Raw genomic sequence first — 234,475 nt, forward strand, 5'->3', positions numbered from 1 at the left:
ATTACAAATATTTTCTCCTTCTGGAAGGCCCTCCTACACTGTCTTGCTTCTGTGGTCATAATTTTAACTGTGAAAGATACTGTTAAATTTCATTTTTACATCCAGCACTGACATTGCTTTACAGGAACCAGTCTAATTCATATGAGGGCTCTTGCTTCTTTGCTTGCAGGCATAAAAATCCTTATAGATAGGACAACTCCAAACTGCTTTGAAAATCCTCTTTGTGCAAAACAGGTACAGTCTGTGCTGATCAAATATCAGACACCATTTAAAGCATCATTCAGATGTTTACTAACTCCTCAAACTCTTTATAAAACATTACTAAATAACATACCAACTTTTGTGTTTCCCTCAGAATCAATTTCCTTTTATTCAGCTCCCTCATTAGAGTCAGCAACAAACAAATAGGCATAGCAATAACGACGCTAAGCTTATCTCACTTCCCCCACAACCTTTTCTCACTTTTCTTACTAAGATTTGGAACAATAACAGGATGCCGGAATGCAGGATGGGAAAAGGCAGACTCCCAGCTGGAAAACCTTGGAGACTGGAGAGCTGAACACTCCCAGTATTGCTTAATGAAAAGAGAAGTGAATTTTTCTATTTCATCCTGATTTTCTGTGTGCTGCTTAACATTTTGGGATACTGTTGATTTTAGTTTGCTTGATTTGGGAACAAACCGAAGCTCTACTAACTCTGACTCAGGTAAGGGATAAAACAGTATTTGCTGTCCTTCAGCTATGAAGTTCTTGTCAAAGGTTTTTTGCCTCCACCAAAAAACTAAAGTCTTAATTATTTAAGAAATACCAGCAGACAGGCTGTGAACTTTATACGTATCCACAGAATCCTTTGGGCCTAATGCTGACAGCACTTAAACCAAATTAAGTGCAGACAACAGCAGAGCTGTTTACAATTGACACCGAAAGAGGAAAATCTCTGACTTTCTTGGGCTATACCACAATATTCCCAGACTGTTTAAAAGAAGGAACATTTTGTGCTTTTTTGTAGTTCTGTTCTGTAATATTTAGATTATGTTGCAGATGCTCATTCATAATGGAAAAGGGACAGAAATCATACTGCAAATTGCACCTGTAAACCGTTTAGGAAAGGATTTCACTTGCAATGTGGGCAGTTACAGGCTTAGTACTGTTTTGAGAAGCAGGTGTATGCTCTGCTGCTATGATTTGATGGAATATGTTTTATCGAAGAGGGAGCTGACTTGTTATCTGTCTTTAAGGTGCTATGGCTTTATTGTGACCAATGGCAAGAGGAGGTGAAAGCCAGCATGTATGCTAGCCAGCTTTGGCATAACTCTCCTGCTAAGAGATTTGTTTAAGGCTTAGAGGGAAGTTTACGTAAAAATGTCAGTGATTTTGTCTCCTAAATCTCAAGTTTAAAGTGGCCCAGGTACTTTAGCACCTTAGCCCTGGACTACCAGGTTTTACAGCCCCTGTTCTAAAAGGCCAGCAATTCTTCTTTTAGAAGTTTCTTGATCTCAGTGGTCCAAAAGGAACAATTTTTTCTGACGAGGTATTTAATGAGCAGTGGCTTGATATAAAAAGTTCGTTGAAAAGGCTTTTATCTTATCCTGAAGATAGTGTAGCAAGTCCCTGAGCTAACAAGTTTGCTGTACAGCTTGCAGAGACAAAGCATTTATGCATAAGAGATGAACTGATACTGCTTTTTCTGTAAGAACTCTATTCTGCAATAGTGGGACTGTCACTGTGCACAGTACCTTACTGTGCTGGTTGTCAAGCTGTAATAAAGATAAAGGAAGGAAAGAAATGCATGGGAAAAAGATAGGGAAGAAGATGAATTTCTCTGAGAAAATCTGTTCCATCCTTAGCTACCAAAAACATTAGAAGTTGGTTGCTGCTGCAGTTAACAAAGGTATAGTTAATCAATGTGTCGCTACCTCCACAGCTTATAAATCATTATATCAACATTTGTAAAAGCATACAGTATTACAGATGTTCATGTAGGGAAAAATATTAGACAAAAGCAAGGATACTCCAATGATTTACAAAAGCTTCTCATCTTAGGTTAATTTGTGCCTTGTAACAACAACCAATATACCAGAAACAAATCACAGAAATGCTGACTTGCAATTTATCTGCACTATCTCCAGGAGTTACTTTTTATCCTTAAATAAAGGGTGACCAACAGGATAAAAGGACACAGAATTAATCTAGCATATGAAAGCCTTAGAATAATGCAGTGTACTATAAAGAAGAGTGTGAAGCTAAAAACTATAAAACAAATTAATTTGAAAGCAAAATATAAACTCAATTAACAAATCATCCCTGCTTTGTCCACAAACTTGGGCTTTATTTTTTGGAGTGCTAGAGCTGCACTGCATTGCAACAAGAAGTATTTCCCAAAGCTTTGCTCTTTAACAGAAGATCGTAAAACTGTTTCTTAAACATTTTAAAATAAATGCTAACACTGAAACTATGCTATGAAATAGCTACATGTCATTCAGCAATCTGCAGCTTGCAAAGCGCTAGATGCAGGACTCAGTGCTAAAGAGGCAGCCTAGGCAGAGAAAGTTCCACCCAAACAGTTAACAGGTTTGTTGCCAGATTTGCTTCACGTCCTGCCTCTGTTGAGTGAAGCAGAACTGAAAACAGGATATGGGTAAAAATCACTGGGGATGGTTTAGAATCTCCTCTGACTTATAGCACTTATGGAATAAAGGACTTCACTGTGCATCCATAAATCAATTACTTCAATTAATATTTCAAACAAAAAATAGAAAAACTTCTTTAAAATTCTTTTTTTCTTGTCAGAGTACATATCTACAGAACTACAGGCTTAAATCAGGCCAGCTAATAGTTTGTGTTTTCTAAGAAAGCAGAGGTTCACAGAATAGAGGCAACTAATTATTTCTGGCAGCTGAGCTTTCGTAACGTATCTTCATGGTTATTTTTGTCACGCATTCATAATTCCGGTTTTTGCTCAGGTTCTAGAAGTTTAATTCAGACGTTCAAATGTTAGTGCCAAGAAGAAAATAAGAGGTTCTCTGTCTTTGTGAGAAATTTATTGGCCATGAAAATATTTTGATGCATTTTTTTTAGATGTCTTCCCCTGTATTATCCTTGTTGGTTTACAAATCAAAAATCCCTCAGAGTTTAGCCCTGACACGACTGGCTTCCCCTCTGCCCTAGAACATAGCAGACAGTGATTATTTATGTAGACTGGAGATATGGTAGGACAGAGAGATGCTCAGCTCACCATCACTAAGGTAAAACAATTCCCCTCATATACCTTTCAAGAGCTTATCAGAATTTGAACTAGGAGAATAGATCTTAGCAAAACTAGAGCTGGATACTAGTTTGATCCATGATGAGAGTTTGCTTGATCCATCTGTGGACTTCAGTTCAGCACCCTACTCCATTCAAAGGGCCTATGCAGGTACATTTCCACTGAAAACACAGAAAGCAGACAACACTCTGGTGCCACAGTCATGATCAGGAGCCACCAATTTTGCTGCCAAGAAACCTGCAGGCATCCTGCTCTAGAGCCTGTCCTCAGCCCAAGTACACAGCCCACTGCAAACCCAGGAATCCCACCAGCAGGACTAATGCTGGGAATAACGATGTGCAAAACGAATGCACATCACTCACCAATGCATGTGCCATCTACCTCCTCAATTCTGTAATACATCTGATCTTGAAATATTAAAAAATTAATAAAAACTTGTGAATAACCTGTTTACAGTTCTCCAGTGCAAGAATACAAATTAGCCCTTTCATTCAATGACAACCTGAGCTTCAGTCATCTTGATCTGAATTTCAAATCTCTCAATAAGCATGGAACTAGCTATATTTTGAACGTAAGATTGTGTTGAATTGAAGAGTAAGTTCTCTCTGTAACATACTTCTGAAATGGATGTTATTTGTGCCATGAGTCTATTTTGTACGTATGCTGCTATACACATCTGTTGGGCAGGCAGTGGGAAGATCTGGGGCCCAGCCCTCCTAGGTGCGAGTTAAAGCCAATGGACGTTCACAGGAACTGGAACAGTTCAAGAGCTGTGTTTTCCAGGGCTGGGCAAAGACGGGGGAGGGCAGAGGGAAAATTTACTCATCCATTGCAGGTGTTCAGACTGCCTACACTTCAGTTTTGGTACTTCGAGTATATCCCTGGAGGTATTTAAAAGACATGTAGTCGTGGTGCTCAGGGATGTGGTTTAGTGGTGGACTTGGCAGGGCCAAGTTAACAGTTGGACCTGATGATCTTAAGGGTCTTTGCCAACCTAAATAATTCTATGATTTACAGTCAATCAACCAGAAAGAGTCAAGCACATGGATGGACACTCTGGCAGACTTTTCTCCAGACAAGTATTTTTCTGTGAGACAGACAGCAAAAATGTCTTACAAAAGATTAGGAGCTGGATGTGAAAGTGTTATCAACTATCATCCACAAAAGGGTCCAGAATGTATAGTGAAAAATTACTGGTATTTTAGAGAAAAGGCAAGCACAGTTACCTGGGACACTCTGCAGAAATTTTATGGGGACCTTTCCAAAAGACCTGTGGAAAGAAAAGAATATTCTTCTGCCCTAACACTGCTATCAGAAATGCAAGTAGTTACAGAGCACCCACAGTTAGGGGTGGACTAATGTTTTTAAATGGCAGAAGTGTTTTAAATTCTTTATTTTTCAGTATCCAGAGAGGTCAGTTTTATTGTCCCAGTCTAGTTGTCACCAAAATCCTCCTGTTCCTGTGGAATGTCACCGCCATCCTCTGCCAAAACTTTAGGAGAAAGAGACCCATGTTTCTATTACATATTCTTTTAAAAAGCCTATCAGTCTCCACAAATTAGCAGTAGCCCATCTGGCTTTGCCCTCACTGAAGTAATCCATTTTTCTGCATCCTCCCCTCTCCCCAAGCCCACCAGCAACATCTGGAATGGCCCTCCTGACACCTGGCAAAGTTCACAGGGCACAAGGTGGGTTATCTGCAGCACACACAGGCCCTTGCCTTATTGTGTATGACACTGCAAAGGGAAATTCCACTTCCACAGTATGTCTGGAGGATACAGTTGAATTCCTTCTCCTGCCTTTGTCCACATTTCTAAGCAATGCTTTGGTAGGATCAGTCTTCCTTTTCCCTTTCCTTTTATGACGCTATCTGCTATGAATTTGTGCTCTGGAAATCCTCTAGGAGTGCAAAGTCTACCTTACAACGTACCGCTTGAGGAGACTAAGGGCCTAATGCTGCTCTCACGCAAATGATAGGAAATCCTGCCATTGATGGGAACTGTTCCTGTGATAGGTTCAGCTTCATCGGCAGAATCTCCACTGGCACAGAGTTTTCAGTTAGCTTCCCCATTCTTTTCGTGGGATACTCCCTACGCCCAATCCCAGACCCCATTTCAGAGGAGATCTGCATTATCTTCCTGGCTTTTATTGTCATTAACTTCCAGATGTATACGATCTGTCTGCAAGAGAACCAGTTTACTCATGTTAGGGTTAGGCCAACCAATCAATACTACCAATAGGTATAAAATGTTTCACCACCAAATCTATCAATCCAAACCTACAATGAAATAGTATATACTGTCTGTTTGCTCAGTATGCTAATTTAGGGTTTTAGGCTGTCACTAAAATATAAACAAATATTGCTACACTACGCAAATTTTAGTATCATCCAGATCACCAATGCACTCCACCTGAAACACGTATCCAGCACAGAAATTAAGAAGCAAGGGCAGAAAGCAGAGAGCACAAAAAGCAGGGATGCTTTTTGTAATGGGTTCATTTTACAAAGACAATAATGTGAACTTGACAGTGACAAAGCTATTGCAGAGCTCTATCATCTGCAGCACCATTTAACAAACACATTTGCTTTGCACACTAGATTTGCCAGCAGCAGCCTTGGTAAAAGTTTAGGATTAGAATAGATACTGAATCCTCCAGTAATTGCACTTGGAGATTACTTAAGTTTCAAACAGGGAGAAAGGGGCACATTTCTCTTCAGAATATATTGCATCATTTTCTGGCCGTGAAGTGGTGAGCTGTGTTACCTGCCTTATATGGATTAAACTTCAGCTTTTTTAAATTAAGAGAAAGGCTTCATTCGCAAAAGAAAGGGGTCTTCAGTGGCGGTGACTAAAAGATGAACTATGACAGAAATAAACATTCCATTTAGTCACTAACTGAGGAGGGAAAAATTTCCCACCTCTTCTTAAGAAATATCTCTGTGTTCTGGATTCAGGCAGCAAGCCCTCAAGTGCAGCACTGCTGTGAATAAGAACTTCCCAAACAGTCAGGTTACTGTAGAGCTGTCAGCTGCCAGGGGGGTGCAGGCTGCTCCCCGGTGCTCACCGCACTGAGGCCAGCAGGGCAGCAGCAGCAGCCACCAGCCTAGATCCTGGGCGCCGGCTTGAGAAGACCTGTGAGCAGAAATGTCCCTGGGTCAGCCAGCTGAAAGCCCCAACTTCTCACTTTTATCAATTTCACAAAAACTGCTTACCACATGTAAACAAAAGCATGGCCTGCCTTGAAACAGGGTCACTCCTACAGTCACAGCTGACATGTTGAACTATCAACTACCATGGTTGCAATCTGTTTCACAGAACAACCTCTCCTTGGGTGCGGGTTCCCTCATTGCTTCTGGACTGGGGTTGTAAAATTCATCTGACTAATGACCCGCTTAAGCCAGTGTATAAATAATGGAGCAATACATAACACAACACTGTGTTAAATCACAATCACTCCCACATGAAGACGAATCCATATAGAAAAAAAGTCTAGCTCTAAAAAATAAGTCACAAAACTTACAACAGCTTTCCTCATCTTTTTAAGCTTCCCTGTGTCTGAAGCCTGAATATTCAGGCCCTTCAGCTTCCCTTTATCAGCACTGTAAGCTGGAAATTTGCTTCCCTAGTTTTATTTTGATTTGAAGACGAGATTTCCCTGACAAGAGCTAAGCTGTAAGTAAAAATATTGAAAGGCTCATTGTAAATTCGTAAGAGCAGAAATAATATCATTTGTATCATTTCACAACACATGGAGATTAAAACAATGGGAATGTTCCAGGAAAAGACTGTAACTATAGGGGTGGGCAGAAAAGGTCTTAAAGTTTAATTAAGCCTGGTCTGGAAGTTAGTTGAATAAGGGCAGGAAATAGAGAAGAATGAACTGACATTTGAATGAGACATTTTAAAAAGGGATAAAAATACTGAATACTAATTACCAAACAAAATATATCCAGACACACCCTGTTTTTTTAGCCTGTTGCCCAGCCACAAAACCAGAGATTTATGTATATATACATGCTTTCTTTATCTGCCACAAAATTCATTTTCAGAGGAAATACTAATGCATTCAGTTACCCAGTAGAATACCCTGGACAAAGGAAACAGAACACACAGCCAGCCAAACATGGCTTCTCTGCTTCAGATTACTGTTAGCGCAATAAATACAAATTACTGTGATCTGTGCATGACGCTTGTGTTCAAGACAGATACTTTTGCTCTTGAGCTTTTGTTGAAGGAAAATGTCAAAAAAATCTTATCTGCTGTAAACACAGCTACATTGTACTTCAAAAAATAAAGTCATATTTATTGTATACAGTTCCTTAAAGGATGGGGACTTTTCCTTAATCAAAGCTACTCAGTTGGAGCTCTGTGCTAGGAAGCCTCTCTGATATTAAGGCTTTATCTGGAAACAAAGAGGAAGGGGAAAAAGCTCTATAATACATTATTCTCATAGTGTACCTTGTTTTGTCTCAGCTTGGCCAAACTCTTAAGCATTCAGTGACAGCTTTGGCTAATCTCTGTGTACAGCAGAGCTAACCAGGGGGCAGCATCAAAACAGATCAATTCTGAAATGTGCACTTAATTTATTGTAGAAAACAAAGCTTCTGGTTAGAGATGCTTGAGAAATCTTTTTGTCATCACAGACACCTCCAATATACCTGAACTGTTCCACTTCTGTGCTGGCATGAGCCAATAATTTTTGGAGGATTCCCTTGTCCCCTTCTCAACCAAACCCCTGCTCCCCAAATCAAACTACATCATCTGAGCGTGGGAGGTGCTGGGGATGAGGGAGGTTCACTGCTGAGACACCTGCACCTCTGTCTCTCCTACCACAGCCACCACAGTTTGGGCTAAGCAGAAGGAAATTGGCCCAAAGCAACCGAGAAAGAAGCTGGATCTACAGGCATGTAAATATGCCACTGGGACTGACAGAGCCTCAATCATTCTTCAAAGTCAGTGAGACCCTTTGCAGGAATGAGCACATCTGACTGCAAGATTATCCCTGAAACTACTTTTTGGATACAAGGAAGAGAACAAGTTCTTTGCCTGTCTGTAACACTGGCACTTCATCACTATTTTCAGCATCCGTCCTTATCAATAATTAATCTGAATGGGAGATGTTTTTCTCTTAGCTTTATATTTTGGACAAAGAATTCATAGGGGAAAATGTTTGCAGCTCCAAACTATGCATCCAGGGCTTATCCCATGCATCTTATTAGCTGACTTCAGAACAGAAGGGCTGTATTTATTGCAAAATTAACCCCTCAAAATAGCTCATATTTCAACAGCATTTGGCAACTGTCATCAGAAGATGTGTGGCCAAGAACAAATTTTCTGTCATTTAATTGGTAGTTTCACCCCTGCAACATCTGCAAAGCAAATAAATCATACTAGTCATAGGTACTATGAGCTTCCTGATTTGAAAAAAATTGAATGGTCTAAATCAACAGAGCACAGAATCTATATGACGCAGTGATGATGAGGTGATAATATTCTGTACCAACACCCAAACTCTGCTTGTGGGTTTCAGCATACTCACTGAACAACAGAATACTCCTGCTCCTTAAGAGTCATTCAGCCCTTATACACATGCTCCCAAAGCTCAGAAGCTGTAAAGAGCTATAGAAGAGTAGCTTATGTCCTTAAACTCAATGCTGTCCGTGCTGTCAACAACTAAGAGAAAGCCAAAATCTTCTGTTTATGATAATATATTTATTTGTTATGAAACAGTGTCACAAATTGGCTTAATGATTTAATCACAAATAAGCTTCAAAATATTTTAGTGGCTGGGTTTTACTGGGCACTGTGCTTAAGCAAATTTTGTCTCGTTATATTTTGTACTAACATTTGTATATAAAGTAAAAGGCTTTATGCATAGAAAGACTGGACAATACCACTTGCTGCTTCTTTAAAGCAGTCTAATCTATTTTGGGGTCACTTCAGAGAAAGTTTCTGTAGTAAAGCACTATGTGACTATAGTAGCATGGCCAGAGTAAGAACTCTTAAGCAGCACCAGAACACATATATTTCAGTGCTTTGTGTACTGTATTTGTTCAGTTTCAAATTGATTATAAACAGCTCTCGAGTGTCTCTACAGCCTTTGTGATGTCAAATAACATTATCACAAAAAATTAGTAAAGACATTGATTCTGCACCTGCCATAATACATGATCTGCATGCTGAGAGTGCGGAATGAGGAGGATTCTTAAAATTCACCTAATGATTCAGTGTGGCTCTGATAGACCTTCATACATATTTCTCTCCTGGGCGAGGTAGAAGGCCAGCAGTTTTACTAAGGCTGGTGGATTACTTGCTAGACATACCAGGATGCTCATGTGAAAGGAAAACAGTCATCCATTAAAATAACAATTAGACTGCATAACTGATCTGATGAGGAGAAAATCAGTGTTCTCACTGCTCAGTTTAATGATTTCAAAATACTGTTTTACCCTCATCACATATGACACCCTTACCACAGCAAACAATCCTCACTTAACAGTGCACTGTCATTTCAACCACAGAAGTGATTCAAGAATTATTAATTTCTCTATTCCAAAAATTATGCTTCCTTAAAGTCCATAAATAGACCAGCCCAGTGTCTAAAACATGTATTTAATTTGCTTCTCAGTTATCAGATTTGCAAGTAAGAAACTCAGATAAAAAACAGGTTACTGATCTGATGGACAGAAAAATTACTTAAGATTAGAATAGGAATCATAGCTTGTGCACATGAAACAGCAGTCCCTCCTGATTGGATAACTTCACTATAAGCTTTTTGACGTGACATACAAAAAAAAAACCCTAGCTTGTCTCTGACCTATGTGGAAGTTGCATACTTTTGCATATGCTATACAGGTACATAGAAATACAGTCACATTTTATTAGATCATATATTGGATTCATTTCCACAAACAGAAATGTTTCAGAACCCCAGATGTAACTAAACTAACACTATCCACAAAAGGCTACCAGCCCCTAGGGAACACAGAACAACTAGGCACAATCTATCAGCCCATCTCTTCCAAATTTCCCCAGAAAAAGATACGGTATGAGGTTTTCTTGAATTCTAACAGAAGCCAATTTCAGAGCTGATTCCGAGCTGTACAGGTAAATCAAGATCTAAGCCAAATAAATGTGCATTTGTGAACAGGAAATTGAATCTGATCCTACACCAGCAACACACATTCAACAGTCTTATAACTAACCCATTCTTTATCAGATAGGAGTCATGTAGGAATGTAGACAGGCCTCTCCAAACTGCAAACATGTGTTTGTAAATTTTTGGAAAATACATATTAAGATGAGGTTAACTAGAAACCGTGAGAAATCAACAGAAGTTAAATGCCCTCCTACCTTTGAGATTTTGGGCCCTGGTGCTTGACTGCCCAACAAACCTTGCCTCTGAATTCTCTCAACTAAATCAGCATTTATCAGCAAAGGACTTTTGTGAGCCAAAGCGAGATCATGATTATGTCTTGCACACCCAGCTAACGGGCAGTAAATGTTGAGTCTAGTGATACAGTTGTCAGGACACCTTTGAACGTTAGTGCTGTAAAAACAGTGTTTGAGCTGAAGTAGCACCACCAACAAAATTACTTCCCTTTTTGTCCCAGAGGTCATGCCTGTATCTAATGGGTCAGATTCAGAGCAATTCAGAGCCAAGATGGACAAGAGCACGAAGCACAATATTGCTGGCCTACTGCGATGGCTGACTGCATCTGTAGCACTGCACTGGTCACAGATTAAAAGAAGCAAAGCCTACTATATGCTAGTCTTTCCCCACTCACACCAACATTTTTATTTTTGTTAATCTACCCAGCTAAAACATTATCAGGCACATCACTGATGTAAAAGAAACTACAGTAAACTCAGGAGAATTTACTGATACAAGATCAGATCCTGCACCTGACTCATCCTGCTTCTCTCTCAGATATGAGGTGACTTCCAGGAAACAAACTGCACATTGATACATCCCTTTCCCATAAAAGCTTCTTGGCAAGGAACAAAGGAGGTCTTCGTTACCTCTTACAACTTTCTTCCTCACTCATTTCTCTAAAATCATTCTGTTTACAGCAAATGTCTTCTTAGACCATGCATTTCTTATTTTCAGTTCACACTCAGCCTTTTCATATGCCCTTCTCTCAGTATTTACTGCAGCACTTTAATCCTGGAGTCAGCAAGTCACTTGCTAAAACGCAAGCAGGGGTGTCAGGAAGCTCCAGGAGGACATTCAGGTAGATTTCATTATTGCTGCTCACCCAACTTCAGTGCACAAGCTCTTATGCACTAGCTTGGAGGGTGGCTTTGTTTCTTTAAAAATACATAAATAAAAATGAAGAACAACAACTAGAAAAAACAGTGCTTGCCTCACCCATTTTTAGCCAGTTCTGTATCCCAGATAACAGAAAGACTGGGAGGCCAATTTGGCTGCCTGCTTTCCACCAGGCAACGAATCTTTAACATATACATAGTAATTATTTATAGATCTTTTATAACCAGATGTCTTAATTTCTGAAAAAGGCATCCGTCCTGGCTGAGGACTCCATCCACCCATGAGAGGAAGTTTTATTTTATATCATCCTGGAGAGAATTTTTTGGTGAGTTGAACAGACGGGAAAAAATCATTAATATATTTTCTCCAGGTCTACCAGAAACTTGCAGCTAAAATCACAGAGAACTTTCAGATTAGAATTATTCTCTTTTTCCCTGGAAAAAATATGAGCAGCCAAAACCAGTCAAAATCAGAAGTGCTGAACTATCTCCTCAGCTGTATGGATATACAGTGCTGCAGCATCAACACCAAACCCCAAATGCACGCAAGGGTGCTCTCACAATACCGAGTGACGTGTGGGGGTTTTTTAAAGTAGCGAGTTTAGTTAAGATATTGCTGAAGTGGCTATTCATTCAAAGGTACTATCACAAGTATAAAATGTCATTTTAAAGTCAGTTTTCAGGCAGGCATTTGCACTCCAGATTGTTTAGTCATCGAAGTGGCTATTTACTCAAAGGTACTATCATGCATATGAAAAGTCATTTTATAATCAGTTTTCAGGTAGGCATTTGCACTCCAGACTGTTTAGTCATCAGTGGAAACCACTTCTCAGATGCATAAAATCGACATAAGGACAATCAAAAATATAATACCAGGCAGCCAGGCACTAGGCCCATTTAAATCAGCTCAATAATCTGGAAACAAAATAGCAGCACAGTGTTCTCAGGAAAGGCCTATTTTAAAATGAATCATTTTACACTGCTGAGGACATGTGACAAGACAGCTTTAATAAGAAATAAGAGAAACACTGAGTAACCACCCGAAACAAATTATATCTGAAAATGCAACAAAAAATGATTGCTCCAAGTCAAATGTTGCACAATTTACTTGGACAGTTTTTTTAAGTGATGCTACTAAAGTTTGAAGACCTACCCTAGTTCCTGTTCTCACTGTACTCACTGTGTGCCCCCAACTCTTCTCACATCGCAAGCTCAAGGGAGCGAATGAGGATCACAGTTTTGCAACTTAGATGGCAAGCAGACACTGGAGTGAAGGTAACGATTATACCTATGTGATTACTTTGCCGCCGTGTTTCTCTGGGTTTGTCAGAAGCTGGCTAGAGCACTGTTGTCTAATTAGGAGATTAAGAAACTGGGAGATCAAAATCTGAGACTGTTGTCACTCCTGACCCTGGTCCACTGTCGCGAGATGGCAAACATATTTAACTCCTCTGTGCTTCAGATATACCATTTTAAAGGGATATTGCTTTTTACCTAGCTGCAGTACGTTTCACAGAGAAAAGAGGAGGCATTATCAATTCATGGTTGCACAGCCATTTAAGGTCCCTGAATGGCAGCGTTAAGTATTGCTAGGACTATTTTCTTTTAATAATGCTTTGCCTGCTTACCAGAACTTCAAGCATTGCAAAGAAAAAGATAATTTATCCCCCTCCTGTGTTTGGTTCTTACCTTTCTATTTCTTAATACTCACTGCATTCACACATTTACCTTTGGTCCTAAACATTATGTAGATCAGATACTAATATAAGAAGTTGATTCTGTATGGCAGGGATGTCCAGGGTCATTTTGTTACTTGACACTCAGTCAGATTCTGCTCTCTTTATATCCATCATGGCTTCATTGAACATAGTCATTTTGAAGGTCTTTAGATGTTATATCAAAGCAAATTTCTGCATCTGAAAAAAAATTTTGAAGTGATGTCTGCTCTGTATGTAGGGTTTAATCCACTGCAAATTCCAGAGAACTTTTTGCACAGAGCTACTTAGGAATACTGGGGAGGGTGCAGCAGACAGCAGAGGGAAAGATAGTCAGAAAATACTTATTAAACAAAACTAAAGTTACCCAACATCAACTTTTCTAAAAAAAACTTTTGTGAAGAATGTTTTCTCAGCTTTCTTTCTCTTTTAGCCCAGCCAGCGCCTCCTAGTGGGTACACACCCATCGGCACCCCGCTCCCCAGGACACCGCAGGGCCACAGCAAGGCCAGGTTAAGCTGAGCAAACACCCTTCTTCAAGCTCCACAGGTCTCCCAGTTGACTGAATATAGTATTTCAGATATTTAGTATTCCCTACATTTACATGGCTGCAGGCATGACAGCTGAGGTTTGGTTAACAACCAGAAACAGCAAAATTTCCAGTACTGTGGATGGAATAGATTCTATCCGATAGTACTGGTTTATTAGTGATTTTGTTAATATTTTCTGCTTTGATGAAATTTTCTTTTTCACTGGGATTTTTCATTTTCATTTACATTGTTCAGATTCCAACCAAGATACTGTAGGCAAAAATAATTATTGAGTTTCCAGCTCAATCATCAATAATAATTTTGTTTCCAGCTTTTCTGACAATCAGATATGCAAATTATCTGAACAATACGGACACAAACCTTTCAAAGTGTATTTCTTTTCTGGTCTATGATAGCCAATTTAAGCAAATTTCTCTCTTAGGACATTCCTTATCACTATTTTAGCACTATGTCTGTCTGTTTTTTAGATGCTGAAAACCAAAACTTCTCAAAAATTAGCATAAGATTTCATTCCAATCAACCAGAAAAATACATCACTTCAGCAACAGCTGTCTCCTCATTTACTAAAGTCTCCACACAGAATCTTGGTTTCATTTCTATTTAACACACAAGCGTAGAACAAATTTCTTCTCTAACTAAACTAGCCTCACATAAGAGGCAAACACCAGAAAAAAAAACCCCAGAAATTTTTATAAGAATATTTCATCAAGTGTGTTTTCATTACATGGAGACCTTATTTATATTAGCTGCTCATCAAACTTACAGTTCATTACTTATCAAAACAACTTGTAAAATGCAAACTTTTAATTAGTACAGTATTGTCTGTATCTCCACCTGACTTTTTTTAATAATTACTCCCATCGGTGAGAAGAAACTACACTGTATGAGTCATGTGTCCCATAAATCAGTTTGAATAGCAGAATTTCTCAGTTAACTGTCTATAGTACCCTGCAGACCAAGAGTTATTTGCTAAAATAATTCAACACATAAAATGAATAATGGTAGTGGAAAAAACCATAATTTGCTGAAAGAAAATTTAAGAGCAAAGCAAGAAACTTAGCTATTTGAATAAACCATTCCCCTGCTAACTTCAAGGAACATTTATGGTCCCTGCTTAAATTGAAAAAAGTTTGAATTATTGGTCTAATCAGTTAGAGACAGAGGGGGTAGCTGGCGACTGCACTTTAAGGTAGACCAGCGATGAGATCCCATGGCAGCACGCCAGGGAGAGCCACGCATGGGACAGATCAGTCACAGCACACACTGTGCTGTCCCCTTCTCTGGAATCATGTGGTCACAGAGGTTTTTACTTGAAAGGGTGCATCTTATTTCCTCTTCTCAGTCCTGGCTGCCATAGCAGGCATGAGAAGAAATGAAAAGCCAATCCCTGCACGTCATCCACCTGTCATCCCCCAGAAACTTTCTTGCTTCTGACTCCATGGGAATGCATTCCCCTGCTCAGGCATGGGAATATCTCTCTTCTGCTACTACCTCTGGCATTTCTAATGAGATCTGCTGGAAAGCAAAACTATCATGGCCAGAAAAAGAGAGACCATTTAGTACAGCTTGTCAACAGCTAACATCCATGGAACGTGGCCTTCACACCAGGACAGTGCCCTTATCCAGTTACTGCTCGGCAGGGTCCTGCTTCTGAAGTGTTTGCATGTACTGCCAAAGAAGGGTATTCTTAAACATTGTGATGAATTTGGCTACAGATTCAACAGCAATGAATTTCCAGCTGCTGAATGGAAAACTTGCATGGTATCATAGTGGGAGTCTTCTCAGAGTCAGACTGTCCTATGAGCAATGCACGTCAAATGTCCCTAGAAAAGACAGCATGCAAAGTACTCAAGTGTGCAGTGTTACTTCCACCAAAATGAGGAATTTTGAAAGATGCCAAAGACAAAGCAGAAGTCAGTTTTTGCAGTAGGCTTTTCTATCTCAGTCTGTGTTTGACCTACAGTGCATACCAGAGAGCAGACCAAACTCCACCAAATTGACACAGAGGAACTGTTAACTTACCAAGGATCCTGGACAAGTATTAACAAGGAATCCATTAATGAGGAGTTAAAGGAAGTGAAGCCACCTTAAAATCTAAGAACACAGAGGTGGATCTGCTGAGTAGAAGGGGCAGCTCAAGTTTCAGCTGAAATGTGCATATATTTTAAAAGATTCAGTCTAGCACCTTCTGTATTATTGACCAAGCCTTCAAACAAGGCCTGAACTGTGAAACACATACAGACCACCTACTTCAGGGGAGAGTTTGCATTTGGTGAATGGATCCTCAGGAATAATCAGGATATTACAGCAGTTCCAGAGCTCCTATACAGATAACCATACACTTGTTATGAATTTGAGCCTTCAATTTCCGATAAGCACTGCCCCTGTATGATACCAAAGGTCCCAGAGTTGCTGTTACTAGTTATCACTCTCAGGAACAGTGAGAGAAGTACCCTGAGGAGTTTGACAGAGGGCATGGCAGGCTCTGATTTGAGCATTAATAAACAGAGAGGCAAATACTAGGAAAATATTACTGGGGAGACAGAAGATTTCTCTTTACAAAGTAGATTTATACTGAGACCAGTATGCTTGAGTGGAGATTTGACTATTCAAGTTAAAAATGCTTTCTGCAAGGCTATTTTTAAATGTTTCACTTCCAGTGAAACAAATAGCAACTGAAGCGGGCAGTATTGTCCTCAGTTTTCCCAACTAATCTCTTCAGTACAGCAGTACAGGAGATTTCCACTGTACCAGAGCAGCAAGAGAAAATTACTTTTTAAACACTTCCAAAACTACAGCCTGTCACTAGTTGACACTAAACAACTGGTTTCCTTTGCTTACCATGTTTTGTAATTTGATTAATAAAAGACAGACTTGTGCGACCACAACAGAATCATATCAATGCCTTCCAGTTTCCAGTGGTAGAATGCTTGTGTACACAGATAAAACAAAGCAAACCAACTAAATCTTACTCATTTTTTCTAAAAATATTCAGAGCCAAAGTAAGTGCCTTGAATACAAAAAAATAGCTAAATCAAAAAGTTTTATACGAATCCATAAAACGGCGTAAAACATAGCTTAGCTATTAAAAAGCAACGTCAAAGCCACTTTAGCTGGTCATTTCCTACACAATCACACATATGGAATGTTCCTCAGCTTATGTACAACGATGTAGAAGAGAGAAACGTACAGGAAAGCAAAATTTCATGGTAAATAAAATCTTTTTACTGACAATGATGCTGCACCATGGGATAACATTGATTGCCTAGTTACCAAAGAGCAATTTTGGAAACATCTCAGCACCTTCCTGCTGAAAATATTAATTTAATCTCGCATCTAACAACTTGTGTGATGTCAGCTTCTCCATCACAATTAACGGCTTTATTTTTGATGTGCATGCTGACAGCTCCTAAAAGCTAATGGAAAGTAATTTATGTGTAATTTAAAGTCTGATTATTTGAGTGTAAAAGTTCCCTGGCAGTCCTTCATATTGGGAAGGGGAAATTTAGTGAGAAAATTAATCAGCTTTGCTCCATTAAAATAACTTCTCAATCTGACATGAAAGTCAGGCCTAAAGTTTGCTACTTTTAATCTATGGTGCAAAAATATAGTTTCACCTGAGAATAACTGCACAAATTATCATTTTGTAGATGGCAAAACCTGAGAATAGGCGATAAAGGAACTTTATATGTGTTTTCAAACATTTTAAAAGACAAGGAATTGAATCAATACATGAGCTCTCTGAGCAAGATAATTTGCTACGTTATATTTGGAATTGACTGAAAATTTCACATGAATCATTCTTCCCACAGAAAAAAAACAGATTTTATTCTAAATCAATATTTTCCATATGAAGATATTGACTGCAGCATATTTTGTGTCAGGGCAAGTCAAAACATTGCATTTGGGTTTGTCAAGCTGGAACATTTCATTTCAAGTTAACACAAACGTTGATCTGGCTCAGCCCCTTGGTGTTGCTTCCCATGGCTCATCTCCCCATGAGCCGTGCTCTGCAGCCAGACTACGTTTTCCGTCATGCACAATGGGCGATCTTCGCTACTGAATCATCTCTTCAGATTAACTATAGCAGCTCAAGTGGATGCTGGCTTTTATGCTATCTTTCAAAACTTGAATATCTTTAATTTCATTAAAATATTTCTGCTGGTTTTTACAGTTGTCATCTAGTTAAAACTGTTTCATGGAAGGAAGAAGCCAGGAATTTTAAATTTTGATGCTAAGGCTGATGAAAAGAAATACAGAAATTAATCAAACTTTCCTATAGAAGGAAAGCCCATTTGCACTTCTACGTGTGCTCTCTCTGATTAATCTGATTCTGTTGTTATTTATATAGTTTTCATATTTTATATTACCTTCTAGGCTACAGAAGATGAACCACCTCATTCTACTTTTCTCGTTGTCCTTGGCTCTTGCATTTGCTGACAAAGAAAGTCAGAAAACAAACCAAAACTTTTCTTCAAACAATGCCAGTCATAAACGACTGAAGAGAGACTGGATATGGAACCAAATGCACATCAAAGAAGAGATTGATACTCCATTACCACACCATGTTGGCAAGGTAAATAGCAGTCTGTTAGCAATGAATAATTAGAAATGTAGACAGCAAATGAGTATCTCAAAAAATATTACTTGTTTGTGGTCTAGGCAGAATAGAAGAGAAAAAAAGAAAATAGAAATGGGTCTTAATACCAATATATTAACGTGCTAAAATCTTAAGAATGTGTAAATCAGAGTAAATCAAGAATAATGTCAAAGGGATTATAATTCTTCTGAAGAATACAAATAAATTTTAGAGAATGGCAAGTATAGAGCATACGCAGTGCAGGAACAATTCCATTGCATGCAGGTGCACAGTTAGGAAGGAAGTCTGGCAGCTGATGTATGTCGATATTTTTCTGGCAGATCAAGATTCTTTCAAAAACTTAGGAGATCAGCTAATAAAAACATATGCATTAAAAAAACATACAGTTTACATCTCAGCTTGGATACATAAGTGCTATGTTTAGGAATACTGTTAGACAATCAAAAAATTTGTTTCACAGAGTGAAAGAAAATAGTTTTTAAAAAGAATAATGAGCGCTGACCTGCTTGCAAACTCATTTTCTTCAGGGCAGCACTCATAAAATCCTATGATTAACTGCATATCACCCAGACAAAGTTCCTCCAATCTAGTCTTTCAAATTGAACTACTTTGACACTTTTCAGATAAATGCAGTTGTACATTTTCCTCCCATGTACAACAATCAGCACCTGTCAAGGCTGTCTCGGCAAAGTGAAACAGACCTTCCTGGATCAGTGCTGCTCACTGGCAGAAAGCATGAGAGAAAGAGAGAAAAGAGGCCATAGGGTACTCTCAGCTAACACAGGGTAACTCTGTTTCATTTCAGACCAATTCAGTAGCAGATTGAGGAGAACGCTTCTATTCCTGGAGCTGTCCTAAATAAGAGTAATTCACTTTACACTGCGCTCGGTGGTCTTTCAACAGTGGAATGCTTCTGATTACTTTTGCAGTGGCTGTGTTCAGTGCATTGCTCTCGTAGGATTGAACACTTGATAAACCCTTTAAAAAGGCCACAGCGGCAGCATGGCAGAACTGAGTGACAGCCGCAGGAATATGCTGATACGTTTTGATTTTATCTTTCATGACCTTGGATGCTTTTCTTTGCATGTTCATCCTCAGTTTTAGAAAAGACAATCTTGGAAGTCTATACCTTTTACACTGAATAAGTAAATGAAAATTGAGGAAGAAGGCACAGACTACACTATCTTTGAGACAAGGATGAGGTTACTTCTCACGTCACATCTCCAGCACTGTAAACTGTTCTTCAGCAGCCCCAGCAGCCAGAAGCATGATTAAGTATGCAGAATGAGGGAAGAAAATTTTAATGACATATTTCAAAATACAAAACAGAAATGAAAAAATGTTTAACAGTAAATGACCACTACAGTATAAATCAAATCCTGAATACCAAATGGCTGCAATTTATGAAAACATCAATAATAAAAGGCTAGAAATTCTTGGTCAAACCCAGCAATTATTGATAAATAGCATGCTGAAATAAGAATGCTGATATAGCGCATGGAAAGCTGTGGTCTAAACAACTTTTCGGTGCCACAGTATATTAAGGATACAAAGCCCCTAGAGAGTGTGAGAGGAGGGCCACAAAGATGGAGAAGGGTTTAGAGGAATCACTAAAGTTTGTTCAGTGTGGAGGAGACTGAGGGCTGACCTCATCGTGGTCTACAGCTTCCTCACAGGGGGAGGAGGAGGGGCAGGTGCGGATCTCTTCTCTCTGGCAACCAATGATAGGACCCAAGGGAATGGCAGGAAGACGTGCCAGGGGAGGTTTAGGTTGGATATTAGGAAAAGGTCCTTCCCCCAGAGGGTGGTGGAGCCCTGGAACAGGCTCCCCAGGGAGGCAGTCACTCACGGCACCAGCCTGGCAACATTCAAGAAGTACTTGGCCAACACCCTCAGAGACATGGTGTGAATTTGGGGCTGTCCTGTGCAGGGGCAGGAGTTGGACTTGATGATCCTGTGGGTCCCTTCCAACTTGGGACATTCATGATTCCATGATTCTATGAAACCTTCTATCAGTGTCCTTAGATGTGTGAAGGTATAGAAAAGGAAGAACCATCATATTATCTGCAGATTAAATAATGTGCAAAACCATTTGGGATTGGATTAAATTACATTTTACCCCATCCCTTTTTCATTGCATATAATATTAAATTTTAAAATCTATGGAGCGGAAATGTAATCCTACTGTCATAGCATGAGCCTAAAGACTGACTACAAAAAAACCTGCATGTGACTAAACACAGCTATGGCAGGAATTCTGTTAAATGTTAAGCAATAGAGACTAATGTTGAACAATATCAGTAGCTGTGAATATAGATTTGGTTCTGTAATTCTGTGAAATCTAAGTAAAATCTCTGCTAAGTTCAGAAGGTTACTTGCAAACAAGAGCAGCTCAAACTGAATGCGGTGGCATGTGTTATTTCAGACCTAATGAGGTTAATGATCTCTATGTGTTAACTGCATGAACGATTTATATCTTTAGGAAATATGAGATATGATCAAAAAAAAAACAACAACCACTTCTTAATATAAAAGCAAGCAAGTTTCAGTCTGGATGCAAGTTTCACCCTATAACCCTGCACGACCGTAGCTGCTGTGGTGCTGTTTGTTGAGTAATACTCCAGCTGACATCAAAGGTCTTGATGGTTATTCTGGTTTCAAACCAAGTCTGAAGTAGTCCTGATTGCGTTTATCTTCTGGTAGAAACTGTGCTGCATCCAGATGCCAAAACCCACTTTTACCTCTTTGAATTGTACTTTCCTTCTAGATCACATCAAGTGTAAGGAACGAAAACGCTAAGTATATTATTGAGGGTGAATATGCCAACACCATTTTTAAAGTGGAAGAAACCAGTGGTGATGTGTATGCATTCGAGCGGCTAGACAGAGAAAAGAAAGCAGAGTATGAGCTGACAGCTCTCATTATTGACAGAAGAAACAACCAGTCACTGGAACCCCCATCTAAATTCATTATCAAGGTCTATGATATTAATGACAATGTCCCTGTGTTTGTACAAAAAGTATTCAATGGATCTGTCCCAGAAATGTCACCAGTAGGTATGTTCTTCCATCACTTATTTCCCTTCATGTCTCTGGTTAAAAAGCAGAATTTATACTAAATATGCTGTTTGAAAATCCTTTTCTAGGAACCTCGGTCACCAAAGTGACAGCTGTAGATGCTGATGACCCAACAGTTACAGGTCATGCCACAGTTACCTACCAAGTCATTAAAGGAGATGAATACTTCACAGTTGATGACACTGGTAGGTCTGATATGCAAATTTCCTTACACTTTGTCCTTACATTGCACTTTGAAGAAAACGCAGTTTTAAGCCTTTTTCATTCTGGACAAGGGGGGATAATAATTCAAAAATATAATTTGAACTATAATTTTAAAAGATTTTTCATTCACACTCACACAATGCCACTGCCTGCATCTGGAAATGAACTAACAAAGTCGGGATATCAGGTGCCGTGAACTAAATGAGAACTAAATGGGGTCTTTTTCTTCCTAATATAATTTCATGTTTCCAGTTTAGCATAGGTACCATTCCATTGACTAAACAGGAATAGGGAATACATAAATTCTGAAGCAACATTCAATAATCAATAACTTAACCCATTGCTTTCTTAAACTTTCTTGTTTAAATTTCGCCCAATTCTAAAAATAATGTCAGTATCTCTTGTAACCATGCTAGTTCTCTGGAGCAAATAGCTCAGATAAAGAAGTGATCAGACAAACTCTCTACCTGCTGTAGTGACCAAGTTTAGACATCGTTGGGCTGCGTCTAAGCAGCAAAGACCACTTTAAAGGAATGTATTGTAAAAAACCTCCCAAATATTCCCTTGTGTAGAAAGATTTCTAACATTTCTAGCCTTAGAAACATACCACTGTAAATATGCTATTCAAAGCTGAATGTGTGGCATAAGACAAAAATTTGCTGTCAAAATTAAGAGATGTTGGACATGCTGCAAAATCTAATCATATTCAATGTTATATTTTCAAAGGTGTGATTTCTACAACAAGAGCTGATTTAGACAGAGAGAATCAATCAACATATGAAATAATTGTTAAAGCAAAAGATGCTCCAGGGTCTTCTGGGGATTCAAGCACAGCTACAGTCATTATCACTTTAAGCGACATCAATGACAACTTCCCCGTATTCAAACACCGTAAGTATAATGCAAGCACTGTGTCATTTGGAAACCAAGGGTTGACACAACTATAATGAATTTATGTCAGAGTTCATCACAATTCAACTTTTCTTAAAAGTGGACAAGAGTCTTACATATTCAGAAGGTCTTCTGTATTTCAGCCCTGGCTACAGTTCCTGAGAGACGCACACACGGAGGAGGAAATAAAAATCAGTATTAATTCCACCACTTTGTAAAGTATCTTGACAATTTTGAGAAATAATTATACTTATATAAAAAATAAAAGTGCTGTCTGTAGAGATGTATAATGCTAAATTCTCAACGAAATATTTTTCTGTACGTCTGTAAACTAAGAACAATTTTTAACTAAGTTCTAACTTCCATGTACACAACCTTTATGTCTTTTTTGTTGGCTTTTTTTTTTTTTTAACAGCTTCATTTCACTTTAAAGTTCCTGAAAACATTTCAGTAGGAGGAGAAGTTGGCAGAGTCAAAGTAGAAGATGTCGATGAACCACAACATAGAAATACGAAATACAGTTTTGTCAGAGGAGATTACAGGGACACCTTTGAAATCATAGCAAATCCATTCACAAATGAAGGAATCATTAGGCCAAAGAAGGTACTTTTCCCAATTACAAAGATGATTATTTTGTTTTTCCATGTGTAACAAGAGCATTTGATTCAGTTTGGGACTAGCAGCAGGAAAAAAATGGAAATGCATGGAAGTCAGCATGAAATACGTTCATCCTGAAAACCCTGGTCTGTAAGCTTTGTGAGAAGCAGCACTGGTGATTTACTAGTCCATTCCTACTGCCAGTCCCAGGAAAATCTAGAATTACTGCAGAGCGCAAGGGACTATGTCAGATATTCAGGTTACATGCTTCAGGCTCTCTCAAACTTCAGATACTTGGATGCTTCAGAGAGTCAGTGATTTTAAGAGTTGAAGCAGCTGACCAAGTCAAAGAATCTTTCCCTTCTGCAGCCCAAGTGAAACTGAAGTAGAAAATACGAACAAGTCCACCTGACTACTCTTCTAAAAGTGTTCTTTACAGTTCGGCACTTACTCCAATCTGAGCCACGGCTCCCTTACTTTCCTCAGGGTGTTTTCAGAGCTTTCTCACTAATTCCTTATAACTCTTTAAGAGGGTCCAGACTCTCCAAAGACTTTATTAAGGTTTGCTCTTTTTTTTTTTTAATTCTCAGACCTACTTGATTTGTACCAAGGGACATTCCTGCGTTATGCAGACCACTGCCAAGCCAAGAGTTCATTGATTTCATTGACTTACAGTAATAAAAAAAAAAAGAGAAGGGAGGACTATAAATCACCTCCTGTAATCCTCAGATTGACAGAAGTGTGTTTTTTTCACTTCCAAATGTCTCTCTGTAACTGTTAAGACTAGAAATGTCATTAAGAAGAAGAGAAAACTTTATGGGAAAAAAGTACCAAGTATTCCAAGTCCAAGCAGTGAAGTCTTCAGCTGTGGTCACACTAGGTGTAAGCAGCTTTCCTTCACCAAATCCCAGCCTTCCCCTGGTCTTTCCAAGACCTGAGGAATGCATTACATACAACTTCTGCCCAGAGAAGGAGCAATAAGAGACGCCACACGTACACACACTGGGTGATTTGGAATCAGCTCATCTTTTAACACACAGTGGGCAAAGTTCACCCACCCCACTATTTTGTAACATGCTTTTGGCCATGCACCTGTCGTACTTTTAAGTATGCAGCTACGTGAGATAAAATTTCAACTGCTAGATAAGCATTATCACTTCCATTTGCAATGCCTACTTAAAGAGAAAAACAAGAGTCACCACAATGAACTACTAACTACTGTGTATTTCACAGTGCTTTTATAATCGCAGGTGAGAGTGCAAAGGGACCCAAACTTTGAAATGAGTGATAGCCTGGGCATTTCTTACTGGCCTAGCTCCTGGTCTTCCTTCCATTGTGTGATTCCTTTTATAAACTCAGTCAATGGGAAAAAGGAAGTGGATGTCGTTTATCACTAAATGCCCCAGCTATCAGCCAGTGCAGCTATGAAGTCTGCCTTGAATCACTTCAGAACAAAAAGCCTAGCCAAGAAGAGGAGAATCTGGTCCTTAAACCTTTGACAAAAAGGAGCTAAGCAAGTTTTGGTAGCTATAGAATTATAAAAAGAAAATTATTTAAACCAATAAATATTTGCTGAACTTTTAGAATACTGGATGAATCTGTTCAAAACCAGAACTTGCTCAAGCCACTCCATGAAACAGAAGTTCAGTTTGGAAATGCTCTCCCAAGAGTCTAGCTAAGATGCAATCTGGTAATATTTCCAAACATGAATTAGAGCACAGAGCTTAAACTTGCATAGATGGTTACGGCAAAGTTTATTTAGACATCTGCAAAGGAAAAATATCTGTGTTTGTCTTTTTTCTAGCCCCTGGACTTCGAAAAAGTAGCGGAATACAGGTTTGACATTGAAGCAACAGATCCCACAGTTGATCTTCGCTATTTTAAATCCGGTGGCTCTAGGAGCATTTCAACAGTCACCATTGAAGTCACTGATGTTGATGAGCCTCCTGTCTTCACTAAACTACCATATGAATTTAAAGTAAGGGAAAATGATCCAGAAATAAAAACACTTGGTTCAGTTTGGGCACACGACCCTGATGCAGCTAAACGGAAAATCAGGTAACACGACACCAGCCTTAATAATTCTATTTTAAAGTGGAGAATACGTTAATGATTCCAAGAATTTGACAAAGAACTGAGAATTTGGCCCTATTTTTCAGAATCTGCATGCCAAAAAAAAAAATCAAATTTGATTTTTCTGGCACTGCAGCCATGGATATATATGGTAACCAACAAATACAAACATAAATTACATTTACCCATGCAGTTACCACATAAACTTACTGATAAAACATTTCCACATTTATGGGAAAATGCATAATCCTGGATATCTTTACATGGTTATAATTTATTGTTCCATTTTTTTAATTGTAATAACTCTCTCAAGCATGTGTTTTGAAAAGAAAATAGACTTCTGAAACAGCAAATGACAATAATCTGGAAACTTTTCTGATAGATATATTTCACTCTCACAGTTTGCATAATTTTAGGGAAATATTCTGAGACCACCTGGTCAAGATATTAATGTAATTTGTCACACAGGAACTCTCTGACCTTCCACTATGAAGAACTGAAGTCAAACACAGTATTATCACCCTTGCATTGACGTATCTCTTTTTAAACAAAAACCAGATTTATTCGACGAAGAGCCAGTCCTAATGGAGACTATATTAGGGTATCCGATACTGGAATTATTCAACTTCCCAAGCCCCTGGACAGAGAATTCAGTTCCTCATACAACATCACTGTAGCAGCTCAGGAAATCCTTGAAGATGGTAAGTGCTATCCACCTCCCTATTTGAAAGAAATCAGTGTACAGCTTTACAGAAGGACTGTAGCTTATCAAAAAGGAAAGCTGCCACCTGCCAACCTGTTTCCACTAAGCTATGAATGACCAGGATGCTTGCAGGGATTGCACAATTAACTTCCAAATGAAATGAGTACCTACAAATAGGTCAAATACAGTTTTAAGATTTGGCCCCTAGCTATTATGAAAATGCATTCAGTTTGTTACAAGGAATAGAAAGGGCATGAGGAGACGAAGCAGCCTGGGAAATGGATAAACCTGCGGTTAGAGCAGAAACATCCCAGCCAGCTTCACCCACTTACACAGAGTTACAAAACCTCCCTCCCACGCTGCGGCCCAGGCAGCATTGCTGCACAGGCATCTCCGCAGAGCTTCACTCGTGTTCAGGAAGCAGGGCAGGCCCGGGGCCCAGTCCCAAGTCAGTTTGGGGGAGGCCGGCCTTTTCTGGAGGGTGAAAGATATTTAATAATATAGACATGGCCTGGTCTGTGCCTCTGGCCTTAGTGCCAGAGAGCGATGCTGGATCCCATAGCCACACAGTGTGAAGAATCAAGAAGCCATAAGCAATTGTCATTTTCTTCCTCATAGATCCTTGATGATTTAGCCCAATAGTTTTTAGGAAAATATCTGAATCTGTCAAAGGAAAAGCTTAAATTAACAATGGAGCTAGAAACTCTCCATATTCGTCATGCAGGAGGCACAGAGGTGGATACAAACAGTCGAAAGGGAGAACTAGACAGCACCGAGATTCCAGGCATCTCAGAGACCTGTACTGTTGTTGTCATTTCAGGCCATCTTTCTGACAGAGAATCACATGCCCACGTTCACGTAATAGTTACTGATGTAAATGATAATGCTCCAGAACTTGTTTATCCTGAGGATCCCAGAGTGTGTGAAAATGCTGCACCAGGAAAGGTGAGACAGTCGGGAGAGTTTTTCCCTCAAACCTGAATTATCTACTTGCAGGCTCAAGTGAAAGATGTCTTTTAATAAAAGTTAGTCTCAGTTTTCGTACCCAAGCACCTGATTTCCAAAATGTCGGTGGTCTTCAGGACTTTACAGTCTTGAAATACTGACCTTCATCTGGTTACGCACATGGGTTGCACAGCTCCTCTCCCTCCAGGCTTTTAAGTATGTATGTGCATTAGCAATTGAACCATGAAGTACAGTCACACCTTGCAGAGCAAAAATGAGCAATTCAGTTTTATCACACATATGCTCATACATGATACTGAGAATGAAACCATTTCAAAATACTAACAGAAGCATTGCTGCATATAACGTTATTGCAAGTATTCATCAGAGTGCAAATATCTGCATGCACAAATAGTGTTAGTATTTGTGGGTTTAGATGTTTGGCCTCAGACACAAGTATTTAGCCCATACATGTAATATTTTTTTAAATAGGAGACATCACAGACTGGACTCTCTGATGGAACCTGTTAGAACACACAAGGTGTTATTTCACCTTTAATTTAATCTGTAAAATACCTTTGGGACATAATCATACACATTTTTTATATTTTATACACCTGATCTACCCCAGGTTGAGGTTTTCAAAAACAAACATGTTGTTCAAGAGTGGCACTCTCAACGACATTCAATGAATGAGAGTCATACTTCTAAGTTGAACACTTGAAAAGACAGCCATCTTAGGTATTTAAATGAGCCATATGTATTTGAGCATAAGACTTTTTTATGCTTTAATTACACAAGATATCCTCTTTTGTTTCCCACGTGTGAATGAAGGGGCGAGACTGCTCTTTTTGAAGACCTACAAGCAAATTACTTGCCTTGAAAGAACTTGAAGAGGAGTATCACAAGATATCTTTTTTCCTGCCCTTTAGTGAAGGGTTATTTAGGATACACAGCCCAACTCTAACTTAAATATAGTTAATAAGCAGTTTTATCACTGGAGGCAATGTATCCTGAAAATAATGACCTCTTCCATCTTTGTAGGTAATCATCAGGATTTCAGCTACTGACAAGGATGAAGTATCACCTAGAGGTTTCTTCAAATACTCCCTGGCCACAGAAGATAGCAACTTCTCCTTGATTGAGAACTACGGTAGCGTATCGCTGCAATGCATTTTCTCAGCTAGCCAAAGTGTGACACTAGGACACTGTAGCAATGATCTATGACTGGTCTAGCTAAGCTAAGTAACTATTTTTAAAGGCTTAACTTACTGAAAAAAAGTTTTTTGTTGCCACCCAAGTTTCACTGGGTTCTCTAAAGGCTGGCTCTGTCTAAGGGGAAGATGTACCAACTGACTGATAATCTATAAGGAAAATCTGGTAGAGATTATCACTTAATTAGATGTCATTACCTCTTCCAGATAACACAGCTAATATCACTGTCAAATATGGACAGTTTAATCGTGAACTTGCCAAAATCCACTACCTGCCTGTCATCATCTCAGACAACGGTGATCCTGAGCTCAGCAGTACAAATACACTTGTCATCAGTGTCTGCAAGTGTAATGAAAAAGGCAACTTCACTTTTTGTGAGGAAAGAGCTAAACAAGTTGGAGTTAGCATACAAGCACTGGTGGCAATTTTTATCTGTATCTTCACAATCCTTGGTAAGTATTTGACTTTTGTAATGTTCTCTGCCTTAAAACGTGGGGATTGTTTTGGTTTTTTTTTTCTTAACTGAGATCTACAAAAGCTTTGTGGCTATAAAATGGTCACAAAGGCAGAAATACTGTAACTATTTGATTCATCTCACTTGCTCTTTCTATTTAGCATAGTTTCAGCTACAAAGCTGTTCATTCTATTGGAAAGGCTGAGTCACTGAAAAGGTTATTGCACGTATGCGTAATATACTTGATTTACTGTTACTAGGCTCACATGCAGCTATAAAACAGGAAATTTGTGCTGGGGCAATAACAATAGGATTCCTGTTTCCAAAGGCTGAACTAGTCTGGAAACCCTTTAAACAGTACAGTGAACATACATACATACATACATAAATCTGTAAAAAATCATCAGACCAGTACCTACTTCCTGTATTTGTACTCTATCAGAGATGGGGCAACATTTTTTCTTGCTTGAGAAGAGGCCTCCTTTGCAATTACCATGTAAGTAGCACTCGATGCCTGGCATTACAAGATTTACCCATTCAAGGCAGTAGTTGACTCAATGAACTTGTGACACCATGCATTTGTACTCAAGATTCCTCAACCAGCTCAAGAGTCAGTTGTACAATTCCTGTACAGACTGAAATTCTTTGAAAACATATAAATCCTACAGTTAAACAGTACTTTAAACTACTTTTTTAATAAACACGTTTTAAAAAATTCACTGCAGGGAAAAAAAACCACTTCAGACCGTGTTACATATCTTAAATGCAATTTGGTTTACTTCCATACTTCTCTGTTATATGTGCTCACCTAAGTTTTCTTTGCAGTTATCACATTGCTCATTCTTCTAAGAAAGAGACACAAGAAGGATTTGAGCGGTCTTGGGAGGAATGTGGCAGAGATTCATGAGCAGCTTGTCACTTACGATGAAGAAGGTGGTGGTGAAATGGATACCACCAGCTATGATGTATCTGTACTCAACTCTGTCCGCAAGAATGGTATAAAGCCAGAAGCAGTTCCCTCTCCATATGCACAAGTCCAAAAGCCTCCTGGAAATATAACTTCTGGTGCTGGAGAAATGGAAATTATGATTGAGGTTAAGAAGGATGAAGCTGACAACGACAGGGATTTGCTGCCATATGACACACTTCACATTTATGGCTACGAAGGTGCTGAGTCCATTGCAGAATCTCTCAGTTCTTTGGAATCAGGGTCCTCAGACTCAGATATTGACTATGACTTTCTAAATGACTGGGGACCCAGATTTAAAATGTTAGCTGAGCTGTATGGATCAGAACCAAATGAAGATTTTGTGTATTAAGTTCAAACTAGCCATGAAATTTCTCCTTCTCACTACAGATAGACATCAAAAGCCTGCCAATGGCCAAAGAAGAACTCACAGCTCTTCACCCAAATTGTACTAGGATTTCAAACAGACATGAAAAAAAAACCTGACAGCAGTAGAGTTAAAAAGAAACACACAGATCACATATATTGACTTCCCCCAGCACTGCTATCCTCGCTAACATTCGGCTCTTTCCCCTAAATTGCTGCTTGAGGACCTGCTCCAGTCTTTGACGACACAACTCCTCTCCCTATGCAGACAGACACTTCTCCTTAAAAAACAGTTTTGTCCCCAGTTTCTCCTTCATTCCTCTCCTCCTGTACTGTTTTCATCAACATGAATTCAATGTCACCATCTGCTGGAACAGAGAGGTTCAGTGGCATTGGGAAGAAAAGTTTTGAATAACCTCCTGTATCTCCAGTCGGCTGGTTTGCCTGGCCCTCTTGTAACATCTTTATTGATATTCCACACTTATGCTTACCCAGCAGAGGAGAGGAGGAAGATATGGTCTACCACTTAATATTAGAAATTGTTTCATCACGTTCAAAAAAAGGCATGATTTTTCCTTCTTTCCAATTTATTAATTATTCTTGCTTTATGGTCTTCTACTACATATATGAGTTACTACAGATAAAATTAGACAGGATTTTTACATGCACAATCTGGTTTCATCTGTCATTTTTAACAGCCTGATGATGATTTCAAGCACCTTTCTGGTGTGTTAGAATTTGCTCTAGCTTGCAGCAAACTTGTTTTTGCTTTCTGTAAATAGGATATCAGTGTTACTCAATGGAACATATCCTGCAGGGCAGGAAATGTGTAGATCAGGGGAATGTTAAGACTCCAATACTGTAAATCTCTCTAGATGGCAACATAGGTCTCTCTAGATTTCTAAAGAGATTGAATAGGTTTTTTATTCAACATTATTAAAGCAATTGTATTTTTTCAGGGACAAACAAATGAAGGGCCTCATTACTGTGAAACTGTTTTGATTTTTGCTAAGCAGGTACTGTAAAACGGGTATTTTCCACCTAGGAAAATATTGTAGACTTCCAAACCAGAATGCTACACACCCACACATTTGTCTGCATAAAAGAACCGCAAATGTAAGTAAGGTTCTGGAGCTGCAACTACTATGTCCCTGGTAAGCGTGTGTTTAGTTTCTCACCTGATGAAGAGCCACAGAATGAACAGAATCAAACTTCCCATGCAGGAAGTTACCCAGCCAAATACATTTTTCAAAAAGTGGGTCTCTTAGGACAAAGGCCTGTCTCTGGCTTCTGGCAATGCAGATTCCCGTGGCCTTGAACAGGAACAGAGCCCTACCACACAGATACTCAATTTTGCAGAATCTGTGCTGGAGCTGTATGTATTAGTTTAGTTGATTTGATTATTTAAAATTGGTAGCTAACCAAATAACAATAAATCTTTTCTCTTTTCCTAAACCAGTATAGTGGAACCTCACAAATTTGCTTTTCACATATTCATGTCATCTCTAATTCCCACTCCTTTCTTCCAAAACGCTTTCTTGGCAGGAAACAGCAATGCGCTATACTATGATCTCACATTAGTCCTCACGACTGTAAAAAGTTGTCCAATACAATACTTAGCTGGACACTAATGCCTACTACCATCAATAACACAATCACTCAAATTTTCAAATATGAGCTAAAGGAAAACTAAGTAGAATTCTGCCCACCAGTCTAATCAGCTTTGGATCACATCCTTTATAAAAGAAGTATATTTGGGATGACAGCCTTGGGTTTATTTTAAATATTTTCATTCTTTTCTGTTTTGTTTAATCCACTCAACAGCGCATGCTATTGAGGTTCCACATGTTAGTATATTATAAAGAATGCTAACTAATACTACTTACAGTTTAAGGTTTTCATCAATAACTAAAGTATTGGCTATCAACAGGTAAAGTTAGTTATGAAATATTTAGTGCAGTAAGTAACATACTTTGGTAAGCATCATCCAGATAGTATTACCTGTAATCGCTATTTTTAAGCCTGTTTTATAAAGCTATTTTAAGGAACACTGTATCCATTTCCACTGTATAAAGATGTTTGCACTGGATAGTTTCTTTTTATATTCCTGTACTGTATTTTTTTTACTACATAAAAGCCAATCTCAAGTTTGGATTTTCTGTGCATTAATGAGTTTCACATAGAAGACAATACCAGGCTTTGTACCACAGTGAACTCAACCATAAAAACGCTGGTATCTATGCTCTAAGCGAACTCAAACTAGACACAAATTCACCAAAGGACTTCCTGTAACAGAAGTTTTCTCCCCCTCTTTGGAAAGCTGTCAGTAAAGCTCCTGGGGGAAGGAAGAGAAAAGCCTCAACAGTGCAGTCTGGTTTCAGCAGCTGGTGAGCGTGAACCCCCTGACTTTGGAGGACTTGTGTCTGCCAGTGCTACAGGATGCATTCAATTTCCAAGTATATGTTTGGTATGTTAGCAGTGAGGCATCAGGGTGATTTTGAACCACCACATTTACTGAGATCCTGCCCTTTTTTTTCTACTGGAAAAGTACTCCTTTCAAATGGTAAAGGACACGCTGCAGAACAGAAAGTACTAACGCCCTGCGTCAGCACATACCACCCACCGGCAGGGAACAACACATGTGCCCACTAACTTTGTGGTCTATCAGTGTTACCTCAATGGGGAAAAAGGATGGCACCCCCAGCAGCCCCTGCCCGGCCCTTGGCCTGCTATCATCTTCTTCTCTGATCTGCTCCTACAGACGTAGCCAAGCAGGATTACTCTGTAGTACACAAAAAGCTCCAGCTTTCTCACAGTCCAGGATTTAGATAGGACATGACAGAACAGTACACACCTGTCACAGAAAAACAAAATGACCCCTAAATTTGCAGCTTTAGATAGCAGAGATCCTTACCATTTCTTTTCATTGCTAATAATGACTACCCCAATATATTCCCAAGATTATTCTAGTGCTTTAAAAAAAATCACATCAATATTCCCCCGATATGGCACTTATAATTTACAAAGCCTGCAATAAAGCAGAAAAGTTCAATTCCTTCACTGCTAATTGCCATGAGCAAACTCCAGATCAAACACACTTTTAGCACAAGTTGTATTAAAAACACAATAGATGTGCTAATTATGTTATAATGAAATGCATTTTTCCATAGAAAGAATTTGATTAAACAGCTACTTGCAACTCCTAGCAGAGATTCTCATAAAGGTTTTCATTATTCTTTTAATTAATATGCATTTTAATCTCTTGTCCCTAAAAATATATCATAAATTATTATTTTATTACATTCAGATGCAGAAGTTCATGCCATTTAATAAGGGTTTTTTACTCCCACCCCATTAGAAATTTTTATGAAATAATGACTTGTGATCAGAATCCTTGATACGTATCAAAGCAGCAATGAAAAGCTGTTTGAATATTAACAGCTGGCACACTGCCGCACTTCCCAGATAGGTCAGGTGAGCTGAGGTCCTGTTATCAAAATAAATTTCCACAGTTCAGAGGAAGAAAGAACAATTGTATCAGGTATTATCCGATTACAGTCCAGTACTACAGTCCAGTCAGGAAGAATATAGCAGCAAATCCACTGAAAACAGAAGGATTATTTATAAAAGGGGAAAAAAATAATCTTTTGCGAGTTCTTGTTCTTCAATTGGTGGGTTCTTCCCTTTTCTCCTTTCAGCAACAAGGGCTTAGAATAGCACCAGAAGGGACAAGCCAACCTGGCAATCAGAACTGCTCAAGCACAGCTATTGTCATCCAACCAGGACTAACTGTAGTGAGCAAGTCACGTAAAGACACACTGGTTTTTTGGAGCTTGGAGTTCAGAGTACGGATTCACCTATATACATTTATCTTAAATGTTTTCACTCCTATGCATATGTCACATGCAGGAGAAAATCTCATAGTGGTAGTAAACATGCGGATACACTACCTTATTTGGCTAGAAATAATAGTTATACTTATCTCCATTATATCTCAGGTAGGGCTAGGACAGAGAAAAAGAATAATCACCATCTTTCCTATGACCTATTCTCCCTTCCTCCTTTTTTTATTTTTTTTAATAAATGTTTCAAGTTTGAGGGAGTAAGAAATAAAACTCTTGTGGTTTTACCTTCACATGCTTCCTGGAATGAAAGAAATCACCAAGGTGATATCTTTCCCGTTTAAGAAGCTATCACAATTTTACTGTAGCACAAGTCATCAAGTCTTATCAGGAACTGAATAAGAGTTTGATCAGATCAAAGTGGATGATTTAGCCTAAATCTAGTCCATAGAAAAAGCATGACAGAAAACAAAACAGCAAAGACACCCTTTTAGTCGGCATCAGAAAACAGAAAAGAAAACAAAACCAGCAAAACTCTTTTATGAGCAACAAAAACCCATGGATCTGTGCTGACCTCTCTGAGCTTCCTGACTTTGTTCCTGCCTGACCTGAAAGAAAAGGAAAAAACAGCGTTTCCTTCCACTTATCCCCAGCGAGGGGGTGTCCCACCTGCTTTCCCACAATATTCTCTTAATTCATTCTAGTTAACCCCTTCATCAATGACACAATCATAAATCTCCAATTCTTTCATTGCTCATTAAAAAGGAACCTTTACTTGAAACACAGTGCTCTGAATGGAGTTAACAAAACAAACAGAACAAAGCAAAGCAGAGTTCACCAGGCAAACACATCTAAAATATGAGCCAAATAAGGTTTTTCAGAAAGTTGGCAACAGCTGGACTGCAAATGGTCCACAGAGCTCTTCTGGCAGCCTCACTAGAGCTCAAGGCCTGCCCTGCAATACCCTCTACAGACCAGTACATTCTCAAATAAAAAGGTTCAGAAGGAGGCATCATGTAGCCATCTGCTGCTCTGACCCGCAGAAAACCTCCTACATTGCAGATATTTCTTGGGACAATGTCTAGCCACTACAAACGACTTTTATGCAACTGAGGCAGTGCAGAGAAAACAGACTGAAACGCGAGTCCAAATTCCAGCATTTTAAAACGCCTTTTCTCAACAACTGCCCATGCTTTCCTCTCGCCATTTAAAGAGCACACCTGAAGAGCCTAAATATGCCAAAAACCTGAAAGGAACCTGAAGCGCCAGATTTTACTGCTGCACTTACTGCACACAGTATGTCCCACGCCACAGATGTATAAAATGCACGCTCGTCCAATACCAGAAAATCACGAGTGAATTTAGCATGAGTTCACGCTGTCGGTACTGTGTCATTTTTTAAACTGATCCACGGAAAAGTCAAGCCTCCCGCCGCAGGGACCTCTGGCTGCCATGGCCACAAGCGAACGCCTGGTGGCACCCCATCCCAGCTCTCCGGCAAGGACCGCGCCTTCCGCGCCTCGGGCTGCAGCTCACACATCTGGTTTTCCTATCGACTTCCCACTGTTCGCTGCTGTACCAGCTCACACGAGTATCTTATTCATGTTCAGTAAAATTAATAACTCCAGAAAACTAATTCAATCCGTTTCATGCTCTAACACTGACTTCACAAAAATACTCAGACCTTTCCAGAAGACAGAAAGGCTACAAAGCCCGAATTTATAAAGGAAAAAGTAGCGATTCTGTTCAGGCAGGAGTTTTGAAGGGCAGAAAGAGCAGAAAAATAGCTTTGGGGAAAGGATGCAAGCTCCAGATGTCCCTTTTACTCAAACGTCAGTCCAGATTGCCCTACATGGGGTGTGTTTGCCTGTTTGCCAGAAGGAGTCAAACACGAAGTCCTGCTAGTTTGTCATATGACATTGAAATCTGTTTTTTATTATAAAGATGTTGTCCAACCCTACTTCTTCAGAATATTTTCCTTCCAAACCAAACTGCAACTACTAACCAGGATTTTCTCAAGCAAGAGCAAATAATTTTTATTTTCAGTGACTTGCAAAACACTTGCGTTTTGTCTTGAATAAGTATATTTGTGTATGAACACATGCATTAGCCACTAGTCATTATTTGTTCATTATTTTTATATTATAACCATGCAGCAAAACTTTCCCAAGTAGCCAGATAAACAAACCAGTAAAAAGTGTACCAGGAACCTTTCAGTGACCACGTACAAGTTGAAAGTATTCAAGAAATCACTTGTTGCACAATTACAGATTAATGGTTTAATGAAAATCTAAGACTCTTTGCAAGTGGATTTAATTTAGTATTTGTAATCAGTAATTTAATCAGCCTTCATCCTCTCTTCTACTACTACTCCTCTAGACAGATTACTGTAACTCTGCTGATCCATCAGCTCTGCAAATCTCAGTGTGCAGTGTGCAGTGTGGTAGGAGAGACAGGCTCTGCTTTTGGGTCCCAAAACAATGCTGTCTGCAGATCTTCAGGATGAACTCAAGCTGGACAGTCACAAAGACCAGGAGCAAACACCTATGCCAGTTTAAAAATTGTTTATAATATTTTACTGGGCAAAGGTTATGATAAAGGTTTATGGCTGAGTAAGAATTGTGCACATTGGCATTCTGCTGTGCCTCCCACAGCCATCTTCAGCAGCTCCTTCTCAGCCCACCACCTCTCCTGGCCACTCCTTTCTCCCTCTCACAGCCAGCTCCAGCCTCGCTCTCTGCCTCCCTCCCTGCACAGTGGCAGCTGTGATGCCCCCCTGTTCGGCAGAAAGCCTGGTGCTCCTATTTCATGTCACCCCCAACACCATATAACCACATCAAAGCTGTGCCGGACTACGCTGACACCACGCTGACCGGGAGCCTCGGCAGAGCCAGCCTCCCTTAGGAACAGGCAGAATGGCTCAGCTGAAAGGCACAGACCTCTCTGAGCACCTACATAACTGATACTGGCAGCACCGTGACAAAGGACTTGCCAGCAGCCACCACCTCGCCAGTGCCACCCAGTCACCCCTTAATTCCTTTTTTTCCCGTGCCGCAGACTGAGCTCTCCCATCCATGTCATACTCAGCTCCCAAACACTACGTGCTGCCTGATCCGACGCCACGGCCGGCGGCAACTTGCGATGCGCTCGCCGCAGGAGGGCTGGGAGCCCAGCGCTCCCGCTGCACTCCCTACCCACCACCGCCCCTCCCCTTGAGTGCCTGGGGACTTTGCAAAACTTTGCTAAGAAAATGCCCTAAAACAGCTCCTTAATAGCAAGCAAATCTTGCTAGGATGAGGAGAGAGGAAGAAAGAGAAACACAGCAGCAGGTAAACTTATAGGTCAAAAACAGGAGAAGAAAAAAAAAAAAGTTGTTTCTCCCTCTGATCCAAAAAGCCATGTTATATACAAGTAGCAAACTGTAGCAAATTCTGTGTGAGCAGAGAGTAGCCTGAGGGACAGGGCTTCCTCATCCCTCAGCAGCAGCTGAGCCACCTCAGCCTCCTCAGCTCACACATCTGTTCCCCTGACGCACATGGGTCCCATCCTGCCGCCATCTGCTCCTCTTCCCTCCCACAGATGCCAAGCTCAACACAGCCAGCAACCAGGGCCCTGCAAGAAAACTACACACTGACCGCAGGTCCCACCCCACCAGGCCTCCTTCTCCTTTAAAGAACTAGAGCGCATTTCACCAAGCCGTGCAGCTGCCAATAGCTGAGGATTTCTTCCTAAAACTGCAGTCCTGGCAGATTGCCGAGCAGAAGCGACAACCTGAGGCCTCCACCCAGGTCAGCAGGTCCTGCACTACTTGCAGGCAGCCCTGCTTGCATGGCCTTCAGCTGCTCAGCTGAAGGCAGCAAGGGGAAGTTTTGTGCACCTTCCCAGGCCAGCCAGCATGAATGTCAGTGAAGCTGCTGCTGTGACTTACCACACCTTGGCATACGGGCAGAATAAGCGACTTCCTGGTTGAGGAATTACTGTTTGTACAGGAGGGAGGATGGATAGAGATTGTAGGAGTATGTAACACAGCTGGGGAGACTACTCTCCGCTGTATCACTCAGTTGGGTAAGAGCCATCCACATGGATACTGAAACTTCCCAAATGTCATCACTAACTACTCCAGCTTTGGGTGTCTGATGATTTTCCAAACCCGGAGTATTTTGCCATTGCAAACATGGGGGGCAAGCAGATGCAAGCAGTGCACTGCCTTCCTAACAGTACCATGCTTGAGAATGACATGAGCTCTGCAATTGCAGCAAGGTAAGGATCCAGAGCAGCAAAAACTACAGTGTTTGTGACCAATGCAGCCTGGAGAAGGGTCAGAAATGCATGATGGTCATGCCCAGTTGGTTGTGCTGCCTTCTAGTACTCAACAGCAACCGACAGCAGAAGCAGAAGGCAAGGCTAGCGGGGATCCACCGAGAACGTCGACTGTGCAACAGAGCTGGCATCAAGAAATACACCTAGAAAGCTAGCAGAGGGCTAGATGCAGGGCAGTCAGAAATACCAGGCAGCAGAGCTGTTTCGTGCTGACACAAAATCATTATCTCGTTCTGTTGATTTGGCAGTGACCTCTTGTCACCTGAGTAATCACTTTTTGAACAGACTCAGATCTGTCTCTCAGTACCTGCATGGATCTGGCAAAACTGCTCACCAAGCCAGGCAGAGTGATCACTTTGAGTAAGTGAAAAGCATTATACCCTTACTGAAGAACTGTAAAAAAGTGTTAGAACATAGCCAGCCTCCTCTTCTTCCTTAACTAAAAGAGCTTTGAGTTAGCTAGAATAATGAAGTGATTCTTTTCAACCCTACTAAAGCAATCTCCACAATTAATTCCCTCTGTGCTGGTTTTGGCTGGGATAGAGTTAATTTTCTTCCCAGTAGCTAGTGTGGAGCTGTGTTTTGGGTTTGTGCTGGAAACAGTGTTTATAACACAGGGATGTTTTCCTTATTGCTGAGCAGCACTTGCACAGAGCCAAGACCTTTTCTGCCTCTCACCCCACCCCACGAGCGAGTAGCTGGGGATGCACAAGGGTTTCAGATGGGACATGGCTGGGACAGCTGACCCCAGGGATATTCCATACCGTATGATGTCACGCTCAGAATATAAAGCCGGGAGAAAAAGGAGGAAGGGGGGGACATTCAGAGTGCTGGCATTTGTCTTCCCAAGTCACCATTATGCACGACGGAGCCCTGCTGTCCTGGAGATGGCGGAGCACCTGCCCGCCCATGGGAAGGAGTGAACGGATTCCTTGTTTTGCTTTGCTTCTGTGAGCAGCTTTTGCTTTACCTGTTAAACTGTCTTTATCTCAACCCAGGAGTTTTCTCACATTTACTCTTCCAATTCTCTCCCATCGGGGTGGAGTGAGCAAGTGGCTGTGTGGGGCTTAGTTGCTGGCTGGGGTTACACCACACCACCTTCCTAGAAAGAGATGATTAAGCATCTACCTTAATCAGAACTGAGTTTCTTGGGTTTTGTCACAACATCTGCATTTTTTTGGACATTGATGCAAGTACTTGGTAAGCAGACAAGGCATTCTATTGGCATAGCTGTGTATAATCCATCTGTTGTCACATACATCACTTCTGAGTGAACTGGAAGCACCCCATGGCCTTCCAAGAGAAGGGTATCTGGCTCATATCCTAGCTGTGACACCAGACTTCCCTTTTCTTCTCAGGTACGTCATGTAGGCCCAGATTTTTGCTTTTACACATCAAGTGTTCCAAGTGGGGCTCCCTTCTGAAAGGTTATCTGGCCATTGTCTTCTGCTTCAGGTGCCATAGCAACCATACATACACCCTTCCCCACATCAACACAAGGGTTAGTTAATATGCACAAAAGCATTCTGAATAAGTAACATTCTCTAATGCTTAAGCATTTTAAGGATGAAAGCTTTAGTACTATTCATTATTTTACAGTGCACTTCAAGGCACAAGAGATTTTTGCAAAAGATCTACAAAGGCTTATAATTAAAACACCCTCCCCGCATGTATTTACAGCTCTGCATGATGTATATAGTAATATTCCCATTCCAATTAACAGAGAACCTGTAGCATAAGGCATGAGTAGAACTTGCATCTCATAGGTCGCTGTGAGCAAGATTGGTGGGTAACACAGTTAACATGAGGGAGAGTAGTCACGTAAAAGTTACCATATTAGGCATTTAAAACCCGTGGCATAGCCACAAAGGGTATTTATTGCATGCAGAAAACACTGGTAAGAAATAAAGCACAGATTTTATTTTTATGAGATGCTAAATGTATGACCAACATACCTCATGGGAAGGAAAAAGACTTACATTTAGTCAAGAGACTCAAGTTTCAGTGCCTTTTCATTACTTCAATTCTGTCTCTAAGAAACATGTTTATTTTAGCCATTCATAGTACTTACATCGGACCTTAACTGCAGCTGCCCAAATTATCCCATTTTAGACCACAACAAATAATGAACACTCAACTGTTTTTCCTGCATAGCTCTAAGATTAGCTTTTTAAATTTCTAACTACCTCTGATCTCTGATGGTTTTAGTCACCAGGTTCAGAGGCCCTCTGGTTCATATGCTTTACAGCACAGGAAAGGACTTGTGAACCACACACACCTCTAGGTAGTATTTCCTTTGACCATGGAAAGCTCACCCCAGGACAGTCCTAAAGACCCCAAAGAACAGCTGAAGAGTTGGACAAACTTTCATTTCCCCGACAGCAGAAGTCTGGGCTAACGTCAAGGAATCAGCCTTGGAAGCATTCACATATAGAAGTTAAACTTAAGAGCTGACACACTTCAAATGAGGCTAAACTGGACTCCAGTTAAGTAAAGAACAAAAAAGTAACGCACATAACCAAGGTTCTACACTCTACGTGTTTAAGCACTCCATTGTATTTTGATGCTTCTCAAAGGTGCCTAGAATTGCATCATTATAAACAGGACCTACTTCAATTGTCACTGAAGTAATAGGAGCTGTGGCTGCATAAGCTACTAAAAAGAATCACTATGACGTGCCCCCAGTGCACTGTAACACAGGCACTGTTTACAGGGTACTCATCTCAGAGATTTGCTTACAGCAAGCAGTATTAAAGAGGCAATGCCTTAAAACTTTTCTGCTTTTGCTAGGAAAAGAGAGGCCTTCATACACCAGGATTCATATGAAGCCCAGTAATGAGCAAATTTTAGTCCAGAATTGCTATAGACTTTGGTTAAGCCTCTGGACTTATGGCTACCAAAAACCCTGAATGAACATTATACCTTATTTATTTGTTGTTGGGACTCTGAAATATCTGTATTAATCCCAAAGGAGATGGGAGAGACTGAACTCCGGGGTAGCTAAGCTGATAGCACGAAGCTCCTGAAGGAAAACTGAACTGATATTGATTGATTCTCAGAACCAGCACAAAATGCTAAGCACCTTCAATGGCCAAGGAAACCATCCTTGCATTCACATGCTGGCCTTAAGAATATTGTTAACATGCTGCCTTTAAAAGTGAAAGTCTTCCTGAGGCTTCCTTGCTTTCTGAAAAAAGACAGGACATTCATGAAGAGAATGCCTGCCTGAGTCATTGTCAAGGACCCAGAGTGGGCAGAAATTGAAGTTTGCTGAGTCTCTTTCTTCTCCTCACTGCAATGAACTAGCAATGTTCTCTAGGTCCCTTATCAGCTGAAATATTTTGAGTGCAGATCCAAACTTCTGCCCACCCACACGTGCAAATGCAAGTTCTGTGGCTGTTGGATTCTCTCAACCCTGCGAGACTTTCCAATACTGCATATGGCGAGAAAGAAACTGGCGCCAATTACATTCCTCCTCAAGTAGAGGAGATGAAATAGGAACCAGACTGTGACTGTCAGTCCACTGTAATTTTCCTGCCCTCTTTGGAGCACTGCACAACTACTTAACCATGCAGGGATAAGGCTCTTACTGAACACAACACTGATTTCACTACACCCACATGTTCAGCTGCCCGTTTCCCCACAGGCAGGACAGTCTGCAAAGAGTCAACATTGTCCATAGGACTCAGGAATACATATATTGCTCTAAGTGCCTCTGATCTGAACAAGGCTCCAACACTATGACAGCTCAGTTTCACATTATAATCGTTGGACAAATGTTAAATCACAGCATGGTATATTGCAAGCACCAAATAAAGATCTGAAAGCTGGGTTATAGGACCCTGAAGATATGTTTATCACAGAAACGCTGGTGGAAGCTTAATTACAGTGATAGTACTATATGCTGCTCTGCTAGGCAAGCTATTTAAGTCCTTTCAATAATGTTTTGCTGTAATGGGAACAGTTCAAGCCGCAATAGCAGGTTTGTGACATAGAAACCATTATAGCAGTTGATCTTACTCCTTCCAATGCACTCATTTTAATAGTTTTTTTTTTTCTGTTGCTCCACCTGTCAGTTGCCCTTATCTCTACAGAGCACAATTGCCTTTTTTCTGCCATTTCCAGTCAGTTATGATTTTCAGATTCAGCTTAGAGGAGCTTCACTCAATCTAAAACAAGCATATCTTTTTCACATATCTCATTTATTTGAGGAAACTAAAGGGTTCTTATTGAATGCCAAGCATGTAATTGCACTGCACCCAAGTAACTCTTTTCTCCTAGGTAATAAAGAGCTGCAAGACTTCCCCTACCAAGAGGCCTGAGAAAATGAAATACCCACTAGATATTTCTACAGAAGTAGCCAAAAGAAGGAGTAAGACACTATGAGTGGGGATCATCTAGAGAAACAGTTTTCCCAGCCCCGACATCAGATAGTGGGATGCAAAAAAAAAAAAAAAAAAAGGCATCTGCCCTCTTAGAGCACAGTTTGGACTTGCTCAGCTTTAAGTTTGTTTTCCCTACATCCTACTTTCCCATACTAGGAACTGTTCCTTCCACCTAAGCTCCCACACATATTTCTCCTCCCTTACACCTCCACCTTTTCCAAACAAGATCCCAAACCCATCTTCTTGTCACACCTTTACCCACCCAAACAATTCTCTCACCCACACTTCCCCACATCTGTACAAATAATATCATGAGGTTCCTACCTAAACTCATAAAATCCTGTCTGCCTTGTTTTTCTACAATTCTACTTCATGTCATCTAACTCAAGAAAGAGACACTTTCTACAACTGAAGATAGGGGAATAGAGCCTACAGGGAAATCAAGCCCACTTTGCCTACATAAAATTCACAAATGCCAGAGACAGCAGTACCTACTGTAAAAGAACAAAGCATCATAGCACAAATTTGACCTGCAAAGAGCAGATCTATTCAGCATCAATCAGCTTTAAGGTTCAGATTGACTCATCTTCAATGGTAAGACATGATCTAAGCCAATTGGTATACAAACGTTATTATCAATTGTCTGCCATTTATCCTCAGCCTCTAATACCATGTTTAAATATTAAGACATTTTGCTTAATCCCATCTCTAGCTACAGCTTCCCCAGGATTCTGATTTTTCTTATGAGTAATCCTGTTTTTCATGTAACAGCCTAATGATCTGTCAAATAATGATAGATTATTTGCTCAACTAACTGCTTATTTTTTAATAAAACATTCTAAACCATAGGTAATGATTGTAGGCCTGTATTTCTCTAAGGAATAAATAAGGTTGGATCACTTGAATTATTCTTAACTTAGCATAATACAGTAAAATTTTTTTTCGTATGACAGCTTTATATTGTCTTATGTCTTGTTACATCCTTTTTTTGCACTAGCAGTTAATTCAATTCAACAGCAGGAAGATAATTTTCATAAACTGATCAGTTCTATAAGAATTTCTGAGTGAATTAACCAGGATTTTATTATTTATGTAATAAAACTTGAGATATTAAATGCCAGGTATAAAGGTATACTTTTACTGTACCTCATGTAAGATTCTAAAGTCACGTGCAAGCCCACATAAATAATGGCAGTGACATACCCGGTTTCCCTGGGTTCCCCTGTCTCTCGTGCCCATTTCATCCATGCAGATTACAAGACCTTCTAGGGAAGCACCATGCAGTTCCCAAATCCAAATTCATGTACAGCCTGCCTAAGAGCCACTTCAGGATAGACAGGTTCTGTAAATAAACCTCTTCACAACAACACTAATCCCTTTCCAACAATAAAAGGAACACTCCTCTTTACTCTCCCTCATCTTGGAGCTCCTGCCCCACAGGCTAACATCTGCAGTAATTTAAATGCAGCTGGATATTGGTTTCTAGTAAGTGGAAGATCTACATCAAGCCCTTCACATGGGACAACTAAAAGGAAAAGAAAGAAAGAGCATGTACAAAAAATCCTAAGTGGGTGGGACACATTTTCATTTTGTTGTCAGTTCACATTGTCAGAAACAAAATGATTTTGAAAGTAATAGAAAATCAGTGTAATAACACTGTCCTCAGCACGGCTTTGAAATCCATTTATGGGAGCCCCACCGGTAAAGCACATATATAATTACAACCGAAGCTGTATTTAGCTCCAGACTAAACACCATCATGAGGCAGTCTGTTAAATAATGCATTTCCCTAGTGCTTTTTACAGAATATGTGATCATTTCATATATTAAATTTATTGTTTTGATAATGCATTCTAGTAGCTTCACAGCCAAACTGTGTATACTTTCTGAAGATTTCAGTGAAGCAGGAAGTATCTGCACCCTGAGAAGTGACCGCTGATACATAAAACTTTCACTGTGTTTTAGCTGCACTCTCCCTGCTTCACCTGGAGCTTAAACTATACCCCAAAGAATTAGCAGTATTCAGGGAAACTAGGGTCTCGATGCTCCACCAACACCACAGCCTCACCGACTACAATTCAAGAAGGTTTCCCCGCTGGAGTCTGGGTAACAGCCATGTTGAAGGCCACATGCTTACTTCTCAGGTGGATCCGTGAGAAGAGTGAGCAAGCAACAGCTGTGGTCACTCTGCTATCGTTATCACTGCAAGGAATATTATCTCAACATATATAAAATACAAACAACGGCTTCTTACATTTTTAGCGCATGCACCAACTCTCTTAATACCTTTCTTCTTTCTCAGAGACAGTCTCCGTATATGTTCACAGAGGTTTTTTTCATTTGTCATGAATATCAAGCCCCATCACTGGCTTTTTTTGTCAGAATTTTCCATGCCAGATGCACATGTGTGTCAGCTGGCATTGGCATTCATGTTGCCAAAATAACAGTAAATCAACAAAAGGCAGCAGTTAGAGTGGTCATACCAGCTATTTTCTGAACAGTTACCATGGGAATATCTTTGTCAATTTAATCTGACATTTCAGAGCAGAGTGGAGACATGTTTTTACATTTTAAAGTGTGGTCACTGGAAACTGGCTTGACAAATTGACATTGCACTCTCCGTATTTATTCTTACTCTGTTATTAATGTTTGTTGTATTTACAAGACAAGAAATCCATTTTCCCTGTCAGGACAAAAAAATGCATCTGGAACGTCAAAATCTACACGTTCTCTTTCCTTCTTAAACCTTGGGAGATTATAATCAACCTTCCTGATGGTACAATCTGCTATGATTGCTCCACAGCAATTATCTCAAAAGGTTAGTACAGATCATATAGAATCATTAGTCATTATTTTATGTATATATATGAATAAATAAATCTTTTCAATTGTAAGATTTAATATCTATTAAGTCTTGGTCTTGACTCTTACTTTAGTACTAAAATAAATGAGTTATCTTCAGTTTGGCCGTAGTTATTACTTGGAAGATTGACATGCAATAAATTCATTACACAGAAAATACCAAAGTCTACCATTGCATAAAGAACTAAGAACTTCTGGACAAACCAGGATTTACACTCCCTCGTGCAGCAGCTAAACTCGATCTTTGTTTCGCAGTTGCAGCTAACACACAGCAGATGGCCAAAAACAGTTTGCTATTGACATTACTGCTGTCAATTTCCCCTAAATATTGCCACAATATGTTACAAGCCCAACTTCAACCAGGAGTTGAACCTGGAGTTTTACGTCCCCCATAGTGAGCACAGATACAAAGAAATAACCAACAGAGGATACGTCGATGAACACACTAACTTAACTTTTGAAACCTAATTTGGTGAACTGCAGTAGTTCTCGCTGTGTCACTATAAAAACCCTTAGAGTTACTTGCGTGGTATCAACAATCCAAGTGCCCCAGAACAAGCAAGGCTTGACTTCTTCGTATATTCCGAAGCCTGAATAATTGTGTTGGCTTTCTTAAAAAAGAATAACCTGGCTCTCAGACTCAGAGTGTCTCACACAGTATCTAGAAGCAGAAGGTAGCACAGGTTGAGTCCTTCTCCTCTGTAATGATGGGTTGAGCAAAGGTGACTTACTCTCAGAAATAATAAAATGGGCATGAGTGGTTTTTTGGCAGAGGCAGGGAATACTGTGAAGGAGTTTTAGATCAGCTTGGAAATCACCAGTTCATACTATGATTTTACTTAGTTTTGTTCCCTCTGTATGCTCATATCCTTAAACACAGTGGAAAAGACAACGATGCTGACTGAAGGCATCACTCACAAGCCTGTACTCAGCTGTGCAGCTGCAGCCACCACCAGAACACACAACAGGGACAGCAGCTCTGCCCGCAACCCTCACATCTTTGTTTTTGGACCATTTTATGTTCTACCAAGACAACCATCCTTACGCTCCCAAGACCAAAGGCCTTTTAGATATACAATAGCTCAAGTATTATTAGTGGTAGTGAAAAACCTAAAATGAAGGAGAGAATATAGGATTTGCCCTCATTACTTTTCCTCACAGCCAAGCTTCATCTGTTGGGAAGAGATCGAGGCAAGGGATTGGAATCAAACTCAGGCTACAGAACAGAAATGCATCAGTAAATGCTGTATTACTGGTGCCTTATGCTCCTAGTCCTGTCAACACCGAATCACATCCTTGTTTCTGGTGGTGGATGATAGGAAAGTAAAAATACAGGCATTTGGGACAACAGCTTTTTATTTCCCAGTGCACTTGCTTACATTGTCGTGTAGCAGAGCTGAAAAGCTAACTGCTGGATCATACAGGAAAAAAAAAATGTAGTCAAAAATTCCAGAAATTAAGTAATCTTTTAACAGATCATGACAACAAGGCTCAATTCTGAAGCCTATTACGGTAAACTGAATACTTCACTTACAGTATTTAACAGTTGATCATTTTGCATACTTTGTAGGCCTGTGCTACCTTGGGACCTGTTTTCTTGTTAGACCTCTGAAACAAAGCAGGATTGGAGCTAATTGACACTAAGGTCAGAATCTGCACACTGTGTTCATGTGTATACTTTAATCTTTAATGACAGCTAGTTACTGACAAAATCTTTCAACAATCTGAATAAAAGAGTCCCTAAAATACTAACCCATTACAAGTAATAAAGTACAAAGCATATACCGGAATTAAAAAAAGTCCATTTTCAAGCTAACAATCAAAAAAAGAAAAAAAAAAAGAAAAACAATAAAGCCTAGTTGCCCTTTGCTTTCTTTGGCCTCTGTTTGATAGTCAGTACATTTTCAGTTAAGCTTGGAGCAAATCTGGATTAATAACAAAGCCACGCTCATCTGTCCAGCTTGTAACGTAAAGTAATGAGAGCAAGAGTGACAGAGACACAACTCAGGTGCATGTGTTCGTACTATTTCATTTTTCCTACTGGGCTTTTGATAAAAGTCAATTGTCCTTTATAGTCCTAAGGAACACAAAAGTGTCCTCCGTGATTACAAGTCACTAACTCAAGAGGCCCATGGCTTTCTTCCCCTTCAATTCCTTTCTCTTTCCTCCACCGATACTTAATCATAATTCCCCTCTTCAGACAGAAGCCAGTTGTACTGGCTTTTGCTCACCTATACCCTAGAGTGGTCATTCACAACTGCTCCTTTATAACTTTATCCACAATTTCGAGAATATCTTGTTTTGTCAAAAGGATACACAAAAGCTGAATAGAAATTGATGCAGCTGATCTCTTAAATGGGGTCTCACTCACCAACCTTTCAAATGCTGCAGCAATCCAGTTAATCTGATTTCTTTTTGGTATCTTTTACTAGTTTGTGCCATACTATTGTTTGCTCTTTCCACTACATTAAACACCATGCCCAAGCTGTCAGAGACAACATTTTATCCTAAATCCCAGTACAATCTTTTTGTATTGTAAAACCCTTAGGGTCCATCCCTTTTTCTTTGCTTTGCTCTGCTCCTTTTCTCCCCCAGCCCACCTTACATTGCTCGGCAAATGAATCACATAAGCCACTTTTAACCGTCCTGGTTTCCCATCTCTCCAGATCATTTATCACTGTGCTTCTTCCTAGCAAGTGAAATTCTCTGCTCTTGAAGTTTTAAATTAATTGCCAGTTTGCTTATCCTACTGCACATTTATTTCCACAGGTTAGAACTATTAAACAAAAGAATACGTTACATCCTTACTTGAACCATTAATAGTTTATAAAAAAAAGGTCTTATTTCATAAGCGTTGCCAGTCTCTCAGGATACGGGGAGAAACACAACCTGGAGGTTGCTGATATATTTTTTTAATTTGTTTCATATAAAACTTGACTGCATTTAAATCATCCTCTGTGCAAGTTCTTTTCTGTCACTGGTTTCTGCTTCTCATAGCAATTCCTCTCAAGCAAGAGCCTCACCATTACATAAGACTAAGCATTACTTCCAGGGCCTTTTTTTACCCTCACTTTTGCACACACAGTGCCAGGGAAACCAGGTTCGAGTTGCACAAGGGTTTCATGAGCCTGAGGGTACATCCCCAAGCATTCTGATCTCCAGTCTGCATCTCTTCCTTACTATTATGAAAAACGTTCATGGTTCAATTGAGGAACTTTGCGCCTTTCCATATTTATAAATTTTTTACCATCTTCCAGAGGTCCTACAGATTCACAAACACTGCATAATGGAAGAGTAATAAAATGGAGAGATACTGGTTTGTATATTCATTGATAAAACACGAAAGACAATGAATTACAGGGTTTGTACTTCACCAAGGTATACTAAGTATTGCTTGCCAGTACACAACCGTTTCAGAAAGATAAAATCAATTTTAGGTCACACATATATTTTATTTTGCTGCCATACTGGCTTTCTCTCATTTGTACTTTTGTTAGTAGATTCATATGCTTGCCTGCACTGATAGTACTGTAGGGCATGCCTTTTTTCTGCCCCCAAGAACTCTCTATCGAAAGCCTCTTTAAAAAAGACTGATAGTAAATGACAAGTACTTCACTTCAGTGTCCAACTGTAAAAAATAAGAAATAAATCATAACACTCCTAACCTCTGCAAGGGTTACAGTGACCAACGATCTTTTAAATAGTCAAGAAACTAGTTTTTACTATGAAGCTGTCTTTCATTTCACTGTTCTTTGCTCCTTCCCCGTGACATCTGATGCACACAAGCAGGGCTCTGCACATTAGCCAAGTACTGCTTGTGCAGGACGTGGCCTCCGCATCGAGGAAGAGGCTTTCAAGTGTGGTACAGCCCGAGACCAGAGACACCCCTTGCCTTAGGAACAGGCATCAGTGTTTTATGGGACTACAAGTGGATCTGATCATCCAAATGCAGGATTTTTAGCGCCAAGTGGGACATCTAAGTCAAGGAACTGCAACATATGAAATTTTTTTGTAATATTCTGACATGCAGAATTACTATTATTACTGGTGGTGGTGGTGTTACTTAATTTTAAATGCTGTGTATGACATAATTCAGTATTTCTTTTTATATATTGTGCATATTTATATTTATGTAATACCTGGGACACATACGTTACTATTTGTTAGTTGGTCATCTTTAATTCCAAAAGTACCGTTAGAATTTTTGATAAATTCATACAAGGACTCATGGAAATAAACACTGAGACTCTGCATTCACTGTCAGATGCTTTAAGGTCCTTGAAAGGTCGACACAAATTAAATTGCATAATTAACTATAAATTTAATTAAGGAGTCACAGAATGAGAGGGAAAAGAACACTGAGATCAAATTTTCCATTCTACATCCTTAAACATTAATTCAGTTGGCATCAGGAAGACTGAAGTCACAGGCAGGGGAAATATTATTGGCTTTTCAATAACAACCTTGGACCCAATTATTTCCTAGCACATACACACTCAAAAAAATATATATACACAGAAGGCAACAGCAGCATAGCTCACCATCTTCCTCAAACGTCTGCAAGCAGGTGAATAAATAAGAAACTTAATCTGGCCCCCTTCCAAAGCCTAAGAGCATCTTTTGTTCCATAGAAAAAGACAGTTGGTAGCTTTATAAATCAGAAAAACAGCCTCTGAGAATTTCAGCATGACATAAAATTCCTACAGAATACTTTCTCAACATAGCAACTACAGGAATAGAACGAAGAGCCACTTCCTTCTAGATCTCCTTTCTTTACATGGCCTGTAAAAGAACATGACCTCTGCCTTTGGGCCTTGGTGCTGAAGTAAAATATTTTTTATTTATATGTTTTATCTGTATTAATAATTTAAAATTACTTTTCCTTGACATATTTTATGCCTAAAGAACCAAATGACTTGATTTAAACCCCTAGAAAATATTTTTCAAAATACATTTACCTAAATGCTAGCTGAAAAATGTTATACAGCAACTTTGTATATTTAAAATTCCATCTTTTTCATTAAAAGAGCTTTTAGCACAAAGAAATTTCCTTTTGTTAGTAATTCTACGATATGCCCAAACTCAAAAAAATCTTTAGGATCTTCCTGGGAATTCATTTTCTTTGATCATATTCAAATCTATTGCTTGAAAAGTGCTAACCTGAAAACTATCTTCACACTAACATTTCCTAGAAATGTAGTTGAGTGAATATTAAACAAATAAAACAATTTAAAAATCTAACCACCCATCCTAACCCTTCAGGAATTCCATTCACAACAGCTCTCAAAACCATAACTGATTTCATTGCTTCCCATTACTCCTGCTTGAACGACAGCATAAAAATGAGGGGGGTGTGGTGTGGGCTGTGTTAAAATGAGGGAAGTAAAATCCGGACTGAACAAAGGGAATTATACAGCAGTTGTGCTAAAATCCAAGCTACAATTTGCATGTAATATCTCAGACTCTCCCATTTAAAATAAAGTAAAACAGTTGCCCACGTGAGGCTAATCCTATTTACTCTACTCATGCGAGTAGCTCCATAGGTAGTGAAATGATTTATTGCATAAGGCAAATAGAAGTTGCCTTGAACCTGAAATCAGCCAGAACTGCTCCTTTTCCATTTAAATTCAGCAGCAGGTGGGCTCATCAACCGTAAGAACAGTACTTAGCATCAAACAATATATATTGCCACAACAACATCAAAAAATATATATTGCTCATAGTCATTATACTGAAATTTAAAAAGGTCTTTACTTCTGGAAATGAGTGAAACTAACAGAAAAACCACTTTCCGAAACACTCTTCAGAAGGCGCTCTTGTCATCTAAGCAGGTTCCCATACAAACAGAATGTATCTTTACTGTAGGAATAAGCTGAATCAAAAAAAATGACTTAAGAAAAGTGATATGCAAAAAGTACCTACCTGGATTCCTGCCTGCCTTCTGCTGAAGAGATTATTGCCCTCAATTCAGCACTTGAAAGACTGCATCTGGAGCATTATGGGCATCTTTGGGCTCCCCAACACAAGAAAGACATCAGTACACTGGAGTGAGCCCAGTGGAGGGTAACCAAGATGATTAGGGGACTGGAGTGTGTCTGTGCAAGGAGAGACTGATCATATTGGATTTTTCAACCTGGAGAAGGCTTAGGGGAATCTCATTGCTGCCTTCAGCTGCATATCAGGAGGAAGATGGAGACAGACCCTTTATATATCCATAAGAGGCAATGGATACATGTTACAACACAATGTGGATTAGATATAAGGAAAAAAGTTTCCCCATGAGGATAGGTATCATGGGAATAGGGGCCAGAGAGATTTGAGCCTCCCACCTTGGAGATGTCCATGACTCAGCTGGACAAGGCTGTGGACAACCTCCCCTACCTGGATCTGCTTTTAGTCAGAGGATGAACAGGTGACCTCTAGAAGCCCCTTCCAACATACGCTGTTCCACAGCTCTGTGAGATCAATGGGAAAGGTCTTCAACTGAATGATGGGAGCAAGGACAGCAAAAAATTAGTGCACAGATTTATGCCTACAAATATCAAGTTTGTACCGCTGCTCCATCCTCTAATGGCAAATTATGTTAAAAATATCTGAAAAACACTTTCAACAATTTTAGGGCTTTTTACAAAAATTAGGTTGAAAATAGAAGTTAGGTATTAAGACTCTCCATGCAAAATATGACTGTCTTTTTCGTATCCTAAGTAAATTTTTGAGAAAGCAGAATGAACATCTGGGTTGGTTGTGGGTTTTTTTTTTCCCAAAAGAGAATAATTTGAAAAATTTTCCTTCAAAGGATTCTTTTGATTACATTTCAGAACACAGCAAGCTGTGAAAGCATGAGATGCTTCCTATCAAATTCCAGTCCCCCTTTTCCTGACCTCTTTTGTTTTCAGCAGCGAGCACAGATTTATACAGCCTGGTCTGCCACACGGTGGACACTCCCAGCAAGGTAGTACCCTAGCCCAGGGCCTGGTGCAATCATAAATGACAGAGCACTGGGAATGCCCAGCACTTCTGGCACAGCTGGTCTAGCACAGGTGCAGGGCTGGCTGAGCTGGCGTAAGACCTGGCCAAGTAACGTGAAGGCAAATATATGTGCATACATTTGGTGATGAGACTCCTACAGCAGCTAGCACTGATGAAATATCACTGCTGCTAGATCAGTCATATTACCACCGACAAGGCACAAAATTTTCTACACAGAAAACACTTTCCTGTTCCCGTAAACAACAATTAACCAATTTTGCTCATCCTGAGGCATTTTATCTAAGACTAATTGTATAATCCAACTGACATTTATTTCATTACCACTTTTTCCATTAAAAAAAAATAAAAAATATGATTAAGAGTATCCCCCAAATGTCTTGTTACTAATAAATAAAACTTCTCAGTCAAAAAGATCTCATTAGAGCAGGAAAATTTATTTTGCCTTACAAAAATTGGCTGTCACAAAAGGTCCACGCAGGTAGCACGGCAGCTACTACACTTAAGCAGCACTGAGCTCCAAGAAACCACAGGAGATGGTGAGCTGAGTTGAGGAAGTCTGTCACTTCAGCAGACTGCACTAACTGTACGGGTACAGTTTTATAATGAAGTCCCTAGATTGAAGAAAATGTAAAATCATCCAAGAATAAAATTATCTGTCTTCAGCAGGGGTTTCTCACTGATTTTCCCTTATCAGTAAATTGGGAAACACCCACCGAGGATGGCAACTTTGTATAGCTCCATCCATAAGGAATGCCATTCTGAACCTTATCTCAATGCACTTGAGCTCTTAGTCTGTCATGTTCCCTATTTCAAAAGACTAGGAAAAAACTTTCTTGAGAAAGCGACAGAATTCAGACTGGACACACAGGCCACAAACCACCAGAGACAGATGCTGCTTTGGTCCTACTTGTTTTGTGATGTTTTGAGAAAGACAAGCTAACCCAATGTAAATAGATACAAGCAGCAGCAGTTCTGAATATTTTTTATCTTTGTTCCAGCTCTCCCAAATACAGTCCGTAAGCAAAATGCTATGTAATAAATAATTTATCTGGGGAAAATTTTCTTTAATACAAATCTATTTTACCAAAACAGAAAAGCAGAAGCAACAAAAAGAAACAAATAACCAAGTAAACCACCCATAATATCACCCTGACACAACACATCACTGTTGAGGTACTGCACTATGTGTGCAAATGAGAGTCTGGCCCAAATTCCACAACACACCCAGGTTTTATTCAGATGCACAAGTGAACAAGAAAAACAGGAACCCCTAAAAGCTGAAACACACACAAGATAAAAGGGTAAAAAACTGCCCCATCTCCATATGCATGTGATGCAGATTTGGAAATTAGTGGAGTGAGCAAATTATACAACATTTAGGTAGATTCAAGATGAGCATGCTGAGTACAAACAAATACCAAAAAAGTTATTTTTAACTGTGAGGATGTTTCTGTAGGCTTCACAGAACCACAGGTTGGAAGGGACCTCAGGGATCATCTAGTCCAACCTTTCTGGGAAGAGCACAGTCTAAACAAGACGGCCCAGCTCCCTGTCCAGACGACTCTTGAAGGTGTCCAACGTGGTCAAGTCAACCACTTCCCTGGGGAGATTATTCCAATGGTGACTGTCCTCACTGTGAAAAAATTCCCTCTGGTGTCCAATCGGAATCTCCCCAAGAGGAACTTGTGTCCATTCCCCCTTGTCCTCTCCATGTGACTCCTTGTAAAAAGGGAGTCTCCATCTTCTTTGTAGCTACCCCTTAAGTACTAGTACATGGAGATGAGATCCCCTCTGAGCCTCCTTTTCTCAAGGCTGAACAAACCCAGCTCTCCCAGCCCATCCTATGTTGTACATTGTGTTGTCTGACCCAGAAACAAATGTTCTCTGTCTCAGAAGTAGTTGCAATTCTTACTAGACATAAAGTACAACACTGTCACAGAGTGGGGTCTAAAGCCAGGCTGAGATTGGGGTGGGTGTGGGGATGGGTGTAGGTGTGGGCATGTGTGTTCAGAACTACCAAACACTAAGAAATTCCCCTGCAGTCAAGGTCAGTTACTAAGGCCTCTATATTCTCCACAGTTTGTCAGCTTATATAATAGTCTAAGCGTAGATTTTTCAGTCAAACATAAGTCTGTCAGGACTAAAGTTAATACTGATACTATGGCTAAATCCAGAAAAACAACATGAAGAAAATCAGCTTTTCTGATACATATACAGATTCACACCTTCATGCCATAACTAAACAACATAGAGCCCTAAAACGAAGCAATATGGTTTCCATTTATTGAAACAATAGTGAAGGAGTCTTTCAAGAAGTCAAATATTCTGAGGAGAAGAAATTCATCACAAGATAACTTTTGCAGCAGCATTTTGAGGGATGTTAGGGTAGGGATGTGTACTATAGTTTCGGCAAAAGGCACAGCTATCCCTAAGCCATAATGAAATGTACTTGTAAATGTCCAGTAAACCTTCATTTCAACTGTCTTGGACTCGCTTAATGTTTGCCTGGATTTAAAAAGTATAATAAAGAAAGAAAAGGTGATCAATAACAGCAGGAAACTTTTTACAGAAAGTCTAGAGAGTTCACTTTACATCCACCCCAAACTTGTTCCAAAGAGAAATTAAATGGCATAGATAGTGACAGTAAAGTTGTTCCAGTGTGAGGGAACTTGCTCGCCAGACTACAAAGCCATCCGGGGGCAGGGAAGTACAGAATGCTGCCTACATGCTCGTGGAACATCCATTTCCATTTCTCTCACTCACAAGTGGTACCAGCGGGACCACCCTGCAAGTGCCTGCAGGGCTAATGCATGCACAGGAGAAAGAAACTGCCATTAAAGGCTGGTTCCTAAAAAAGTCCAAACTGCTGACAGGTTGTGCCAAAAAAGGCCTTATTTCTTGCATTCTTTACCTAAGCAGCTAATGATGCACTTTTCTTAGAGGTAAGCAACCAATTATGTAAGCTCGTATGCTTTAGTACCCAATGAACCCTATTTTCTCCGTCTCTAGCACTAGGGTATTTATCATTCACAATGAGAAACGTTTCCAAGATCCCTGGTAACGAGCAGATCTTACTATTGCAAAGTGGGTTTAGCTCCTACTTGGACTACATTCTTCTTCTGGCCCCCATCCAGCCACAGCGAATTATTTCTTCTGCACTGCTCGGCTAATCCCCGTCTATCCCCGCGGGTTTATTCCCAGGCAGTCCCTCCCTTTTAGCCAAAGTGCGGGGCTGCACTCGGCTTTCAAGAGCGGTCATCTGCCTACAGCTCCTTATCCAGGCTGCAAACCCCGCACCGTCCCTGCCGCTTTCCTGCCCTCTCCCCAGGGGCTGCAGGAGGGAGGGGGAGGAGCAGAGCCGGGGTTACCCCAGGCCCCGGGAGCTGAGGAGCCGCCCCCGGCCGGGTCCGGGCCCCTCCGCACCATGTACAGCCCCGAGCACCCCGCGGGGGGCCCGGCCCGCCGTGCGGCCTGCGGCGGCCCCGCCGCCTCCGGGCCCCGCTCCCCGCAGGCCTTGCCGCCCCCCCGCGCCCCGGGGTCCCCGCTGCCCTCGGGCCCGGCCGCCGCCCGCCCCCCGCCGGGCGGCCCCGGCTCCGTCCCTCCCCGCCTCGGCCAGAGGCCGGGCAGGGGAGGGGATGCTCCGGCCGGCCCCCGCGGGGCGGAGGTCACCCGCCTCCCCCCGCCCTCCGCCCGTGGGCGCCGGCTCCCTCCAGCCGCCGCCGCTCCGGCCCCGCACGCAGGAGGAGGCGGCGGGGCGCGTCTCCCGGCGGCGGCTGCGCCCGCCTCGCCGCCCGCCCGCCCGCCGCCGGGGAGCCGCGGCGGAGGCGCATGGAGACAACGGCGGCCGCTGCGGGCTGGGGTAAGGCGGCGGCGGCGGCGCGGGGCGGCGGCGCGGGGCGGCGGCGCGGGGGGCCCGGCGGGGCGCCCGGCGGGGCGGGGGTCGGTCCGCAGCCGGGCAGGACGCGGCCCCGGGGCGGGCGGCGGAGGGCTTCCGCGGAAAGTTTCTGTTGGTCGGGCACCCCCTCCCAAAAAAGAAACACCCCCCGCCCGCCCCGGCTGCGTCCCCTGCGGCGCGGGGCGCGGCTGCGGCGGCGAGCGGCGGGTTCCGAGGGCAGAACCCGCCGAGGAGGACGAGGGGCGAGGGGCAGGAGGCAGGACCGTCCCCGCGGCTCGGGGGACAGCGTGCGGCACCTGGGGGTGCATACAGCCGCGGCAAAGCACGGCACAAAGGCTCTCAACAGCCGAGTGACTGGCAGGGGCTCGTATTTTACAGGCGCGAACAAGCCCAGCTTTTAAGAAATCTAAACATTTTGTGATTTAGGACACGTTCTACTCGTGTGCGTTTTGTTGCCCGCAAGTATAAATCTTTGAAGTGCAAGTTATAAATATTAAAGCTTAAATGATAGGGGGAGTATGTGTATCAAATTTTAGAATAAATTTATTCCAACCCAGTTTGACACACACACGCCTAATGTATTCAAGATGCACTTAAACAAATTAGGAAACAAGTTATTTTGTTTTACAATGGTAGGTGCCCGTTTCAGAGGCTGGTGAATGACTTCACAACAATAATTAGCATATTTATATAACACATTCTTGTTTATACATGGATTTTTGAATCTAAGAGGCATTAAAGTCATCCATAATTTTTCCTGCACTGGAGTGATTCCTGGAAGTATGAAGCAATGACTTGCTTGGGGTTTTTTCACACCCGTTCGAGCTGCATCTGCACGTATATGTAACCCTGCCCCAGAGAAAGCGGGTGTATATTGACAACACGATGTGGCTTCAGCTGACATCTGGGTGCAAAACAAAAATGAACTGTTATTAAGGTCTTTTTTTCCCCATTTTTCCCTCCTTAGTTCTTTTCTTCCATCTTCCTCTCATCTCTGGAAGCTCCATCCGTATTGGAATAGGAAGCAATTATTCCAGTCTCTGTAAGTAGTCTCTTATTGTTTGGGTTTTTTTTTTTTTTAGCTGCATTAATGGCATGCCCTGCAGTCATGTACAGCTGTAGGACTATTATATTTAAAGTTCTCTAGCAGATAAACATCAACCCATTAAAAAGCAAATAGCTTCCTGACTAAGAAAACAACTGAGTTAACCGAAATTGACTTAACCTTGTGATCTTTATACAGACAAAACACACAAATGAGTGAGAGAATTGTCTGAAATAGAGGACCATAAAATTTAGTGTCAGGTACGAGTACTTCAATATTTCCTTTTTTTGGGGAAAAAAAAATCCTCCTTTTCAGCATTTTCTCCCACAACAACAAATTAGCACATTGCTGCTAAAACTGATCTACAAATTGAGCACACTGACATCAGTCAAAATTTATATAATTTTGGCACTCACTAGTGAAACAAATGTGGCTAAAAATTACTTCAAATCATTGAAATAAAACAATTTCTGACATTTGCCTTCCTTCTCTCCTTTTTATGGCTGACTTTTGTCGTTATTACGTGAAAGTTTTTTGAAAAGGAAATGTAACATTACAGGAGCCAATTCTGCCCTTGTCACTGGTCCTATTCTGGCAGAAAACCACATGTATGCAGGGAAGCAGAGCAGCACGTCCAATCTCTAGGATGAAAGAAAGCCTAATGATAAAAATATATGCACAACAATTAAAACAACCAAGATATCTCTCAGAACAAGTGCTGCAGCTCAAGAAAAGCCATGCTGAAATGTAACTATATTATGACTTCAGTAATAACTTTCAAGCTAAGATGCCCATCATGGGTGAAAAATCATATGAGTAAACCTGAAGTTTAAAGAAAGAACAGGCAAAAAGTTCTCTTATTTACTTAGGAACATGCACAAAGGAACAACAAAGTCAGGCAGCTACTATCATTCACAGAGCAGGAATACTATCACACTTAATGTTCACTGCTGCAACCTACCAACGTGGAGAAGTTATTTGTAGTGTCAAGACCAGCTTATGCCAACACTAGGTATTTGTAGGATCTACCTCTAAGATAACTTTGGTAACTAGCAGCAGAGTTTGGTTGCTAAAGCTGAAGATAGTGCAAAACCAAGTAAACGCAAAGTGTTGTCTTTCAGTTTGCCTGGTAATCCCTTAAACTCCTAGAAAAAAACATGTTAAAGTTGGGCTCAAGAGCCAAGTTGAAAATTAGTAGCTGCTGATTACAATTGTTCACCCTCTGGTTACCTAATAGGTGACCAACTGTCATCACCTAAGTCATAGAAAATACATACTAACAATACAAAAATGACAGGAAATTGTAAATACTTACATTAGTTTAGCTACATGTGGCAGTCTACCCATTTATTAGTGAATTGCCCGTAGACTTGGCAAAAAAAAAAACTTCATGTGCTTAGGTTGTTACAGGTTAATATTGCAAAAATACTGTTTAGATTATTTTTGAACAGAACTGTTTTACGTTGTGTATGAAAGGACATTTCATAGCACTTGATTGCATATGTAGCCAGTATATGTTTAGTTTGGGGATTCATATCAGAATAACATAATTTCCTATCCATTCTTCACTTTCGTGTTCCTTGACGCTTAGGCTCAGATTTTTCCTTGCCACTGCCCTTCCCAGAGAGACCGCTTCTTCATGGCAAGACAACTTTCTATTGCATTAATTTTAGATTAATGGAGTTTTGTAATAGAATTGTTGCAGCAAACAGTTCAGAGAAGTCTGAGTGTTGCCTAATTTCCAAATGGGTGCCCACATCTCTTTGAAATTAAGTGTTCTTAAGACAGTATTTTTGTTTTGCTTTGTCCTTAACTGAGTACAGTTCAGCCGAGCCTGACATTCTGGCCTTCTACACAAGGGCTATCGTGTTTAAATACTGTAATGCCTAGACTGTCAGATGTTCTACTGACAGTAACAGATAACAGTAACACAATACCAGGTGGGCAATAACCAAAAAAAAAACCCCAACAAACCAAACTGTGGCTTATATTATGCTTTCATAGTGAGCATGGAAGGAGACTGGTGTTATCCCAGGGTGTTGCAATGTACTACAGGAAGGAGACTACATAGTGGATTCTCCAGCTATACAGAATTCATGTATGCCAGGTGCTAGACCCGTTTCCTCTCCCAACGCTGAATTTCCTAAGCAAGTGCAAAGGCCCAGGAGCAGGACTACAGCTTTTCTCATACAGAGTCAGCTGTGCCTCAGGAATGCTGCATCTTGTACAGGTCAAAGTCACACAAGCCAAGTCCAGGCAAGGTGGTCCATTCTTGGGTATTGAATGGACTTGGTACCGTGTGGTTGAAGTCACAACCATTAAGTGATTATATAGTTATGTATTTAAATATTAGGAGATCTATATGATAACCCTATTGAACTATATGTCTCTGCTGTTACATCTAAGAGCACAAGGAACGTCCAGGGGTATGTAAAACGTTAATTTGGATGCATAAATTGGGAAAAACGAAACTATCAAATATGCAGACAGCATTTTAAAACCCAGCATTGACTCCTGTGTTGTAACCTTTATAGATCTTAGAAACTTCCTCTTGCTAAACAGAATTATCTCACAAAATCAAGAAGGAACAAAAGCATTCAGAGCGTGGCACTCTCCTCTTTCTGCATGAACACCCACCTAAGCCAGGCACAGGGACATACTTCCTACAAAGGAGAAGCGCCAAACATCCTGACCCTGAAACTGGTAGACCCTTGAGTAGACACTTTGGATGCTGTCCCTCAGCATTCACTCACACACTGTAACTGCACAACTGGCCACCAGCTGTGTTGTCATTGACTACAGCACCGCTAGCTGTGCTCTGACACCCAGGACAACGGTGGAAGGTTGAACAAACTGCTGCTCATAAACAAGGAAATCTTTCTGCACACAGCAAGAATAAAATGCTCTCTCCACTGCTACAGACCAGGGAGTCTGTAGCTCTCATTCTTGATGGCAAGTCCTTTATTTTTCCCAGAACAGTCTCCAAACTCAGTCAGTTTAACACAATTATCAGGGGGTCAGTACTCAATGAACATAACTTCTCAGTCATATGCACAGGTGGACCCCAGTGCCTCAGTTCAAACAGGTGACGAATCTGGGTGATTTGGGGTCTGTACAAATACCTGACAGTGGTTCTGTTGGTTGCAGCAGGTTTGAGACTTACAAAGAGACAAGAGATTGTTTCAAGCCTGTGCGTGACAGCTTTGCTGCAAGCTGGTGTCCTGGGGAGAGTACGTTACGCCAGGAAGCGTAAGAGACAGACTGATAGATCTGCACCGAGACTTCTGCACCCCGCAGCAGTATATTGCACTTGTGGGATGCCTTGCAAAGTGTCAGTGATCAAAGCACCAATGTCAAACACCCATTACCGGTCTCCCTCTTCTCTAACAGAGAATGCCAGAAACCATGTATGTCTCTGATGCCAGGCAGTGAGGGAAACACATGCTCTAGTTGCCCCCTCTTCTCTAAGTGCACAGCAAAGTTTAATCCCCAGAATAACCTGCTCTTTAGTTTCCTTAGCTGATTTTTTTTTCTCAAAAGTGTGGATGTTTTCTGAAGGCACCCATCTGTCCCTACAGTCTTCCACGTTGCACTTCAGGCTTTAATAAATCCAGCTGTGCAGAAGGGAAGGATATTCAAATACTTCCAGAACCACACCTCAGAATTCTTTGTTCTTTTCCCCTAATAAGTCATATCCTGCTCAGTATCTTTCTGCCATCAACTTATTTTATGATAGCTTGAAATCATCTCAGTTACATCAAGAATGATTTCTTCACCTTTTCATTTATTAGACTGGAATCCGCACTAGGAACATACCAGTTTCTCTCCAAGCCTGACAATTTCTCATCCTCGTTTACAAGGATGTAGGCTGACAACTCCGAATCACTCATTTCCACTCTAACTACTGACTTAATGCTTTAGTTTCAGCAGCTTCTCCCAACTCCTACCTCCCATTCCTGATATTTTTTTAGTGGAGAGAATAGTAGATTAGAGTTCATTCGTATCCAACTACTATGCAAAAATAGAGAGCGGAGTCCAACCCTGCTCCCTATCAAATAAATAGAAACGATGCTTTAGTTTTTGAAGGGGATCTCATCAAACTGGTACAAGCAGCCATACTGAGAAACCTCTCAGGGAAGAGCAGGGGGGAGATATGTTCTAGAGGTGCTGAGCGCTATTAACTCTTGCAGTCTGACATTTCATTATTATATAATGATTGTGTTTGATCTATATGTTCAAGCACCTAAAAATGCAGTAGATGCCCAGACGCCTTTGTGCAGGAGAGGTGGACAAGTAATTGATAATGAGCTTTTGTGAAATCTACTTAGAGTCTCTATCTTCAGATGCTTTGAAAATTTGGCCTCAAATTCAGAGCTGGCAGAGGCAAGCAATTCAGTTACCTTTGACAGCATTTATGCAAACAGTGATTTTAGCTCCAAGACTTAACACATATCTTGCTAGAACTTCCTGAAATCCCTCAGACTGTTTTTTAACAATAATGACATTATGTGACATTGAGACACCTACAGTCTTCAAGGACCTGTGTGAAGATAATTCACTGGAGGACATTCCAGCCAAAGCCACTCAATCACTGTCTGTTCTTAATGCAAATAGTGCTTCTATGACACTTTGTTTCTTTGTCCTCTTTAATTCTAAGTTTCTTATCTTTTAATTGCTGTTTTTAGTTGCAAGCGTGTTAATCCCTTTACTTTGATCACTAAAATGAGGACTTCCAGCAATTGTTTTCTTTCTTCATTAGAAGCATTATAAAAAGAAACAATGAAACACATACAGTTTTTACTTTTTTTACTTCTGAATCTCTCCTAGTGGCAACTAATCTTTGTTAGTTTCACGGTTTAAGAGAAGCAGCTCTGTAAGCATCTGATCCTTACAGGTTTTCAGCATCCTAGCTTTATTTTGAATTAGCTGCAAAATTGTTACAGGATTACTTCTGCCAGAACCATGGACACTTACTTAAAAGACCCGACTAAGACTGAAGTTTTATTGTGCTAGATCCTGCACAAAGTAACTGGCCTTGTCCTTGCAGATTGCAGGTGTCTAGATAACACAAAAGGCAGGAAGAGAAAAAAAGTTTGGTGGAAAAATTAATTGCTTTAGATTACATAGCAATTTAAGGAGAAAGCAAGGCTCTCCTGGATCCTAGATTACTATCTGTCCATTACTTGGCATTGACTCTTGCTAACAAAATACTGCATTAGCTATTTTCTCTTGTAGCATCTTTTTTTCCATCTTTGTCCAATCCCATATCTGTCTTTGTTCTGGAGGTTGAAGGAAGAGACTTGCTGCAAGACAATTTCCAGAATATTTGTTCTACTTTTACTTTTTCATACAACTATTTTATGTAACAATTAATTGTCCATAGACAACCTGAATATTCTGAAGTTACACTTAACCTCAACTTTCAGTTCCCACTTAACTTAGGACAGGGAAGTAAGTACAGCTGGCCTGTAATGTTTTTCTAGGTACATCACAAATACAGGTAGGTCTCTATTCCACTGGGAAACCCAAGAGATACATAGAAGTGACATATTTTGCACCAGCAAGTTGGAACACCAGTCAGTAGAACAGCTTTGAGTCACTCTAAATCATTTAATAGGCTGCTTCAAATTTTTAAGCATTGAAAACAGGCCCCAACTTAAACAAAAGTGTTCAATCAGGAATTTCTACAGCAAGGACTCAGGATCTTAAGGAGATGAGCTTTACAAAAGAGATCCCAGATCCTCTGGGGAGCAAGTAATATAGTACATGGCAGTGTACCCAGCAGATTGCGAGCTATTTAGTCCCAGACAACCTCATATTGAACTCTGCTTCTAATCCACGCTTAATCATCTCCCCTTATTAGCAGAGGTCAATGTTTTGTGCTAAACGCTCCCCATTTATGATTTTTTACAAGTTAGACTACTGAGGTACACAGTGGCCATTTTCACCTTCCACATGCACACAGTATGCAAGTCATTGCCCAAACAACTGGCAAGAAGTACAACACTGTATTAAAAAAGTAGGTCATAGAAAGCCCAACAGAGAACAGAAGAGACTAGAGTTTTTAGAAATGTGTAAACCATGTTTCCTTGTTGTCATCCTAATGTATTGCCCTGAAACTTGCCTCTAAAGGTGCAGTAATTAAGCAGCTTACTATGTGATCCTCATTCCCCGTTCAACAAACAAATGTAAAAACCCTGCAGTCTTGAACAGACATTAAAAGCTCTGAATGACAAATTAACACTCCTGGTTTATTGCAGGTGCCATGTTGACAAGTAGCCCAACAATATCTAGTCATTTCGTATTGTAATTATAACTCTGCCTCTCAGACATATCGGGAGAGGAACGTGAATCCAAAGCAATTTCTGTTTTGGCCTAGAACTTGCTGCTAGAGAAAGAACACACACACACTGCGAAGAGGAGCAACAGAGAGCTGCTATTTGGGATGACTTTTATGGATCGTTTGAAGAGCATGTTAAATTACGCTAATAAACATGCTCCTCACAATATACACATTTCTGGAATCAGATGTTCTTTTAGAAAGAATATGGGACATTCAATAATAGATTGAAAAAGCAGTTGCAACGTATTGATGCTATTGTGCAGTGGGGTGCATGCTGTGTAGTACATTTCTTGGCATCAGTCCCAATCAGGAACTCCCGCAAAATCAGAATACAGCAACAAAGATGTTGTATATACATGGCCACTTTTACAAAAGACTTTCCTTTTAGAACAGCACAGTCCTAAATGGAAACAAGTGGAAACTGCTTTAGCAACTTGATCCTATTAACCAACCTGAAAGATGTCTAAAAACCTGATAGAAGTCTAAAATAAATAATTAAAAAATAAGCTATGTTCAGAGTCTTAAATAAATAAATAAATAAAAGCTATGTTCAGAGCCACATTTCTGTGCTTCTGATTAAAAAGATGTTTCTACTGAATGAGCCAAGTTGTAAATTGGAAATTTTCCCAAAGTTGGAGACATAAGATCATGCTTCAGGAGTGCTGAAGCGTAGATGCTTTTTCCCAGAACAAGAATTTTTTCCCAGATTGTCAAAGATGTAAAACTATGATTCCCATATATAGCCAAGGACAGCATGGTATAATGCAGGGCTAAAGGTAGTATCAAGATACCTTAACAGTATAGAAATGACATTTTGTGTCTGTCCTCTGATTTAAGGTTATTGTAAATTTCTTTAGTGGCCATCAATGCAAAGATACTGAGGAATTGAGGGGCAGGAGAAGTCACCAGAGAGATAAGAATCTCTCTTCCTTCTATTGTGTTTTGCACAGCTTTCTGTGCTGTGCTTACCTAAATCATGTAAGCACAGCAGAACATTAGGCATCAAACTAACATGTGCCATGTGTTGTTTATTCTCTTATCCTCTTGCCAAAGTCAAGAGTTGTTAAATCATCTCTGTGTCACTGGAGGGTCCTTCACCACGACTGTCTTCCCACAGCTGGTTACGAAGGTTACAAAGCCAGGCTGCAGGCAAGAATGAGGACTATGATTTTTACAAAGTGCAAAGTTACACTGCAGAGAATAGTTCCTGCTGGTTGGTGATCAGGGCATTATCAGACCCAGTGGTTGATGAGAGAAGTGCGTACCCACTTTAACAGATACATAATGCAATGGTCATTTGAATAAAAAGAAAAAATTGTGGTATTACTAACATAGTAAAATACAAACTTTGATAATGCTATAAAGTATTAGGTGTATTTTAATGGTGCAGGTTAACTTGTGGATTACTTTTGTGCATCGCATTTTGCGCCTTAACCTAAATTTGAAACTTTGAAAACCATCAGCACGCCATTGCATGGCATGCTCCAGTTGGGAACAGGTGGGCTTAGAACTGGGAAATGCTTCTCCAAAAGAGACTTGGTCAGCTCCCTCTCATATGTAGTAAAACTGTTTTCAAATCCATTTTACCCCAGGATGAAACATACTTTAAAGACAAAATATTTTGTGCTAGCCTCTACTGAGATAGAAACATCATCTTGGATAGTAATGCGTTTTCTCACAAATGAAACTGTCTCAAAAGAATTTTTATTGCCTAGAACTTAAACGTTGTTATCTGTTCAGTCAGTCCCACACTGAATGTGATGCCCACCTCTGTCCCTGCCTGCTGCATGACTACAGTGGTTTTCAAGTTGGACTTGAACTTTTATTGCCTGTATTTGGAATGTTTTAGATTGCTCACATATAGTAACCTGAATACAGCTCTAGCAGTGTAATGAAATTTAAAGCTGATTTCCAAAGAGTCTTTCTGCACAAAGGTCTTCCTTGTCAAGCTTAAAAACTTTTTATTCTGTCATTAATGAACTATTTTCTGTCTATTTTACTTCTCTTTCTCATTATTGGAAGGCCCTACAAAACTATGCAACTAAATTATGTCAGTGTATCCATTTGTGCACTCAGACGCCCTTGTCAGAAAATAGTTTCCTTTTATCTACCATCAAAACAAGACCACTTTCAATAGCACTACTAGTGAGATGTTGGGGAAAAAAAGTTCTTTGAATAACTTAGGAATGTAGGAGGGTCTTTTCCCCTCTTTTCCTGGATAATTTTCTGACTTCCGGATCTCCATTAATTTGTTCATTCCTTGCAGTATGTTAACAGATTTTTAACCTAAGAAACTGGAATACATTTACATAACAAGTTCTTTTTTCAATTATTTGCTCGGTGTGTTTTAGATGGTCACTGGCATTCCATGGGATATTTTGTAATGTGCAATTAACGTGACAAAAAAAAAAACAACTTACTCTTCTTTGCACAGAGATTCCCCAGCTCCGTTTTAAATTCTGTATCATGCAGCTGCTGTTTGAATGTTTATGGACATAAACAAAACAGTTATTTTGAGTAGCCAGTGAAAGCTGAACACCTTGTTGCTTGCTGGCGTTGCATCTGCATTGACTGCTCTCTCCTCAGGCATACCCTCAGAACTTTTGGACTAGGAAGGGGTGTTCCTGTTCAGATATGACAAATGATGACACTCCCACCAGCACTCGCATTTCTTGTGCAAATGTTTTGCACAGGTGAATATCAGCATGGCCTGAAATTCTGCTTTGCTTAAGTTACAGGGCTTAGGCTGGTATTATCTCTCCTTTGAGAGTGGGAAATTTCTGTTCATGCATGTCTCTATGCATAAAGATAAAAGGAACCATAGTACACTATCAAAGGACAAGATAAAATTACTCTTTTCCCCCCTCTCTAGGCAGAGATGAGTGATTCAGTTTTCTACTCAGCCTGCAAGTATCAACAGTAGTCCTGGGAAGTGGCTTCAATCTTTCAACTGAGGAGCAAGTAAAAGATTTGGCTTCATGCAGAGCTGCAGACCCTACTATATAGGATTTAATGTCTCTGCAAACCAAACCTGAGTTTATGTCTCCATAAATTTACTCAAGGCTTTATTAAGATTATTCAAAAATCCTTCCCCACTCTATCAGACTGAGTTCCTACCCTTAATTTGAAAACTGGAAAGGCATTGTGAGGGAGTTACACTTACAGCTAAGAAGCCCTTAATCCAGTCCTTCAGGTTTATACAAGATAGTATATCTCTTTTTTCCCCCCTCATTTTTCCATTTTGTGTGTTAAGCTGGGGCAAAGACGGATTGTTTTGTTTTGGATGTTAAAGGATGTAAGTCAGTCAGAAGGCTAGGTGCCTCAGAGACATGGTACCCTTGTGATTTCTTTGGTTGGTTCACCTAGACCTCATCTGTCTCAAATACTATTTAAATGATCAGCAACAACAGTACAGGAAATATTTGCCTGAGTCTGAGACCCTTCTCACAACTGACAGAGAGGAGAGAGTTTTTTCATTCACCTGGGGCTTTCAAGAGCACGAAGATTGACTTTCAGTAGACATGTGGCTTTGCTGCTCAGGAAGGAGTTGCTTGTTACACAGTCATTTATTGTTTCTCCTCCTTTCAGATGAACAGAGCATTCTGCCGTGTAGAAAAGAACAACTACAGTGTGGTGACGGACTCTGCCTCTTGAACTGGCTGCGCTGTCACTATAAGAAGGACTGTGGCAGAGACTACATGTCCATCAAGCTAACATGCTCAAGTGAGTTACCCTTCACTTTCCTAAATCACAACACAACGCACTACAAATGTGAGTCCATTTGCTCACCAAATTGGTGTTTGTAGCAATATACTGTTCTAAACATTAGATTTGATCTGCTTTTGCTGTTGGAAGGGTATGGATATTTAGAGGTTTGTTTATTTATTCATATGTATAAATTATTTATACTGCACGATGATTTCAAGTACCATAATAGACAAATACCAGCAGTAGTGGGAATGGAAGATTTGGTAAAGCTCAAAATGCATTAAGCTAATGTGTTGTGAAGGCTGCTGCTCTGAAATGCCAGTTGAGGGGGGAGAAGGAAGGAAAAAAAAAAAGCCTAAAAAAGGCAGTCGCCATTGCCGGAAACAGTTAGACACTGGCAGCTCTGCAGAGCAGTGACTGCTGGCCGGGTGCTCTGCATGTGGAAATGTTAATGTGAATAAACAAACAAACAGCCAGCTGATTAAAATCATATTTGGGCAGGGGAGAGGTAAGAATTAGTGTCAAGTCAGAGATATCGAGTGTATTTAAAGGAGTCATAGGGTAACCTCTGTAAACAGTGCAGATAGTTTTAGCCATTTGTTTTAGAACCAGATTTGTTGCACATAAGTTGGAGGGTGAGTTGGAGGATCTCTGGTGAGCAGAAATGTGTTGTAATCTCAGCAATTGCTGTTTACTAGCAAACTTGGTGATGTAACCATCGCAGATTTTTCTGTTCTTACTTTTTGCTCATCATGTTTTCTTGTTAATTTAAAGCTACAGTTTTAACTCTGAAACCTTCCTTTTAACATACCCATTTCGTAACTAGCAACATCTGAGAGGACAAATTACTTTTCGACCTCTATTCTACATGGTACAAATAGGACAGATCACATACTTCTGTCACTAATTACCTGCCAGAAGTATTTGCAGAATTGGGGTTTTTAGTTAACACAACGTTGCACACAGAAGAACATAGCCGCAATTTTGCAAAAAATACCAGACCTTACAACAGACAGAGCAGGTTGACAGCTACTGGCGATACACTTCAGAAGAAAGTAAACCAAAAAACGAGTTTCTGGAGGGAGCCTAGTACACTCCACCCTCTAATGGGCATTCAGATGCACAACCTGCTACCTGGCTGTAGAGTGGTGTTCAAGCACTCATGCAATGCAAGCACTCTGTAGAACTGTTTGTAGTCCATTAAGTAGAGCAGGACTCAGGTCAGATCCATGGAGCACGAAAGATTATGGGTTTATAACTGAGAATTCAGAAGGACTACAGTTAACATGCATAGGAAGACACACAAGACCTGAGTTTAGGCAAGAGTTCAGGTTCTTATGCTCTTAATTCCTAATCTAATCAGCAGAGAGCTAGATATGTGCTTTGTTTTTTTCTCTGAGAAAACATATTGGGTGTGGTCATGGGGGGTTTAATGGGAACACATCAGTTTTTATGATCTTGCATCTTGCCTAGATAACATGAAAACCTTTCAGGAACTTATATCACGCAGGAGTATGCATTATTTTCTGCCTTTCTATAAAGATCTGCATAAAGTAAGCAGTGAGTGGCAACGAACTCCTTTTAATATATGTAAATATATATAGTTGTTCTAAATGCAAAGCTGTCAATTCAGTGCTAATAAGAAAAAGCTACAACAATGGCAGCTGTGAAAATAGAGTCAAATAGTCACAGGTATGCTCTGAACACATTGCAGTAGTTAAGAGCTTAAAAATACAAAACCAACAGATCATTTGCAATGGTTACAGAAGCGCACACAAATCAGAAATTGCCTAGAGGAAAAATTCATTATTTTTCAATGGAAAGACTGATTTGCTATTCACAGATGAACCTGAGAGCAGAGTGTCATCCAGTGAGGCACTAACATCCGTCACTTCATATATATACTTCACGGACACAGAAATGTTTCAGACAAGTGTCAAAGCACCTCTATCATGTGTTGGTTTTGCTGAATAACAGCAAGACCTGTTAGAAGATCAGCACTAATAGAAAATCTACACAGAACGACTATGCAATTAGATCTGGTGTACCATTTCCTTCAGGCTCATCCTGTCCAGAATCGCATTGCTACCTAGCAATAAAGGACAAGGCAGTGACAGAGCTGGATGGAATTCAAAAGCTGACAGATAGATTTCCGTATGCAGTTAGCATCCACTTCGGGAAGTCATGTCTGAACATGTGGCTACATGAGCACATGAAAAAAGTACTTGTGTGTATCAAAAAAATCCTTTTGTGACTAATCTATAGGTAACATTGTATAGTTTGTATATAATGGGATGTGTATATATATACATATGCTTCATCTTTATTCTTTTCCCTTCTACATATATGCAAGATAGAAACACTCCACTTGAATTATTCATTGTTCTTATTTCTGACTTTCTGCTTTTGTAATATGAACATCTAAACATTTAGCCCACAGGTTAGAAAATGTTTTTGTTCATTCAGCCTATTTCATCCTAATACGTTTTAGAATTTCCTGGCAGGATCCAAGGACCTGTGATGCCCACTGAAGGCAATAGTCATTTAAAGTACTACTCTCCTGAGCCATAAAGTATGAATAAAAGTATCAGGCTTTTACATATTAGTTACCATTATTCTTTCTCATCTTAAATTTGTTACACTTACTTTACAGTTAATGGCATCTCCATGCAGAAATTTAATTTTCTTTTTATTTTGGCTAAGAAAAACTTCTACTTCATATGAAACCCATACATCATTAAGAAAAACAGGTACCAAAAAGGAATTGCAATTCCATTATTGCATGTTTTTCTGTTAAAGCACTAGTAATAGACCTCTTTAAAGCTTGTCTCAATCATATAACCTATCCATCATTTACTTTGTGTGTCCTTGCACAATTTGTCTTGCTGTTTAAGGAAACTAATTAAAAATGCAAGTAGATCTATCACACAAGAATGTTATTTTCTTGTGTTGATGTTTTCAGAGACATGGGGATTGTCACTTTTTTCTTAAATTGAAAAGGCTTTTATATATATATAAGAATAGAAGAAATTGACTTTCATATGATTATTTCAACAACCTAAAAACCTTTCGATAAGTGGCGTTAAGTCATTTAAACTTGTTTAACAACAGACAAGTGTAACACACTCTAGAGCTACAGCTATCAAACTATCACTAGTAAAAAATGTATGGCCATCATCTCCCACATGTGTTTAGAGGCCACATCTGCATTCCCCACACTCACGCACACAAATTCCCAGGGAAAATTTTGACCCTCTGCTAAATTTCTGTTTCTTCAATGACAAAAGCTGATGTAGTATTTTCTGAGTCAAAATGCTGGTAGTCAGCAGTATGATCACTAGTCTGTGTATTTATGAATACACATTACTCCTGTGTAATAGAGCCTATTACTACCTGTAGTTATGATGAATTAACTGGAAAGGAGTAGGAAAAAGACAGCTATTGTCTGGGCATTTTAAAACCGAAACAAAAGCTATAGTCCAAATTTCTGCCATGCAATATGGTACTCCTTGACTAAAAATGCCTCAATAGTTACTAAGAAGATGTTTTGAAATGAGTTGCCATCAGGGTGGAAGTTTATAATTCTCATCATAACCATAATCAGTATATAGACAGGTTAAAATTTCCATTTTTATCATGTTACAAATAAATAATTTCAGCATTAAAAAACAAGAGAATAAAGCCATATTCCGCCTTTTGAGTTGCCTATGAAAACAGTCCTTGTCAAAGTATTCTTAGTTAGGGAAACTGAAAATCATGATATGCTGGAATTTAAATCCCTTTCTATTGCTTAAAGTAAGTTGTTGTTGGAGTAGGGTTTTTATCATCAATGATTTTATGCTTACAGTCTGAAATTACGTAGATGGCAGTGAAAACCTTAAGCAGCACTTAGCATTAAATATTATTAAGATTTGAGAGGAGCATCCATGGTGTACAGTTATTCATCTAGCATTTATATCCTGCAGCTGTACACCAGCTCTTTTCTCCAGATCAAGCTCCATCAATTAAAGATCATGCCATCACAGCTGCTTACCTCCATCCACTAACTAGTAGGAATCATCCTCATAAACCAGTTGGTGGAGTGCTTAAAATGATTACTCCCTAGTCTGTGCTAAAGACACCACCAGCTAGGAAGGATAGCTTTATATTTAAAAAGGGGGGTTGAATCAGCTCCTTGGATTTTTGCCAGCAGTTTATTAGGAAATTTTCTGTAAACCACAAGAATGATGGTGATAGTAACCCCTAGCAAAAGGAGAAAAACTGTCATAGAGAAGATGGTAGTATCTTCACAAGCACCTATTCTGGTTGAAGTGTAGCTTGTTGTGAAAGCTTGACCCTGAGAAAGAAGGCTCAAGACTACTTCCTGAGCCTAAAAATTCCCGAGTACAGGAGGGCGGCATATTGTACTATATAGACAGGGAAGTGCCCATAAATGCTGTTTGGATCACAGTCCCTGCTTCTCATGGAAGGACTGAACATACAAGCATATTGCACAGCACCCAACAGGAGAGCAAATTAACCCTCTGAGTACTACTCACAAGACTGTTTTCCATGTAATTAGCAAAGCACTTGTGATAGGATCAATTAATTACATTGCCAAGCAGCTGGTGATCCTGTCACATAGCGTGCAGAGGTACGTTTCTTAAATTCATTATATGCAGTGTTTATCACAGTCCAAAACATCTTGCAATGCTGATAACATGCTTTACCGCATTATTTTGTTCTGCTCTTTCTATTTTAATTTTGTGCCGCTTCCTTCCCCCACCTCTGGATTTCTAGAAACCCAAGATAGCTTTTAGTAAAGCTGAGAGAGCAGTAATAGTACTGTTTCTATAAGACAACGAGTGGTTACACAGCACATACAACATAAAGAACACACATATCTTCTGGAACCATGTTGAAAAATCTGTACGATAATTTTACTTTCAAACATACTTCAACATGCATCGAACTGAAAAATATGAACCTTTTCAGGTGCTTCTGAAAAGCAGTACAGTTCACTCCCCAGTGAATACTTACAGTCAGGACTTAAAGTACTTAGTTGCTTCTACTGACAGGCAAGCCTGTCATCAGCATTCAAGACCACGGAATTTTTGGTGGACCACAGCTATACAGGGATTCCCAGGGAAGCTGATCACATGGAACTTCACTGGCAAAGCTGGAATAAAACAGCAATTCAGTCTCAGCTACCAACTAATATAATAGAACAGTCACCCAGAAGAACCGGGATAAAATACAACCACCAAAGAAATAGGAAGGGTTGTCTTTCCTATTGCCCCAAGAAAATTATCCCATGAATCTCTAATCTGGTCAATCATTCCTGTCAACACTAGAGTTCTTAAGAACACATCACAGAAGCATGGTGGGTTTTTGCTTTGGGCTTGACTTGATCCTCTCTGATGGTACTTAGGTTTAAACTAGCCACTCTAGTGTGAGTATTAAGGCCTTTAAACAAACACAGAACTTCAGATTATAGAATCCAAAAGCATGGAAGGTTGTGCTTTGTGCAGGTTTAAAAAGAAAAAGCTTTTCCATAGTATACGCACTAGAAGTTTTTGTCCAACAGTTCTCTTTTTTGGTCTGAGAAAGCGTTTTTTCTTTAAACAGAGAAATAAATGGCCAAGTTCCTCAGTCTGTTGTATGTGCTCACTATACATGTACATTCACTCCAGGGGATTTTGGATTTGTCAGTAGCTAAGGGGAATGCATGAGATCTACTTCTTAGAACACTGGCAGTACATCAACCACGGAAGCAGACTAATGATAGAGTGAAAGGGAAATGACTTTCAAATCACCTCCTGCCCACTGTGTCATTAGTGCCTAACCTAATATTCTGGATTCACATACTTAGGCATTGGGAGGGAATAAAATCAGAACCTTTTGTTCTAGCATTTATAAAATCAGATACAATAGTGTCTATAATGGGGGCTTCCTGTACCAGTAACCACTACCATGTGGTCTTGGTACTCATTTAGAATAAGAGATTGCTTTGTATCAGCTCTGCAGGTGAGCAGATCTCAGAAACGTGAAGGGCAAAGGAAAAAGAGATGCTAAGAAAGGAGTTCTGAAATAAATACCTAGGAAAGGGGAAAAACAAAACTGACAGCTCTTTCTCAACCATATTGCACCAGTTTTACTATCCTGTAGCTCACTGAATTCTCTTGTGGCCCACTGCTGTAAGACAAGAATTAGGCCATGGTATTTGGAGGATATCCACCAGTGTTGTGGGAACTCTTGACACTATTACTTTCCAGTTACGAGCAAATGGCAGAGACTTTCGACATTTCCTATTTGAGACAGTGAGAAAGATTCCAGAGGGCTTACACACAGAATGGTGGTTATAAAGGGAAGACAGGCTATAGTATTTTACACATTCTTTCAGACCTAGGCATGTACGGGAAAAACTTTGCAGCTAGCCACGGTAAAGTGAATTTTCAGGGAAAGGAATCAGGAAAATCTTGGGTCCGCAAAATCAACATCCACAGTATCTACTGAGAGTAAGAGCAGACTTTCCAGTGAGGCTATATTCCATCATACATTTAGCATATTGATACAAGATGGAAAATGGCCATGCAATTGCTGCAGACCATAGTCTAGATTTGACAGGGACAGCCCCTCAACAAGTGGTGGATCAAACAAGAAGAATGCAGGGCAAGTTCTTCTGAGAGGAGGGAATCTTTGTTCTTTTTGTAGTACCTCACACATCCAGTTTACTAACCATGGCTTCCAGGCAGTACGCTAGCATAAGTAAAGGATAACAGTACTAGTCGGTGTGTTGAGCCATAGCTCTGATATACCTAAAAGGCTGTTTATGGCATCACAGTAATCAACAACAGCTTGACAAGCTATGTGTGCGCATTCACAGAGACAATTCTTACACAACCAACTTACATGGTTACCAACAGGTGATGTGTGCATACGCATACATAAACACAACTCTGTAAAAGAGGTGCCTTAATGTAGAAAGAAAAAATAAAACAGGAATTAATTTCATATTGCAGGATTATAAATCCCCACAATTCAGTTAATTTTTAGCCTCGATAGTTATCTTGGCTTTCAGAGACAAAATAGCTCCTTCCTTAGCTTACTCTGAGAGCTTAATTTTAGCATTTAAGAAGCCAAACACTGACATAAAAGTATTTCATTTAATGTGCAGCTACCATGAAATTCAGCCTAATGGGAAAGAGCATCAGCTTTTTAAAGTGTATTCCAAGAATTAATATATTTGCCTATTCCTTCCAGTATCAGTCAACCAGAATCACCACATGAAAAAGATGCATTCTTGTATCTTTCTTCCTCTCTCTTTCTTGTGCTTTCTTTTCTTAACTTGACTGATGGTGATTTTTCGCTGTTAAATCCTCTTGAATCAGAAGCAGAAGCACTAAGTCTTAACAAAAGCATTGTACTGCATGTACTCAAGGGAAGCTGCCCTGAGAAGCAATGTATGGATTTGTTCCAGTTGAGAAAACAAGCTAATATTTCCCTTGATGTAAGAGGAAATCACATGTAGAATCTTTGCGCAAGGGTTAACCATACATTTCTCAGAAAATACACTCCGCAAAATACAGTGTTGACCTGTAGCACTTGATGTACTTGCCTTAATCTATGCGTTTTCCAGTCCTCTAGCCAACCGTTTAGCATAGAAGCTTACATGCATACAAAGATGTTATCTATCTTGTATCTCAAACTCCCTATGTGTTTTTTCTTTAAGGCTGTATTATCTATCTACAGACTTCCCTGAAACCATAAGTAGTATTAAAGGCTAAAATTCTGCTTCAGATTTAAACATGTATTTTCATAGGAACCAAAGAATTTGCCCCAGATAGTCATAACCTATGCTCTCACTTCCAAGGGTGACATGAGACTGGAGTCTTTTGTACCAAAGAAATTTAGTGTCTTTCATGTCATTTGATACTTCTCTTTTTATTATTAACGTAATTAAACACTGCACAAAAACTTAAAATAAGGCTGTCATGAAGATTTTACTTAAGGCTCATATTAACAGGAGCCAGGTTTATGTTTGTTCTAAAAGCTACATCTACACAGATAATCCCATAGATTGCCTTTCCATTAAGTACCACAGGCCCTTTAGATTAATAATCTCCATCAGTCTCTAGGCAGCTCTATATAAAGCTACGTAGGTAATCCTGCCTATGGAAAGGTCTCTCTAAATCCTGCTTAGAGTCAACCAGGATGGTTAACATAATATTGTCATAAGACTGTTGAGGGAAGTATGGTTGAATACTATCCAGACTTTGATTTTGGACAGTTCTTGTCAGAAAAGCAGATTCCAAGGGAGGCACAGTACTGTTACTTAAACACTATTACATGAACATAACAGCGCTTGAGATAACCGAGTGGCAACAGTCACTGAAAATATGAAATTTTAACCTAATGAATGCGTTCCTTTGTTTCCATTCATTCCAAGTTAAGCCCATTAGATGTCCTTTTAAAGTTATTCCAACTGACGAAAAGGAATTTGTCATTTCACCATCTCCTTGCAAATTTGTATCCAGGCTTCTCCTAGTCCTTGCAAACACTTTGCGAGAAGTCATAGACCCTCTGAGGTCTAAGGTTTACCTACTCTAGATTGTCAGTGGAGACAGAAAGGTACTCAGGAAGGTGATTTCATAGAGGTTCATCCTGCACTGTAGATGCATCCAATCCTAGAAAGCATTAATTCCTAAAATAAGCTCCAAAATGAAGTTGCAAAAGTGGGTGAATATTTGCTCTTAATCTGTGTGATACTGTAACACACAACTGAAACAGATACGAAAAGCTAGTTTTAGCGATCACTGAAGGAAACAGAAACGGAAGGCAAGTTGGAGGCACTGTCTTAACAGGAAACAACTCCAAATTCAAGAGACCCAGTCTGTCCTGTGTCTGCCAGTTTCCTCCTGAGAAGTCCTTTCATCTTCCTTTAACTTCACTTGTACATAACTATACTTGTCAGCTTTGAAGGTTGCTGTATTATAGGCACTCTAGCACTTTTAGGAAGCAATAGAATGATATTCCTTATATTCAGGAATATGCTTACAATACAAGCTTCTCTATTAGGAAAAAAACTTCAGCACCCCCCAAAAAAAACCTAAAGGGAGGCGGGAAAAGGAAGAAAAACCTGTCTGCATCTAATTTGGGGGCACTTTAGTAAATCAGTTCATAGAATCTTGCTAACTAATTCAGACTTCTTAAGACATCAGATTGTTTTTTTTAATGATAATTTAAACAGTCATTATCATGCAATTAATTTCTGAACTCACTGCTGCTTGTTACTCTTATTTCTTCTTTGCTTGCTTAGTCACAAGATGATGCTTTGGCCTTCAGTTAGATTCCAGTTCTTTAGAGCAGTCATGAAATTTGTTTTATTAGGAGAATGTAGATTCTTGTAGAAATTATTATCTACTCTTTCCTGTTACAACAATATGCAGCCTATTGCATACAGAAATGCTGTTGCTGGGCTTGCTTATAAATTTCATGTACTAAGCCTGGATTATCAAAACTAATGTCAACAATATCCTCTTTTCTTACAACCCTTATTTATCCTTTCTAGGGATTAATGTGAAAGACTGCTTCTTCCAGTGCTGCTATGTTTATTCAGCATATTTTTCTCTTTTATTTGCTGACATTAAGATTTACTTATTGCATATTATACTGCCTACTGAGGGTCAGTATTTGTTAATCTTGCCTGATATAAAAATTCTACTCACATACTACCAACTTTTGTAAGCAGAATGGATATAATTGAAATAGCCCTCAAGTAACTGTTAATTAGAGCAGAACTTTTATCTGTATTGTGCATCTTTAATTTGACAACTTATCTTTTCATAAGGATGAAGCTAAGAAGAATAGAGGGTTTAGAAAATAACAACTAAGCATAGAATTCTAGAATACAGTCAACACAAAAGGCAAGCCTGCATGGCTCTGTCACCCTTTCTCTCCTAGCTAGAGAAATTAGCAATGGTTAATGGAAATCAGTAGCCTTAAGAAAGGAGTATGATCATGTACTATCAAGCAAAGATGCCAGTGCCAGGTCTTCCTGAAATAGGATGGTCATTCTGATGATGACCTCTCTTGCTCCGTGAACTTGGGAAATATAAATGTATATAAATTATTACTAATTCAGTTTCATAGTGAGAAATTATTGGTATTATTGTTATATTTTGAAATATATTAAAATATTTCTTTGTATGATTGCATTTTTTCAGGAAGACAAGCTAAGGTTTAAAAGGGGAGGTTCTGTCAAGGCAGCCTGCCAAAGGCTGCTCCAGAAACCCACAAACACAGACAAGAAACTGATCTAGTTAGAGTTATCTTGATATGCCTTTTCCTTAATCTGTAATACAAAGTCTATGAATTTCAGGAAAAAGCTATTTTAAAACATTTCAGTAATTTTTATTTAACACTTCTATAATACAAACTTTAAAAACAACCACACAAGAAAAAGAGCCCATCAGCTAGGCTAATACTGCTCCCACAATGTAGACAGGTAAAACAATGACAGTTTTTGAACATACATCTCAGTGCTCCCTGAACTGGAAAATTTTGTACGAATAGAATCAAAAGTGCATTTACAGTGCATAAAGTGTGCACGTAACGCTTTCCTGAATTGAGGCCTAACTTCTTTGTCCGCAGCCTCTTTATAAAGAAACAGCAGAATCCAGCTTTCTGGCACATTAGCTTTACAAAAGACAAGTTAGTGGGAAACACTGTATACAGTAGAACTGATGATGAAAAATACAGAGCAAGTAGAAAACAGTCAGGAGGGCCAGGGGGCATAAAGCCTCCTTGAAATCCTAAATTCAAATACGCCTTAAGTCATGACTGAAATAATTTGGTTGGTTTCATCAGAGTGGCTAACAGAAGAGACTTGTTCATATCATTACATTGCAAGAGAAGTGTTTATAGCTGCCAGGCTGTGTTCCAGAGAGAAAAGTGACAAATAAATGCATATTATATATAAATATATAAGCAGAGTAGAAAAAAAATGTAATGGTAGACAAGAAAATATTCTCCTGATCTATCTTACTAAGCATCATTGGAGTCTCTCAAACAACAGTAATTCACAGACCTAGTAAATGATGTTTATAAATGAATGAAACCCTGATGACAGCCTTCCCTGAGAAGTAGAAGTAATCCCCTCAATCCTTCCGCGTGGATGAGCTGGAGAAATGCACAAACCAGTGATATGTGAGAAGACTGAAGAGTTCAGGGTCTAACTTAGATAATGCTTCTGGTCTAAAGCGCTAAGTCCTTCCCCATCTTTATAACACTGCACTTGCCGTAACAGTTACATGGGAAAAAAAGTTTCTTTGCTGGGAATTAAGTATCCTTTTACAACAACCTTCAGTGCAATTACCCGGATAGCCTTTGTCTTCCATGGATTCAGTTGTCTGGCCCCAGGAGTGCTAGGTTAATTTGAAGCTGAATTACATGCCTGTTTGGGAGTTGGATCTGCTTGGTGTTCATAAGCAAGCCCCACTACTGCAGTGTGACTCTCCTAAGTTCTCATAATCACAGAATGGTAGGAGTTGGGAGGGACCGCTGGAGATCATCTCGTCCAACCCCCTTGCCTGAGCAGGGATGCCTAGAGCAGGGGACACAGGAGTGGGTCCAGGCGGGTTTTGAATGTGTTGACATAGTTATTTGTACATCTGCTCTAGAAACAAGGCCTGGGGATCAATCCTGTATCTACTCTAGGAGTAAGGTCAGGGTGCCGATTCTGCTTCCACAATAGAATTGTTATGGCAGAGGTTTTTATTCACACAGCGTGCTTCACAACACAGCTGTAAAAAGTTGTGGTGGCTTAACTCAGGGAATGGTGCTCTACCAGATGAGGGACAGGAATGGTTAAGGCTGGCATTGTTTTCTGTGTGCCTCCACTAGTGAAGCCACAAGTCTGCTACTAAGAACAAAACCAACCATTCTGAGGATTCTCCTAGGAAAGAGAAATGTCAGAACTGACACAATGTTTGCAGTAATAAGCTGTGTTGGCAAAATTCTTGTAGATGTCACCAAAATGTAAATGAACTCCACTGACTCAGGGAAGCAATCTCCAGAAGAAAGAGACACAGAACTTATTTGCATTTAGCAGGGGATTACAAATATCATTGTTCTCTCTCCTCCTCTCAGACTGAAACTGTTGGCTCAGTGTCAGCAGCACAGAGGTGCATTTCTCTTTCTTGAAACTAGTTTAATACCAAGAGAATAAAGTGTGTATCCCTGTGCTTGTCAGCTAGCTGTTTCACACATACTTTGCTGCAGGAATCCTGATTCTCAGTACTAGGAATATAGTATATGATACAGTACAGCAGAAACATGTAGAAGTACATAATTGGTACAGAAACAAAGAGGTCAGTCAATGAAAATACAAGACAGTCATCACTTCAGTAAGATACAGTGAGGTCAGTTCACAAGCTTTTATTGGGCTCCAAACATTTTCTTGCCCCGAGTACTACTCCGGAGATAGTAGTCAGCACAGGCTTTGCAAAGTACTACAGAAACACCATTCTGGAAATACTCTGTGGAACATGAGTTAACACGAAGGAAAGTTTACCTGATGATAAAAATGCATGAACAAGGCAGGTATAATGCAACATCTTAATTTTTGTTGTCTGGAGGGAAGAAACAGCATAAGGACAAAAAAATACACAAAGATAGTACAGGAATGTTACTTACACTTCCCACTTTTTAAGGAATGTAAAGCAAAATATGAAAACTCTAACAGACCTAAGTGCCATACTTTCACTATAAAGAATAAGTAGCACAGTAATCCCCACCACAGAAGAGACAGGGAATCAAGATGGGAGTGGGGGGGAACCAAACCAAAGAAACCCATGTTTCCATAGCAAGTCTCTTTTTTCCTATTTTCCTATTTACATAACCCATGTACTATTCATTAGAAGTAATCGCTCAGCTTAAAGAAAAAGTGTGCTGGTAATTCATGCCTCTTCCACAAGTCATAGAAACTGCAGGAAAAATATGCAGGATTAGAACTGTGACTTAACACAGAGCATAAGACACAGGTCATGTGCCACAGAAAGCATCAGTTGGGTTTCATTTAAATCACAAGTCAGTTCAAGGAAGAGCAGAGTTAAGCTATTGCCCTTTTGGTTCTTGACTTACAGAACACATTCAGTTAAAGCACCACTCTACTCAAATGCATTGCTGTGTCAATTTGCAGCCTCAGTGCAACCATCTGTCCTCATAAGACTGCAAAGCAATTTGAACACTGCCAGCCCTTTCAGAAGGCACTCATAAAACGTTCTTCTGACAAAATTGGATCATACTTGTACTAATAGAGGTCAGCGTGGGACTTCGTGTCTGAACAGGCCTAAAAAAGGGTCACAGTCTTGATGTGCTAAAATTTTGCACATTTAGTTTATTGTTTGGTGCTTGAGAAATTGACTTGTCTCATGAGAGATGTTAGCATCCTAATGATTTGTTGTTGGGTAACACGCTACTTTTCAGTAATAATACCATGCCTTCCCTTTGAAAAGCAAGTAAGCATTTAGACTTTGGATGCCAAGTTTCTGATACATCATCTTTTCTACCAGGACAGAAGAAAAACTACGTTGGATATACAGGCAGTAGATTTCCAGTCATGTAGCTAGCTGTCCATTGCACTGCAAAGTCCAGCAAGCACCACATCCTCCCCACTGTGTAGGACACTATTTTATCCTAACAGGGAGCTAACACATGCTAAATAAGTCTACAGATTTTCCTTCTGCAACCCACCAAAAGCCATGTGGCCTGTTACACAGGGAACCACAATGCCCTGCCACATATTACTTATTAAAATAGGGCACCCGCAGCATCAGAGTTATATGGGGATAGTTAGTCTCTCAGCCCACTCCCTTTAGCAGTTGTTTCATCCAAGTCAGCAGGGAAGAGACGGGTAATAAGCCTGCCTCCTCTGTCTCCTCTGCAGTTACGAAGGCCAGGCAAACTGGCATTCACCAAATGGAAATAAAACATGCCTTAAAGTCAGCATCTCTCCTACCACTTTATGGAAACATGAAAACCTTGCTTCAGACTGCTAAGTTGCAGTGAAAAAAGCCTAATTTTATCAGTAGAAATTGCCAGTGAGAATGAGAAGAGCTCTTTATTAAAGGATGGTAAGATAAAGCTAAGATTAAGGTTGACATTAGGCAAACTGATTTCATATTAATCCTGATTTGGGATCATAGCACAGCAACTATTTCATTATAATATGCATATATACACATTTGTAGGAGGTATACATGGGTTTTATGGGTTTGATGTATTCATATTAAATTATCTTGAGTAAGAATCCAAAGGACAGTGTTTATAGAGCAAATAAGAGTAGTAAAATATTCCATTAATTCAAAGACATCCATCACAAATGTCACCACATCCCTACCATAGAAAGAAGTTCCATACAAATGTTATATACATACCGACAGGGCCTGCAGCTGCAACCCATTCCGCTCTCCCCAGCCTCTGAGCCCCACATTGCACACTGCAGCCAGGACTGCTTTTTGTGGTAAGGCAACTAATCCTTTTAACCCAGTCTTTGACCTAACTGAAGAGGCTAGTGACCGAACTTGCTGCATCTTCTTCCTGTCCACCCTAAACAAGCTGTCCTGTGCAAGGAGCACAGACAAGGTGCCGGAGCAGAAGGAAGAGGTGTTACTGTTTTCTTTGGCTCTTCAGTGTTAACTAGTAGGACAAATAAGTTGAATGTATTTTTATTTGGACAAAGCTTAATGGAACAATGGTACAAATGGTCTTTGAAATGAAAGATCCCACTCTTGCAGATGAGGGTTTCCTTACCATCTCCTCCATGGTTTGCTCCTTCTACTCAGGAAGGTACTGTCACCCTAAAGAAGTCACACCTAAAGAAAAAGTGACAGATCAACTACATGTGATTCCAAGGTTTGAGCACCCTTCTCCTATATTTATTCTTGTAATTCAATGCCAATAATGAAGATTAACTATACTGTCTTTAAAGGAACATATTAATTAGAATTTAAAATTCTTACTTCAAGCAGGGAAAAACCTTGAAATTAATTTTTTCTGCTTAAAATTGCTTTTAGAGTTTACAAAAAAAAAAAAGAAAACCTACCCAAACAAACAAAGAAAAAAACCCCACCAAAGCTATGATCAAAAACAATTTGCCAAAATTCTAGTGGAGAAAAATAAAAACCTCATTAAAAAATACAACCATAACAAAAAAGTATATTTCAAATCTAATTCAATAAGCTTGCAAATAATTATTATAGTTTTGTTCCTAACTAATAGATGCTTGCATGGATGAATAATTACTCTGATCTCATACCATGACCATTACGCATGCACATTAAACCTGCACATATAAAACTGGTATAAATGCAGTTTTGAAAAAGACAGCATTCCCCCAGCACATCCTACTGACATCCTGCTCATTTGGAGTCCTACCTCACTGAAGTGTCTGCTTCTTTGTCATTTCATGTTTGGAAATAATTGAGAGATGAGCAGATAACTGAGCCAGTGCACAGGATAATTTGACTGGACACTGTATTGATTCCTCCTATAACGATTCAGGAACTGGTGGTGATGAAGATGTGTTTGGATAGAGTAGTAGTAGTGCAAAAGAAATTACGGGGTACCTGTGCTTCATCAGTGATATCTACGTCATAGTGAGAGAGTAAAAAAAGAAATCTTGTTCTAAATGAATTAGAGTAAATAGGACCATAATTCATACAGTCAGCAATCATCTTGACAAATATTGTAAATTAATGCATTACACATTGTTCATTATTTTTTATCTCGCAGTAATTTTCTAAGGCTGATATATATATATATGTTTCCCTTTGCAGAGTTTTTTGGGTAATCAAACACTGATAAAGGGCAACATGAGGAATAAACATACGCAGTATTAGACTATCTCAAATCTTTCTTCACAAGCAGTGTTTATCTCCAAGTAACATAGGAGATGAACAGCAGCAGTGACTTTCCTTTCAGAACCAAAAAGCTCACTGAACAGTCTTAGCACTTTCTGAATCAACAAGGTTGCCCACACCTTCATAACCATTCAGTGCTTGCAAGCTCAGGTATATTGTTAGCAATGAGGCCATCTGTTTTTATCATCAACCCTGTCTTCCTTGGTCCAACCCTAAAATCTGGTATTTTAAGAAACCATGCAGCAGCTGCTAGTTAGAAAAATCTGTGATCTCATCCCCACAAGGACTTAACAAGATAGTATTAACAAGTGACACAGTAAATATGAACACATCAATTATTTTAATAATCCAAACAGCATGGTATTTCTTGTATCATATGCTGTCAGCCCAAGGGAGATGAGAGGATCTAAAGTGAAAGTCCCTGCACTATATGATATTCAGTACAGCCGTTAGAACAAATTGTAGTAGGACAACATACACAGGCTGAACATTATAAAGCTGTAGGTGTAGCTCCATAACACATAGTGGTTATCCTTGTTAACATTTCTAGCACATTTCTCCAATAAATACCAGTGCAGAAGCTAGCTAGAAGGTGGCAGGGGTTCAAATGGGATTTTATTTTTGCATAGCATTCATACCTTCCTTGGTAAAGAATTGCAATCTGTCCCTTTATCTCCAGTAGCTAAAAATAACAACAAACCAAACCAACCAAAAAAACCACCCAAACAAACAAAAAAAGCACCCCACAAACCAAAACCACATACACACACAAACAAAAAAACCAACCCACAAACAGAAACCACAACCCACACCTAACTTCAAACGACATTCCCTTACCAATTTACAGTGGAAGGCAGGACCTCTCCCTTCTCCAAGTCATGAACAACATACCACTGTCGTACAGTGTCAAGACAACCCCACCACTCTGATTAAGACCCCTCAAAAGCTACCTTGTGATGCACAAGACAGGGATGAGGAGTTAAAGGAGCTACTTGATACATGCAGAGATTTCAAACCTTTCCCATTTAATGTTATTTGTTAAGCTTCAGGTCAGTGGGTACTTTGGATTAAAAAAAAAAAAAACAAAACAAAAAAAAAAAAAAAGAAAAACCCTACCTACTTTCCATTGCCATTCCAACTGGGCATTTTGCCAGTACAGTTATATTTAGGATATGCTGTGAAGTCCATGCTTTTATAAATTCTGAGAAATAGCTGTTCACCTACTACTACAAGGTAATGTAGTATTTCAAAATTTGAGGCAATAAGGTAATTCTGAGTTTCATCTTGTCTTTACAGCAGATCAAAAACTTACTGTTGGCTTTTTAATAATTAGTATGAGGATCATCTCGGCTTTTTACATATTTCACATTCCAGTTACAATAACCATCAGGAGTTCATGCTTACATTAAAGCACACGAGCTTTAAAGATAATACAACCACCTTTTCTAAGCTTATTTTTGTTCAATTTCAGCAAATTCATCGGTCATTGCATCGTTCTTGCTTTAAGCAATTAAAGTTCAAGGCTTTCATATCAGCGTTCACTTGGTTCACTCATTCAGCTACCGCTCATGCAGACTGGTAGTCTTTCATGGAGGCCTCTGATTTCAGCTGTGGGTCTCGCCAGACTTTGGACAGGTGACCTGGTGGAGAACACTGGGGTAAAATGTGAATTCCAGCCCTGGGTGGTTGTTGTTACTTGGTCCCCTCCACGAGCCAGAGCACCTTTTCACAGGAAAGGACCACGTTTTTACTGCTTTTCAAAGCTCAGTGACTCTACAGCTGTTGGAAGAGATTTTCCCCAAGTCTTTAATTGCAAGGTCATTATGAAAATAGTATCCAGCACAGATGACACACATCTCACTGTATTTTCCTAGGATTTGATATTTCTTTGGTAACCCTGGAGCACTACTTTTCCCCTTTTATTACTTTCAGTACTACAGCACTTTCATGAATAAGCCTTTTTCAGAATAGCATTCACTTTCCTCCTGCTCACACATTGTGTCTACTGTGCCATATTAAAATAGGAGCTATTTTCATGCTGTCAGTTTCTTCACAAAAAAAATTAATTGTCTACTAATGCAAAGAATATAAAATTTCAAGTTGCTTTTAATCTTTGAATGTCTTTTAATCTGATTATTCACACATAAGAAACTGAAGATGTTCATACATTCACACCAGAATTGAAGTAGCAGTGTACCCAGCTATCTCATGCAAACACTAGTCCGCATAAGAGCAGGTGCCTACAATCTACATATCTAAGTTTAGCATTCTCTTTGAGATGGTGATAAATTCCTCTAATGTGAGCTTTTTACGTTGCCCTCATACTGAAGCCCATTCTGAGTTCTCCTGTACTGCAAGACTATGATGTAATATATAACTTTTTGGTAGGGAAGAAGTATGTTTAGTTAATTTGAATAGAGGCACCTTAACTGGCAACACCATGTGAATCCTCATTACGAACCTAACAATGGAACTCTTATCTGCCAGCACCTAATTCAATGAATAATTAAGGCAGATAAGAGGAAAAGGAAGAAGGGGTGCCATTCTTTTGTGTGTGTGATTCTTTTTTAATTTGCTAATCAGCAATTGTAAAAGTACTTGCTGTTAGCAAGTATGTAGGTGAAAATCCCTTTGCAGTCATGTGTGATCAGTATAACCAGGGACAGAAATAACTTCCTTTTCTATTACAAAGTGGTTTATATCTTCTCCATGTATTTGCCCATGCACTTGAAAGGGGATAGAAGAGGATTTTACACCAGCCTAGATACTAGTTTCTCCACCAAGAATCCCATAGCTTTTTTCAAAAATTCGTTTTTTTTTTTCTCTCCAGTGGGTAAATAGGAACAATTTAACAGGCAGATTTCTACTACCAATATTAACAGAAGTAAGGGAGGTAGGATGGTTTGCATACAGGCATGTTAGGAGTTAACAGCAGGGCTCAGGAAACAATCAAGGGTCAATCTGTGCTGCAGTGGTGCGTTAATAGTCAAAGGAAGATCATTCTGCCTCACAAAAATAGCAAATTGTGTCCAGAGGTGAAATCACAGTTCTCTGATAAACTGCAAGAACAACAGATAGTGACCTTTAACATCAGACTAAACATACAAAGCACATCCCTTTGATGTGAACACCACTACTGTGAGAAGGTGGAAGCTGGAAGGTATTTCTCTCTCCCTGTTGTTCCGAGCAGTGTCCATAAAAGAGCTTTTGTTTAGGTAGTCTTATTAGAACCACTCCTGCAGGGCACACTTATTTTCTGGGACTGAACCATTTTCTGGTCCCTTTTATTCAAAAGGCCACAAAAACTAGCTAACCTTAAAAACAGTCAGTATTCCAGGTTAAGATGTTGCCAAGGGTGCTCTGTGGGCACCGCAGAGGTTCTAACCTACATGCAACACCGTTCATTACAAAGGGATTTATAAAATCATTGTAACTCAAAATTTAATCAAATTTCCCATAACATATAATTATTTAAATGTAGTCTAATCTAAGAAACGGTGTGCTCACAGAAAAAGCCAAAGTTCTTGTTCTAGCCTTACTCTGTATCTTGCTATTATTATTCTCACTCAATCTCCTTTGGTAGCAATGCAGAACAGCGCACACTGCAATTTGTTTCCTTTAGAAATACATTCCTTCTTTAAAATCATCTCTGAAGGTAACAAATAGCTTAGTTTTTAGAACAGGGTGGAATACCCACAGCTGAGACTTGTAGTTGCCTGGAGAGAAAATGGTGCAGCATACACAGATGATTCTCAGGGTACCTGTAAATATCAATCCTTAGCATATGTCTTCTGTTTGGTGAACAGCCCAGGACCTCTTCCAACTTCCCAGCAGATAGGAAGGTGTAGCTGCCTCATGTCTAGCAGCTATTAATGCTTACCCTGTGCTGAAACTAGCCTTGAAGGGGAAACTACATTTTATATATAAAGCATACACATATACACACTGAAGTTTATAAAGAAAGTTTATAAAGAAAGGTAAATAAATGTACTTTCCTAAAGGCTACACTTGGTTTTTTGGGGGGGTTGTTTCTTCATTTGTTTTTGAAGTCTCTCCTCTGCCACCTCAAATGGAAGAGCAACCAACATAATATTATTCCTAAGAAGGAACTATGTGGAACCTATAAAATAAGCTATATATGCAAGGCAGCAGAACATAATGCTATTCCAGGAGAAACACCACTGCCTATCAGCTGGGGGGAAGTTACTTTTTCCAGCCCTTCAGTGGTGTCAGTGTCCTCTCCTCTCTAAGCTTGACTCAGCTTTGCCAGCCAGAGATAAATATGGGAGAGGGCAGAATACACGATGTGTACCAAGCAGCCCCTAGACACTGCACAGCATATATATGGAATGGTGTTTGGCTGTATGGCAAGTCCTATACTCCGGTTTACCAGTCCTCTAACCAAATGGGTCTTCTATAGTAAGCAATAGTGATTTTAAAGAAAGGGATTTTTTTCCCCCCAGTTTTTCAAATCTTAATGTTTGAGTGACTTAACTATTATTGATCTTTCAGTGTCCTTGAATTTTGGTGGCTCCTTCGGCAACAAAGAGAACAGGTGATTTAAATCATCCCAAGAATCAATATCTCTTTTGCTATTATTGACATTCCTGCAGCTGTCTAAGCAGAAGTCCTAGTCCTATTCAGACAAAATCTGAGGGAATGAAATAGCTTCTTAATGGTATGAGAAAACTCCTTGGTTCATGCAGGCAGCTACTGCTGTAACTTTTACAGATACAAATAATAATGTAAGTCATACTATAGGCTTTGTATACTCTGTGACATCAACACCATAATTCATAGAAAAGTGCATAACAACACTGCAAAACAATTTTAGTTATTTAAAAAAATTCAGGTCACCTTGAAAGAAAGACCAAGAAATATCACATATGATATCACCTCTTAAAGAAAGATTTGTGGATTCCGGCATTTCTTAACAGGTTTCTGTCTTAGCAACCAGTTCCTTACATAACTAGCTAGATCAGTATTTCACTTGTAATTATTTTCTAAGTAGTGAACGTCAACGTCAATCATTCCTCTACATATATTTTTTTTTAGTAGATTACTACTGTTGAAGACTGGAGATAAGGACGGAAAAAGCGACAGGATTATTTCAATTGGAAAAGTCCTAAATAAGAAGCACCACATAGCCACAAGCACTCTAGAAGGAGTGTTCGAGGTATTTGTAGGGTGGATATGATTCCTGAAGCTCAGTTAGTAGCTCAGTCTCAGAACTTTGTTGCAGATACCCATCTTTGTTAGCTCTTTTCCAGAGTTTCAAATCATGTGAGCAGGTTAATGAACGCTGAAGGATGCTGGTTATTAGAACCAATCAGATAGTTCAATGCAACAAAAGGAAACTACAAAACTTCATAATTTAAAACATCTCATAAATTTGAGCCAAATTAATAATAATCAGAGGTGGATAGCAGATTTACAGATTCATAAATGTATGTAGCGGGTAACAGAACACAACTCAGCTGCTCAACAGTTGTTACTGTTAGAGCTAGCAAGAATTTCATCACTGCCTTCTCATTTTCTCTGTGGAGGTAGAAAGTAAAGTTTGTAAAGAATAGAACTTTTCTGTGGAAAATTTTGGCTTTTAGGGTTTTTTTTTCCACCAATATCTAATCTATATTGATTAGATTTTTCGCCTGGGCTACATCTTGCATGAGCTGTCATCTGCCCTATACCTCTTTAGGTCACATTGGATATAGTTCAGACAGAGGGCAACCTCCTAAAGAGAAGACATGAGACATCTAGATAATAGTTCAAGCAGAAAGACTGCTGAGGTAAAATACAGAATTATTTGCCAATTACAATATTTCAAGCCTTTCCCTCTCAGAATAAAAAGAAAAATTATTATATTGCTACATTTTTTTCCAAATTCTGTATGAGAAGTTTATGTGCCAAAATACCAAAGTTTCTCACAATAAAACAAAATTACTGCTTTTGCACCGGTCAAGTCACTACCAACCTAAGTTGGATCTGAGCTTATGAAAGTAACTTTACTTTAATAGGTAAAATAAGATTCTCATCATAGTTATTTCCAAGCCCTGATGTAGAGTTTCTGAAAAAAGCATTGGGCTCGGGTCCTGCTTATAAAATTGTATTAGTTCAAAGTTGTTTGTATAGGAGAAAATAGGGGAAGGAATACATTGTCCATCACAAAGTGGGCTGTTACACTTCCAGAGTGATTTGTTTCACTGCAGTGGTATTTATCATGTTGATAAAATAGACCATGGATCTGAAAATTGGAAGATTTTTCCTGTTAATTTGAAACAGCCCCTATACATGCTGCTGTGACATCAACATAATACCCTAAAGCCACAGCATCTGAAAAGATTTATTTTCTGAGCGTTTATGCAGCCACATTCTCTTTGCTTCTGACATTCTCAATTTGCAGGCTGCTGGTGATCCAATCTTATTCATTCTAGCTCTATAATAAGGATGTCAATGCAAGAAGAGAAAAGTCATTATCTGATAGCCAGCAGACATGATAAAAAGGCAGAGTTAGATATCTCAGAGGAAAGGCCACCCTTTCTGCCTTGGATGAGCTTCTCAAGGTCATGGGCGGCTTTTGTACCTCTAAGTGTGCTCCAAATTCACTTTAAGCTGAGTGCATCAGATAAAACTGAAATGTCCCTACCACACAGTCTCATGTTCTGAATAAGGTTTTGATTTTCTTACTGTTAATCAGTGAACACTATTAACTATGATTAGAACATATATATGCAGTGAGAAAGATCAAAGTGGAAATGTGAGCTGCAGAGAATCTTGGTCTACATTTATGGGTCCTGCCTGGTTAACGGCATTCATATGGGTTTGGATTGTGCCAAAGTATCTCCCATAGTAGCAATAATCACAAGACTTGCTGACCATTTGTATAAAAAGATTTTTACCTCAAATTTAAAAATCAATATCATCTGTTTTGGGGAACTGTTTAAATGTCACAGCTGCAGGAACTGACAGCAAAAATTTATTTATTCATCAACTTTGCCAAATAACTCTTAAGTACCATTCCAAAAGGTAAGCGACCATCAAGCACAAGTTAACGGGCTTCATAGGCAGTAAGTGGATGAAAGTTTGAGCTGCAATATACATGAGCTAAAGTAGATCAAACAATTTTTAATCTATGAATATGTACACCATACGATGCCCTTTACAAGCCACATTAAGGTAAAAGTTTTAAGCAATCCCTATACGGTTATTATTGAATATCAATTGTAGCTTAAGAGGCAGTTTAATCTTATGCATGCAAATCAGAAAAGCATACAGAACAGGAGGACAACATGTGACTGGCTGTAGGTAGCAGAGGAGAGCAGTGTGAGGAAACTAAATATGCTCCTGGGCCTCCTGAACTGAAAATTCCTTTCCCCGTACTATTTGTATGGCTCTTGTAAAACTGATTTATAGAGAGGACATTTCCCAGATTGGTCTAGTCTTCCACTCATTTGCTCAACTTTGCTACAAGATAATAAGATAAAGAAGATAAATGCAAAAGCACCAATAGCCTGGCCTGTTCTTAGCATCATCATCAGTTCCTTTTAAATGCTGTTTAAACATTTAACATACTGAGGTAGCAGTTCTTATCCTCTTTCTGTATCTCTCTAGAACATAAGAAGAACCTGATGCATGGTGTTCCCATAGCTTAATGAGTGTAACTGGTGAGCCAAGTGGTTTTATTCTTTTGATGTTAAAAACACACAGATGTGAGTTTGCATTGTAGCATGACAGTCTGCACTACCATAGAGCTGCTTTAGAGGGCAAGAACCCAAACATTCAATGCATTAAAATGTTAAGGCAGTGCGACCTAATTCATTACACTTGACACAAGCCATTGCCATAGCCAGACCTACAAAACCCTTTCTTTAGTGACCAATTTTCCATCTTCCATCCTTCAATGATAGCTACAAACTCCCTGTACTGACCCAGTTTTTAAGTCTTTCTGGGTCCCCAGCTATTCCTACCTTACCAAGTTGCCATCACAGCTGCTGTAGATCTTATGTGATGGAGCACTCAACAATTGGTGTGCCAAGATTAATCTTTCACCAGAGGCACAGAAGGTAGTCTTGTGAGAAGACGAAAAGTAGATTGTGAGAAGCTATTTGAGGAGAACATACCTAGTTTCTTTCCCCTCTGAACCAGTCAGAATTAGTAAAAAGCACAATATTTTCCTCTTTTTTATACTGGGGAGGGAGCATTCAGTTCCAGTTTTATCATTAAGTGGGACACTTAACCAGGGAGTCAGAAGAAAGCATAGATTCACCCAAAGCATTCCATGGAAAATGTGCTGATTTCAATATCATGTTTGACAGAGCTGAGCTGTTCTCTTAAGCTTTTCCTTTTATGGAATTACTGAAAATTATTAATACTTTCACTACACCTAGGGATTGGAAAGGTTAAAAAAAAACATAAAATCAAAACCTGTTAAACTGCCATTCCATTTAAAACTGGCAGGTTGTTTGCACAAAAATAAAAGAGTTAAACAAAGTATAAGTGTAAATCAAATACAGGCCAGATCTGAAGCCATTCCTGATGTATACTTGGGATAACCAAGTCCCATAAGCAGATGACATCCTGTCATTAATCTAGCGTGAGAGGTTCCAACCTTCCTCAGAATCCAGAGGAAATAGCTTTGAATCCAACAGAGACTTTTGTTCTTTTTCTGTTGTTGTTCTTTTTTTTTTTCTTTTAAAGATTTCTGCTCCTATGGAGCCTTTGCATTCAGTGACTTGAATAATACCCCTCTCTCCCTTGCTACAGTGATCCTCTGTACAAAGCCATTGCCTGTGATCCAAATCCTTTTTCAGCTTGTTTTTGTAATGCACCTACCTTTCTCATTTTGTGAGCTCCTGTCTGGGAGCCACAGAAATAAGCAGTGTAATAGCAGCCTGATAGCAGCCGCAGCCAGAGGCTTATTTCACAGTACAGCAGCAAGTGCAGAATCCAGTTGGTCACTTTTGGCCAGACTAAATCATCTTTGAACAGGATCCATTCATAAAGGCAAAATCATCAAAATTTTCATTGATTCCACTATTTTAGCTTATCTGTGTGCCTCACTGGGACATCTTAGCTCCTTCTTACCATCTGTCAGTCTCCTCCCCTTGATAAAGAGACTGCATATTCCAACACTGTCCCAAAGCGGGATAACAAAAATAAGGATATCGGAAACATGCTTTAAGTTGCTTTGGTGTTTGAGACACCTTGTTGTGATTATTTAAAAATCAAAGCATACTATGCACTACCCTATACTGAGCTTCCTCCTACTCATTTCCAGTCCTATACACTTTGTTAATATAGCGTATTTAAAGGTAATAGGAGAATCTAGATCATCAACCCCAAACAACTTGTGCTAACCCAGGGCACACATGTAATATAACATTGTTCTGTCAGTGTGTTTCAGCTCTAGTTCAGCAAGTAATCACTAAGCCCATTCTGTCCTCAGGCAAGGCTTAACTGAGGCTGGCATGGATTGTAGAGGTGTATGATTCTGCACAAAAAATCCTTCCAGTACAACACATCAGCACTTCTTCACGAGCTGTTCATGCATATTTCAATCTGTGAAATAAAACCACTCCATGTCTCATACTCTCCACCAGTGATAATGTGAATCATCATCTTTCTTAAGTTGATAGATTTTAAATCAGAAGAAGAGATTTGGTTATCTTAGTAAGATCCACCCTTAAAATCACCCCCAATTTTTAAAGGGAACAAAGAAAACCCTATCAGTTACAGACACTACTGCAGCTTCAGTGGAGCTAATGTGCTTTCAGGTGGGGCGGGGGACCAAACAAACAAAAAACCCACACCCACAACCATTTCAGTATGGAGAAAAGTGATTTTCATTTATATGTAGTGCTTCCCTTCTGTCTCATCTGGATACAAGCAGGTAAAAGCTGGTGAAGAAGAGAGAAGCTACTCCTGATAAAGGGCAGCATCTTGGATGAACCAAGCTCCCATGACACATCTGCACACTAAGGCATTTCATTGTGACAGGATCTGACCCAACTGAAATTTCAACATTCATTACTGCCAAGTTAGAAAGGAATAATAAGTGTCCCTTCAAAGATAGTTAATGAGAAGGAGAAATAGCACAACATACACCATAAAAATGTAGAGTTGTACTACATCTCCTTCAGTTAGGTGGAGTTACTTTACAAGTTGGTCTGTTGAGGTGCAGGAGCACTGGGTAAAATAATATAATGTGATATTTAAGGGGTTTTGCAGCTGGATAATTTATTGTCTAACATTGAATAGATAGTGTGGGCAATTTTCCACTAGTACTCTCATCCTAAATTAAGTGTTTGCTCATCTATATGTGCCCCTTACACTGTATTCGCAGCTGCAACAGCCAGCATGTAGCATTTGTGCCACAACTGGTTAGTTACACAACTCCCATCACTGGATAAAAGCAATGGTTTGTGCATCCAATGTAATTCATATTTAGAGGATTAGATATAAATTCATATTTATGCATGTATTGTTTACAGTTTGCGGTTTCATGGAAAAAATACAACCTAGCTCAAAAAATTAAAAAGTTAGCACTCTGTTATTGCTGTTATATTTATGGACTTTTCCGGATGCATCTATTCTGAATGAAAAAACAGAGCATTTTTATATACAGAAATGTACAGTTTATCAAAAGAAGATATATTTGGATTAGAGGAGAAAAATTTATAAGATGTTCCTTTGCCAAAAGTAATGTCAACATCTTTTGCCCCCAAAAAATTCAAAACCAAAGAATTTATATTAACATAGCATCTCATTCTGTAGTAGTTAGTTGCTTCAGCAATTCCCATAGTAGTAAGTCAGTCTGTGAAGTCTGGCGGACTTGACTCATGGTGTCAGAGTGAAAATAATACCCTAAAAGAAGTTTATCAACTGCATATTATTTTAGGAGCTAGGCTAAGGGGAGTTACTCATCTATTGCAATGTTTCTTGTCTTTACCAGAGACTGGGTTCAATTAAGATTAAGAGCATAAAACAAGAAAAAGATTCATGATGGTGAGAAACAAGATAAAATAGATGAGATTTGGAACAGCTAAGGAAGCCCTGAGAAAGTGCTAGAAAAAATGGGCTGCCTTGAAATAAAAAATAACAGCTCAAGCACAAGTGGAGAGTATAAGAGAGAGTACTTCCTATCTGAAGTCACTGCTAACCTGTTAAAATTCCTATGAAGCAAAATAGGACCAAATATTAATGCTCACACTGGGTGGCACCACAGGAATCTCCAAACAGTCAATGTATTAAGATACCAGCTGGCTTCCATAGCTAAACACAACAAAACTTAAAAAAAAAAAATCTAGTATACTCTTCTCTTCTCTAGACAGTCCCTTCCTGTTAAGAGGATCATTTAGAAGTTGTCCAAGTTTCAAAAGATCTGCAAGCGCTCACTGTGGCCTCTTTTCTTTCCCCCTGAACTTGACAGGAAGTTTTTCACCAGCTCCAGTTTCAGTACTACTTGGCTTCAATTTGAAGACCACAAGTCTGATAATGCATGGAGCAACTGCGCACCCCAGGCTCATGTTCTCATCATGATGGCAACAACGTTGATTCTTCCCTTTTATCTTTGCAAGTCAGCAAAATTACTAATAAATTATCCACCAGTACTTTCAGTTCAGGTGTCAATTCACTGCAATTGTGATTTAAACTAACTGGCACTGCTGCGATATTTGCATCTTGAGAATTCGCAAGAATCTCAATAAATCAGGCTATGGAAGACCAGCAGCAGTACATGTGTTGGACACATTACACACAGAGATAGTAAAAAACTCTGTACAAATGAGAAACACAACTAGAATTTTGTAGACTTTGAGGAAGTTTAGTTCTAGTGCAGTGGTCATAAGATTAGTGGAATCTACCCCTCAAACAAATATCCCATACCCAAGAAGTCTTTGCACTAAGGTCTATTAGGTCAGACAGTTTTCCATACCCTTTTGATTTAATGTTACAGAATCAGTTTAATTTTCAGAAAATTCAGTTTTTTCTTTCGGCAGAAAATGCTCTGTAAAAGCTCAGCACATTTCTCGGCCATCTATCTTAATTGCATACAAAGATTCTTAGCCAACAGTCAAGTGCTTCTAAAAAATTAACAAAAACTCTACTACATGCTAATTCCTCAGGTTTTTTATATTTCTAGTCAGTTCTCTCAATGTCAAGTGTTAGCCAATGTTAATATACATTGGCTTGAAGCCATCATCATCTTTTTAAGCTTATTGTGACTGCAAGACACTAGCGGTATATCCCAAAGGAAAAGAGTGGGGAAAACAGTGCTGAAAATTATCTGCTAACATCTAACCATGTAAAAAGCACATACTCACTTTACAGAACATTCAAAAGAGCAAAATTTTATTAGCCTTAGTTTCTGTAGGAAACAAATTATCTGTTCAACTGGCATATAGCCAGATATAAAAATATATCCAGCCCATCTTTGAAAGGTAGTCTTGGTATATATGCATTTCCAATAATTTCTTGCATCAATAAAATTCTGGTTTACTCAGTAGACTGGTCCTGAGCAGCTAATGGGAGATCTTTTTTTAATGGGGGGTGGGGGGCGTATTTCTTTGGGTTTTAATAAGCTGTGGATTAAGCATAGGAAAACAGGTCCTTATTGCAACTTCTTTTCAAGGCCTCAGCCCAAATTTGGTTACCTTCACTGCATTCCCAAACTGTTGTCCACAAATAAACATACAGAGCCCTCTACTTAAGCAGGGATTCTATCTGCTGAAATCCTGAATCCTTTGTCCCATAATTTCTAATGTTTACCTCCCCTCCATTAGCAGCACAGTCCCCCATAAATACCTCTGTGGGCAATTAATTCATATATAACCATATGTCACTAGTTGATTCTCTAGAAGAAACATTATTTAACTTTTGATACTCTCTCTTTAGCTTGTCTCAAAAGGATACTTGACTTGGGAATTGTACTGGGTTTGCGTGGCAAGGTTTTGCATAGCAGGGGGGCTACAGGGGTGGCTTCTGTGAGAAGCTGCCAGAAGCTTCCCCTTTGTCTGACAGAGCCAGTGCCAGCTGGCTCCAAGACCTGCCGCTGGCCAAGGCTGAGCCGATCAGCAACGGTGGTAGCGCCTCTGGGATAACATGTTTAAGACGGGGGAAAAAGAGTTGCACAACAGCAGTTGCAGCCAGAGAGAGGATTGAGACTATGTGAGAGAAACAACCCTGCAGACACCAAGGTCAGTGAAGAAGGAGGGGGACGTGTTCCAGGCGTCAGACCAGAGATTCGCCCGCAGCCCATGGTGAAGACCATGGTGAGGCAGGCTGTCCCCCTGCAGCCCGTGGAGGTTAACAGTGGAGCAGATACCCACCTGCAGCCCATGGATAGGCCCCATCAGAGCAGGTGGATGCCTGAAGGAGGCTGTGACCCCACGGGAAGCCCATGCTGGAGCAGGCTCCTGGCAGGACCTGTGGAGAGAAAAGCCTGCACTGGAGCAGGGTTGCTGGCAGGACTTGTAACCCCATGGGGGACCCACGCTGGAGCAGTCTGTTCCTGAAGGACTGCACCCCATGGAAGGAACCCATGTAGGAGCAGTTCATGAAGTACTGTAGCCTGTGGGAAGAACTCACATTGGAGAACTGTCTTCCATGAGAGGGACCCCACATTGGAGCAGGGGAAGAGTGTGAGGAGTCCTCCACCTGGGGAGGAAGGAGCAGCAGAGACAATGCGTGATGAACTGACTGCAACCCCATTCCCCATCCCCCTGCACTGCTTTGGGGGAGGAGGTAGAGAAATTGGGAGTAAAGTTAAGCCTGGGAAGAAGGGAGGGGTGGGGGGAAGGCTTTTTGAGATCTGTGTTTATTTCTCATTTTCCTACTCTGGTTTGATTGGTAATGAATTAAACTAATTTCCCCAAGTCGAGTCTGTTTTGCCTGTGATGGTAATTGGTAAGCAATCTCTCCCTGTCCTTACCTTGACCTATGAGCCTTTTGTTATCTTTTCTCTCCCCTGTCCAGCTGAGGAGGGGAGTAATAGAGCAGCTTTGGTGGGCATCTGGCATTATGGAGTAACTCTGACTTTTCATAGTTTGAGATATTCTTGCATTTTGCATTTCTCTCCCTTAATCAGATTTATTATTGAACTTAAATAATACATCTAGAGAATTAGTTTGTGGGTTTTTTTTTTAACACTGAGGAAAACAGTTATAGTTTTTGCCACATACAATACAAGTGCATTTCGACTGGAAAAATCAAAATGGGGTGAAGAGTAGTAATGTTGCTGCATAGAACTGCTTGCCTGGAACAAAGGCGCAGAAGCCAGACAGAGCTCAGCCCAGTCTGTGGTCACCTGGTGAAGCGCAGGGTGTACCTACTTGCACCACAATACTTCCACGCTGTTTAAGGTGAGGTCTGCCTGCCCATGCAGCTCCTTCCTTACACAGCATCAGGCCAAACTAGGAAGGATGAAATGAGAATGACTGCACCAAACCTAAGCTCTCCGCAAGGCGAGTAGCTAGTTTGAACACTAGGAAAGCCTGGACTAAAGCACAGGTTTGGCACCATACTTTGGTTACTGTTTAAACTTACGGGGGAGCCCAAAGGGGAATAAAATAAGTTTATTTACTTTCAGGTTTTTAATGAGTAAATTTTAAGTGCTCATTGTGATGGTTTTCTATTTCAACAATTTATTAGATATTAAGGCCTACAGGACCACCATACTGCCCCAGCTTCTGCCTACTAAGAAGCCATGTCTTTGATGAAATTCCAGTGCCTCGCTACGAATCCCACTCTGACGGAGTCTCTTTCCCCCCTGCTCCACATCTGTTTCTTGGGATGCTGACTCATCCCACAAACTAAAGCATGCCCTGTGCTACAGCAGCATGCTCCTCTGTTTCACTCTTGCACAAAACTGTCTCTGCAAAACCCTGGAGTCTTTTAATACTTAGTAACAAGACATGATTCCTCTGTTCTGCTCAGAGCCCAAATTTTTGAGTTTTCACATTCCTCCTTGTGCACTGAAGCTCTTTCAGCATCAATCAATTCATGATACAAATATTCTTTCCAGGAATAAGCAATCAAAATTACCATTATGCAACATACATCACTGACTCCAGCAGGATATTCCCCAATAACAGGGAAATGATTGCCAAGTGACTCCCCCAGAGTCAGTTAGTAACAGCTCCAGATATCAGTCTAATAAATAGGTTCTCCATAAGAGCATGAATTCATACAATGGGTCTGTCTCAGCCTGTCTCTTAGGGCTTTGAAAGCCCTTAGTTTTGGCATCTGTATAACCACACTTTGTAAATGTCTCTTTTCACAACTGACACATTCATTCTCTCTCTGCTGTACAGAAGTTCACCTGAACCAGAGCAGCCCAACCAGTGAATTCCCCAGCTACGGTGAAAATGGAAACGATACCAGTCTACTTGTTTCACCCCTTCTGGTAGCTGGAGTAGTGATCGGACTTGTGCTATTTCTATCCTGTGTTACAATCATTGTTGGCAGTCTGCGAAAGGATGGACGGTTAAGACACCCACATCTCAGGAGAGATGCAGTTTATGGTAAGATAGCTAGTTACAGCAAGATAATGCTTAACTTTATTAATATCTGGTGCTACAGGCAACAGAAAGCATCTCACTGCTGTGCAAGGGATGAAAAAAAATAAAGTAATTTAAAAATAGGATGAGTCGGTCACGGGCAGCTTTGTAGTTTAACAGCATCTTTATGCTGGCACTGAATTCACATAGTACAAGCTTCATATTTAATGGTTAGCATAAACAAGGCCAATGCCAACAGCATTTCTTAAAGAGCTTATTTTCCCTTCACATGGTATAAGATTTCTTCTCCATCGCTAGACTCCTGATAGCTTATTTTCATATCCCATTATAGCCTTGGCATAGCATATAATGTCATTTCTATTTGTTGGAAAGCCAGGAATCTTTTCACTTCTAGTGTGCACCAACCTACAACTGGGCAATTATTTCTTTTCTGACCACAAAATATAAAGATATAAATAGAACAACGGGGCGTCAAAATGTCATTACAACTCTTATCATCATTAATGTCATTAATAACATCAATGTCATTACAGCTGTCATCATCATTAAAGAGACTGGTTTGCTATCAAAAAAGTGACAATTCCTATCCCCCTACCCCCCAACAAAAATACCCTGTACTTTAAAAGGATTTGGGAATATGAAAGAGTTAATTGTAGAATTTTATTTTTGGCCAATTTTGGGTTTGCTGACCAGAAGTTAAAAGCCACTTTGTCAAGAAATGTCAGATTCTGAGTATTTCTATATTTAAGAAAAACACAGTTACAAGAAGTTACTCTGTAAGTCTTCAGCTAGTAAAAATTCAAATGATAAATAGATTAATGAATTGAGTGGAATTGAATCAACAATTTTTGTCATCTGTGGGGAGACTCCTATATCTGCAGATTGTTATGAGAGTACAGTTCTTTGCATATTGTTGGGGTTTTTTTCTTTATATAGAAAAGATAATATTAGTGAGCCACATAAAAATTAATTCTTGCAAATCTTTATTTCACTGATGTAAATCAAGTATCCACTGAAGGCAATTGGACTTCATTTAATTATGTGGACCAGGAATTTTCATGTCTAAAAGAAACACATTTCCTAGGATCAGGTTGTCCACCTGGAGCCAGGAATAATTATTTTTGGCTTTCCCAGAAATATTTACCCAGATAAGTGAATAACGGCTATGCTTTGGGAATAAATTTTAGATTCCCAGTGAAATGCAAACTCCCATGGTAAAATACAGAGAGGGAAAAGGGAAAAAAGAGTCAGAAAAACTAATGTCTGCTATTATTGTAACATCTGTTTTTCCTACTTTTCAGCAGCTAAATTTGGGATTAAATAGTTAAACCCAAATTGGAGTTACTGTTTTACCCATGAATATTTTGGCATGATAAAATACCGACCATTAAGATTCAATCACTACATTTAACTCTACTGCTATGTTAATTTCAGGTCCTTCAAAAACCCTGAAGCCAAAAACATAAAGGATAATTTTCAAACTGCTTGTTAGAAATAACAATGCTGGAGAAATGGAAAAAGAACAGCATGGTGATATTTTCAGAGAAATTCAAAAGAATAATCATAAACTAAATTGTGCCAGTCTACCCAAGTGAAAATTTTACATTAGTACACGCCATCCTGATATCTCAGCATGCTTCCACTGGCCAGCATGGGAGCAGCAGGAGTCACTGTGAAGCTGGCTTCCTTCACTTAACAAGCAAAAGGAAAGCACAGTGCATGATAGACTGGATTAGTTCTGGTAGATTCCTCGAGAATACATTGGCAGAGGTGAAAATTGCCAGGAGGAACAGGCAGGTCAAGTGAGTCTTGCCCTTCACCCTCTGCTGAGAGAGACACTACTTTGTTGTCAGTTTTGTTGTCAGGAGAGAGTACCTTCTCTCCAGGTACTATTTTAATGCATCAAGTAAAAAGGAGGAATCACTTTATTTGGAGGACAATCGCAGGGGCTAGGGGTGGGGGTGAGTGTGGAACTGCTGCATTTCCACAGTTTGGACATTCTTCTGGAAATGTTGAGCATTAACAAAATATCCTCAAAGACAGAAAATAGCACTAACATCTTGATATTTCTGGAGCTGTGAAACTCTTGTGTGAAAGCATTAAGAAAGCCCTGGAGCAGGCAGCAAGATGATTTTCTCTACTATTTTCCAGTTTTTCCTCTTTTTTTGAGTGTTTTATTGAGAACAGCATTTTCTCGACACACATACCTACAATCAAACACCTAAGCCTCCTTTTAAAAACCTTCACAGAATTGGCAAGGTTTCAATGTATGCGACTCCAGGGAAGTTCAGCAATCCTGCTAACGTTGGAAGCTGCATGCAGCAGAACTGCCACTCCTTTTCAGCCTTTAAGGCACAAGAAAAGCTTTAGCCACTTGCATCTTACAGGGCAGCACTAAATACATAGCCCCTGTGCCATAGCCTGAAACACTACAGTTCATCTACAGATGATGCTAACTTGTTCTTAAAGGAACAGAAATGTCCTGTGAAACCTGGTTGTTCCAGAATACCACTACTTCCTCTGCCTCAGATAGGTTTTATTTTCTGATTTATGGTAGTGTTATAAACCATTATATTGTCTTAGAGAATCCAGCATGGAGGAAAAGAGCAGCAAATATTAATTGCTTGTTTTCCAGCTCCAGATGGTTTCTCATATGGCGGCTCTTTTGGAGAGCTGAGATCCACCTGCATGGAGGAGTTTCCCCCAGCTTTTGATTTTGGTTCCTATCTGGATACACTTTCTCAGGTCAACGTCATGTATCCTGATTCACCTCCACGGTAAGCACTTTTCTAAGATTCTGAGTGTTAAAGTCCTGCACTTGCAAAGCCTATTAAAGAAGAAAATAAAACTGCTAGGCCTATATCCACTACAAAAATGCAGGTCACACAAACTCTAAGTATAGACAGACTTTGCTTAGTTTGAATGTAAGTTCAAGTTTTACTTAGCAGAATGTATCTTTACTAAATAAAGGCATGGGTAGAGCTAATTCTCATTTGCTGATATATGCATTAAAATTTATCATATTGATGGCGTACTAATGAAACACACAAATTACTTATAACCATCTTTCTTTGAAAGAAGTGATTTTACAAGTCAAAGTTTCACTTCTAGGGGAGAAATATATACTTTTTTCAAGAACTTTCAGTTTACATTTATTACTGACCTTGAGACGGTTCAGATCAGAGTAAACAGAAAAAAGAAAGGCAGGAAAAAAAAGTGCAAGAGACCTTTAACCTTTCCATATTTTTCAGCAAGTCTCACTTCTCAGCTTTCTTAACTCCGGTATTCTATCAGAAAACAGTACTGAAGAAAACATACAATTCTGACTTACCTAGTTATTGTATTTAACGTCCTAATTTAGGATAGGGAGAAATTTGGAGGGGGATCGTTCATCTTGTATCAGTAATCTGTGAAGGAGGATGACTACCATTTTAACCCAAACCTGCTCTGGAGAGCCATAGTTGCCTGGATTGTAGTAGCATCTTTGGAGAAGAGCATCCTTCAAATATCAGGCAGTTCTAATTGCCTGAGGAGGTAACATTGCCAGGAGAGCCTCCTGCCAAAGACAGTTATTCCAGAAATTATATAGCAGTTCCTTCCACATTTGTGTGCCTGCATTCACAGGATACAAGAATGGCCATCATCAGTGACAAGACTCACACTGTAGGCCCCCTATATCTCCTCTGTTTGCCTTGTGCACCTCAAAGTTAATAAATGAAGGAATTCAGCTACTCCCTCCAATGAACCAACAGAAAGTGTTTTAAACAAAACATCACTTCAGGCTTTCTGTAGTGCTGTATCTTACAAACAGCAAATAATGGTTGAACAGCTGTGCTCCCCTTCTCTTTGGTTTTTTTTTCCCTTTTCTTCTTTTAAGCAGACTCTGTTTTGAGTTAAACCAATATACTCATAAGACCAGCCCTTTTCTGACTGATTGTATACATATATGCAATACAGAGCAAGTCAGTAGTATGAACATAAAATATACAGATCTTCGCTTTTTCTATTTTATGCTACCTCTCTTCCCACACCTCTCAAGTGGATGGACCGTAAGGTGGGGACTGGGGAAGCAAAGTTCCTCCCACTGTAAAACAAGATCAGGTTCGTGACCACCTGAGGAACCTGAACATATATGTCTATGGGCCCTGGTGAGATGCATCCCAGAGTCCTGTGGGAACTGGCTGGTCTAGTCCCCAAGCCACTCTCCATGATGTTTGAAAAGTCATGGCAGTCAGGTGAAGTCCCTGGGGACTGGAAAAAGAGAAAGATTGCACCCATTTTTAAAAAGCGTAGAAAGGAGGACCTGGGTAACTACCAACCTGTCAGCCTCACTTCTGTGCCTGGGAAGATCATGGAACAGATCCTCCTAGAAGCTATGCTGAGGCACATGGGGGACAGGGAGGTGATTCAAGACAGCCAGCATGGCTTCACCAAGGGCAAGTCCTGCCTTACCAACCTAGTGGCTTCTGTGATGGAGTGACTACATCAGTGGACAAGGGCAGAACTATGGATGTCATCTATCTAGACTTCTGTAAGGCTTTTGACATGGTCCCCTACAATATCTTTCTCCCTGAATTGGGGGGATACAGATTTGATAGGTGGACTGTTTGGTGGATGAGGAATTGGTTGGATGGTCACACCCAGAGGGTAGTGGTCAATGGGTCAATGTTCAGATGGACATCAGCATCGAGTGGTGTCCCTCAGCAATCTGTATTGGGACCAGTACTGTTTAGTATCTTCAACAGTGACATAGACAGTGGGATTGAGTGCACCCTCACCAAGTTTGCAGAAGACACCAAGCTGAGCAGTGCGGTTGACATGCCTCAGAGACACGATGCCATCCAGAGGGACTTGGACAAGCTCGAGAAGTGGGCCAGTGTGATCCTTATGAGGTTCAACAAGGCCAAGTACAAGGTCCTGCACCTGGGTCGGGGCAACCCCCAGTATCAATGCAGGCTGGGGGTTGAAGGGATTGAGAGCAGCCCTACAGAGAAGGACTTGGGGGTACTGATCGACAAAAAGCTGGACATGAGCCAACAATGTGCCTTGCAGCCCAGAAAGCCAACTGTGTCCTGGGCTGCATCAAAAGCAGCGTGGCCAGCAGGTCGAGGGAGGTAATTCTGCCCCTCTACTCCACTCTGGTGAGACCCCACCTGCAGTGCTGCGTCCAGCTCTGGAGCCCTCAGCACAGGAAGGACATGGACCTGTTGGAGCAGGTCCAGAGGAGGCCAACAAAAATGATCCGAGGGCTGGAACACCTCTCCTACGAGGACAGGCTGAGGGAGTTGGGGTTGTTCAGCCTGGAGAAGGCTCCAGGGAGACCTTATTGCAGCCTTTCGATAAAGGGGGCTTGTAAGAAAGATGGGGACAATCTCTTCAACAAGGCCTGCTGTGACAGGACAAGGGGCAATGGTTCTAAACTAAAGGAAGGTAGATTTAGACTGGATATAATGAAGAAATTTTTTACGATGAGGGTGGAGAAGCACTGGAACAGGTTTCCCAGAGAGGTGGTAGATGCCCCATCCCTGGCAACATTCAAGGTCAGGTTGGACGGGGCTCTGAGCAACCTGATCTAGCTGACAATGTCCTTGCTTATTGCAGGGAGGTTGGACTAGATGGCCTTTAAAGGTGCCTTCTAACCCAAACAATTCTATGACTCTATTACAAAGTCATACTATATAATAAATGGGCTTTTAGAGCTGGTGTAAATATTTTAGCAGGAAGCTCACACATGAAAAGTTATTCTGAGCCTAGCATCTAAATTTGTAGGACTTCATATAAATCCACTTAACAATTTAGACTGGTTTTTGGACCCACACTCATGTCTTCACTAATAAAAGCCAGCCAGCTAACACCCAAGCAACAGCTTGGGTGGGCAGTTGGCCAGATTTCTGAGAACAAGCTCAGACTCCTCTGAACAAGCTCTGAGAACATACTTCTTTAGCAGACAGGTCTCCTAAGATTAAACCAAAGGTTGCTTCCATTTCCAGTTTGAAACAGGCCCAGCAAAGGATTTTCCATCTCTATGGAGTTCTCTGTTTGGCAGGAGATACACAAGTGAATCAGGATAGCACTAGATGATCTGTGCTTTCCTGTAAACTCTCCAGCCACTTCTGTAATAAGCCTGGCACAAGTTAATTGTCTTGTGCCCTACCTTGTCCTAAGAAACTATTCTGGGACATCCGTGCTAGGATCAGAGAGACATAAAGGTGTCCAACCACTGACTCTTCAAGATTCCCTTCGGAGCTGAGTGGACTGCATCCCTGAGGGGCCCAGGATCTGACTCTGCCCACACAAGTAAACACTGCTCATCCCATTAATTGCAGTTCTGCATCACAGGTCAAAAGTAAAGATTATAGTTAATGATTTTGCTGTTTTCTCACTGCTACCATAGTTAAATACGTTAGAAAAAGTAGCTTTTGCAGATCATTAAAATCTGACTGTTTTACATCTGAGCAACACAACTTGGCGAAAACTTCAGGGAAGTAGAGCTTAGCAGATGGCTGAAAGCAAAGCTACGTGGAGAGACATTTAGACTTACTATTAATACATTACATAGTCCATTGTAACTTTCTGTTCAGAAAAGCATCAGTTAAGAAGCATTGTGTGAATACATTGTGTTATGTAAGAGCCCGAAAAATTTCTGTATAGCTACTTTTACACTCTCCTCCATGGCATAACACTAAAGTGTATTTTTTCTAATTAGTAGAGCATGGAGATTATTTGGACTGATGGGTGCTAACAGCAGGAAAACTGTCAGACGTGGCCTTGAAGCATAAACAAGACATGCTTGACCTTGTGCATTTAAAATATTAACTCATTGGGATTGGTCTTGTTACATATGATAATGTTTTGAAGCGTAGGTTTACTGAAATGTAGCACTGGCTAAATTAATGCAATTCCTCCTCCTAATTCATGCAGCGCAAGATGTAATTTAAAGCTCAACTGGCATGCCCAAAAGCTAATAATGCAACTATAGCATAAACAGAACAGAAATGAAAAGCAGCGAGGAAAGCAACTGCATTGGCAAATAACTTTCAACACATATTTGAAGTGAAAGAATTCAGTGAGTGAAAACTAGCGTCCTGCTGCCACAGGCAGATGCCAAGGCATTCGCTTCATTTAACCGCATTGTTCTAATACAGCCTGCAAGAGGCAACAGAATTACATCACTGCATACGAGGTGCTGCGGAGCTGAGTATTCGTGAACATACCATTTTGCTAAAGCCATACTTCCTGAAATTATTTCAGTAGAAAGCACAACACCTCTATTTGGCCAAGGGGGTGATTATAATCAGTCTGTAATGTTTTCATTAGATTTTACAGTTGGGCTTTACACCATGAAACGAGTGGAAAAGGAATTTTAGAGGAAGGCTGATGAAAGAAAGTCAGAGTTAAGAGTACCCTTTTCTATGATTGAAGGAGAGCTAGCTGTTCAGGACTGCCTACTCTTGACTCTCAAATTGAAAGTCCAATACAAAATACATTTTATATAAAAACTTTAATCAGGAAAATAATTTATGAAAAATGCATTGGGATGTTAATAATTTAATTGCTATGATAGCTAAATCACAAATTTCATGTGAGGCTCAATCTGATTATCACCATAGACACTTCCACTAACCACTTTCCTACATTAGGTTTTACATTAGATTTAGAGGAATGCCATGCACAGAATTTTGTCATTAGCCTGCCATAGTTGCAGGGTGGTTACAGAGAAGCCATTTGGTCAATTTGTCTTGACAGACCAAAATATACAGTTGATCCATAAACACCCCGTTAGAATAATTAATTATTTTCTAATGAATCTCAGATCTGTGTTAGCATCTGTCAGATTGATTTTACATGAGGTGTAGAATGGAAATCTAAAACCAAAATGAACTAAGCAGTTTCAAGGTATTAGGAGTCTGTATTTTAGAGCCTGTATCTAACATGTACAGATACTTGTAGCAGTGCTGGAAGTTAAGCTAATGTTTCATAGTTTGTGTTACCAGAGATATCAAAGTATTTGTTTCTAAGAAACTTCAGTCATCTGAGAAAGATGATCCAGGATATCTAGCAACAGTTCTAAACCACAGAATTCTTCTCACCCCAAATTAGGAAACGTGAACAAATTCAACCAGGACAAAACATAAGAACCATCTCCCTGCCACAGTTTAACATAGGACTTTGAAAGAAATACTGTAAAGCCTGTAAATACAATATTTGCCAATTTGTTCAACATTCACTGTGATGGTAGGGGTAAAAGCATCTAATTTAATTTTTAGGATCATTAAACTTTTAAGAACTATCAAAAAAGCGCTATGAGTATTATTTGAAATTACAGGGCAGGCAGCAGCCCTTTAATCAAAAAAGTCTTCTGGAGTTTGATCAAGATGGCTGTAGTCGTCATTTTACATATCCCAAACACATGCTGTTGACACTGTGTGGATAATACCTTTATAGATAGAAATCACAAGCTCACACTCATGTTCACTGTGCCCAGAGTTCACTATAACAAACACACTTATACTGAGCTCTCCAAATTATGTTTTTATATGTATATATGTAATAAGAAAGCAGTTTAAAAATAATTTGAGCTTATGTGTTTTAAATGGCTTGAAGTACCATACAAATCAAGGACCAAGTAAATTAAGAACTATTGTATTTTCTTGACAAGAGTCTCTAAAATCCTAAAAATGAGGAGATCTGACGTTCCCTGCATAGAAGAGATTTTATCAACTTTCCACCTTTTGGCCAGAGGAAATAGTCATGGTTTCAGCTGGGATAGAGTTAATTTTCTTCACTCTAGCTGGTATAGTGCTGTGCTTTGAAATTAGCATGGAAAAAAAAACCTGTTGAGATAACACACAGATGTTTAGGCTGTTGCTGGGTAGCGCTTATACTAGTCAAGGACATGTCTAGCCTCCCATGCTCTGCCAGGTGCACAAGAAGCTGGGAGGGGAGGGGGCACAGCTAAGAGAGCTGATTCAAACTGACCAAAGGGATATTCCATATCATGTAACGTCATGCCCAGTATGTTACCTGGGAGGGGCTGGCCGGGGGAGGGAGGTGGCAATCGCGGCTCGGGGACGGGCAGCGTCGGTCAGCGGGTGGTGAGCGGTTGTATCGTTCGTGTTTCTGCGGTTTTTTTTCCTGTTTTCCCTTTCCTTCCTTTTCCCTTTTATTATATTAACATTATTGTCATTATTATCATAGTCATTTATCATCATCATTTTATTGTAATCATTAAACTGTGCTTATCTCAACCCACAAGTTCTTTTACTCATCCGATTCTCTTCCCCATCCCACAGGGGTGGGGGGGGGTGAGCGAGCGGCTGCGTGGTGTTTAGTTGCCAGCTGAGGCTGAACCACGACAGAAATGCATTTCACCGTACTTGACTAGTGCTTTTTCACTCCTTAGTGACTGGATATTAATGGTATGTACAGAGCTTTAGGCAAGCTAGATTATCACCTTTTCCTTCTGTGATTCATGACTGTCTAATACAGAACATCACTGAGGAATGACTCTTGAGTGAGATGTAGGGATTTAGCTTCAGGAATAGTTTTATTGGAAACCACAAAAGTCCTCTCTGTATTTCACAGAAATGAAATCTGTCCTACAGTGCACACTATGATAAAAACTTGTTAGTCACCCATTATCCTAGTATTCACATTAGGACACATTGGGAGTTTTTTTTTGCTTATTTAAGTGTGCTCACTGTACCTCATCTGGCCATCTTGCCTAATCTATTTAGGATCAATTCTAGAGAAAATTGTCTTGTTTAGGCTTGATAAATTCCAGTACTCTTAATACCCATGTTCAGTCTGCATTGTTTAAATGGGCAGATCCATTTAAAGATTACTTTAAAGTGGCAAAAAGAAATGCTCATGTCTTAAAGACAGACCCTAATTTCCCTCTAAATATGAAAAACAAAAAAACCCAAACTACTTAACATACTTTCTTTTCCATCCCCCACTTCTGAGGAAGCAAGTTAGCTGTACCAGAGGGAAGAAGGCTTGAACCAGCTTCCTAGATTTTCTTGAAAGACAGAATTAGGCCTGCAGGAAACTAACATAAAAACTTGCTATGTTGTGCTGTATTCCTTTGCCAAGGCCACTTTTCCTGAAAGCATGCAAGGTAAGTAGCTTCTGGCACATTACAATGACAGTTGGCAAAGCATGAGCTAGACAGTTGTAGTTAAGTTCAGATCTCACTTCAATACCCTTATTAGATTTTCAGTCAGTAAAGTAAAAAATACCACGGGAAATAAAATCCACTGCAAATCATGAAATGACATAAAACACTTGATTCTTTCTACTCCAAATTCTGAGCAACTAGACCCTCAAAAGCCCCTCCCTTTATATCCTAGTGCTATTCCTAATTAATATTAGATATAGAAATAAATGAATTGCTTTTAATTAGTTAGTTGCTCTCTGCTGCGAAGGGATTTTTACATGACAACCACATTTCACAGCCCATCCAGTGAGCACAGGGAGATTGCCTTATTTCCCAACATTAAGCCAGCCCTTGAGAGGTCAGTGTCTTCAAGTAAGATCCCAACACGTATCTAGACTAGTATTTCAGATGCCTCTGGTATATCTCTAAACAGAACCCTTCCCTAGTGAGGTTCTCAGCTGATGTGAGTGCCACCACACCAGTGGCAGCACCATCGAGTTATATCTGCGGTACGGACAGGTTTTCCCTCAAGCTGCCTTTCTTCATCTTGCTATTTTCTACTAACAGATCATCCTTCAGGAAGCCATTTCAGTCAGAGGAACATAGGCTTGAAAGGATCTTCTGCAGTTACCCAGTCCCACCCCTGCTGCTGCAAGTAATAATTTTTAACAGAAATTTACCTATTCCATAACAAGAGCTTTCAATCATTCCAGAATACCTAAGGACAGACCAAATTCCTAATTATTATGGCAATCTTCTTATTTCCAGCTTAAATTTGTTTACAGCCATTTTATGATAGTTTCTTTTTGTGGCATTTCCATTCCTCTTAAATACCCATGCCTTTCTCTTTACTTGCTTCTTGTATTTGTAGTCAAAAATCTCACACCTCTGCCTGCATGTTGTGAGTCTAAGGCACAAAGTTCTCTGTCATCAAAAGTAACTGTTGGGACACTGTATCGTCTGACCAGCCTTTCTCTACCCCTATCCCAGTTTCACTACAGAAGTGCAAATTATTGCTGCATATTAAAAAACAAAAAACAAAACCACAGAACCCGCAACCTGCAGCAGTGAAAGCAGAAGAACCTGATGAGAGAGGCACCAAGCATTTCTAACCAGAAATTTATTGTGCCATGCGGAACAATCACAACTTAAAGCTGTTAAGTCATTGATAACAGTACTGAAAAAAAGGAATATTTTTCTTTAATTTCCCAGTAGCTAGTCTTCCTGTTGCATACTGCAGCTAGTATTTCCTTCACCTGCTCAGAATTCATTCCTAGAATAATTGAAGCAAAGCCCTTTCTAGAATTATGATACTAAAACATGTCACATGGCAAATTTCCTCAAATACTAGCAGGCCCTAAGCATTCCTGCTAACATGCAAAAAACGGTATTGTTGTTTAGAACCCTGTTTGTGAATTAACTCCATAGTTTGGGAGGCTACAAGAGATCATTTTGAAAAAAATTCTCTTAACTGATTATTATTACTCAACCAGTAATTACTCAGCCAGCTTCACTGTCATTCACTGTATAATAGTTACAGAAATCCAGAGAATAAACACTGCTTATGATCAAGTGGTTATTAGATATAAAATTAAAGTCAGGCTGAAATGTGTCATATAAAATCTTCATCACAGAATTACTTGTTATATTTAAAACAATTATTTTAATTGTTTAAAGCTGCACAATTATGTTGGAACTGTATTATGTCAGTTTCAAATGTTATCTGGTGTACCTTGTTGTGAAAACACTGTTTACATTTAATTTCACTTTTCATCTGGAATATTTATTCATCAAAGAATCACAACTTCCTCAAGATTATCTTGACACATAGTGCAGAATAAAGATCCAGGCTTTTAGTGCTTATTAACACAAACATTCCTATTGTAGTTGCAGGGAATGGGAAATTCCAGAAATAACTATGAACAGAAAAAAGGCAGAAAAAATTTTCCAGGTTTCCTGTCTTTTCAAGGATTAAGCTACTTAAGCCTTAGATGTTTCCTTGAACAATACTTTGGCTTACATTTTTTGCTATTTAAAAATATGAAAATAGAAAATATTTGTTATTTGTTCCTGGTTACCTAGTCCAAGATCAGGCAGGCACCTTGGAGGTGCATTAACCACACCTCTGGAGCTTAAAAGTCAATTAAGTTAGGAGGTCAGTGTCGCTCTAGAGCTAATAAAAGGAGAGAGGTTCCTCCAGAGTACCTTAAGAGGAGTCTCCCCCTTATTTAAATAGCCACATTTCAAACATGTGACAAAACATTCCCAGAAGATACTCCAGTGATTTTATGGAGCATTGGATCATTCCTTCAGGGCCCTGTCCTGGCTGACACTGCACGCTGTTATCTCTAGGTGTTACATATCTGTAACTTATCCTCTCACCCGCTGTAATTTGGGATCAGTCGTAGGAAAAAAGTCTCATGTAATATTATCCAGGCCCAGAGACAGATGGATTTTGATTTCATAAACACAATAAATAGGAGGACTGAAACTGCATTGGAGGAGGTGCCACTTAACTTCAATTGCTTATTCTTGCACTATCATGCTCCAAATTCCTAGGCCCCAACATTTTCGGGGGTTTCTTTTTTAATAAAGAAAGATGTTTTGGCTCTTCATTCTAAGTCACTGTTCAAGAATTAAACTAAGTGAATGACTGAGGCAATCAGTAATATGAAACGGATTGCTATTAAATGAAAATATTAAACTAACGCTTAATAAATCACTGGCAAAGCATGCAAAAGGGAAGTCAAAATATAGTTAGTAAATGCACCTAGTATCTCAAATGGAAACTGTTAGTATCAAAAATAAACCTAGAAAAGTATCCTCTCTCATGATATATGTCACTGTAAGAGCAGTTCTGTCAAAAATTATACATTCCCTCATGGTAGTTCTATATCACCAAAGAATATATGTATTTTTAGAAAACACACCTCAAAGGAAGCACTAACAGATTTCCAAGCTGCTGTCCTCTAAACCCAGCTGTTAGTAGATTGCACGATCAGAGATAGCATCACCAGCTGAACTCACATCATCATCAATTGCATCTTTTTTTTTTTCCCTTTGATCCTTTCTTTAGAGAGTTACAGTATATTTGTAACTTTTCTTTATTAGGTAACAACATCATATAAACATCCTTTGTGTTGTTTTCATTATAGCTTAAACCTCTCAGCACATGTATTTTCTATATATAGTGATTCTGTTTACCATTATTAAAAGATGACAGTAGGTCAACAGCAAAATGGAAACAATGCAACAGGAGCAATTTTAGTAGAGTCATAACACGTAACAAATGAACAAAGTAAACAAAAAGACATCTTTTTCACGAAGAAGAATTATTCATTCCCCAGATTTGCCTTTTTTTTACTAGCTATTGTTTGTATCTCAAAGAATCCTTTAAGTAGAATCATCATCTTTCCCCAGAGGGTAGGTCATAATTTATGAATGACAGCTAGTTAAATAAGCTCTTTTGGGTTTCCTTAGCAACAAACCTATCCTAATACTTACTGCAATGAGACCTGACAAATTCGTGAGGTTATTCCCCCCACCACCACCATTCTGAGTCAACAAGGTCATCTTGAGAAGCTGTTTTATTTTTTAAGCAACATTCTTCTCTTTGCAGATAACATTTACATGCAGTAAGATGATGTTAACAGACATCAGCCCTCCTTGCCTTTCCTAGTATAATTATCCCATAAAAACTCAATAGCATAGTCTACAATGACAATGAAGTTATTCTGACAAGAAACAAGGCCAAAAAAAGAAAATGTATACAACAGCATATTTCATGGTCAGTAACCCTTTCCTTCTCATCACTGCCTGTGAGATACACTGAACTTTAGGATAATGTAATTTAAAAAAAAAAAAAATGGATTGAAGTGAATTCACCACAGGTACTGTAACCAAGGATTTTTTTCAGGGCTAAAAAAGATATGCATGATGTTCATGAGATGCAGTGTAATGAGTTCCTATGGTCCATTATTAAGTTATAGTAACATAATACTTTTCAAAAGCATTTGCTTTCTTGTCTAAATGGATTTTCCTGTGACCGCTGTATTGAACTTCAAGCATCAGCTACTTTTTACATGTACAATAACTTCACAGAACTGAATCTCTCAGTTTTTGCAAAAGACAAGCACATATTTTTGCTTTCCACTTAAGTCATGCAAGCTCCATGCTCTTGCATTTTCAGTTGCAAAACATTATACATATACACACACACATATATACACACAGGTATATGTAGGTGTCATTCCCTTAGCAGTTACTGAGGTTGCACTTTTATGATATGGCTAAGAAGTTCTGCCTGTGAGCTGTGGTCTAAGAGCTACCCCACTTCCTCCATCTTGTACTTCTGCTTCCCTTGTGTTGCACTGATGCCCATCTGACTACGGTGTGAGCTTCCAACTTAGGTAGCTAAATCAGTACCAATCCAGCCCAGAAAAAACACTCAACCCAAAAAAAAAAAAAACCAACCAAAACAAACCAACGAAAACTTCCAAAAAACCACACACACAACCTTTTTGCCTGTTTAGCTCCAGATTGGGGATCATGGTTTGGAGGAAGTAGTGCAAGGAATGCAGTGGGAGTATGCAGCAGGGCAGGGGATGCTGCCTTTCAATGACACAGACATTGGCTCATGTTGAAACCACAGCTGTACACATCACTGAGTTCTACAGCTGCTACCTTCTCAGATGAGATCAACAGCATTAGTCACCATACTGAAGTGACTTGCATGTAACAGTACAATTTTAATATTACAAATCATCATTACCGATTGTTAAGGACCCACTGGTTCTTTTTAGTGGTAGTCATAGTGGTAGCCATCATTACAAAGTACCTCTTGGCCCCTCTGGTATCGAGGTCTCCATACTAGCTGATGAGAAAGCAGCTCCTTCATTTTATTCTAGTTTGCGCCGTTTGCAAGTAAAAGCTATGTCAAAGGTGTGGACCTCACACTGCAGGACAACTTAACAGTACCACTTAGTTTGTGATACACAGCTCACTACAGTAAAATGCAAGAGTCCATTCACCTTTTCTCCTCAAACATGAAGCTTTATTTTAAGACAACAGTACGGATTTAGTCTGGTATCACTCACCTCGGCACACTGTAATCAACCGCAAAAAATGGTTGCTATTAAAATGTTTTATGAATAATTGTTTAAATCTTTTGAGGAATTATTTTCCAACCACCAACATACATGGACAGTAGGTGCCTGTGAAACTGTGTATTACTTCTTATAATACTTGCTTAGAACCCTCTAATAAAAAAAGATCTGGTAAATTATAGATGCATAAGTTTACCTGATACGGTCTCTTTGAAAGAGGCACTGTGCTTTCCTGTCTGCAAAATAAAAGTCATCCTCATACTGTTGATAATTCATTAGTTATACCACAGGAATACCTCTATAACAGCACTCTGAAAGCATGACCAAATTACTAAGGCTGTTAAACAGAGGGGAGAAAAAAACCTAAACAAATAATAAAAAAGAAAACCCCAACCACAAAATGCTCAGAAGCTAGGGAAAAAAATACAAAGTTAAAGTTGCTTGTATGACCTTAATTCACCTCCTTTCTATCCTCAACAGAAAATGCTAGGAACATTATCTGTAGCCTCCACTACTAGTACCATAGCAATAGCTGTCTGCAATGTCAGCATTGCAAGCAAAGACACGATGCTTAGAAGAGACTATGGGACACTGAGTATCAAGATCATAAATTGCTAATGAAATACAAGAAGTTATTTAGGAGAAAAAAAAAAAGCTATTTGAATGATTTGTAGTTGCCTCCTTGGCTATAATGATCTATAGGTACAGTTGTGAAGGTGCCAAAAAGTGACTTAATTGAAAATCTGGCATGTGTTCCTTACTGCCCTATTCAATTTTTAAAATGTGAACTTAATTGCCAAAAATGAGAGGCACAACATTATTTACACTGGAGTTTGAAGAAAGAGAGAATTACTTTTTTATCTGTCATAGATATATTAAGAAAAAGTCCCCTAACACTAATGTATTGATACTTGGAATTAAACACTGTCGAGGGTGCCAGAGCAGGGGCACAGGCTGCCCAGAGAGGCTGTGGAGTCCCTTCCCTGGGGACATTCAAACCCCGTCTGGACGCAGCCCTGTGCCCCCTGCTCTGGGTGTGCCTGCTCAGGCAGGGGGTTGGACAAGGTGATCTCCAGAGGTCCCTTCCAATCCCTACCGTTCTGTGGTTCTATAAGAAAATGCCAGGTCTTGAATACCATAATATGCTACCCATTTGTCTTGATGCTTCAAAGTCTCCATCACAAAAGATCATTTTGTAGTTATCCCACCGAGCACTTTAGTTCTACAGAGCTGAGGTACAGTCCATGAAAGATATTAAATTAAATCCAAGGGGAAGAAATGCAGATGATCAGACACCAACAGTAAGAAGGTGGTTCATACTGTGCCCATTTCTCCTTTACGTCTGTGGCAGATGTCCCTCGCACTGGGCCCGGGCCCAGAATCAGGAGACAGAGGAGATTCCTCCCTTTTGTGTCTTTGCAAAAGGATTAAAAAATTTTCCACCTTGAAACTCACATAACTGTGGGCTTTTCAAAACTGAAACTCTTACTATGGTAACGAGACCCAGTAGGTGCTCTTCATTAGCCTGATTAAGTCAGTCAAAATCTGTGGAAAGATTTTAAATAAATTCACTGGGCTTTGGGTCAGCAAAATGTAAATTAAGTAAAGATGCAGCTCATAGTAAGTAATCCTGCAAAGAGTGGCTCTTCCTTTCCCCTTGCTGAGTTCATGAAGAGTTAAGGACATTAAGTCCTCGATCTCTGACTGAAGCCTAAGATCTTTTAAAAGATTATCAGGTATGCTTGAAAGCTTCAGTGGACTTAATAGGGGCTGGACTGAAATCTTTTCCATATGCTATACAAAACCAATTTGACCTCCTGTGTGCTGGGACTTCTTTCTGAAGTACATAGCAGCTCTATGCAGGATCTTCAGAACAGAGTTATGTTTTTAAACACCTTTCTTTCTGATGGGGAAATTGAAATTTTCTAGTCTGAATTTAAAACCATTGTCCTCATGAATATAAATATAAGATAAAAGTGAGGTAGAAATAAATACACCTGTGGATATTTGAGTTATTTAGTAACCTAGTACTAAGATTTCAATTTCTTAGTTTTCCCTTCCTCAAAAACCACTTCCATCACCCAGACCAGCATCAGTACCATCAAAATCAGCAGGAGTGCTCTGAGGGAAAGATATGAATGAGTGCAGCAGAACCAAGTATTTTTCTAAGGCAGGGCCTCCATGGTTGATTGCAGTAGATTTGAGCTCACTCTAACCAATGCAAGCTGCTCTGCTGCAAGCCACTTATAATCCACAAGTAGGGTTTATTAGCTTGGGTTTAGCCTGGCAGTAATGCAATTACAGGGAGCAGAATGACTGCCTGCAGTCTACTGGAAAGACATATGCTAAACATCTTAAGTTTCAGGAAATGTCCTAGATCTTAATAGTTCTGCAGTTCGTGTGGTTGAGGAAATGGGTTCTTAATTTGTCTGGCTCCAGCAGAACTGTTTTTCAGGTTAACTGAGTAGGCAAAGGTTTTATACAGGAAACATCCCCTCCTTCAGAATTGGATTTAAAATTATCCTGCAACAGTTCAACAAGGCAGACCCAAACAAAGCAGGTCCAACATTTAAGATCATGATGTTATGACTCTTCCTCACTTTTGCCTGTAGCCAGTGAGCCAGGAAAACAGGGCCTTCCTTCAGCCCACTAGACCTGGGCTGGTTTGATAGTAAAAGTAGAGTTAGCTTTAGTTTGTGGACAAGCGGGTGGTGCTAGGATAGCCAGCCAGCAGACCACCCAGATAACAGACCAGATTCACCAGTTCTGGTTCAGCCTTCCTTGGGGCCATAGTGCAATCTCTGCAGAGCCCTTAGGCTCAGAGGGCTGGGCAGTGCTAGTGCAGCACAGTACAAACACACGGAGACTGCTCACGTCCACTCTGTCCATTCCCATCCCCTTCCTGCAATACAGAACATGGGAAAACACAAGCACAAAGACATGCTGATCTATCCAGGGTCATTATTTACCCCTCATGGGCCTCCCTAGGCTGCGCAGTCCAAGCTTCAATCTAAGGTGCCTGAATGCATTCACACCAGGACAGTACGCACTGAGCCAAGTAGCGGAGTGAGGAGGTAATAGTTTCCCCTGGTTCTAGCTTGGTGGCACAGACAGAACTACAAAGCCTGGATAGACCTGAGCTGGCTCTTCACAGAAATCCCACAAATTGGTCTGTCTTGCATTCCTCCTTTTTGGGAAGAACATGACAGGGAGTCTGCCAAGTCTCAGAATGACCAGCATGAGTCTGTCAAGATTATTCATCACAACTCTGCACCTCAGCAAGAAATCCTGCTGCCCCTGCCAGCACAGATAGACTACCCACCGCATGTAACTCCTGGCTGAGTACCAGAGACCTGTGAGTCAGGAGGACAGCATTTGATGTGATACTCTACTTTAGACTCTATACCTTATTTCATAACTAAAACGGCACCACCACTTCCTTTTCCCCAGCCATTTTCTAACTTAGCTACTTACAGGTGGCTGAGCGCAGGAATTAACCCCCGCTGTGTTGTACTTACAGCAACTGGTACAACGTGCGCAGCTTTGTGTGAGGCAGCAGTGTTATTCTTCCTGCTCCTGTGTAACTGGCTGTAAGGAGCTGGGCTTACCCCCAGGCACCTCAGCTGAACCATGCTGCCGCAGATGTTACTTTCATGCAGGAGGATAGGGTCTGAACTTTCACTGAGACCTCTGGGATTATCTTTACGTATTTGGAGATGTGCTTTTAAGTGTATGCTCTCAAGTGTCTCACATGGCAGGGTAAGCAAGGATGTGGGCTGAGGAACAAAACACCAGCCGATCCTTTTCTTCTCGCTTTACCTGCCCCTGTTATGCTGAAAATAACGTTCTGTGGCATTTTTCACAGAAATCTAATGAAAAATTCTTTTTTTCTTTCAGCTACGATGAATGTGTGGGGCCAGGAGCAACACAAATATATATTCCCACAGATGATCCCCCCCCATATTCTCTTACGGACCCTTGTCAAAGAAATGAAATATCTATAAACATTAACCTGGAAGAGGAAGCAGCATCTGGGACTACAGGACAGACTGCAAGTTATGCAGTCAGGCTGCAGGACTTGCCACAGCCCATTTCATCCATCTCTTTGTCATCTCTTACTCTGGAGGCTGCTCCCCTGTACGAGACAGTGGTGTGTGAACAGAATATCCCCATCCCACTTGTTCCCATGGAAGTACTGAAAAATTCTTCCACTGACTATCAGACCCTACTGAACCAAATCAAATGAATAAAAGTGGCTCTGTCCTTCAATTCTTCTGAAGAACCCAGACCAACAAAAACATTTAAATGGAAGAATAAAACCTCTGAAAGTTTTACCTATTTTATATCTTTAAACAGGGATGCAACGGGATTTTATTTTTTACAGTGAATTTTGAAAGTTTACCTAAACTCTCTTTGTGCTTCAAAGTGTTCCACATGACATCACACAGCATAAAAGAGCAGCAGTGACAAGCAGTGCATCCAACTGTTTTGAAGCCTTTCAAACTACATTGAAATCAGCCACTCTTAATGTAGATACATGTTATCCAGTCAAGGCTACTTGTTGATTTTATGATACTTTGCGTGTGTTAGAGCAGAAGGAAAAAGAAGAGCATTTTGTTGTCTTTGTAGGTATCACTAGTATGTTTCATTCAGTGTCTTGGCAACAAAGCATTTTTAAATAATTCTTTGTCTAAATATGTCTTTCAGTAGACAGAGACAGAACACTGCCTGCAAAACATGACCATCAGTACCATATCGGAGCAAAAGAAAAAGGAGAATAATATTTTGATAGTCACATGTCCTTTGGAAATGCCAGTATCAGGCTTTCCAAACCATTGCAAAGCCTGCTGTAAGTCTTCCTCAAAAGAAACCAGCGGCAAGTGAAGGACAGGTGGCCATGGATCCCCAAACACCAATTGGTTTTACCTAGAGAAGCTGTACTACAGCTGTGTGCAGGCCTGGGAGCTGCATGGCCTTCATGGGGACTTGATAGAGCCAAGGGAAGGGCAGTGTCTGGAATCCCAGAAGATGCTTCATGCCAATTCTTGTGCATGACTGCATCCTCAGGCACTAACTGGTCTCTTCAGTAAGGAACCTGTAGTGTTACAAAAAACCTTGACCTCTACTAATTGCATTAGTGTGATGTAAATAATAGACGCTGGACTTGGCACACACAGTAACAGAGAACCTCACTTTGTGCAGAAACCTCTTTTATTAGGCATGATCCTTTTCACTGAAGTTTTGCTACCCACAAATCTAGCCTTTGGTGATAGACCTGGACTTCTCACACATTCAGATGGTAAACGCATACAAGTTGGAGATGCACGCTAGTGGGAGCAGCAGAGGTAAACTGCAGATGTGAGAGTTTAATCTTACATGTTACATAAGCACCCTATCCCTACATAAGGACTAAACTACATGTTCCACCAGTACTAGTTAGCAGAGTTATCAGGGCTCATCCCCACTAAGTCTCTTATGAGGTATTTTCACTGGAAAAAAAAGGTATTTTTTTTTCACTGATAAAAGGGACTTCAGTTTACTAACCCCACTGTAGGATATGTAAAAATGAGTATAGTAAATATATAACTGTGTTTAAAAGGAAGCATCATCCAAATTATTAAAATTGCACTTAGATCTGCTGTAAATACTAAATAATTTTCAACTGTAATCATCATTCAACACTCCAAAGATTGACACAATTATAATTAATACTTAGATGGGAAGTAATTATGTGGTTCTTTCTGCTGTATACATTACACCATTACTGAGTCATATGCACATGATGAGATAAGGTAAGTATGCATTTTTTGCTAAGTAGATGAGACTAAGTATGTATTTTGCTAAAATAACAGAATTCTTTTGCAGTTCAGCAAGATTTTAAATATTCTCAGTATACTATACCCAAAACAACAAAAAATTAATGGGTTTGCATTGCAAAACTGCTGGCAGGCATTGCCAGAATGTAGGCTGTATTTCACATTTGTAATTTTAAACAGACAGAACTATTCCTCTGTATATAGTACTAGTGTAAACAGTTTTGTGATATGCAAAGTATCCTGCAATAAGAGAAGGCATCTAATAGGGGACAGAAACTAAAACCAACATAAAAATGTACCAGTCAGTTGTATTGGCAGGAAAATAAAAAGTAAGGAAAGCACAGAGGTTTATTTATGCAGACTAGGACATGTTTTCATCGCTGTATCTTCCTGCAGCTCTTGGAGACCTGCCTAGAACAGGGTAAGGCACCAGGACCAGAGACCTGCTTACTTTAGGCTGCTATTAGGGAGGTGGAGGGGGAAATCTAATAAAAAAATATTAGAAGGCAAATGTGATATTTTATTTTTCCTGAAAGTGAGTATCTTTTTACCTGTAACATGGCAAACCTGAAGGTTCTTCCAAAGCACAAGCACAGAGGGCTTTTCACATCTGGCAGGCAAGCCTCTACCCGGTTACAGATGCTTACAGCTTCCGTGCATTTTGGGAAATCCTTTCAACCTGCTTGGCTTTTAACCTGACAGTGATTTCATGACCTTCCACTAACTTTCTATCTCTGGTTTACAAAATAAACTAATGTTAAGTAGGCCTCTGATGAAAATGAGAGATTTGTATTTTACCTCATGATAGAAATGCATTGCTAAGATTATACAAAACTAATCAAAGTCTTTCTTCATTTGATAACAGTTACGCATCCATAGCATTGCGATCTGGATTGTATGTAGCAGCATTGCTTACAGATAGCTGTTTACTCCCTCTTGTGGTATACTGCTTTATAAAGTCAAGTCATCTAGTCATCACGCTACACAGGGTTCACAATGAGGGACTCATCCATCACAATAATCCCGGCTTCTTTGTCATACAGGTATGGAAGCCAGCCAAAACACACACTTCCATACTGTAACATTTTTCTCAGTTACCACTATATATGTTATGTCATTCATTATAAACAAATATATATATATATATAAAAAAACCACCAACCTGTGAATTACACGCAGAGTATGCTACCTTCAGTGATACCTTACCACAATCACTTGCAAGAGTGGCTTAGAACTTTCTACTCTTGCTAATCTTTTTAACTAGGTGATATCCAACAAAGTTGTGGGGATAAAAAGCTTATAAATCGAACCCATATATCTCTGCAAACAGACAATACTAGAAAGAGAAGTTTCTAGCTGTAACAGCTTGAGCTGCTACTGCTGGAACAGTGTTAAGATTTCTTGTAATGATGCAGGAAGAACATGTTTACGTTTCTTGGAGAATATTTAAGATCCTGGATAAATGTCAGCAAAGTTGACAGACTGTCTCCTGATGTTCATCTTAAGAAATTCATATCCTCTTATCAGATTTTATCCTAAACTCTCGCATAGTTTTAGTGCCAGTCCCAGAACAGGCTTAACACAGGCCTTTCATTTGTTACATAAATAATATCAGAAAGAAACTGTTCGGACATGCTGTTTCTTGCTATGTGATAACAATACTGTATATCTGTAGTCATCTCTTTGCTTTGATTTTTCGTACACTGATCTTTACACAAAACTTTTAGTAAAGAACATATATGGATTCGATATAGCTTCTGTGCTTTTTATTGCATTGGTATCACTTTGGTACTACCCACAGCCTTTTTAATCAGGCTGTTAATCGGGCAACTAAGCAACATCGGGCTTCAGCCACTCACATTTGGATTTTACATTTGTAAAAGATCACAGGAATAAGCAGCCATCAGAGCAGTCAAGTCGCTCCTGCTTAGGGGGACAGGTGTGCATGCACCCAGCAAGGATCAGCCCAGCTCAGCAAGAGCAGGAACGGAAGAGTCTGCAGTACTGCTGCAGTGAAAGCTGTTACCCTTTTTCAAGGCATTTCAAGAAGCATCAGAAACCCTCACAAACACAGTCACGGGTACCTCTGAAATTACTAGGGTCAGGACACTGGAAAATGGCAACATACCGCCAAGGAAAAAGGAAAAGACAGGAAATAACAGGCCAGTCTTCCCAGAAATATTCCAACATAACTTTTTAGCACAGCAAAATGAGTAACTGTATTTCCTGAATGGAAACCATATCAAACTGATGTAACTGGTCATGGTACAGTCTGACAAATCATTCCCCTCCTTAAACTAGGGAAATACTCTCTACATAAAATTATAAACACAGACTTCTGTAAATTAAAATAATAATCATCATACAAGAGGGTATTTATCAATTACTCTGTGTTAGTTTGAAATGATGCATCAGGTGGATTCGCATATGTCCTAATGAAAATACTGAGTGTTGCTGGATTTCAGAGCTTTGAGAGAGAAAATGGACCTATTAAAATCATCAAGCTACATTAGAACTAGGAGAGGCAGGAATATGTAGGAGAACAGGACTGGAATTTGAAGAGACAGAGAAACAGCCTGGAAAGAACGAGGTGCAATTCAGTGAAGAAAACAAACGTAGTTACCGCACTTGAGAAACACAGGCTCAAATTCACAAACACATGACACAGAGTGACCTGTTAGACTGCAGTAGAATGTCTGAGAATTAGACTGAGACAAATACAGGCTAACTATGAGCCAATAATGTCATACTACTAGGAAAAAAGAAAAACCGACAACAGCAGCCTGGGAACATAAACAGTGCTATTATTCTTAAAACATTCAAAATAGCTCTCCACTCATGACTGCTCTGTTAGGAAACAGAGTCCAGGCTGAGGCTCTACAAGTCAATGAGGCTGACAAAGCTGACTGCCTAGAGAAAAGGAACAAGAAGGTTAAGAGGCCTGTTTATAATTTTTCTTGGTTTTGCATGACAGAGAATAGAAGCTGTTCTCCAGTGCCATTAGAATTGAGGCAAAATGGAGATTTAGTATTTTTATAAATTGTAGAGAAAGAACAATTCCACATGTTACTGGAAACGGAAAGGTCAAGGTTTAATCCCTTCCTTCTAGTGGAGCTCTCCATGTCCTCTCTTTATCACTGTCTGACAATGTCTGAGGCTGCTCCATGGCCTGGGAATTGGCAGTTGTACTTTTGTCCCTTAATATTAGCAGCTTTCCAAAGCCTAGATGTTCTGCCAATACCCTCTGGGAAAAGAAGATTCTCTTAGCCCAGACCACATTAGTGACACTGAGAACTACATGATTTCTAACACCATACTGTTGTCAAAGCAAAAAGCTTTCAGTGAAAATACTCATCACCACAATTATACCCAAGCACCTCCAGCTCTAACTGCACTGATATGCTACATGTGAAGTGGGAATTGTAGATAGATCAGAAACTAAATCCATGTTTTCCAAATCCCCAACAGCATCTCATGCATTAAAACTTCTTCTCAGCCAGCAAAGCTCATATTCATTTCCCTTTTCCTCAGCTCACAGTAATATATGCTCGAACACTGGCTACTGAACTCCTAAGCATGCGATAAATTCACAGCTTGGATTTCAGGCAGGTCCATATGCGTATTTATTCTCACTTCCATTAAAGCAAGAAAAAATAACAAGCAAAATAGCTTCAATGTCCAGCAGAGGTACAAAGTTAAAGCTTTAGGGACCCTAGAAGTATCCATGGCAGTCCATTCATGTTTTGGGTCCAGTGCCTTGATTCTTTTATTTGTTCTCCTGCCTCTCCTATCAATATTGTTTTAATAACCCTCTTCTGCCTAAATCAGCCCAACTGATATGAAAAAAAAAAGAGTCAGCTATATAGTATGATGCAATTTACCAGGTATTGGCATTGTGCGAATGCCAGGGAAATAGCAACAGTTCTCATGCACAGCTGGAAGTGGCCATTCCTTTCTACTGAATTCCTCTTCTCTCCTAGGGCTAATGACCAGGCTTTTGCCTTGTTGTAATCTTTAAAAAAAAAAGAATCTTTTTGACAGAGTCTGTCTTCTGTTACACTCCAAATGAACCTAATGTATTCACCATGGAGAGACTTTTTTTTTTAATTTAAATTCAAAAGACAATGGAGCAGTGAAAGAACCCTGTAAAAATTAAGTTGTTGGGGTTTTTTTGTCACAGCTTTGCTCCCAGCATGATTTTATATTTCTACAAGAGATTGAAAAAATTAATAAACAAAATTAATACACCCAGAAAAGAGCAAAAGTTCTTGGCAAGACATTTGAGAATCTCATTGAAAAAGGAAGAGCAAGATGGTAGACCTCACAGCTGAGGAAGCTGCAGTTGGACTTTCGGGCACCTGGGTCACGGGCAAGTACTCTGCCCTGTTGGCAGTGATGGTACCACACGCACACCAGGAAAGTGATTAAGGTTCCCTTTAAGAAACAGACTTTCAAAGCGTTAGGATCTTTAAAACACAGAATATAAATCCCATCCTTGGAGGCTGTACTAGGAAACTAATTCAGAGAAAAAGAACACAGCGATAGCTAGATAGATGAGACAACTCTGTATTTACTATATTATGCAAATATGCTTTACTGAAAAGTGAAACACTCAAAAAAACCAGCAACAAAGCAAGATTCCCTGTATAACTCTACTAAAACTCCCTAGGCTTTAAGAAAACGCAGCTATTCTATATGATAACAAGAACTGCAAAGATTAAAGAATCCAATCCCCCACCCGGTGGGAGTGGGTGTGCAGAAACATGAAATCCAACCCTCTCATCTGGGTCAATAAAGTTTTGCATATGGCGAGGAGAGAGCTGAGCCGCCTGCAGGCGCCCTACTAAGAGCACAGCCAAGCTTGTCTGTGTATGCATGCACATATGGTAGGGGAAGAAACTCAGACATTGCAGCAGATGGCCAGATGGCCTCATTATAACATGTGGTGGTAGTATGGGGATTTGTCCCCCCTTCCCGCTTGGCCAGATCAGCAATTTTTATACAGCAATTATCCATACAAAAATTCTACAAAACTATTTCCTAATGACATTTCACTTGGAATGATGATCGAAAGCATATGTTTTTGGAAAGCTCTCTTACCTGGAAAGTCAGAGTGAAAATCAGTTTGTTTGCAACACCACACAGCCATTTTCTGCAAGAAAGAAATAGGACTGCGGTCAAGTAAGCCTGAGATTTCCCTTAATCAGGAGACGCTGTACATTCCCAACAGTTATCAGTGAGACAGATATTCATTTTAAAATCTACCATATAAGGAAAACAATCTATAATAAGATGAGCCATTAAAAAACCATCAAGTCAAATTCACACTTGCAGCAAGTCAAGTCAGTGGAGACACCACTGAAGACACCAGCCCAGCTGGTCTATAACAAAAAATAAGGTCATGGGAAGCCAATACTGGCACTAACGTGTGAAAGCACACAGGTGCACAACCTTGTAGCTGCCATAGGAAGTGACTCTCAAATTCAGATTCCAAAAATCAAGATTGACAAAATTATCTGAATCAAAGTCAGGTTTCTTTCGCAGCTGCTGGGCCTGACCTCCATCTCAAACCCATCCCAGGAAACTTTTCAGCCTCCATAGCAGAAGACACAAGTCTGTCCCAGCCGATCATTGCCCAAACCTAGTCCAGGAGTTCAGAGCGACATACAACAAAAAGAACAACAGAAGGGGCACAAGGCACACACTACATTACAGGTGATCTCATTTCACCCTGCAGCAAAATTACCATTAGGGCAGCTTTCACCCTCACGCCAGCCCTTGATCACAGGGCCTCGCCTGCCCAGGCCCAAGCCCACAGCAGACACCTCCACCCGGGGGGCTCCCGGCCGGCTGGGAGAGCAGCGAGGTGGGGGGGGGGGGGGGGGGGGTGCTGGAGGAGGCCCATAACCCAGCGCTGCCAGAGCCGGAGACGACGGATCTCGCCCAGCGCGGCGACGCGGCCGCCCTCGCGCGACGCTTCCACGCGACGCCTCCACCCTAGCGCCCCGCGCCCCGCCCCGCGGAACCGCCCCCTCCGCCCTCCCCCCTTTCGCTTTCTGTTCGCCGGGGGCGCCCGCCCTCCCCTCCCGCGCTGACTGACACAGCGAGGCACCACTGACCGCCCGGAGCGCGGGCGGAGTAGCCAATGGCGAGCCGAGCGGCGCCGCGGTAGGGCGGGGGCAGCGCCTACCGGCGGCCCGGCCGGTCTAGCGCCGCCATGAAGGAGCCGGCGGCGGCCGAGCAGGAGGCTCTGCTGCTGCGGGACTACGTGGGGTTCTACGCGGCCCGAGGGGCCGAGGGCGAGATGGCGGTGTGCGATGAGGCCTCCCTAAAGGCGAGGGCGCGGCGGCTGCTGGGCCCGCGGCGGCGCGGCGCCCTGGACGTGTGCAGCGTGGCGGAGCGGTGCCGGCGGGCCCGCGGTGAGCGCGGCGGTAGCGTCCTGCGCGACCTGCTCAAGGCGCTGGAGGTGCTGGAGCTGCTCTGCGTCAACCTGCTCCTCTCCCCGTGGCGGAAGGAGATCAGGTCGCTGAAGGTAGGGGAGGGCCGCGGGGCGCAGCTGGTCCCGGGAGCGCCTGCCCGGCCTCGGGGCCTGCGGGGCCTCCTCCCCGGGCCTGTGGCGCCGCGGAGCACCGTATAGGAGCCCCTTTTGAAAGGGCGAGGGGTGCCCTGCGCGGTGCCAGGCTGCTGCCGGGTGTTCGCCGGCCCTTACGGACCTTGGCCTTCCCAGGAGCGCTGAGCAGTTCAAGGGCTTGGAAAGAGACCTTCGGTTTTTGTGAGGCAGTAGAGAAGTAAAAAAGTACAATGAAAGGCTCAGACTCTCCTTACTCTGAGTTTTAACCTATAAAGAGGGGATGCTTTTTAGTATTATTTATCACTTTTGCGAACAGTTCGATGCTGAAAGCCAGGGGGGCCAGGGTGTCTCTGGCCCGATGATTTTGCCACCTATCCGAGCTCTGCTGACTGCAGCTGGTGAAGGGAGTAGGAAACCCCCCGTCGAAAGAGGAAATGTTGCTTTTTACAGCAAGGTGGTGAAGGTTACCCTGCTTCCCTAGCACACTGAACACAACTCATCACCCAGAAGAGACAGCAATCTCCAACACATGCAAAATCTAATTGTATTTAAACAAAACACAAATCCCCGAACACCCAAAATGCAAATTTATTTCCTGTCCTACAGCAAGAGGTGCTGGTGAGGAAAAGCCATTTCTTTCCTTTCTCCTGCCCTTAGGCCTCATCTGCAGACTCTCAAACAGCTGGCTCTCTAATTCCTATTCTCCTCATTCATCTCCTTAAAACAGAGCAAAGCATAAGATATTCAGGTCTCCAGTTCGCGGGCTCAGCTTTTCGTGACACAGGAATCCTAGGCTTCATTAAAAGCAAATTTTGAAGGCCACCATGGGTAATCCAAAGTGCAAGAAAGCCTGCTGAAGGCCTAAAATAATTATGCTGCAAGGCATAAGTTAGAGAACAACAAATATCTTGTGTACGTACAGGTTGATTTAAAAGTTACGAGTCATATGCAGAATACTATTTCATATTTTTCCTGCCTCTCGCCCACTCTGATGTCATGTCGTCCCCCCCACAGTGGCTCTCCCTTACTTCCCCTCTAGAAGGAACAGAAGCTGGGGAGTGAAAGGCACTGTTGACACCTTTATATGAGAATGGATGGAGGTTCAGTGCTACATTACACTATGGCCTTGTAGGTTAATGGCCTTTTTGGGGGTCAGTTTTGTTCTCTCCCCCCAGCTTGTGCTTGTGAGACCAACACTTAGGCCTCAGCCTTAGGAAGTAGGTTAGTCAGTCTCAAGCTGGGCAGCCTGAAGATGAAGGTACACCAATTCTGGAAGTCTTGACTTTGCATTCCTGCCTCCATTCTGTTCTGACTTGCCTGGAGTTGGTCGTGCTTAGGTCAACATAGTCTCTCCTATCATAGCATTTCATACAAAACCAAAACCACTTCCACTTTACAAACTAGGCCTCACGCCTCGGGTAGCTCCAAAACTGAGCAAATATTGAACAGTTTTTTAAAGTCAATACAAAGCAGCAGCACTTTAAGTCATGTTTTGCAGTCAGCTTGTGAAAGAGCATCTTTTGGCAATATTTCTGGTAGAACAGTCTCCCTACAGAAAGGTGCTTTCAAAGAAATGGCAGCTTAATTTTGGGGGTAGTAAAGTTACAGCAGGAGTCTGAACCATGGAAAAAGAAAATGTACAGTCTTGCCACCAGTTAACAAATATGATTAACAGTGAGTGCACCGTGTCTGTTTCTTTAGGAAAAGATTAGACCTCAGTGATTTATTCTATGAATCCTCATTTGTTTAAAAATTTTCTGTTCTTCAGTAGCACGCAGAAGACTTATTTCTGAGTTTCTTTAGTTTGACTAAAATGATCTTACTGCCTTCCTTTTTGAATATTGATGCTCTTAGCCAGTATATCAGCAGATTTAAACTGGCATAACTTCACTGAAATTAATGTGCTATAGCAAAGCTATAATGCTTGAGAGGCTGACAAAATAATGCTGACAGAAAAGCCTCACTTCAATTCAAAATTCACACTTATAAGAACATAGTTTTTTTTAAAGATTTAAGTAATTTTTGAAGTACTTTTGATTTTTGGGAAGTCTTTCATGCTTCCTTCCACCCGCCCCCACAGTGCTCATCTGTTTTTCAATGTTGCATTCTGTTTCAGACATTCACCGGTAATTTTGTCTACTATATTCAATCCACACTCCCAGATGACATTGTAAAAACAATACTGGAGAAAATAGGTTACATCGCGACAACAGCAACAGAGTTTTCACTTGTCAAAAAGAGAAACAATGAGGAGATAAAGCAGACTGCTTTTGAAATATTCCTGGCAAGAATTGAGTGTGAAACTATCCTTGAAATGACAAATGAAGAGAAACATGGCAATTTGGAGAAGACCCTGCAGAAGAGAACACAAATGCACCGGCATCATGGAGATAAGGACAAAGAGGATCAGACACCCCAGAGAGAAGACACTGAAAATCAAGAAGACAGTGAGACATCTTTGTGCCTTGCTACTCAACAAAAGTCTTCAACTAATAGCGATATATCCTTTGAAGCTGCTGGGAATCTGAAGATCAAAGATGACATGCCTCAGTTAGCAGTTACTCAATCCACTAACAGGCTTCAGGAACACCAAAGGCAAGTCATTAACACTGTACACTTTCCGGGCAAATGCTCAGACAGCGAGGACTTCTTGATCAAATATAGCGACATTGTCATAAGACAAACACCTATTTTCAGTGAGAATCTTTCTCCAAAAGCCTTTGAAAAAAAGCCAAGAGCCAGTCTAAGTGAAGAATGTGTTTTGGCAGTCACTGCAGAGTCAACTGCAAATGAGATCAGGCCTGTGCCACTCTCACCAGGAGCAAGCGGTCCGCCAGCCTTTGCAATATTTGCTGACAGCTCTTGTGACAGCAAAACCACTCTGGAATACAAAGCTCAAGAAGTCCCCGAAGAATCAATTGAAGCCGAAATTAACGATGCCATAAATTGCGTAGACCCAGAGCCTGCAGATGAACCCAATGAGCTGAAGTCTCTGCCATTCAAGGACATTGCATCTGTCCAAAACCGCAGTGTCCCTAGGGAAGAGGAAGAGCTGTCTTTAACTTTCACAAAACTACAAATCAAGGACAATCAGGAAGACTTTATGTATCCAGTAGAGGAAACTGGGCAACCTGAGTCAGTATCATATGCAAGTACAAGTGACAGGCACGCAAGAGAATTTAATCACTCCAAAATAAAACATACATATGTGACTAATGCTCAGATGCAGACCAGAGCAGCTGCACATATTGAGCCATCTTCAGATCTATGCTGTACTGCTGGGAACACGGAGGATTCCACTACTGGTTCTGATAGCAAGAGGCTATTAATGGATAGTCCTAATGCACATACAGCTTCGGAGTGCTTCAGACACATTAGAGAGCCCCCTAACCTCACCTACATTCCACCACAAAGTATTGATGTTCGGTCTTCACACATAAGAAGGACCAGTGCAAAGCGCAGAAGGAACCTCTTGCAGCCTGAACGTGACTCTCCCGAGTCCAGTGAAGTAAAGCTGGAGAACTATGATTCAAAATTAAATGAAATCCAGGAGCCTTATGTCATTATTGACAAAACCGACAAAGGAATGTTATGCCACCACACTTGATTCTACTGGTGCTTTATTTGTAATCTACCTGGTTTTCTTCCTCTCACTTGTGGCCTTGATCATCTTCTCAAGGAGATGATTAGCTCTGTCAAAGCACTTTTAGGTTTTTTATTTAAAAAAAAAAACACACCACTGCTTTTGGACAGTAAAAAAGGGAAATAGTTGAGCAAATTCTTAATGGCCCTTTCTCATCTAGAACCTTTGCCACTGAAACGTGAATGGCCAGTCACCTTTCTAAAGCATAGGCAACTTCCATAAATTTAAAACCATTTAATCATTAGCCAGATTCCTTCTGGCTGTACTTAATGCCAGACAGGTTTCTTCAGCATACTTCTACCTACCCCCTCCCCTTTTTTTTTCCTTTACAGACTTATTCCTGGAGTATTCTTTCAGTATATCATGCTGTACAATGGTAGACACAGGTAAATATTTCTAAACTGGAAGACCCAACTTCGGAGTTTTACAAATGCTCTACTGGAGTGTACTGCCATTAACTCATTACATTCCTGTGAAGCTGTGCTCTGAGCTAATCTTGCTCCTGTTTTCAGCTGAAAATAAGTTTAGAAAGTTTGATAACATTCCTTTAGGGTTAAAGAGAGAGACAGCCCTGTGAACACTCTTGGTTTTATTTTTGCATCAGGAGTAACAGTTTAGATCTTACAGAGACAATAACCTGTATTACAGGTTTTATACCTGTCTCCACTTGTTACCAAATTTTTTTTGTGGCTACCACCACAAATTTCAAGAGAAACACTGAGCATTGTAATCATTCACTGCTACCAGAAGAGGGAGATCCCCAGTGGGTCTGTGCTGGGTCCAGTCCTGTTCAACATATTCATCAGTGACCTGGGCAAAGGGGCAGAGTGTAACCTCAGCCAGTTTGCTGATGATACCAAGCTGGGAGGAGTGGCTGATGCACCAGAAGACTCTGCTGCCACCCAGTGAGACCTGGACAGGCTGGAGAGCTGGGCTGAGGGGAACCTCATGGAATTCAACAAGAGCAAGTGCAAGGCCCTGCCCCTGGGGAGGAACAACCCCATGCACCGGTACAGGCTGGGGGCTGATCTGCTGGAAAGCGGCTCTGCTGAGAAGGACCTGGGAGTGCTGGTGGACAGCAAGGTGACCCTTAGCCAGCACTGGGCCCTTGTGGCCAAGAAGGCCAACGGCGTCCTGGGGTGCATGAAAAGGAGTGTGGCCAGCAGGTCGAGGGAGGTTATCCTCCCCCTCTGCTCTGCCCTAGTGAGGCCACATCTGGAGTGCTGTGTCCACTTCTGGGATCCCCAGTTCAAGAAGGACAGGGAACTACTGGAGACAGTCCAGCAGGGCGCTACAAAGAGCATCAGGGGACTGGAGCATGTCTCTTATGAGGAAAGGCTGAGACACTTGGGTTTGTTCAGCCTGGAGAAGAGAAGACTGAGGGAGGATCTTACCAATGCTTATAAATATCTGAGGGGTGGGTGCCAAGAGGATGGGGCCAGACTCTTTTTCAGTGGTGCCCAAGGGCAGGACATGGGGCAACGGGCACAAGTTGGAACACAGGAAGTTCCACCTGAACATGAAAAAAACTTCGTTACTGTACAGGTGCCAGAGCAGTGGCACAGGCTGCCCAGAGAGGCTGTGGAGTCCCTTCCCTGGAGACATTCAAAACCCACCTGGATGCGTTCCTGTGCCCCCTGCTCTGGGTGTGCCTGCTCAAGCAGGTACAGTGTTGGACAAGATCATCTCCAGAGGTCCCTTCCAACCCCTACCATTCTGTGACCCAGACACTGTTGCCATTTCCCTTGCCCCTATTCCTGCCACTTAACTCTGCACCAGCTCTGCTGTTCCCTGGACTTTTCTGTAAGCCATTTCATCTCACTAAAATGAAGGAAAAAAACCTGCCATTCCCTGCCATTTTAGTGACGGGGAAAAAAAATCGTATCACAGAAAGGTCCCAGTGAACATTAGAGCCAGGATAAGGGATATCCTGTAGGTGGGAGTGGTGTGTGAAAAGCACTGTGCTGGGAAGGAAGGAGAGCAGTATTGTCATATACACATTTAATTAAATTTAGAAAAGTACAGTCATTGGTAATGTATTTCAGCACAGTCTTCAATGCTTTATACACTTGTTACCTAGGAAGACAGTTTAATACCCCTTCAAGTAACTTCTCCAGTAGCACTTCAATGCTAAGAATGTTTTGTTGTTTCATGTATAGTTAAAATATTAGCTGAAATTAATTTAGTATAAATTGTTTATAATTTACTTTCACCCCCAAGAAATTCAAAGAGGAACACATGGATTATACTAGAAAAACCTCAGGAGCTAAAATGTAAAGCTTTGCTTTTTTGAACAACTACAACTAACTGCTGAAGTCCTGACACAACCCGATTCCAGCAGCGTAGGAGTAAAACTTTGACCAAGCTAACATCAAGTGACAGGACTGCCTTCAGCTTTGGGCGAGGTTGGGAGAAACAGATATTGTGAACATGCAGACACAAATCAATACTTCTGCACTGGGTCTGGCTAGCATTGAGGTAACTTTCTTAATAGTAGCCCCTGGGGTGGTGTATTTGGGATCTGTGGCTAAAACTGTTGATAATATACCAGTGTTTTGGCTATGGCTGAGGAGTGCTTGTGCAGTGTCACAGCTTTCTCTTTTTCTAAGTATACCTCCCACCCCTCAATAAGTAACTGGGAGAGGACACAGCTGACCTGAACTGGCCAAAAGGACATCCATACCATATAACACGCTTGGCAATAAAATGGGTAGCAGAGGGAGGTGGGCTTTTTGTCTACCAGGGTGGCCAGTGCTCAGAGACCAATGCATGCCATTGCATCACTTGGTTCCGCTCCCCCCCTTTCCTTCACTTACTAAACCTCTACCTCAACCCAAAAGCTCTCTTGACTTTGTTCTTCCTATTCTCCCCTGTCCTGCTGGGGAAGGGGGGAGCAAGCAGTGGTGTTGGCGCTTAGCTGCTGGCTGGGTCAACCTACCATAACCTCCTTGCTTTTCTTTCAAGTACCTATCTGTTCTTCCTAACCATTTTGGTTTTTATAAGCTATATTTTCCCCCTGTGGGGGTTATTAAAATTATGTGGTTTAAATCTCATATTGTGTCAATTATTCAGGAACTCTTAATTTAAAACTGCAAAAACCCCTTCTCATCAGAAGTGAAGAGGTCTCCTAAGTATTCATACGACCACCAGTACTGCAGGATTCATATACCTAACATCCCATTTTTATCCTTACTCTAGCCACCTGAGGACAAGTATTTAACAGCAACTTACACATGAAAAACCAATACAAAAGGAAACTTAAGTACCAACTTACACATGAAAAACCAATACAAAAGGAAACTTAAATACCACTTAAAAGACACCAACTTGGGCATCTAACTCCATTAATGCAATACTGCTGGCCGTCATTAAATTTGTTAACATCTACTGTGAAAACACTTAGTCTTTACCAAACTTACCCTGATGGGCCTGTGGGCTGTTGTTTCCATCTTCATAGTACCTGGCATACAGGAGACGTAGATCTTCACTTCGCCCCTATTTGAGCAGAGTGTTGGACCAGCATCTTCCATGTCTAGGAGCTTATGAACAACCTCACATGGGGAAAACAAAATATGCAGAGGGTCTTTCAGAAGAGAGGAAGCATAGGCCTAACTTGCTAACAGTGCACCAGTCCACAGCACCAACAAGTCACAGGAATGCTGGTGGAGACAGTAAGGATGAACAATGCCCACCAAACAAACAGTTAAAAACTGCACAAAATTTATTAACTATAAAATGGCCATGTTCTGAGAATCTGCTTTTTGTTAACGTTTGAGTACCTGGATTGAGGAAGAATCTCCTCTTTACAGCAGATTGGCCTGGGCTTTGTGACTGGGCCAGTTCTGTCCGCTTTTGTAAGGAGAGCTGCTATGCACTTAAAAGTTTTCTTCAGATAGATGAGAATACCTAAGTTTCTTAGTGCTGCAAGAACACCTTTAACTTATCTTCCTGTACAAATGGCAGCATTTCAAGGCATTGTACTATAAACTACTTCTGTATTTGTAAATTTCTGGGGTCTCAAGAGACAACTGCTTTACAGTTAAAGATGTCTGTGAAGAGACAGGATTTGAAAACCAGCTGAAATAAAAGTCAGGTTTAATAGGCCTTAGGCAGCAGTCCTTTGTGCACTGCTTCCACATGAGTAAAGTAGAACTGGGTTTAAAATCCCAGTTGTAAATACAGTCAGACCTGAGAAGACAGACAGACAAAAGGGACCATATGATTTCTGACCCCATCTGCCAGCGCCCTCCTGCGCCTGTTGGTAGTAACCACTGCAGCTCTCCTTGGCTAACTTAAATAAGAGCAACCCCTCAGCAGCGCTGCCAGCCAGCAAGAGGGCTGCCTGGGCCCCTCTCTAAAGGGAAGTGATGTGTGTATGTAAAATGTGTGCCTATCCTCTGGTGAGCTGTCAGCTTTAACTGTGCTACAGCTGGTCCTGATTTGTCTAAGAATTGAATGGTGATTTACTGACTGATTGGATGTCTTTCCATCATAGAGACAACAAGGCCAATTCTGTTCCCAAATTTATATGCTACACACAACCACTTTGAATGGCTCAGCTCTCCCAGGCCTTGGATTAGAAAAATTCTCTTGATCAATGCAGACACAGAGCTCAGGCAGCAGACTTGGTAGCTGGGTCATATTCACTCATACAACCTCTCCCCACTGGGTCTCTTAAAATAGTCATTTTCCCCTCTTAACATTCACATCACATGTATGCCCTTGGCCTGTCTGGAGCTAAGGTGCTCAAGAAGCATAGCTTGGGCTTAGAACAAACTTTCTAGGTTTCAAAGCCAAGAATGAAAACCAAATTTCAATGTTAAGGAAAAAAAAACCAAAACCAACCAACCAACCAAACCCCAAAATCCACACAGCTGGAAAGCATGCAGACACTAAATGAATAAAGAAATTACAATTTGCTTCAGAATTATAAATCATCTGAAAAAAACAATTCCCTGAGACACTGACAAAGCATACCCGAGAGGGACTGGTAAGGGCTTGCAAAGCATTGATGAAGATACATGTCTCTATTGCTCAGAGTCGCTTCACCACAAAAAGACAAATTTCTGAAACACTGCTTTATCATTTTTTACCTTTCTTGTACCTAAACACTGGGAGAATAACCACTAGTAACCCACCACCATAGATAAAAGAACCACCCATTGGACATAAAGTGGCACAGCTCTCCAAGTGAAATAGCCGATTAAATCCCACAAGGCTCTTTTTCACAGCATTGAATAGCAAAAAAAAACGCAAAGTAGGATTGGGATGGAATATAGTGGCATCTGCAGAGAAGCATACTCTCAGTAGAAGCCCTAACAGCTCAATACTTTTTTCTGTGGGGTGCAAGGGAGGAATGCATCACTGTCACCAGGCAGGGGGCTCTAGGGCAGAGCAGAGGATTCAACTCAAAGCCTTCTGGCATAAAAAGAAGTAAAATCAAGTGCTATGTATGCAATACAGAGATAACAGAGCTCCTCTGTTCTGTCACTCTCCTTATTCAGCCGCTATATTTGTTCAGAAATCACTCTTGTAGGTGTATGTTTATACAACACTCATCAAAATGGTGCCCTGATCCTGATACAGCACAAGTAATTATCACATGCCAGCCTCTTAAAAAAATGTTAAATGATCCATTAAAAAATTGATCTGGACTAGACAGACGACCACATTTCTCTTATGTAGGAATTAATCTACCAACTGCTAGTTTTTGTTCTGAAACTAAACTTTTTTTTTTTTAAAAAAAAAAAAGCTCACAACTTTCTGTCAGCCCCTTCAAATGCTGGGGAGCGGGGCGGAAACACCACCACAATTCTCACCTGACTTTATCCTGCTTTAGGAACGCACAGTGTTTACTTAAACCTCCATATTCTACAGGAGGGACTGGATACTCCTAGTCCTGAAACAGGACAGTAACTTGCTAGGACAGCGTTATTCAGGAGATGGACAGAGACCTTCAGGTCTGATCTTTTAATAGCAACTGATGGCAGAAGACCCAGCACTTCTACAGTCTCTGCAGGAGGAAGTGCACTGAAGAGAGATGCTAGATTATTTCCTGGCGTAGGCAGCTGTTTTGTGCGCTAATTACACTGGTGAAAACAATCTTCAAGGTTTCTTAAGACCTACAGTTTTGGACAGTCACCTCTGAAACGTTTAATCAAAGAGCAAAGATCTCCTAAACATTCTTCCCATGCTAGAAGAAATACACAAAAGGCCAGGCTAAGAATACAACTGTTAAATGTTTTAATTTTGCCAGTGTCTCTAACTTACTTCAAATCAATTTATATGCTGCCCCCAGATATTGATTTGATAAGACACCTTGACCAGGACAAAGTACATACCAAAGCCTGGAGAAGCCATCCCTCTATCCAAACTAGTATGTATTAAAGAAAAGGCAATACAGAAGGCAATAATCACTTTTCACACATATAGCAGTTTAGATGTGGAACTCATTCTGACAGAAGTAGTTAAATCCAGAATAGACAAGATGTATGCAAAATCAGTTATGTATAGTTCAGTCTACAAGTATAGGCTACACCCAACTTACGGACCAAATCTTAGAAATAAGGAGAAGTGGCAGCTTATTTATATGACCCATTCCACTGGTACTGAAGTTCAGTCTGCCTGCAGAAAGAGAACTTTCTATGGAATTTTACAAATTGCTACCTAATCACTGCTTCTTAGAAAGTCATAAAAGGAACAAAATACATATCAGACCCATGCTGTTTGCCCTTTTTTCCCCTCCCCTCATCAATGGAGAGATTTCAGGAAACAAAAGCAAATAAAATTCCTGGCTTAAAAACAGCTATTTATGATTACTTGATTACTACAGTATTTTTATCCACACATCTATAGCAGACATTTTACATTTATGACACATAACAAACAACCTGTTTGGTGGTGTTTACAGTTTTCATTAAATAGCACAACCTTTCTGTATGTGAAAATCTGTACACGAAAATTAATAGATAGCAAAACAAACATGTTCTCTGTTGCCATGGCATCTGTAATTTTTCATAAATAAATTACAGAAATTATTCCTTTATATTCCAATATAATTATAAATATCGATAACCGCCACCCAAACTACTGTTTTGATATAATGAAGGGGGAGGGGAAACCTGACCAAAAAGCATAATTTGCTTTCAAAAGCTGAAAGGTAACAGCGAGATTCTTTGTACTGTATGATTCTCTGTACAAAACGATTAAGTGCCATTTTGTGGACTGTGTGCAAAATATACACCCCTGGCTTCTACAACCCACAATGAAATTAGAATTACGAACAAACTGAAGACAACTGAACTTCAAGTTTATAGTTGTTCTCTTACAGAAGAAAAAAAACTTAGAAAGTTTAACAGGAGGTTTCAGGAATGACTACTGTCCCCCCACAAGTAAGCTTCAATAAGTAAGATGATTACTGAACACACAGTCTTAATTTTAAGATAGAATTCTAAACCTTTACAACAGAACAACTGAATGGCAATACTAAGTTCACAAGCTATAGCATGCTAATGCAGTACTTCACTAGGAAATGCTCTCTCAGTGCACTGATCATTAAGTCGTAGTAATTTGGAAAAAAAGCATCCCACCAGATGGAAATAACAAGAAACAAACTGCATTTCCTCCCTTGGAAAACGATGCAGTCATCTCAAATACAATTATTTTTAGGCATGCCACAAAACTACAAAATAAAAGCAGTACTCTCCAAAAGTAATACCATCAGCTATTGTTCAAAATCAAAATAATGGAAAAGCCAAGTAACTGCAAATTTATATCCTCCAACAAGTTACAGACAAATGTCTGTAATAAGTGATCAAAGTACTAACTGAAGTCTTGGACTTCAGCCATTTTTAGGAGCATTCACTACAAAGCTATGACAGATGCTCAGCTACATTTACATAAGCATGTTTTAAAGCACTGTTAACCTTGCTTGCTCCAATTCAGCCAACCAAAACTATTATGAAAAAAATTATATACCATACTTCAGGAAACATTTCCCTTAAACAGAAAAAGTAATGTGAAAACAGTCCAAACTGCTTCATTAAAAGGATTACCTTGAAGACAACACTCAGAGGGTAAAGCGGAAATTAAGAGGAACTCAATGCTTTAGCTAATGAGTGCAAGAATGAAACCTCCACTGGGTTTCTCTACTCTCCAAGTACCCGTAAGTCACAATAAACTGATCCAGATATAAAAACCAAAGACCTGTCTATATTTTTCTTTATTAAAAAAGTACAATCAAAGAATCCAAAACAGTTAAGAAATCAATTAATTTAGGTTTTTTATAACCATTTGAAAGGAACAACGAATACGGTTCTATGCACCCGCTATTTTCACTAATTCTCAGCTCCGCCATGGTAGGGCCAGTGATTTCATAAACCCTGGAGAGAAATAAGCCCTTTTAAAAACGTGGCTTAAAAAAAAAAAAGCCCCAGAGCCATTCTGCAATCACTTAGGAAAACTTGGCGGGGGGGGTTTGCGCCACTGAATTCAGTGGGTCTGTGCTACGGCACTGTTACATAGCTATATTACTATTTCATGAAAAGCAGAAGAAACTTACTGAATTCAATGAAATTGCAGAACTGTAGGTAGGATTAGAGTAAGAACCCTATTTCAACCTGGCAAGACCCATGTAACAAAACTGCTTAAACTTGGTGCACTTCATTTGCTTCCTCTAATAATAAAAAAGGACATCCCACCTCTTGTACAGAACTACTTCTTTCAAATTATACAAATGCAGTTGTCCTGGGGGGGGAAGGAAACAACACAGGTTACTTACAGGAAGCAGCAGTGAAGTGGGAAATGGGGGAAACAGCCGTATTTTGGCTGAACCAAACTGACACAGTAAAGCTGATGGAGAATGTAAAAACATGAAAGGGAACTGGCTTATATTCTGTTTATGACATGTTTCTGAACATTTCACAGCAGTAAGTTCACAACATTCTACAAAGCATATTTCAGAAGCAAAACCCATTATATTTAGAAATGCTGCACATACTCAGAACTCATAAACATGTTTTTTTTAAATACAACAACTACAGACATCTATAAATGGTGTTGCATATTATATGGATTTAGTATTTGGTCCCGGTTTTCTTCATACTTTTCTATCATTTTCTGCATGTCATGGTCAGCTCCAATAACCTTGAAAAGAAGATGATGAACATTAGAAATGATGATACCACAAAACATGTTTGCTTTTGAGCAAAATAGAACAGGAAGGACTACCACTGAAGCCAAACTGATAATATTCCTAGAGATCTGTCCAATCACCTTTCTGTTCAGAATTTGGCATTCATTGAAAAGCTACGTGTCTGATCCTGCAAACAATCACAGTGAACAGCCCTTAAATTCCACCAGAGAGAGAAGACCAGACTTTTATGCTATACACTCTGGATAGCTGTAAACAATTTTCTGAGATTTTCCTTCTCCAAAGGTTATTAGAAAAGCAGATTTATTTACTTTGACCACTAAATAATACTTCTACTATTTGGAAAGTAAAATCCTCCATATGCTTAATTGGTTAAAACTAAAATAATACTCACAAGCACCGGGCAGGAAACTTTGAACAATGTATGTTTAATGAGCCACTCTTCATAGAGCTGATGAATAGCTTCTAAATATTCCTAGAAAAGAGGCATTCAAAGAACACATATGCCCAGGGATGAAACACACATTGCCATTCCTATACATTTGCTAAGTACTTAAGAACTACATATAAAAGCCAGCATCAGATATTCCCACTAACAAACATAAAAAGCATCAGCAGGTTTCTGAGAAAAATTAATTCCCAGTATAAGGTTTTACTCCATGAAGAGCCTCAAAGACACAAAGCTTACAGGAACACAGTGCGCTCAGCTCCCTTTAAGATCAAGAACCACATTTATCTCCCATAGGTATAATCTGGCTCATGATTTTACAGAGAAAAATACAACACAGAGAAGTAAGGACAAAAAGGGAAAGACTGTGAAGAATATGTATTGAAGGCACTTTCTGCGTCAATACTTTTTCCTAAAATTCTCAGTTCACTTTTTCCTAACTCTGGCTCAAATTCGTTTAAAAGCATTTCTGCCTTTCATCAACTATTAGGTTTGTTTAATAGAGACCACTTAACATTTTTCATTCATAACTGCTCCCCCCCACCCCTCAGTAGAGCTGCAAAGTCTCTTCAAGTCCATTGCAGCAAGGATTTATTCACCAACGCAAAATTTCACATGGCGCAAAAATTTAGCTCTTTGCATGGACCCTGAACTGACAATTGCTTCTACTGAACTACCCAACACTAGAGGTACCTTTGTAGTATACAGTATGTCTTCTGTAACCACATGTATTTCTGATCACGCTTTCTTTAGGAGAAACCTTGTTTAATGAAGGGCCTATTCTGCAACTGTGACACAGAAAGTGATCTCTCAATTACTACAGTTTATTTTTAAGCAGATTCCCATGCCAACGATTTTCAAGAAGTTGTTTGTTTTCCAACACAAGCAGAGACACTTTTCACGCACAAACATCCTGGTAAGAGCAGGCAACAGAAAGTACCCACATAAATCTTCAGCACCTGCATGCACAGGTATTTGTGCTTCAACTGGGTGCCTTCATGTCGTTTAATAATAGAAAAGCAATTGCTTTTTTACATCTTAGAGAAGATTAACAGTTGATTAATACTCCACATAAATAGTCAGCTATAGTATACTGATTGCTAAAACATAACACTTGGGAAAGTCAGTGTACATGGTAGATCATTTATATAAAATGAATCAAAATTAAATACTGAAGTTTTGGGTTGCAATGGGAACAGCTGCACCACATTTTGGCAACACACTCAGGATATGATTTTAGTATTTAGATTGGAATAATTATGTTTTTAAAGCTCAATGTAACCACATATATTGAAGGAACTCCTTACCAGAGGAATGACCTTTTCCTCTTCTCTGCATCTTCTCTTTAACCTCTCGTAACAAACTTCAGGAGAAGTCTGCAGATAAACTGCCATAACAAAAATTATAATAGTTATGTTCAAGGATCAGCTTTAAAAGCAAAGAAGAAACTTACTTCACAAACTATAGTAGGAAAGAACCCTGATTTGGGTACCACCACTGAACCTCCACTTTGGCGTTACTGTTAGTCAATCCATAAACCACCCAGAAATCCATGCTGTCTGATGCTACACATTGCAACCACTGTTACATTGGGTAAAGTGATTATTTACGACACAAGAAAAACAATTATTTTTTCTCCCAGGAAGGAAACCCACCCACATACATGCCCCTCCCAGACCCCATCAAAATTTTACCTATCAAATCAACCGAAACATCAGTGTTGTTCTGGATCCAGTCAAACCATTCAGTTAGGACAACATAATCCACCTCTGGCATTTTTCCACTGAATGAACACAAAAGTCATCACTCACTGAACAGCACGCACAGATCAATTCTAAACTCATTTTTTCCCCTGACTAGAATTACTCCCAATTTACTCCAGCATATGTGAAATGAAAACAAGACCAATATTATGCCCACCCAAACCGAAGGCCTCATAAAGCATTGTTTACAGAATAGAAAAAAAAACAAATATTTTTTTTTTATTAAAAAGAAATAATACTTACTAACATAAAGTTTCTATTATTACTGGTTACAAACATTAATTATTCTTCCCACTATGGTTAAGAAGTAATTACTTGGTGACTAAGAAGAAAAACATTACCATGTTGACATTTCTACAGTAACAACAAATTAGTGTCAATGGTATTTATTGCTAAAGTTCTTTGCATCAGGATCGTTTCAAATATATCTGAACTACTGCAGTGCATATCACCAGAAAGGCTTGATTTACTAAGCAGCACTGACAATTCATTACAGAAGCCATAGTAAAGAGCAGTGGAAAAATAATGATACCGTGTAAAAATTTACTCCCACTCTAAGAAATATTTGTGAAAGGAGTACTGAAATGTTCAACATGCTTAATCTGAACTCTGTATTCAGAGAGTATAGACAATATTGGAGACAACCATCCCAAAGTTACCTCAGTAAGAATAATAAAATGTCAAACAGCTCATGTAAAAGGGAGTCTATATAGGACATATTAAGAATAACATACTATGTTTTTACTGGGATCGGAGTTTTCACTTATTACCATATTCCTAAATAGTCAAATATTACTAGTTTTACATTACTCTGTCTTCAAAACTGGTGATAGTAACACGCACTCCACACTCCTTCCTAAATGCCTCTGCAATAGCAATATAAAAAAGGGATGGGGTTGAGAGCCTCCTGTCCTCTCCAGCTGAATGATTAAGACCAGCTGCAATACTTTACATGGTGCTGAAGAAAAACATTCCACAGATTCTAAACTATTCTCCTGGCAACATGCTTTGACCACTGTCAAAACTGAGCGAAAATAATCCAGAAAGATATTTCCACTTAAGTATGTAAGCAAGCAAAACCTGTATTCATGCCACCTCCTTTCTTTATATGCCATCCAGCTGAATGTCTTGCCTCCCAAAGCACCCAAGAAAATGGAATAACACAATTCACTGCTATTCTTCTAATATATCACTCATATGTGTTTCTGGGTAGCAGGCATATACATAAGCCAAATACTGATTCTGCTACTTTTGTCCAAGATATATGGGGAAAACAGGAAGGTCAAAAGGAATTAGAAATAAGAAAAAGCCCCACTGTTCTTACCCTAAAAGACAGATAAATCCAGGTCAATTCTACATTGACCTGCCCTGCAGACAACATGCCTTTGCCTTCCCTGTGTCAGTGGAGACCCCCGGATAATCCTGTGAGGATTCTGGATCAGTATCAAGATCAATAAAGATACAAGTAATGTAAAAGGCACAAAAGGGTGTTTCATTTCCAAAGTCTGCTGACATTTGATTACTAAAGTTTTTACTGCAAAAGTTAAACATTAATGGAATGAGCTTTATATCATAAATAACTATGAATTCAAATGAGACACAGTCAATTGCTAGCGCTTACCCTATAACATACCTTGCATACTCACATGCACACGTTTAAAATTCTTCTACAGTTTTACACCTAACGTAAGCATGTCTTTCAGTGCTAAACTCAGATGTGCGACCACATTAAAAACTTGGACACATGCATATCTCTGCATGCCGGAGAAGCTCAGAGCAATTGCTCACAATTTAAGCTTTCCATCATCGTAAATCTTACTCTATTTCTCTCTCTGGGAAAAAGCCTGCAAAGCCAAAACATAAATACTGAGTGACACTGAATCAAAGAAGAACTGGTATTCCTGATATTCCCACAGCTCTTCATCCCTTGCTTAAACTAATCATTCTCCTAAAGGAGAAGAGCTTGTGTAGACTAGAGATAACAAGGGATTCTTCTCTAAGACTGGGACCCTTCTCTTACAGAAAAGAAAGCAGAAAACAGCTTCTGCTCTTTGCAGCATGCTTACCCCATTCAGTCCAAGTCTTAGTTTGTATAAAAAAGTTCTATTTCGTTTTACACACTTTTAATGGAAAAATGCCTTCCATACAGCTATTTAACAATCCCTTTGCTGAAGATAACTGTTGAATAGTTTGAGACTGAGGGTTGTTTTTTTTAATAATATTTTCAGCAAAATTTAAAGATATATCAGGTCAGTTTTGTTTTCCTGACCTTCCATCAAACAGGCATAATTCAATTTCTACAATGGACAACCTCTCCTGTGTTCCCTGCGTGATTTTTGCATGTTGACTAACCTACACAAGAATTAGGAACACTCCCCTACAAAGACAAGGAGATTCCTTCTAGGAAATAGTAACAAGGAAACAAAAAGCCTCTGGAGGATACAAAGGAATTTTCCTTTGCAAAGTCCATTTAGTTACAGCATGATTTTTAAAATTTTCATGCAGCAGTTGATCGAAAAATCACAGCATGGCAAGCAATCGCTTTAAGTTATAAGGCCCTTCCCCTGCCACAAAGCACTATTATCCTTCTACATAAAAGTATCAAGTATAGTTTGTATTTTGTCTTTGTTCTTCTGATGGCTAAGACACCACCTTCTAATTTTTAGCCCTTAACGTATCCACAGCCTTTTTGTATCTAATTATTCTTTCGTTGTTATTATAGTCTTGCAATTTCAAATGTTTGCACCTGAGGTGCCCATAGGTGACAAGCGCATTCTCCCAACTTTTCTACACAAGCACGTCAAGCTGGTTTTGTCTCTTTAAACAGGCTTTTCATTCTTTTGATCATGCCAGTATCTCAGCTTCCCACCTGTTTCAGTTTTAGTTCATAAATCACCAAAGAGCAGTTAGAAGTGTAAAAAGCAATCTCAAAAAGCTTTCATAAAAGCAAGGTACAAAAGCACCAATATTTCCATCTCCCTCCTGGAGGCTCTTTGCCGGATACTTCCAAGAGTCACATTTACTCTTCTCTGGGCTACACAATACTAGTGTTATTTTGTGATCAATTTTTATTTATCTTTAAATATATAAAAAGATATATAATTTTTTTTCTGCTTTTCAATTTACAATTTTTCATCTTATAGTTGAAATTTCTGTTGTCAGTTCAATTGAATGATAGAATGTATCAGCATACTCACACCCTTTGTACCAAAGCATCAATCCAAAGGCTGGTCCAACACAAGGGACCTCCTTCTGGCCCGATACATCCCCCTTTCAGTACCTCCCTTCAGTGGGATTTCCTACCACATTACAGCAACAGCTTCTGCCCTTACAAATAATCATTCATTACAGTCTCCCAAAACCTCCTTGATAAATACGTATCCTCAGTTCAGACTGATGAGCATGCTTTTGTTTGGGGTGGGTGAAATGTTACTAAACACAGTTACCAGATTAGTGTCTAACAGGATGTGTGTTGGTCACCGACTTCACATTTATGTCCAAAGCTTTAATTATTCTTTCGTTCATCATTTGCTCTGAAGTTCTGCTAAATACTGAGGCAGATGAACAAACCTGCAGTTACTAAGCTGACTTTCCCCACCCCCTAAAATGGGCTCTACAGTAGTTGTTTTAAGTCACAAAGGCACCGCCTCTATGTTACAACATTTTCACCTAGTGCGAGATTTCACATGCTTCCAGAACTCTCAAATAGACTCCGTTTAAACTGTAGTTGTGGTTACTACTATTTCCACACTCCCATTATCATCCTGCCTTTTCTTCTATGCAGTTTTCTTTCCTGTACACAGAAGTACATATTAGTTTTTGAGACAAGTCTAGATGATCTTTAAAGAACTACAACACGTAAGGATAGAGCAGTGATCAAACAACATGCAGTGAAGCTACAGAACTGCTTGCCATAGGATGTCCTGGAAACTAAAGGTTTACATGAGCTTAGGGGGAAACTGGACACATTCATGGAAAAGAATTTCCCTGTGAGTTACTAAATACAGAAAAACCACTGCTCAATAAGGAAGTCCCTAAACTGTAACTTACTGGATATATTCAGAAATTATCATAAATGCTTACCCTGTTCTTACTCATTTCTTATACTCTTGCGCTGCATTTCTGGCCACCACTGGAGACAGGATATGAGGGAGGACAGATTTACTTATTTTTTTAATGTGACTCAGAAATGGCTATTTTCACAAGCCCAAATTTTTCCTTATTTTATTTATAATCCTTTTACACACCCTTATATCATATTTTGGTTTACTATTGGTAGCATCAGCTGGCTTCTAGCTTGCTCTAACAAAACAAAGCAAATGCCTTCTGTCCAATATTAAGAAGTGCTGAAGCCACAAAACATCTTAGATGCCCTTAAAAACGTTATTACAAAATTAATACATAGAGTTCACACAAGCAGACTTAACCACAAAGTTCTCAGTCTTTGGGACAAAATTAGTCTGTCGACAATGAAAAGAAAAAGTCGGTAATTAAAAACAAGAAAGACATTCCGGTACATTTCCACTGCATTCAGACTGGGATAAATAATGTCTCTTTCTGTTTGCCTCGCATCTTATTGTGCACCTCTCAACTTTCAAAGCAGTTCTAGTAACAGATTAGGAGCTTATGTAGCATGAATGCCATCTTGTGGCATGCAGCCATTCTCCCTGCAGACAGGGACAAGAAACTGGTTTTCTCTCTTAAGACCACTGAAAAATCCATTAAAACAACAATCTGTTACATGCAATTTCCCTTATAAGGTCAGCATTCAAAACAAAACAAAACAAATCAGTGCTGATTACTACACCACTTCCATTAGTATGGGATGGATGAGTTGTACATTGGCCAGATTAATAAACGCTTTTTCTATCTCGGGCCACAATCTGATGCCCCAAAACAAAATAACCTGGGTTAGGCCCAATTGCACCTGAGGGTAGGAACCTGATTCAGGAAGCGACACTTAGAGACAAACGGCTCTTTTTCTTTCTTTACTCACTAGCCTACCAAGGTTTTCAGGCTTATTTTGATCCTATGAATCCTGATTCTGAGGAGCAATAGCATGTGAGGGCTGGAACGCTTGTGGCTCGAGTTCCTGCTTGCAAGAAATGCCAATCCGGGATGCTAGGTTGGATAGCGCTACCCAGTTCCCTCCCTCCTACAGTATTGTTCTTCATATCCTCATGGGTTTTGACCGGTTCAGTATGCATTTGCTTTGATTTAAGCAAGACTTTTGTATTCATCTGGAGAGCAGATAACTGTAATAAATGGCATTCTAAATAATAAGATGTTCTAAATACACAAGAGCACTTCTGAAAAGGCTCTCACCTGGCCCATGTCTTACAGGTTTTATTCTACCACTGGGCACCATGTCCCATACAAAACACACTGCCACTCCGACAAAGAACTGACAGATTTCACAGGCCACTTCGATGCAAATTACCAAATAAATCATGAGCCAATTATATTTACCTTTTTAAAAATCTAATTAAGCCAAGAAAGTAAAATAGAAATCCATATACTATACCTTCGATACAAATTTTCTACAAAAATGTATTTTGCACTGTGAATTGATCGCTCCATCATTCTTACGGGGGAAATCTACAAAATAAAACTTGACAGTCACTGACTAGTTTACCTTTTTCAGCATGTTTGTTTCTTTTCAGGCTCATATTGCACATTGTGTCCTTTACATTAAAAAATACATAACATTTTCAGTTCTTCCAGATCTTGTGATTAAAAAATTTACTGGGAGGATGAGAACCACAAAAAACAAGTCGTCTTAATCTCACTTACGGTCCCTGCATTATTGAACACCTACATAACTAATTTGTTACTCATATGCAAGTTTCAAAGGTAACTGCAGAAGCACTCAACTAAGCAGCTGACGGGGGGACACAAGCAGCAGCAATCCACTTCGGATTTGCAGAGCAACAGAAGCTATTGCTACCTGAATTGCTGCCACCTTCAGGTGTGTTACTGTGTCAACAGCACAGGCCTAACATCAGAAAAACTGTAACAAGAAAACTGACCTTTCTAAAGAAATAATTACAACTGACAAAGTAGTGCAGCCTTAGCCAGTCTTGCACATGTTCAGACAGCACTTCACCTTGGAGAAGAGAGATTCTCTGACACTCTCTGGCCACTGCAGAACAAGGCAACCCTGGCAGCGCTCTTTCCAACAGGTTTTCTACACGTTAATGACCATGAAAGAACAATTGCTCCAGCAAGGCTCAAATGGCAAATGAGAGCAAAGCACAGATTAAAATGCAGGGCGATCCTCAGGAATTTTTGAAAGAACATTTTCTGCAACAGAATGAGATTTCTATTATTTTGAAAAAACACCTCTTCTAAAAAGCTAATAATTGTATGTGCGGTATGTGATACTTCTGAAAGTTTGCCCTCACACAAACTCAGAAAATAAAATGCAAGGACAATCATTAAGATAAAGTGTGCCACCTGAGATCAGATCTTGTAATCAGGGGATGGCAGATTTAGCACAGAATGTCACAAAAGGCATTTCAAGGAGAAAGAAACAAACAGATCTTGATAAGAGGTAGTGTGTGTGAATCAACACAGTAAAAAAATACAGGAAAAAAAGGATGCAAACCACCTGAAAAAAAGCAATGGAAAATTTTAGTGGAAGTATTTTGGACAAACACAAGCAATGGCTAAATTTTTGCTAGACAGCATGCAGCAGAATGAATATCAATGCTGTCTTTAAGATTACCTAATGTTTGCCAAAGAGTTGAACCAGCTAAATTTACATAGAGACTAATTACAGACAAGTCACTGACGTGGGATTATGAAGAGATTTGTGCAAGTCCAGCTTATAAGGGTGGTGCAAAAAAAGCAGTATTAGTTCGGGGAAGTAAAAGTTCTGAGCAGGTTGGAGGCAAATGTTTCACCCCTGGAGCACGTGTTGGGCACATCAACAATGTCTTTGCACCTAAAAACTCACACTCACTGCAGGAACAAAGAAAGAATGCAAACAGCATCTTAACTTTTGGATACAAAGTTAAAAATATAACTCATAGCCGCATCTAACTGTCTTTTTAAACAAAAAGAAAAATCTGTTTGTTTACCATTGGTCTGGTATGCTGCTCCAACATTGTAAGCTGTATGTAAGTCTGTAAAGTTATTCCCCATCTCGATGCATCTTGGTACATTAAGCCCTGGGGTTAGAGATGGAAACGAGACATTTTGGTTAGGTCAAACAGTAAAAAAAGTCAAGTTGGGTATTTCATAAGCTTTTATGCTACAACAGACTTGCTAAAACAAGTGCACCAAAACAGCTGACACCAGGTTTGGCAAGAATTAAGTGATCATTTGCTCTCCACAATGCATATGTAAGAATTACAGTTCTGGTCCTTAGAGACACTAAGTGAGGCACTTGGAATGCTTGCTGAAATCAACAGGAATTAGTTACCTTGCATCTGGAACAGTCAGGACCAAGGCATAGCTCATATGAGACAGTTTTAATATGTTTAGTAATTTAAAAAAATGTATTTTTGTTCACTGACAGACTGTCAGGATACCCAGTCCACTAAATGCAAATAAGGTTCCAGTAAGCATGCTCTGGGCCCCAGAAAAGGTGTTTTTTAACACAGACAATGGTTCTTCCTAAAGAATCCTCAAAGCAGGTAACTCTTTTCCACTGTGATTGTTGCAATTCCACAAACACATACACTTAGAAGCAACAGTCTATCCTGCAAAGCAAGGAAAGATCTGACTCAAAATAGGACATCATTCACTAACTACTTGCTGAGGTGACAAGCTTTAAGTCAGCAGCATGGCTTCAGTCCACAGATCTGACCTCTTTCTTCTCTCCTTGTCCAAGATCAGAATGAGAAAGTATTTTGAAGTGCTCAGATTGCTGTGATGATGTGTAAGGACACAGCCAAGCATGACCCATCTCTTTACTAATAGTAAGAAAGTAAAGCATCAGAAACTCCTAGTGGGGAGAATTTACTTCTCCAGAGGACCTATGCTAGCAGTAATTGCATCAAATATATGTTTGGGCACATGTGGTTTGGGGTGTATCCAAACCACTGCATTGACAGCAAATTCCACGTGAGCTTGAGCACAGATACCCATCTCAGAAGGCAATGAGATTTTTGCAGTGGAGGTGATCATACAAGCTGGGAAGGCTGACAGAAGAAACTACTTCAATCAGCCCAGCAAAAGCATATCTGCAGATATAGTCAGGGCCCTGACTGCTGTCTCCGAGAGCATCTGTGATGAAGGGTCATACCTCTGGGGAACAGTTCCAAGAAACAATGACTACCCAAAAGACCACAGAAGCTCTGAAAACCTCACAGGACTGAATTTCCCTTATCTTCAGCAGTCAAAACAATATTAACCGCTCAGATCCACCCCTCACTTTGAGTGACGTTCTTGCCGTCTTTGAAGGGGGCATAACTATATTTAGAAACAACTGTCCCACTTATGGCTTGCCTTTCTGTGAATTTCTTTAGCTCATACCCAATGAAAGACCCAGTCCTTGCTGAAACCACATTTTATATACGTTTCTATTACATGCATGTCTTAATCACTGTATTTTAGTTTCCATTTTAGCTGTTTAGTTTAGTTGTTTGCTTTTAGTTTAGCTTTAGTTTTTGCTGTATGAGACTACGACCATACCTTTCATAACAGTTTTGCTGATCGTTAAGAAGTCATGCTTGTCTTTCTGCCACTTACCAGGATATTATGACCACGAACATTCCTCCACTTTGTCACCGGCTCTGTCAAAACCTTGTTAAAAAGAATTAGTCCAAGTTAAACATGTTTTAGATTCAAAATACATCATTTGACCCTACAAGTCTACAACTGTTTTTAATGAATACTCATTCAGTAAGTCAGAGTATTCAGGACTTGTATTAGAAAGCTCATCCCTCTTCAAAAAACAACACTGAATGCTGTAATATAAAAGGCAGTAACGAAGACTGTTTAAAAAACAGAGAAATATCATTACATGCCATCTTTTTAGCATTTTTAAACTGCTAAAATAAAACACTGGATTGATTACCTAAAGAGCCTAGATACATTTCACTTTTTCGAGTCAAAATTAGTGCCCTGTAAGGGAAAGAATGGCCTAGCTGAGTACTGACTGCGTTTCAATGACCTGCTCATTCCCTCACAAATTAATTTCTGAGAGCGCAGCACTTGTCAGCAAAGACGATCAAACTGTTATCATATTATTTTCCATTTTATTTTTGTGATCTAACAAACAAAATGTATTCAAAGCTTTTACGAAATTAATCAGAAAAGCTTCTGCCCTGAATAGGTAAAATCACAAGAGACTTATCTGGTTCAAACAGGGTCTAAAACTCCAACGATACTGTAGAGCCAGGCTTATGAGAATCTGATAACCCTGGGAAGTTAACTACCTTTTTAAAAGACGTTGCACTATATGCAAGTTAAAGTTTGCTATCCTTTGGGCTAATAGTTATTTATTCCATGAGAATAATTCCTATTAAATTACCAAATAACATCTGGCAACCCAGAATTTCTATGAGGAATCCCAAGACAACTTATCAAATGTGTTCCCAGGTCTGCTGGGGAAAGTATTAACAGCTGATGTACACAAAAGCAATTGCTCACTGAGGTTTGATCTTGATTTTGTTTAAAATACAGTAAGCCTACCCTTCCCCTAATCTTGTTCTAAGCAATATGAAATCAAACACCATAACAGCCTATGAAATCTCCAGAAACACTTCTAACAGATTTTTCATTTTCTATAAAAGCCATCCATTTACTGGGATCTCAGTTACAAAACATCAGTATTTTTACATCACTACTTGTCTTTATTTTGCTTACTACAAGATACATCTAAGATTTAAGTCACATGAAATAGCTAACAAGCAAGCCAAAACATCCCAACCCATGTGGGTTGCTGTTACTTTACAGAGGTACAAACTGATTCAGGGAATACCTAGTTAAATGTTAGTAATGCAATCTAGGGTAGCTCAACAAATGTTGGGGCCCAAGCCAGAACTTAGCCAGGATAATGAGGTAGCCTTGGGCTGTAAGGTAACAGGAACAGCCTGCATAGTGACTAAAACTTGTTGCTTTGGGGGAGTCAGAAAGGCTTCAATACAAGAAGTGCCAAAGCAAAGTTACCACGACATTTGACCTTAAGAAAAGCAGACATACAGAACCATAAAGATAAGGACTCTGCAGAACTACCAAACTCCTGTCTGGAAACCACCTCATGATCCCTGAGGTTCCACTCAGAAGCACCCAGGACAAAAACGCATCAGCCTCACCGACTGCCACTGTTGTAAGGGGCCTCATGCGAGAATGCACTCAAGAACATAATCTTTGCAAGCCTGATGGGGAACGTCCTGAATGCAAAGAACATAGCAGAAGGCACCAGTGGAAACCAAGACCAAAGGAACTAAGGACATCTCCATCTAACTGAGAGTCAGAACACCAGCTGAAACCAACACACCTCGCAATACACTGACAAGATTACTGGATGGGCCAACTCATGACCATAGGTGGAAGAAGGGACTTAAAATGCATGGATAATTAAGATGCAAGTATTATGGTAAGTTCCAGGAAATCTAATGCATATGTATATAACTGAGCAATATAAGCTTTGTCCATCATGACTTGCGGTGTGCAAGTTAAAAGGAGCGATCCCCCTTGCACCCAGGGCTGCAATAAACATACCTGCTTTGTAACTCTCCGTGAATTGTAGAGTTTGTTTCCGCGCCTCAAAACTCTAATCCACATGTTTTACTGATATTTTGGCATCCAGTACTATATTACATACCATCTAAATTTCTCTCCTACAATTTGACTACAAATAGTTGGTGGGGGGGGAGGTGCCCCAGTAAGTGCACGGGCTGACAACCTGCTGCTCCTTTCTCCTTAGCCTAAGAAAGGACAACACTTCTAAGTTAACTGTCAATTTTCACAAGACAAGCAACTGCTTATTGATGTAAACAAAGACAAACATCCATCGAGTACCTCAATGCTGGTAGTTTGTGCAAAATAATCCAGGCATGTTGTTTTTCCACTTGCGATGTTGCCTTCTATACATATCTGGTGAAAAACAATATCACCTTTAAAAACAATGCTACTGCATAGTAGTAAACAGTGTACGTGAAAATACACTCTCTCCATATCAAGCATACAATTTCCTAATACTGTAAGTAGGTGATTTTATAGAAAGACATTGGTGATCAGTTTGGATTTTGTCCCTGCAGACCACCACTTTCTCTCTCCCTGACACACATATACCAACTGCCTCTTTACCAGGCCAGGGGCAGCCTTAGGCTCTGGCACCCCTGCAGCCAGCCCATGCTGCCGCATCCCACCCCCTTCGCCTGGCCCCAAGAGCCCCAGAGGTCACCTGCCAGGCTGCTGCTCCTCCACCCTGCCTGTCACAACTCACCTCAGGGACTTCGACTTAACTTTCAACTTAAAATAAGTGCTAACTGAAATAATAATTTCAGTATCCGTTAAATAGATAGCTTAAACCTTAAGATGCATTAAATTTTTATTTTCAGAAACATGCACAATTAAAATAAACTAAGAGAATTTTGTTTCAGCTGTCTTAAAATAATTTATAGATTAATTATATTCCAAACACAAGAAAAAAACCCTCACAGGCAGGTCTGTATAGGGCAACTGCGACACTACGCGCACAACACTGACCCCAAGCTGACACCTGCCCCTACACAATGCCAGGCATTTGCACAAACCCCTCACAACTTACTGCAATTTACAGAGCTAGATACGCATAGAATTGCACCAAGTAAGACCCAGTAACGGACCCACCACCTGGGCAGCACCCAGTGAAACAGCCACATCCAATGGCTGCCTATATACATACACTCAGATTATATTAAGAGGTTGCACGATTTACATAGTTTCTCAACAAAATGAAAACACTTACAACTGTCTTTCTATCATCTTCTTTTATCAGATGTTTATCTAGAATGGAAATACACAGAGGAGTTAACAAGCAGGAAGAAGGTCTTCATAACTTAAGAGTTATACTGCACCTCTTCATATGAGCCCCTCCCTGAAGTTTTTAGGTTCTGTATTGCTTAATATGAATATATGCTAAATTACAAATCTTTAAGGTTTTAGGTAATCATCGTCCTGCACTTGGGTCGGGGCAACCCCCAGTATCAATGCAGGCTGGGGGATGAAGGGATTGAGAGCAGCCCTACAGAGAAGGACTTGGGGGTACTGATCGACAAAAAGCTGGACATGAGCCAACAATGTGCCTTGCAGCCCAGAAAGCAAACTGTGTCCTGGGCTGCATCAAAAGCAGCGTGGCCAGCAGGTCGAGGGAGGTAATTCTGCCCCTCTACTCCACTCTAGTGAGACCCCACCTGCAGTGCTGCGTCCAGCTCTGGAGCCCTCAGCACAGGAAGGACATGGACCTGTTGGAGCAGGTCCAGAGGAGGCCAACAAAAATGATCCGAGGGCTGGAACACCTCTCCTACGAGGACAGGCTGAGGGAGTTGGGGTTGTTCAGCCTGGAGAAGGCTCCAGGGAGACCTTATTGCAGCCTTTCGATACTTAAAGGGGGCTTGTAAGAAAGATGGGGACAATCTCTTCAACAAGGCCTGCTGTGACAGGACAAGGGGCAATGGTTCTAAACTAAAGGAAGGTAGATTTAGACTGGATATAATGAAGAAATTTTTTACGATGAGGGTGGAGAAGCACTGGAACAGGTTTCCCAGAGAGGTGGTAGATGCCCCATCCCTGGCAACATTCAAGGTCAGGTTGGACGGGGCTCTGAGCAACCTGATCTAGCTGACAATGTCCTTGCTTATTGCAGGGAGGTTGGACTAGATGGCCTTTAAAGGTGCCTTCTAACTCAAACAATTCTACGATTCCATAATCAGGTCAAGTAACAGACATGTCTTGACATACACTGACACAGAATTAGCTTAAATTCTGCATTGCCCTTGGGACGACAAAGAGTCGAATGGTGAGTGCCTACACTCATTCGGCAGATTTTTGTGACACTTCCTGCTCCTTAGTTTCAATTGGGAAAAAAATTAATTTTGGAAAAGCCAGTGATGGGTGACACCCACTGACTTCGCAGGCCCAGCTGCAAAGCTGGGTAAGGATGAAGATTTTAGGAGACTTCCCAGACAAGCTATGGGGATGCCTCGTATCTCAGAATTGCCTATATAAGACTTCTGCAAGCAATGCTAGGCTTACCGGACCCTTAACAAAACAAAACAAAACACAAAAAAAAAGGCAGTTTCGGTTCCACAACGCAGTGAGGTACCGCAAGGATTACCGGGGCCTCGGCGTACGGCAAATACGAGGAAGCAGGCTTGTTCCGCCCGCAGGGAAGGGGGCAGGGGAGCCCTGCTTACCCCGCACCGCGCGCCCCCCGCCGCGGCCGCGGCCCCGGCCCCAGCCGCCCCCACCCGCCGACTTACAGCCGCCGGCGCCGCCGCGGCCGGGCCGGGAGCGCAGCGCCAGGCCGCCCGACGAGGGGCCCGCGGCCACCCCGCCCGCGCCCGCGGCCCCCGCCGCGACATCCCCCGGGCCCCGCCGGCCCCGGGCCCCGCGCAGAGCCGCGGGCCGCGCCCAGGCCGCACCCAGCCGCCACATGGCCCATCCCCGCCACCACCGCCACCACCGCCACGGCCGGCGGCGCGGGCCCGCCCCGCTTCCGGCCGCGGCGCGATCGCTTCCGGCGCCGCGGAGCCCCGGCCCCGGCCCCGGCCGCGGGGCGGGCGCGGAAGTGCCTAGCCTAGCCCGGCGCGGCGCGGCTTGGCCCGGCGCCATGGCGGTGGTGGAGGTGGACAGCGGGTTCCCCCGCTCCCTGCGCGGCGCCGTGAAGATCGCCCGCGCGGTAGGCCCTGAGGGGGGCGGCGCGGGGGGGGGGGAGCCCTGCGGGGGTCCCTTCGCTCCCAAGAGGGCAGCGGTCCCCCCCGGTAACCAACCCCCGGGCACCCCCGCTCCCCTTCCCGTCCCCTTCCTGTCCCCTCAGCTGGTGGCGTTCGTCACGTTCGTGTGCTTCGCGGGCTCGCGCTCCCCCGGGGCGTGCACCGCGCTGGCCGCCATGGAGGTGCTCATCACGGCGCTGTTCTTTCTGCTGTACTTGCTAAAGCTCGATAAGAAGATGAGCTGGCTGTTCTGGCCGCTGGCTGTGAGTATCGGCTGGCTCTTAAACCGACGGGATTCTACCCGTTTTGCGATTGCCTGTTCAGAGAGGTTGTCGATAGTTCGGGTACCGTTTCTATAAATTAAGCCCAAAAAAACTGTTTCACTTTTGTTGAACCAGTTTTTTCTAACAGAGGGGGCGGCGTTCTTTTGCACCCGTTGCTAAACAGCCGCCGTATGGCCCTTAGCAGACTGTCCTGTCACAAGCATCATTTGCTTAACTTTTCGATACTGTACTTCTCACCTTTCACACGACAAATTAAACATACGCTTTCATTTAAACATCAGTGACTTATCTTCCTTTTTAAAATTTATTTGCTGCTTTAGACTATCGGGCGGAGCCAAGTTGAAAAAAAAAAAAAGTTAAAAAAAAAAAGGTGAAATAAGGAAGTTTTATCACAAACGCTCTGTAACATCAAACCACTGGGTGTCACTATCGATCTTACGTGGGTACTAGCGTAATTCTATTTTCATAGCAAACCAGCAATTTTTAATGATTCGTACAATATTGGGAGCTATTTGTGTTCTTCTTCAGGCGGGTATTTCAGAATAAACATTTCGCTGCCACTGGCTGTTTCAGGATATTTTCAACTCGGTGGTTGCAGCGTTGTTCCTCCTCATCGTTTGCCTGTTTGCAACAATAATCAACACCAACGGTGGGACGCTGGCTGGAGGAGTAAGTAGGAACATTATTAAGAAATGTCAGGTCTCAGTGGACGTGATTTGAACCTCTTGGTACACGTAGGTCGTGGTAAGACCCTGAAAATAACTTGGTCATGGAAGAATGTACTCAGCAGTCGCAAACCAAAGTGAATACACATTCAATGTATCTCACTCAAGAAAAATAATCCTCAATCACTAGTAATTTAAAGATATTACTAGACTTAGGAATTACTACAGAGCAGTACTAATGCTGAAAACTTCTAGAGTTTAACTAATTTGAGTACCCTGCATTTACTTCCACAGATTGTAATCCTGGGTGGGAGAACCATGGCTCTTTCAGGACTATCCGGTTTGGTTACGCTATTTAAGAAGACATGCCTACAGTCCTGATACAAAGGGCTCAAACTTTCTAGCAGACATGCTGCTGGTACCATCCCCCCCGATGTGAACATTATTTTTTCTGACACAAACTGAGAAATCATGGCAGCTGAAAAGGTTTTATTCCTACTATGACTATAAGATTTTTGTGTACTTAAGATCAAACTAGTTTAATAGTTTACGCCACTGGTATTTTTAATTAAAATGAAAACTAGTGTAATTAACATTCATAAACAAAAAGGGGAAAAAAATCAGCTGTGAAAGTATTCAAGTCTCCTAAGTACAAGCTGTAGTGTGACAGGCAACCAAAAGAAACCCAGAACTTGACACGAGAGTTTTTCAAACTCATCCTAAGAGGTGACAAGGTGGCAAGCTGATGTCTTCCCTGGCAACGACATCCTAAGCAAAAAGGAAGCTTTCTGATAAAGTGACCAGCTATGCTAGAACATGAAATCTATATATTCTCAGTTTTGAGGTTAATAGAAATTAAAAAGTTAAGTTGGAAGCAGGAGAATAAGCAGGTAGCTTGGAAAAACAAGTTTGGGCAGAACGTATGACGTCTTCAATGTTGGGAATAACCGACGTGCCCCGAGGCCTGTACTCCTGGGGCACAAACTGCCTGGAACTGTGCCCTCCTGAAGGAGCCTGCCTTAGCATTACTCCCACTAATCAGATAATTCCATTTTAAAACACGCATCAAAAACTTGTGTGCACCTGGGATCAGGCTGAAGGGCAAGAGCTGACCAAGTTAAGTTAGTGGTTGTTTTGCAAACACATCTTTCCGGTTGCCTGCCTGAAGTTGTATAATTTTTAAATACTTCTGTACATTTGCTGCAGTTTGGAATAGGTTTCCCTTTCAGAGCTTCAGAGGAGAGGAGCACTATTTCTTTTCCTGCTAGGCTTGTGTCTGCAAATGTTGACTTTCCTCTGGGCCAACACCCTGAATTAGGCAGTCCCTAAAGAGACCGAAGTGGGTTCATGTAGGATAAAAGCATTGGCTGGCATAATGCAGCGTTAGCTTAGCTTTCAGGGAGAACGCATCATCGCCAGGACAAACATCAAACAAAGCCAGGGTGTAGACTGCTGTAGGAAAGGCTGATGGGATTTCAGTGTGGACGTTATTTAATTTATCAGCTGTCTCACACCACATGTACATTTAGAAGGCCAGAACCAACTTAGGAAGATGCATTTACTGCTGCTTTGAGGAACAGCAGATGAGTCACTACAGTGAAAGACAGAGGTTCTATGGGGAAACTAACGTGATCGTTACTTTTATAGGTGTTTGGTCTTGGGTTGCTTGTTCTCTGTGTTGTCGACGCGGTTCTTCTTTTCCAGAAGATTAGCCTTGGTGGACCAAGAGGAAGGAACACTCCTGCAAAATAAGTTTACCATTTTAGTAACAGAACGATTTCTCCATTGATTACTGTTTTTACTGTTCTCTTTTAAAGAATTAGTATTTTCACCTGTTCACCTTTAAATTTCCCATGCATTTATGTATATTTTTACAAGTATTGTCTGTAAGTCTTCCTACATTTACAAATGTAGTTTCAGTGTTGCAATTTCACCAGTATAAGCTTTACCAAAGATTGTCCTGTTTTTCTAAACTTAATTACGTTTTCACCTGATGACAATTCTATAATTGTCTTTCTTCTGTAATAAAAAGAAAATACAAATAGGCCTAAGTGCATTATTTAACATTATTTGTTTATTAAGTGCACCTGTAGTAAAAATTACTTGGTTTAATGTACCAATAAACATTCTTAGGAACAGATTTTTTTTTCACCCTTACTTGCGGTTCCTCATTCCATAGATCGGTGTCCTGGCTGATGACCGTCTCATGCCACGTGTATGCTTGATTGCTGTGAGACTTTTTGATCCCCAAATTTTTGTTTTTCTGTTCGGAATAGTGCTGAAAATAACCACACTGCTTCCCTGGCGTGACGCAATCACATCCGTACTGCAGTGCAATGAAGATGGTAGATAAAATTAAATTAGTATTATAGGCCAGATAAAATGTGTGTCTCTTGAGGACTGCTGCTGCAGGTGCCCCTGCACTCGAGGAGGCAAAGAGGAAGGTCAGTGCCCTCCAACTGAGACTGCCTGCACCAAGTACCGACCACCCCGGCCATGAAAGAGGATTTCAGGGCTGACACAGGGCAGTGGGCAAAAGCAAGTGAAGACGTTTGTGAGTGTGGTTGTAGTGAGGTGGGTGTCAGTCTCTTCTCCCAAGTCACTAGTGATAGGGCAAGAGGAAATAGCCTCAAGTTGCATCAGGGGAGGTTTACATTGGCTATTAGGTAAAATTTCTTTGTTGAAAGAGTGGTCAGGCATTGGCACAGGCTGCCCAGAGAGGTGGTGGAGGCACCGTCCCTGGAGGTGTTCAAAAAACGTGTAGACGAAGCACTTCAGGGCGTGGTTTAGGAGACATGGTGGTGTTGGGTTGGAGGTTGGACTTGATGATCTTGGAGGTCTTTTCCAACCATAATGATTCTATGATTCAAATAAGGGGCACATGCTGTGAAAAGTGGGTTTGTGGTAAAATGCGTACTCAGGGGCCGAGCTGTGCCTTGACCTGCCGGGGCTGCTACCACCGGCGACAGGGCCAGCCGGGTGGGCACCGACGGGCTGCGCGGGCACCCACCGGCTGCGCAGGCACCGGCCGCAGCCGCCGCGCTCGGGCCCCGGAGCCCCGGACTCGGGCCGGAGCCGGCCTGGCGCCGCCGGGGGTGCCCGCAGCCCGGGCACCGCTGCCCCTGCGGGGCCCCCCGCTCCCGCACTCTGTGGGCAGCCCCGGGCAGCCGGCGGAGCTGCCCCTCCCGCCGCCCCGAGCACACGGCCGCCACCCCCCAGATTTGGGGATGCTGAAACTTTTTTTCACGTTTCCGCAGTGTCACGATTTCCGCTTCCCTCCCTCAAAAAAAAAAAAAAAAAAAAAAACCACAAAGAAAAAGGAAAAGAAAAGGGGCCCATCCCGCCCGCCACGCGCCCGCCACCCGCCCGCCGGGGGAGCCGCTCGCAGCCATGGCCGAGGCAGAGCCCGCGGGGGCCGCCCCGCCGCCGCCCGGCCTGGGCTCCCTCCTGCCCGCTCGGGAGTTCCTCGGCTCCCGTAAGAGCCAGCTGCTCCTCACCGAGTCGGTAAGGGCAGGGGCACCCGGGCGGGGGCCGGGAGAGAGCCGTGCCCCCGGGGCGGGGGGGCGGACTCGCACGGATTTGGGGCGGGGGCGGGGGCGATGGACACGCGGGACTCCCGGTGGCGGAGCGCAGCCCCCGCCCTGGTGCCAGGCGGGGGCAGAGCTGGTGGCGAGGCCGGGAGCTCCGGTCTCCCCCCCCCCGTAACGCGCCGGGGACTGCCGGGACGCGGCGGTGTGTGCGGGAGGGGGCTCACCCCGCTGCCGAGGTGCAGGGACCCGTGCCGTGCCGCGGGGAGCGGCTACGCGAATGCGGGGGGACCCCAGGGCTGGAAGTCTGGCTGATCGTGTGCCGGCGGAGCACGTTAGGGAACCAAAATACTTGTCACGGCAAGCTTCCAGCGCCTTAAACGTGCTCCCCTGCAGCAGGAACCCCTTTTCAGTTAAAAATGGCTTTGATCGCCTTTTAACCTCTTTGCAGCGTGAATCCAGTCACCGCTGCTGACCAGATTTGCATTATCCCTTAGTGCCACGGGTGAGGCATGCTTTACAAGAGAGCTTATCCTAAATATGTCAGCAAAGACCTTAATTTACAGTGTGTGGTATTATATAGAGCATCACGACCCCTCAACTGTTGTCCTGAGCTCTCAAAAACCATGTTCCTCCCTGACCGCACCGAGGGCCGTGCTTGCTCCCTGCTATGGAGCCAGTTACGTTCGTGTGGAAGTACCAAGTAATAATTGTTAGAAACAAGCATACTCTGATGGTGGAAGCACTGCTCCCCCAGAAATACACTGTGGTTTGCCCTTAGCTCCAAGCTGCGAGATCTGGGCTAGTGATAATTACAGGCCTTTGATTTTTGGCGTAACACTTTCCAGTTTTTTGCTTGTAAAGGCTTAAAGCCTGACAGATGAAATGGTACGCACGTGGTCGGGAAAGAGAAAACTTACCTCCTGGGTAGCAGACATTTGACAATTAAAAGTTAAATTTTAAAAGTGAATTTATTGAAATTAGACTTTCACCATCATTCGTACTAGAAATAATGAGAAATTTAAACACCAAGTTCTCTACAATTTTAGCAGAAGTTTTGAGAGCAGGTACTCAAATATCAGGACAGCTCAAACTAGGAGTAGTAGTAGCACTGTTTAGATGTGTAAGGTGTCTCTGGCTATCCACTGTGCTAGTTCAGGGAAGGAAACACAGAAATTCAATCAAGAGAAAGGGAAGGAATGGGCAGCAAGCAGGCAGCACCATCAGCTCCCTGGCCAGCCGCTCTCTGCCGGCCCTGGGGGTCTGTGAGGCTGTGGGCACTACCTTGTAGCAGGCAGCAAGGGGAACAGCCAGGAGATGCGGGGCTGGCTTTGAGAAGCAAAACTATTCATTCGGGAGATGAGGATGACTTCCATGGTGGGGAACAGGGGCTGTGTCAGCTCCACAAAAAATGCTGTAAAAATTCCACATACCCCCCATCACTCATGCAGTATCTGCAGTTGGCAAAAAAGCACATTTAGAAGATACCAAAGCCCAACTAACTTTGCTCCTTTGGCATGTGTTTTTGTTACACGCTATAACATAAATGGAATTTCCTACATAAGGTTACAGCCAGTAAATGATGGCTTTCAGAGAGCCTGGCTTTTTAACATCTCTGAATGATGACATATTCGAAGAATACTGTTTTGGTCATGGGATCAGACTCACCCTTTTGCTGTCATAGAGAAGCATTGATTATGTCTCCTTGGAGTCATAAAAACTGCTCTGTCTTGACAAAACAGGGATTTATCCTTTGTAAGGCCACTCAGGGCTTCCTGAAGGTTTGGCCGGCTGAAAGCAGCTCTAAAATCCCATCCGCCGAAGCTGCCGCTAAGCTTTCTGTGTGCTCCTTGCAGGCCAGCCCCCGTACTTAGGATGTCATTTCCTGGCAGAGGGGAGGCAGCAGTAGTTTCTCTCCAGTTGTCTCAGCTTTGCCAGAAGAAATCCTTGAAGACAACACAGACCCCAGAATAAATCCAGTCTGTATACAATTAGAGAAGTGCAGTGCCAAATAATTGAAGATGAGTCCAAGTTAAATCTGCCATAGTTTAAATCTGTGTTTCATCTTAGCTTTGTATTTCCTGTCTTGAGTGTTTGATTTTTCCTCTTTGACACAGTACTAATGTGGGGTGGGGCTGCGTTCTGCATAAATGTATGTAAATAATATTCATGGGATACAGATTTTGAATACTGTCTTTTGTTCAGAAACAAAACAGGGCTGTCATCATTGTTACCAAATATCTCTGTCACATTATCATTTGGCAGCTTGGCAAGTCATGAGAAGCACGCTTGATTTCTCCATCTTTACAGTGATGCAAATACTGGCCTCCCTGCAGGTAGATCTGAGGTTCTCTGTTCAGCTACAGGAAATGCCAAGTCAGTTTTTTCAACGTTCAAAAAGCAAACCACCCTATACTGAAAAATATATTACCAACGAACCAAAGCAGCAACTTGCAAACATATCTTGACTGGGGTAGATGGTTATACTTCTCCTTCCCAGCCTACAGCAGAAAGGGAACAGGAGTTGGCTTCAGCAAATGTGACTGTGCTGTTTGTCTACTTGGTGAAAGTAACCTCATTAAAAAGTCTCATGTCGCCCAGTAGAAGTGGCTGGCAAATGATCGGTTCAGCCACCATAAATTACAGCAGACTTCGTAAATGAAGACAACTGCCACATTCACCCCAGCCTCTTCCCTTCACTTGCGCTGCGGGGGGCGGCTGGGAGTGCTGGTGCCTGCAGCGCAGCTCAGGGCATCCCCGGGAAGGTCATACAGGCAGCTGCACCGGGAGCGTGGGAGCTCAGCACTGCCGGCAAGCATTGCTGTGTTCGGATTGAAGGAAACTGCTGTAGCTGCTTTTTAAAAATAACATTTACAGATGTTTTCACATGAAGTATGTATCTTTACAGGGGTCGGGTGTAATTTTCACATTGGCATGTAAAGTGGTCTGTGGGCTATCAGGTCTTGCCATCCTGGTGCTTCCTCTAGAACGAGTTATACTGGTGATGAAGCTGATGACTGCTAGAAGCTTAATTATAATCTCAAATTTTGTTCAGAGAAGAAAGTTCCACCACCCACCACCCCACCCCCCAGCTCCTTTTCCTTTTGATCTTCCTGCCTTAGTAATTGTTTTATTCCACCTGGGATAGCTACACAGCCACAAAGAAGCAGTAACATCAAGCACATATATAAGCTTTGCTGGCTTTCCTGACCCTATTTATCCTCACTGCCTTGCTCCTCCACTTTCTAATCACCATTCTTTATCTGCTAGGTTAATTTTTTTCTTTTTTCCTTTATATTTTCTTTCCATACCATTATTTCTTCTATATATTTTAACACACCTCTTAAGCTGCTCATTTTTCCTAAATACTCAAGTTGCTAACTTGAAGGTCAACATCTCATCCATGCTCTTTTCCCTGCTTAGGAGATGCATTTCTCAGTTCCCTCTGTGCTGTGTTGGAACCATTTAACTGCCACTCTTATACCTGCCACCATAGCTTGTCCAGGCAAGATCTGCTCTTAGACATTCTGCTGCTCACCCCAGCAATTTCAGTCAAGCTTTTGTGTTTGTCCTGATGACTACTTTAATTGGTATCTCTTTAGTCCCCTGGAGCCAGTATGCAATGGGACTAGATAATTTTTTTAATACAAATGTAGTACGAACATACAAGGTTGTCTTGTATAAGGTTGTGTCACCTTTGTGGTGACACAAAGGATGTAGAAATCATTGTGCCTGATTTTCTCCTCTTTTCCTGTCTTCTGTCTTTTCAGTCTTCTCTGAACTGACCTTCATAACTGAAACTTCCAGGTGCTCTGTGTAAAGCCTCCTTGGAAGACAAGCCCTGTGCCTTTCTCTGGGTCTGTAGCCAGAAGGTGACCCTTGCAGCTAATTCTGGGGAAACCAAGAACTTCAGCTCCACAACAAGTACAACAGAGAAGTAACTGAATAGCAGAGACCATTAAGCTATCTACTTTCTCTCTCTGCCAGTAAACAATAACAAAATGGACTCTTGTCCAAAAGAGGCACTTTTAAAACTGTTTAAGCAAGGCTGTTCTGTGGAGGGGAAATGAGGAGCGGGTGTCTGACCGCACAGAACAACGAGCGGAGGGCACGGGGGTGTGCATAGCAGCGAGCAATGATGTCAGCTGCTTCCTGGCATCCACATCATCCCTGACGGGCTGCAGTGGGTCTGTTCTCACGGAGGAGGCGCACGCCTTCACGCTCTGCCATGACCTTGGCACTTCAGCAGTCCTCCCTCCCATAAGCAGCACAGTGCTTTCTAACCATTGTAACTAATTACTTTTTATACCTTAAATTGCAACCTGGTTATATGATAAAGTGTAACTTCATAATGCCTGGCCAATTTAAGAAGCCCAGCAATGTAACATTAAGTAATAATTACATGGGAGAAAATTACTTTTTGAAAGGCAATAACAGAAATTCCTTTAAAAAAGGAAAACTAGTTTGTTTATGTGCATTCCCATTCCCACAGAAAAGGTTGCTGAATGAAGAATCAGGCCTCTTTTTTGCCAGGATTTTTTATAGCCTTCCACTGCCAGACTGTGAATGACCCTGCTCTGTTCTTTGCTACACTAGAACTTTCTGCATCCACATACTCCTCCACAGCGAAGCTGGCAAAAATCACACTAAACTTTCAACAGCAGTGCAGGAACAACTCAGAGTCCTAGCTGCTATCAATGCCAAGGATGTAATCCCGAAGGACAAAGAACCCCCCCCGTGTAACAAGTGGACAAAACTGATAAAACACTACTTTTTTTTTTCCTCCTGGAAGCGGCAGTGCTTTCTGAGTCTGAAAGTGCTACTTGCAGCTTGCAACTGCATTGAGCGTCACAAACTTCCTCTGTAGTGTTTTTTTAGCATAGACACAGAGCTGTGAGAAAAATGACAAGATCCCATTGGTTGACCTTTCTTGAAATCACTTTTCAACATGCAGCTTCAGGAAAAAAGGTGCAGAACAAGTGTGATGTGCAGGAGATCATTTGACAGTCTTTAGAGGGGTCAGGCTATATTCTGAAGGTTGCTTTTGAATTTGTCATTTTTAGAGCAACCTTCAGTTTGCCAGATGATTGTCTCAAAGACTAGCAATCTGGAAGAGTAAGGAAATAGGTCTTCATTATTTCTGGGTACAGACTGGCATATCGATGTTTTTATCATGGCCGGAGAGGCATATTTTTAATATTACCAAATTTTTAGATTACATCAAATGCTTCAGTTAGTAGCACTGCAATTAGATGGTCAGGCAAGATAACACAATACCTACTCACTTTTATAATTCAGAAAAGATAGTAATAGATAACATCCGATATTGCTCAGGCAGTCCATATACTCCACCTGTCAGAGAGGAAATGATCTCTAAACAAGGGGAAATGAGAAACATCATCAAAAGCCGACAGCTTTGTGGGCTCTTGTATTATGTAGGGCTGTACCTAAGTTACTGAGTAGATCTGGTGTTAAAGTCCACGTCAGGGCTGCGACATAGCCACCACGCAGACAAAAAAAGAAAACTGAAGAACAAGCTGTAGCACTGTGGTGTCACCTGACAAAGCCTTCAGGCACCTCCTTTCTTTTGCTTCTCTTGCTCTTTCTAATGTCTGCCTGCCTCTCCTTCCAACGCATTCTAGCCTTGCCTCAATGAAAACCGTAGCATCTAAAAACACCATCTTTCAAACCTTCATTCTCAAAATCTGGTCCACTGTTTTGTAGGCGTGTATCTCACCTAAAATCTTCCTTGGGCCTTTTCAGTCTCTGAATGCATCCAAAATGAGGAATGATGCTTAATTGGAGAGCAATTATCATACTTCATGTCAGCTTCTTTACCTTTTGCTATTATCATCAATAATCCATTGAAATCAAGGGACTTCTTGAACATCAAGGGTCTTTTGTTTTTTTTTAAATGGGGCCTTGAGTGCACTTTCCCTGCACAACAGGATGCTGACAAGTAGAGTCCGGAGTGGAGAACTGGGACGGGCTGGACTCGAGCTCACCACTGAAGGTGGTGGTGATGGCAAGAGTACAATTACTGTTCATCAGGGCTGAGGAACGGGAAAAAGGAGACTGCTGTGATCCTACCAACAACTATGGGGTTTGTCTGAGCAAGTAACTGGCCTGTTAACTAGATTTTAAAATGGACAACTAATATTTCCCCAGATGCCAGCTTCTCGGGATCAGACCAAATTAGAAAGCTGAAATGCTCAGACTGATTCTTTTGTCTCTTCAGCAACTTACCTTGCACCCAAGCAGGAATCCTGCTGGCACACCAGCACACTGCAGCAGGAGCCCCGCGGTGCGCTCTTGCCACAAAAAAAGTTTCTGTTTGCATCCTGAGCATGTCACAGCAGGGTCTTGGGCACTGCAATGTGTTTCAAACCACTGCAGACATACCCAGTGCCATCAGAAGACAGCAGGAATCTTAAATTGCACAAATTACCATAAGGCTGAACTTAAGAGAACACAAGGGCTCCTTGTTTCACCTAACAGTTAATGCTTCTGACAGAAAAACTTTTTATCTGTGTAAAGGCAGACAGAGCACAGGAGTCACCATATTGAGCAGAATCTATATCAGTGATCTCTGCTGTGCATCTTCAACTTACGTATCTGAAATTTGCCACTCCACCTCCCCTCAACTGCTGTAGTATGATTATTATTTAACACTGAGTTTAATTCTTTCATAAGAGATCTACCAAGTTTAGTTCAGGTCTAATGTTCTGCTATTGAAAGGGGGTTTGTCGGTGGGACCTATCCTGAACGTGTCTCCTCCCTGCTGCTGTTCGTCCCTGCGTACTTCTCTGCCTCCACGTCTCAGTTATCACACACTTTCCTTTTAGCCAGAAAAAGGAAGAGTTTTTTTTAAACACCAGACAAGAAAGAAAAAATGTCCTAGATACATGGTGATTTCTTTTTAAAGCAAGAAAAAATGAAAACCTGTCAAAATTATGTTCCACAAATGCAAGTGAAGCAGTTTCACAAAGCTGAAGTCCAGCCCTTTCTGTTTTTATTCCATGGGGTGGGAGGACAATAGGCAGTGTGATAGGAAGGAGGAAGAAGTTCTCTCTGAGCAGTTTTCAAGTTCTGTTATATCCACGTGTCTTCAAACAGTACATATTGCTTTTCATTCACAGAAATAAAATACCACGTTAAGGATAAGGTGCATTGAATGAGTTCCCTCTGCTATACCAGAACTCTAGAAAAACCTGCAAAGAGGCTATGTCCGCAATAAGCAAATAATAATAGGATAAATAACAACAAATAAGGTAAATATTAACAGGTAACAGGCCTTGATGCAGAAGCCAACTCTATATATTATACTGGATTGGTTTCTTACAACCCAAAGAAACCAGAACAATGCACAGGCATTTAAAGATAAATACAGTATCTTACTAAAGTGTCACATCCTCTTGAACCTCACCATGCAGTCCTAATGGATCAAAGCAATATACTCCAGTTATTAGCATCCTGGGCAAGAACTGCCTTCCTCAAAAAACAGGCTTAGAATAAAGGCTTGTTAATTAAAGAAATTATTTAAACAGGATTGAACTGCCTAGTTGCCCCCTAAACCTAAATGGACTCTTCTGATACATGTATTTGAGGGTTGACTGACCTCTCATAGGAGTCATTATTGATTAATAATTAATTATAGCAGCCTTATCCTTCAAGTATAATGATGATTTTTCATGAGATACATGTGGTTCCCAGGAAGACATGGTAGCAGCAAATAAATCGATAGATCTGAAATATTTAATGAGGCAAATGCATTGATCATCACAGTCTAAACATTTATGCTTTTCAGGAAGCCACATCTGCCTTCAGACATACCATCTGGGGAAAAATAATACATCTATTTTCAGTATTAGATGAGTGAGAATGTCAGTGTCCTAATTTAGAGTAAGTTCAAAAACTCTGTAATCTAATGCTCAAACAGTACCTGCTGCTGTGTTGACCAAAAGCATCTCTGAGCATTGCTAAGGCAGAGATTTGTCTCCAAGAGGAAAAGCTGAATAGAGGAGCTCAGGTGTAAACTAGTACATAATATACATGCAGAAAATATTTTATTCAGCATGCTAGCTACTTTTTTTTTATTTTAAGCTCATTTGAAGAAAACAGCAACCAGTTACCATGCGAGGCAGTAGAGCAGTAGGGCTGGAGCCTTTTCTTGGAGGTGATCAACTCCCATTACATCAACTGAAAATTTTACTAAGTTTCTCCAGTTTCCTCACCTCCCACTTTCACAAAGACAGTAGCTGAAAGTCCAGAAGTACTTTGGTACTGTTTGGTTTAGGTGAAAATGCATTTTCTTTAGCCATTTTCCCATCATGAAACTTTCTATTTTGAGCCATAAACTATATTCTAAAGGTATTTTAATTGAATGCGAAAATGTCATGGTTTTAAGCTGGGATAGAGTTAATTTTCTTCACTGTAGCTGGCATAGTGCTGTGCTTTGGACTTAGTATGAAAACAATGTTGATAACACACAGATGTTTTGGTTGTTGCTGGGTAGTGCTTAGACTAGTCAAGGACGTTTCCAGCTTCCCATGCTCTGCCGGGTGCACAAGAAACTGGGAGGGGAGGGAGCACAGCTAAGAGAGCGGATTCTAACTGGCCAAAGGGATATTCCATATCATGTAATGTCATGCCCAGTATGTTAACTGGGAGGAGCTGGCCAGGGGAAGGAAGCAGCAATTGCAGCTTGGGGACCAGCAGCATCGGTTGGCGGGTGGTGAGTAGTTGTATCATTTGTGTTTCTGTTTTTTTCCCTTTTTCCCTTGTCCTTTTTATTATATTATCATTATTGTTATTACTATAATAACCATCATTATTGTCATTATTATTTTATTTTAATTATTAAACTGTTCTTATCTCAACCTACAAGGGGTTTTTTTTTGGCTTTTGCTCTTCCGATTCTATCCCCCATCCCAGAGGGGTGGGGGGCAGTGAGCGAGTGGCTGTGTGGTGTTCAGCTGCCGACTGGGGCTGAACCATGACAGTCCTTTTTGGTGCCCAACATGGGGCACAAAGGGTTTGAGATAATAACCGTTGCTGGTCACAGCATTGATTCATCTGATCTCAATATTAGTTTATCTGATCTGCATCATGCTGATTTTGAAGTATATGTTAAAAATTGCTGTTGGTTTTTGTAGTTTGCTGGGTTCTGCATTGATTAGAGACGTTTTGTCTAGGAGATCTGTTATTAAAGCACTGGCCTTGAGAGTTATCGTTATTTGGGTCTTGCATGGAAGCTGTTACTGTACTTCGGCTACCACCTCATGGAGACAATTAGCAATTGTACCTCCTCCTCTGAGAGGCTTTTTATGGAGGAAATACAGAATGGCACCGTAGCTACCATCTTATATAATGCCTCCTCCTTCATTACAACAACTTTTCAGTATCTTGAACATCCTTGGGTAGTTAAGATACATCTGCTGGTATTGCTTTGGCAGGTGGTTTGAGTTCTGTCTAAGGTTAATAAGCAATTTAAGAATATCATCCAGAGATCTGCCCCAAGGCTCGATAGCTACGTGTGGCAGGGTATGTGGGATAGTATGGCAAATGCATACTATGTTGTGGGACTTCACCCCTGAACAAGTGCAGAATCCTGAAAAATTAGTAGAATATTTGGAGGAAGTATGTTATCACCCTGGCAATTCTAGAGAGATACAAATTACTGCAATGTGCCTGGCCCATGCCTATCGAGCCCTGTTTAACACTCTTCAGTACCCCCAAGGGGAAGAGAAGGCCTCTGGATCTAAAAAGATACAGACAAGGAAAGCGACAAGCACTGCAGCCACTCAAACACCCACAACAGACACTGCAGCCACTCCAACCCTGGTGACAAGCATTGCAGCTAAATCAGAGGACCAACCAGTGCCAGTATCAGTTACCCCTATACACAAGAAGAAATCTTGGAAGATAAAGTCAACTAATTTAGAAATAGATGATGAAGAAGCAGGGCCATCACAAGGAGAGGAGGAGGAAGAGGAAGAATGTGTACAAGAAACGGAAACTACCCGATCCCTATCCTTGAGTGAGTTGTGAGATATGCAAAAAGATTTTAGCCATCATTCAGGTGAGCACATTGTCACCTGGCTGCTCCGATGCCGGGATAACAGGGCCAGCAGTCTCAAATTAGAGGGGAAGGAAGCAAAACAACTGGGATCACTTTCTAGGGAAGGGGGCATTGACAAAGCAATTGGAAAAGGGAAACAAGCCCTCAGTCTCTGGAGGTGACTCCTGTCAGGTGTGAGAGAAATATCTTCCCTTCAAGGAAGATATTGTATTTTGCCTAGGAAAATGGATGACCATGGAGAAAGGTACCCAGTACCTGAGGGAACTATCCATGCTTGAGGTGATTTATGGTGACCTGGATGATCAACAGTCACCCAAAGATCCAGATGAGGGCCAGTGCACACGACCCATGTGGCAGAAGTTTGTACGGAGCGCACCGTCCTTGTATGCAAACTCATTGGCAGTGATGTCCTGGAGAGAGGAAGGGGCACCAATGGTGGCGGAGTTGATTGATGAACTCCGGGAGTATGAAGCAAGTCTCTCGTCCTCCCTTATCTCAGTTGTGGAGAAACTGTCCTGGGAGGTCCAGCGTATGGACCAGTATCTCAGCCATTAGGAGTAAGCATCCCTTTGCTCAAGCGAGAGGATACAGACAACAGGGCATCTATGGCAAGTCACAGAAACTGCTGAAGGGGAAGGTGAATCGAGCCAGTTTGCAGAGGTAAAGGCCATCCAGCTGGCCTTAGACATTGCTGAACAGGAAAAGTGGCCAGTGCTCTATCTCTATACTGACTCCTGGATGGTGGCAAATGCCCTGTGGCGGTGGTTGCAGCAGTGGAAGCAAAGCAACTGGCAGCGTAGAGGCAAACCCATCTGGGGTGCCACATTGTGGCAAGATATTGCTGCCCACGTAGAGAACCTGGTTGTAAAGGTACGGCATGTGGATGCTCATGTCCCCAGAGGTTGGGCCACTGAAGAACATCAAAACAACCAGCAGGTAGATCAGGCTGCCAAGATTGAAGTGGCTGAGGTGGATCTGGACTGGCAACATAAGGGTGAATTATTTCTAGCTCGATGGGCCCATGACACCTCAGCTATTAAGGGAGAGATGCAACATACAGGTGGGCTCGTGATCAAGGGGTAGACTTGACCATGGACACTATTGCGCAGGTTATACATGAATGTGAAACGTGCTGCAATCAAGCAAGCGAAGCGGGTAAAGCCTCTGTGGTATGGGGGACGATGGCTGAAATATAAATATGGGCAGGCTTTGCAGATTAACTATATCACACTCCCACAAACCCACCAAGGCAAGCACCATGTCCTTACAATGGTGGAAGCAACCACCAGCTGGCTGGAAACATATCCTGTCCCCCACGCCACTGCCTGGAACACTATCCTGGGCCTCACAAAATAAGTCCTGTGGCAACACAGCACCCCAGAGAAAACTGAGTCAGACAACAGGACTCATTTCCAAAACAACCTCATAGATACTTGGGCCAAAGAGCACGGCATTGAGTGGGTGTATCACATCCCCTGTCATGCACCAGCCTCTGGGAAAATCAAAAGATACAATGGACTATTATAGACGATGCTGAGAGCAATGTGGGGTAGAATATTTAACACTGGGATACACGTTTAGCAAAAGCCACATGGTTAGTCAACACTACAGGATCTGCCAATTGAGTTGGCCCTGCCCAGTCAGAACCCTGATGTACTTGTGGAAGGGGGAGTCCCTGTAGTGCACATAAAAAATACGTTGGGGAAAACAGTCTGGGTTCCTCCTGCCTCAGGCAAAGGCAAACCCATTTGTGGGATTGCTTTTGCTCCAGGACCTGGGTGCACTTGGTGGGTGATGCGGGAGGAGGGAGGAATCCGGTGCGTGCCTCAAGGGGATTTGATTTTGGGTGAAAACAGCCAATGAACTGAATGGTATGCTGTTAATTGCTATATAATGTTGTATGTCATCACTACTATGGTTGCTATTTGCCATATCAATGGTATCATGGTAGGAATCTCCCAAATTAATTTAAAAAATGAACTGTAATTGAACCAAGCAAAGTACAGCAGTGATAGAACAAGGACTAACGTTTTTATTAATTTGTAGAGTTAGGAAACAGCATGGAGATAAAGATATATGGGAGTTATCTATCGTATTGCTCTCTAAAACAGCTGTCTACACTGGAAAACTAGAACCAGAGACTTCCAGAAATCACAGAATAATTAATTCTTAGCTCTTTTCTATCCATCAACAGCAGGCTTTTTTCTTTCAACTCTAAGAAGATTATAAATGCTGAGTTACTTCGGGCTATCTGAGCAATTATTTGGATTTCAAATGAGAACTGTCAGAGTTAAAAGCTTAAAGCTCTGTTTGCTTGGCAATGCCCCACTCTATTTTCAGAATTATGTTGTCAGAACTGTTTATAATATAGAACAAATTACTGACTCAGAGAGGTGCAAATCCACCGAGCTTTCCAAAAAGTTGATTTCACATGCATTGAAATAAACGCCATTACTTTAGATTTACTCCATGCTAAATAAGAAAATTCATTTGGTCCCAGAAAAAAAAAAAGGAAGCAAGATATACTATCACCAGCAGCACTGACAGAAATACGCAGTGAGAATAATGCTTCAAAGCTGCTCAGCTGCCTAAGGCTCTGCTATTCCATGCAAATAACTTGTGTTTTCCCTTTACTGTAGGTGCTGTCATTTATCATCTTTATCTGCTACATTGCATCTGTAGCCACCTCTTTCATGATGGCACCACTCCTGGAGTTTCTGCTGGCACTGTTTCTTTGTTTTGCCTATGCCTCCAAACTTAATGAGAAGTTTAAAGGACTCTACTGGCCTTTGATGGTAAGTGAAATGTGCAATACAGAAATACAGATTTAATTGACCAGTATAACATGAGTAAAAGGGACTATATGGGAGTTTAAGCTGACAGTTAACTTCACCCCCTTACTGGAAACCTGTCCATATTGCCTCTCATTCAAAAGGTCCCAAAGCACTCTTTATGCTATATTACATACTGTAGCTTTCTTGGCAATGACACAAAGCATGGTTTTAGTAAAGCACAGAATTTATGCCCGATTCCAGGCGAATGGCTTAGGGTTGGGTCTTCGTAAGTAGGCAACATCAGCCTAAGTCTGACCACTGCCGGGGTCTCCTTAATATTGCCACCCTTACAAATGGGGAAACTGAGGCATGCTATGTAGTAATGCATATACTTTACTAAAATGTTTTCAAATACTCAGGTAAGTGCTGTTGAAATGCAGAGTCATACTCACATGCAAACAAACCTGACAGCTGCTTTTGTCACGGGTGGAAGCCCTGGCCAGCAGATGCTCTTTCACACAAAGGAAACCACTAGCTATTCACTGGGGAGTTTTCAGGTTTGTAGTTGCAGGTGATGACTGCACACTGGCCACTGGATGTCTCTGTTGCTTCAAGCATGCATTGTAAACGGAGCTTTGGTCTAGCAGTACAAATACTTAAAAAAATGCTAATCCTATCAATTTGGATTCTCTTTTGGTACAGCTTTGCAACAGTTCCTCGGAGTGAGATTTGAATTAGAGCTCTCAATGTAAAAAATAACATTAGCAAGGCCACTGATGGATAGAGCAATAGCAGTGATTTTGACTGTGACTGTGCATGTTTTCAGATGGTTCTCAGTTCCATCACTTTCCCATTTTCTACATGCATCTGATTCCAGAACTAAGACAAAAAAGCACACTTGTATGTTTATTATGGCCATTATCATAATATACTCCAGCCACAGAATGTAGATAATTGACCTCATCCTGATTTCAGAGGAGTCAGGTTTCTAGCAGGATTTGTGTTTTGAGACAGTATCTTATTCATCCATCTGTTCTGAAAAGGCAGAAGATCTAATTGTGAAGAGAGGTCAGGATATAATTATTCCAGCTCACATGATTCACACATGCCCTGGGAATCACAGCTCTTTAACATACAGTTCAGAGACACTGTTGCTCCAGCACATCACTGCTTGTATTACAGGGCATGGCCCCTGCCCTGCAGGGCTACAGTCTCAGCTACAGAAGCACGTATTTTGATGATAGCAATGGGTATGGTCACTTCAGGCTAGCAGCTGGAGTTACAAGTGTACATACTATGTATAAATCACAGTTCTGAACACAAAACAAAGGGTTTAGTTCCTAAATGAGGAGTTCCTACAGACAGGCCTACTTCTGTAAGGAAAAAAGCACATGCTTGTTCCTCGTAAGAACTGGTGCACTCCTCCAGAGCCTTTGGTACTGCTTAAAGATGGGACTTTTTAAGGTATTTCAAATGATTCTTCCATTAGCCCTTGCTGCACTCCCAAGTTAAACATCACAGAAAGACAGCCCTTCTCAGCCTGAAGATAGATCTGCCTGGCATACATGTTAAAAGTAGGTTTTATACCAACATCTATAAGAACAGAAGTTCATGCCACAATTCTGGTCATCTCACATTTAAAAATATTTCCCAGATGATCAATTCATCCACTACAAAATACCAGACTGTAGTGACACTCCAGCACCAGGCAAGTCCACTGACACAGCAACAAAGGTTTTTAATGGTAATTTCTGAAATCATTTTTAGGAGTTCATATGTTGGAATTACATGTCTAATTTGAGAACACAACATTGCTTATTTTACAGGATTTCTTGCGGTGCGTCACTGCTGCCATTATTTACTTTGCCATTTCAATTGCTGCTGTCTCAAAATATAATGATGGAGCATCTAAAGCAGCAGGAGTAAGTAGATGTGAGCTTTCCACTTAGGTATTTTAGCGAACTGCACATGGACATACTTTAGAAACAATTCACTGTTGACCCCATTGCAAGTAGGAGAAGTTTCTTTAATTAACTAGCCGAGAATTAGATTTGCCAAAAGCAAGGAAAAAATGGTCAGTTATTTAGAAAAAAAAACAGGTTTTGAATCAATGAATAGTTTTTTCATCCTAACAGTGCTGGTCAATGTTAACTGCACTACTTAGGGAAGGCACCTATTCTGCTCTCTCATTTCACCAGCTGTACCGGGAAAATAGATTTCTCTGTTACTGCAAAGAACATCAAGATCCTTCAATGGAGGGAATAATAATAAAAGAAACCAAACCTGTAAATTAAGTAATTTCAACCTCCTGCTTCTACTGCTGCGTTTTACTTGGATGGGTTGAAACAAGCACAGTGTCCTTTTACCCTCCAGTATACAGGCTGCCCAGGAGAGAGCCTTCGTCGTCTGCATTTTGTGTTCAGAAATAAGATACAGCCTCTCCATCTGCAACTTGACTTTAAGTATCAATAATGTATGCAACAAATAAAATTTGCATAATACTTTAAAAACATAGGTAAGAACAATAGCCACATAGTGTTAGCCAGCAGCCCCTACCAAAGCATCCCAAGTCATACATCATTTCAAACCAAGGCCTTGTTTTAATCTTTGTCACTCCATTTAGACATGGAACAATGCAACACAGCATTTACCCTAGCTTCTCAGACTGAAAACCAGCCTATTCTTGCCACACTGCCGCTTCTTTGACATTAAACAGGTAACTTCAGAATCATTTTATCTCAATCTAGTTCACTTTTCAAGACATGTCTCCTTGCAAACCAGTAAAAAGTTATTACCAGGGAAATCAAGGTGATTTCTTGGTAGCAAGGAGATGCCTTGGGATGGTGAAGATGCAGGTTATGTTCTCCTCTAGCTCCCAGCAGAGAGTAATGCTGATGCTCAGAATGTGCCCAGGGCCAGAGAGGGATGTAACCTAGGGAAGGGCTAAGGACACATCTGATAGAGCAACTGCAGGGATCACTGTAGGCTCCTAAATTAGCTGTAATTTAGTTTTGTGACCCATTGGCACCAACATTTCCCTTCCCTGTCGTCTTAGAAAGGCACAGGCCAAAAAAAGGAAAAAGTCAAGCCCAAGTTTTCTTTAAGAATTTTTCTTGTGCCAGGCTTATTTTGGTTTATTATTTATGGATGTGAACTGTTCTTAAAGAGAGTATTGTTTGCCATTTTAGGTGTTTGGATTTGTAGCCACAATAGCCTACGCCATTGATTTCTACATAATCTTCAATAACCTGGTTACTTTTCTCAAGCAAGGCAGTTCTGATTCCCCTGAAGGTCGCAAGTCAGAAGGTAGGTATAAATTCCCCGCTTTGGTCAAATGATCATGTAACATGATATTTTCTTCTCCATTTCGCCCTTCAGGGGAGCAAGAGCACTCAGTAACAACATTTTCTATTCTTGGCTATCTTGGTTTTGTATGCCACAACTATGCTGAATTATGAAGCTGCTTAGTCTTAAAATACAACAACTGGAATTACAGTGATTTATAAAGATAACTAGCAAGCCAGAAATGTAATGTAAAGTTCTGCACCATCTAACTTTGAAAGACCCCAAATCCAATCATAGAAATTATTGTGCAGCACGGACTTTTTTCCTCCCATCACAATGTCTTACTTTAAAAATAAGCATCTAGGGTTTTTTTTGATAACTTAATAATTAGCAACCATTAGTCCACAATCTTTCATGCCCAATAGTGCTTTTCTCTTTATAATCTCTTTATTGTGATTGCCTCTTACTCAGGGTCAAGCTTTGACCATCTGTGAGCAAATGGCCTTGAAATCCAAGGGCAACACAGCATAAAATTAACAAGATTGTTACAAGATTTCTTTCCAATATAGAAGGCACAGTCTACCTCAAATCAGACAGATCCACTTAGACAAAGATAAAAAGAAGAACCCACTGTTGGGAGTCCAAACCCTTTTCAAGTCAAGTCAGGACACAGGTAGCTATTTTGCAGTACCCAGGAGCCCACATCAGGCATCGTGCCCATGATAGTACTCGTTGCACTCACACAGATGAAAGACTGCTCCACACTTAAAAACAAGTAAACAATCGAAAAATCCCAAAAAACGCTCCACACAAAGCCAAAACCCATAAAACCCCTCAAAAACAAAACCCAAGACATAAAACCCAATCCTAGAAGGTATATAGTAATGCTAACAGTTTTTTCTAGGCATTTTAATAGACTGTTAAATGCTTTGCAAGCCTTAAGCCAAAGAGAGAGACAAAGGAAAGAAGAACGAAAGGAACAGATCATAGGAAACAAGACTGTTTACCCCCACAAACTGAACTGACCTCCAAAGAGTATCAGGTGACAAGGATACAAAATTAGGCTAAAGATTGGTTCTAATTCCCCTGGAGATGGAGATAGAAATACATAAACTTACAAATCTGCGGTGATGCAGCTTTGTGTCAATGATTTGGGCATGTAAGAAGGGCTCTGCCCTGCAGTACTGCTCCTCCAGCACCATGTTCCCATTCATACTGTAGCTCTCAACTGCTGAGGCCAGAAATCCCCTGCTTCCTTGCAAGCAGAGTCTTGAGCTTGGGCAAGATGCACCTCTATAGGCCTATCGGGATTTCTTAACGTCTTAAAGCTTCTGGTTTTCAGATACGTTTAACCAGCAGTGTGTAACCGTCACCCACAGCTAAGAGCAATACTTACTAGTACAGGAAGCATGTCTTTAGCAGACTTCCTCTTGGTGGTCATACTAACAATAATCGCTGCAGCTTCTTTCATCTGAACTGTATCTGCATTGTAGTGGTCTAAGTGCCTCTCGGCAGCATTTCTCAAGTCCTTTGAAACACCGTTTAAACCCCCATCATATTAGAACTGTGATCTTAAAACCATTCTCCCTAAATAAGCCACATCCTTAGAAGCTGACACCTGCCCAAGAGCAGCATATCCCTCCCAGCAAGAGCTAAAGCCGACATGGAGATTTCCAGTTTTCATTTTCACTACTGTTCCTTGTTTTAAATTTCAGAAGACGACTCAGATTCCACCTCGAACTGAAGACCTGAACACCAACCAAGTGTGAAGGGAAGATGATCAAGCACTTTCCTCTTTGCTGAAGGCATGGCCAATTGAAATATCTATCTTATTTCAGCCTTGATATTCTCTTTCCACCTCACTTTTTATGGAATCACCAAAGCACAAACAGGGCAGTAATGTGGAAAAGGAAATTCTTCCCAATGCCATTAAAATAATCCTTCAGAACTATGGATTTTATAGTAGTTCAACCTGACAGAGAGGTCTGTATCCAAACAACTCATCTCAATTTGACATTGCCCCTCCTTACTCAGCATTACCATGTGTTGAGTAAATGGGAACACAGTATTTTAAACCTATAAGAGGAGCTTTTAATATGCTTTCTTAATTCCAAATCTTGAACACTTATATCTTTTATACTTCTTGCCATGCCAAAGAAGGGAGGCTCAGAACGCCTCTACTTTGTTTGTATTTTTCTTTATTAACTAACAGTATTTCTTTATCTGAAGTCTGAACATTCCACTATCTCAAACACTGAAGGTATAGATTATAGTTAACATGTTGGTTTCGATACATTTATATCTACTGCCTATCCACAACAAGAAAAATTGACAACTGGAAATCTGCAGCAAGAGCAAACCTCAAAGTATAATTGTGCTGCAGGGTAGCTAGCTTATCAAACACTCAGTATCACTTTTTTTAAGCTGCTTGGATGGGATCACAACCCATCTTCTGCAACTTCACCGTAGATATGAGAGAGAACAGATGAGGCATCATCTTACCAGCCCTTTCCTATCATGTGCATGGAAGCCCCTTGTATGTGTTTGTACATACAACAGGTAAGGAAGGCTTCCAAATACCCTCCAATGCTATCTGCCTATCAAAGCCTGCATATATTTGTGTGCAAGATATCACAGTCTGATCTCATGCTCTGTGTTGCAGACACTGGTCCTCCCATAAGAAGTAGCACTGGAGTTAGTCTACTGGGTTCACAAAACAAACAACTGTTTCCATAAGACTCAGGATACCTGGGCCCCAGGAGGGCAGTACATCCTTCCCACTGTGAAAAGGCAAAAACCCCAACCTCCTAACTAAAGAATGTCTGCAATGAAATTCATCTTCCCAGGCCCTTTTTTTGGTGCATGTGTTTTGGGGTTTTTTTCCTCCTGGAAGGACATGACTTCTCATGGCCTAGTATTCTGGGGGAAAAGCCTTCATGGCCTAGTATTCTGGGGGAAAAGCCTTCTGAGTTTAGAAGGCAGTGTTTTCATGGGTAGCACAACCTGCCTTGAAATATCTGTGTCCACCTATAAATGCCTACTGCTTGGAAAAAAGCACTGCATACCATATATATGGCATTCAATAAGTCTACTTCAAAGAAAATTATACGTTTTTAAAAAATTAATATAGTACCAGAACAGATGGCCTTAACAAAAAGTAATTAAAATGAGAGCAGATGGTACTAACAGAGTAAATTAAAAACAGGGATAAAACGATAAGGGCAGATTTCCTTTGGAACAAAATTACTGCTTGGGTTCCAATTCCCTGCTAGCAGCTGGCTGCTGTCAGGCAGAAACACGGTACCTAACAGTGAGCAGGTGCTTGGGAAGGTGCTGGCAAGATTCAGAGTTGTCTAACAGGCAGCTCCTACATCTCCTACTTCTAGACCACTGAATAAAAGCAAAACAAATGGTTGCTTCCAAATGTGACAAATAATCTTTGCTTTTATGAGAGCGCTCTCTTTGAACCTTTTCCAGTACGAAATTCCGCATTTATTTCCTTTCTACTGTCATATTTTACTGGCACACACTGTGACGTCAGGGGACCTTGGCTCATTTTTATATTCAATTGTTTTGTATTTCCTTTTTTTTATTAAAACTTTACTGCATGTCACAGCTGGAAACTAGTATATGGTTAATATTTAGAATCATGCTAGATTAAACCTCCTTTAATAGAAATGTTTGGTGTGTTTACTTATTCTGAGACCTGGTTTTGCCTTGCTTCTGACCAGTGAGAGTATGGTGTTTCAAGAAGCTCCATCAGGAAGGGCACGGTGTGCTGGGGAGGCGACAGTAGCACAGAGCCAGCACTGGAGACCAATCACTCATGCTTACTTGGCTTGCAAGGAGAAACTTCATCTTCAGTGCATAAACATGAAAGAATTTAACCAAGAATTAGTTTTAGCATATTTAGTAGACATTGGCGATTTTGATTGGAGGGGGGGCTGACTCAGTCTTTTGTTCATCTCCTTCCAGCAATATTGCACTAAGCTCAGACTCTGGGGTAGGGCAGAGGAAAAGTTTGCTTGGTTTTGGTTTGGTTTTTTTGTTTTGGTTTGCTTGCTTGCTTGTTTTTCCTCAACTGACGAGACCAAAACAGTGAGACCACTGGTTTCTCTGCAATTCAGGATTAGCAACGCAAGCATGTTACACCTGCAGCTTGGAGGCCATTTTGAAGTTCTCATTCCAGTGTACCAGCAGGATCATAATCAAACATCTCTTTTTGATCACAATACATTCTTGGTCCAACCAGGAGGCATTTCCAAAACCTGTACAGGCTAACGTATGCCTTCACTACAACTAGAGCGCAACTATTCCTGTTTTGACTTCCTGTGCTGTTGAACAGAACTCAGCAGTAAGCAAACCTAGGCAGCGACGAGAGTTTCCAAGCGTGGAACAAATCTATGTAGAAAAAAATGCAAGAAGCATTACGGTATCAACAGTGTGAATCAAAGCCACTTAACAGAAAGGAAAAACAATCAGCTGGCATCACAGATGAATGACTTCATACAGCTCTCAAGCTGTTTGAGTGTGTCTCCCCCTCCTCTCCCACCTTCCATCTAAAAGCTTTTATACTTACCTGTGGAAGTTTTGTTCAGTCTTGTGGGTGATTTTGGACAGGTGATGTTAAGGAATTCAAAAGACCTTTCCTAACAGCCTTTTTAGATTCTCACTGAAATAAGAGGCTGAACTGTCCTTTTAACACTTTGTCCATTACTCCACTTAATTTTGCTTTTCGCCTGATATGGTTCAAAGTTCTATAAGTTTTAAACTTCCAACTGACAAAGTAACTTCCAAAATACTAAGTGAAGAGTGGTGTATCTCAGCCTACATAGTATTTGAGAAGAATGCTTCCACCAGCCTAGTCTGTTGGAAAGCAGAAGACAATTTAATGCTCTGCATAGCAAACAGGCGTTTTTCATTGATTATGCTTCTGGTAAGCGTTCATTGTGCAAATTTCTAAGTCTGAATTTTATAGTTGCATCTTCCCCTAGTAGGAGGCCAGCAGCCTTTATCATTAAGTGAGCATGTACTTGTAACCAAACACTAACAGTGCACATTTGACACCTGTACTTCTAAAATGCATAAATAAATGAGAGAACATACATATTGCTACTAAGCTGAGCTAAACTTCATAGCAGGCAGCTTGTAACCAGCCTCATAAGAGATTAAAAATAATAAAATGAAGTAGCTTCATTCCAGAGACAAAGATACAAACTGCCCCCAAAGAGCAACTGTAAGATATATATCACCTTGAATTTTAAATACGCATGAAGAAGCTCCTCCTAACCATCCTTTAATCCTTTTCAGAGCATAGAGAGAGAAAGAGAGAGAGATCAAGGAAGCAGAACAAATTTAGATAAGCACTGAGAAAGTCAATCTTGTTACAAGGTACTTGAGGCACATTTTTGCACAGAGCAATGGTTTAAAAGTCAGGATGAAGACACCATCTCTTGATTTTCTAAGTAAACAGGACTGCATGAAAACACCCTCATTGCAAAACAGACTCCATTTTTCATTCTATTTCCTTGAAAAAGAAAACAATTATTCCAATGTTAGTTTTGGCCACGTAATACCTGTGCTTTTATTTAATATATTTATGATGCTGTCCATCACATTTTGTTTGCCTGATCCATTAAATAAGAAATCAGGACACTGAAGGAAAATTCAGTATTTAAAAGTTAGAGAGTTTTGTGGGTTTTTTTTAAATTCAACACCTGACAAATCTTGTCTTGACCAAAAAACACCATGGATAACAACACCAGCAGCAATATAGCATTAAGTCCAGCATTAAGTCCTCTTTGTTTTCAAGTTCATTCAGGCTTGATCTCTAAGCAGGTCCAATGGCTACAACACCACAACAGATGAGAATTTACTCACTGCTGACAACCCCGCAGAGGCAAAATGGACTGGCCCATCTTCTAGCGGAAAAGTTGTACAAGCACAGGACTCTCCTTAGTGAATCCTTCTGTAGAAGCTCAATCGTGCCACCACCTTTGTCCACCTCCCCACACACACATTATCCCACATTAACCAGTGTTTCAAGAGCATCACCAATATTGCCAATCCACAACACTCACTCAACCATCTGTGCCTTTGCTCAGTTCTTACCCTTACTCACTCAGTGCTTTCACCTTGCACCTAAAGTGCCTGGATACTAAAAATCCTGACCACATCAAGGTAGGACTGGCAGCCTACAGCCCATGAGGTGGCAGAGCATCGCCCACCCACTCTGGCATTTCAGCCCCAAAATTCCTTTTCAGTCCAGAACTGCAAACAACAAGACGGAGCATTTTGGCCCATTACAGTGTACCAGACAGAAACCTCCACAAGAGCAATCCCACCACAACCCCTTTAGCCATAAAGCAGTTCCATGTGCTACATACAACCTCTCATCGAGGACCGCTTATACATGGTTTTTCATTAACTCCGGCATCTGTGAAGTTTGTCTTGTCAGAGACATAGTAACAGAACACTCAGACAGGGTTGGTTTGTTTGATGTTTAACCCCTATGCCACTTTCTTGCATAGGAAATACATTTAGCAACTGCACTTACTGGATTATCAGCTGCTCAACCACAACACTTGGTATGCTGAGTTTGTGTGTTGCCTTTACAGATGAAGACAATGTTTTAGTACTTTAATATGTCCATTTATTAAACAGAAAGTCCTTCACAAATGATTCCATACTATATTGATCAAGATAAGCGTTAGAAAACTACCATTTTCCCTACATACAAAAATACAGACTTTTACCACTATGAAGACATGATCAGAAGACTACCATGAAAATCCATAGAGCTCAAATCTTCAAATATCAGAGACAACTAAATTTAAAAAAAAATTTACAAAAAGTATTGTGCACATATATGAAAGACTAGAAAAGCAAAATTACACTTAAAACTGATAAATACACCATTTAAATTATAACAGTATGGATTTTAAAAACAAGACTGATTTCTGTATTGTAAGCCATTACAATTCTTCAGCTTGTGTTTTTGATTAGCATAAAAAACAGAAAAGAAGCACACAACATCCTGAAAAATCATGACTGGTGTAAGAACAAGCTGGAGGTTATGTTTTCTTGTGGAGTTACTGTGCCTTTGAAACTGGTCAAGCATTAACAGCACAACTTGCACATACAGAGCCAGAAGATGCTACACTTACACATGTAAGTTACAGTTGTCGATACTGAGGGGACAGTGATCACAGCTGGTAGGTACCACTACAGAAAGCGTCTATTTTATCAGCTGGCCTCATGTGCAGTTTGAGAACTTCAGGAACACTTAAGAAAATGTGAAATTGCTTCAAGGCTGTAAATTGTCTCTATATGAACATTTGCTAACCTGTGATATTCTTCAGATCCTTGATCAGGGTTTGGTGATAAACAGGTACCTGATCTGCAGTCCCCTAAGTCAACAGGGAATTTTGCCTGAGTACGGACAAGAGGTTCTGCATTCACACATAGAGTGTGTTTGTAAGATTCTCCTTGGTAAAACATTACAATTTTTCTTACTTGAAAAGCAAAATACCAAGGGTATTATACAGCAGACCTGTGCTCATACAATAAAAGGAAATTGCATCCCCTTTGCTCAGTCTGAGATGGAATTCTAACCCACTATTTCAACTAATACTTCTGAGCTGTTCACAATTACAAATCTGTCAGTATAGTACCTGTACCCCCAAGGGATAAAGTCTTTCAGCCAGGCCTGGATGCTCCTTCCTTGGACACCATAAATGATGAGCTAGAATCTGAATGTTTAGATCACGCCTGCTATGTTTTTCTAGAGGACCCAGAATCAGTACTGAGGATACAGATATCCCACACTGAGCATCTCTTTACACAAGTCTCAGGGAAAGAAATTCAATACCTTCTAGCTTACATCAGCAACCTGCTTTGTCTCCATCTTCCAGGCAGCAGCTGAAGGCAGAGCAGAGCAAAAGTAATACAATCTTTTGATTCACCATAATACAGATTTACTATTTAGTGCACAGAGGGAAAGCAATGACTGCAGTAGCCATAAAACTGGTATTAGTGGAAACAAAGCACAATGAAGCCAGAGATGCATTAGTGACTCACATTACAAAAATAGTGTTTACTGGTTTAATAAATTTACATCTCTATTTTTGTGAATGACAAGTGCTTATACCACACATGGAAGGCACACTAGGTGAAGCAGTTTTTTCGGTATTTGTTTACAATTCTGTGAAAAGACATACAAAGTGTCAACTTTCAAATCAAAATTGAGCATTATAATGAGAAATAAATACATACTTTACTATTTTATTGTGGGTTCCCGAACCCTTACAAACTTCAAAATATACAAATAGTTTCAAAATGACACTAACACAGAAGAGAGTAAGTCTAGACAGATATAATGATTAGCTAAGTCATTTGTTATATTATGTCATAAATGTTGTGTCTTAAGTATAGAAATAATCTTAAAATGCAATAAATTGGCCACAATATATAAATCAAAATATTTTCTTACTCCAGAACTGTGATGTATGAGTTAAAGCTGGATGAACTGTAGTGCTAAGATACACTCTCCCTCCACAATATCCAACAAGTAGAAACCGGTAAACATTCAAGATTAAAGTATAAACAGTAGAAAAATGAAGGTAGCAATTGTTGTAATAAAAGGGTGCTGGCCAGAACCACTTTAACCTGTAGACATCAGGATAAACATAACATTACTAAAAATATTTAGACATTTAGACCTTTAATCTCAAATAATACTTTGGGGATTAAAAGGTTACCAAAAGTGATAAATCAGCCTAGTTAAGAGAGGGTATTTTCTTTCAAACACATGAAGGTTTTAATTAAACATGTCTACTGAGACATTTGTCCAAAGCAAACAAACACAATACCCTGAAACTTCCCACATTATAGACAATAGTCCATGACAGTCAGAAGAGGCAGATGGTCTATTTCATTCGGTTACGCACATCCAGGTGTTAAAACAGCTGTAGGGACCAGCCCCAATCAAAAAATAAGAAAAACCCCAGATACTCGGTTAATATGATCTGGCTATTGCTTATTGAAATGCTCCTGTGTCCTCATTCTGATTTCATGAAGATAGTTTCCATATCCTTCCATATGCGGTTTTTTTTTTTATTTTTACCCATTAAGTCCATGGTATACAGATAAAACCTTCATAGTAAACACAAAGCTCTATGTTATAAATATGTCATTCAAGGTAACTATGTATATTGTATATAAAATTAAATATCTTCTGTTTGCCAAGTATAATTTAAAAAGGAATATCTGCGGCTAGTTATAAAAAAATATTTATTAACCCATAGAGATTAAAAGGCAATTTCACTAACTCATCCATCCAGCACATTTGGAAGAGCTGTACTGGGGTTCTGGATAGGTAACTTCATCTAATCACATTTTCATGATAAATAGACAACTTTCATTTCTGGGCATATATAAGAACACTTTTGAAAGCTGCATATCCCAAAACAAAACTAGATTGTGTTGTATACTCTAAATTAAAGGCTATCATAAATCACAGTGTAAGCAGATTTTTTTTAAAGATTATTTTAGAATAGAAATGGTTAAATTAGACACAGATTTTTAAAAAGACAACACAAAAATAAAACCAAAACAAAGGAACCCTTTCAGGCTGATCAGCACTGCACTCTGTCAAACATATCCACCCAGGTGGCTAAGTGGCTAACAGGGAAATCAATATACCAGGAAACACTCCAAAGTGGCATTCACAGATTTCCTGAATATTTGTATAAATTCATTTTTAACCAACTCCCTCTGTTAAAATAAAGAGGAATATGGCATAATTTCTACAACTATTTTCAAGCACTCTGCTGGGTTTTGTACCTATTTCACTTTTTCAATTATTACTTTTGTTGCCATTAAAATTCACATACACATCTCTGTTTGCACAGTCTTTCTGAGCTTTATCGGCCCTCCAAACAATCCATTATTTTATGCTATGAACAACAAGAACTAAGTACCCAGTTTTCAAAAATGCTATGCGACTGCTTTATTTCAGTGGGACTGAGCAAAAATTACTCTGAAACTATCCTTTCTTCTAGATACGCAGAACCCTTCCAATGCAAGCATTTACATCCTGCAGGTCTCTGTGAACCAACTACTACACTTCAGCTGAGCAGAAGTTATTTAATAATCACATTGATTTGTCAACATACCTCAGGTCTCAAGATGCACCATTAATGGTGGCGTAGAATCTCTCCAACTGTATTACACAGCCAGCATGGCCCCAGAGTTAGCAACAGAGACACACTTCTACACCTACTTTTACTACTGATTCAAGGTGTCTCTCTCTCCTTCACTAGATTACAGAAGCAATTTTATATTCTGCAGTTTGGGATTATTAATGTTCACATATAATTTTGAAAGCACTGGATTACCAAGCGTCAAGTTTGGGTTTCTCTCTCCTTCTCACCCTTTATCACATCTCAAATTCATGATCAGATTGTGCCTACCTTTTTATTTGTCCTAAATACCTGCTGAAGATCTTTGGCTCTAGAGCTTTCAGCGTAAGACCCATTGTTTATGCTCTGATTTTCATCTACAAAGCTGTGCAGCACCTTATCTGAGTAGGAGAGAGAATATTATTTTCTACATTATTTGAATAGCTCTTAAGGTTGGGGTTGTTTAAATTACGGCCCAAAAGCATTAATCTTTCTTCTGTTGGGTAGTTGGTTTGGGTTCCCCCCACCCCAAAAGATAACAAGTAGGAGTGTTTACAAAGTTGTCATGAGACAAGAAAATAACAGATACAGAACAAGGACTAATGGGGGGGACTAAAGGGGGGGGCGCGCAGGATTACGTTTATAAAAATCACATATTAGATAAGCATTTGCTGTGCCTGCACATCCCCAAAATAGCACAAAGTTGACAAATACCAAATTTGTTTAGGGACCTTAAAGTTCATGGAAAACTAGTGGTTAATTCACTCATAACAGTCCACATGCAGCTTGTAGCAGATCAATTCTCCTGCTGTGTTCCACAGCACTTTAAGAACCAGTAAGTCTGCTGCGTTAGGGAGGGGCAATCATTATATAGTACAAAATAATTCATGGGGGGTAGGGGGGAACCAAACAGTAAAATAATATTTTCTTAGGGAAGACTAGAAACTTTCCCAAGTTCTCCCATCTTTCTAGAACCAAAAATGAAATACAGATAAAACAATTATAGATCATATCATGAGATGCAATGAAAGGCGTGATAAAGCCTATGAAGAAGCACCCCACATTACTGATTTTATTTAAATTCACATGTAAGAGACATAAGCAAAAGATGAGGTGCTGCTTCCAAGGCACAGCTCATTGCTGGTACCATGCTTCTGAATACAAAGCCCAGGATGAATAGCACAGACTGAAATACAGGCATGAAATCTCTAGAGTCAGTATCTTGTCTCTCAAAAAAGGCAGAGGTAGATGAATCTCTAATCCTCTCAACCACTAAGCATGTGGCTCCTGCCAGAACGCTTACACTGACACACATGCAGTATACCACCTAGCTTCCAAAGTCCTAGGGGAAAGAATGAAAATCTCCCCAGTACATCCAGCCCAAACATCATAAGCTATCATAAAAGGGAAGATAACATACTTAAGCAAAAGGATGTTGGATGCAGTATTCTATCTCCCTTATGCTGAAGCAGACACTATACAGATCAGTGAAGGAGGCTTCAAGAATTAAATATTAAAATATAAGATAGATGAGGCATGAATATATGAAATGAAAGGGACAAGTGGAGAGTAAAAAAGAATCAACTTTACTAAGAAGCAATGAAACTGTCAAATCAGTTCTTAATTATGGTTTTAGAAACTTCTATTGTAGGCAGTTTGCACATCATTACAGGAATGTATGATAAATGAACTAGGGCTGAAAAACTGAGCATAGGTAGTATTAAACGGAAACCATATATTCTTACAACACTATACAACAGTTACTATGATGCTGCTCCAATCATATCTTATGTTTTAATTATGTCTGTGCATAGGTTTCAAAATTTCTACATGCAGAAATACATGGAGATTGCATATCTGAGCGCTGTTTGATGGAAGACGACTAATCAGAACCATTACAGTTTTCAGCACCTGTTCCTACAAGGGTCAACTGTTTAGCTTTAATTTAGTTTTATTTATAGTGGGGTTTGAGTCCCTTTATGGAGCTGAACAGCACCCTTAAGGACTAAATGAAATTATCCTGATATGCTCAGCAATTACAAGCAAGACTAACTGTCTGGGAGGAGTAATTTAATGTTGCTTTTCTGAGCAAGTTTCCAAAAAAAAAAATTTAAACTTTCTACGCTACTTTCTTCCTTCGGAGCTTTGTTATGACAATTGTAGTTTGGATAGCAGTCTTAAAATATTACCAGCTCTTCAATACCCCATGTAAAATTAGTTAGGAGAATCAACCATGTATATATCATATGATAATTGATGTTTCAAATTTAATTGTCTCTCTCAGCTACTTTATCTCCCTTCTATATAATCCAAACGGTAAATAATGTCTCCATAGAGTAATAAATGCTTAACTTTGATTTTTAGAAAGTATATACTGTATAACACTAAAATCATCTTTGGTCCCCAAAATAAGGAAATTACAAATTTACATTTGTTTTTCTGTTTTTACAAAGTGTATCAGATAGTATTTTTTTTTAATTAGTATTCTCTTTGAATTCTACCCTGAAAGCTGTGCTAAACTCAAGTCATGATATAAGGAATAAATAATGGCATACTGTTCTCAGCTCAGGAAAACTTATTTCACATGTAAAAGCACTCAAGGTCATTCAGGTATACCATACTACACAATGAAGTACTACGCTGTATCAGAAGTATAACTGTATCACTCTGCATTTGTCATTCCAGCTAAAAGGTAACAAAAGGTTTTCATGATCTCACTCCAGGAAAAGCTTGGTGAAGTTATCCTGCTTCTAGGTAAGGGAAGGTGTAAGGATTTGAAAGATACCAAGTTCATAAACATACAGATGCATAACACCTTCCACACCTCTGAAAAAACAGCATCAGCCCAGGGAATACAGGAGAGGAACAGGGAGTTCCATTTCAGTCCTTGCCATTAACCAGCAAACAGGATACACTCCTAATGAAAAGCCTTTGCTGTGCATCACTTCTGTTTCTTGATTTCATATGAGGATTCCACTTTAAAAGCATGGATTTTCTGGAGGATAATATTCTGTATTTGAGCAGGGGGTTTTGGTTTTTTTTGGTGTGGTTTGGGGTTTTTTTGTTTTTAAACAATCTTCATACAAACTCCTTTTTGCCAGTTTAAAATTCCAGTCTAGAAATGCTCATGCCTCCTTTAGAAAGGCTCTTTTAATAATTGACAATTTCTACAAACTCTCCTTGCAAACTTTGCCAATACTAGGCAAAATGCTGAAAAATAACCACTGTACTGGCAATAAAAAACTTCGTTACTTCGTACCACACTGAACATGGAACTGTCATTTACTTTTCATGAAACACACAGTAATCCCGGTGAGACATCGTCTGAATAAAATGTCTAAACCCAACAATAGAGGGTGGCTTAAATGGCTTGATTTTTTAAAAACTGGTGTTCCCTTTGGCATTAACTTGCAATGACATACAACAACATGTTACTATAGTAACTGGCAAACCATTGTTCCTTAAGAAAATGCAAGATTTCTTTAACCTCATTAGTAACTCTCTGAATTTTAATGTCCATTTAGCCTAAGTTGAAATGCACTGTAGACATCAGTAAATTGAAAATTAATATACATCCTTTTTGTCACCAGTTTTTCACACATCAAAATAATTCTCTGTTGCTTGATTCAAACCTTGCAGCATTCGGTTCACACCTGTCGCTATCCCAGTTCCCTCCAGTATTAAAAAAGCCCAAGCACTTCTATTCATCTTTTGCTTGGTATAACGCGGCTTTCATATTTAAAAGTGACCTATTGCAACGCATTGCCGTTTGTTCTTAAGACTCCAGTTAACGGCATTCATCCACTTCAGAGTATACAGCTACATAAGAATACAATACAAAAAGTGTTCAAGTGAAATGTGAGAAGTTCAGGCATACGTGGCATACAGTTCTGCTAATTTCAAAGATTTCATTGGCTTACACCAGAAAGGAATTCATCTCTCACCATCATCTCTCCTACACGTTCTTCATGTAACATGTAGGCATGCATATGCCAAATAATGGATTACATACATAAAAACACTAATAAAGAAAAACCAAAAATATCAAGGGACATCTTCCTAATAATATTATGATATTGTCTGATTACTGCAGAATTCAAATTTTGAGTAGAGAAAATATCCTTCTCTTCACTAGAAGTAAAATTGAAATTAAAAAACTTCAGTTACGTAAAACTATTTCTGAACAAATCAATACAACCATATTATCCTCCAGTTATCTCAACCCATTTTCCAAAGACATATTAGGGGAAAAAATCTGCAGAAACAGCCAATTGTTTTTTTTTTTTTTTTTAAATCAGTCTTACCTACTACCAACAGTTTTGAGAAGAAACAAACAACCCTCCAAAAAGGAAAATATTTATCTTACATGAATCACAATATTGCAACCATAGAAACACTTTATAAGCCATGATGATTTTTCCCTAGTTCTTGCTTACCCAAGGCTTCTCAGAAAAGTTGAAGCTTCAAAAACAACAAACAAACAAAAAAACCCAACAAAACCCACTACCCCAGAAAAAAAAAAAGCAAGCCATGACTGGAATGCAACTCTACTGGATGACAACTCCTTTATCTACTGTGCCCCTCAACCCCTTTTCTCCATCCTGTCTCCCAAGCTTATTTATTTTCCCAGTTTGGAATGAAAAATAGAATGTATCCCAACATTAGCAGAAAAACCACATACTTGCACTTGATGCATTATGGTGACCATTCAGAAAACATGCTAATTCTGCACAAGTTCAGATCTGGCCAAGACCATGCATGAACTGAATATGGCAATTCCAGAGTAACCCATAGGGTAACTCCATCAACCAAAAACTGTGAAATGGTTGTCCATTCCAGCTATGTAAGTGCACTACTTAACACCAGCAGGAGATCTTGCAGATGAGAACTGAGCTGCACTGCCAAGGCTGCATGAGGATGGATACAGAGTTTGGTGGACACAATACATAGCTAAAGTTATTGCTCTTTGCCCTGACTTCTTTTTCGTGCGTATTAAATGTACTTTTGGTGGACTTCTTTCTTATATTAACCAAGCAATGTGGTGCTGAGTCTCAATGTTTACGATAGATGAAACAATGGCAGAACATGTATATTCAAGACCTTGCACTTGGGACAGGAAAGGAAAGCATTGTGCAGTTAATCCAAAATAATAACATCCTGCAAAACACATATTATATACTATATAAGATATATAATATATGTATATATATGTGGATGTCTTAAACAGATCTTGTTTTTGAATGACCAACATTTACTGCCTTCTCAACAGCTTCTGACTCAATGCATCTCTGCACGTATGCAGGGCTGGGCATTCTTTGCCACCATCTGATATTCCTTTTCTTCTGTAAAGAAAAACCCCTTTATTCCATGACGGAGTTAAGCACTTCTTTTCCCTTTGCAGTCCCATTTGAATGTCGCTTCATGCATCCAAACGCTGAATCTCAGGGCGATGATCTACTTCTCTGGATTCTGTCCGAGCACGTATGTAATCACTGGTCTGCCGACTACTTTGTTGTCTGCTGCTCATTCGCCACTTTTTAATAGCTAAATATGTGTTCACAGCATACACTGCCATTGCCAAGAAACCAAATATCTACAAGAAGTAGAAAGAATTGTCAAAGACAATTTTTGAAAACAAGAACAATAGTAGTTTCACAACAAATTCCTCAAACTTAGTTTTCTACTTTATTTGCACTGACAAATCATCACTGTCTGTAAAACTGAGGTTTTTTTCTTCAGCGAACTAGAGAATTTGCAAAAGTGACTAAGATCAACGATCCCAGAAAGCAAAGTTATCTGTCTATAAACGTGACAATTAAATCCTGCAATGCAACTTCAATAGAAGAACCGCTTGTAAAGAGGAATACAGCTCTTCATCCAACAGTTCATTCCTCAGGGTGCACGTAACAGTGAATGAATGACAAGAGCACAGATGACCAGTCCAGACTATCAGCCTGGAGAAGGAGCTAATTTGCAGTTCTTCCTATATGCTTCTGCAGAATTGTTGTGTGATTTGCAATGTCTTTGGCGGGGCGGGGTCAGGGCAGGGAGAAAATAAAAAAATTAAGGTTGCCAACTCAAGCACAAAATTATTTTGCTTGACCTTAGTGTTCTACATTTTAAAACTTGAAGTACTACTATACTTACTCCACAGAATAAAAGTGATCTGTAGTGAGCAAGAACAACTCAGCAAATTATATGTAAGCAGCTCCAATTTCTTGTGAATTTTTGTCTCTGCTTTTCTGTAGTCTTGCAGTACAGAGCAGTATCAACTAAGCTAGCTATAGAGAAAGAAGCAAGGCAAGTTCAAATGTTGAAGCATTCCCTGCAAGTCATTTTTCTGTATGTTCTTGCTTCAAGCCTTAAGACAAATAAGTCAAACGGTGGCAATACTTTCTAAATCCGAATAAGCATATAGCCAGCTGTAAAATAAGTAAATTCCAGTGGCAAAAGGCAACAGGAATATTCAACGAACACGAGGCAAAAGTTATTCTCAGTTTTAATAGAAGAGTCATATGTAAAGAAGTTCAAATTCTTACCACAGCAGCAATTTCTGCTCCAGTTTTATGGTTTAAAGCAGCAAGTACTACAGAGGCAATGAAAAAGAAGAAAGTGCTGAGTCCAGTGTTGATCAGATCCTAAAAAAATAAATTCATTTGCATTACTAAACAATGATTCTTCGCTTGCTTTTATTAGAAGTGATGAAACAGAAGGTTAGAACAAGAACTATAGTAATACTTTCCCATTCTCTATGCAGTTTATCACTTACACAAAAGGCGGCAAAGATTATTACACAGTAAATGTAATGTGTGCGCATTAGTCTGTGACCTGAAGTCAAAGAGCATGTACATATAAAGCACCAGTGCAGCTTCTCTATGCATTACCTCAATTTCTACTGGGTTTATTAGAAAAGTACTGTCAGCATAAATAAATGAGTGAAGCTGAGCTGTTCTACCTCAGCTGACGCTGAAATAACCCAAATATCAAGTTCAGCACTCCAGGAACCCCTCATTCTTTCACATCACTACAGTGCTCTACACACTGCCCAGAATTCATGAATTTTACTATGAATTCTTTGAGGCCTTTATTGTAGAAAACTGCACGTCCTATGCTATTTCTGTGACAGCTGCCCATGTTGTGAGAATACAGATTTTTACATATTTATTGCATAAAATTGATGTTTCAAGCAGACATTTTAGAACAGATGCACAGCAACACCCCAGGGGCACCTATGTTCAGGGAAAATTCTTGCTTTGCTCCAACCACTGAAAAATGACAGGCGACATGCAATTCAGTTATACATATGCTGCATATGTCACTTAGTGTTCAAATGATTATGCTGCCATGCCTTACAAAAAGCAGGGTCATTTACTTAGCATTGGAACATATGTAAGGATTCTAAATGGCAGCTATTAACACAAGAATAATTATGTCAATACAAGACTATGGTCAGACTTGAGAAAAAAAATTAAGAGTTGACACTTTAAAATAATAGAAGAAACGAAGTGCTAGATTCTTTAGGGACTAGCTGTTCAGTATGTTACTTGGGGCATCTTTTAAATTTTTTTAAATATTTGTTACTTATGTGCACTGCACTATACATACACTACAGAGATGTAGGAAATAACAGACTATCATGATAATTGAATGAACAGGCGAAGTCAGGGAGCAAGAAGGGGTGTGGAGGAATCAGGGAATGGCAGTTCAGTACAAATATCCTGAAGGAAAGAGAAATAAGTGAGAAGTGAATACTATCATAGCCAAAAGGGATGGAAAGAAAACCTGTATACAAGTTTGCTGTGCAACTTAAGGTTTTGAGTTCAAGGGAAAAAATTAAAAAATCAACACACAACAAAAACACACTGAACATGCCAACTCCCGCCATTAAAAAAAAATCCCATCACTGCTCTTTAAGTAGAATTCAAAGACAAATTTCTTCTACTTGACTCTTAATTCTCTCACATGCAAGTCAGGCCCACTTCCTGTTCCTGCTCCTCCACCTACTACAAGTATAAACCCCAACCCTGAAGTGCATCTTGTAAATTGCGGTAAGAAGTTAGGTTTAGAAAACTGAACATTTTAATTTTAACTTATTCACTGGATATGAATCCCATGACTATGTTCCAGCTATGCAGCACAAAGACTAAAAAGACCACTGTCATTCAGCCACCCCCAGAACATCTGTTTTTCTAGCCATTATTTGAGAATGCTTTAAACTAATAGCAAAACCTGAAAGTTTCTGGCACTGTGTTATTCACAGGGAGAACTATTTTGAGGGTACTGACTCAGCGACAGCTAGTCAGTAAACTGGGGATACACAGTATAATACATCGCTGTGGCCTGATCCTCATCTAAAAGGGGGACTTTCCCAAGAAATCCAAGAGGATTCCATTGTTCATCGCTATTTCCACCCACATGTTCAGACTTGATGAGCCCAGTAAGACCTAAACTGTCTTACCAAATAGTAAAGAAACAAAAGCAAATTGTTGGCATCAGAAACTCCTACCGTCTTTTCACCTGCCAGCGTATACTTACAGAGATATAAAGTATCTCTGTTCAAGCTCACTGAAATAGATGTTATCTGGTACTTATGGCATCAAACAACATTGGAATTTTACTAAATAGTTACTGCAATTTCAATTGTATAATTGCTTGCCTTGCAGAAGTAAATTTGATAGAGATATTGGAAAAATAAATGGCATTTCAAAATTTCTCCAAGTACCCTCCTCTCCACCTCTGAGTTTAGCAGCTCTAACTGTGCTTCTGGGGTTGCCAACAAGAGCTGTGATTCTCATCTCGACAAACCCTTTTTCACTAGGGGGGAAGTCTCACCATAGCTGACAACATGTCCCAGATTCAACAGCATTCAACATTTTCATCAAGTCTCTAGAGTAAACATATCTATGTCACCAAGAATGCTTAAACTAAATACTGAGGAGAAGACAGCTATGCTCTTGCATAATTAAAAAACTAAAAAATTTAAATTATAAAACAAATTTTTAAAAAATTATAGAAGTTATTTAAAAATATTTTAAAATAATTAAATAAAAAAAATTAACGTTCAACCCAAGGTCAGGTTGTATATTTTACTACCAGAGTATATTTGCCACCTACAGTAATGACCTACAGAATGGAGACAAAATCCTTGAAGAAATAACTCAGAACAACTTAGTAATTACAGCAGGTAAGCATCTCAACATGTGATGCCATGACAAAAAAAAATAAAGAGGAAAAGCACTTGCGTATTCCTTTGGACGTATGGACATGACAGGTGTAAGGTGGTAATCTTACCTTTGCAAAGGACACTGGAATGCTGCATCCTGTTCCGGTATCCACATTTTTTAAAGTATGTTGAAAAATTGGACAGATACAGAGAAGAGCCACAGAAGTTATTTGAATGGAGGAGAAAATTTCTGACAGTATGAATCAAAGAATCTAAACTGCTTTGAATATTAGAAAGATTGAGCTGTGTACACAAAGACTCCAGTATTCAAATAATCAAGAAATACTAGCCCTTTTAAAAGTTTAGCATAGAAAAGCACAACAAAATTAACAGCATAACAAAAATTAACAGCTGCAAAATTAAGACAGAAGTCATATTCAAAATGAAGTAAGTTTTAATTGTGTGGGACCTAACCATCACAGCAACCAAAGATGTGCTTAATATTCCACCTTTTCAGTTCTTATAATCCAGAATATGATTTTTCGGACAAATATTTTGTACTTCTGTAGTACCATACTTAAAGACTAAGTGGATGACACAAAGGTCTATGATTTATGGGGTCAGATGTGCTTATTAATCCTGCTGACCTCTGACTTTCTGAATCAGTCAGCTTGATCATCTTGCCAAAGGAGAATAGTATAAGACAGCTAAGACCTATCCACAACATGACAGACATTATCATCTATCCGCATGCTACAAATGGACTTGAAGGCTTCTTGTTTGAGACGTTTGAGATACTGCAGAATATGCAATACTACTGAAATTAGACTGCTGATGCCTTTGTCATGATTTTTCCAGGAAACCAGAGACACAAAAGTGTGTTAGAAACTTTGTCATTATCACTGGTGTTTTATTTTATTGTACTCTTTACAAAGAATATCAAATTTCTCCTTGCAAAGAATCCAACAACTCATATCTAAAGACTTGATTCCATCTTGAGGCTCCAATTTATTTGTTTCTGCAATTCCATTTTCCCTGTTTAGGTCAAAACCTTTTAATGCGATTAACAATTGATTCACATTCATAAATAAGGCTGATTTCTTAAAAAGCTAAAACTAAAAATCTTTCATATCCACAGATAAGATTGTTTGGATCTTAAGGAGCAATGACACTTATCAGTAACATTGGCATATAATGGTATCACCACAGATGCAAATATTGGTGGCGGGTTTTAAATTGGTTTTAATTTGGTACTTACTACTTAGAGTTGAACGAAAAGAAAAACTACAACCGTTTTGGAAGAAGTCAGAGCAGAAACAAAAGAGAATGAACTACAGCAAGAATTCAAGAAGTGAAGGACACTCCCTAAAGTAATGTAGCTTTTTTCCATGTAAGAGAAAACGAATAATCGTGACAAGAAAAAGAATAAACTAATTGAAAAAAGATGAGCCATTTCAAATCTGGCCATGATGTAGCTGAAGTTCTTGCTATTATATTTATAGACAAAGTAAAAACCACATCACACAGACAGAAGAATTTCTGCTGAAATTACAGCAACCTCATGAGACAGTACGCTGTGCCATAAAATACTGTACAAAGCTGCCATCCATAACAGAGAATAAAATCTAGAGTGCATTTGATTCAGTTCATAGACTGCTGCTGCTGCTCTCTTTCTCCTTTCCAAAATGATTTAAAATGAAAGACTGACCTCTGGTCACTTGCTAGCTATGCCCGAGTCATTCTGTTCAGTCAGCAATGGTCCTGTCAGTCCAAAGGAGAGTATCCAAGGACATATTTGCTACTGCCCTCACCAGCTATCTGTCCCACTCAGAAGGAGCATACGGCAGAGGAGGCATCTTAACTTGTGGATGAAGATGGGTTTATGCCAAGACAGCATTTTTTGCTAAAGTAGATAGGGTAAGGCTTTTGTTTTGCCAATTCTGCTGTGAAGGTAGAAAACTCTTGAAAAGGAAAGTAGACAGCATCCTACAGTCTTTCATTTTTAAGAGTCCGGGCAGGTATGGTTCCTGGATTAATGATGATGGAGAAGCTGAATTGATGCTATGAATGAGAGGTCTGTTAACAGACCTGAAAATACCCATTAAGTAACTCCTGAGAGCTGCAAGGGACATCAGTTTCAAAAGCTTCCAATTCATCCTCCAGTTTGGGACATTACCAGGAGTTGGCTCTGATGCTCAGAGGCGTCAGTAACACCCACGTGCCTTTATCCACTGCTCTCTGTGACTTCACACATGCAAACTTTTAAGAGACATTCAATCAAAATACACACTCTGCCTTTTTATCCTGTATTTCATGAAGTTAAGGGACTGCACCAAGCGACCAGACGCTATTTAAAAGGGAGACAGTGCCACATTGCAGTTGTAATTTGTATAAACAAAAATACGACATTTAAACTGGTGGTCACTTTTGCCATTTGCTTGATGAAATCCAAGAGTTTACAGATAGGTGGAGTTGAAAGCAGCTATGTGAATGTAATCCAGAAAAGAAGCCTGCACATTTCAACAGTTTAACTTTGTCACCAAAGGTGACAGAAATTAGCAGCCTGCTGCTGTCCAGGTTTTCCACAAAAGAGAGTACTCAAATTAACATTTCCTTTAGCTCTGTTTGGGGTTTGGTGGTTTGTTTTTCAGTTGGCAGGGGAAGGGAGGGGAAGTGTGGTTGTTGATTTTTTTTTTTTTGTACAATGCCCCTAATTTTTCCTCCAACCACTACTTTACTTGCAAGTTGTAAACTTTTTCCCTTGTTTCTATATGAAGCTATCAAGTTTACAAACATACCAGTCAGTCCTCTAAACCAAGGACCTCTGGCCAAACTCCAATAATTCTACTCTATGATCATATTATTAAACATTGTACAAGCATTTTGCACCGCAATTAAAAATGGAAACACTGTTTCTCAAGCAAAAAAAAAAGTCATAGGTAGAAAGAACAAAATTAACTGTATGAGTATTAATTCACACCTCTTTTTTCCCTCATTTATACAGGCTTACATAGGTACAGGAGCCTTTATTCAAACACTGCATTCTGCCACTCTAAGATTTACATAAGCATCACTTCCCCCTGATAAATAGTTCATGACCGATGTTTTCAGAAGTATATTAGTGAACCAGAGGGCTGGATTCATGCTGTGCAGACAGAGCTATCTTAGTGCCCATCTCACAAGGTGGGGCTACGCTTGCTGCCTGGCCCCTGTGGGTCCCACATCACACACGGCAGCCCCCAAAGGTCACCGTCACCAGCATTCAGCTACAGGTGCTCCTATTCAGGCACTTCGGTCTGGCCCCAGGTGTCTGGCACTTGCTGGAAATCAGTTCTACTGCCAGCATCTCAAGCAAAGCATGTAAAAAGTCCCAAATTAACTCAAGTGACTTTCAAAAACCTTAGTCAGCTCTCCAAAAGGTCAGGGACAAGCTATGATTTTGAAGAAATGGAAGTGGCCTCAAAACCAAGATTCTTATTTTATTATTTCTAACTATTTTTGAGTTGTAATACCAGCTCTGTTAGATGTAGTAACTCTGCTGTAAATGACAAAACACATTCCTGAATGAATGCTTCTGCAGTCCCCATTTCATTTTGGTTTCTTGAAGATCACCTGTGTATTTCCCTCTCAGTTCTTTCTTAGCTCCTCCTCACTGCTTTCCCTGCGTGTTTTTCCAATACACAGTCCTGCACACAGACAGGACCCACAGTCATCATCACAAAGCAACAGACCTTACTAGCGGTAACTACCAAACCATGTAATATTTCTGATATTTAAAAGTTGTATTTCTTACAGAGTAATGCTTCATTCTGCACACTACGCTGCACCAAATGAGAATGAATGTCCACAAAGAGCACTAACCCGGAGGAGATTAATTCTGACTTCTGTTTTCATTTTTAAAATATTCATTATTATCCTTAATAGGTACTGCTATTTTGACAGCAGTAAACATAAAAGTGAAGAATGACTTAATTTCTCATTCAACAGCTAAACAAGCCAAAGAAAACCAGTATGTTTTTTCAAAACAGGAGGGGAAAAATAGAAATTTTTAAAAAATAAAATCACGATTGCTCTGTGAAGGTCTTTGAGAACTACAGCTTTGCAATTACACTCTTCAGAGCCAAGACTGGTGTAAGACAGTTTGTCATTCTGGCACCACATCAAATTTTCTGCCAACTATTTCAGCATCAGTTGCTTGCACACAAGGTTTCATCACTGCAACAACTGAAAAAACCCAACCCTGCAAAGATGATGAAATAAGTTTTCAGGCAGCACAAAATACAACCACTGATCTGCGTCTTCAGAGAAACACCTGACTCCTCATTTTTCTTCCCTGTAGCAGTGCTTCCTTGGGACTGAGTCCCAGGGGAACTCTAATTTGTGCTGTGCTCAGTCCTGTGCCTCATCTTTGAGGCTGCTCTAGGCTGAAGAACTCTGCATTCAGAACTGCACGCACACACAAAATACACTACCAGAGCTCCAGTGGATGTTTAAAAAAAAATTTTAAAACCAATGGTGAAAAACTATAGGAAGATTTTTTTCTATACACACACACAAATAGTCCATTCTACTGGCTAATTATGCAATGATTTACATCTCTAATGACTTGGATTTCTCTCAAACTCATCCAAGACACACTGTCAAATCTCAAAATTCTCAGCTATTTGCCATTACTTCTCCTGCTCCTCAAGTCATCTCAGTTCTCAGTCCTGAAAAAAGGTACAGCAGCATTACAGTGGATCCACTCTGCAGTGACAATAGTTGTCAGAAAGCCTGGCAAACCACATGCAAAGTCAACAGAACACCAAAGTTACTTACTACACACACTTTGGTTAGCTTTCCCACCCCATCCCTACTTCTAGAGGGCCATGCCATCCACACGGTTTGGCTGCAAGATCTTAAGCTCTCACTGTAGAACACATAAGATACCAATAATGTGTTAGAAAAAGATAATTTAGCCAAACACAAAACTATAGCAAACATTCAGTTACTAGTAAACTCTGAGAATAACCATTTTAAAACAGCAGCTCATCAGTTAAGCAGGAATCTCTACTGTGGTACGCTCTTCATTCCCCTACGCCACTTTCAAGTCTCCTTGCAGAATAGTCTCCCTTTGAGCTGTGAAGCATAAAGTGGAAATTTCCACTGCAGCTTCCCCAGCTTTTGCATTTTTGCATAATATTGGTAGTTCTGCACAATACAGACAAGTGACTTCTTTCATCTTACTGTAACAGATCTGCCTCTTTCCAACACACCCAAGCAAGGTACTTTTCTGACCTCACCATCTTCATGTTTCTTTCATGTTTACCTCAGGAAAATGTGAAAATGTTTGACAAGTCTTTAATTAGGATCAAAACCAAAGCTCTTTTCTCCAAATACCTAAAAATATATATTTAAAAAATTTGGTACATTTGCATATCTGTTAGACACTAGTGTATACTGAGCCACATTTTCATTCCAAGCAGGGATAGTGGACATCAGACAACATCCACCATGCATAGAAAGAAGTCTAATTTTAATAAAGTACTACAGGAAACAATCCTGTGTTGGACAATACCAATTGATGGCCTAGTAAATTCTAATATGTAGGATCATTTGAAAGCAAAGACTTTCAAATAGTTGTTAGGAAGTTTGAGTGCTGTGTTCAAAGAAAGCCTCCTAATTTTAAGACTTATTAAATTCTTTCATGCACTGTAACAGTCTCTTCTTCTCACACAGCTTCTAAAAGCAAAGTCTGACACTTTTCACAAGGAAAATACCCATTATAAGTCATACTTTTTTTTAAAGCATGTATATTAATGAATTTATACATAAGCGGAATGACTTCCTCCTAAAGCATTCAGGAGTGTGAAAGGCTGTTGTTTGGAAAGCAGTGCCTGTGATAACTGTGTCAAATACAGAGGCTGCAAGATTATAAAAATAACCATCAAAACACAGGAAAATACTAAATATCAAAAGAGGCAAATAATGTATGAATATACATCTAAATTGTAAAGAATAAAATGCCAAAATAAGCAAAAAAAAATTCAGCCACAACTGTATGTTCTTAAATCTGCTACTAACTTTGCCAGAGTAACCTCCACATAGATGTTTTATCAGCAGCTTTCAATCTCCCACTCTGTACATGCAACAGCAGAATATGGTGATCTGAACAATGAAGATAACCCTCAGAGTAACAGTACTAACAGACTATGATTATTGAAATCAATAAGCAATACCAGGAAGAAGCATGGTGTCATCAGTTAATGGAAGTCAGAAGCTTCCAGTCCTCTTCTCACTTCTGTTAGAGACCTTCAGTACAGTGATAGAAGCAGCATTTCATCTTCAGTACATAACCAAAAGAATGAGACTTGCGAGCTCATGACAATTTACTTCTATCTCTGTTTATCTGGCAATATGAACTAAAGCAAAAGCATTTGCAATGTATTCCATTTGCCCTTCAGATTGTACTCTGACCATGTCATATTGCTCCATGCTGTTTAGGTAGAGGGTTCAGAATGTGACCATTGCCCAATACCCAAACTACTTAAAAGAAAAAAGAAACAAAACCCAAAATAAACCACCAGAAGTGGTTGGATTTTTAAGCCCCCTTTTCTCTAAAGATCCCTAACAGAGTGCTGTAGAGACAAGTAACACTGCACTCAAAAGGGCAATTCTTGTCACTCAACTACTGTAAAAAGTCAGAGTGACTGAAAGGACCTACCAGCTACATGCTGATATCTACTGCATTATTTGATGGGAAAGGCAGAGCGCTGCGTAGCTGCATTTAGGCTTCTGTACTTACTATGTTCAACATATTGTCAAGGTGTTCTGTGCCACAGGGCTCAACAACATAACAAAAGGTACAGACATACAGAACCAAGGGTATGCAAGGTCATTAAACTGACTCTTCCAAAGATAACTTCAGCTCAGTCATGGACACCATGCATACACTCTGTGGTCTCTTGATAAAAAGTCTTGGTCAAACTTACTTTGACCATAAGGTACATCTAGTATTCACTGTGAAACCACTCACATCACACCAGCAAAAGCATGACGTATTTTCTGTTACACTGATGCACTTGCACACTTGTTATCATGCTCTTGTACATCCTACTAGCAGGTACAGAACTGCATGGTCTAAAAAGAAGTCTTCAGTTGCTGTTATCAGCTGTCAGGCTATTGTGATGTTCATTAATCATCCAAGCTGGCAACAGAAACAGACACTACCTTCTCTCTACAGCTGCTGCTTTTCAGCTTGCCCCAAAGGTAAGTGGTGATAATACTGGCAGAATGGAAACAAAAGGAGCAAAGGCAAGACAACCCAGTAACATTCCGGTGGTTCCACTGGTTTTGTTTTGCAAGCCACCTGGATCTCCCCCACCTACAGTTACCATCTAATCTATCTACAAGTACTCTTAGGAAGAGTTCCTCAATAGATCATGCATCCCCAGGGTACAAAGAATCATCTAATTCCACATTCCAGTCTCAATCTGGGTAAGTTATTTAGGCTTATAAACACTTACTGCAAATGTGTGAATTGCAACATTAATAAACTACATTAAAAACAAACCCCAAAAAATCACATAGAAGCCTAGAAACCTCTAGGACTGGTCTCCAGCAGTACTTATAAAATTACTGTTATTAAAAAAACACAACAGAACATAGGCATGTATGTATCTCTACTGTCCAAAGAGATTGATATAAATATTGTCCTTGAAGCTGGCAGATCTTTTGCTAGAGTGACTAGCATGTTGATTTTGTGACCTGTGTTTATGCAACCCAATCTGAAAGTTTAACTCATAATACAGCATGGAAATGGAGACTTATACAAAAGGAATGTGCACTGCCAGCAGTTCTCTCCCTAGAACTCCTTGTATTTGAGAACACATTAAGCATTGCCAGTCAATGTTTAATAGTTGTGTGTAAGCAATTCAAAACACCTGATTTTCACAGGAAGCGCATAATTTTTCACATTACTACCCGATGATTGTGTTAATCTGTGTAAGAAAATACATGTAGCATGTCTGTCCTAATATAAGAAACAGCTTAAGAATGAACAGGCTACTGTAAATACAGTATCTGTCAAAGTTAAGTAACTACAGGCTGCATTTTTATCCACAAACAGTAATTGCTGGCTTTAGCAGGAAGCTTTTCCTTCCAATCTAACAGAAGACAATTATAATTCTATTTAATGTAGTTTAATCTTGCTACATTTCAAAGCTCACACTGCTATTAGTATTAAAAACAAATATAAGTAAAAAGTATACTTTACTCAGCATAAAGAACGCTCATACACAATCTCAGTAGAAAGTTCAAAAAACAAACTTAACAGGTTTGCAGCTATTTTTAACAGGGTGAGGATTTGTCCGAACTTACAGTAAGATTCCAGTTGATCTGCGGTATTCTTGTGTGAAGGTTTAGACTGAACATAAGCAACAGAACTCCAGTAACCACCAATGCACTACAGCTCACAAACTCGAAGAAATAAAGGCCTTCGCAAGGGGAGCATTCCATGATGGTCTCTATACAGATGAAAGCAATCAGTGCCAAAACCTAGGAAGAAAAACAAGTGGAAAAAATATAAATAGATTTCCACATTTTGAAAATAGCCACAAGTATTCATGAAATTTCCATTGGGAACATGATCAGTTTACACTCAGGAATGTGTAATTTTAGTTTATAACAGGGCACTGTCTAAAGAGCAAAAACAAAAGCAAACTAATGCAAGACTTTCTTGCTATCTCCAGCTCAACAAAGTATATTTTAGCCAAATTACAAGGAGCCTAACATCAAGATGACAGAGACACCCAGAAAGGCAAGAAACCCCTTCAGGCCATTGGTTTAATATGCAAACGGCACCTGGAACATTTTATTTCATTTTTCACTCATGATATGCTATTCCAAAGCTTGAAGGTGAAATGCATTTGTCTGTTGGGCCAACCACAAGCTCAGTTATATAGTATTGATACAGTGCGATGCCCTTTTCATGCTTTTTATCATCAATATGCTATATTTCATATAAAAACATTTTGTCATTCACTTATTAGTAAGTTAATAAAACAAGCAGCTAATAGATGAAGCAGAAACTCCTGGTGCTGCAAACACATACATCTAACTGGGTAATGCTTAGTCACACTGAATTCAGAAGGTATATTGATAGAGTTAACACGAATAAACTTTGTCTTGCAAAAGTCTGCAATCTACTATTTAAGATCAAACAGTGAAACTCACTATACTTGAAAAAATCTGCCCAATGGACAAAACTAATGTATTTAAAAATCATACACCAATATTAGCTACTACTTATACCCACACAGAGTATACAACTTAAACATTTACGTCTAAGTTTCAAATTGATTCCTCTTTAAATATAACTGGTAAGAGAAAACCAGTTGCTTTGGTGGGGGGGTTGTTTGTTTTGTTGTGGTTTTTTTTTTTGTTTGGGTTTTTTTATTTACTTGTTTTGGTTTGTTTGCCTTTTTTTTATTTTCAATAGCAAGCAAGGAAGGACTCGAGTGTTTTGCTTTGGTTTTCAAGACAACCCCCACCCACCCACTTACATTTTTCAGAAAGAATTCACTTTTTTGCTCTGCAGCAAAATTCTAATGAGATCATAGTAAGACACTTCAATCTAAGCACAAAGAACTCTGGAGACAGCATCCTCAGAGCTAAATATTCCATAACGTGAAAGTTTTGCACAAACAAAACGTAAGTTTAAGAGATTGGCAGAAGCCACAGTACAAATCAATCTCTGCTAAATTCTTCTTTGCCAATTTCAATAATGTTTTGCAATACAATTTCTTCCAGCACTTTTTATGCTTCATCCATTGATCTGTCTTTGTCTCCTACAACAAAACCAGTAAAATGAAGAAAAAGGATTTTGATAGAAATTTCCATTTTTGTTACTAACGTCAGCAGTAATTCTAAGTAAGGACAACATCTTGCATGCTTTGTTTGCCACATAATTCAGAATTCAGTAGCTAATTTAAGTTTATAAATTGGTTAAAACAAAGCAAAACAGTTTTAATCAAAAAACTCGTGCTTGAGTAAAAAGTCTCTCACAGTTCACTTAGTACGCTCTCTTTAAAAAAGCACATGCTGTACTAATTTTTGCCAGCTAACAGAGCAGGCCAATTCACAGCAAACAAATTTTGAATGGATACCGAGTGATTAAACACTTAACTTCAGATTTTATCTTTGACACTGATTAGTTTTGGAAAAAAAAGAAAGAAAGAATACGCAGTGAAACAGAACATTCAGAAAATCATAATCGCAGTCAAACTGTGATTTCAGCAATCACAGACAAAAAAAAAAGTACCGTCCAGAACACAACTTCATTTTACAGTATTAGCATGTAATGAAGTTCACCTTTTCTGTGAACACAAGCCTCATAACAGAAAATTACACTGAATTTAAAAAGAAAAACCCACAAACCACCAACCTAAAAAAAATCTTAGCCATTTCAAGCAGGTTCAATATCAAGTATTAACACTAAATGTTAGCTGGCAAAACTAACTTTTAGATGTTCCAACATAATAAAGTCTCCATGTTATTGCCACTATTTGATACAATATGACACTTCTAAAATTTTTTCCTTTTAAAACTAATAGTTCTGCAATATTCTCTAGAAATACTGTAGTACAAGACCAAACAATATTAGGTTCATTTTCTAAAAATATTAACAGCTCTGAATTGTGCCACAAACATCGGGCTGAAGGACCCCAAAATTCTGGCATACCAGTCATTATGCTGGGCAACTGCTACGTGGCATATGAAGCCTCTATTGCTTTGCTGATGAAAATCTTACACTGGCTCTTCTCCATACCAGACAGCATTGCTTCTTCGAGGCTAACCTACCCATCCTAGAAGTCAAAGCTCAAAAAAGATGAAAGAGTCTCTTGGATACAGCATTAGAAATAAAATACGCCCTGAAGAGGCACTTGAAGAAATGAACTAATCATCACATTACTTGTATATTCCCAAACCCAGAATTAATAATAATCCCTAGAGCAATTCTACCTTAAAATTTCATTTTATCCCTTAAGAAATTACAAAAGACATTTACCTGTGACACACCCTTATAAGAAAGTGTTAGTTGTATACACTTAGGTTTGACTTAACCTAAACAATTTCAAATGCAAGTGAAGTTGAAGACATGCCATCAGTTTATGTAACAGCAGTATATGGTGGTGTGGGTTATGGCAGCCCAAGTCTATTGATACGTTTATCAGAAACGTTAGAAGAAAACCTCAATTGCTTCAGCTTATGACGGAGATTCTGACCACAAAGCAGAGGCCATGTTTTGGAAACATGCACCATAAGTAACTGTTAATAGTAGTATTATCATCACAGAGTGGATAGGGACACCTGAACGCTTGTTGGTTGGGACACAGGGAAAAAGAGAATATCCCCATGCATGCAATTTATAATACTTTTGTACTTCAAGCAAGATTCCAACTAAATGTGTTACCCTTTTTCTTGCAATAAAAATGCGCTTACCCTTTCTCGAAGATTATCCAACCTACCAGTGCTACAGATAATACCTTCCTGTTAACTGCACATGATGTCTCACGTTGAATGATACGACAAAAATAAAATCCAAATTAATCACATCACAAAAAGCTATCCACCCACAGAAACTTCTGTTTTCATAAACACAATAAAAATCTCAGTCTTTAATAAGAAAAATTTTCTCTTTGAAACACCATGGTAATATTGTCCTCCTACACATTTAGAAACTTGCCAGAAGCATCCTCCCAGTTAACTGCAAGCAATGTGATTCTTCTATAAAAACACACTAGTACTGCTTTCACTGGCCACTCTACTCAGAATAACCTAATTTTGTTTCTAATAAGGAAGTGAACTACTCTGAACACATGAAATGAAAGCAGAATACATTATAGAATCAAACCCATGACTTAGACAGCTACATTACTTGCGCGTTGTGTAAATGCTCCAGCATGAGACAAAGCAGCTAGCCAAAGGCCACTGTTCATCCAGTGATCAAGTTCATTTAAAAAAAAAAAAAAACCACGTTAACATTGTAAGAAAAATGCTTCATTTTCTCTGCTTTTTTAAATATATGAAATAGTTAATTTTTGAGACACACCATAGTGAATTAATACAATTTTGCCACCCAGGCTACCACTTGACTGACATGGCCATAAAGCAGACTAATGTGATTGTAAGCATGCACCCAGAGCACCCCACTGCAAACTGCGGGCAGGCCAAAAGTCAGTCTTGGTCTCAGCTACCCCAGCTTATTTTCTGAGGGACTTCAGTGCAGGTTTAGCACTAATCATTTTCTCCTGTTCTCTCACAGAGCTCTAAATAGAATGAAAATATCTTATTTCTAACCTATGTTTATCTCCATTGCCTGTCTACTGCCCATCGCTGCCTACTGAATTAGCTCTTCCACAAGCAGCTCAGAGTTTACCAAGGCCCAAAGACCTCAAAAGCCACTGCTCCAGAGCTTCCTACGCTCTTCCCTCTACCACACATCCAAGGTAAAATTGGTGCCTTGCATACCATGTTGGCCATACACACTCTTGGGAAGAGAAAGGAAGGACAAAGACCCTCCAGGCCTCCTGGAAAGCCTCCATGCTCCATCCACACACCATTTGAGGTTGCAGAGACTCCCACTGCCCCAGGTGACTGAGGTGCAAAGCTGCAGCAGAGAAAAACCCTCTCTCCCCAACTGCTGAAGCTTTGCTCTTGCTTTGTAACACAAGTCACCAACACTACCTCAGAAAACCAGGAGACAGGATCTATCTAGGCCTGCATCTGCCTCCCATGACTGCAGTTACAGGACTAGCTAAAAAGAAACAAAAAAAAACAGCATTGTGTGGGAGCACAGGTCTCAGCCAACAAAATGCACGCTGCCGCCATTTGTCCAACGCAAGACGCAATCCTCACTTTCAAGTCATACCTCTTCTCATAGTTTAGGGTGATGAATTTTGACAGGTTTTTCCAAAAGGAGAAGTTTCAAGGTTGGTTTACTGAGGAAAAGTGAGAAGTTGAGTGTGGTGGAGATCTCCGCTTACATTAATTACTCCTCTCTCCCACAAATGACACAGCAACAGCTTTCTTGGGCAGAGTCAATAGAGAAAGTTTCCTCTGATGGATGGAACAAACCTTTTCATCTGTTTTTCTCTCCACCAAGTACTTTGAAGAGTTTTTCTATTCTACCCTAACTCCTCCAATGCCTTAAGATTTATGTAACTCTTACTACTATCTCTCTTTAACAGTTGCTTTTGGTTTCCCTTCTACTCTTCTTTAAGTAAGTACAGTGGATATTGCACTGATAAGCAACTTTGTCATGATGGAAACATCTGCTTATTCTACTGGATGCTTAGGTCCACGCAGAGGCATCCTAGGATACCTGCAGTAGCATCTTTTTCTTGAACAAAGGAGATGCAAGAGCTTGGTCAACAAAGCAGGATCAACAAGAATGAGCTTCAGGGTAAGCTGAGAAAAGGTCAGGGTCCACCCAGACTTGCAGCCCAATGTGACGGAGCAAACCTCCCCCTGCCCTTCATTCCTCATCTCCCACCACCACATAATGCAAAGGCAGAAGAAAAAAAATCTCCAAGCAGAGGATTAAGTATGAGATGGATTTCCCAATAATGATTTGTTGTGCTTTTTGCCTTGAATAAACTGGCGAACTGTTATCCAGTTTTATTGTTTGGGACTTTTAGGACTGCTAAGATAACTCACATACAGTGAAAGCCTATTGCACTTCTATTAAACAGCACTGAACCCCGACATAAAGGCTTCATTCAGAGTGAAGCAGCCCCTCACTGGAAGGGGATGAAGCGACCACAATTTAGGGCCACTTAATTCCTGAAAGAGCACCTCTATACTGTGATCCAATGTCCTTTAATTTAGCCACATTCGCCTCCATGTTATTGTATTCATCTCAGCTTTCCTGTAAATTCCCCTGGATAAGGGCCCTTAATGAAGAAATCATCTGCCTTACGGCTATGTAACTGGCTTATATTTACATCACTTTCTTGGCAACACAGGCACGTCAGACATAAAACACTATTTCCCCAAAATGGAGAAAATGTGCTACGACAGGCACCAATGCTGAAATAGAGCTTTTAGGAGGTTGCTAATGGTGTATTTTTCCTGTCAGAACATGTTGTGTTTTATTTTTGAAGAAAATAATCAAAAAACTTTACACTAAATACAAAAGAGACAGTTCTGCAATGAAAACAAAGTAAAAAATGAGTTTTCCTGTTTATCTAAAACATTACCACAGAAAGCCTTATTGTGTGGTTCAATGACATAATTACGCATGATTTTCAAAAAACCACAAAATGGTCAGCATTTTTTCTGCCTGAAAAATACCCACAGAATTTCAGTAAGAATGTCACACTACCAAGACATTTTTTACATCCAGACTGTTTAAATTAATGGTACAGCAGAATACATATGGCACAAAAACTAGAAGAAATGAATTGCTTTTACACCACTTAATATATCTGAAGACATTAAACTTTCTTGAATTAAAATCTAGATTTATTGTTCTCATTTACTTGGCCCAGCAGTCCCAACTTAATGTATGAAACCAAGTGGGTCTCATTCCTTGCAAAGCACATGCATTTCCCACATCTAAAACAGCTGGCACAGATATGAATGTTTGGGATCATATGGCTTAAACACAGTCCTGCTTCTCCAGCAGGAAACCATCTTTTACCCTAAGCAGAAGAAAGACTGATTTCCTGCCTGTTCCTAGTCTGCATCCTTAAGACTAAAAGAAATGTTCTTAACTCTAGTAATTGGACTGCAAGGAGCCTTAAATCACAAATGAGTGTTAAACTTCTCGTACAAGATAGAAAATTTAGGAAAATGACACATACCAGAAAGGGAAGCTTAAGAAGCATCAGTGATTCAGCACCCTGGATAAACTAAATTGAGCTCTAATGGCACAAAATACGACACTGAACAAATCCAGAGAAACCCAGTCAGACCTCCAAATTCAACTCTCATTTTGTTTTGGTGGTGACAACAGAAATAATAGCAAAATATTTAAATTTCAGATCTTCATTGCACCACTACGGTTTTACATGTAGCTGCAAACCTTAAGTTTTCATTACTTCTTAGTTCACTTTTGGATATAACATGGTAAGACTTCAGCACATTAAATATTGTTAAATCTTTATTAAATCAGCTGATCTTTTGCCACCTCCAGCAGTTTTCTATAATCCTTGAAAGACTCAGCTACTGCCGACTTCCCTTTCTCAACTTAGGCAAAAGACCAGTTCTAAATACAGAACATATTTCTGAGGCCAGAAACATTTTGATGGCATATTATGAGAAAGGGTCATATTTACCAATGAGGGTAATCAACACCCTAAGTTAACAACAGAACGATAGTTGTTTTGAAACACTAAGTACATTAAAACTAACACTTATTCTGAAAAAAAAAAAATTAACTGGACTGAAAAGACAAGATTGACAACTGGCTAAAATAGAAAGGCATAAATTTTAAGAGTGAACTTAATCATAGAGCCTAGAATGAAAAAAAGCTGCAGACATGAAATAGTGATTTATTCCCTGCTAACTATGCATAAGTATCTAAGTGTTTTGCTTACTGCTTGGACACACCTATACAACAAGCATTCTTATCTGCTAGATAAATGCAAAACCAACTCCAGCTCAAATACTATTAAACAAATAGTAATTTACAGTACAGAAATATTTTATTTTGGGGGTTTTTCTAAAAGAAAAACCAGAGTTCTTCCTGTTACTGCTAAATTTTTTTTTTTTTCACATTTCATTTATATTGTCCTCAGAGTAAATCCATTTTAGCATTTGAAGGAATAATTGAACCCGCAGACAGTTGTGATGCCCTGGTTTGCACAACTCCCACGTGCTCATTCTGGAGGTGTCAGTGACCAGACCTACGCCACGCTGCTCCAGACAAGGTAGCCTCCGGCTACAGCATCAGATACAGACGTAGACACCACCTCCTCCCCCATCTCCCCCCAAGAGCGGGGTCGCTGCCCAGGTGGCCCCTCACACCAGTGTCTCCTGGCACTAGGGGTGCACCCTGCTGGGACTGGAAGAGTCACCTTGCAACCAGTGCACTCAGCCCTGTCACCATCGGTATCTTGCCCACTGTTATTTTGGCACCTGTAAAAAGTTGCTTACCCCTACTTCACATGACCTTGCAGACCTGACTGCAAATTTTTCTTATTTACTCGCACCCAACCAAAACAAAAACATCTTCCTAACAAAAGAAAACCAAAACAAAACTCACAAACAAACAAGCAAAACAAAAATCACTCAGATTCAGGTATATTTCAGGTTTTATCCAACCAAGCAGATGACCAAAAGAACCACTGAACAGAATCTGAAGCCAAGGCACATTGCAAGGAGGTATTTGTTTCGGACACATTTCCTCAAGAAACCCGATATTCAAACACACCTTCCAGATTAGACTAAAAGGGAATGTAACATGCCACCTGTCCTATAAACAAAAGCCCATCAATAGTTTTGTAGCAACTCCATCCCATGGGAACATTCATTTGAAGATCATACAGGGAGCCACGCTCTAAACAAAGGCAAACAAAACATGCCAAACCTAACTAGTTTCTCCCACCAATTTCTTTCCACAGGAACCTGTGCCTCCAGTCCCCAGAAACTACAGTTCATGTGTGTCATAATTTAAAATATTTTTGAAAGCACTGGGTCCTGCAAGACAACGAACAAAATTCCAACACACTAAGTTACACATTTCTAACTTTCCCATTTATAAGATGTATTAATCACTTAATTCCTATGCAACCCAGCAAAATTAACAACTCAAAGGGAAAGGCTTATTCTGTACCTATAGTACACTGAATTGTGCCAATGGCTTCAGTGAGTGGGCCTAAAACAGTAAATTATAGGAAGTAGGGGTTTTTTCCCCCCTTTTCACCATATCTGAATATTTGAAGCTTATTTTTCCCAATCATTGTCTCATACTCATTTTGACAGACATCTGCAAACATAGCTTTTTATAACCACTTCTCTCTCTCCCCCCAACCCCCAAACATCACAAGCTAGTCTCTCTAATAATACTGCCTGGTGCAAGAGATGGCAGGTTCCTCAGGGGCAGCTGCTACTCACAAAGGTGAAATTCTCTCAACAGCCACCTCAACAAGCCTCAGCATACCATGCCTACGCCAGAGGAGCAGAGGGACACACCACAAAGCAAAGGGAACGTCCTGCCAACTAACCACTGTAATACGTCCACATCAGACTTCAGAATAGCGCTCTGGAGTGCTGGTAAAAACCATAATTAAATCACATACATAACAGAAAAGTGGAAATTCTTAAACAGTAAAACTACTCAACTAAGTTTCTTCAAGTCCAATTTAATCACAATTTAACTAGCATTTGCATATCATGTTTAGACAGGCTAAGTAAAAATAGGTCAGAAAAATATCATACATTTCTTCAGTGCTGCACTAACTATAATTCTGCATACATTGAGTCCTCTGCATCTCCCTCAGCCACTGCCAGCTGCACATAGTGGGAGCAGAAAGGGCGGGGGGAGGAGGGAATCAAGTATTTTTCTATTAGTCTCATTTGCTGCTAGTCCTACTCATGCAGGCTTTACTACAATAGCAACACAGAGTGAAAACTGAGCACAGGAGACCAAATGGGGGAAAAAAGTCTAGCTTAACAGCAGAGTTCAAGAAAGTTTGGTAATCCTCACTTTCAGTCACCAAGGCAGGGGAAGATGCAACTTGGCTTCCTTAAAATTAGTTGTTAATTCTTGCTTGTCTTAAAAACTAATTTAATAGTTAGTGTCACTAGTTTTGTATCACCATTTATTAGCTTGTTAATAAAAACTGCACAGGATGCTCAAGCAAGCATGTCCAGGAGAGGTACCTCTCACTACATTGTCCAGCTTCCCATCCCAGTCTTCCAGCAAGGGCACAGTACCCTCTCCAGTCCATCTCCTAGTATTTTCTTTTAAGACAAGCTGTAAGAACTCATAACTTCTATCTTTGCTATATAACAAATGCATAAATAGTTATCCTATTTTTGTCTTCAGGCTGCACACGCATATTCTGTATGGTACGTACACACATGCTCTCTGCTGGCACACAGCAAGTTACTGAGATTGTGTTTGTATGATTTTTAAACAAAGTTAAAAAAATTTTGGCTATTGCTTCACTTACGAGAATTCTCTACTCGGCTCTTAAAAGAGAGAAAAATCAACACACTTGACCTGGCTTCATGTTCCCATTCATATTCACAGGCCAACCTGTGTTGGAAACCTGGCTAGTCAAAACAATATTAAAACACACTACTGTAAATCTGTAACAAACAGTAGGATAAATTAATTGCATTTGAGAAGCAAAGGTGTACTCATAAAATTTGTCAAGTATTTGATCTGTGCAGCCTCCTGTTTAACTAGCCTGTTAGGCTATTTAAAAAAGTGAAAGTTCTATTTTAAGACTATGAAAATCAGTCTGCATCCTTTAAAACCCCATTTAATCCCAATTATGAGTAAACATCAAACATCCCACAAATACTAAAACAAGAAAGGAATTTTAATGAGAAAATAAATCAAAAACTTAAAGTAGTCCTAAAGAATCCATTAAAGTTTTTTGGGTTTGTTTTTGTTTAAAGGAAATGGTGCAAAATGTCCTTGCAATCCCAAGGTTCCCAAGATTGCAATCTGAAGGCCCCCTTAGATGCCATGCCTTAAAAGGCAAAAAGAGTCTAGACATAATGGTAAAACAGAACATTAAGAAAATAGATGTAGGCCAGAGCATTAAAGAGCACTGCCAGCTGTACTGGGGAATGCATGAAACCTTCAAGCCCATCTTGATGTTTAGACTGTCTTAGAAGCATTATACAGCAGTATCTCATCCAAAGCAGAAAAGAGCCCACAAACTTTCCTTGCATATCTGCAAATCCACCTACTTGTGATTTTATAACTCAGGAACAGATTTGCCTAAAGACTGCAAACAAAGGACTATGAAATGTTGTTAACAACACAAAAGCCCTAAGACCCTGGCAACAATGCCTTTGCCTTCTCAGTCACAATTCTTACTGCACTGTCACCATGAACCAAACATGCTGACCCTCCCAAAGACTTCCAACACTATCCTCTAATTTTGGCAGAGCACTTTTTCCAGAATGCTTTAAAAATGTTACTGATATCATATAAAATTAAAAGATTCCCATGATTAAAAAAAGGTTTCATCTACATTAGATAAAAAGTGTCTAAGCATTAAACGCAACAATTAGTTTTAGAAGAGTATATGACCAAAAAACTCACTAATTTATTCACAACATTCAAGTAGCAGTATCAGTTCCTACCATGAAAATTTCCTAAGATGACTTACTGAAGGTTATTAGCCTTGTAGAACTCAGGTATTGCATAATATTCATAACTGTTCTTGTTGTTTTCTTGCATGAACATTTCAGTTTAAAATGTACAGAAGTACAGAAAATTACTAATATGGAAATGCTTGTAGTTGATTCATAAAATAATTTCACAAAAAAAAGTTGCCAGAACTGTTATGAGTAGTGCTATATCACTGGCAGCTTTACAGCATTTGAAAACAATGTTTAGCTTAAGTGAAAGTTACAGCAGAAGTATCACCATATGCAACTCCAGATCTAAGCACAGGACGTATTTCTACATACCAGGCACATGGTGGTTGTGCTTTTAAGCTGTACTGTAACGAAGGGAACTGTAACAACCAAGTTCAGCTCACTTGCACGCTGAACACTTTATGAATGTACATACAGTCTAAAGAAAATTTTTAAAAGTGTCTTGAACAAGACATTATTCAAGCATCAACACCTGAATATCAAGTTACATATTAAAAAAAGTTAACTGCAGACACTGCTGAAGACATTTGTTTGGGTAAAAATGCATATTCTAACACAAGCTAAGGCATTAAATACCAGAGCCTTAATTACAATAATTAAATACAATAATGAAATGTGATACTCATAGTTCTCAATTTGCACACAGTGAGATTAAAATATTAAAAGTTACTCTGCTTACCTGAAACCACATTTCAGGCATTATGCCGTCCCAGTAACACAGTGCAGCATGAGTACAGATTTCATCTTGGACATCTACTAAATAAAACTACACTTGAGACATGTCACTATAAAGAGTGCATTACTTCACAGAATCCCAGGTTGGAAGGGACCTCAGGGATCATCTAGTCCAACCTTTCTGGGAAGAGCACAGTCTAAACAAGACATCCCAGCACCCTGTCCAGACAACTCCTGAAAGCGTCCAACGGGACTGAGTCAACCACTTCCCTGGGGAGATTATTCCAATGGTGACTGTCCTCACTGTGAAAAATTTCCCTCCGGTCTCCAGTTGGAATCTCCCCAAGAGCAACTTGTGTCCATTCCCCCTTGTTCTCTCCATGTGACTCCTTGTAAAAAGGGAGTCTCTGTCTTCTTTGTAGCTACCCCTTAAGTACTGGTACACAGTGATGAGATCCCCTCTGAGCCTCCTTTTCTCAAGGCTGAACAAACCCAGTTCTCCCAGCCTATCCTCATCTGGCAGGCTTCCCAGTCCTTTGATCATCCTGGTGGCCCTTCTCTGGACCCCTTCCAGCCTGTCCACATCCTTTTCGTATAGCGGGGACCAGAACTGTACACAGTACTCCAGGTGTGGCCTGACAAGTGCTGAGTAGAGTGGGATAATGACTATCTCTGCTGGTGACGCCCTTTTTGATGCAGTTATGTACTGCATGGGCTTCTCAGTTTGGGAAGTGCTATGCCAGCTCTAAGACCCCTTTGCTCACACCCAGTAATATTTTTGACCCATCTCTCCCCTGCTCACAGTTGTATGTTCTTATACATATTCTACATCAGGTTGGTGTTATCCAGCTTTTGTTTTCCTCCTCCCATATTCTGAACAGTTGATAGTACAAGTTCCAGAGAAACCTAAACATTACCTCCATGTTTTGGAAGCAACTGACTACATAGATCATCTGAGAATTAGTTGACTTTTTTATTAAATCAGATTATTTTTTTCTTTTTTAATACAGCTCTAATTTAGAAGTAGCAACCACCACCACTACAGAGTAACAGCAGCTGACACTGTTGTCTATTCATTGTGCGTCTAGTCCCCTCTGTATACAAAATTTCAGTACAAAATTGTTTGTTGAGTTCTAGAAGGCAGGTATTTCTGAAATGCAATTTTGAGCATAGGATGACGACTATCAAAGAGTGTGCAAGTTGATTTGACAAAATGATGCATTAATTCACATCAGAAATAATAGACTCCTATACTAGTTATGTTACAAGAAAAACCCCATCTCTTAAATTTCTAGTCCTTCTCCTTGTCTTCTTATCTCAAGATGATAATTAAATCACTACAGAGGCTTGTCAACAAAAGACATTACCAGAAAAATTACAAGAAAAGAAGGTAGCTTTCCAAATAATAAGAATACCATTAGAACTACATTTCTTACTGTAGCATCTACAATTAGTAAGGTGTATCTTTTACTATTACACTGGTTCACAATGGGAGGGAAAAAAGCATACTTATTGCAGAGATTATAGAAATTTCTTCTGAAAGCAGAATTTAAAACTATCCACCATCTTAAGAGAGAAATCTGTAGCAAGAACTTGGAGTTTACTGACAGCAGGACATCAGCCCATGGCCAGACAGTAGTTAAGAGACACCATGAAAGAGACCAAAACCCGTTCACCTTTCTGTGGGAAGACAATCACACTCTTGTCTTTAGTTGCATACAGAAACAATCAAAACCAAAGCTAAACACAGTTATCATTCTTCCCTTTATGGTAAATGCCAGTATTAAAATATCACCACACAGCAATGCAGATCTACAACATTTAAAGGGAAATCTTTCCAAAGAGAAATCAAGAGTTTTAGAGAAGACACTGAAGAGACATGGTTTACCTAAAGAGGATTTGTAAGCATATGTGTGTATTACAAATTTGATCCTTTTAATACAATACTGTAACAGTCTTCTTCTAAGACCAAATGCCAAAGATCACCAGTATGCGCTGTCATACTTAACATCATCTGAACAAGCAGCTACAAATACCACTGAGAATCAAAGCTCAATATACAACACAGAAAGTCACAAGGATTTCTTACGTAAACGCACATTTGTTGTTTGGAAATTATATGAGAATAAAAGATGTAAGATACAGTGAATCACAGAATGATTATAAATTACCAATGCAATCCTAGGACGTAACAGGAAAGTGATGTCCAGCCGATGCTTGCAAAGTGACATGTACACACTGGTAAACACACTTGAAAGGTTACCTACTTGTCAGGTTGTGCCCACTGAGAAACAACTACCTCAGGTAGACAGTGGTGTAAGGGAGGGCTGCTGGACAGTCCCAAGACCAGAGAGCCCCTCTTATGACCAGAGTCCAAAACAATTTTGTCTTGCCTTGTGCAGCAAGATGAAGGCTGTCTGACTGCAGACAGCTGTTTTGAAGTGCACAAAGGAGTGAGAAGTAGTTATGGAAAGTGGCAATGTTAACACAAGAACAAATGGCTATGGGTTTGCTAGAATTAAGTTCATACCAGAAATGAGGAAGTTTTCTATACCTCTGAAGGGCAGAACAAATAAAAAGCTAACTTCAAGGTGAAACTACCACTTATAGAAAAACCATCAGGGGTACAGGGCTGTCTGTGACACCGAAGTTGCCTCAGAAGGCTCAGATCTCCTGCAGTGCCCTGCTTCTCATCAAGACCACTGAATGCTTTATGTCAGGACTGATGACCTGACCACCATGGAATGACCTTATCATACAGAGAACGTCCTCTACTGACCTCTATTAGGTACAGTCTAATTTTCTGTAGCTTAGTTAACACCCCATTTACATAAAACCAAACTTTACAACAACTAATGTGCAAGAAATCACAATTTATTCACATTGCGTTCAGTAGCCAAATGGTAACTTCTGTGATTTACAGAATGACAACTGCCTGTAAAGTACCTGGCTCCCTGCTCTGACAACCCATAAACAAAGCAGATCAGGAATCACCCTGCTGTGCAGCTGCACAGGAGTACTGCAGAAAGACCCAGGGAGAAAGGAGCGGGGATGAGTCAGACATGCCGTAAGATACAACACCCCGGACTGGGGTGGGAGGTCCAGGACTCCATCTAATCCTCCCCTCCAGAAGTGATCAGAATGAGATGCTGAGCTGAAGGCACAAGGTGGCAGCAATAATTAAATATGAGATTACTGAACACCTCATAAAAGTTTTCAACTGGATTCTAATAGTTAGCAATTAGCTTACTCCTTGGAACATAAATGTTATTACTCTAATTTTTTAATATAATTAACAACAAGAATGCTCAATAGTCTTATCACCCATGTACGTGTGTATTACAGGCTTTTTGAATTTTTTTCTTCACTGCAATAGGTCCTGATAGCAAAGAATTTTACTGTAGTCTTGACCTTAACCAATTTCTGGATCTAGAAATGTATAATGACAGTAAGCCACAAAACAACTTTTTCCAAGATTCAGCTACTCTCCACCAATGATGATGGAGCTTTTTTATACTGAAAATTGTGAACATATGAACTGCTATTCCCACCAGATTTCACTTAGCTCAAAAGCTTGCCTCCACTGACGGGCAATAGCATATGCTATAGAGAACAAGACAAGAGCAAGCACGCAGTGATACTTCCCAGTACACTCATCAGCAACTTGTAGCTTGGAGACCTCCCAAGCAGAAGTATTATCTTCTTGAAAAGTATTCTTGTAGCATTTGAAACAGACACATGAAGAAAAGTCTAGGGCTGTCCAAGCCACAGAGGCCATCACTAACCACCACAAATGCCATCCTCTTTTAAGCTAGCACATGATAAGGGTTTTCTGACACTTGGTACTTCCACCAGAAGGTTGCTCTGTGATCTTACTGCTCCAATTAAACCATTCCTAACTACTCCCAGTGTCACAAGAACCAGCCAGGCACAATTTTTCATATCAATTGTGCCAACTGTTAAAGGTGATATATGTTACTATAAATCAAATGCCTGTGAAAACCTGGCAGGATCCCAGTGAGAACAAATGAGGCTCCCAACAGGATCCTGCCTGGTTTCCTCGTAACTCACCTGGTGGCCTGATGAACAGCCCACCCCGAACTACCATTCCCAAAGAAACTGAGAAGCAGACAACAGGTAGTCATGATTCACCATGGGAATTTCAGTGGGAAATATATATATCTACGCCCAACTTTAACAATAGTAAGATCCTTGAAGGTGCAGAATTATAACAATCAAGGAAAAATAGTAATGCATTTAAGAAAAGCTGAATGGGAAAATAAAGTGAGGGGGGGGAAAAAGCAGGCAACCTCGTCTAAAATGAAACAATTTCCAGCAAAGTGGTAGCACCTGCTAACCAGCCTCTTTCGGATGACAGCAGTGGGTCCCTCCTGATTCCTCACATAGTAAACACCCTTCTTCAGCAAGAACACTCAGAAGGAGAGACTCTTACGAAAATCAAAGGAATGGGGAAGAAGTACTGAAATGAAACAAATCATTTTATGATCTCCGTAGGAAAGTTTTCCAGGGATGTCTGCCTGATTCTCGTACAATAATCTCCATGGGAAGTATTAAAGCCCCCAAAAGCATGAGAAACGTTAAACCATGCCAGAGAGTAATGAAAATAAACTCTAAAGAGCTTTTCTGCTCTGGTCTCCAAGGACAGCTATCTAATCCCTCACATCTGCCGTATGGCAAGGTACTGCTCCATCTAAATGCTGGAAAGTCAGCTAAGACAGTTTAGTTTCCACCTAGAATTCAACTTCTCCAAAGGAAAAGCATTTCTTTGGTTAGTACACAAGTGTACTGGCTTTTCCCTGACTTCCATTTTGAGTTCAAACGCTCATTTTAAAAGAAAAAAGAAAAAAGTCACAAAACCAAATACGAGAGTTCCATACTGCTTTGTCTCCCCATCCCCCCAATTCACTTCCCTTCACACCTTTTACTTCGCACCTGCCTGATGGCACCCGATCAGGTGCCTCAGCTGCCCCAGTAGCCCCGAAAACTCCTTTCCTGATGTGCTCCAACACATACCAACTTCCTTCAAGCTGCTTCTTTAACAGATGCTTAAAGCTCCAGTCCCAGCTACAGCAGATATTTCCTCACAGATCCAAATAAACACACACGCAACTATTTCAGCAGAACAATAAGACACAGGCAAAAAAGCTACTTTCTGAAAAAGCTTACCTGCCTAACAACAAAGCTTTCAAAAAGAGGAAAATCAGTTCAATACTAAGATGTTCCACAGGGGTTCTTTTTATTACTTTCTTGCTATTCTTCATATTGAATATTACTGACCATTAGCAGGCAGCCGTATGCACTACGTAATTGTTCAACTTAGCATTGAATATTAATAAGAAGCCCTAAATAGTAAAACACAGTTTTCTTAGTTTGCATACCCAATTTAAAATTAACAAAGAAACATAACGCTATTCAACTTTTCTGGGAGTTGGGGGAAGGAAAGCCAAAATAAGGCTCAAATAAGCTGCACAATACTATACATGAATCATTATCATAACCTATTATGTCAGTGTCCCTTTAAAGGACACTTAGGACATATTTCCTTGAAATATTAATAAATATGCATTAAAACTATTCTCCCCTCTAGCAACACTTAAATTACTCCACATGCCTAAAACGTCATACTGGTTTCCATCTTGTTAAAAGTCCTGTAACAATATTTGAATCAATAAAGTCAAATCTACAACAAAATAATAAAGCCCTACCGTCACCTGGGTAGCCCTACAGTCACACACACCCCACCCTTCCCTGTTCCTCCTGCTTTTGACAGTCAAAAATGGGCATTTGGAAGCAGAGCCATTTAAGCCGCAATGCCCAACAGTGAGCCTTCACAGACAGCACAACCAACTAATTTGCACAAAGTCCTTCAAACTGAAGATTAAAATAAACAGCAGCATTTGTCTTGAGCTGATACTTTTGCCTGCCAATCGTAATATATGTATTTTTAAGACAAATCCTGATACTAAATGAAGCACATGCATTGTTATCTTTCCTGCAACATTCTTTTCACTAGAATATATTTAGCGACCTGTCTTCCTTTTTTTCTTAACTTTTCTTGGGTGCAATAAAGGGAGTTCCTCTTCCTTTCTAAAAGCTAGAGTGCTATACTATGAACTTTGTTGCATTTTAGTTCCTACCGTATTTTGTTAAGTTTTTATTAAACATCATAATAATTACACTCGGCAAATAATCAAATTAAGTGCACTATGGAACGTGTTCTCATTTTTTTTCTTTTCCAAAACTGCCCAGTTTTCCACTGGTTTGCAAAATTCAGTTGACTGCTCTACCAGTCATTACCACGAATTAGATAGAGCTTCTTCTGAGTACAGCTGTGCAGAAACTAAACATGTCAAGATGGTACATAGGCTTCCACCCTATACATGTGGGTATTTCTTGTTAACTTCTGACCCACTGCATCCATTCACTCCATAGGAACTATGCGCAATAGCTCAGATCACACTTACAGAAGAGGCACAAAACACTACTCAGTTCCCCTGAAGATACTGATCTGCACATATACGTCTTCCTAATGATGTACTGTAAGTAGTGATGTCTTTGTTCAACAGACAAGAAAACTCCCTTATCAGTCACTCCAGCACAGCATGGTTTTTCCCCCCATCTTTCCTTACAAGACTTAAAAAATTGAGAGATGTACTCCATGTACCTTCGGAACTTGTTCCAAGCAAATCAGAGTTTAATAACAAAGGATTCACTTACTCATGATCAGTAATCACTCATTTTAATTACAAGCTTTTAATGTGACTTGCCACAGTTATTAGTGTACTACAGAAAGGATCAGCAGTAGGAACAGAAACAAAATTCTCGAGGGCAGATTATTTCAGCGCATTAGGAAGCACCACCCCAGGACTTCCACCACACGGACAGTTTTTAACAGCTCAAAGACAGGTAGATGTTGCACAGTGATGACAGATTCTTTGGCTTCAGTCCTGAAAACACATAATGCAAATACAGCTATTCCCTGATGTTACACTACTCAGGTAACACGTTCATTGCTACCACTTGCAGACCACAGATTCCGCTCTACACTGAAGAGATGAGAAGAAAACAAATAGCACTTCCAAAATCCTTGATTTTGCTGGGTATTTGTAAAAAATTACCTAGATTCATCACCACAGTCCTTTATGAACTTGTGTCACTGTTGAACTTAGGATACTTTTAATGTATTTTACACGAAGCCTGTACCTGCAAGCTTTGTCTTGTACTAACCAGCAGCAGTTTTAAATGCTGAAGTTATATATAGATGAAATACTAAAATGTTCCTCTCATCATGGCCCTCAAAGAGCTCAACCATTTTAAGGGAAAACAATTTGTAATACCCTGTAAGAAACTACTTTAAAATTTCAAACTTAATGCCATTTGCATAAAACACCTATTGTAAAGTATCCTGAAAAATACATTTGTTGATTTAAAAAACATTAATATCGAAATGACTTTGAAAGTAGATCAAATGAAAACAAACATCAGCATCAACAGAAAAACTGACAAAAGGCTTAGGTGTTACTACACGTTTAGCTGCTCTGGCGCTCCAAAACTTGCAGAAATTCCGTCTAACTAAACCGTTTAGCTGTTCAAAGTACATGAACAAATACAGCTAATTATATCTAATTCAGAACTGGAAACCGTGGTTTGGGGTTAGGTTTTTTTTTGTTTGTTTTCTCCAGGGTTTCGTTTCTTTTACTCTGGGCACTTAAGGGAACTTCAGCCCGTTATCGGCAAGGCGTAAGCAAATACTCCGCAGGCGCCCAAGTCGGCCCCGGGGACAACCCGCAGCCCCTCACCTGGAAGCTGCAGGCAGCGCCCACCCGCGGCGCGGCTCGGGGGGGCGCAGGAGCACCCCGCGGGCAGGACCGGGCGCCGGCACCGGGCAGGGCTCGCCCCCGGCACCGGGCGGGACCCCGGCCCATCTAACCCCCCCGACGGCCGGGGCCCTCCCGGTGCGTGCCCCCAGCAACGGCCACGCCGCTCCACGGCACGTCCATCAAAGGGAAAGAACGCTTAATGGTTCAACTGAAGAATTTACGCTCTGAGAAACTGCCTTTTTATTTTTAGCCTATACAAACCCCGTAGTGCGGAGTGTTTCCAATACCCCCGCCGCGTTCTAAGGGCACGGGGCAGGCCCTAGCACGCACGCTTAGGTAAAACCTTTTCCTAAGACGAACCGGCGCGGCTGAGCACCCCTGCGGGACCCACCGTACCGGAGGCCTCGCCCGGGCCGCCTCCCGCGGCGAGTGGAAGCCGCCCCACCTGAGGGGAGCGGGCCCGGGCGCACCTCGAGCCCCGGAATCCAGCGGCGTCTCCTCGGCCCACCGGGGAGGGCGGCTCGCCCCGCTCCGGGCCCGACCGCGCCGCCACAGCTCCTCGCACCCCGCGGAGGCGGCCGCGCGAACGCCGCGCCCCGTGACACGGCGCTCCCGGGCCGGCTGCGGCGGCTCCCGGCCCGCCACGGGCTGCCCGGCCGCCCGAAATGGAGGACGATTGGGCCGCCGCCAGGCGCCGCGCCCGCAGGTACGCACCTCGCCGCCGGGCCGGCAGGGCGGGGGGCGGGGGCTGCGGCTGCCTTTCCCCGCTCCCCGGTACCGGGGGAAGGAGTCCGCCTGGGGGCTCTCCCGAGCGCGGGCGGCCGTGGGCTCGCTCCCCTCCGGCAGTACCTACCACCTCAGCCAGCTTGAGCCTGCCGAAGGTGCCCCGCAGGTAGTCCAGGTCGCAGCGAAGGCCGCCCAGCCCGCGGCGCTGGCTGACGGGCTCCGTGGTGGGCTGGTAGGGACTGCTGGCCCCCGAGATCATGGAGGTGCTGGACGCCTCGCCGTCGAAGCCCTCGAGATCATCGCCGTTCCTCATGGTGCCGCCAGTACCGGTGCCGGTGCCGCGCGCTGCGGAGGGGCTGGCTGGCCGCGGAGCTCCGGCCCGAGCCGCGCTCCTCAGCTAGCGGAGCGCCGGTTGCATGGCTGTCCCCGGCCCCCTCAGGCGGAGCGGCGCGGGCAGAGCGAAGGCAGCATGGTGCGGTGCGGAGCTGCGCCCCGGCCCGGCGGCCCCGGCCCCCGGAGGATGAGGAGGAGAGAGCGAGCGGCGGCGCGCGGGCAGCCCTCAGCACCGCTCCCCGCGCTCCGCGCCCCGCCGCTGGGGGGCGCCCTCGCCCCGCGAAGGCTGCCGGCAGCCGCCGCGCCCGGGCCGGGCTGTAGCTGGAACGAGACCGCCGGGGCTACCTCAGCCCCCTCGGCGGCACGGCCACCCCCCGACTCGCTCCCCTCCCTCGGTCCCGGCGGGGCAGCTCCGCTCCGGCCGGGGACTCCGCCGCCGCCGCTCCTCCCCCTGCGCTCAGCGGAAAGGGAGGAGAGAGCCCGCCCCGGAGGGCGCGCCGCGGCCGGGCGGTGCCTCCACCGGCCCGCGGCCGCCCGCCCCGCCCCCGCGGCCGGCACCTGCCCCCGGCCGCGTCCCCGCCCCCGGCCCGCCCGCCCGCAGCCCCGGGGCCGCCCGGGCAGGGGAGAGGAGGGCAGCCCCCGGCCCCCGCCCCCCGGCCGGCGCCGCGCCTCGCCCGAGGCGGGCGGGGGGCGGCCGCGGCCGCCGGGTCACCTTGCTGGGCGGCAGCGGTGGGAGGGCGCGGCTGCTGGCTCGGCACTGCAGACGGCGTTAGCGGGCCGCGGCGCTGAAGGGTTTTTGGCTTTGGGTTTTTAAAATGCGTTCATGTTGATGCTGACGCCGAGACAGTCACTGCTACTGGCTTTCTAAACTGTGTTCGTAACTCGGGGGTAATCCTCCGAGGTGCACAAAGCAGTTCACGCTGCTCGGAGTTACACTGCCAAGCCATCACAACACTGTACCTGCAGCAGTCCCAATACTAGAAACCATCAGGGTATTCTCCCGTGAGTATTACAAACATTTTAAGGGGTAATTTTAAACGGTGAAGTCTTCCAGGGAAATAGTTAATTTTGACAGGCTCTGAATCACTTTTTGGAGACGTTTTCTTTTGCTGTGCCACCATAAATAAGGAGAAATGGCAACATAATCTGTCAAACACAGGTGTATCAAATGCCGCTGAAGTTTTTTTTTAACATGGAGAGAGACAGACGGACTGCTGTGTACCACAGACCAAGCTGAAACTCAAGGTGTTCAGTGTTGCATCACCCTGTGATCTGCTATCTTTGTCGCCCAGGTGCCTAGCCTTGTTCTTGTCATTGCACTCTAAAGCTTCCTCTTCTTTCACATTACTAGTACAGGGCTTTCATGCATATTAATTCTTCTAGCCTCTTCCTCTGGCCTCCAAGAGTCTTTCTTACTGCTACAGTTTTATTTTCCATTAATACTGTGGATTATCAACCTTGTGATTTCCCTTCCAGTTATCTTCGTGTTTTGCTTAATGTGTCCCTTTCGGTTCTCTTGAACCCCCGTTAATTCTCCTTCTAGAGGGTTCTGCCCAGTACCACGTGATTTTTAATTTCAAGAGATTTTTCTTCTCTTCTCTGGCCTCTGTATAAACAGACCCCAAGAAGTAGGGCCAAGGAGACACACTCAGAGAGCACAACAGGAACTCTGGGTGGAGAAAGAGCCGGGGTTTTTATCTACCATCAACAGTCATTGCGCTGTTAACTGGAGACATTGTTGACAGTGTGTGGCCAACAGAAGCCTTTTCATGGCTTCTCTGCAACACCCTGGTGCTGGGGGAGGCTAATATTCTCAAACAAGATGAAGAGTTAGGGGACATGCTTAAGAAACAAAACCGTTGCCCTCTGGTGAAGGGCAAATGGAGGAAAAGGAAAAAAAATAAAACCATGAGCAGCACGTGGGGAAGGATGGAAACTGTTGCTTGGGTCACGTGAAACTAGCTGAACAATGCAAACAAATCATAAATGTAAGGGGAAAACCCTGCATTGGCACACGGCTGGCCATGATGGACTAATAGGTTTTTACAGTCTCTTATTTCAGCTCTTGTATAACTCCAGGGAAGTCAGAAGTCTCACAAAGCTTCTTTTCTTGCAGGAAATATCACCGGTAGGTGGTTGCCACTTTCAAGAGCTTCTCTGGATTCTTTTTAACTTAAGGCTCCACAGCTGCTTCAGGAGCACAGGATTTCCACATTTACCTACAGAGACATATAACATTTGTTTTGAGTGACTGCTCTGGCAGTAACAAGAACATTTTTGAAACATCCAGTGAACGCTATTTTTGATGAATCTTTTGCAGTTCTACCCAAAACACATCGGTATGTTGAAGGAGAATCAAAAGGTGGTATTGCAGAAGGGAAATGGACAAAGGGAGAGATGGTTGAGTGATTTAAGAAAAAGGCTAGGCGATAAGAGATCTTGATTCTGGGTTTTGGCATAGACAAACCTTCAGCAAAATTCTTAATAGCTTAGGTTTTCCTATGAAGCGAGGATGCAAAGTTTAAATGTATTTAAAATCATTGTAGCATTTTGAGAATGCTGTGAAACGCAGACACACCGAAAGCCTCTGTTCTGTAGTGAGCTAATTGCCTAGGTAGCGAAAGCACAGTAAGTGTTCTCTCTGCTCTTTCCAAAGCGTTACTTGAACCATTGTGAGGCATGTTTTCAGCAAGCGTGTTGACAGTGTCAGTGACCGCGGTTTCACAGACATTCCAGGCAGCTCCTAGGGCAGCAGGATGTCAGCATGGCCATCCACAGCCATGGTGCCCCTTTCGGCACCGTGGTCTCTACAGCCGGCGTCCCCCTTGCTATAAATGGCGCAGAGCCAATACCAAACCATACTGGGGGATTTTCTGGCGTCCTCCTGGATGGGTGGGTGGGCTGGACAGACTTGGCAAGGGCTTGTGAGGTTGCTGCCAACATCTAACAAAGGAATCCTTTACACACATTCTTGCCTGATACGGCACCTTTTCAGCCTGCTCTGTAGCACTTGAAGGGAAAAAATGTCTACGTTTAATATGTAAATAAAAGTATCGATCCAGTAAAACGGTCATTGAATTCATCCAAGGTAGATTGCGTTGCTTTCAGATAACTTTGTTTTCACAAGTTCATGAGCTTTTCAAGCACAGCCTGCCATTTTATTGTGTGGCTGCATACCAAGACTAGGAAAATGGGGAATGAGGTCAATGATCAGCACTCAAGATACCACCGTAATACCAAGCTAATCAGATCACAGAATTCATCAGAGATTATTTCACATACAGCTAAAATATGACTGAATAGAGAAAACAAGGAAGAGACAGCAGAGAAGGGAGGAAATCCCAGTATGCTATTCATAGACGCTATCACTAAATGATCAAAGATCTGTATTTTTACAGAATGGTCAAGCCAGCTTTGACAGAATTGAAAATTCCCCATGAGAAAGAATCTCCAGGACAGTGGTGATAAATTAAAACCAACTAGTGATTTAGGCATAAAAAGCAGCAGAAAAAGAATCTTAAATATTATCACCGATCAAACTGAACCAAACAACCCTCATCTCTCAGCTATTCATACAGCCTTTAATGAACAGCCTTTAATAAACTTGTGAACTTCCTGTGGGCTCATTTCATTAAGAACATTGAAGTTTTATTTTCAAGATTAAAGCATGTGATTCTATTGCAACTGAATATGAATATCAACTTAAAACCACATTTTACAGCTGCATTTATGTATTTTTAACACCCTTAAAAGTATTTTCATGTTCATACATAAACTCTTTTAGGTATGAATGGTGTTTATTACAAATGGTGCTTACATGTACTTAAGGGCACAAAAGGAATCAGAATCCTAACAGGAAAGTTACATCTGTGCAAGTACCTGAAAAGAGCCAAGAGGTTCTTTAAGAAAATGCTCTGGTATTTCCACATGACCTACCCAAAGGGAAGGAGCACTGGTATGCTGCCAAATTCCAAGAGAGCTGAGCAGTGATTAGAGTTTAACTCTGGCATCAGAGAGGAGGTTTTTTTTCCCTCTGAATTTATCAATGTAAAAAATGCTAAAGCTTTTTCTCAAACTTTTCAGTTGGGGGAAAAAAAACCAAACACCCCACCCTAAAAAGCTAATAAAGAACTTGCTTCAGGAAAACATCTGGTAGTTTTAAGTGCCTTAGTTCAGTAAATGGTCCATTTTCACAGTGTGGGAGTGTGGCATGCACACTTCAATTCTGTAGCCATAAGCAGCATAGGAAGCAGGCAAATAATTTTGCTGAGTCAGTTAGGAATTAATACAATATACAACAGGAATAAGCTGCAAGTTCTGACCTGGACTTTCAGCAGAAGGAAAACTGACAGATCAGTGGGGAGTCATGCAGTCAGTTATCTCTAACTGGCAGAGGATGGCTGCTGCTGAACAGTCCAACCATTCCTACTTCGCCATGTCCAACCACAGCTGAAGTAGCACTGTGCAACCTCCCACGGTAGAACCACTCAGCACAAAGGCACTTCAGGAACAGTAACAAGAACTGAATTCCTCAAGAGTCACAGCACAGTCCTATCAACTGAGGGAAGTCCCAAGAGAAGCAGAGAGGAGGACAGACAGACACTAATTTGAAAGGCAATCTATAAAAGCTTCTGCCATTAAATATGCAGGAAAGTTTCATGGGCTGACAGCATAGTGCCCACTTCTCAAATCTGATGCTTTGGTCAAGGTACTTCAGGCACATACTGACACAGCACAGCGAGTGACTCTCTTGGCTTTTCATCTCGTTAAAAAAGTGCAGCTCCAGTAACACAAAGTTCTAGCGAGTCCTACTCCTATCCTGCAGTTATGCATACTTTCAACATCTTCACCTGTATTCCAGCCCTTATGCTTTAGAAAATAAACAGAGCAGCTTGTGTGACAGATTCCTCTCGTATGAGCACCACGGGGCAGCCGTCAGGTCTCACAGCTGGGACCAGAAGGCAGCAGTGACTGCAAGTCACCACAGGACCTGTCCCAAGGAGCTGCGTGGGGTTGGCTTCACCTCCTAAGGGGTCAGGTAGAAGTGTCACTCTGGGAATTTCATCACCACTGTCAGGAAACAGTATTTCTCCTTCAAAAACAACCAACCAAAAGAAAAAATCTGCCAAAAAACAAAACCAAGAAAGGCAACACAGCCAATAAAATTAGTTAGACCCTTACTTTGCAGGCTCATGAACATGACTTCGTATGCTATTAACAATGAGCCGTTCACACAGCAACTTTTTATTTTACTCCAGGATTAGAGATTGACATCTTCTTCAGTATTGTCTACTGGTCCAACTTTCTTTTTTCCCCTGCCTTTGTCACTGATGAAGTAGTCACTGACTCCTTTCACCGCCAAAAACTTTCAAGGACATCTACAAATGCCAGAGACGGGTTACCCTGCAGCCACAGCTGGGCTGAAGGGCAGCAGACATTCTACATAGCAGGGAGGTGAAATTAATTTCTATTAAAAAAATAGAAGCAAAACCTCATAGTCCTAAGAAAAGTGCCAGTAGACCTTTAATGGTGCTGGGAACCAGCCAAGGCTGTGGGTTATATTTCTTTTGAAAGAATCTTGTATAATGAAGCACACTGAAAAATATGCAGAGAGACTGACAGCAGTGTTTATTTTATTCATGGCACTACATTTATTCAGGAAACATAGGGGAAAAAACCCCCTTGAACTCAGAAAAAAGGTAGGTAGTCTTCTTCCAGTAAAACCATAAAAACACACAGGCCTAGAACGGAAGGTCAGAAAACACTAGTTCCCTCTGACTGCATCGGCATGGCCATGTTGCCCCCGTGATATCATCCAGTATTTTTATAGCAAGAGATGGAGCGTGTAGGGTCCAGCAGGCCTTTGGAGGGAAAGAGCTGATTTTTATTTTTTGAGGAGGTGGGAAGCTGAAGGAGAGGATGAAAAAATAGTATAAACCATGTTTTATAAGCAAGGTTTTAAAGGTCCCTTAGCAGGCTTAAAAAAAAAAAAAAAAGATGGAGTACACTCACTACATTCTTTCTTTCCATGGACGAAATGGGCCAGCGAAAACAACTGACCTCAACTGTTTTAATACTGTGTTTGTTGTTACATAACCAAACCAATCAGCCCAGTGCACTGATGATGGGGAACTGCAAACATTAAAAAAAGTTCATTTTTTAGTTATCCTTCTCAATTTGTTTTACTTACAGCTAAACTACAGTTTATTGCCATCAGCTAACATGTCAACAGTTCAAAGAATATACCCTTTTTTCAACAGCACTTAATTCCTCCATATGACAGAACTTTATATTCAGCTAAATTGGCTCATTCCCTTGCAGAGTATTTCTTTAGTTACATGGGTCTTCTACATGCAAGGGAAAGTTTTGGTTTTTTTTTTTTTCTTTCTTCCTTCCTTTTTTAAACAGGAAAAATAATTTCAAGTGTTCCATCACTGGCTATAAACTGAAGGCAGGCATATGGCCCCAACTCTACAAAGCCATACACAGCGGAACTAATAAATCCTGATTCCTTGCAGACTTATGTCTTCTCTTCCTACCTTCCCCACCTCACCCCTCCCACTGAGCCCAATGACCCAGCACCCTCCCGAGGGTCCTTTTTCACACACAGCAGGCTTAGCTCCTATTTATGTCCTCGAACTACTGCTTGAGCAAAAGGAAGCAAGTGCTATGCCAGGTTCCATGTGTGCAGACCGACAGATTTTTGTTTGGCCTGTCTCGCCTATGAACTAGCCAAACTTCCTTGGCAATCCCTACCTAAAGCAGAGGAAATCTTAGGATTTATCATCTCCACTAAGCCACTAATTTTCATGCAACTGGTATTAAGTCAGCTATCTGCGAGATCTTTTTTGTTGCTGAAGTTGACCAAAAGGTTTAATTTTTGAGGAGGGGGTAGAATAGGACATAGTACAAATGCAAAAGCAGGGGAAACCGTGCTAAAATATTTTAAATATGACAGCATTCTCTTAATAGTTGTGTTGTACTTCTGTTCAGCTAAAAGGCTTTTGCTAAATTTGAAATATTTCAGATCCTGCCAAGTTCACTGGCAATTTCTCAGCCCAGCAAAACAGCATTACAAAGTATCAGTCAAAACATCCTAATACAGCTAGTTAAAGAGTTGCTAATTATAGTTGCCTACAGACAATCCAGTATTTTTCTGGAGCATGTGTGCTTTTCCCAGGAAAATAAACCTGTGTGTAACAATTGAGGCTTATAACATACGCAAATTTCAGTATTAATTTAGTAACCCCAATCTCTTACATATATCAAAGGCAAATATACCACTTGCTTGTTTCAAAACCAGCCCGTTACAACAGGAACTAACAAGTATTACCAAAGGATATTGTCAGCTGACAGCCGTGGAGTATTTGTGAGTTGAGTCACGCAGTGAGATTACAGCACATATGACAAAAGTCTCTATCACTCTCCTTACTAACCTCCACACCTAAGCTAGAAAAATCTAGTTCTGGGTTTGGCTGGAAGTACCAAGAGCTCTCCCCCTAGCCTTTTACCTTTGCTTTGGATCAGTGTCAGGATTCTCTGTGCAGTCAGTGACTGATCTTAAATAAAATGGAATTTTTTCCTACTTCTCCCTCTCTGCTGATGGGCACAATAACTTAAGTCTTTCAAACCACCTGAAAATTTTGAACATCTTCACTTTCTAATAATCTCCAAATCATAGTCAATTTACCAAGTCTTTCATGGATAATAATTTGATTCTTCTGGAAAAAGAGAGGTTTTAATTCTATAGTATTTCGTGATTTATTATCAGTGTAAACTGGTTTTTATTAACCAACCACAGCAAGTAACATTCATCTCCACCTTTATCCTACCACTTAAGACATACATGATCAATACAGTAATTTAAACCTAAGTGCAACATCCAGGTTTGTTCTGCAACCAAAATGTGTGTTAGGACTTTAATTACTGGGCCTCTGCTTAGGCAAATATTACCCTCCCACAACACGTGCCCACCAGTCCCATTTGCACTGTGACCATGGAGTCGCAGTACCTGGCTCAGGCTTCTACTGCCTACCCCAGACTGCCTTGCAGGACAGTCAAAAGGCTGGTATCAGACCAAAAACTTGGCTGGGCTCTTTCAGAGAGGGAACAGGCAACATAGAGCAAGACAAAAATTGTAGCCAGTCACTTGGTCCAATGCACGCAAGTCAAGAGTGCTCTGTCCTCCAGTCCCTCAGACTGTCAGTCCAGTGAACAGTTGTAAGAGACTAGAAACTTGTCTCAACATTGTTGGCGGGCAAGTTTATCTACCGAAGCCTGATCACCACGGCAACTGAGTGGGACAGTTAATTGCCAAGGCAGCCCATTTAGTTCTACCCTACAGGAATGTGTGCATCCTGTTGTCTCAGAGCACGTGTCCTCTGCACATGCGCCTGGGCCCAGGGTCGACTGATAACATATGGGGGGGCTCGGACCCTCTAGAACTTTCAAGCACTCTCTAGTGACGGTGCTGGGCACACGCCCCAGTGCTGAGTGGGAGGCGTGGGTCTGCAAAACAGTTATTGACTATGCAAGAGGACAAAGCTATAAAACGGGGAAACCAGCAGAGACCACGAGGAGCGTTCTGGAACATTCCCCCTCCACCGGATTCAAAGATACATCGGATGGACCAATGGCCGCAGATCCATGTTGGTAGCTACCGCAACACTCTCACGCTCTCTCTCTCTCGTTCCCTTTCTCACTTTTTCTCTCTTTCTCTGCTTCTCTCTGTATTTATTGTTGGCCAAATAAAGTGACTTGGCACTTGACTCCGTTTTGAGTCTTAATTCTGTTTCCAAGTATGTGAAAGGAACCTAGTCACGATAAAACATTGGAGTTGATCAGAAGTAAAGCCCGGCTGCCCCCAACCTTCCAGAATTATCTGAGGTAGGTTGGACAGCAAGGGGGTTTAACCTCTGCCAAATTGTTCAACCCAACAGTGGATCGTGACAACAGTACATAGAGCTGATCTGGTCCAAGCCTCAGTAGCCATCTCCATCCATTATCTTTTCAGTGGTCTCACTCCCTCTGTTCTGTCACTTAACTCAATTCTAATGCTGTCACTGCATTCCCTCTCTAAAAGGTAAGTCCCTGTTTTTTGGAATGCTGTCAATATGGCAAACTAAGTGCTAGAGATTTACAATGGCATATTTCATTTTCTCAAGATCATCAATATTTTACTGCACATTCTTGCAAATATTCATGCAAGACTATTCCTAGCACCTTTTAGTTGCAACCACCTTTCTGGCATATTTTGAAGGATTTTTTTGTTTTTAAGCATGAGACAAGAATGACATTTTTACATGCATCATAAAGCTACACTGAGTCACGTACAAGAAAGTACCAACAGTTTCATTAGTAAATATTCATACTTTAAAAACCAGCAGCTTGTACAACCTAATTCAGCTTTCTTGTGCACAGATACAACTGGTCTTCTTTTAGTGCTGGACATCGCTATTTCAGCTTGTGTTCTGAAAAAAAGGAACCAGACTGTCTTAATTAAGACAACTCAAAATTAGAAAGAAAAAAAGCTTAACCCATATTAACAAATTTCTTAGAACTGAATGAAAGTGCTTTTGTTCGGGAAAAATTCAGCAATTCACTCTTTGGACGATACTTAGCCTAGAAAACAGAACATCACGAGCAGTGCGTATAGCATCTTGCAATGGTACATTAAGCAGCATTACCTACAGGCACTGATCCCAAGTCTGCCACCTTCTGGACTTGGAACAGTTCATCTCCAGGAAAATTCCGCAAAACAATTATAATTAATTGTCAGAAAGAAGAGAGTCAAGAAGCTTTTTCTTCAGATAAAAAGTTACAACTAGCAATGTTGATTCTGCCACACAAAGTCTGCAAAGGCAATAGGAAAAGTTACCTGCTTCCCTAGTTTACATTATCTTACAGACCTCTTGCACATAACTATTAGTGTGGTTTCAGTATAACCCCTCCGGTTACTCAAAGTCTGTGGCTGTGAATACTGGAACACAAACCAAAGCGATTACATAGTGATTTCAGTGGGCAGCAGTGCTACACATCAACTTATACTGACAAGTCAAATCTTTTTCATCAGTGATTTCTAAACCACCTCAGCACCATGCTCTTAGATGCACTGCTGTATTTGGCAAAAGAAATGTCTAAAGGTGCCAATACTACTATTTTTTTTTTTAAGCAGAATTAGGTGCCCTATACTAAGATTTATGGACACATGCACAGTTTTGAAGCATTGTAAGAGCACATATATACTACCACTTGTGTAGTGCTTCATTTCAGAAAATTAACTTAGCTGAGCTTTCTTTAAGCATTTGAATTTCGAGAGGCATTGATATGCAAGTCAGAGCTTGCTCTATTTTGCTTTTGCAGAGAAAAGAAGGCATGCTAGA

General features: G+C 40.6%; 6 protein-coding genes and 1 long non-coding RNA gene across 11 annotated transcripts; 4 read left to right on the plus strand and 3 right to left on the minus strand.

The window, feature by feature from the left end:
• The first annotated feature begins 490 nt into the window (after nt 1–490).
• On the plus strand, nt 491–32,049 carry CDH5 (cadherin 5). Of its 2 annotated transcripts, XM_075101347.1 has the most exons (13): nt 571–705; nt 12,749–12,812; nt 18,181–18,379; nt 21,171–21,459; nt 21,549–21,665; nt 22,411–22,575; nt 22,991–23,178; nt 24,977–25,230; nt 25,804–25,946; nt 26,769–26,893; nt 27,938–28,046; nt 28,315–28,560; nt 29,388–32,049. In XM_075101347.1, exons 3-13 carry the CDS (start codon nt 18,191–18,193, stop codon nt 29,879–29,881), a joined length of 2,319 nt encoding a protein of 772 aa, XP_074957448.1. In that variant the 5' UTR covers nt 571–705; nt 12,749–12,812; nt 18,181–18,190; the 3' UTR covers nt 29,882–32,049. The 2 variants fall into 2 exon arrangements, with proteins under 2 accessions (XP_074957447.1, XP_074957448.1); XM_075101346.1 differs by lacking the exon at nt 12,749–12,812 and having other exon boundaries at nt 491–705.
• A 23,725-nt stretch (nt 32,050–55,774) lies between these two features.
• Nucleotides 55,775–120,924, plus strand: BEAN1 (brain expressed associated with NEDD4 1). Its single transcript, XM_075101349.1, has 6 exons — nt 55,775–56,153; nt 57,157–57,231; nt 67,166–67,300; nt 98,496–98,705; nt 101,338–101,479; nt 117,864–120,924. The coding sequence occupies exons 1-6, from the start codon at nt 56,123–56,125 to the stop codon at nt 118,210–118,212; spliced, it is 942 nt and encodes a 313-aa protein (XP_074957450.1). The 5' UTR covers nt 55,775–56,122; the 3' UTR covers nt 118,213–120,924.
• On the minus strand, nt 72,311–125,664 carry LOC142060954 (uncharacterized). Its single transcript, XR_012661992.1, has 3 exons — nt 125,529–125,664; nt 124,883–124,934; nt 72,311–72,443 (listed from the first exon to the last, which is right to left on the minus strand). It is a non-coding gene; the product is annotated as an uncharacterized LOC142060954 (long non-coding RNA).
• A 288-nt stretch (nt 125,665–125,952) lies between these two features.
• LOC142060955 (uncharacterized) lies at nt 125,953–133,049 on the plus strand. The gene is made up of 2 exons (XM_075101350.1): nt 125,953–126,314; nt 128,470–133,049. The coding sequence occupies exons 1-2, from the start codon at nt 126,000–126,002 to the stop codon at nt 129,958–129,960; spliced, it is 1,806 nt and encodes a 601-aa protein (XP_074957451.1). The 5' UTR covers nt 125,953–125,999; the 3' UTR covers nt 129,961–133,049.
• A 5,140-nt stretch (nt 133,050–138,189) lies between these two features.
• Nucleotides 138,190–155,165, minus strand: TK2 (thymidine kinase 2). 2 transcript variants are annotated; one of them, XM_075101353.1, is made up of 10 exons: nt 154,777–155,165; nt 153,264–153,301; nt 152,333–152,407; nt 150,056–150,109; nt 148,441–148,530; nt 146,883–146,956; nt 141,290–141,378; nt 140,903–140,982; nt 139,542–139,622; nt 138,190–139,140 (listed from the first exon to the last, which is right to left on the minus strand). In XM_075101353.1, the coding sequence occupies exons 1-10, from the start codon at nt 155,126–155,128 to the stop codon at nt 139,042–139,044; spliced, it is 1,032 nt and encodes a 343-aa protein (XP_074957454.1). In that variant the 5' UTR covers nt 155,129–155,165; the 3' UTR covers nt 138,190–139,041. The 2 variants fall into 2 exon arrangements, with proteins under 2 accessions (XP_074957454.1, XP_074957455.1); XM_075101354.1 differs by having other exon boundaries at nt 154,939–155,036.
• A 4,295-nt stretch (nt 155,166–159,460) lies between these two features.
• Nucleotides 159,461–179,523, plus strand: LOC142060959 (CKLF-like MARVEL transmembrane domain-containing protein 3). 3 transcript variants are annotated; one of them, XM_075101359.1, is made up of 5 exons: nt 159,461–159,682; nt 172,426–172,581; nt 174,387–174,482; nt 175,749–175,866; nt 177,561–179,523. In XM_075101359.1, exons 1-5 carry the CDS (start codon nt 159,569–159,571, stop codon nt 177,587–177,589), a joined length of 513 nt encoding a protein of 170 aa, XP_074957460.1. In that variant the 5' UTR covers nt 159,461–159,568; the 3' UTR covers nt 177,590–179,523. The 3 variants fall into 3 exon arrangements, with proteins under 3 accessions (XP_074957460.1, XP_074957459.1, XP_074957458.1); XM_075101357.1 differs by lacking the exon at nt 159,461–159,682 and adding an exon at nt 168,338–168,439; XM_075101358.1 differs by lacking the exon at nt 174,387–174,482 and having other exon boundaries at nt 159,463–159,682.
• A 10,846-nt stretch (nt 179,524–190,369) lies between these two features.
• Nucleotides 190,370–224,341, minus strand: CMTM4 (CKLF like MARVEL transmembrane domain containing 4). The gene is made up of 4 exons (XM_075101355.1): nt 223,888–224,341; nt 203,548–203,724; nt 192,566–192,664; nt 190,370–191,619 (listed from the first exon to the last, which is right to left on the minus strand). Exons 1-4 carry the CDS (start codon nt 224,071–224,073, stop codon nt 191,446–191,448), a joined length of 636 nt encoding a protein of 211 aa, XP_074957456.1. The 5' UTR covers nt 224,074–224,341; the 3' UTR covers nt 190,370–191,445.
• Nucleotides 224,342–234,475: the final 10,134 nt, after the last annotated feature.

Source organism: Phalacrocorax aristotelis, chromosome 8 (assembly GCF_949628215.1).
Source record: "Phalacrocorax aristotelis chromosome 8, bGulAri2.1, whole genome shotgun sequence".
NCBI lineage: Eukaryota > Metazoa > Chordata > Aves > Suliformes > Phalacrocoracidae > Phalacrocorax > Phalacrocorax aristotelis.

What these genes read in the sequence shown, in the direction of transcription:
- CDH5 (XM_075101346.1), top strand. Translation starts at nt 18,191, where the DNA reads ATGAACCACCTCATTCTACTTTTCTCGTTGTCCTTGGCTCTTGCATTT. An exon ending in TACCACACCATGTTGGCAAG is followed by an intron (nt 18,380 to 21,170) that starts GTAAATAGCAGT and finishes CTTTCCTTCTAG; the next exon opens with ATCACATCAAGTGTAAGGAA. An exon ending in CTCCTTGATTGAGAACTACG is followed by an intron (nt 28,047 to 28,314) that starts GTAGCGTATCGC and finishes TACCTCTTCCAG; the next exon opens with ATAACACAGCTAATATCACT.
- BEAN1 (XM_075101349.1), top strand. Translation starts at nt 56,123, where the DNA reads ATGGAGACAACGGCGGCCGCTGCGGGCTGGG. An exon ending in AAGCAATTATTCCAGTCTCT is followed by an intron (nt 57,232 to 67,165) that starts GTAAGTAGTCTC and finishes TCCTCCTTTCAG; the next exon opens with ATGAACAGAGCATTCTGCCG. An exon ending in CAGGAGAGATGCAGTTTATG is followed by an intron (nt 98,706 to 101,337) that starts GTAAGATAGCTA and finishes CTTGTTTTCCAG; the next exon opens with CTCCAGATGGTTTCTCATAT.
- LOC142060955 (XM_075101350.1), top strand. Translation starts at nt 126,000, where the DNA reads ATGAAGGAGCCGGCGGCGGCCGAGCAGGAGGCTCTGCTGCTGCGGGAC. An exon ending in AGGAGATCAGGTCGCTGAAG is followed by an intron (nt 126,315 to 128,469) that starts GTAGGGGAGGGC and finishes ATTCTGTTTCAG; the next exon opens with ACATTCACCGGTAATTTTGT.
- TK2 (XM_075101353.1), bottom strand. Translation starts at nt 155,128, where the DNA reads ATGGCGCCGGGCCAAGCCGCGCCGCGCCGGGCTAGGCTAGGCACTTCC. An exon ending in AAGATGATAGAAAGACAGTT is followed by an intron (nt 152,408 to 153,263) that starts GTAAGTGTTTTC and finishes GTTTTTCACCAG; the next exon opens with ATATGTATAGAAGGCAACAT. An exon ending in AGGAAAAGGTCATTCCTCTG is followed by an intron (nt 139,623 to 140,902) that starts GTAAGGAGTTCC and finishes CCTCTTTTCTAG; the next exon opens with GAATATTTAGAAGCTATTCA.
- LOC142060959 (XM_075101359.1), top strand. Translation starts at nt 159,569, where the DNA reads ATGGCCGAGGCAGAGCCCGCGGGGGCCGCCCCGCCGCCGCCCGGCCTG. An exon ending in AGCTGCTCCTCACCGAGTCG is followed by an intron (nt 159,683 to 172,425) that starts GTAAGGGCAGGG and finishes CCTTTACTGTAG; the next exon opens with GTGCTGTCATTTATCATCTT. An exon ending in TGAAGGTCGCAAGTCAGAAG is followed by an intron (nt 175,867 to 177,560) that starts GTAGGTATAAAT and finishes TTTAAATTTCAG; the next exon opens with AAGACGACTCAGATTCCACC.
- CMTM4 (XM_075101355.1), bottom strand. Translation starts at nt 224,073, where the DNA reads ATGAGGAACGGCGATGATCTCGAGGGCTTCGACGGCGAGGCGTCCAGC. An exon ending in AGATCAACTGGAATCTTACT is followed by an intron (nt 192,665 to 203,547) that starts GTAAGTTCGGAC and finishes TTATTTTTTTAG; the next exon opens with GATCTGATCAACACTGGACT. An exon ending in GAGCAGAAATTGCTGCTGTG is followed by an intron (nt 191,620 to 192,565) that starts GTAAGAATTTGA and finishes TACTTCTTGTAG; the next exon opens with ATATTTGGTTTCTTGGCAAT.